The sequence below is a fragment of the Dipteris shenzhenensis genome, chromosome 26 (genome assembly GCF_047967505.1).
Source record: "Dipteris shenzhenensis isolate YYH24624 ecotype China chromosome 26, Dip_SZ_1.0, whole genome shotgun sequence".
NCBI lineage: Eukaryota > Viridiplantae > Streptophyta > Polypodiopsida > Gleicheniales > Dipteridaceae > Dipteris > Dipteris shenzhenensis.
In genome coordinates, this window is record NC_141621.1 from 37,067,669 (window position 1) to 37,326,529 (window position 258,861).

Sequence of the window (258,861 nt, forward strand, 5' to 3'; positions counted from 1 at the left end):
TAAGCTTTAACCGCCAAGAAAATCTAGAATTGGTGGTGTATGCATCGATTTTGTGTTTGATTGCATCGACAAATGGAGCTCGATGCAAAATTCCTATCCTCTATGTAAGCAGACCTTCCATGGATGGTACTATAATATTTGAAGCCCCTTTATATTTGAAAGGCAGGCTTTTACCAGGGATCCTATGAATCGATCAACTTGCCTACAAACCGAGCCAACTGTAGGAAGAAGAGGATATACGCTCATTGCTTAGCAAAGCGAGAAGATAGACAACAAGAAAGGGTAGTTTCGCAAGTTTTTCAATGAAGTTTTCTTAGTAATACCTGCAGAATCATTACAGTAGGCAGCCTAGGGGGAAGTTTAGGTTTCTTGAGCTCTCCTTGAGCCACTTGTTGAGCTCTCCTTGAGCCACTTGTTCTAATTACAAGCCCTTGATTTAATTTTGATCTAAAGGCTACAACACTCCTTATAAATTGACAGAAAATGAAAAGATTTTAAGATAAATTAATCGGAGTAATCAAGAGTCTTCATTGCTTAAGGTGTTTTATCTCCAAGGGTGGAGGAAGCGTTGGGATCTTTTCGCTAAGGTTAAATAGTAGGTGGCAGAGGAGCTTTGTGTTCTTGACTTGGGAGAGGTAGGTAAGGGGCCTTCAACTCTGTATGCACGAAAAGGCCTGACCGATTGCATATTCTGTCCACTCTCCTTTTACCTATCTATCGTTTCAAACCTCGTGCAACCTCTTGTAGATGACACCGAGAGAGAAACGGAGAGAGAGAGACGTTGGAACGAGTCCACTCCTCGCACAACTGATCCTAAGCCTTTTTTTTTTCGTGACAGAGTGCCCGTCAAGATTAAAAAGTTTCTACACCTAGGATGGACTGTTCGATTTCATGCGAGCGTGTTAATTGTATGGATCGAGACATTCACCACCCTATGCGTTTCCAGACTCCATCGCCCCTGTTCGCAAAACAGTTGGCAATGCTATGAGCTTCTGGAGCTGCTGTCCTAAAATTTAGAACTTTCTTTTTCTGAAAATCCTAAATTTTATGATTGGTCCAACTCCCTTTCTTTCCCTTGAAATCCTCCACCTTTTTCTCTACCCTCCCCTTGCGCATCTCTCTCTCTCTCTCTCTCTCTCTCCTTTCCTTTATCTGCCCTAGTTTTCCTACAAATCATCTCCAGTGTATTCTTTTCCGCTTTTTGGCCTGCCACTTTTAAAGTGGAAGCCTAAGAAACGGTGGTTGAGCTTGGTAAAGCAAAATTGGAAGCTCTTTATTTTTAATTTTGAATTTCGACGTGTCCTTTGTTCTCTCTCTCTCAACTTGAAGCTAAATTTCTATTTATGCCCCATCATTTTCTCCCCTTTCTCTCTCTCTCTCTCTCTCTCTTTCTGCTTCTTCTTCTCACCTTTCAATTTGCCTGGGCAGGCCTCTTGAATGTATTCAACTTGTTTGATCTTGGGCAGGCCTAATGAATGATTAAATATCATTCACCTTTTTTTGAATACTGACATTTTGCTCTTTTTTTTAAAATCGGTGTAGTGTTACTGCTCTTAACCCTGATTCGTTTTTTGCAAAGTACTGCAAAGCAGTAATTTCCCAATTTTTTAAATATAAAATTTTGCTTTTTTTTTTTCCGGTGACGTGCTACTACTATCAACCCTTTTGGCAGCTCTGACTACCTCCAACAGGCCACCGCCGTCACAACTCCACCTACCACCATCACTTCATCACCTTCCTTCAATCTCCTGCTCTACATCCCATCACCCCCCCTCTGCGTTTCTCAAATTTTCTCTACGTCCCCTCTTCATGCCTTTCTTTGCCCATCGCCTTCTTAGCTCTACACCCATTTCTTTGGGCAGGCCCTTTGAATATCATTCACCTTGTTTATGAGGTTATTGTGCTTGGTGAATCAACCAACATTCACTAGGTCAACTAACATCCCTCTCATCCTCCCATCCTTCCTTTGATCATCCTTCCATACTTCCTCTCACTCGGACTACCTCCCATTCCTTATCGCACTCATACTTCCTATACTTGGACTACCTCCCATTACTTATCTCACACGCATGCACTCTCCCCCCTTTCACCCTCTCTCACTCTCTCTTACTCTCCTCATGTTATTATCCTCCCCTTCTTCTTCTCACTCACACTGTCTCTCCCATCTTCATCTCACTTGTCCTACCTCCCCTCCCTCTGACCCTATTATCCTTTCTCTCATCCTCCCTCTCATCCTACCTTGTATCCTTCCATCCCCCCTCAAAAGATGCCTTATAATCTAAGGTTTGGGCTAATTACATCACAAGTATTGAGTGCGAGGTACATTCGGAGGTTACCTCTAGCCTAATAGAGCAATAAGGAGAAGGCAATGATGCAAGTGCGATGATAAAAAAACAACCCTTGGCTCCACTTTCATGCTGCATGAGCTAGATTCAAGAGTCCTAGTCCTTTAAGTTGTGATTGGGGCAACAGGTGAACTGGAGGCAGTGGAGACAATTCTTTATCAAGAGAATATTGTCATGGGCACCCAAGAAGAATCTACTATAGATGTGACACCTATATAGATAGGAGGAGAAATCCACTCCTCAGCACCACCCAAAGATGTGGTTATTACAAGTTTTTAGATTGAATAGGAGCCCATAAGAGTGGATGCCAATTCCTTGCCCATAGGTGACACGAAGGCTATTGAAAAATCATCCATCTTCAAGTGTAATTGTGCCTCTTATGAGAAAGAAATTGAGCTTAGCCTCCTCTTAGAGAGCCTCATAGAATGGAGCATCAAATCAACCCGACTACCCCTTTTGCCATTCTGTAGCCTCATGGTTAGTGAGAGAGTATGTAATATGGAGGATGTGGCATATGTATCTGATCTCACAGACAAGTTTCTACAGACAAGATACATTCCTACTATGGGAATGTTCATAGTTTGTGATCATCTTCCCGACCAGGAGCTTGTTTTAGTTTTAGAGGAGGAGGAGCAACTATGACATAGGATGACATGGGGTCAGGTAATGTAGAGTTTGATATTGAGTTGGGAAACTTAGAGAAGTGGTCATACCGACAAGGTAGAAAGCTCCATGTACTTGATGGAAACCATTGCTTGCATGCATGGATGGGAGTTTTGCAACAGTGTAAGTGTAGAATTCTTTGATTTGATTTAAACCATTTCATATTTCATAGAGTCCTTACATAGCATAGATTGCTACATAGATCCTCACATTGACTTGTCATTCTATACACCAGTAAAGTGTTAAATGTTGAAGTTTGAAGCATAAGAGGAGGTAGAGGTGTTGATGGTACTTAGTGGAATCAGTGTGTGAGTGTCTCCCAACATTTTAAAAGTTAGTTTGTGATCATCTTCCCGACCAGGAGCCTGTTTTAGTTTTAGAGGAGGAGGAGCAACTATGACATAGGATGACATGGGGTTAGGTAATGTAGAGTTTGATATTGAGTTGGGAAACTTAGAGAAGTGGTCATATTGGCAAGGTAGAAAGCTCCATGTACTTGATGGAAACCATTGCTTGCATGCATGGATGGGAGATTTGCAACAGTGTAAGTGTAGAATTCTTTGATTTGATTTAAACCATTTCATTTTTCATAGAGTCCTTACATAGCATAGATTGCTACATAGATCCTCACGTTGACTTGTCATTCTATGCACCAGCATTTGAAGCATGAGAGGAGGTAGAGGTGTTGATGGTACTCAATGGAATTAGTGTGAATGCCTCTCAACATTTTAAAAGTTAGATAAAGCTTGAATTTTTCATGTGCTCTAATCTTGTGTTGGTCTATCTAAGTTGACAAAAGTGACAGTGTCTCACACTCTCGGTGCGAAAGTGGTTTAAACCCAAAAGTTGGGCCAGGCTTTGTTTGAGTCTCTAGTGCAATACCTTCTAGACGAGGATAGAGAATTTTGGGAGCACGAGAAGAAGAGGGAGAGTAGAGCCCCTAACACATGGTATAATGCGCCCATGAGACATCAGCCATAGTAGGGGCACATGTAGTATAAGAATGCATAATGATTCAGAGAATATGCACCCATCTCATCTAGAAGAATGAGCTTCAGACCTCCCACAACATGGACACTCAACAAGCAATGACCATTCACACCATTGATGCCTATAGGTACAATGCTTGTCGCACGCTACCCTTGCCCTAAGAGATTCCTGTCTAGACCATGGCCGTTCACAAGTAGCAGCACCGTTCATCGATGTCGCCATTGATGGGAAAACCCTATTGCCCTCACCAATGGCCTCCTCATGGTCCTCTGAGCTAGATTATTTGTTATTATTGTGATGTGCTTGGCAGCCAAAAGAGCGAGTACAAGGTGCTCAAGAAACACCAGGCAGAAAGAGCTACATTGCATGCCCACATTCTCGTGGTTATGCCTGTGACACCCTAGATTCACAATGTATAGACCGTTGAGCTCAATGAGTTGAAAGCGACAACTATTCACACTAGTGCCATCACTGATGTGGTGACAAGGGCCATGAAGATTCTACTAGGTCTCACGTTGTTATTTGGCCGACTAGACAAGAAGATCAAGGAGCCAATGAATTGTCAAGAACAAGCAGATGTTCGTGACAAAGTGATGGAGTAGGTGCAGGACTTGCAACCTCCAATTCGTCCAATGCCTAGTGTGAAGGTTCTGATGGAAACGATCGAAAGTAAAGGATGAAATCTCCTAGATCGGGTTGAGTGTGCACCATAAAGTGCCAAAAATACCTAGTAAGTGTGAGTAGGCATCGTCTGAGGTTGAATTCGACATATGGAGTGCGTTGAAGGACTGTCTGTAAAGCAACTATTGGATCTGGTGCCAACCTACCGCTCTACCACCAGCTCGGTGTTTTGGCCGATCCGACCGTACCAGTTTAGCCAGTGTGTGTTGTAGGATCATCCGAAACTAGTATGATGGTGTGTGCTACCTAGCTAGAACTACCAAGGGTGCAATTGAAACCACCTATTTATGATGAGAATGTGACAGAGATCACATTGACACTGAAGGGCCAAGCGATTCTGGGTGCATTACTCGATGGTAGTTCATGGGTCAATATAATATCCGATGATATGTGTCAACAATTGGGACTCTTTGGATTGGAGCCAATGCCATTTGCGGTAAGGATGGTATATCAATAGTGTGTACAACTAATAGGCCTCCTTTGCAGTGTTTTGATCATAGTGGTGAACCTAACATTTGTGGTTGCCATAGTCATCCTTCGTATGCAAGACATCAGCAGTGCCTTCCTAATATTGTGTTAGTAGGCCATGGCTGCAGCAAAGCAGGTGCAAAACAAGATTGTCATTACACAATCTGATAGAGCAAGAAGAAGGTAAAGTTATCCATAAAAGCCCAAAGGCCGATTCACATAATGCATTCACCCATTGGTGGCTGTAGCAGTCAACATGATGAAAGGACTTGATGATGATGAAGAGGTGGAATTCCTTCGGAACAACCTTGATATCGTGACTCTTTTCGAGGTGGACTTAGTCTCCATCCTCAACAAGTAGCATTTTGCTTAGTAAGGACCACCACTAGATAATGATCTATTGGTCGAATATGATCTGAACTCTTTTCGAGGTGGACTTAGTCTCCATCCTCGATAAGTATCACTTTGCTCAGTAAGGACCGCTGCCACTAGAGGATGATCTACTAGTCAAGGATGATCCGAACCCTTTAGCGGAAGTAGTTGATGATACCCTAGCCAATATCCTAGAGCTCATTCAGGCCAAATAGGATTTTGAAAGGGAGTTGCAGCACTTGAAATGAGTGACAAAAGATGCCTTGATGGACTTGAACCTCGGCATGGAGAAGGACCCACAAATGGTCTAGGTTAGTACCAAACTATTCAAAGTTTTGAATAAAACTAAAAGATCTCCTTGAAACATTTATCGATGTCTTCGATGGAGTTGCACAGATGTGAGGGGGATATACCCTCAATTTTCCCAGCATAGAATTGTCCCGAAGGCCAAGGTAAAACTAATCTGACAACAGTGTTAACAGATGAACCCAAATTATGCAAAACGGTTTAAAGAAGAGATCGATAAACTCTTGCAAGTGGGATTCATTTACGCAATTGATCATGCAATCTGGATCTCCCCAATCATAATATAAAAAGTTGCGATTGTGTGTACATTACCGCAAGCTCAACATCGATCCTTTCCCTTTTCCTTTTATGGATTCCATGTTGGACGCTGTTGCTAGCCACAAGATGTATTCATTCCTCCTTGATGGGTTCAATGGATACAATCATGTCTAGATGGTAGATGAAGACTAGAAAAAGATGACATTTATCACTGAGGGGAGTCTTTGCTTCCAACCTCATGACATTCGGCCTCAAGAACGCACCATCGACATTCCAAATCTTGGTCCAAGAAGTATTTGATGAATATCTCAATTCCTTCATGAGGATATTCTTATATGACTTAAGTATCTTCGGGAAGCAGAGCCTGCATATCGGCCACCTTCGAATGTGCCTTGCCAAATGCCGTGTTGTGCAACTATTCCTTAACTTAGCAAAGTGTGCGTAGTCAAGATCAGACATTTGCTTGGCCACATCATCTCGAAGGACGGCATTGCCTTGTATCCAGATAAGATTGAGTGCATCTACAAGGCAAAATGACCCGCCGACGAGCAAGTAGTTAGCCAGTTTCCTTGGCCAAGTGCGACGGCATAGCTGTCGATACCTTGCTGATGTGGCTACCCCTCTCAATGTGCTCCTCAACACCAAACTGCTCATATGGACATAGGATTGCGATCGAGATTTTTCATTCCTCAAGCTCTTGCTAGCCAAAGCCGCAATCATTCAACCACTTGATTGGAAGCTTCCATTCCATGGCTTTGTCGATGCCTCCGACACAACTATTGGTGTAGCCTTAATGCAAGGAATGACAAAGAATCGGTACCGTCCAATGTACTACACAAGCTGTCAATTGTTGAAGCCCGAGAAGAACTATTCGATGACGATGGAGAAGGAATCTCTCAGAATGAATTACTCTATTAAGAACTTCCGGTATTACTTGCTTAAAAACCCTTCCTCTTCCACGTGGATCATTTGGCACTATTATTTCTCATTAGCAAGCCTAAGTTGGCAGGTAAACTTTCCTTGTGGTCAAATCTCCTTGGAAATGTTCACCTGATGGACTCGAGTGAGCATCTTGTAGAAGTATTGCTTGCTCGTGTGGCAAAACCCATCGAGAAAGAACACCATCTCTACATTGGAGATAAAGGTACCCAACAATTAAAGCCTTCAAGGCTAATTTCTTATGCTTATCATGAGGCATATTGTCAACAAATATGCCTTTACAGATAAATAATCCATCAACTCAGCATATATAAGGTCATAGTAATAAATTATAAATATCCAATTAACTTCCCTTTTAAAATCTTAGTCCTATTCTCTTTGAAATTCTTTCAATCTGCAATATACTTTAAATTTCTTAATTTTATTTTATGGTTTTTCTTGTTATATCTTGTTATATTAAATATGCTTTTCTTGTTATATCTTAATTGTATTTTATGGTTTTTTGAACCTCACGACTAATTGACTCTACTAAATCACCTTAATAATATAGGTATTGTGTTTTCCACTAGTTTTGTTGAAAAAATATAAACACAAATAAAGTTTAGTTTCCTCTTTCTCACTGTATCTAAGGCCACCTATCTTGTATGCTTGGTTGTGATTGCTTGTTATTAGTCATTGCTTAGTAACAACTTCTCAAGTATGTTTGTGGGTTTGTGTATTGTGGTTTGTGCATTGGGTGTGGTGTGGGTGTGCTAGTGGTGCTATATGCTTGGTTGTGCCTGTTTGCTTTCGATTGCTTTCGATTGGTGCCTGGTTGCTTGTTCTAACTATAGTTTTGTGTATGTGCATATATGTGTAGTGTGTGCACGTGTTTGCTTATGTTGGGGCATGTAATTCTTTCATTTTGTGCATTGCATAAGTGCATAGGTTATGTAGGAATTATGGTTTTTGTTTAGCTACATGGCTTTGCATGGGTGTGTGTATAACATTATGTGTGTGTATGTGTGTGTGTGTGTGTTTGTTAGCAATGCCTCCATGGAGGGAGCGTTGTAGTGCAGGATTGAAACTCCTTTTGTGAATTTCGAGGTGTAAATTTTAAAAAATTAAGTTGTGTTTTTCAAATAGATCTTCCTACAAGAATTGCATTTTAATAGCCCAACACCCTTTCAAAAAATGTTTGCTTTCTCTTTTACATCCAAAGGTGCTTGCTTTACCCTATAGTAGGAGGCAATGCCCATGCGCACTTGTGTACTCTTGTTTCTATTGCTAGTTGTGTGCATTTGCTACTTGGTTGCATGTTGTGTGTGTTAAAGATAGTGTAAATTGCACTATCCACATAGGGCATAAGGGCAAACCCTAAATCTAACCCTAAGGGGTTCACATGTATATCTTCATGTTCATTGTCAATACACTTAGTGCACAGGTAGCTATATCATGTGCACTCCTCTCTCTCTCTCCCTCTCTCTCATTTCCGTCATCATGGTATCAAAGCCAATGGTGTTCCACTCCCTTCATGAGTGTCAAGCCCTCCTTGCGTGAGGCATCTTCCATTGAGAGAGATTTCTGTCGAGAGAGAGTCAAGCCCTTGCTCTGTCAAGGCACAAGCTCTTGTTCCGTCAAGGCAACAAGCCCTCTTTCATGAGGCATCTTCATCTCTCAGCTAGCTCTCATCGTAGAGCCCCTTCTCCTCTCCATTTTGGATCTAAAATCTCTCCATTCCGCTTTATGGAGGTCAAGTTATGGTGTTCTGAAACTTCATAGATTTCTTTGAGAGATTTGTAAGGTTTTGTGAGAGAGAAAGGTTCTGGTTCAAGGTTCTCTGGTCCTGTGTTTTAGCTACAACCAGTAGAGGGCAGCGAAGATCTCTCACAACCAGTGAGCTTCAAAGCCTTCCAAAGGCGACCGAGTAGCGCAACTATTTCCATGCTCAACTGCTCAAGCGCCTCTGCCCATTCAAGCTTCAACAACTCAGCTCCAACCCCAACGACTCTCCATCCTCCTGGTCACGGGCTACTCCAAGGGCCACTATGGCCTCCAAGCTCTAGCGAGCCTGGTCTACTCCAAAGGCTAGTCTCCATGGTCAACTCGGTCAACTAAGCCTCACAGGCGACAAGAAACAGCCAAGCACAGCTCCTATGGCCCAACCGAGCTTCTATAGCCGCATCACTGCCAAGCTTCTCCAATAAACGGACTGAGCACCCATGCAAAGCAGCCCACCAGTCGACTCTCTGGCAAATTCTAAGAGCCGCTTCCAACAACAAGAGCGCAGCGAGCTCCCCTGGCCAAAAGGTTGCCTCAGTAGAAACGTCCTCCTCTAACTCGAAAGCCCGCAAGCTTCTGCACCCAACGCCACACTCAACTCGACTCCTCACAGCTACAACTAGGCGACTACAGCAGCGCTCAATAGACCCAAATGACACGGCGCCCATGCTTCAGTAACTTCTCATATGGCTCTACAACCCAGCTTCCTCGACTCCCTACCTCATTTAATTGACACAGCTTGTAGCTTGGTGCTCCAATGACTTCAACGAGACCCGCCTACACACCATGCTTTGCAACAAAAACGACCTATGCTCGGTGGCTCCTCAAAATCTTCTCAACGGAGAAGACGACGGACATTGGTCCATTGACAGAATCTTACAAAGCTTCTGTTGGCATCTTCATGATTTCGGCCCACCTTATCCTGACCCACGGCTAGGGTTGGCTTAGAATCTGCCATGTGGCAGATTACGTAAGATTGCCATGTGGCATGTAAGGTTCAACCTGTGTTAGGTCCTTGTGACCCTGGGTTTGAACAGTGGTCAGAGTTTGGTTTGGTTCAATTAACCATGAGTGAGGAGGGGTAGTTACTTTTATGCCACATGGCAGTCTGGAGCATACAGGTTTGACAGGTTACCATACCTTGTCAGTTTTACAGGCCTCTTCTTCAACAGAGCAATGTATCACACCTGCACCTTCGGCCCTAGATTTTCAGCCCTTGGATCACTCTGTCCACATCGACTATGCGGTCTTCTTCGACACCGCATCATTTGGCAGAGATTATACGTCTACTGCAGCATACCTTGCACATTGCTGTCAGTTCTTTTGGGTTGGTGACACTCTCATATGTCACAACCTACTAGATTGTTTCTCCATAGCTACATCGACTAGCCTCACATCCGGATGCCTCTTCTTCAGAGCAGCTGACAGTCCACGATGACTCATGACATGTTCAGCTTTGACATGTTTAGTACGCAGCCATACATGCAGACATTCACGCAGTCATCTTTTGATCGACTAGTCTTTGATCCAGGTGGACTTGACTTTCTCCATATTTCCTTCCTCTTCCTTTTGGCCTATCTTCTGGGTTTTATTCCCAAAGGCGAAGGACGACCCACAACTTAAGAGGAGGAAATCCACGATATGTACAGGATCGTAAGTTGTACTCATTGTACATGCTTCCGCTTCGTAGTCACTGTGCTCACATACGCACATACTACTCTGATTTCTTTTCAGTTTTGGATGCTAGCATACGCACCAAACAAAATCCACAAAAAGGTCTTGTGCATGCACCCTCTACTTACCCAGTGCAATTTAAGAGGGGGTGTTAAAGATAGTGTAAATTGCACTATCCACATAGGGCATAGGGGCAAACCCTACCCTAACTCTAAGGGGTTCACATGTATATCTTCATGTTCATTGTCAATACACTTAGTGTACAGGTAGCTATATCGTGTGCACTCCTCTCTCTCTCTCTGCCTCTCTCTCATTTCCGTCATCAGTGTGTGCTATTCTTTTTGTGTGTGTGAACAAATCCATCCATTATTCAAAGTGCTAGTGCAATTCTTGAGAGAAACATTCCAAAATCGATTATCCTATCTATTCATGTGATGATATCTTAAACTTGTTATACATTATAAAATTATAATGTGATAGTGAATAGAACTCGTTATTATAGGTTTGGCCTTGTAGTAAAGCCTTGGAGATATTATGGTATCTTATGTGTTTAATAGATTTTCATACTTTAAAGTTTCACTTATGTGGAAAGTTTATGTGTTTATCTAAAACTTATTTCCGTCTCTATAGATAAAATTAAATACTATATATGACCAAATGCTTATGTGAAATACTTATGCTTGTGAAGATTCTACACTTTTGACATATACATTTTATGACAACATACTATCTCTCGGAACCCTTTCATAATTTCCTCATACTTTAAAATAGTGTTTCTCCTTCACTCATTGTCTACTCTGGACATCAAGAAGAAATAGCTAAGATCTATCTTCTAATCATAACCTAACTTATTATTGTTTGTGTTAGATGGTACATGTATCAATCACCTCCTTGATTTCATCAATCATAGAGTATTTCTTTAGAAATTTAAATTTGATGTCCATTCATTTATTCTAAAAAGCCTCTTTGCCACACCTATGATTTGGAGATTCACTTTTTGAACATCTATGTGACAATGCCTTTTCTCAATAAATACCAAAATTTTGTTGGGCATTTCTGAATTGCTTGCATTTGGATACTTTTCATTGCTTTTCTAAACCACTAAAAAACTCTTTGCCACACCTATGATTTGGAAATTCACTTTTACATCATTTATGTGACAATGCCTTTTCTCAATAAACAACAAAATTTTGTTGAGCATTTCTTATATGCTTGCATTTGGATACTTCTCATTGCTTTTCTAAACCACTTGTCTCTCTCTGTCTCTGTCTCTCTCTCTCAAAACACTAAAATCTTGTTGGGCATTTCTTAATTGCTTGTATTTGGATACTTCGCATTGCTTTTCTAAACCGCTAGCATCTACTTTCAAGGATCTCTCTCTCTCTCTCTCTCTCTCTCTAAAAACACCAAAATCTTGTTGGGCATTTCTTAATTGCTTGTGTTTGGATACTTCTCATTGCTTTCCTAAACCACTAGCAGCTAGTTTCAAGGATCTCTCTCTCTCTCTCTCTCTCTCTCTCTTTCAGATGGATACACACTTGAGATATGCAAGAGATTAAGAAAAGGACCATTTTGCATTAGAAATCCCTATGTATTGTGAGATCCGTGGATTGCATCACTATCCTTTTTATAACAGTTTCAGCCCACTTAGAGAGTTTTTTGGCAAACTTGATTAATGACGCGTGTTTTTCTTCCTTCTCGAGGCCTAGAGAGACACAGAGCACAATAGGTTCCTCAAAGCATAATAAAGGACGATCATGGAATTTAGCTTTGGCGATCCAAGCCTAGTCAAAGGATGATCATGGAATTTTTTTTTGGTGATCCGGGTGGCATCAGGGGGCTAGACACAGCAAAGAGCCGACGTGCACAACTCAACAAACTTGACCTTAGGAAGACACATATTAGGACTACATATGTCTCTTCTCTTCTATTTGACAGGATGAGACAAACCACAGGAGTGACGGTGCCACTTGTTAGACGATGAGCTTCCTTTGGGATGCTACAAAGGAGGAGGGAGGGACTCGGCCAGCCTCGACATGTTGATCCCTTTAGTGTTTTGTAGACAATAATAAACTCTCTCTCTCTCTCTCTCTCTCTCTCTCTCTCTCTCTCATACACACACACACACATGCGTATAGATATGTAAAAACATATAAACATAAATAAATAAATATGAAACAACTTGCATTTTCTATGTATAAAATAAAATATATAATATAAGATTGGAATAAATTGTAGGTATTAGGGTGATGGTCAAATCCTTTGATATCATTTGTCCCATTTCAAATCCTTTGATAATATTTGTCACGTTTGGTATAAATGAGGGATGAAACTACTTATCCATGTCAACTTTTCTTGCATAAATTTGAAAGTTTCTAGCTTGTTGGTATGTGTTCCCTCACTTTAGAGTCTCTTTTTTGAGAGGCCTACAATCCACCTTAGTTTCACATTCCCTCCACGTGGACCTTTAGTTTTGAATGGAGCAAGCTAATGTCTTAACTTCAAGAAAAAAAGCACATGAGACAAAGTTGGATGTCATTGTACATAAAGATTTTGAACCACCTCATGATGTGGAGAGAAGGTTCCCTGGTGCTACTGCATTAGTCATTTAGGCCTCCAAGTCTAAATGGAGCTAGCCAATATTTCAACTTCAAGAACAAGGCACATGAGACAAAGTTGCATATAATTGTACATAAAGATATCATGCCATAATAGGGAAAAATCCCCCTAGTGCTACTACAATAATCATTTGTTATTATTACTTGACTTTGAGCTAAAGCTTAATCTCTTATCAATAAACTTGCCATGGGATGGTTTAGGTCATTTTTGTGCAAACCATTTATTTTTGCAAGGGTTTTCAAGAGCCATAATTGTAGGCTATTGCTCCTTATAAGGGTGCATGCCTTGTGAATTTTCGTAGCCATGCCTACTATTGAGGGAGCAAAATCTAAGGGAACTCTAACACTTGAGCCATGCCTACTATTGAGTGCATTGTGGACTTTGATAAGGACTTAGAAACTTTGTGATGTCTTTACGTCAGCCACTTACATTGTCTATTCCTTTACTACTAGAACTTGAGATTGTGGCTCCTTGGTTAAACAAGGGAAACTTTATTTCTCAAGGCACTATGGCATTATTCAGATACAATGCACCATCCCTACTGCATGACAATTGACTTGCATTCCTTGACTTCAAAATCAAGGGATCCCAATAAATCTGGTTTTGTGATTGGTATATTACACCAGATAATTGTTGTGTAGCAACAACCATTCAATCATGGATAGATAATTCTTTAAACTACAAAATACAAAACATACATTTGCAGGCAACCTTCGAGTTGATTATCTTCCCTAATAAGGAAGGGGCAACACATAATTCTTTATACTACAAAATATAAAACTTACATTTGTGGGCAAGCTTCGAGTTTATTATCTTCCCCAGTAAGGAAGGGGCAACACCTTAATGTAGCCTTGTATTAATATGGACTGTTTTGTCTCCATAAACCCTATCAGAGTCTAGCAAATCAATGCATTCTCGTAGGCTTTAATGGAATTGTTTGTACCCCCCAAACCTTGCCTCATTAGGACCACCATTGGTTCAAACATGCATGGCTTCTCAATTCCAATCCATTAGCATCCATAAAATCCTCACACGTAATTACCTAAAAGCTGTGTGGAACTTAGATGCACCCTACTACAAGGAGGAGATGTGGGACACAATCCATCAAATTTAGAGCTTCCAAAGATTATCTTTGGAGGGATGAGCCTCCTGGACCACAAAGCCTATTCGAAGGAACATTCGTGGTTGCAAGGACCAAATGCTTAGACACTATAAAGATCTCTAAGCGCAAGTATCAACACTTAGTTGGGACTCAATCGTAGCATGATCGATGGTCCATCATAAAGGAGATGCAAGCACACCCTCATTATCTATATGCATGATTCATATGCATAATTAAATTGAAACCCCAAAAACAACATGGATAGAATAAAAGACTAATTTATTCAATTGAACACATCACAATACATATAACGAACATTACTAAGTGTAGCCATCATATATAACAATAATGACCCTCAATCTTCTATGTGATTAGCTTTGACAAACCCTCATAATCTCATATACTCACCTTCTATTAAAAGGCCATCTACTATTGCCATCAAGGTCTCAAATATACTATTTTGCTACATTAAACACCCCTTGTTAAACTGAGTAGGGAGAGGACAAACAAACAAATTAGGAGCATTTGTGATCTTGTATGTCATAATATTACCCTCCATGTATCCAAACCAAAATCAGTCATCGACCATATGAGAATTCACAGTACAAGAAGTCACAAAATACACTCTCAAAGTCAAAAGTGTAACCCACAAACATCTAACAAGCAAACAATGATTAACTTCTAAGTAATAAACTTATGCAACTACACCTTACGCACTCTAGAAGTTCTTAATACAAAGCATTAGAACTTAGTTTAACCCTTTCACATTCCCCTTCTACCACTAAACTTGAAATTTATGTACCTTTTTATAGAACATAGCACAATAAGATTCACCAACTACACCATTCTTTTTGTACCAAACCTTTTCAATAGGGCATTCATGCCATACTATGGTCTTCTTGGTCTTCAACCTATTCAATGATTGATCTTCAAATTCACTAGTTTCTTCACTAAGTGTGCTTGTTAGAGAGCTTCTTTGTACCATCATTCTTGATCTAGCAAGATGCCAATAACTTCATCCAAACCCTTAGATAGAAAAAACCAAAGTGTAGATGCAATTGGTAAGGTATGATGAACACTAGCCAATAAGGCACACATAGCATCCTCATCTTTAATAGTTGCATTCAAGTTTGATAATGGGCACATTATACATTTAAGCTTTACCACATGCTCTAATAGGTTGATTCCTTGGTTGAACCTTAGTGCATAAAGTTATTACTTCAATTTTATGCTTCCAAATATCTTCTCAAGGTCATCCCACATGTCATGACCCTCCTTACCCAATTCCAGATGAATAATTAAGGATGTAGCTTGCCCCATGATTCCATCTGCATGTTTCTTGTATGCATTCCACCTTGCTCGTTTCTCCATATGAGACCAAAGACTTATATCTGTTCCAACTTAGTTAAAGCACACTCAATGTTCAATCAAACAAGAGCACATCTCTAGTTGCAATTTGTGCTAGGCTCTACATCCAACCGATTGAGAACTTTGCACCATTCATCCTTCCAAACCGTATGCTCTAATACCAATGATAAGTAATGAGCAGTCACACAACACTCTATATGTGTAGATGCATGATGGGATTGAATAGAAAAAATGCACTCACAAATGGGAATCTACACCTTGAACAACGTAAAAGAGAGAACTATTAGGGATTCTCTCTTTTACTTCCAATCGATAAGACAATACATATATTGCGCACTGTTGAGTGTAGCATATAATGCAAGACAATCAACTACTCTACATGAGCTCCAAGTTGCCTCCAACCTGGAGCTACAAACTCATCAAAAGGCTCCACGCACTATCAAGAAGGTGGTTTATTATTGTATTGTGAAGTCTAAAAACACATGTGGTGATTCCTATTTATGCATGGCCGATAAGGCCTCCACCATATTGGTTTGCCTTCTTCAAGGAGAAACAACTAGCATTATCCTTGTTCAATTAGAAAGCCTACATGGCTAGAGAGCTGTGTGATGCACACTAGGCCTTTCTCTCTTCTCAAGCTTTATTCGACACAATATGAAGACTAGATTAATGGGCAACTTTCCCACATTATACAGTAGGTCAACAGACTCAATTACAAAAGCTAAGAGATGAGGGTCAAATGCACATTAGAGGTCACCACAACTGTAAATAGTCACCTCATTCACACAAAGACCTCCACATCCTAGCTTGAAATTAGAGCCCTAGTCCCCATGCGATCATATTCAAATGTTCTCTTGTAACATTAAAACCCCTAAAGCGATAAGACTAAGCAATCCTCCCTCTCATGAGTCTTTTATGTTCCCATCATGAAAAAAGGTTTTGCCTATGATCCAAAGTCTAATAAAGACTCCAAGGTACTTACAACATGACAAGGACTGGTTTGCCTATGGTTTGATGCCTAGTAAGGATTTGGAGATATATACAACATGGTTTGACTATGATCTAAAGCCTAACAAGGATTTAGTCATATTTACAAAACTACACTTGTCCAAGGCCACCTCATATATTAGGGAGCACCTAGGGCAATAACCATTGGTGTGGCATGCAACACTCAAAGTTGCAAAGGGAGAGATACTCCGGATCAATAAGCACATTTGATGGGTGAAATGGGACAATGACTTTGAGACTTTCGAGCCTCTCCCAACTATGTGAAGCTATTGTTTGGATTCTTTAATTGATGATCCTAGTGGGAGGGGATTGGATCATCAAAGAACACCCCTTGCAAATTGACATAGACAGTTCTCAGAAAGGAGTTTCTTGAGTGATAGCCACAACAAGCACTTGATGTTTTCATGATCCAAAATGTCAACGTCTACTAATAGAGTTTGAGCCACAACATTTCCACAGAGCTGACATCTCCCTAGAGGAGATACCCTAATAGAGGGTGGCGGGAATTGATAGACATGGAAAGTACTACCACCATGATAATCTGCAGAAATTTTGGAGCATTTTGGTGAAAAAATGACTTGGACATTAACGAAAATGTAATTTAAGACTGCCACACGTGGAGAAGTATGTAAAGACAAAAATAAAAGGCTGAAATCAAATATTCACTGAAGTTTATAAAAGGTAAGAATGCAGACTTAATTCTTTTAGATGAAGTGAATTTGATTACAAGCCTTCATATATTGAATTCGTTCTTTGCAGATTACTTTGCTGCAACTTGAAAGCCAAAAAGGGCAGCATCAGCGTTTGACAGTTGTTCCGTAAGGAATGGATTTTGACACTTCATATAGAAGAGGTGTTTGTCCTTGATGAATAAAAGCCATCACCTGCAGATTCAGTACTAACTTCGCATAAAGAGTGTAAAGTACAATTTGGCATTAGGGCAATCTCTTGCATTGGCAAATTGTTACGTGTTGATGTCTTTGTTGCTCAAATTACGTTCACACGAGCAGCCTCGCTATAGGACAAAACACCATAACCTTGTATAAGGCTGTACAAGTTGCTTCATTGAATTCAATTTTGAAAGAAATGGCTTGACACTATTTACATACATCGGATCCTCACCACTTTAATATCTACAATTCTTATATTGGCCAGACAGACTGTCGTTGGAGCAGAGGGTTTAATTTCACCTTTGTGATCCTTCAACCCTGGCATAAGCATGCCGTCCCAGCAGGACAATGCAGTACATGCATTGTGTCCTTCATATTTACTTTGTGATACTGTGAAAGGTATTTTTATTCTTTGCTGGGTCTCTTGTAGTAGTAGCTGCAACAATCGACAAGACATTAGAATTCAAATTTCCTACAAAATAAGCAATTCATTGATTTTGTTCAGCTTCTAGATTCACTGCAAAACAAGAAAATAACTCATTGCTAGAGACTTTTCTTTTCCAAATAGGAAAGCTCACTCAACTGGGTAAAAACTTACACAAAAATCTGTACAGCATAAGAGCTGGCAGTTTTATGCAGAAGCCGTTCTATTGCATACCACTCTTTTCGATCTTGTCCAGGTTGGGTACCAATTCGGGGCATGTGTACGGACGCTGCAACCACATCCAAGATGCAATTCAAAAGCTGTGTGAAAAAGGTCAAACACTGCAGAGAGTACAGCATACAAACATCCAAGAACTTATTGAGATGTCAGCATTCAGTTATGCAGAGTGCTCTTGCGCGCGCGCGCACACACAGCTACATACATGTATCTACACATCCCCGTGCACTCTTTTTTTGTTGTTGGTGAAATCCATTTGTATTATATTACAAGATACCATGAAACTATCCCCCCAAAGAAGAGGGGACTAGGAGTTACAAGCTCGAAAGATCTCATTATGGAAAAAAAAAGCAGGATAATCTAGATCCCGTGCATGTAGGCAGTCAAAGAATGAAAGAAGTCACTAAACCCCCGCGCGCACACAGCTACATACATATATGAACGCACCCTGACCCATGCACACAAATGCGTGCGTGCGTGTGTGTGTGTGTGTGTGATGGGGTGATCTCAAGAACACTCTTCTTCTAATGATCAATCATGCTTGGGCAGAACAATCTCTTCCCCCATCCTGGAAACATGGCCTAGTCAAATTGATTCCCAAGAAAAGGTTGTGTGAGACGATGGCTGATTGGCGGCCTATATCTTTCATGCCTGTTATTTACAAACTCATTGCTAAAATGATTGTCTTCAGGGTTCGCTTCTTTCTGCAAGCACGACTTCATCCTAGGCAGTATGGGTTTGTCCCCAGAAGGCAGATTACTGACAATATCTCCAATGCTTTGCTTGAGATTGAGTATGCCAAATATTCTAAACAAGATGTTCTCATTCTGCAAGTAGACATTGCGAAAGCATTTGATACTGTCCATTGGGATTTTCTCTCTCAGACTATGCATAAATTGGGATTTGGCCTCGGCTTGTCCATATCATCTACTGGCTCTATTCTCAGGCCACGGCGCAGTGCTTGCTTGGTGGTGGGTTGTCAAGAACCTGGACTATGACCCGCTCAGTGAGACAGGGTTGCCCTCTTAGTTCTTTACTATATGCCATTGCTAACCATCCGTTACTGTTGCATATGGACTATCTTGCAGATACAGGACAGCTTCATGGCTTGCAAATTCCAGGGGCACAGTCTTTTCTTGCATAGGCATATGCTGATGATTCATACTTTATGCCCAGGAATTCTCAAAGTGACCTTTCTCACTTGATGCATACACTGAATGACTTTGGCATAGCTGCTGGACTGCAAATCAATTTTCAGAAATCAAAACTTCTAGCTTTGAAAGAAGCTGATTGGCATGCACTTCTCTGGCCAGGCCACATTATCTCTTCCCACACTATTGTGAGGCATCTAGGCTACCCCATTGGCTGGAATATTACCCCGCAACAACAGCTCAAATGGGTGCTTCAAAAGATCAACAAGAAGCTGGAATACTGGCATTTGTCCACTTGGCCTCTACATGTTCGACTTCGGATAGTACAGTCCATCATTATGGCATATGTGCAATTTTATTTGCCTCTTCTTCCCTGGTCTTTCAAGCAAATCTCATAAAAAGGCTTTGCGACTACTACCTATGCAGTCTATTTGTTCACCCAAGACTCATGGGGGGCTGAATATTCTCAATCTCCAGGTTCATATGTTGGCAAGAAAGAGCACTATGATTGCTGATTTTTTTCAGCAAAAACAGCCATGGGCTATTATGTTAGCAGCTATGTGTGGAAACATGGCGTCCCATGCATATGGGCATTGGATTACAGATCACTGGGAAGTAGTCATGACCACATTTCAGGGGAAAATTCCTGGTTGCCCTGTTTCTACTGCTTTTATTCATGATTGGAAGAGAATTCTCTCATATGCAAAATGGACAGGTGCTTCTTCTCATCATGGTAATTATTTTCGCTTGGAAAGCATCCATTGGAGCAAGGTGTTTGAATTGCCTCTTGCTTTACAGGCACCTATTAAAGCATACTTGTATGCTTTCATTTCCACAAGCTTGCAGGACATTCTCCTTGGGTCTGCATCATAGGTCCATTTGGAGAATACTTTCAACTATGTTGCAGCCATTTGTTCCGGTTCCTCCACTGTTTGTACAGGACAGATTACTGGACTGGAATTTGACTTCCTTACCTCCTGCTACCCATACGCTCTCAATGCACAATCTGACCTCCTCGAAGGTCTACAGATTTCTTCTTCCACCGCCATGGATTGACAAGCATGCCAACACTCTTTGGAATTTGGATAGGCCTCTATCTTGGTGGCAATCACGACTCATGAAAATCTGGAAAGCCAAATTGCCATTGAAACAGAGGCTTTTCTTTTGGAGATGTATAGTGGGAGCTTTTTCCATTAGGGTGAAATTGGCAGCACACCGCATTGCTTCCCCTTCTTGCCCCCGTTGCTCTCATCACTGTGAGACAGTTCCTCACCTGTTATGGTCTTGCCCACACTCTCGCATATTGATCACTCATATTTCTCATTTGCTGCGGCTTCGGTTTCCCTCTATCAGATTTGGGAAACTCTTCTGGATGTTTGGATGCCTCTCATCTCTCCATTCCTCCTCTTCTTTCACTGGACTCGCTTTTGGGTACTATGGACCATTTGGACACAGAGACTACATTCTAGGATGGGTCAACAGTTTCCTCAGGCATATGTTTTCTTCAGGATGTCCCTCAAGCAATCCTTATATGACAGTTTTGCTGCAAGGGACTTGGATGCTACTAGCCTTGAAGTGTTCTCTACCTGTTTTTGAGTTTTTCCATTGGGCTCTCTTTTGGAGTCTAATGTCAGTGTGTGGGAGACTTCCCATCTTGTAAATTTATGAGAATATAAATACACTGGATTTTACCAAAAAAAAAAGTGTGTGTGTGTGTGTGTGATCTCTGTCTAGACGGCCACCTTTTGAGTTGTTCTTTACCTAGGTTCGCTATTGGGCACTCCAAACTCTCTAGAAAGCTAGAAACCATACAGTCTTTGGCGATCTAGTTTTCTCCTTTTGTTTTCTTCCGTCATTCCTTGCAGCAACAATCGCTTTTCGATTGTCTGCAAACTCACTGCATAGATCAGGATGTATATTTGAATTTTGTCTTACATGGACATTTTCGCTTGATGTACTATTTCAGCTTACCAGTTTTTTTCTGGATAACTCTCTTGTAATATAAAACACTCAAAGTTTTCACTAATTAAAAACAAAAGTGTGTGTGATCTCCACTTTGGAGACCGCCTCTTGTAACCTAAAAATACATGGATTTCACCAACAAAAAAAGATGGGAATTGCTTGTGTACTAAGAGTCTGCACTGGTCAAAGGTGTTTGATCGTCCCCTTGCTCCTTGTAGGAACCTAGACAATCTTATTTTATTTCATCCAAAGGGATTAGGTTGGTCGGTGATGTGCTTCATGCTGATGGTACTTTAATATCCTTTCCTTCCGCAGCTAGACAGCATGGACTAGGCATGCATTACCGACCCCTTTGGCACTATCTTTCTTTAATGCTTTATTACCAATACTCAAGTTGGAGCTTACTTATTGACTTACTGATTGGACTTTACATCGCCAAGTTTCTGCCACTCAACCCTTACGCCTCGCTGATATCTCCGAGGCCAGTTTATACAAGGTTTTGGTGCCTCCTCCTTGGATTTCACAGCGGGGAAAATAGCTTTGGTCTATGAATCGTAATGCCATATGTAAACGATTGCAGCAGCTTTGGTCCTGCAAACTCCCTCTTCACCAACAAGTTTTACTATGCGATTGATGCTTGGCGTTATTCCCTTTGGCCAGCTCTTGGCACGCAGACATATTGCTCTTGTTGTCTGCCATAGATGTCTCGCTCCAAGGGAATCTTTGCTCCATCTTTTCTGGTATTGTCTTGTGAATTTCTGTTTTCTCTCCAGTAGCGTCTCTGAGCCCGATTTCCTACTGCTTGCTTTGGCAATATTTTTTGGCTCTTCGGCATTCATCCTCAGAGGCCTGAGTTTGACCTTTTTTTCACATGGGTGCGATATAGGGGACTCTGGACTCTGTGGAAAGTCAGAAACCATAGTCTTTGGAGAGTCTTCTTGTCACCATTTGGTACTTCTCTCAAGAAATAAAGTATAATCTTTATTAGAGCTGACTTCGGTCAAAGAATGTTGGCTTTGGTTAACTAAGAAGAAGTTTTATTGTTTTACTTCTGCTTTGCATTGGCAAAAAAGAATTGTGGGAATTCCCACAAGGGACTAGTATTAGTCCAAGAACTAGGAATGCATGCATTTCGCCAACCTTTAATGGGTTGGAAGAGTGCTAAAAGGCTCAAAATGATGGAGCAATTGGCCACAAAGTAGGTCCCCCAAGGCATCAGAGGGATGACAAGCTGCTGCAATTAGGGTTTCCAGTATCCCCCAGTGCTCCAAAACTTGCTGCTAATTGTTTCAGGAGGCTAGGACCCTGCTGTGAATTTATCAAGAGGCCCAAAATCTGCGGCAATTTGACCCAAGGGTTCCAGATTTGACTGCAATCTGCTTATCAATCCTTTTAGTACCTGCGAAATTGTACCTGGAATGGTCTTTAAGTGCCTGGAGTTGATTTCAATTCTTCTTCCATGTTTCACTATTTCCGGATGTCGCTCAAGCAATCCCTTTATGATTGCCTCTTTGTTCGTCAGATAGATTACTTTGTATATTGTCTTACAAATCTTTTGATATTGTAATACAGGTCCTCTCTTTGGGGATTGCTTGACGGCGCGGTTAAAGGCTGTCCTTTTGTTTCCAAAACGTTCTTGGCTTGGAAGGATATTCTTTCTCATCTCAGCTGAGAAAGGCATCGTACATCAGTGCATGGTTCTACATACTCCTCAGCATAAGAAGAATAGGTGTCACTCATGGAGATGGTGAGATGCATGCTCAATGCCAAAGGAGGACTGCCACATAAGTTTCGGATGGAAGCGCTTATGTGCCCAGGTGATGACACCATATCAAGCATGGTCTGATAGAAAACCCGATGTGGGATATTTCCATACATGTGGATGTGTAGCTTATGCACATGTGCCCAAGGAATTAAGGGGGAAGCTTGATGATAAGGTAGAGACGTGCATATTTATCATACATCAGTGCATGGTTTGATATATCCTCAGCATAATGGAGTGGCTGAGCAGAAGAATAGGTCACTCATGGAGAGATGCATGTTTAAGGCCAAAGGACTGTCGCATAAGTTCTGGATGGAAGCGGTTATTTGCTCCAATCACATTTTGAATAGGTGTCCCACCAAAACACTTAAGGTGATGACATCATATCAAGCATGGTGTGACTGAAAACCCATGTGTATTGCCGCACATGTTAGTGACACTAGAGATGCTGAGGATGCTCACTGTTCTGAATCAGATTTGATCACTAAGCTACTTAAGATGGATGAACCTATTTGCTCTGATAATGCACGTGACAATTGCATTAGATGCAAGCTATGCAAGGAGAGAGAGACTCCATACCGAAAAACCACACTTCGGAGTTGGTGGACTAGCCTATGGGAAGAAAGGAATTGGTACTAAGAGGGTATCCAAGCTGAAATGCAAATCAGATAATTTTCTAGACAAGTATAAAGCCTGTCTTGTTGCAAAGGGCTATGCACAGAGGAAAGGCATAGATTATGATGAGACCTTTGCCCATTCTTGTATGACTACCATCAAGCATGTGGTTGCTATAGCTGCGATGGAATATCCATCAACTGCATTCTTGAAATAGCTCCCTTTAGTGTCACTTTGCTCCTACATACCTGCTTTTGGAGTATGACTACGATCAAGTGAGTGGTTGCTATAGCTGCAATTTATTGATGGAATATCCATCAACTGCATTCTTGAAACAGCACATTTGGAGTCCTTTAGTCACTTTGCTCCTATAGACCTGCTTTTGGAGTTCTATTTTCCATGTTCTTCTAGCCCTTCTAGCACGGACTCCCAATCAACATGTGGACACAGACTTTTGGAGCAAATCCCAGATGCCTAAGATGCCATTCAGCCTTGCAGTCAGTTCAGCACTATATTGGGGATGCAGAGAGCCCCAAAGGGTCTTACAAGGCATTGCACACTTGCTTGAAAAAATGATGGGAGGCACCTTTATTACAAACCTTCTATGAGTGAGCAAATTCACACAAGGCTTTCCTCCTAGCCAAGGGGACCCCCAGCTTATTAGTCTAGATGCAGTGCCACCCTCCTTGCAAAGACATCATGTTGGGAATTGTGTGATCAAGGGCTTGCTCTAGTAACAGTCATATGATCATGTGTGTGTGTGTGTGTGTGTGTGAAGCACACTTAGCGCTATTAGGTGCCTGGACCATGACACAGGTGATGATTAGTACAAGGTTCCCTCTTAAGGAGGTGCCATTGATTTAGGAGTTATCTCCTTTGATGTGGGAGAGGTGCCTATGATTTAGGCCACCCCCTCTCTTTTTCTATAAAATGAGAGGCTTCCTTCTCAAATCAATGGAATGCACTCTTTCATTCCCACTCCCTCTTCCCATGATGCACATCTACTCTCCCACTCCCCAACATGTGGTATCAGAGCCACCTTGAGTCTCTAAGCCCATTCTAGCTCCAAAATGCCACTTCATCATCTTCTTCTCCACCCTCCGCCTTCTTTCTCATTTTGCATCCTCTCTCCCCAAAATTTGTAGAGCTTAGTTCTCCTCATCTGTTGCCCCATTTGCCAAGCCCTCTGAGCTGAAGCATCCTTATCTTGGAGCGAATCTCTCACCTGGTGGAATTAACGAATGCTTGCCTCTGCCATGCGTGCCGACAAGATAACCGCCCGGTGACTTTAACTAAACTGTGCCTCCACAAAAAGAATTTGGACCTGCCCTTCAAGCACAAGTTAGGTAATGCTGCGAGCTTGCTTCTGATGAAATCTGAGCTCAAATGCTTGCTTGAGTGAGCAGAAATCACAGAAAGACCAGTCGAAAATGACGCACTTCTCCCAGACGAAATAGGGCACAATTTTGTCAATGCTTTCTGCTGGATTTCCTCTGGTATACAAGCTTTAATTTTGCACAGAAAGCCCCTTCAATCTTTTTTCCAATTGTGTGAATTCTGCCCTCCAAGTTGATCTAGTACCCTAGTACCCTACAAGTCATTTTGGCAATTCTTTCACATTTGATGATAGAATTCAGTTCATGTGAGTGTTGAGGATGATCTTCTATCAGTAACACTTTCAGTTAGAAATGCTTTATTAGAATGCCTAGCTCTTATTCCTCTTCCAATGCTTCATATGTGAAAGCAAAGAAGAAGAAACAAGCACCTAGATATGTCAATAGGAAGGTGACAAAACTTGTGAAGGAAAAATCACATAAAACATACTATTATTTTGATGCAAAATGATTAGGATTTTCTGATTTTATGGCTTGCAATATGCACTTGTACGGTTGAGACTCGTAGCCATTTGTAAGGGAGCAGACACTGCCTAAACATATGGGTAAGACCCTCTCATGGCCACCTTTAAGATAGACAAATTCAATGGCCAAGGCTTCCATACGTGGCAAATGAAAATCAAATTTGTGCTTATGAAAGAGAATTTGTGGGATTTGGTCAAGCCAGGGAATCAATCATCACAAGAAGGTGAATCCACCACAACCAAAGGTAAAGGGAAGGCCAGTGACCCTACTTCAACTACTCCAGTAGATGCTAAAAGGCTAGAGAAAGCTTATGCAATTATTGCATTAGGTTTGGGAGATAATTATTTCCATTATATTTCAGATTTTTTAGGCTTGGCTAAGTTAGATGTGTTATTTAGTGCTAACTCCCATACTTCTAAGTTGAATTTGAAAATTGAGTTCTTTAAACTTAAGATGGATGGGGACACAGTTGCAGCTCATGTTAACACTATGAGGAGTCTTATGACACAATTCGTTTCAATCAACTATTTCGCACTATAGAGGTCATGCAATCCTTACACTAAAGTCAAAAGATATGCAGATCAAGCTTCTTCGACAATCTTACAAGCTGAAGGGCACGAAAGTATGGATAGCAAAGGAGCTTACACAAACTCAACTTAAGATTAAGACAACTGAATTAGCTAAAGCCAGGGCTGCCAGAAAGGATGGAAAATTGGCAGTTTACCGTGAAGGGATAGCACCTAATCAAAGAGTTTAAATCAAAACCAAAAGACTCTCAGTCTTAAACTGATGTATGGCTATTTACTCTTCCAGAATATCATGTAGGTACTCTAAATAATTGGGGTTGCTTTTTGCACTCCTTGGGAGCTGCCATTTGCCCTCCCTAAAGCAAATATACTAGAGGGTTTCTTGCTGTCCCATAGACCTTTTGATCTCTAGTGGACGTTAATAGACTTTCTTTCTTTCTTTCTTTCTCCAGTCACTGAAGATGATGCAATGGATGTGCTCTTGAAGAGTATGCCTCATGATTTTGACTATGTTGTGCTACTTTGAAGAATCTTCCCCCAACCAACACTAGAGGACATCATCAATGCTCTACAAGAAGAAGAGAGAAAGAAGACTTCAAGGAAGGTTGAAGACCAAACTCAAGCACTTACAGTAAAGTTTTCAAAAAGCAAGTACAAAGCATGCAAGCATTGTGGGAAGACCAATCATCTAGAAAAAGATTGCTATAAGACCAATCCTTGCACTTATTGTGGCAAAAACAATCACTTTAAAAAGTTTCGCGATGAAAAGAAGAAAGGCATGGCGAATCTGGTTGAAGAAAGAACTCCATCGTGAAAATGAAGCAACAAACTTTGTGGTAGAAGAAAATAAAGATTTCAACTTTAAAGGTTCAATATCTTTGAACTTTTATCATCACTTGATTAGTAAATTTTGAGGTTCTCTGCCTGGAATAGTACTCCAAAAAGAATGTTATGTGTTTTTGTCCTTAGTCTTTGTAAATCACCTTTGGTCACCATATGATGGAGGCCATGTGATATGTGTTTGTCTTTGGCTCCATGGTACTTCTTGCAGATGTGAGAAACTAGGTCCACACAAAGGCCTAAGATTAATCCTTGTACATGCAAGAGAGAGAACCATTTGGGGGGGGGGTCTATCCCATTTTGTAAACCTTGACCCTTGGGCACCTTTGCTAGCAGGAGATCCTAGCGATAGATTTAACCTTGACCACCATGAGATGGCCTATGAAACTATATGACTAGATGTATCCTTGACATAGCATGAGACAAACCCTTGAGGGGGGGTATTACATGATACGCACGACCAAATTCTACATCTAAATTCAAAATGGTTCATCTCACCACACAATGAAAATTTACTGATACAGTATGCACAGTTTTGAATCTTAGTTTTCTTTTGTCGTACTCTAACAAACACACTCCAACTCATCTCCCAAGCTTTCAATAAGCAGCCGGCTTCTTCTAGTTGACCAGCTAGGTACCAAAGAGAGACTTAAACTCGATAATTTTTTATGGCAATGCATTGGTGAGAATTGAAGGGAACCAAATTTCATTTTGTGACAATCAAATGATGCATGATAACATTTTGAAACACAAAAAAGAGTAAAACAACACAAAATCTTTAAGAGAGAGATGCATGATAACATTTCAAAACACAAAATCGTTAAGAGAGACATGTGATTACTTTGTTTTTGTTTCCATAACTCTTTTTCTCATGGCAAGGCACTTCAACTACAACAACTCCTCCCAAAAGGAGTAATAAATGTAGGAGATGGAGTAATAAATGTAAATAGTAGAGGGAATAAACATCCATCAAAGATTTAAATGTGTCCTCCAAATAGTTCTACCAAACATCATCTCCGTATAAGGTCTAATCTGTGAAAGCTCCGCATTGTCCCACAGGTCTTCCTTTCTTCAAAAGATGCAATATATGAGCAATTACATGGGCTCAACTATGAAACCAAGTCCATCTGACAGGATGGCTAGTCTGCATGTCAGGGTTAGGCTGAGCGTAATCCTGAAGGGTGAGGTGAGAAAGGGGGAGAGACAGGGCTGCTAGGCAACAAAGGGAAGGCCTTGAGGCTCAAAGGGATGTTGGGTTGGTCACCCTCTATTCGCCTTTGTATTGGCTTCTGACCTCACCTCTCAACCTCACAAGTGCTGGCTAAAGGTGGCAAGAGGGGGCTGGTTGTTTGGGGGAGTGGGCTTGAGGAAAGGCAGAGAGCTCATAAGAGTCTCCCCATCTTGCCACTACGAGTCTCCTACTTGTGCCCCAGCTTGCTGCTCTTGCTTGCTCAATTTTTTGTCTCCTCTTTTAGGTGTGACTTAACCAATCTTCTACATATCCTTCAGTGTGGTTTTTTTCACTGTTCTACTCTTTTTATGTTGCACACTCTCATACAGTCCCTCACCCACCTCTCAAAAATTAAGGCCGGCAAAGGTGAAGAAAGAAGAGACAAATGCAATTCTTCCTTCCTAACCTTGGGTATTATAGGGAAGAAAGGGAAAATGGTGGAAAGAAGCAGAAGAGATGGCAGGGGCAGGCGATCTACTAATAGACTCAATAGGGACCCCACAATAATTTATTTTTTGTCAGCTAAAAATTGCAAATCAGACTTCACTAACTCAAGAGGAAAATAAATACAACGAAGGTTATGATTACTGTACAAAATACATACCCGACTCAGAAGCTGCACATGCAGCAACTTTCCTGAGGCAAATCTCAAGAGCAGATAGAGAAATATCACTACGAGGGATTTTTCGTCGACGGTCGTAACTTTGAACAACAGCCAATCCGACACACAATTTAACTTGGCCTTGTAATGCTGTTGGGCAATTTTGCTTGGCATCAGTTGCTGTTTCCACATCAGCACATACAAAAGGTGTGTCAGAAATATACATCACCCTAGCTTTGAGTCACTACAGCATATAATTCAACATTTTGGCAGACATCCAACTTCCTGTCAGTCAACAATCCAATATTAAATATTCAAGAGAACCATCCTACATCCACTTACTTATTCGCTAGCACAGCCTTATTTGTATTTGAAAAGTGAAAAACATATCCTCCAGAGGATTTCATGCCTTAACCTTTTCTTAGCTCAAGACAAAAATGCTTGATTTATGTAATTTTATTGCTTCGGAATTGGAGAGCTTCTTACTTTCCGATGTCTGAGATGCTTTGCTGGCAATGATAAACAAAAAAAAGGCCTGTACAAGTAAAGACAAGCCCCCCTATGTTGGAAAGTATTACGCAAACAAAGGCAACAATCATCGATATCAAGTGCTTCATTGCAAAACAGGTGCCACATCAGTTCAGATAGACCGTTAGTTCATAATGACAAACTAAAGAATTACATAAGACAAATACATACAGAACCCATTTGACATACGACAAATTTTTTTCATTGGACATTTCCACCATGGGAAAGGGAGAGGTTGTCCATGTAAAAAAAGACTAGTAAATTGGAAGGCTATTATTTATGGAGGCTCATGACAAACTCTTTGGCACCTACGACATTGTTCAAAAAGAACTACAAGCCAAGGGACCTTTAGAATTGTTTCCACTAAAAGAGGGGGGACGCGGGGGCGGGCACTAATTTTGTCCCTAAGCAAAGAAGAGAAAAGAAAATAAAAAACGTTTGTAAAATATCTCTTTGCACAAGAAGGCCACTTCTTGAGTATGTTTGAACACTTGTATGGTTGAGGATGTCCATGCAGCATAGGGATGTGGACACATCCGTATACAGATGTCACTTTTACACTACATGAAAAATGCACGCGTAAATTTACCACTAGCCAATGACATGACAGCTGATGATAACCTTTTGAAAGTCAATTGCATTACAGATTCCCAAACATAACCTTAAACAATTGCCAGCGCAGAACTAATCAGCATGGAAGAATTCAAGAAAAAAAGAAAAACATGTCGAAAGCAAAACATGGTAATTACCACTACCTGGGATAAGGTGGAGGTCCCCGACATGTAAATCCCCTGCTTCATGGGCTGCTGTATATGCTTCTTGAATATTTGTGGAGACTTGGTCCAGTGCACGGAACATTCCTCCACTTCCCCACATTCCTGAATCATCAACAGTGCTGCATGTAGAAAGCACAAACTCAGAATATTTGCAACGAGGAGCATCCTGATATAATATTCCACAAACAGAATTTCAAAATCATTTCTTTAGGTACCCAACTGTGGCAGTTGGCCAAGTGAAAGTCTGGGAGCCAAAGCAAGGATATAGGTGTGATCACAAAAAAGAAGATATTGGGCTAAGGTGGTGGCCTATATATGTAAAAGGATTTGCAGAAATTCAGTTTTGATTCTCTGGAACACAGTCTTTAATTGTGCAATTCTCTCAGACAAATGTCTTACATGCAGTCTCTATGACCTTCTGCCCTCCCTTTCTTATAACAACTTGTGTGTTGGAGAAATCATAGTCAAAGAGTGTGTTCTAGTGTGTACTAGAAACTAGTTTTATGAGTCTTTGTGTGAGAGTGTGCCATGTGGCATCTTGAGAGTTATCCCATATGCATATGGTACTTGAGTGTGTGTGTCCACTCTATATGAGTGTTTTACTTTCACTTGTAACATCAATCAACTCAGTGGAGCTTTTGGTCATGTAAGTGATTTCATTTTGGTTCTTGCCTTTCCTTTCCTTTCATTTCATTTCCAGTTCAAGTTATGCTTCCTGCCTTCTAGCTCCATTGTCTCCTTTCCTCCTCCTTCCAGTTCCTTCATGTGGTATCAGAGCCATGTCCCCTTTCTAGCTTGCCCTTCCTTGGGCACACCTTAGGAGTGAGGTAGCCCGGAAATGGAAGCTACCTTCTCCCAAAGGGCAGCCCTTCCCTCTAGCTCTAGCCTCATCATGGAGATTGAGATGCTGACTTGGAGGAGCTGCCCATCATGGACTTGCTGCTAGCTGAATTGGAGGAGCTGCTCATCGTCAACTTTCTACTACCTCCTGCCCGCTGTCTTCCTGCGCTGCCTCCAGCTGCCCGTGCTGCCTCTTGCTCCCAGATGCCTGTGCTGCCCCCGCGCCCCTCTTTTCCTGCTCACTACCTCCTGCCCGCTGCCTTCCTGCGCTGCCTCCAGCTGCCCACGCTGCCTCTCTTCCTGCCCACTATCTCCTACTCGCTGCCTTCCCACCCACTGCCTTTCTGTTCGCACCTACCCGTTGCTGCTGCTGCTGCAAATTCGTCATCTTGCAGCCTCCTGTCCACGACCTGGGCTCCAATGTTCCAGCCATCTGTGAAGCTGTCCTGCACCTCATGATCTGCTACAGCATTCGGAGCTATCCTGTTGCAGTTCGAGGCATATGATTGCTGGTGATTCATTTCAGTTTGCTGCCCATCTTCACAAAGTCATTTTCCATTATGACTTCCTTATCTTCCAATTCGGTGCTCATGGAGAAGTTCAAAGGGGAAGGATTCCCAAAGCAACTGTTGCTTATGCGAGAAGGAGTTTGGGACGTGATTGAAGATGATGAACTCAATGCGTCATCCTCCGATCTCGAGGTATGGAAGCAGCATAATGCTAAAGCCATTGCTCTTATTGGTCTTTGCCTAGCAGAAACATTGATCCACCACGTTGACTTCAAGACAACCACCAAGAAAATTTCCAATTCAAGTTATGCTTCCTTCCTTCTAGCTCCGTTGTCTCCTTTCCTCCTCCTCCTAGTTCCTTCACTGTGGGCAGCCCATTGGCTGCCTCCTCCGTTAGGCCCTATTTTTGATGCAGGGGTTCAACACATTGCACCTTTGCCTGGCCCTATTCCGCGCAAGCCAAGGGGCATCCAAGCTACCTCGGGGTAGTGTGTGGATGCCAGGGGGTTTCTTGTTGACGCCCCAACTCCCTTGGCTTCTTTCCCCTCTTTCTTTCCTTGTCTTCTCCTCTTTCTAGACACCTCCCTAGTATTTGTAAGTTTAATTTGAATGTTTAGTATGATCAAAGGACTCTAATGGCAACATCTTTGTCATGACAAGAGAAATCACTATTTTGTGATTAGTAGACAAAAGCAACATTTTTACATTAATTTAATGGTGCCACATGTATTTGTATTTATGATGGACACCGACTGCATTGTCATGGTGGTGGATCATCTGAGTGGATAGGGCCCATTGGCTAAAGCCACTGCTTCAGACGGCACCATTTTTAGATATGTAGTACTCATTTTATTGATGTGCACCCACCTGTCCAGGTCCTAGGGACAATAGGAAAGGGAAGGGTGCATTAGATTCATTGTTTTGACATCGACAAGACTTCCTATGTGTAATTTGGCCCTCACATTTTTATAGTGACATTTTGTACATTAATTTGTATGTTAACCTCACTATCAATATATGAGTGTTTAGATCTCAATTTTAGTGTAAATACTCTTATATTTTTTATCTTTCAAATGACCAAACTTGTGGTCAAAAATTATTTTGGGACCCTTGGAAATGACGTTCTGTAAAAATGTCGGTATGGAAAATTGTACCCAGAAGTCGGTGCAAGCATCGGTAAAAGCGTCAATGAAAAGGTTGGTAGTAGTCAATATGTATGTCGGTATATGGGTTGGTATATACCAACCTCTATACCTACATACATACCGACTAGAGTGCATTGAATGGTAGATGCATGGGTCATAGTCTAAGGGTAGGTGGGAAGATGGCACTTGACTGATCTCAAGGGACATTGATGAAGGGGTATCACCCTTCATTGAATCTCACATAGCATTCTCTACCACTTTGCATTCATCTGCCATCCCTCTCCCACCTTGTATATAGGTCGAAAACAAGAGACGTGGGATTTTGTGTGAAATGAGGGAGGGGGCTGGCTTCTTTTATAGGTCCAGCCCACCATCTACCCAAGATGGCACACTATTATGCAAAATCCAGCAAAATACTTGGGGCACATTGTGAGCAAACATGGGATTGGAGTAGACCCCACCAAGGTGAAATACGTGAGGGAATGACCACGGCCACTAAATCCCACCTGATTGAGAGGTTTTTTGGGTCTTGCTTCCTTCCACAAGCAATTCATTTGAAAATTTGCCAAGAAGGCAACTCCTCTTACGGACCTCTTGAAGAAGGATGCCTTTTTGTGGTCAAAAGAGGCGCAGCTCAGTTTTGAAGACCTGAAATTTGCCTTGACTCATGCACCTGTGTTGGTATGCCACGACTTCTCATGGCCATTCATTGTGGAGGTAGATGCTAGTGGCAAAGGCTTAGGGGCTGTTTAACGAGACAAGAGCATGGCGTAATAGCTTCGAAAGCAAAAAAATTGAGGCCAAAGGGCTCAACTACCATGTCTATGATCAGGAAATGTTGGCCATTTTACATGCCTTTAAAAAGTGGCACGAGCAAAATCAAAGTCAAAATTGACCATAGGACACTCAGATTTTTCCTCATGCAACCTCACTTGTTTGCCAAACAAAAGAGACGGTTGGCTATAGTGCCATCCTATGATTTTGAAAGTACAAGAGGGGAAAGAAAATGTGGTTGCAGATGCTTGCATGTTGTCTACAGTCTCTACCATTTACCATGATTTTTTACATGAAGAGTACATGCAGAATTCAAAGTCAGCAGCCGTATTTTCAAAATTGCAAGAGCCCTCATGCCAGGATTATCCTGACTCAAAGTTGTATAACAGGCTGTTGTTGTGATTCCAAAACAAAATGTACTTGGTTCCAAACTCACAATATAGACAACTAGTGTTGAGGGAAATGCATTCTCCTATGGCAGCACATGAAGGTGTCACAAAAACCTAGGCGTAAGGAAAAGTTTATTCTAGGAACGTCTATGGAGAGATGCAGTCAAACATGTTGTTGAACGTTTGTCAGTGGACAGCAAATTGCCAGCTGGTTTGTTGCAGCCATTACCCATTCCATAGGGCAAACGGACACACATAGTGATGGATTTCATCATCAGGTTGCCTTGTGCAGACCGGGGATGGGACAGCATCTATGTTATGCTGGATATGCTGACAAAACAAGCCTATTTCATACCCAGTAGCTGTGAGAGAATGGAGAGTGAGAGAGAGCAAGAGAGAGTGAGAGCTAGAAGCTTGGAAGCTGAAAGCTGAGTTGCAATAGCAGAGTGTGAAGAGTACTACACAATGAATGAGAGATAAGGTTTTGTCCTAGTGACAAAACCTTAGTAGTCACTAACCATAGTTAGTAAACTAACTGCGGTTAGGGGGAAAAACCTCTTAAAGAGGGAAAAGTGCCCCTAACTAGCTTATTATATTACATTGGTCACTGCTGAATTATATCTATAATTCTAACACCCCTGCAGTGCCAATGTCATGTACAAGGCTGATTAATCACCAAATGGACATAAGTTCAGGGCACTGCGAAATGCCTCAAACTTTTCACGTGGTAGTGCTTTGGTAAAAATATCTGCAACGTTGTCATGTGTGGACACAAAGATCATACTGATCTCTCCTGCATGCAACTTCTCTCTGACGTAGTGATAGTGAACCTCAATGTGTTTCGTGCGAGCATGAAACACTGGATTCTTTGCCACTGCAATGGCACTCTGACTATCAGTGAGAATTGGAGAAGGACCCTCCAAAGACAGATGAAGATCAACAAATAGACGTCGCAGCCAGACACATTCAACTGTTGCCGTGAAAGCTGCCCTGTACTCAGCTTCACATGATGAGGTAGCCACTGTGATTGTTTCTTGCTCAGCCTGGAAATGCAAGATTTACCCAAAAAGAAACAATTGCCACTAGTGGACTGCCTAGTGTCATAATCACCAGCCCAATCTGAATCACTGTAGGCATGCATCTGCAAGTCACCCCCCCTGGGAAATAGTAAGCCAAAAGACTTGATGCCCTGCCAATAACAGAAGATGCGCTTAACTGCCTGCCAATGCATAGTTTTTGGGTTGTGCATGTACCTGCTCACCTGAGATACTGCAAATTGAATATCAGGTCTAGTGTTGCAGAGATATATGAGGCATCCAACAGCCAGACTGTAAAGTGTGGCATCAACTAATTCTCCTGCATCATGCATTGTGAGTTTCAGCCCCGGCTCCATGGGAGTGGCTATGGGCTTACACTCATGCATGTTAAATCTGTCCAAGAGTTTCTGAACATACTTGGACTGAGACATAACCGTGCCACGTCTCTCATGAGAGAACTAGATCCCCAAATAAAAGTGAAGCAGTCCCAAATCTGACATGTCAAAGTTGGTCTGCAAATCAGCTTTGAAATCTGCAATTTTGTTTTCATTGGACCCTGTGAGCAGTAAGTCATCGACATAAAGAAGGATGACTAAAATTTCCCCCCCATCCATCTTGATATAGAGGGTGCTCTCAGTAGGACTATTGTGCAGCCCCTTGCTGATCAAAAAGGCATGGATCTTGGCATACCATGCACGAGGGGCCTGTTTCAGCCCATATAAAGCTTTGTTGAGCTTGCATACTTGAAGTGCCAATGGCATGTTTACAACATCTGTCAATGAAGCCATCTGGCTTCTATTTGACTTTGAAAACCCATCGTGTGCCAATGGCATGTTTAACCGGTGGCAAGTCTACGACATCCCAAGTCTGATTTTTTGCAATGGACTGCAACTCATCGTGCATGGCATTCATCCAATGCACATTATCCTTTGCCTCTTCGAATGTGGCAGGTTCCTCCTCATCAAGAAGAGTTGCTGATTCCACTGAATGAGCACCTTCCATGTGCCTTGCTGCACTGCGAGTCCTGCCAGATAACAGAGCATCAATTTTACTCTCCCTGAGAGTCTGTAACAGCCAGTTTGGGACTGTTTTTGCTGCATGAATGTCTGCAATTTCTTGCTGCACCACCTGTTCCACTGCCTATGGAGGAGGCAAGACATCCTGTGGCGGAACTGAAGCATCTAGAGGTTGCTGTAAATTCTGATTTGCATCAGAAAAATCAGCAGGGGAACCCAAGGCAATGGGTGGCAACCCCTCAAAGACATCCTTTGAAGACAAAGGCATTTGAAATTCAGCCTGAGTGTGAGCTGAATTTTCAGAAAATATCACATCTCTACTTACGATGATCTTGCGTGTAGCAGGATTGTAGAGACTGTACCCCTTGCTTTCTGCACTGTATCCAACAAATATGCATTTGATGGCTTTATCAGACAATTTGTGCCTAAATTCAACTGGCACATGAGCATAAGCAAGGCATCCAAAGACTCGGAAGTGATCCACTGAAGGCTTCCTCTCATTCCAGACCTCATAAGGAGTTTTTGTTTTTAAAGCCTTAGTGGGAGCCCGATTCAAAATGTAATTGGCACACATCAAACCCTCTAGCCAGAATTTGTGAGGCATGTGTTTGCTTTTCAGCATACATCTGTCCATCTCCATGAGAGTTCTATTTTTCCTCTCAGCTTTGCCATTTTGCTGAGGGGTCAGCCTGACTGTGAGCTGATGCACAATACCCTTGCCTTTTAAAAAAGCATCAAATTCTGCAGACAAGTATTCCCCACCTCTATCTGTGCGCAATGTCTGTATCTTGAGGCCGGTTTCAACCATGGCTGAAAAGTTTTTAAACACCGTGAACACTTCAGATTTCTGTTTCAGCCCATAAACCCAAGTAAAATTGGAGTAATCATCAATAAATGTAACGAAGTAGAGATGACCACCCAACGATGGAGTCCTCATGGGACCACAGACATCACTGTGTATAAGCTGTAATTTGCGGACAGCTTTAACTGAACCATCCTTTTTGAAGGGGAATCTATGCATTTTGCCTAAAATGCACCCTTCACAGGCATGTGGAGGAGGTATCTCAAGAGGTGGCAATGCATCAACCATGGAATACTTCTGAAGTATCATCAAGCTGTTGTAATGCATGTGGCCATATCGGGCATGCCATAATTCTGCATTCTGCATGGCAGCTGTAGGGGTAGAAGCTGCAAGAGCATGGGCTGCTCTTTTCTCAAAAATCTGAAAAAGCCCACGCAACAGAGTACCAGATAACCTTAAGGCATAGTCATCTTCCCTGTCTCGGACAGCACATTTGTCATCCTCAAAGATGACCTGAAATCCACCTCTGTTAAGAGTGGACACTGAAAGAAGATTTTTGGTTATGCCAGGCACATAGAAGACATCTGAAAGTCTGAAAATTGAGCCATCAATGGCAGTGAGCTCAATATCTCCTGTGCCACGTACTGAATATGATGAGTTGTTGGCACAAGTAACTTTCTTACCAACGGGAGGTGGATGCAAGGAAGTAAAAAGACACTTCCTAGAAGTGATGTGCTTGGATGCACCGCTGTCAAAATACCAAGTGTTCAATGTTTCATTGACACTGAAAGCAGATGCATCCGTAGAAGAGTCATAACTGCAAGTCAAAAATGCATATGTATCATCACTGCAAGTGGCTGTACTATCCCGAGCATCTGAAACAGCCAACCTAGAATCTGAAATGCAAGATAAAAAGGCATAATCCTGTCCAACAAAGTTGGCTGCAGCATCCCCACTGTTAGATGCATGAGGAGCTGAATCTGAAACAGCCATACCTGAGCTGTTTTTCTTTTCTTTTTCAAGCCTTTTCCTGCATTCTGCTATGTGATGACCTGGCTTTTTGCAGTAGTGACAAAAACCCTTCTTCTTGGGCTTACTTGCATCATTTTTAGCCTTTTGTGAAGGCTGTCCTGACCCACTGGAAGACTGATTTACTGATGTCTTTGCCTGTCCCTTTGTTTTTTATTTAAACTTTGAGAGCATGGCTTGTTCACCTGCACGTGAAGCCAAATTTTTCCTAGTCTACTCTTCCTAAAGCAGAAGTCCTATCAACTCATGAAAAGTGAGAGGATTTGCACCCCCCCTCAATGATAAGTTCAGCGAGGTATGAAAGCTGAGATAAGACTCAGGAAGAGAATTCAGAGTGGTTGTAATCATCTCTGAATCAGGAATAATTTCATCTATATTTAACAATTGCTCTCTGAGATCCTGTAGCTTTGTGAGGTGGACTGACATGGAGTCACCCTCTTCCATATGTGTATTACTCAACTCTCTTTTCAAGAAAGATACCCTTGCATCATTCCGAGCTGCATACATGCTTTCCAAAATATCCCACGCTGCCCTGGAGGTCTTACACGACCGGATATGCGGAATGATAAATCTTTTCACTGAAAGAGAGATGCATGACAAAGCTAAGGCATCCCGTGAATCCCATCTCTTCTGCTCTGGAGTAGTGACTGTAGCTGCACCAACAACTTGTCCTGTAGCTGCACCCTGTGCACGACCTCTTCCACCTCCTTGCTGGGGAGGGGTAGCAGGTGCAATATCTGCTGGTCGGATCTCATCCCCATTGACATAATCCCATAAATTGGAAGAAATCAGAATATTGCGTACCATGAAACTCCAGAGGGTGGTACCATCCAACTTGTCTTCCTGTGAAAGACCACCGAACTCGAAGTCATTCTGATTTTGATGGGCCATATTTGAGAAAGAGATTGAAGTAGATACAAAACTGAATTCCCTTACTGGGAATGAAATGCACAACTCCCAAAAAACACAGCCAAGCACGGGCTGTAAATGCAACTTAGAATTCTGTACTTGCACTGTCAGAAATCTGTCCAAGCATCAAAAAAACTCTCCAGAATCTGCCAAAAGTGCTGCAAAACACTCTAAGAAAGGCAGTATGAACTCAAAACTCCGGAAATTGCTCTTCCAACACAAAAGCCCCAAAATAGGCTTGAAATTGCAACCGGAAAGGGGCAAATTGATCAAAAGCCCCAAATGTTGCAAGAATTGCGCTCTTTCTGCAAAAGCCCCAAATTTTACTGCAAAATTGCAGTGTAATCACAAAATCCCCAAATTTCTTCAAGAAATTGTACTGCAGAACTAAAAGCCCCAAATTTCGAGCTTGAAATTGCAACCTGAAAGGGGCACAAGTACTGAAAGCCCCAAATTTTGCAACTTCAGCAGAAAGCCCCAAATTTCAGACCAAATCTATAATTTTTGCTCCAAGTGTAGCTCTGAAACTACACAATGATTGCAATGTCTGCAACAAATAAAATGCCCCAAATTCTTCCAGAAAACTGAGCCAAACAATGGCTATCTGCAAACAAAGCCTGCCCAAAAAACTAACTGCTCGAGTACCTGCCGAAGTAAAACTCTGCATAGAAGGCCTGCAACAGAAGTGTACGGACAGTGAGCTGACAGTACGGAACTGTCAATGTACGGAACTCGTACGTTGTACGAATGACCGTACGAATGTATGGAATATGGACGATTGGAGCTGTACAGAGTACGAACAGCGAGCACATCTGTACGACGCTGTACGGAGTACTGATGGCGATGTACGGCGAGCATATCTGTACGGCGCAGATCTGTATGGCACTGTACGGCACGCACGTACAGTACGGTGCTGATTTCGACTTTGCAGGTACGGAACGTACGGATGGAGTTGGAGCAATACGGCGGAACAGTACGGCAGGTACAGATGTGCAGAAACCACGTGCTGGTTCCGTACAGTCATACACACTGTACAGACGATATGTGTTGCAGCGAAGCTAAGTTGCAGCTGGAGCTCAACGGAGAATGCGTAGGGAGCTGGATCTAATGCTCTGATACCAAATGTGAGAGAATGGAGAGTGAGAGAGAGCAAGAGAGAGTGAGAGCTGGAAGCTTGGAAGCTGAAAGCTGAGTTGCAATAGGAGAGTGTGAAGAGTACTACACAACGAATGAGAGATAAGGTTTTGTCCTAGTGACAAAACCTTAGTAGTCACTAACCATAGTTAGTGAACTAACTGCGGTTAGGGGGAAAAACCTCTTAAAGAGGGAAAAGTGCCCCTAACTAGCTTATTATATTACATTGGTCACTGCTGAATTATATCTATAATTCTAATAGTAGCACCTGATATTCAGCTTCACAGGTGCTTGGCAGTTCATTGATCAGGCGTTTAAGCATCATGGATTCCCACAAGAAATTGTCAGTGATAGAGATGCGAAATTTATGGGTCACTTCTGGCAGGAATTATTTACAACAGTGGATACTTTACTCACTCTTAGCACTGCATAGCATCTTGAGACCGATGGTCAGTCCAAAAGGGTAAGTAGAGGAATACCTGAGGCATTTTTGTCATGATACCAAGAGGTCGTGGCCATCCAAGTCTCAACGAGAAAGAAGAAGGGTAAGTGGCTTGCACTTGCTGAATTTTGCTACAACAGCACTAAGCATCTCTCTATTGGCAAGAGCCCACTTGAGGCAATGTATGGGTGCAAAGTGGGAATGCCTTCCTCAATTGCAGACATGGATGTGAAAAATCAGCAAGCACGAAAGGATGGAAGCTCTTCTACAATTGGCTAAAAAGAATATGCAAGACGCCCAGACCTAGCAAAACAAACATGAGGATGCATGTAGGAGATACCTGGTTTTCAAGGAAAGGGGACTATGTGCATTTATGTCTCCACAAAAATCATTATACGTCATTGAGGGGTAATACCAGCACAAAGCTTGCTCATTGGTATTACGGCCCTTACAAGACTTTGGAGGTAGCATATCAATTGAAGCTACCGAGCACCTCCAAGATCAACAATGTATTTCATGTGACTTTGCTGAAACCACATGTAGGCCAGCATGTGCACATACTTCCAAGATCATAAGGTATTATGGCCCTTACAAAATCATCCGCAAGGTTGGGGAGGTAGCATATCAATTGGAGCTACCGAGCACCTCCAAGATCCACAATGTATTTCTCGTGTCTTAGCTGAAACCACATGTAGGCCAGCATGCACACATACTTACAGAGCTGCCACCAATGGATGAGAAGGGTTATATCCTTTATGCCCCGAGCACATTGTGGGTTTCAAAGATAGAGTACTCTGCAACAAGGTATGCATTGAGTACCTCACCAGATGGAAAGGACTTCCAGTGGATGAACAATCATGACAGCCAGAGAGCATTGTCCAAGAGTTCCCCTATCTTTTATCAGGCTGGCAGCATCACTTTCCTGTCTCAACACGTTTGTGTTACAGCAAGAACATGTAAAATTGAGGGTAAAATTCTATGGGAAGGGATGGCTATGATGAAGGGGGAAAAGGGGCTACTTTGTAGTAGAGTTGGCGAAAAATATAAGTCCCCATCCACCACTCATTGTACTACTTATTTATGTGACATATAATCCTATCTATTCTCCCTCCTCCTTCCTCCTACTTGCTTACTCTCTTTCTCTCTCTCTCTCTCTCTCTCTCTATATATATATATATATATATATATATCACTCTACCCAAAAGATTGTAGGATGGAGAGAAGTCCGTGTGGTTTTATGCATTTCAACCCCAACATTCATGCCTCAAGTCACTAAACCACTCCATTATGTATGCCTCAAATCACTCCAACAACTCACATCTACACGTGGGTTGAGATGGTAAAAAGACCAATGTTATTTGCAATGTGTGTGAGATGAAGTGGCATGAATAATATAGGATAGGATGGATATGGATCCATGTTTGAGGTGGCAAGTTATCTTTTGTGTCAGCCCTTCCATGTGGATGGTCCTATGTGTGCATTGAATGGATTGGTTGTGCATGCCTATCGATTGTTTCTTCGAAAGAACCTATATCACCTTGAAATGAATCAAGGATTGAAAGTGGGCGAACATATTGGTAAACTGTAGGCCATCTTCTGGTGATTCTAGTGATGCCCTATAGGCCATGGTATGTGCCTTGTAGGCATACGTGTAGGCACTTGAAGTGTTAGTGCCTTTTAGGCCACATAGGACACTTAGTCCTATGTGACACCTAGGACACTTAGTCCTAGGTCTAGGTACAAGTACTTTGTACTTGTATGTTTTTGATTATCTAAAATTTGACGTGACGGCTTTTCTACTACAACTTTTTGCTACCTGCACTCTCTCTTTTTTCTATCCGATCCTACAGTGGTATAAGAGCAGGTATTGCTCTTGTCTTCCAGCTCTCCTCAGCCCCCCGAGTCCTCTATTGCTCATTGGGAGTCTGTTGCTCTGCTGGTCGACACATCTCCAGCCTGTTCGAGGATCTTCAACTACTATCTAAGGCTTCCAAAGCCATTTTTGTCGCCATAATCTACCTTATTGCTGCTTTCCAGCAGAGGCGACTACTTCTAGGCCCTGCTGCAATTTTTTCGAGGTCTCCTTCAGCACACGTGGCCATCAGTCGCCATTTTATTGTGCTGCAGATCCAGGCGTCCAGCTTCCGCAACCTCTTACAAATCTCAGATCTAACTGCATTCCCTTCCGTACAGTCGTACAGGCGTACGGAAGGTCTCGTACCTATTCCGTACTGCATACAGTACCTGCGCCGTACTATATGTTCGCCACTTGGACAAGGTAGATGGGCCAATGTTAGCTCACCTAACAAAATTTTTTTAAAAAATAAAAGAGTGATATATTCCATTCAAAACAAATCATACAACAGGTGGGAGAGAAAGTACTCTATCCCTAGCCTCAACAATGTGGCAAAAAAGCCATGGTGGTGGTCTAAAATGCCAAGACATCCCAAAAGGGGTCAAATGAAAAAATAATGAGCAGTCCCATGTCCTCATGAAGGATATAAGTCTCCCACGAGCTGCCAAAGAGGTGCCTGTACACCGCTCCCACAGACTCCTAATCTCCGCCCAAATGGAAGCGAGAGTGTCAGCCTCCGTGCATAAATGGCCCCCAAGGACAAAAGAACATCGCGAACACCATATCCGCCATAGGGTAATGCTGGAAATCACCTCCCAGGATGACCCTGCAGCTGAAGTAGGCATGGAATCCTGAGCTGGTACAGGTACCAAAAGTAAATCCTGCGGCTCCATGATGCTGGCCTCTGTGGGACCCAGTCTCTGGCGACGCTGCATGAAGAAACTGTGGTCTCCTGGCTCTGACTCAAAGAGAGTAAAGGCTCCAGATCCTCTCCCCCAAAGGCCAGCGCCCCATGTCATCAGAAAGGACTCGGATGTAACATGTGAGAACAACCTGAAGATACCTGTCCATACCACTCTAGAGCTGGGGCAGCTCCATAAACAATGCTTGCTAGATTCCTCTACAAGCTGGCAACGCATACACAAGGAGGGTCTACCCATCTGCTGAAGCCAAGTACCCACAAATATGCCCCTATGTATAGTGAGCCAAAGAAAGTAGGAGACTTTCCTGGCTCTACTGATGCCCCAAAAGTGAGTCCAGTAGCTCAGCAAGAGCTCTACAGTAAGTCCCTGTGCGTGCCAATGCTGGGAGGCAAATGGTAGGTGATGAGAGTCTCTCTACTGAAGCCTCTAACCTGCCCTCGTCGAGTACTGGAAAAAGGAAAGAGGATGATCGCCTGCCACCGGAGCACGCCATGCCCACTCACTTGGGTCCCAGTCAAGCTCTACAAGAGGTCGACCCTGAAAAATCCAAAGTCTCCATCTAGTATCCTTTGCAATGGTCAACCTGGAAGGATCTGTGGCCCATTCCTTACCCAGGCAACCAATGACCCTGACTCTCTGCCAAAGGAGCTCCTGTCGATCCAGGGGCTGAGTGGGATACAATCTGTGAGAGGAGTTTGTCTCAAAATAAATAAACGGTGCCGGTCCTAAACGAACTCCAATGCATAGCCCAGCCTCACTAAAACAACCTGACCAAGTAGAGATGGGATGAACATAGGCTGGATCTGTAAGTATATCCCTCCACTCCTGAGGAATAGCTCTCATGATCAGTAATCTGGTGGCAGCAATCTGTCCAAGTGGCCCGTGTCTATCTCTGATCACCTCCTCTGACATCTCCACACCTCCCCTGAACCAATCTCCAACTGTCACAACCCCCTGAGCATGCCATCTGGCCAAGGGAGTCCTAAGTTATGTACCAAGGGAAGATCCCTGATACTGAACCAGGGGGTTATGGTAAAGTAGCTGTCGGGCAATTTCCTCTCTAGAGGATGGAACTGCTCTAATGAGGTGTTGTCGAAAATGATCCCATATCTGAATAAGCCTTTTCACAAGTGGTGAGGAAGGCTGAGAATGCTGGTCCGTCAGGAAGGCTCAACTGACTCTACCTGCCCACTGGCCTGCTGCTCTGGGGGTACACTGATGAATCCCATGCAGTAGGAACTGCTTCCACGGCTGATCTCCTGGAGTCAAACCTCTAACAAGAAGTTTGACTAAAAGGGCTCTGCTCTGCATCTCCGGATCAAGAACCCCAAGTCCTCCCTGCGAGGAGGGTGAAGTGATAGTATCCCATACTCTGGCCCTAGTGTCCTCAGAACCATCACCACCACTCCATAGAAAGTTCCAAAGCAATCTCCTCACCTGACGGATCGAGTCAGCATGAAAGCACCAACATGACGCAATGTACCACATAGTCGCTAGTAGAACCTGGTTGAGTACCAGCGCTCTTCCGGCCAAAGAAAGTCTAGCCGTACTCTAGTAGGCTAGCTTTCTCCGAATACTCTCAAGAACTGGGGCAAACTGTTGCATCGAGGACACCTCAATGCCAACCTGAAAGCCTAGATATCTCGTGGAGGTGCCTCTGGGTATCCATACAAAGCCTCTGTCTCCTCCCCATGCTGGGGTATCTTGCTGAGCTCCAATCCATATGCCTTTTGATTTGTTCCAATTGACAAGCCCCCCTAAGGCTAGGCAGAACTTGTCAATTGAATCCGCAGCAGCAGCAAGACTATATGCATCTCCTCTCACTGTCAGTGCCGTGTCATCAGCAAACTCACTGTCCAGAAGCTCCTGCTCCTGCCGGATAGGCAGATGAAGGCCCAAAGTGCCATGACTGGTAGCCTGCATAAAGTATCCCATAGCCTCCGCTACGAAAAAGGAAAAGGTAAGGTGCAAGCGGGCATCCCTGTCGTACCAATCTGGATAGCTGAAAAGCCGGTCCTCTGCCTCCACAGACCACCATCCTGCTAGAAGAGTGAGAGTAAAGTGAGGAGACCCATGAAATCCATCTATCACTAAAGCCTAGCCTCCTCATAGTGCCCTCCAAGAAACCCTAGTCCACCCTGTCATAAGCCTTCTCAAAATCAAGAAGAAGAGAAGAACTGCAATCTCCTGCTGACTCTCCTTCGCCCAGTGAGTGGCCTCCCAAAAAGTGAAGATGTTATCCAAGATACTCCGATCTTGGACAAATCCTGTCTGAGTAGCTCTAATGATATCTCGCAGCATAGGCTTTAAGCGAAAAGCCAAGGTCTTTGCTAGGATCTTGTAGGCTGTCCCTAGAAGTGTAATGGGTCCAATTACATAGCACTGTCTTGTCTCCCCCTTTCGGGATGCGACAAATCAAACCTGTGCATTATGTCTCGCCCAAAGATCCTGTATCGAGAGCCTCTGAAAAGGCAGAGAGTAGATGCAGCCCAATCGTATCCCAAAGAGCTCTAAAAAGAAGTGGCGACAAACCGTCCTCCCCCGGGCATCTGTCTCTGGGCAGCTCATGTAACGCGTCCGTGATCTCCAGGAGTGATAGTGGGCTATCCAAAACATGACTTATCCTGTCTGAGACCATCTGGGGGACATGACTCCAAATCTCCTCTCTGGCTCTGATCATCTCCTCAGGGACTGGATCGGCAGTGTAAAGAGTGGAATAGAAATCACAAGTGATCTCAATAAGACGGTGAGGGTCCGTCTGAAGAGACCCGGCCTCATCCAAAGTCTACGAAGACTGTCCGAAGAGTATCTCTGACCCACTGCCCTGAAGAACTCTCTAGAGTATCTATCCCCCTTCTGGATCCAGAAAGTCTGTTGGGAGTAAAACCTAAACTGGGCCCTCCTGCCCTGAATCTCCTCTAGTCTCTCCTGAGCCTCTGAAAGCTACCCTCTGATGAAAAGAGAATTAGGAAAACTCTGAATCAATCTCTGAAATCTGGATACCTCCGCTCTTGCGTTTCGATCTCTAATTCTGAGCTTTTCCTTCTCCTCTTTTGCCCTCAACTGGCAGGCCATGCTGACTCTAGCCAAAGCCCCCTCTACCCACATCAACCAGCCCTGATCCACAGGAGTGTCCTCTGACAACCAAGCCTCTCTCAACTGTTCCACGAACTCTTTGTCCTGAAAAACAAAGTCCGAAACTCTCACAGAGCCTGTGCTCTCCAATCGAGAGGTAGGAAGAATCTGTAATAGGACTGGAGCATGGTCAGATAAAACATAACCCGGGCGGATCCCAATCTGTCCTCCTCTGGCCTAGCCCCATTGGCCAATATAAAACCTGTCAAGTCTGACCAAAGAAAGAGAGCCATGGAAAACCCCGGACCAAGAGAACTGAAGACTGTCAGCCAAGTGACGAAAGTCGTCCAATCGAGCTGCATCGTGAAGTCCAGCATGCAAAACAAAACTATCCCACTCCACTCTCTCCCTATCCGAAAGGCCACCCTCTGTCTAGCCCGACTTGTCTTCAGAGAATTCAACCATGTTGAAATCTCCTCCAACAATCCAGGTGTTTACCTGAGGAAGGGACTCTCTGAGCTGTCTCCAAAAAGCACGTCTGTGGGCTGGATCCGTGGGAACATACACATTGAGAACACCAACTGCTGTGCTCTCAATCTGAAGAATAACATAGCATGTCCTGCTCTCCACTAGTGTACCCTCTTTGGTGAGCTCTGAGGCCCACCTGGCTGAAACTGAAATGCAAACTCCTCCCCTCGTGCCATCCGCTGGGCTCCAATATGTCCGACTCTGTCCTCTGAGTAAGGATCTGCATCTGTCAATCCTGTCCTGGGAGAGCTTATGCTCCTGGATAAGCACAATGTCTGGAGGGGACCCTGAGGAAATAAACCGAAGGGAGTCCCTAAGCAACTGCAATCTAGGAACTCCCGATCTACGACCATTTGCATCTGAGGTAAATCTACGGCCGTTCAGTCCTCTCACATTCCAAGAAATGATGGACAACCTAGACATCCGATGGAAGTGAGGGGGTGCCAGTGGCAGCGGCACAAAACTCTCTCTCTGACGGCGCAATCCAAAGTTGGTCTCTAATCAAACTCCAAATCTGCCCCAACTCATGTAAAATGACAAAAAGAGACCTGTCGCGGTCTCGAGGAAGTAGTACTGAAGTGCTTCCGCCAAGGCCACAAATGGATGACTCTGCTCTGAAACTGAATCGGTGAGCTCATAAGTACTCTTTGAGCCTGCTCTGCAGACTGAAGGCCAAAAGAAAAGTACCCTCTGCCAAGCAATCGGAAAACCGTAACTGAGACACCCAATGAGGCCATGCTGGTGTACACCCAATCACGTAACTGTTGGCCTCTACCGGGTAGAAAGCCAATGATGTGCGTCAAACGAAAACCCTCCTCTACTAAAAGAAACTGTGACTTCAATCTCCTCAGGTTCGGCGACGGGAGTGGCATTAGTGTCCTCCATTGTCTCAGCTTGCGCTGTCCTGAGGGAAGGAGCTACCTCTGCTGAAAATACCCACCAAGAACTCGCAACCAACCACTAGTCAATCCCAAAAACCTGGTTAACGAATGCCCCAAACTTCAGCCTGCGTGGGATGAAAACAGGCCGCTCAATGCTAAAGCAAAAAGCTCCGCCAATGCCTGGAAACAGCCCAGGAACTCAGCTCCCCGGAACACGAGCAGAACAGCCCCGGAGAGGGCCCTGAAGCAGCCCAGCCTGAAGCGCAAGGGAAGGGCGGACAACAGCGACTGGCGGCCTAGATGGCGGCCTGAAGGGGCGACCTGAAGGGCAAGGGGGGCGCGACCAGCAGGGCGCGGCCAGACGGCGGGCTGAAGGGGGGCGACCTGAGCAGGGCGCTGCCAAGGAAGCCTGCGCGGCCAAGGGAGCAGGGCGCTGCCAAGGGAGCAGGGCGCGGCCAAGGCATGGTCATGCAAATCTTCCCGATTTGGCTTTGTCTTCTTCAAGGGGATCAAATCCTCATTTTCAGCAAGAGTTTTGGCAACTAAGACCCTGGGATTACACTGAAGTTCATCAGGAGCACCCTATTGCCCTCGAGGTCTCTGTGATGATTCTACAGCCCATTAAAGGGGGCACTATCGGAGCAGTAAGGAGCCCTACATGCCTATTTGAAACTGTAGGATTTTGATAGAGGAGGAGATAATGCAAATACTTGATGATTGTTGGGGCAGCATAGATGTGAGCTGTGGATAGCACATGACTAGAAGGCTACCTTTCTAGCAGCTTTTCCCAATGACAGACCCAAATTCAAGTGTTTAAAAGCGATGATCTGGCTGGATGAGAACAAAAAGCTGCACAATATTGCTCCCAATGTGTCCACACCAAGGGTGATATTGCATGCATGTTATTACAACTTTGGAGTATCACCCTCAATGTTGATGCATTTGGCCCTTAACATGGATTTGAAACCATTGGCGCCTCTAGCGCATCACCACACACATTTGGACTACTCTCCCTCAAAACACCCCTCAAAATCCAGCTATCACGCGGGCTTCGAGGCATCAAAAGGCCCTCTTTAGTGCCCCCCCACCCCCCTCCCCCCCCTCCTCCCCATGAGTTGGACCATTGTAAGCTGGAATTGCACGGATTGAGAGACAACAGCCACAACACATGATCCTTTGCAAACAATTACAAAGGGCTTTGATAGGAGGGTGTACATATATCCTCATGCTAAAGGAACCTATGTTTTCCTTGTCAAATGTTCATAAATGTGGGCCTCTTTTTCCACGAAGAGGACCTGAGTATTCACTTTTCCTTTTTCTTGAATCTTTTTGCATTTTCTTTTTTTTTCCCTTACGTTTTTTTAATCTTTTTTTTTTGGGAAGAGGAAAGGGGGGGGGGGGGGCGGGTGGGCATGTGTAGTAAGCCCTAATAAGCTATCCTCCAAGGCATTTGCAAAAGGAAAGGCCAGTTGTTTGCACTACATTTTACTCTCCAGCTCATTGCCTGAGGCAACTGCTAACGAACAATGTGCTCGAATTATACAACTAACCGATTCCTTGATCCATAAAGCTGTAAAGGAGCAAAAGCATATGCGAAGCTCTAAGGTTCCCTTACAACCTTTGTGGTCCTGCTCTCAAATCGTACCAAGGGTCAAAAGGGAGAGCAGGCAAGATCAAGACATCCAACCAACATGGGTAGTTTTGGAGAAAAGAGCACCTGCTTTGCCCCACGGGGCCTACTCTAACCAAAATCACTATCCAGCATACCAATGCACCTCCAAGATTGGGCGCCCCTCTCATAACCAAAGTCTCCATTCTGACTGGTCTTTCTGACTGGTCTCGGACTAGTTGGATTCAAGTCAATAACCCTATGCTTCTTCTATTGACTGATACACTGACCCTTTGTGAAGGTAGCTCCTCCAAATAAGAGTCGGCTGCAAGGAACTGTCAATGAAGGGGAATGTCACCAAGTCGTAAATACTCCAAAGTCAAAGTTCTAGTTGACCATTTATTTGACCATAATTAATAAGTCTTTCATTTATTTAGTTATGTTCAGAAGTTATCTCAAAGTATTGACTTCGGTCAAAGATACCTAACCCCGATTAGGTAAGCCTAACTCCAATTAGGAAGACTTGGCTTAGGCCAAGATGGTTAACCACGGTTAACCAAAGAATAAAGCATTGACTTCGGTCAGAGAGTGTTGACTTCGGCCAACGAGACTTGGCTTACTCCAAGAGGGTTAACTTCGGTTAGCCAAGATGGGGAGAGACTTAGCCATAATTAAGGGCTTCGACTATCGGTCAAGCCCCTTAATTACGATCAAGAGAATTGACCTTGGTCGACTAAAGAAATTGTTTTATGTTATGTGCACATGTTGGCTTGGTGGGGACGCCCACAGAGACTAGGAATAGTCTACAATTTATTTGCATGCAAGAGCGCTAACAATTAATGGGTGCCATGGCTATGAACACTTTAATTAATGGTTGCAGGTTCTAAGAGAGGTTGATTACCCAAGCGCTATGGAACCCAGAGGACAACCAGGAGGTGTCCATGTGACCGAGGGCTACGAAGACCCTAGAGTTTAGCCCTTTGAGGCATGTAGCTAGAGATAGTTTAGATTTTTGACACTTGACATGTTACCAAAAGAAATGAGCTGAGAGCTCTTTTGTAAAGAAGATTTCACGTATGTTTTTAAACTAGCAGCCTATGAGCTGCATTTCTAATGTATACTCAATAAAGACCTTCGGGGGGGGTCCAGTTGTCCTGGGCCCTAGTGCTGTGTGTTGTCCTTTGCATATTCCGAGACAGGAGTTCCTACAGGCTACTCGAGATGTTCGACTTTGTGTTCTGTGGGATATGATGCAACCCGTGCCTTCTACTCTGGATCTTTGATTTGGGATTTGCTCATTCGATGAGAATCAGGCTGCATTTTTCCTACAGCATGTTATCGGTGCCGCCAGGTTGGTCACTTTGCACATGATTGCTCTTCTGCTTCCAGGATCACTCCTCCTGCTCCTTCCTCAGCTGTCAAAATTACTCTCCTCCTCTGGTTTCTGCTATGGCTTCACTGAAGAAGCCTTCTCTTATTGTTCCAAAGCACTACTCGAGAAAGGTAGGTAAGTCACAGGTCAATCTTTCTGCTACTAAGGAAGGATTGGACTCCTATTGAACATCACCAGCCTCCTCCTCAGGATATGGATGTGCCCCTTGATGAGGGCATTATACAGAATGATGTGCATGCTATTTCTCCAGTTGATAGTCGAAGTGAAGCTAACATGATCAGCCCTAATTTATCCGATGCAGCTCCTTCATCAAAGAGTGCAAACATTGCTCCAATTCCTTTGCCTGTGATGACTATGCCAGAGTCTCTTTCTCAGGATGCAGATGTCCCTTTTTCTCTGGAGTCTTTTCATCCTATGTTGCAACAGGTTTTTGACCCTGTGATTCAAAAATTTACGCTCCCAGCTTATATTAAGAAGAATCACAAGGGCAAAAAGCAGGTGGTTTTTTTTTATGGTGCAGTTTCTTCACTGCATCAATTTTTACAAAGCAACATTTGAAACTCGAGGATGTTGTCTCCTCCTCTAGTTTGAATCTTGTGACTTTTTACTTGGTTGCCTCATGACTTTTGCTCTGAGGCTTTACTTTGTATTTATCACGTGACGGCCGACGATGAAAGACAGAGAGCGAGAGAATGGGAGGAAGGTGTAAATTCATAGCCAGATTGCAATTCGACGCCATAGGGAAAAGGGGACAAATTGTGCGTGACACCATTTAGATACGATCCAGTCTGGTGTACTGGGTAGATGCATCTGTGAAGATGTTCCCCTCAGAGCACACACGTGTTTTATCTTGTTCGGATTGGGCTGGAGTTCGTGATGCACACACGTCAAATTCCCTGTAAGAATCCTCCCATCTGCACAAGGAGTTGGGGAATTGCGTCGAAGTTTGCTGGCCCTTTATCAGGAGTGAGGAAAATCTACTTGCACTGGTGCACCGAACACTGCATAGGCTTCGCCAGGGGGGAAAAAAGACACCCTTGCTTACGGACGACTAGTACATCCACAATAACAAGGCCTGCAAAGAACTCGTATAGATATCACTCTCACTGCAATTGAAAAGCAGACCTCGGAGGCGCACAACAGGAATGGGCGATAACTAAGACAAGTTTGAAGGGAAATCATCCGAGGGTTTAGATCATGTTGAAACGAAACTTGTCGAAACGTCAAAATAATGAAACAGACGAAACGTTTCTTGTGACTATGGCTTCACAGCAGGAAGCCATACCCTCCCATAAGGAGAGTGCTAGGAATGACTAGGTCATGCAAAAGCAGAGTGTGCAGTCAAAGACTAAGGCAACTTACAAAAATTTACTGGCACCACTCATGGAAGACAGAAGGGATCCATTGTTTCGCATGCACGTAAATCCTCATGCAAAGATTCCTGGACACAGACCCTGGTCTTCCTGTGGATGATGTTTCCAGGAAGAGCAAGAAACCTCAAAAAGAGGACAGCAAAAAGAGCAAAAAGAGGAAAGCAGGTAGCCAGGAAGGGAGTACGCCTTCCAAGAAGAGAGAGGCTAAGCATCATCATAGCTCTTCAAGTCCTCCTTTCAGTTCTACCTCTTCATCCTCATCATCGTCGTCTTCTTTTGAATCATCGAAGTCAAAGCATAAGAAGAAGAACAAGTCAAGCAAGAGAGCAAAGAACAAGGAATTCAAAGAAGGTGGGAAGTCTGCCAGGTTTGCAACTTTTAATGGCCAGTATGGCCAAACAGAAAAAGCTACGCAGTTTATTAGACAGTTTGATGCAGCTTTTGGCACGGAGAAATTTTGAGTCTTCGAAGCTGCGCATGATTTGTTTACACCTGAAAGCAACGGCTTGTGCATGGTGGAGTGCTCAGACTACTACAAATAGTTTATGCCCAAGCAATTCAGTGACCATGTCCTTGTTGCCTGGGACAGCTTGCATATGGATGCAAGAGATACAGTAGAGGCCTACAACCAGAAATTTTGGGATGCATTTTTACAAATCAATTCCTTCAAGAAGGTCTCAAAGAAGACCCACGTAAGAAAGTACATGTCTGGTCTCACTCCAAAGATAGAGGCTATTGGTTAATACCCAGCAACATAAGGGCATACAAGATATCATGCACGCAGCCACTTTGGCGAGCTTAACATATATGTAGGATCCCACCACAGTGCCTTCTCTTTTCACATATGTTTTTAAACTAGCAGCCTGTGAGCTGAATTTTTAAACTGTACTCAGAATTTTCTGAATGAAGAAAGAACTTCGGGGAGGTCCAGCCCGACTGTTGTCTTGGACCCTAGTACTGTGTGTGTGTGTGAGAGAGAGAGAGAGAGGGTGTGATTTCCTAGCAAAGAATTTCTGCACAGCCAGCTAAAAAGAAGGAAATCGACGCTGTTTTTGTAGAGTGGAATAACAGTGGAGCTTCGCTTGAATCGTTCCACCATTCACCAACCTAAAGAATAGGCCAGAAGTACAATAGGTTTTCGTCTCTCAAAGAAACAAGCACGTGGCTCATCACTACTAAGTCTCGCCATCCAAGCCTCTAGAATGGCAGCATCAGTCTCTACTATTATTCGAATAGCTCTTCTCAAGTGTCAAAGGCTAAGGAGTTTCTCATCCGTGGCTAGCTGTGCAATGCTACTCCACGATCCTAAGGATCTAGTTGGGTCCGTGTCCCAAACATATCCTTACAGCCTGCTAACATCTATGCCTCCGAGTCATGGATCTCCGCATGCCAAATCAATCACTGCCTGTTGAGCTCTTCTCTACAACACTGTGGACTGGTCTAGGATTTCTGACCACCATGGTTAACATCTGTGCAACCATTGATTGGATTTTCTTCCATTTGACCTTACAACAAAGGTCGATTTTTGCTTCGTAGAAGAATTTTCCCAAGAAAAAAAAAAGGAGATAAACATCAACACTGCATAGACTCACAGTTCCCAATATTCCAACACGCTGTAGGTATCCAGTTATTCCCTATCTCAGCTTAAAATTTATTACTGGATGACCTCAAAATGTATGCAATTCATAAGAAGGTAATAAAGCTCTTGTATATATTTCAATTCAAGTTACTAACCTTAGAATGATTATGGACTCATTCCCAGAATTGACTAATGGTTTTGTGCAGTCCCCAAACACAAAATGCACATTTGTCCCATTGCTATCTGACAGTAAATTTCCAGCAATATCGCCTGGATCAGGCAATGCCAGCGAAATATAACCCAAACTTTCCCATTTTGCACGCTTTCTTAGCTCCACTTTTTCCTTCTTTGCAGACTGATCGTCCTCTAATTTTCTTTCATCTTCATTATTCAAATGCCGTTTCCTTCCTTGTCTGCCATCTAGAATTTCATCAGAAACTTCCGCCGATCTTTTGATCCATGAATCTATGACAGCTTGGTCACATGACTGAGGCAAGTTGTTCCCAACATCATCTTTCCTCTTTTTAGCAGAAAAGTCGTGTCCTTCAAAAGCATAGATGTTCTCTTCCAGCTCTTCTTTGAAGATAGAGTTCCTGTTTTCCAGTGTAGTGATGTCTCGTGTGCTACGCTGTCGTAGTGCTTCTTGAACCAATCGTGCAATCTGAGGCTTCACTTCCTCCTCTTCCTGTGCTTGATGAATAGAGGCCGGATCGAGTTTGTGCAGACCAAAAGTTATCATTGAGTGCAAATCAGAAGGTTTAGCATTGTCGAGGCCATCTGCTTCAAGGCCTGAATCAGGGTGTCCAATGATCTCATAAGTAAGCTTCAACTTCTTCTTAGCCCGGCTTAAAATAACCTGTAAAGTACCCCATTAGTGAGTATGCATACCTGTAATTCAAAAAACAGAAACAGTGCCATTAAGGCCCATGTTTCGTTACCTCCTCAACTGTATTCTCAACAACTATATTGATTGCTAGTACTGGACAACTTTGACCAATACGATGTGCACGTTGTAATGCCTGTTTGTCAGCTTGAGGATTCCAATCTTGCTCATAGAATATAACCTGCAAAACACAAATACATGTATTAAATCCCCAATCTAATTTGATGACAAGCAAGTTACATCACTCTTTACTGGTGCTTTTATGGTGGAAACTGGTCCTCCCCTATTCCATGAGCATTCATTGTGGATACAATATTGCTGATTGACAAGTAAAACATGCTGTTAAAAATTTACAGTATCAGCATTTCAATTCGATTCGTTTATCTCCTTCAAGTGCCTTGTACGTGAATGGTGATGAGAAGCTCGATGCTTTGTTGTATTTCCCTGTGTGTGTGCTTATATTGGGATTGAATATGCCAAATACACACAGAAGGATGTTCTACTCTTGCAGGTAGATATTGCAAAAGCCTTTGACATAGTTCAATGGGATTTCATCTCGCAAACTATGCGAGCTTTGGGGTTTGGACAAAGAATGCAGCATGTTATTCACTGGCTTTACAAAGATAGCAATGCGGCTTGCATTCTTTCTAGGGATATCTCTAATGAGTGGACTCTTCGTTGTTCGGTCCGCCAAGGATGCCCTCTCAGTGCTTTACTATATGCCATTGCTTCTCATCCTATGTTGCAATATATTGATCATCTTGTGGCTACAGGATCACTTCATGGCTTGGAATTGGATGCTAATCGTAGCATGGTTGCTCAAGCTTATGCTGATGATTCTTTCTTTACCCCGAAGAATACGCCCCATGATCTTAGTGCCTTGATGCAGGCCCTCTCTGTTTATGGTTTGGCAGCTGGTCTTCATGTTAATTTTCAGAAGTCTAAGCTGCTCCCTTTGCATTCCAAAGACTGGCATAGTCTATTATGGCCCGGGGATATCATTCCATCCACTCAGTTTGCTCGTCATCTTGGTTACCCTTTGGGGTGGGAACTCACTCGCCGACAACAAACTGATTGGGTTTTAGCTAAGCTTCGGAACAAACTTGAGTATTGGAAACTGGCAACCTGGCCTTTGCACGTTCGTCTTCGAATAGTGCAGTCCATCCTTGTGGCATATATTCAATTTTACTTGCCATTGATCATGTTGTTAAAATTATTATTATATTCTAGCAGTGACCAATGTAATGTAATAAGTAGGTTAGGGGCACTTTTCCCTCATTAGAGGTTTTTTTCCCTAACCACAGTTAGTTCACTAACTATGGTTAGTGAAGGATTAGGTTTTGTCACTTAGACAAAACCTTTCCCTCTTGTTGTATTCAATCACTTCATCTATTGCAATCTGACGTTCAGCTCTCTTGCTCTCTCTCTCTCACCCGCTCAGCCCCTCCCCCTCCGCCTCAGCCTCTCTCCCGCTCAGCCCCTCCCCCTCCGCCTCAGCCTCTCTCCCCCTCCCTCCCTCACCCGCTCAGCCTCAGCCCGCCCTCACCCGCTCAGCCCCTCCCCCTCCGCCTCAGCCTCTCTCCCCCTCCCTCCCTCACCCGCTCAGCCTCAGCCCGCCCTCACCCGCTCAGCCCCTCCCCCTCCGCCTCAGCCTCTCCCCCCCTCCCTCCCTCACCCGCTCAGCCTCAGCCCGCCCCCTCACCCCCTGCCAGCCCGCCCCTCACCCCCTCCCTCGCTGACCCGCTCAGCCTGAGTCACCCGCTCAGTCCCTTCCCCTCCGCCTCAGCCTCTCTCGCCTCCTGCCTCACACACCAAACTATCAATAAACTTGCAAAAGCTCCCCCGCTTCTGCTCTCCTGCGCAACAGCTCCCTCGCAATACCCGCTTCTGCAAGCCAACAGCTCCCTGCGCAAACCTCTGTCGGAAGGGAAGGGGGTTCTCTGTTGGAAGGGAAGGGGGTTCTCTGTTGGAAGGGAAGGGGGTTTAAGGAAAGTCTTAAACTTCTCTCCCCCCCCCCCCCCCCCCCCCGTGTGAATAGACTTACAACAAGTGTCCTTAAAGTGCAGGAAAAACAGAAACAGAGCTAAAAAGGGGCAGTTTTGACAGCAGAGAATTCAGCAGCTCCACCATGGCCCTTAGAGGCAGTTTTGAGCAGAGAATTCAGCACTTCCAGGAGTAAGGAGATGCCACAAACAAGGAGCTCCACCATGGCCCTCCAAGGAGCAAAAGTAGAGAAAGATAAAAGCATAGGCAGCAGTACAAGAGCCGAAGAGGCAAGTTCTTCTTTACCCTTAACATCTCCTTCCCCACCACCTCCAACGACCTCCCTTGCCTCCACCCCAACCCTTTCCTACCCATCTACTTTACTCAATCCTCTTGTGGCTCCGACCCCATCTCCTTTACTTCCATCTCCCCCATCACTTCCGGTTACCTCCCTTGCCTCAATCCCAACCCTTTCCTACCCACCTCCTCTACTCAATCCTCCTCCTCTCCCTCCTTCAGTCTCACCTCCTCCTCTTGCTCCCGTTCATTCCTCCCTAGCCCTTTCCCTTGCTTATTCCTCCCCTCTCCTAGTCCCTACCCATCCTCTTCCTTCCTCTTCCTCCCCTCCCCTAGTCCCTACCCATCCTCTTCCTTCCTCTTCCCCCCCTTCCCTATTCCCTACCCAGCCTCCTCCCTCCTCTTCTTCCCCTCCCCTAGTCCCTACCCAGCTTCTTCCCACCTCTCCCCACCGACCCTCCCTTTCAGCCCCTTCCTCCCCTAGTGTAGGCTCTTCTTCGGTCCCTGACTCCCTACTTCCTTCTACGGGATCTCTCTCTTCAGGACCTCCATTTTCTGCACCCCTCCTTTACTCACCTTCTTACCCTCTTACCCCCTCATCCTTGTACCCCCTCTCCCCTTCACCCTCCACAGCGGAAGCAGTCCTGGCAGATAATCTGCGATTGAGAGATTTAGTTATGCAGTGCATGGAGACTTGCAGACTTCAGGGCGCTGCGATTCAGTCTCTCACAGCACAGATACACACACTGACTGATCAGCTATCGACAGTTGAGAGTCATAGATCTGATCAGGACTCCCATATTCGCCAGCTTCATACCAGAGATATTGATCGGGATATCCAGTTACGGACACATGCTGAGCGCATAGTGCAGCTGGAGATACGCATTCAGGAGCATGTTGTGGCATGCGATGATCGCCTCCAGCAGCTGCATGTAGCTCCCCCAGCTAGTGCAGCAGTTGAGGAGAGGTTGGCCACACTGCAGACAGAGGTACAGAAGACCTCAGAGTGGGTGGACGTTGTGCGTAGAGCCCCATAGGCCCAGCAGACCACAGTCTCTGAGACTATTGCCGAGAGTCAGCGGCGAGCTCAGAAGGCCCTCAACATCCGCATCCGCGGAGTTGAGCGATCAGATACGAGATCAGCCATGGATCAGGCGACAGATTTCATATCTGGGACACTCGGAGTTCAGGATCATGGCATAGTAGCTGCATATCGAGTGGGCCGGGATCCAGCACGGCACCAGCCACTTATCATCAGATTCAGAGATGCTGAGGCCCGTCTCGCAGTATTACGAAGGAGATCCAAATTGAGGGACCATCCACAGATTCACATGGATGAGGACCTTACAGCTCTTCAGTGGGAGGAGCATAGACGTCTCATTGCACAGAGGGATGTTGCCCGTCGTGAGGGCAAGTGGGCCGTGATCAGAGAGGGCAGACTTTTGATAGGAGCTATGCGATCTAGACCGGCTGGAGCCCACAGTTGACGACACGAGGCCTATGGGACACGTAGTCTGCCAGATAGCTTGAGTTTCGCAGTTTGGAACTGTAATGGTTCCCTCACAGCTCAGCCTGGCAACTTACGAGAGGCCTTTTTTGATCAGGACATCGTCTTCTTTACAGAGACCCATGAGAGCCCAGAGAGAGGCTTGCCGCAGGTGACAGGGTATGCCTGGGAGTCTGTCTTTCGACAGCAGACTAGACGATCAGGAGGAGTCAGAGGATCTGGCGGTGTGGCAGTTCTTTATAGAGAGCATCTCAGATCGATACTCACAGTCATGAGCAGAGACCATCGGGCCAGATATCTTTGGGTACGGATCAGGAGACCCCCCCTGAGAGACTTGTTTATTGCAGTATGCTACTTTCCCCCGAGACAGTCTCGTTATGCCTCAGATGGACCAGGACAGTCACCTTTTGAGGATTTGTCAGCCGATGTATTGGAGTACTCACGCCGCGGAGAGGTCATCCTTTTAGGAGACTTCAACGCGAGGACATCAGACAGACAGGCAGAGATTTTGGACTTTGCTGAGGATCCAGTCTTAGTTCCAGCTGCCCCAGATGAGAGTTTTCCACGCTTATCTTCAGATAGAGGGGTAGAGGTGACAGATCAGGGACATCGCCTATTGGAGCTTCTCTCATCGCACGGCATGGTCATTTATAATGGACTTCGACAGTGGCCGCATTCATCCACAGCCACATGTTTTCCCTTCGCGGGTGGTGGTACGAGCGTCATTGATTACGTCTTGGGTCCCCCGACTTTAATCCCTTTTGTACATAACCTCACAGTCGACCCTTTTATGCCTTCAGCCGATCATGCACGCTTGCACTTTATTCTTACCCAGATTCCTCATGCCCCCCCTTCTAAACATCATGAGCGTCAGCCATACTATGAGGTTCATTTTGACCACCAGTTTGATGATATTTATAGCCAGCACCTGAGTGGTCTTCTCCGTCAGCACCTTCTCGATGCCCTACCCTCCACACAGGATCGGTGGGACCTTGTACATACCTCCATCATCTCAGCAGCCCACAAGTCCTTCCCCGTCACTTGCCACACATCCAGTCCTCCACCAGTCGGTCTTGTGCCTTGTAATGGATGGTATGATGAGGAGTGTAAAGAACTCCGCAGGAAGCTTCGCCTTGAGACACAGGAGAAGTCTCCCCTCCTCATTGAGACCAAGAAGAGTTACAAGCGTTTGGTGCGACGCAAAAAGTGCCAATTTCTAGCCCGGAATGAGGAGGAGCTGAGAAGTTTACTTTTCAGCTGTGATTCCAAGGAATTCTGGAAGAAATTCCTTCGCTTGAAATCTCAAACTCCTCTTACAGACCCGCAGGTTTGGCTTGCCTATACTTCCACTTTATATGATATTCCAGACCAGCCACAGATCGACTTATCCCATGTGCCTAGACCCACCTCCTCTGCCTTATTCTCATCCAATAGTGTCCGAGCAGCAGCTCATCGTTTGAAGACTGGGAGAGCTAAGGACCATGATGGATTGCAAGCGGAGTATGTAATCCATGGGATTGATGCCTTAGCTACAGTCCTCTCCCGTCTTTTTAACGAGTCCATTTGTACAGGTCTTCCACCTAGTTGGCTAGAAAATACCATAGTACCCATACACAAGTCGGGGGATCCTTTAGAGGCGTCGAACTACAGGACCATTATGATTGGCCATGTCATGGCCAAGATTTATGCGACCATTCTAGAAGGACATATAAATGACCATGCCGAGGCGACAGGCATGAGAGCTAGAGGGCAGGCAGGATTTCGTGCAGAGCACTCGACTCTAGATCATATCTTCACACTCAGGGCTTTGATTGAGGAGGCGAAGTCACGTAAGCAACGGCTCTATTGTTGCTTCGTGGACTTCAGAAAGGCATTTGACACTGTGCCGCGTTTCAGACTCTTCCAGCGACTTCGTGACTTGGGATTCAATGGGGAGATTCAATGGGCGATCATGGCCTTGTATGAGAGAGTCACAGGTAGAGTCAGGACACGGGCGGGGCTGTCGGCGAAAGTACGCAGTACGATAGGGGTGAAGCAGGGGTGTCCTTTGTCTCCGACACTCTTTGGTCTCTATATCGATGAGTTAGAGATGTACATACAGACGATGGGTGGTACAGGTTCTTTACTGGCAGGATCCACGATACCGATTCTTCTCTATGCAGATGACGTGGTTCTTATTTCTTCCTCCCAGCAGGGTTTACAGGCACATCTCCATGCACTCCACAGCTTTTGTCAGGACAGAGGGTTGTCTGTAAACCTTGGGAAGACCAAAGTCATGGTCTTCAACACGTCATACCAGGTTTATAGGAGAGGCGAGTTCTCTTTCACATTTGATGGGCAGGAGGTGGAGCTAGTTAGGGAGTATACATATTTGGGTGCCACATTTAGAGGTCCAGTCTTCACCATGACGCATGCAGCACGAGATAGGATCAGTAGAGGGTATGCCGCCTTGGCTCTTCTCGAGAGGCAGTGTGCACAGTCACATTTTCAGCATCTCGACACGAAGTCCTTACTTTTCGATACGCTGGTGAGACCTGCAGTCATGTATGCTAGCCCCTTTTGGGCAGGAGATCTCAGGGTTGCAAATTGGAGACGAGTAGAGAGGTTACAGATCATCATGTTCTCCAGATTGATCAGAGCGAAGCCCACGGTACCGCATCAGATTACGTTCGCAGAGTTCGGAGCTACACCCCTAGCGCTAGATGCAGCATTTCAGTCAGTTACGTACTTGCATAGGATCAGGGCGCTCGGAGACTCAGCAGCAGGCAAAGCACGATTACCGTGGCTAGCACTGACATCCTCGCAGATGTTAGCGGAGAGAGGTCATACTTTTTGTTGGTACCACACACTCTCCACATGGCTCACCTCGCTGGGCTTGGATATGGATAGGCTGCCACCATTTCGATACAGCATAGATGCCCCTCGCCTCCCTCTCACTCGACATGAGCTCAGCCAGGTTATCAGGGCAGATTTGTTGCAGCTACACACGTTTCGCACTTGGGTTCATCCCACGGAGCTTCCTACGAAGATGGCCACATATCGTGACCATTTTCTCAGGATTTCAGAGGATGGCTTCATCATATCCCCAGGATATATCGGCGTTCATATGTCGCACTCACTCAGGATTGCCTTGGGCCAGCTCAGGGTATCTTCCCACAGATTAGACGTTGAGGCCGGCAGGATGCGTCGTACAGCTACCGGACATAGACCCAGGCGAGAGACTAGGATATGCCCTTGTTGCACTATGGGGGAGGTGGAGACTGAGGAGCACTTTGTTTGCAGATGCCCTTTATATTATGAGATCCGTGGCAGATTTCACTGTTTATTTGGGCACGGATTTGGACCTCTCTCTCGGATTATGGAGTATGAGGATCAGTATTGCTTAGCGTTGTTCATCAGGGAGATCACCAGATACAGAGAGAGATTCCTCAGAGAGCACCGTCGCATCCCTGCCAGAGACCTGGTTATTCATGAGGAGCAGGACGAGGCGCAGGATCATGAGCACAGAGATAGCCCATCTTGCCAGAGAGCACCGATGGTTCCACCCCGAGGATGTACATATGACATGATCCGGCAGCACCGCAGGATGATCTTACACAGAGGCCGTACCCGTCGCTTTATTTCTAGACGACGGAGGATGATGGCAGATTTTCGGAGGAGATTGCTCCATGGAGACTTGGCACCGCCAGCAGCCCATTTGACACTTGCCCAGATCTTCACACTCATAGCAGGAGGCATGGTCGATGGCCATGACTTCCATCATTTCTTTGGATCACAGACCCCTTAGGGAAGACGATGTTCCTCATATTTCATATTTTACATTTTGTATCTAGGCAATTTTGGTACTCTATTTCATTTCATTTTGTATCTAGGATTTTTGTAGCCATTTTTGGCATCTTAGCGGTATTACGATGAGGCCACCTAGTTGGCGCATCGTTGATGATGTATTTTCCTTTCGGATGATTTTGTGTCCCATAGGCCATGTATGGCCTTCCGTGGACCTTTAATAAAATTTCTTTCTTTCTTTCTTTCTCACTCTCTCTTTGTCTAACATTTGGTATCAGAGCAGCAAGACCCTGCTCCTAGCTTCCGGCCTAGCTCCTAGCCCGTTACACCCAACTCGAGCTGCACTTCGCTCACCTTGCTCACCTTGATTATCTCCATACAATCTATACGGACGATTCCATACAGCCATAGTTGATTGTTCCGTACAGTGGAATCCATCGTACGTCCAGCGCCAATCTGCTCGTCCGTACATTCTGCGTGTAGCCCGTCCGTACAAGTGATGTCGCCCGTACACTGCAGTCTCCATCCGTACGTGTGTTGTCTTTTGAACAGTGCTGCTAGGTACAGATACCTGCGTCGTACCTTTGTCGTACAATAGCCGTACCGTACCAATAGTACCAGCTCAACGCCGTACGTATCTACATTAGCTTCAGTACCGTACAAATCTACAATCCGTACAACTATTCACTGTGCGTACCTGTTTCATACATGCACGTGCCCATACAGCTATACCAGATCGTACAAATGTACATTGCGTCAGCAACCGTACAACTGTACGTTGTTGTCCGTACAATCCCAACTCATTTGGTGGATTCTATTGGTAGCACGAACTCCTCTGACGTACAGGTGCAGGTTCAGTTAGCAGGTGTTTTTCTTTGCATTGAGCCATTGTTTGGCTGTGTATTCAAGGAGTTCTGTGGGCAATTGTAACCACATTTGGAGAAATTTGGGCCTTTTTGGTAAAGTTTGGGGCTTCTTGTGAATTTGCCCCAATTTCAGCTCAATTTCTCCCCAAAATTTGGGCCTTTTGGTTTTGCACTACAATTTCTTGCATAATCGGGGCTTTCAGTCAATTTGCCATCTTTTGGATGCAATTTCCCTGAAAATTTTGGGGCTTTTGGCATTCTGATGCAATTTGGCAGTGTACAAGCATTTTGGGACTGTTGCAGGCAATTTTGGACTCATTTTGAGTGACATTGCAGACATTGGCAAGTTTTGCAGGTATTTTTGAGTGACATTGGAGAGCATTTGCAGAATAATTGAAGTGCATTCTGAGCCTTTGACAGTATTTGTCACTGTGGGCAGATTTTTCTTTGCAGATTTTACTTGTGCATTTTATATCCCAGGAAGGGATTTCACTTGGTCAGTCTGCTGTATTTTTTTTAATATTATCTGGTATAAATGGCTCAGAACAACTCCAATGAGGTGTTCGGGGTTCTCACACAGGAGGATAAGTTGGATGGCACCAACTACTCCTTGTGGAGTTTCATGGTTCGCAACATCTTGGTTGGCAGACATCTTTGGGATTATGTCAATGGAGATGAAGCAAGACCAAATACAGCGACACCTGTCACTCCTACAACTGGAGGCAGGGGTAGAGATACAAATGCAGCACAGGTGGTTGGAGCAGCCGCTCCAGGAGCTTCCACAGCAGAGCAGAAAAGATGGGACTCTAGAGATGCACAAGCTCTTTCAGTAATTTCTCTTTCTGTCAAGAGGTTCATTATACCTCATATTCAATCATGCGAGACATCTATGGCAGCTTGGGAGATACTAGAGAGTATGTTTGCAGCATGAAATGATGCCAGGGTTTCCTTTTTGAAGCGAGAACTTTCCCATACACATATGGAGGAGGGAGATTCCATGAATTCTCACCTCAGAAAGCTTCAGGACCTCAGGGAACAATTGCTGAATATTGATGAAGTCATTGAGTTGGTAGGACTTTTGTTGCAGGAGGAACAAACTCGCAGAAATATGGCAACCTGGGCTGGCGAGCATGCTATGCTCTCCAAGTTCAAGCCCAAGGGTAAAGGGCAGCAAAAGCCACATGCCAATCAGCCCACACATCAGCATAAAGCTGATTCTAGACAGCCTTCTTATAAGGCAAAGGGTGATACAAATAAGCAGAAAAAGAAGGGCATCGGTCATTATTGCAAAAAGCCAGGTCATTATATTGGAGAGTGCAAGAAGTGCATAGCCAAAGAGAAGAAAAGGGATTCAGGTATGGCTGTGTCAGATGCATCAGTTCCACATTCTCATGATGGAGGAGATGTTGCAGCCAACTTGGTTGAAGAGCACTATGCCTTTCTATCTTGCACTTCAGATTTTTCAATGGGTACTTCTGATATTACAGCAACTAAAGATGATGACCGATATGCTTTTTTGACTTGCAGTTATGATCCTTCAAAGGATGAATGCTCCTTTAGTGTTGATGAGACACTTCATACTTGGTATTTTGACAGTGGTGCTTCAAAGCAAATCACTTCCAAGACGAGTCTGTTTGTAACTCTGCATTCTTCACCCACCAAGAAGAAGGTAACTTGTGCGAATAATTCTTCTTATTCAATGTGTGAAGTGGGAGACATTATTCTCACATCCACTGATGGCACAAATTTTAGAATTTCAGATGTACTCTATGTGCCAGGGATAAAGAAGAATTTGCTTTCAGTGTCCTCACTCAATAGAGGAGGATTTCAAGTTGTTTTTTATGATGACAAGTGTGCAGTCTAAGACAAAGAAAATGACTATGCTTTGATGTTGTCTGGCACTTTGTATCGGGGTCTTTTTCAACTTGATCTATATGAAAAAAGATTCAATCTTGCATTATCAATTAGCACTCCCACTGCTGTGATGCAGAGTGCGGAGTTATGGCATGCCAGGTATGGGCACATGAACTATGGCAGGTTAATGACACTTCAGAGGCATGATATGGTTGATGCATTGCCTCCCTTGGAGTTGCCTCCTCCTCATGCATGTGACAGCTGCATTCTTGGCAAAATGCATAGACTTCCATTCAAAAAGGATGGTGCAGTGAAAGCTATACGAAAATTACAGCTTATTCACAGTGATGTCTGCGGTCCCATGAGGACACCTGCATTCTTGGCAAAATGCATAGACTTCCATTCAAAAAGGATGGTGCAGTGAAAGCTACACGAAAATTATAGCTTATTCACAGTGATGTCTGCGGTCCCATGAGGACGCCTACTTTTGGGGGTTATCTCTAATTTGTTACATTCATAGATGACTTTACCAACTACACTTGGATCTATGGTCTCAAGGCAAAATCAGAAGTGTTTGCATTTCAAACACTTTGTGGCTATGGTTGAGAATGAGACACGACTCAAGGTGCAGACACTTCGGACAGATCGAGGGGGGGAGTATATGTCTCATGAATTTGAGACATTGTTGAAAGAAAAAGGCATCATGCATCAGCTTACAGTGAGGCTTACACCTCAACAGAATGGCAAAGCTGAGCGGAAGAATCGCACCACCATGGAAATGGATAGATGCATGCTCACAAGTAAGAAGTTGCCTCACAGGTTTTGGCTGGAAGACCTCATGTGTGCCAACTATATTTTAAATCAGGCTCCTACAAAGGCTTTGAAGACAATCACTCCCTATGAAGCATGGCATGGGAGAAAGCCTTCCGTGGACCATTTCAGAGTTTTTGGTTGTGTTGCATATGCCCATGTGCCTGTGGAGTTCAGACACAAGTTGTCAGATAAGGCACTCAAATGCATTTTTGTGGGATATAGTTCACAAAGCAAAGGCTATCGTCTCTACAATCCTCCTACACACAAGATTTTTGTTAGTAGAGATGTTATATTCTCTGAAAATTCTGCACATACACATGCTGAATTTCAAATTCCAGCCTCTTCAGATGATGTGTTTGAGGGGATGCTTCCTATAGCCTTTGGTTCCCCCGCTGAAACTCAGAATTTACAGCAACCTCCGCCAGATCCACATGTACAGATTCAGCCCCTAGCTGAATTAGTACAACCCACAGTGTGGATGAAGTTGTCAGGCAAGAAATTCAAGAGATACACGCAGCCAAAACAGTCCCGCATTGGTTGCTTCAGACCAAACTCTCAGGGAGAGTAAGCTTGAGGCTCCATTGCCTGGCAGAACTCGTACTGCAATAAGGCACATGGGGGGGGCTCTTTCAGTTGAATCAGCTTATGCAGGTACTCTTCATGATGAGGAGCCTGAGACATTTGAAGAAGCAAAGGATAATGTGCATTGGATGAATGCCATGCACGATGAATTGCAGTCCATTCATAAAAATCAGACTTGGAATGTCGTGGATTTGCCACCAGGTAAGAATGCCATAGGTACACGCGATACAAAGCAAGGCTGGTTGCAAAAGGATATGCTCAGAAAAAGGGCATAGATTATGAGGAAACCTTTGCTCCTACATCCAGAATGACCACCGTCAGGTCAATTATAGCAATCGCTGCAAATTTTGAATGGAATGTTTATCAGTTGGACATTGAAACGCCTTTCCTTAATGGAGACTTGTTGGAAGAGGTTTATGTCAAACAACCTTCGGGCTTTGAAATTTCAGGAAATGCACATCAAGTATGCAAGCTGAATAAAGCCTTGTATGGGCTGAAACAAAGCCCCACGTGCATGGTATGCCAAAATTGATGCCTTTCTAACTAGCAACGGACTGCACAACAGTCCAACTGAGAGCACCCTCTACATCAAGAAGGATGGGGGGGATATTTTGGTCATCATTTTTTATGTAGATGGCATGCTGCTCACCGGATCAAATGAGGAAGTAATTGCAGATTTCGAAGTCCAATTAAAAGCTACATTTGATATGTCAGACTTGGGCTTGTTACATTTCTTTTTCGGGATCTAGTTTATTCAAGAGAAACGTGGTATTGTTATGTCTCAATCCAAGTATGTTCAAAAGCTCTTGGACAGATTCAACGTGCATAATTGCAAGCCTATGTCCACTCCCATGAAGCCGGGGCTGAAGCTTACAATGCATGATGCGGGTGAATCAATTGATGTCACACTCTATAGCCAGGCTATTGGATGCCTCATTTATCTATGCAATACACAACCTGATATTCAATTTTCAGTTTCTCAGGTGAGCAGGTATATGCACAACCCAAAGATTATGCATTGGCAGGCTGTAAAACGCATCTTCCGTTACTTGCAAGGTACAAAGTCTTTTGGCTTGATGTTTCCCAAGGGGGGGTGACTTGCAGATGCATGCTTACAGTGACTCAGATTGGGCTGAAGACTATGATACTAGGCAGTCCACAAGTGGGAATTGTTTCTTTCTAGGACATGCTTGCATTTCTTGGTTGAGCAAGAAACAATCTACATTGGCTACCTCCTCATGTGAAGCTGAGTATAGGGCAGCTTTCACAACGACAGTTGAATGTGTTTGGCTGCGTCGTTTGTTTGCTGATCTTCATCTTTCATTGGAGGGTCCTCCGATTCTCACTGATAGTCAGAGTGCTATAGCAGTGGCAAAGAATCCTATGTTTCATGCTCGCACGAAGCACATTGAGGTTCACTATCACTATGTCAGAGAGAAGTTGCATGCACGAGAGATCAGTATGATCTATGTGTCAACACATGACAATGTTGCAGACATCTTCACCAAAGCACTTCCACATGAAAAGTTTGAAGCATTTCGCAGTGCCCTGAACTTATCTCCTTTTGGTGATTGATCATTTCCTTGTACATGACATTGGCACTGCAGGGGGGTGTTAGAATTATTATTATATTCTAGCAGTGACCAATGTAATGTGATAAGTAGGTTAGGGGCACTTTTCCCTCATTAGAGGTTTTTTCCCCTAACCATAGTTAGCACTAACTATGGTTAGTGAAGAATAAGGTTTTGTCACTTAGACAAAACCTTTCCCTCTTGTTGTATTCAGTCACTTCATCTATTGCAATCTGACGTTCAGCTCTCTTGCTCTCTCACTCTCTCTTTGTCCAACACATGTTCACTAAGGTAGATCTTACATCTTTCATGTCTGTCTTTATGGAAATCTTCTGGCAATCTAAACATGGCAGCAAAAGTCTCAGGCTACTTTCGAAGCATCACATTTGTTCTCCCAAGATGCATGGTGGATTGAACATCACGGATATTCATGTGCATATTCTTGCCCACAGGGGAAAAATGTTGCTGCAATTTCTGCAAGGTGATCAGCCTTAGGCTCTTATGATTACGACTCTGGTCACTCATATCAGTATTTCTGTGTTTGGTCATTGGCAACTCGATCAATGGGATTTCTTTTTTGCTGCATTGATGGCACTTTGCCTAACTGCCCTTTTGTTTCCCGCTTGCTTCTTGACTGGAAGCATGTTCTTTCTCATCTAGAATGGAATGGACCGCAATCTTTGCTTGGGAATTCTTTGAGAGCTGAAAGCATTCACTGATCAAAAGTCTTTCAGCCTCCCTTGGCTTTACAGGAACCTCGACGTTCCTACTTTGTCTCGTTTAAAGGCATCACCTCGGTTGCTGATGTTATAGATGATGCTGGAATTGTGCTCCCCTTTTCTCTAGCAACCACTACATATGGATTGGGCTCTCATTATCGTTCTTTGTGGCGACAAATTACTTCTATGCTTTCGCCTTTTGTTCTGATTCCTCCTTTGGAACTCCAGGACCCTGGCTAGAAGATTGGACTTTGACTTCTCTAGGATCCTCTTCTCGTTCTTTGAGGCCATCTCAGATTACTGTACCTGCATTGTATAAAATCCTTTTGCCTCAACCTTGGGTTTCAGAGAGAGGTGATTCTGTTTGGCAAATGCATCGCCCAGCCAAGTGGTGGACCAAAGATTACAGCAACTTTGGGCCTATAAAGTACCGCTTCGGCAACACGTTTTCTTTTGGTGAGTTCTTTTGAGAGTGTTTCCATCAGGACAGCTATTAGCTCATCGACACATTGCTCCTGCACTTTGCCACAGATGTTCTACTTCTTTGGAGACTGTGCCTCACTTGTTTTGGCATTGTCCGTGCTCTCGTGAGTTTTTTTACCTACTTCGACAGCACCAAAGAGCGAGATTCCCATCTGTTCCGTTTGGGAAGTTCTTCTGGCTATTTGGCTTTCATCCATCCAGACCGGAGTTTCATCTTTTCTTTGTTTGGGTTCGCTACTGGGCACTATGGACTTTATGGACATATAGGAATTGTAAAGTCTTTGGTGATCCTACTTTCTCTCTATTTGGCTTTTTTAGGCGTTCTCTGCAGCAATCTTTCTTTGATTGCTTGCAGACCCGTTGCATAGATCATGAGGTCTTTTTGGCATATACTGAAAATTTCAGTTGATGTAACTGTAGCACCTTGTTTTGAGATTGCTACTCATATAATATAATCAATCAAAGACTTCACCCCAAAAAAAAAGTGTGTGTGCGCGCGCGCACGCGCCACTGCATAGATCATGAGGTCTTCTTGGCAGATACTGAAATTTTCAGTTGATGTAATTGTAGCACCTTATTTTGAGGTTGCTACTCATATAATATAATCAATCAAAGATTTCACCCAAAAAACGTGTGTGTGCGCGTGCGTGCGTGCGCGCGCGTGTGTGTGTGTAACAGAGTCTGGAAAAAAAAAAGAACTTTAGTCCTCACCGTATCTGCAGAAGTCAGATTCAATCCAACACCGCCCGCTCTAGTGGTTAGCAAAAACACAAAAGAACTTGTGGACTCTCCGAGACATCTCCCTATACTATTACTTTGTGCAGTTCCTGTATTGAAGTTGCGAACAGCAGCAAAACGCTCTTCAGCTCGAACAGATCCATCAAGACGCTCATACAAATATCCACGGAACTCGAGATAATCCTGACAAGAAATGTTTCACGTTTCAGCCCTGGCAATATTACTGCCAAAAAGCAGCTAGATTGTCTATTGGCTAAAACCTTGATTCACAATCTTACTGGGAGACACAGGCCAGAAACACCAGAAGGTTACAAAGGCACAGAAGGAACCGGTCAAAAACCTGAAGAATATCTAATGTGCGAGCCATCTGAGCAAAGATCAGAACTCTGTGATTTTGAATATATAAGTTCTCAAGCAACGCGTCCAACACCATGAGCTTTCCACTTGCCTGCCATACACACACCATAAATTGATATTATAAGATGTGAATTCTGGAGATGTTTGAAAAGTTACTCACAGTGCTGACCTAACTTCATACATTCTTTGAAAATCACCTCAATCAGATGTTCTCCTTCTTCAAACGGTTCAGGCTCAACACCATCAAACAGGTAAGGGTGAGTGCAAGCTTTCCTTAATTGCACAACCTGCAGGCAAAGCCCCACCAGCTGCTGAAATCTCAAGTAACAGGAAACATAAAGAAACTATCAAGTAAGACTCCAATCGTGATATGACTAATTGAACTATATTTCATGCCTGCACTTCCAAAAACTTTACCAGCTTGCCCTGCAAGCACTGAAATCCGAGTTATAAGCGTACCTGACTCCAAGATGCACTAAATGATTCTGTTGAATTCCAACATTTCATTTACTAATATGAAGGATGCATTCGCATTGATGAAAACACCATACAACATGGATTTCAGAAAGGCACTGGAGCATCATCCATTTCAGGTCATATGCATTAGGTTACAGAAGATTGTTATCGTTCACAAAACATAACTCCATAACAAAAGATATGTGATTGTCAAACAGAAGCTAGAGTTGATAGCTTCAAAGCACCAAGAAGCCCATCCCCTGCATTGGCCTCCCCATCCATGTCAGCTGTGTCAAGCCAGATGATGAAATGTGTACTCTCTCCTCTCCTTTGGAGGATGAGGAAGATCCAGCCACAAACAAAAAAGCTCCTGCTGTCAAATATCCCCAGGGAGGCAAGCCAAAGGGGGTGTTGAGATATATTCTAGAAGTGGTAGAAGAAGTATGGAGTGAACCCATCTTCACTAGCCAGTTTTGGGTCAGAAGAGCCCGCAGGGCCTTAAGCAAGGGGACTAAAACTCAAGAGCAGCTCCCTTACGCAAGGATCTTCATATCAAAAAGCCGCATTCCTTAAAATATATTCAGTGGGAAGAAGCCTTAACATACTCATCAAAAGAGAGAGTGTAGGGACAAAATCCTTTCTTCAATGATACCTTGGCATCCATTTGAAGGGCATCATGTGTACCCAAAAATATGTAACCCTAGAATGCAGGTTCAAAAGAAGGGTTTTTTAAAATAAAAAAATCCTAATACATACAGAATTTTAATTCAAAAAAAGTTCCAAAAAATCCTAAAACATACAAAATTCTAATTCAAAATAAAAGGTTAACATTTGATAAGGAGAAAGGAGTCCTATCACTTCTCTTCACAAAATACATATCCACTTGCTTGTTAATTCATTTATTGCATATCTTTTATAAAAGATTTCTCATAGAAGAATTGAAGTTTAAGGCTCAAACTCCCTACCCCATCCTACTTACTGAGATGGGTATGATACCTCTGTAAGCGAGGCTTTATGCCAATTCATGGCTTACCCCAAAAAAGTTGAGAAGATAGATGCCAACGGGATACCTCACAAAGCGTTGGAAGCTATACAAAACACTGGATGGCACCGTCATGGGATGAAATAGATGGAATTACGGGGTATAATAGCTGTTGATGTACCAGAGGATGCATGAGATATCAGGAAGTTAGTGACACAAAAGATGCTACAAAAATGGACATCAATGACTGACATCAGCAGCCAGCAATGAGACAGACATTGTCAGTGCTTTTTGGCAACAGCAGCATGTACCTGAATAAGAGGATTGTTTAGGATCCTTTGGCAGCAGCCTATAGTACATCCGAATAAAAGGATTGCCTTGGAGCAACCGGAGGATTAGTAATACTCGTAGCATCTTGGAGCCAAGAGCACAGAACATTGGTTGGAAAGCCAAAGGAGTAGAGGGCTAATCCCCATGTGCAAGGAAAAAACAGAGGGAGGCTAAAAGAAGGAAAGAGCATTGAGGATGGAGGCGGCTCTGCAGGATGCTCTCTCTCTCTCTCTCTCTCTCTCTCTCTCTCTCTCTCTCTCTCTCAGAGCAAGGAAAAAACAGAGGGAGGCTAAAAGAAGGAAAGAGCATTGAGGATGGAGGCGGCTCTGCAGGATGCTCTCTCTCTCTCTCTCTCTCTCTCTCTCTCTCAGAGCAAGAGGAGCTGCTGCACATCTTGTACAGCAGCAACTTTAAGGATTTTTGGCGGAAATTCCTTGAGCGTAGGTCCCCATCACCCCTCACCGACACGAGAGTCTGGCACATGTATGCACACCATCTTTATGATGTCCCACACCAGCCCACTCCAGATCTCATACACACACCTCGCCCCACCACTTGCACATTGTTCACCAGAGGGGGAGTCAAGGACGCGACATTGAAACTGCACAATGGCCGAGCGAAGGATCACGAGGGGCTATGCACTGAGTTTATCGCATATGGGATCGACACGTTAGCCCCGATCCTAGCAAAGCTATTCAATGACGCTGTTTGCCTTGGCTTCCCCCGCACTTGGACACTCAACACCATCACAAGGCAGGGGATCCCATGGACCCGAGTAACTACAAGACTATCATGATTGGACATGTGATGTCCAAGATCTATGCAGCTATATTGGATGCATCGGTCAGCCTGTTCGCAGAGATGAGAGGGCTTAGAGCAGAGGGTCACGCCGGTTTCAGGCGAGACCATGGGACTATGGATCACATACTCACACTCAGGAGTGTCATTGAGGAGGCCAGATCACGGAAGGAGAGGGTATATTGTTGCTTTGTGGATTTCCGCAAAGCCTTTGACACAGTACCTCGAGCTTGTCTCATCACACACCTACAGACACTGGGATTTGATCAGGAGATCATCTGGGCAGTCATGGCACTTTATGAGAGTGTCTCAGGCCGAGTTCAGACAGGCACAGGTTGGACAAATGAGATCCTGAATACCATAGGGGTCAAACAGGGTTGTCCCTTATCACCGACCCTGTTTGGCCTCTACATCGATGAGCTTGAGACATTCATGGGTGCGTTCGGAGGGACCGGTTGCTCACTTGCCGGGATCATCATCAGGATTCTTCTTTATGCAGATGACGTGGCACTCTTGTCATCCATACCCGAGGGACTCCAACAACACCTGGATGCACTGCAGGCTTTTTGTTTATCCCATGATTTGGAGGTCAACCTTGGCAAGACCAAGGTCATGATCTTTAACACCTCTCGAGCAAACATGCAATGGAAGCAGGTTACTTTTACTTTGGGTGGGTCACCAGTTGAGATCGTATCCTCATACACTTACTTAGGGGTCATCTTCTCCGGCCCGATCTTCACGATGAGACCAACGATGCAAGCCAGACTGAGCAGGGGATACGCCTCAATGGCTCGGCTAGAGAGACAATGCTTTCACTCCCACTTCCAGGACCCTTGGACCAAGGCTCTTCTCTTTAACTCCTTGGTCCGACCAGCCGGTATGTATGGCAGCCCTTGTTGGGGGCCTGACATGTCCGAGATAGAGTGGACACGAGTGGAGCGCCTACAGATCCTCATGCTCTCACGGAGGATCCGAGGGAAACTGTCTGTACCACATCACATCATTCAGGCCGAGTTTGGTGCTTCTCCACTCCAGCTAGATGCAGCCTTTCAGACCATCACATATCTACACCGGGTTAGATCATATGGGGACTGCATATCATGGTTGGCTCTCGATTCCTCCATGAGGCTAGTAGCAGAGGGAGACGAGTGATGCTGGTATGCACGAACTCACAGATGGTTTGTGAGACTAGGGTTCCACATCGATAGGATACCTCCTTTTCAGTACAGTTTAGATGCCCCTACTCCCACCCACCATCCCGATTGGGCCACACACCAACCAGGTCATTTGAGAGGATCTCTTGCAGCTACACACCTTTAGGACCTGGCTGGAGCCGAGGGAGCTCCCAGTGAAGCTGAGTTTCTACATAGATTACTGTCTTCGTATTTTGGAGGAGGGATTCATCACACCACCGGGGTACACTAAGCTTCATATACCTCACTCACTGCAGATCTCCATCGCACAGTTACGGGTATCATCACACCGCCTCCGCATAGAGAGCAACAGAGCAGAGGGGATTCCTAGGGAGCATCGCTTATGCATATTGTGCGACTGTCAGGAGGTTGAGTCGAAGGAGCATTTTATTTTCAGGTGCCCAGTGTACTAAGAGATCTGAGGTCGCTACCACTGCCTCTTGAGAGACGGCTCCGGGCTCCTTTCCAGATTCCTCGCCTACCCAGATCAGAGATGTCTCGTGGCCTTCATTCACGAGGGGGTCCGACACAGAGAGTACTTACTCAGGCAACGGGCTTGGCCACATCATCACACACCTCTCAGAGCAGGATCACAAAGTTCTTCCCATCGAGTGACATTGATCGTCTAGTCTCTAGCCGCAGACGTGACATGGACCCCAACCCAACGACCGCAACACGACACACGAGACATCGAGGGGGGACATAGATCACTCTAGGGGACCTCTCGTCATTGTTTAGACCCAAGATACGTCCCACGGGAGTCACGGTGGCTCTGGTCTTGTGTCGAGCCTCGTCCAGGAGACCGAGACGCACGGCACCCCTTAACGAGCGCCAGCATCCCATCACCGGCTATGCACCAGCCAGGGCGACATGACATACGGAGGATTTCGCTCCGCTCCAGTCCTTTTCTTTTCTTTTCATTGTTACATCCAGATGTATTTGATTATGTAGGGTTCAGCATGGGTGCTGATGCTCGTTTCAGTAGCTCCACCCTTACTGTGATTTGTGTCAGGTTTTCTTTATCATCATTCTTTTTCATGAAAGCAGACAATCATCATTCATTTTACACATCTTGTCAAGTGTGGGCGTGCTACCTATCTGCTTGTATAGTCTGCATCTTAAGAATAAACCCTTCCAAACTGCCCTACCTGTCATCCACGAGCTTAAAATTTTAAGAAAATGAAAGTTAAAATCTAAATAGCAATACCATGTGTTGTTCTACTGCTCTTATGGGTTGATCCTTTAAAAGCACCCGTTACTACTTTAAAAACCCTTCACTCCCTTTAATATAAAAAGCATGGAAATTAAAGCAGGGACATGAAGAATAGATGTTCCTATTTAAACAGACACCAGTGAATGGTAATGACACGTGCCAAAAAAGTTATGTTCTCTCCGATGGTGACTTCTGTTCAATTGTTTATGGCATTACCAATTGTATCGGTTTATAAAGAGTAGATGTGTCCTTCATGATTGGATATAACTGTCTGCGGGAGTGAACTCTTTTCACACACCCCTTTACACATGTACTTCAACTGTGGCTCCTCGCTGTGAGTTTAAAAGACGGCATTATCATTCTACCAACTTACACGGTCAGTAATGCCAGGAAATTCCAGCTCAGCTATAGGGGTTGGAGGCCTACCAGAGCTCCTCATTGGGAGAACTTTCAGATTTCTGTTGACTTGCAGAAATTTTTTTGGCAGAAGCTCTGGAAATCCCACCAGAATAGAAAAATCACTCTTCTTTTGGCTTTCTATTCATGGTGGGATAGCAGTGAACCAATGGAGATCCAGATTCGGAGCCGACCCTTCTTGCCCTCGTTGCCTTTTTGCTTTGGAGACAATACACCACTGCCTTTGGGATTGCAGACAGGCAAGAATCATATGGAAGGGGATGGCAAGACTTCTCAGCACTTTTGTTCGCCTACCTTTCTACATGACCTGGGGATCAGTGGCTTGGCTCACTCTTTCAGGGCCCCAGGTCTTCTTTGAGAGACTTGACTCCTCTTAGGCTCTTCACATCCGACGACACCTTGTGGAGTCGTGCTCTCTAGAGGATGTTCCCGCCACTCTTTTCAGGGCTGCTCATTCCTCGGTTGACTCTCCATGGGAGGTCTTAGCTAGCATTGCAGCATGGCACATTTGGAGAGCCACATGCACTGAGGCTTTGAAGGGTTCTCAGGTTCACCCTTCTCAGATCTTGGCCAGTACTTGGACAGACAACTTGGACAGATACGGTACACACTCTGATGGCCATTTGGGCAACCATGCAGGGATCATCTTGAGCAGCCTCCTGTGACCGTAAGGTTGGTATCTTAAACCTTTATGCCTCCAATTCAAGAGGGGACCGTGTCGTTCTATGGAAGATGCTGCTTTCTTGGTCATGCATTGCAGATTCTTGGATCATTAGGGGTGATTCAAACATGGTTGAAATCCCCATGGACAAAAGAGGAGGTAGAGAAGGTGGTATCCATTCCCTAGAGAGAGCAGCCTGGGATGCCTTCCTTTTTTGCTACAGTGGTAGAGATGCGTGACATGATGATGCTTTTCACACTTAGCTACAGTCACTCCTGTTTTCTTGGTCGAACAGAAGGTTGCAAATGCCTATCCACGCACAGATTGACATATTTTATGTGCATGATTGGGCTCTGGACAGAGGTGGGACAGTATGCATTACACTTGGGGAGTCCACTTCAGATCACTTTCCAATTGTTTTGTTGGTTTGAGATCCTCAGGGGAGGAGCCGCTCTGCCAGTATCAGGATTCCATATGCCTTCTATGCAGAGGAGGGCCTCACAGAGGCAGTGTTGCGGACTTGGGTATCTCACATGCACGATGGGCAGCTTTCCCCGTCAGATGTAGCTGCAGTCCTCTCAAATATTAGCAACTTTTAGCATTCAATTGCTCGTATCAAGAGATGACTTCTGCAAAAGTTCATAAATGCTGAAAACATGTATTCACCTCCTCTATCTGATCTCATGACCTTGATCTTTCTGCCTGTCTGGTTTTCTACCATGGCTTTGAATTCTTGAAATCTGAAAAACACACAGGGGTGTTTCCATCAGGTACCTAGGATGCCAGGTTGGGGTGGGCATCTCTCCAGCACAATAGTTTGCTTCCGTGTTATGCCCCTATCCACGTGGAGCAAGTAATAGGCATATCATCTGTGTCCACCCAATCCAAGGGCAAGGCTCCATCAATCTGTTGGACTCTCCCTGCACTTCCTCTGAGATTAAGAACCATCTCGACCTGTCGGTCTGCACGAAGCTTCCTGAATGCTTTCCATGCTCCCACAGTAGATGCAGGGCCCCTCTCCCATCTTGGCCACTGCATGTAAGGAGAAGCTCCAAGTGGTCTGCCATGCTCATCCGAAATACTGTCATTCCACATGATAGGCTGCCTTTCAATCTCTTCACGGGTGGAAGGGGGAATCCTGCGAAGTGTACTCCTGAAGCTGGCCCATGCTTTCAGGATAGCAACCATAAGAGGGGAAGAGAGAGATCTGAGGTGGGTTGTGGTGAAAACCCATCTGGTACTGTGTGTCCAATCCTCTCCTAAAGAGGGCGTGCGAGACTATATGCATTTGATAAAGAAATCCTTCCAAGGCTCTTGCCCTGGCATAAGTCCTCTCACAATGACCTTGCAGAGTAAGGCTCTGCACTGTAGATGTGGTCGATGATATTCAAACCCCCTTCTCTTGTAGGAAGAATCAAGGTCTCCCAAGCCACCCTGGCTGTAACATCAGTTGTGCCATCTAGACCACTCCATAAAAAGTTTCGTACGGGCCTCTTAAGCTGAGTGATACAATCCCTAGAGTGGCACCAACAAGAGCATACAAACCATGCTATGGCTAGAAGAACCTCGTTAACCAACACCACCCTCGAAGTCAAGTCAAGTTTGGCTGAGCTCCAGAAAAGGAGCTTTCTTCTGATGCTCTCCAACACCGGAGCAAACTGTTGAGAGGGAGAGATGCCCACCCCCACCTGGCAGCCCAAATATCTAACAGAGACGCCCCTCTGTACCCAAGTGAAGGCAATATCATTACCCCAATCCGGGGTGTCATCATCACAAAACCAAAAACCATTAGATTTATGCCAATTAATGTGTGCACCTGCAGCCACGCAAAATAAATCCAAGGCTGTCCGAAAGAAGTGAGTGTCCTAGGAGTGGCATCCAAAAAAACAGCCGTGTCATCTGACAGCTCACTATCCAGGAGCTCTTCTTCCCGGCGGATAGGAAGCCTCAGCCCATAAATATCAGGTAGATACTCATAGTTTCTGCAAAAGGGGCAAGAGGACATCCCTGGCGGACTGATCTGGAAATCTGAAATATGTCCCCTCTTACCCCCCTAATGAGCACCTGGCTATGGGCTGATCTATAGAGAGATGATACTCCTCTAATCCATGCATCTGAAAAACCAAAGCGAGATAGAGTACCCTCAAAAAAATCCCAGTCCACTCTGTCATAAGCTTTCTCAAAAGTCCAAGAGTAGAATGGCCAATCTTTGGCGGCTCCGCATGGCCCATTCTGAGGCCTCCCAAAATGAGAAAATATTATCAAATATACTTCTACCATGCACAAACCCTATCTGCATGTCATGAATCAAATCTGGAAGAAAAACATGTAGCCGCAGACTGATGGCTTTCGCCAGAAACTTGTAAAAAGTACCCAATAGAGTGATGGGTCTCCATTGAGACACTAGATTCCTATTACCCCCCTTTGGGATGAGATGAATGAGACCATCTATAAGTGAGTCCGGCATCTCACCAGAGTCCCACACACCCTGCAAGGCTGATGTAATGTGATCACCAATCTGCTCCCAAAAAGTAATAAAAAATGAAGGGGTAAGTCCATCCGAACCTGGGCACTTGCCCTTGTAAAGGGCAAGTAATGCAGTCTTGAATTTTGCATTGGTGAAAGGTGCATCCAGAGAAACATACATCTCATCCTTCACCAGTACAGGGATACATTGCCAAATAACCTCTCTAGCATCATCTATAGCCTGTGTGCCCGGATCTGCAATAAGAAGGGATGCAAAATAATCTGAAGCTACACGCATGACAGCATCAGGATCTGACTGTAACACCCCGTCTGAGTCAACAAGCTGCAAGACACACTCTCTACTATGTCTGGGCCCATGAGTAGAGAAAAAGTGTTTGTTGACATTGCCACCCATCTGAATCCAAAAGGATTCCCAAGCATGAAAGGCATATTCTACTCTCTGATCCAACAATGTTTGCAAATGAGCCCTTGTTGCAGCAAGGTGCTCCTGAATCCAAGCATCTGTGGGCCTCTTCTGCTCTTCCCTCTGAAGGGACGCTAATTGCTGCCGTATACCAATCTCACGTCTGAGAATCTCACGTCTCTTGGAATCAGTGACTATATGATAATAGTCACTAATTCCAGATAAGGCTGCAGCTACCTGAGATGGGCGGACAACTCCACCCTGTATGTGAGAAACCCAAATCTTTAAAATATCCTCCATGAAGCGCTGCTCTGCATAAAAAGCATCCGAAATCCTGACACTGCCAAACGTCCTCTCCGATGAGGCTCAAGGACCTGCAATACCACTAGAAAATGATCTGAGGTGGAAACCCCAGTAGAAATGCATACAGATCCTCCTCTGTCAAGTGCCCAATCATCTACATAAAATCTATCAATACGTGCATGGATGGGCATGTGTATTCTCCTGTTCGACCAAGAATACAAGAGTGATTGTGGCATAATATGAAAGGCATCATCCAACCAAGTGTCCCTGCCACTAACCTGAAAAAGAAAGGCATCCCAGGCTGCCCTCTCCAAAGAATGAATTCCACCCTGTCTGCCTCTCTTTTTGATTGATGGCAACTCAACCATGTTGAAATCGCCACCAATTATCCAAGAATCTGTAATGGGGACCCAAGAGAGTAACTCCTTCCAAAAGGAGATCCGCTCACCTCTGTTGTTGGGAGCATAAAGATTGAGAAGACCAATCTTACGCCCTCCAATCAAAATAATGATCCATTGAGCTCTAGAGGGGGAAATAATACCATGACCAGCAACCAAGGGAAGAATAGAGGGAGAGACCGAAATGCAAGTACCTCCCCTTGTGCCCATAAAAGGCGACCAGAAGGTATGTCTTGAAAGCAGTTTGCCCGATTTAGAGCAATCACTGGCATCCAACTTGTATTCCTAGATAAAAAAAATATCAATAGCACCTCCAATGACACCTGGATGAAGCTGATTTCGGATCAGCTGCCTACGTCGACGGTGTGGAACTCCGCCTAGGCCCTGTATGTTCCAGCTGACTATCCTCATCGACGGGAGGATGCTGGATGGAAAGGCTTACCCGACCTAGTAGAGGAGACCATCTTCCCCTGGGCCGAAACACTCCTACTGAGGGCAAGAAACTCAACAAGTGAGAGGATCCCCACACCTGTTGAAGGGGAGGCCCTATCAAAAGGAATCCCCATCACCGGGACCCCTAAGGTGGAGGGCACAAACTCCTCATCATCCATGAAAGTCGTTGAATCTGCCAGTGCCAAAAAAGAGTTCCTGATAAGAAAGTCTGGCCGAGGAGTGCGAAGAAGACCTGCACTCGTGGAAGATGGAGGAGAAGGACCTGCCAGGCCTCTATCAGCAGAACTGAAGCTCGGTGCTGAGAAGGCCTGTGGTTGGGCTGAAGAGGAATCTGGAGTCTTCATCTGTGCCTGCACTTTCTCGGTCGTCCTGACTATGGCAAGAACAGTCTGCGGAAAAGAAGTGCATGTAGCCCTCTCGTGGTCAACAACCAAGGTGACTGGGGCTGGTGGAACTAAAGGCCCCTCCTGATGTGGAATTGTAGTGTCTGGGGCTGTAGCAACATCCACCTCTGGAGTCTAGAAGGCGTCTGTCTGAATAGGATCAGAGGTCTCCTCCTGAGGTAAGGGAGTGGCTCTGATAGCTCTCCACCGTGGTACTGGGTGTGCTGCGAGCATTGGGCAATCTGCTGCTCCTAGCGGTCCTGAGGTGCGCGAAGCAGGGCGCCCTGCTGCTCCCGGTGATCCTCGAGTGCGTGGTACAGGGTGCTGGGGAGGTGCAGTCGGGGTAGTACGTGAAGGAGCCACACCAAAAGACCTCTTGGGTCTTTTTCTCTTCCTTGGGCAGTCTCTAGCAAAGTGCCCAAGGATCCTGCAAATCTTGCACTGGTCCTGTCTACTTGAAATCTCGACTCTTTGTCGAAAGAGAGAGCTGTCTGGACGCTGAAGCATGATGTGGTCATCTAAGATGTTAGGGTCAGAGACAATAACCCTAACACGAGGCACCCCGTCTACACTGATTGCCTCTGCCGAGGAAGAAGACATGCCAGGAAGATGGTGGCAACCATTCGATAGTAGACCTGAGGAAGACCGGAAAACCTAATAAACAGTGATGTGACCTGCTTGTCCTCCTCAACCAGATCGAAGCCCAAGGTGTAAGGTAAAAGAAATATCCTCCTCGAACCCAAAGCCAGGGGATTAGCTTTGAGAACAAGGGCTGTGGACTCGCGAGAGTCGAAAATCACTTGGAAGAATCCACGTCCCAAAAAACGAATATCCCTGAGCTGTGGGGCGAGATCTCCTGGTAATGCCGCTAGCATCCAGTCTCTGGCCTGTGATCTGGAAGGGTGTGACCCAAAGATGCCGGCAAAAAGTGATGTGGAGCCTTCTAGTTCCACATCTTTCTTGAGCTGCTACAACTCGTCTTAAAAATGACAGCTCTCGCATCCGGTGGAGGTGGACGAAGATTGGCTGAGTGGGGATCCATTCGCCAATCGAAAGGGGGAGGAAGGGAGGGGGCGGGAAGGGAGAAGGAAGGCGGGGGAGAAGAAGGGAAAGGAGGGGGCGGGATAGGAAGGGAGGGAGGGGGCTGGCGGGGAAGGGGAATGAGGGCAGGGTAGAGGAAGGGAGAGGGCTGGTTAGGAAGGGTGGGGTGAAGGAGGCGGCGAGGGGGGTGTGGAGAGTAGGGGCAACAGGGAGAGAGGAGCAGGTGAGGGGAAAGGAGGGGGCGGGGGAGGGGGAGGGGGAGGGGGAGGGAGGGGGCGGGGGGGTGGGGAGGGGTGGGGAGGGCAGGGGCAGCAGGCGGGGGGGGGGAGAGGGGAGCGGGTGAGGTGAAAGGAGGGGGCGGGGGAGGAGGAGGGAGGGGGCGGGGGGGGGAGGAGAGGGGCGGGGGTAAAGAAGGGGGCGGGGCAGAGGGAGGGAGGGGGGTGGGGGAGAAGGAGGGGGCGGGGAAGGCAGGGGCAGCACATGGGGGAGGGAGAGGGCAGCGAGGGGGGGGAGGGAGAGGGCAGCGAGGGGAGGGGGCAGGGAGGGCAGCGAGGGGAGAGGGCAGCGAGGGGAGGGAGGGGAGAGGGCAGCGAGGGAGAGGAGGAGGGTGAGGGAGGGGCTGACAGAGGGGGCAGGAGGCTTCACGGGGAGGAGGGAGAGGGCAGCGAGGGGGGGGGGAGGGAGAGGGCAGCGAGGGGAGGGAGGGGAGAGGGCAGCGAGGGAGAGGAGGAGGGTGAGGGAGGGGCTGACGGAGGGGGCAGGAGGCTTCACGGGGAGGAGCAGCAGCTCTCTTTGAGCTAGTCCTTTTGATCTCGCGTGCATCCAGTTTATGTTTCTGAATCATGAGAATATCAAAGGGACCCCCAGTAACACCTGGATGAAGTTGGTTAGGAATTAGCTACCTAGAGCGATGGTGAGGTACACCTCTAAGGCCCTGAACGTTCCAACTAACAATCCTCATCGGTGAGAGGAAGCGGCCAGATGAGAAAACCTACCCAACTTGGTAGCGGAGATATCCCTCTCCTGGGAAAAATTCCTCCTGTCAAGAGGAGGGAAGTCAACTAGGGAAAACACTCCCACACCTACACAAGGGGAAGCTTTGTCCACGGTGATCTGAATAACCTGCTCCCCAAAGATAGAGGGTACAAACTCCTATAGCTCAAACTATGCCATGTTTGCACTGCGAGGTCTCCAGATAAAGCGGCGAGCATCCAGCAGTTCCTGGCCTGTAACCTGAAAGGGTGGGACCCATGGATGCGAGCAAAGAGTGATGTTGAACTCTCTTGCTCCGTATCTTTTCTGAGCTGCTGCAACTCATCTTTTGAGAACGTAACGGTTTTCGCGGCCGGTGGAAGCGGACGTCGATTGGCTAAAGGCTGAACCATCGTCAATCGAGGTGGGAAGGCCAACTCAAACAAAATGATGCTCCACCCGCTCTAAACGCTGCCTGAGCGAGTAAAAGAAAGCAAGGGGGAGGCTGAAGGGAGCAAGGGAAGGACGAAGAGGAAGGAGGGGGCTGAAAGGAAAGGAGGAGAAAGGAGAAGGCAGCCGGGGGGGGGGGAGTGGTGAAAGGAGGACGAGGAGAAGAGACCAGAGGGGTGGAGGCGGAACGACCAGCCGATTGGGGGGGGGGGGGAGCGGAGGTGGCTGCCGGGAGGGGGAGGCGGCGGAACAGGCTGGCGGGGGGGCGGAATAGCCGCCAAGAGGGGGCGGAGCAGGTGAGGGGGTAGACGGGGGATAGAAGAGGGGGGGTGAGAGCAGTTGGGGCAGGGAGGGAGAGGGGGAGACAGCCAGGGGGAAGGGGAGGGGCTAGGGGTGGGGGAGGAGAGGCAAAAGGGGTAGGGAAGAGGCCGAAAGGGAGGGGCTGAGAGAGGGGAGAGGCTGGCTGAGAGGGAAGGGGAGAGGGCAGCTAGAGCGGGGAGGAGCAGCAGCTGACAAGCTTTGTCTTTGCAAGGGGCTGTTTTGAAATCATAATGGTCTTTTTTACTTTTTTGAGCAAAGATCTAGGGGAAATACATCATGAACATGAAAAACAAAACCCAAAACTGTAAGATCAAACTCCCACAAGACGGGTAGAGAAAATCGAGGGTTGAGGCTGAAAATGCCACCTCAACCCTGTGGGAGACTCTGATCATCTATTCTTCTTCATCCCAACACCAGGCTGTAAAACCAGAAACTTATCCTTAACTGACCTGTAATAGCAGCACAAACATACGACGACACAAACAAATTGCCTTTCAACCACTTACAGTATTTTGCAAAGACTGTTGAGATATTGCTCCAGACTTTGCCATAAGTTTGGGCAACTCCTTCTTTAACACAGAAATGTAAATTCTTTTTTGCAATGGAACCAGCCCTGCCATTCTTCACATATCAAGGAGTTCATTATCAAAATTTTACCACTCACAACTGTACCAAATTTCCCACAAAAGATCAAGTACTTATTCATATTCCTGTAGACCACAGATGGCTCACATTGTAACTTCAGAAAGTGATGGCAAGACCAGAGTCTTGTTCTGAACCAATGCAGCCTTAGTTCGGCGGAGCATGAAAACATTCAAAACGCTTTTCAGAAATTTCAGCTGTCCGCTTGCTGCTGCATCCAGTCCTGCATCCAGAGCATACCCATTTCTTATTTTGTTATGTTCAAAGAGTATAACCTTTCAAAATAAAGAGCGTATATAAACTTTTTAGGGCTCTATATACAAAGAGAGCTAAAAAGAACATCCACATCTCTTTACTGCAGTATAAACCACCCTGGCCACATTCTCTCATTTTTCCTCCGAAAAGTTGGATATCATGTTTATTCTTCAAAAGGCAAAAGTATTTAAATTCAACAAAATGTACTGCCCAACATAAAAGGTAATGGGATCTATGCTCATTATTTATTTCACCAAAAATTTCATATAGTGCGCGTTTCTGTCTGAATACCCAGATTGGCCACAATCTAACAATTTTCCTCTTGAAAGTCTCATATCGAGGATTGTTCTCAACTTACCAACTGAGTTGCACAACTACAAAGCCAAACAAACTAGATAGACTTGTGGGAAATCCTTGCAAACATTTTTTTTGCCTAGCTTAAAAAGAAAGCTCATAAACCATACAGAATAAAGCACTTTATTCTTTAAAAGGCAGCTGTAGATTCAAGTTCCAAATGCACTGCCAAACATACAAGGTACATACTCACTCAACTTTATCCCTCCTATTTGTTTTGGCCCATAAAGGCTAATTAACCTATGTTTGTCCATGGGTTAATGTATTTTATGCATAGGTTAATCTTTTAAGCCTATGTCAAAGAGGGGTGCACATTATGTTTGAAATTCAAGAGAGGATAGAAAAGATTCGAACCCATAATCTTGTATTTCCCACACGTGAGCTCTACCACTAAGCTATAGAGTAGTATAACATTTCTAATGATAACCATACTATTATAAATGGTCCTTCCTCCCCCTCCCCCTTTCGCACTCCCCTTCCTCTTTAATGCCCCGTTTATCCTTTAGTTTAATCATGGCCTTGCCCTCTTCGCTTTCTTTACAAATTACTCCACAACTAACTAATAGGAATTTCCCACTTTTCAATGTCAGGGGGTACATACTCAAGTTCCAAATACACTGCCGAAAATACAAGGTAATAGGATCTATGCTCATTATTATATCAAAAGAATATGTCGAACGTATGTGTAATTTAATTCATATTTTCTGTCTGGGTCACGATCCAACATTTTTCCTCCTAAGAGTCTCTCAGATTACTAGGACCCAACCGAGTCCAACTACAAATGCTGAAAAAGTTTAAACAAGCGTGTGTAAAATTCTTGCAAGCCTTGCATTTTGCATAGCTTAAAAAGGAAACTTTTAAAACCATATAATTTTCCTACGCCATTGCAAAATCAAAACCTTTTTATAAGAACTAGGCATTCCCAAGACTTCTTCATACCAGTCATAAGCCCAATCAGTGACACGATTTCATATCCTGTACAGTTTGGATGGTTTTGGATTTACTAAAGATGGGCTGGTCATAAGGATGTTGACCATTGGATGACACCATTTGTACATATTAAGGAAACAGTCCAAAATACATGCACCTGTCTATGCATGCACACAAACATACAATTTCACAAGATTATAATATATTTGCAATCTTGAATTATAATTATTGAAGATGGATGACTTGTTCTCTTGTCCGACTATGCACATTCATGTGATCCAATGAACCAAAATTAGACATTCATATGCCTCATCTTTATAATCCTCATCTAAGACGCTCCTAAAAAGTAAGCAGTCCAGATACAAAATACAAAAAACTCAGGAAAAAATCAGTTAAACACAAAAGTTCTCTTTTACTTCAATGTTTTAACTCCTGAGGGTCTCCTTCAAATTTTCAGCCAGTCACAAAATCCCTCTCTTGTTCCAGTCCACACCTCTACAGCCCTGTGGTCTTCCACCAAACAACCTCCTTGGAACCGTGTGGAATCCCCACTTGAATGCCAAGCTATAGTTGTTGGCTGTCAAGAAAACCAGCCTATTTCCAGAGAACCTAGCTCACTGCCGAGGGAATCTCTGGAACAGGGCCTAACAACCAAGGCGGAGGTCTATACATCCAGCAAATACCTCTCGCAGTAATTGCATAAAAGTTACCTGCAGGCCAAGCCTTGCAGAAATGCTCCCGCCTTTTGGTGGTCACTCAGAATCTGAAATCTTGCACTCCTAGATGGCACCTGGGGTGCAGACGATATCCTAACAGATGGCAATGAGGGTGGCTGCCGGGAACCTCATGGCCTCCCATCACCAAACTTCAGTGGGCAACCCAAATGTTCCGGGCAATGATGCTGGACACTGTCACCATACACTATCTTCTAGCGAAGGCGAAGGGTGCACACAGGAAGGAGACGTATCCTGAAACCCTTCTAGCCCTAGATCTTGTAGGCCTGGGTCGATGGAGAAGGCATAACCTTCCTCCTTCACCCACGCAACCATCCCCTAAGTGAAGTCTCACTGCATCCTCTGCGTGCTGCCTACAATCTGGAGGGCTCCCATACGGATCCTCTGCGTTGCTGGGCAGCCCCAGAGATAATGCATGATCGTCTCCAAAACTCTACCTGCGTCTCCCATCTACCCACATCTACTCCAACCAAGGGCCAAGGGCAAGCTTCCATGCGCCACCAACCAAAAGAAATATGACATCTTCTGAGGCCTACAGCTTGTCCATAGACGTGACCAAAAACAGGAGATAACCTCAAAGGAAACTTGCTTCTCCAACCAATGACACTCTCTCGAGGACCAGGCTGCCGCCTCCAAGTCAAGACGTCATTCTATACGAGTCTATATGCGAAGAAGGGAACCTCCTCCACTCTGAACGAGCACCCTACACGAATAGACCAAAACCACTCACCCAATCCCATTGAATCTCCCGGAGAGGCCAGCCCTCTCATAACCAAAGGTGCCACCTCGCACCCTCTTGTCCTGTCGAGACTAGAACTGGGCCTTTTTATCCTATCTTTAGCTCTCCGAGAAGATCTTGAGATGCTTGCACTCTTTCTTCAAGCTACCATCTAGGTGGTAATGCCATGATGGATTAAAACCCATTGTAGAATGTTTGGCAGCAAACTCTAGTATGAATAGATACTCTTCACATAGTTTGTTGTTGCTTACTATGCTTGCAGCATATCATATCTGATCTAATTGACCCATTCAATTTGATCATCAACCTATGGATGATCTACACTACTAATATTTAGAGTGATATCTAACCTCTGAAAAACAGCCCTAATGATAGTTAAATGTATGATCCTAGTCACTTAGCATTATCAGTTGGTGTCATAACCCACCTGGTTTTAGGCATTTAGCTTTATTGACCTAGCATTTTGACACTCTAATACATAGTCTTGGACATCTCTATTCATTCTAGGCCACAAAAGTTGCCATCTGAAAGTAAATATTTTAAATTCTTGGGTGCCCAACAACACGTAGACTATCATCCCATTCATAAAGAATTCTCTGGTGCCCAACACTTGGACTATCATCGCATTCAGAAAGAATTCGATGCCTACTGTCATTTATATCCGTGATATATACTCTATCCTTATAAGCAAATAATCAGCTATTGTACTCTGTTCCATCTAAACCCTTCCTCACCAATTGTGGTATGTCACCATTTTCATGTAGCTCCTCAACGAAAGCCTCGTATTTAATTGGATTTTGCTCCTTGTAAATGGTCAAAGAGCCCCTCAATGTGAGGCATTATTTATTTATTCTTTATTATGATTTAAATTGATACCCGATAATTTATGCACAAGTACATAATATCCTCCTTTTTTTGCACCAACACAATAATCTATGCATAGGTATATAGTATGCCCCTTTTTTTGCACCAATAGGACTAGTGAAGCCCATCGAGAATTAGTTAGTTGGATTTGCCCTTTTCTAAGATATTCAATTATTTGTTTCACTCTTGCCTTCTTCAATTACACTAAGCCTATAAGTAGCGTTATAAACAAAGATCGATCCAACTATGATCTACATCTCATTTAGGAGGTAAACCATTAAGGAGATCGCTACTACAAGAAACATCTTTAAATTCAACCAACTAGGAAAACTTTACGCATTTTTTAAACTTGAAAAAGGTCTATCTTTTTAAAAAAGCATGATACACAAAAGTATCATAAGAAATCAAATTACAAAGAAATACCTCACACCAATCTCGTTGAAAGGTGTCATAGTTTTACCAAACAAATAAATAACGAGTGTGGTATATTATGTTTCCCCTAAATATAAAAGACCCTTCTTCCTTTTTCAAACTTGATGGAATTATAAAGATGACTTGTTTCTTGCAAGCACACCATTTGTCCTATGAAGATGCATAATTGGGAAATTTAGGACATATACCTTTGATTTCCACATCTACACCATGCCTTTGCATGGGAGACAGCATACTTCGTGCACTTCGAATATTTGGCAACTCTTTTCTTAAATTAATGATGAGCAGTTTCATGAAGGAGACTTCCACCCTGAACAACTCCGCACACTTCTGGAGGGGCCAGTAGTATGCCTGATCAACCTTTGCCTCAAGAGGCAATCTGATAACTCCTACCACCAAACCACACATTGGCTCCTCTCGTGTGAAGCTCAGCTGGAAATTCACCTCTTTGGCCCCATCCACTCGTCCATCATGCGTGAAATCTGATCTCCCATGATAGCATCAAACACCTCTGGGGACCACTTCTCCAACCTTGTGGAGGCAAATTGGAATCTCCAAATGGGGTGTGTCTGAGAGCCCACTACGCTGATCGAACCCCCTTTCCAGGGCTGCAAGGCGATAAGCGTTGCCTCCAACAATAAAGGATAAGAGTCTGGAATCTCCAGATAATTCCAGGGTGCCAACCTCCAGAAGTCCCGCAGTAAGGGAGGCCAAGGCTGGAGGTTGGGAGCTGCTGACAAGGAGGACGAGCCCCGTCCCTCTGGCTCTCTCCCCAAATGGACATGATGCTGCGATGAGGAAGCAGATGGGGACGTCGCCTTACCCTTGCTTGTTGGCAAGGGTGTCGAGGCAGGGGAGGGGTGGGAGGCTAAAGAATCTACTGGGGAGGGGGAGGGGGGGGGGGGGGGGGAGGGAGGAGGGCGGGTGGTGAGGGTGATCATAGTAGGAAAGGGGGGGGGGGGGGGGGGGAACTAGGAGGGAGGGGGGGTAGTGGAGAGGGAGCAGGATCTAGAGAGGGGGGGCGGGGGAGAGTAGGGGCAGCCACAAGACCCCCTTGCTGATCAGGCTCTCCACGGGCTCCTCCTTAGCCGCTGACGGGCTAACGTCCGCAGCTTCCGCCATTGCAACATCAAGAGCTCCTGGGGCTCGCTGCTGATGCAGGGGTGGGTGTGGGCGCTAAATCTCCATAACGAGAGTATCCTTTGGCTGGGCAGTGGCCCCTTCCGCTGAGGGAGGTGGATCTCCACGTAAGGACTCCTGCCGCTCGTGCCCCTCAGGTGTCTCTCGAAAAGCCCTGTCTCTCTCTCTACGTCTAGCTCTCAACATGCAACGCTTGCGGGCCTGTTTGCTTGGTTTCTTTTTCTTTTTAACCTGGGTCCAGTCCCCTTCTGAGGGGGTCACCCAGGGGTGTTGCTCCTATTGGGGGGGTGCTGGGCTCTAGCCTGTTGACTCTGTCTGCTCTGTAGGGTGGGGGAGGAGAGGCTCGACCTTGGCCGCGGGGGAAATCTCTGGCTAGGTGACCCATTTGTCTGCAACGAAGACATTGGCCTGGTAACCCAGAAATCTCCACTCGCTGGCGAAGTGTGCACCCTTTGAGGGTCTTTAGGAGGATCAACTCTGGGAAAAACTTTGGGCTCTCAACCACCAATCTGATCCTGGGGATGCTGTCATCTGCTACCACTGAAGCGGCCGACTCTGGCGGAGACTCGAGCACGGTGCCAAATGCTTGACCAATGGAGGGAAGGATGGCTCGATACTCCTTTGGGAGCCCTGGGAAGCGGAGCGTAACCGAAAAACGAGAAACATGGTGTGCCTTGTCCATGTCCTCCACTGTAAAGCCATGGTACCAAGGAAAGAGGTACACTAGATGCGGGCCAAGGAGGATAGGGCTCTGCTCCACGAGTGTCGAGGCAATGTCGAGGGAGCTCAGCTGGATGAGGAATATGCCTCTCACCATAGATGGTGACCTCCTGGATGTGGTCACCCTCTAATACCAAGCTCGCCTAGATCCACTCTCGCACATGTCTCCTTGTAGGAGTGAGGCCCACAATTCTGCCCACAATCGCCTTGTCCTGGAGGGATTGAACTGCGTACTGTACCTATTGCTTGTCAGCTGGGGAAAGAAGAACCTTAACAGCTGTGGGATCCCCTCTGGCCAGACCAAGGATCACCACCAAGATTTTCTTTTGCCTTAACAAGCACAAATGCTCCCGTTGCACGGAGGAGGAAGATAAAAAAGGGCGGCGAGGGGGAGGAGGAAAGATGTCAGAGGGGGAGGTGGAGACGAGGCAAGGCGAGGAGCGGACGAGGACGGGCTGGGTGAAGGAGGAAGAAGGCAGGGAAGGAGGTGGAAGAAGGAAGAGAGGCGGCTGGGGGGCGGGGAAGAGGAGGCGAAGAGACGAGGGGAGAGAGGTGGAGAGGGGGGGCGAGGGGGGAGGCCGAGGGGGGACGACGGAAGACGGAAGATGGGATGGAGACGAGAAGGCGAGGAGGTGGAAGAAGTGGCAGGGGGTGGAAGAGCAAGCAGGGGAGAGTAGGTGGGGGAGGAGAGCCGGTGGAGGAGAGGAGGGAGGCGGAGGAGAGGAGGAGAGAGGCGGAGGAGATGGCAGAAGGGAGGCAAAGGAGATGGCGGGCAGCAAAGAAGACGGAGGGGCGGAGATGACGGGGGGGAGGCGAGATGGCAAAGGGCGGAGCTGACGGGGGGGAGGCAAATGAGGAGGAGTGCGGAGGAGAGGCGATGGGGGCTGCGGAAGGGACGGGGCAACCAGGGGGCAGCGGCAGCAGCTCCTAGAGCTCAGCGCTCGGCTGGTAGGGTGTAAACCTCTATATAAGATCCGTGAGATACATAATACCAACATTTTACAAATGATCTTGGATATCACAGGCATCAAGATGATTGGCCTCCAATCCCAAAGATGCTGACATAGGGGCTTCTTGGGAACCAGACACAGTAGACCTTTCTTCCAAGAAGAGGGCAAAGAACTAGAAAGCCAAGCATCAGCATTATCAATACAACAGCTCGTTTTTCACTTTCTCCCACTCATTTCTAAGCTTCCATTGATTGCCATAGCCAACAGAGATTCAATTGAGGCATTCCGGGTTATTCTACTTTCTCCTTTGCGGATCTCATTGCCAAGAAAGCTTATCATCTTCTTCTACCGCAGCCATGGATTCAAGAACGTGATCTCTCTATCTGGCATCTAGACAAACCACTTGCTTGGTGGAAAGCTTGGCTTGGCCATATTTGGAATAGTGATCTCCCGCTCAGACAGAGGCTTTTCTTATGGAGATGCTTGGTTAGTGCTTTGCCAGTCGGTTCTCTCTTGGCTGCCAGGCGCATTACTTTCTATCTTGTTTGCATGCGTGTGTGGACTCTCTCAAAATTTGAGGTTTTTGAGGATCTTTTTGTCCTTAACTTGCTTTTACTATTTGAAGGTTTATCAAACTTTTCAACACTTTGGAAAGCCTATATTTTGAGGTCTATACTTTGGGACAGGTGCACTTTTGCAGTCAATTTGTGGACAGCAGTCCTAATTTTGCAGTTGCAAGCCTTGAGGCTATTTCTCTTGGGATTTGATCTGCAATTTCTCGTTTGATTGCAATTCATTGGGTCAGATTGGAGAACATTGAGTCACATTTGCAGGATATTGAGTCAGATTTTCAAACATTGAGTCTTTTTTGCAGGACATTCAGTCAGATTCGCATACATTGGGTCACATTTGCAAAATTCCAGCAAAATTTGGGGCTTTTCTGCATTTGCCCTCTTTTTGGCCTATTTGCCCTCATGAAATTTGGGGCTTTTGCCAGATTTGCTGTTTTTGCAATGAACATTGCCTGCCACAGTCACATTTGGGTCAGATCTGCATTTGCCCTTTGTTTTGGGTTGGAAATTTGCAGATATTTGCTGTCATTTTTGGACAGCCAGCTTTTGAGGCTTTTGGTTTTTCACGTCTTTTTCAGGGTATCACATTTGCTATGGCTGGGAACACTCAAGATCTATTTGGCATTCTTCGTGAAGATGATAAGTTGGATGGCACCAACTATCCGATGTGGTCTTATCTCATGAAACATATTCTTGTTGCAAAGCATTTGTGGAATATTGTTTCTGGGGTTGATCTGAGGCAAGCCAATGCTACAGTGGTTGCCTCTATTACTGGTCCCTCTGCAGGGGGTACTCCTCCTGATGCCTCTTCCTCTAGCATTCCTGTTCCTGCTCTTCCAACTCAGGAACAATCAAGATGGGATGCAAGAGATGCAAATGCACATTCATGTATTGCTTTATCATGCAAGAGAATCATTCTCTCTCTCTCTCTCTCTCTCTCTCTCTCTCTCTCACACACACACACATTCTGTCATCAAACATACATTGGCTCTTGCTTAAGGAGGTTTCATTTCTTGGGTGATGTGCATAGAGGAATTTCAAAATGCAAGGGACTAAGAGATTAGAGCCCTGCAACCTCTCGTTGCTACCATTAAGGGACCTGTTGTCCAACATTACTGTTTTAAGGCAATGCAAATCACCTTTTTAATTTTGAATTAATGTATGGTGAAACTGATTTTGCAAAGGGTGCGTATGGTGAAACTAACATTGAATTTTTATTTCACTTCATTATGACAATAATAATTACTTCAACAATTGTGCTTATCCCTAGTTATGCAAGTTAACTAAAGGATGTTACAAAATTGTAAACAAATTCCTCCAACACATCCGGTCCTGTAGATAGCAAAGGATGCTTGGGATAAATTGGCTTCTCTCTATCAGATTCGCAATGAAGCACGTGTGGCATATTTGAGAAGGCAATTACAGGAAGTCAGTATGAATGAAGGTGACTCTATGGATGCATACCTGACCAAGGTCAAGGACCTCATGGAACAACTTGCCAACATTGATGAGGTGGTGCCAAATTCACAGCTTGTCAGTACCACACTGAATGGACTGCCAGATACATATCAATGGTTTGCTACAACCCTTCGATTAGTGGCCATGGGTAATCCAAACCACCATTCTTTTGATCAACTAGTTACTTTGCTTTTGCAAGAAGAGAAAAGTCGAGCTAATAGACAAGCCATTATTCTTGATCATGCATTTGCTTCACAACAGACAGGAAGAGGCAAGGATTCCAAGCCTATGGGCAAGCCAAAATCTGCGCATAGCAGCTCCAATTCCTCCCATGCATATAAAAATACAGTAGATAAGTCAAAGAAGAAAAGATGCAACTATTGTTGCAAGCTTGGACATGACATTTCAGAATGCAGGAAGCCCATTGCTTCGGAGAAAAAGAAAGGAGGATTGACAGTTAATGCCTCACATGCTATTGAATCCCATGAGCCAACAGATGCTTCACATGCACATGCTCTTCAGGATGATTGGGCATGGGCTGTCCATTGCTCATTTGATCCCTCCAAAGCTGATGCATTCTTTACTGCTAATGATGCTCAGTCCTAGTACTTTGATAGTGGTGCTTCCAAGCATGTCACATCTTGCAGACAGTTGTTTCACTCTTTAGCTGCTGCACCTCCAGGGAGGACTGTCACATGTGCTAATAATGCTTCATATGCTGTAAAAGGAATTGGATATGTGCAGCTCACATCTATTTCAAGTCATCCTGTCACTTTGACAAATGTTCTCTTTGTGCCTGGAATTGAAGTCAACCTGATCTCAATTTCAGCAATTACTACTTCAGGTTTCAGAGTGATTTTTGATGGCTACAAATGCCTAGTTTATGATCTTCGTGATGACAATGCCATAGTTCTCACTGGCACTTTGCAATTGAAGCAGGCACCCAGGGCATGGTATGCCAAAATTCATGCACACTTACTATCCCTTGGTTTTCAGAATAGTCCCACAGAACCGACTCTTTATGTCCGTGGGAGTGGATCTGATTTTTTAGTGTTGATTTTACATGTGGATGATATGCTCATCACGGGCCCAGATACTCAGCAAATTGCAGCTTTCAAGGCTGATTTGCAGCAGATTTTTGACATGTCAAACATAGGACAGCTCCATTATTATTTGGGCATTCAGTTTGCTCATGTTGAGGGGGGTATCATGATGTCTCAGTCCAAGTATATTGGACAGCTCCTTGATCGTTTTCAGTTTGAGGATTGCAAGCCAATCTCTACTCCAGTGGACCCTGGCTTCAAATTCTCAGCTCATGATGGGAGCCCACCATGTGATATCACTCTTTATCAGTAGGCTGTTGGATGCCTTATTTATTTATGTCACACCAGACCTGACTTACAGTATAAAGTATCTCAGCTCAACAGATTCATGCACATGCCCAGTTCACAGCATTGGCACCCATCTCCTGGTGGTTCTAGTGATGCCCTATAGGCCATGGTATGTGCCTTGTAGGCATAAATATAGGCACTTGTAGTGTTAGTGCCTTTTAGGCCACACAGGACACTTAGTCCTATGTGACACCTAGGACACTTAGTCCTAGGTCTAGGTACAAGTACCTTGTACTCCTTTTTTCATCTATCCTAGTTGACATGACGGCTAAGACTCATGCGACTCTTTGTACCTTGCTCTCTATTTCAGCATATCTATTCTTAGCAAGTAGGTCTTAATTTAGCAAGTATGCTAAAAATCAATAAGCTTTTCTTATCTCTCTCTACACCTAAATTTAGCACACAATTTTTTTCTTTCAATGAAAACACTTCTATTGGTATGAAAAAGCGCCAAGAGCAATGTTCAATGCAAAAGTACATTAGGCATAGCATTGAAAACAAAATACCATGCATGGGAAAATAACCCACTCATGAAGAAGAGCTAGTAAAGCACCAAGGTTGAAGCTGAAAAAGTCACCTCAACCTTGTGGTGGACCCCAAGAAAGAAGGGGAGGCACGCCACTCCCTAAGGAAGATAGTCATCTTGGCAATATGCCTAGGAAGGCCCCTGCATGCTCAACCAAATTGCCATCAAAGTGTGTACAATGTCTGTTCAAAAACTAACCAAGGTATGAGAAGGGTGGACCTGGGAGCCATCAATCGCCTTTACGCATCCGGATCTCCATATATGATATGTTGAAATGCTCGCTAAGATCTCCCAAAACGTATCCACCGAGACTTGTGCAGGTCTATAAGGAGAATGGGGGACATCATCCAGAGAGCATGACCCAACTAAGTGTCATCGAGCCAAAAGAACCCAAGAGGAGTCATGCCTCTCATAAAAGATCCGAGGTCTCGAAAGAGAGAGCGAGCCCAAGGTCATGAAGAAGGGAGAGGGGAACAAAAGAACTCAAAAGTCTAGCAATCCCCTTCTAGATTATCTTCGCATGTCTGCAATCCCATAAACAATGTTGAATGGAGAGAGGAACAAGGGCATGTAGGGGCTGATCCAAACTTGGACCTCCACAAGTTCACAGCAATCCCTCCATCAATAGAAACCCAAAAGAAAATAGTGATTTTCTATTCTTGAGGGACTTCCAAAGTCTGCTCGAAAAAAGATTCTGCAAATCTATAGAAATCTGAAAATTCTACCAATGAGGAGCTCGGCTGGGCTTCCAGCACCTATGGCTGAGCTAAAACATCTTGACATTGTTAACAGTGTAGCAAAAGAAAGGGAGGCTCGTCGTACGATTCCATACATCAACCCACTCCAATCCCCAGGGTCCCACTACAAACACTTATGGGGGACCTCCATAAAGCCAAATTCTTCTATGAACCTAGGCTAAATAATCTACTCATGAAGAATGTGATCCGGGCTTGGATGTACGTACCAACCTGAAATTAAGAAATACTGCTCCACATGACCCAAAACTGTAACAGGCTCAAAAACAACAAAGTGAACATCAATCTAAACGTCATCAAAGCACTAGGACCAAGAGAGGCATACTTGACCTCGTAAAAGCCCCAAGCCAAACAGATCGACAATAGGGCCTTCCATCTGTGAGAACCCAATCCAAGGGTGAAGCTGCATCAATCTGTTAAATTCTTCTTTCAATTCGTCTGAGGTGACTTACCAAACAACTGAAACTTACAATCATCCGGAAGGTTTTTGAAGCGAATATATGGCTCCAAGATTTAAAAAGGAGTCACCAAAGATCTATGACTTGGCAGCACAAGTATTTCTAAGAGATCTTGGACTGATACTTTATCAGCACGTACAGCAGGAGCGACCTAGCCTGCCATCTAGGTGTGCTACCCATGTAAGGATAGAAGCAACCTATCTTTGCAATTTCAATGTCTGCCATGAGAAGGTCGTCCCCAAGGAAAATGAGGGCAATGCACATGCACAGCTTCACACGTGTATCCTAAGTACATGCATAAGCAATGGCTTCCTCTCTTGAAAAGCTGACCAATAAAATTCATTGGTTTTCAATATCTAGTCTGTCAATGCCATGTGTATTCATGCTTTCACGAAATGTATATTTAGGTAGAGAAGAATTATTGTTTTTTCAAATTTAACACATTGACATCACAGACCTGAATTTTCTACCCAATGTGAGGATTTCAAGGGGACCTTATATCAAAAGACGCACCATGAGATGCTGTAGCTGAGAAAGTCAACAGAAATTTGTCCAAATCATTGAACACCAATGGCATGCAGAAATGTAGCAGTGCCCACAACTCAGACAAATTGTTCTGTACTGGGGTCCCTGTGAGTAACAATCGCCTAGGGATCATAAAGCTCTCCTCCAAGGTTTTGTAAAGTACCTGTATTTAGATGGAAATTTTATTCTTCGAGGGCTACTTCACTTGTTCAAAAATAGTAAGGCAAAATTAACACACTTCAAACTTACCCCTCTTAATCATTTCAAAAGAAACATGATCTAAAACACAAAGTTGAAACAAGGCTAAGAACTTAAACCAAACTAAAACTAAACCTGTTTTCCAGATTTGTTCTTACAAACCCATTGCTGAGACTTACCTTCCTTATATAATTTCCTTATTTCTAAAGATAAGATGTTCCCCTTATTAGTGCTTTGAACCTTCTTATTCGTTCTTGAAAGTCTCTTGAAAGTTGTTGACAATTCTCCCATCCAAGTCCATGTTAGCAATCCATCCGAAACTTCTATGACAGTTTAACCAGAAATAAATCCTCCTCATGAAGTCAATAAAATTACAAGGGCAAGACCCCTTTGCAGGACAGCAAAGAAAATATGGAGAAAAAGGAAATCCACATGCTCTTGACCTTTGATGTTAACAACCTTACACAGTACAAGACCAAAAGGATAAAAAATAAAGCCATAGGTGCTCTTGACCTTACATGTCAACATATATCTAGAGGAATTTAGAATGCCCTAATGCATGACAGCAATGACATTGACACAAAGACCTTGACATGTTCATAGATACATCTCTCTCTCTCTCTCTCTCTCTCTCTCTCTCGACACAAAGACCTTGACATGTTCATAGATGCATCTCTCTCTCTCTCTCTCTCTCTCTCTCTCTCTCTCCAAACACTTCAGGTCTTTTGCATCAACTACTACAGACACTTCAAGTCTTTTGCAATGAAAGTGGGCTGTAAGTTAATGTCACCAAAACCAAAATGATGGCAGTATGCACCACCCAACCTGAACATCCTCCTGTTATCAGCTTTGAGGGGCAGCCCATTGAATATGTCAATATCATCTGCTTGAAGGGCCCAGTCTTTGAGGAGGTCTATAATGTCAAGACAAGGTACTTGCTCACTTAGTAGCTCCAAATGTCACTCAAGCAATCTTTCTATGATTGATTATGTGTTTGTCAGATAGATTACTTTGTTTACTTGTCTTACTCCAATATTGTAATCGCATGTTCCCCTTTGGGGACTGCTTCTTCTAATATAAACATATATGGATTAATCCCCAAAAAAAAGTATGCGCATGTGTGCAAATATTATAAAATTTTTTTTTCCCCAAAAATCTTGATTTAAAAGCCACTATCTATTTAATAGTATTTAAAATTAGGGACTTCTTTGTGAACAAAAGGGTGTGAGCAAGAAGGAGAGCAACGTCAGTTGTATTGCAAAAGAGAGATTCACAACATACAAAACTAGGGGTTTTGTCAAAGTGACAAAACCCTAACTAACCCAACCACTAACTACTAACTGTAGTTGGGTGTCCTAACTGTGGTTAGGAGAGGAAACCTATAATGAGGAAAAAGCGCCCCTAACCCACTTATTAGTCATACACTGGTCACTGCCATGAATTATGGCGATAATTCCAGCACCCCCCCCCCCCCAGCAGTGCCAATGTGATGATGTACAAGGAAAAGATCAATCACCAAAAGCAGATAAGTTCAAGGCATTGTGGAATGCCTCAAACTTCTCACGTGGAAGTGCTTTGGTGAAGATGTCTGCAACATTGTCATGTGTGGAGACATAGATCATACTGATCTCCCCTGCATGCAACTTCTCTCTAACATAATGATAATGAACCTCAATGTGCTTCGTGCGAGCATGAAACACAAGATTCTTTGCAACTGCTATAGCACTCTGCCTATCAATGAGAATTGGAGAAGGACCCTCCAATGATAGGTGAAGATCAGCAAATAAGCGGCATAGCCACACGCACTCAACTGTTGCTGTGAAAGCTGCTGCCCTGTACTCGGCTTCACATGAGGAAGTAGCCACAGTAGATTGTTTCTTACTTAGCCAAGAAATGCAAGCATGTCCCAAAAAGAACAATTACCACTTGTGGACTGCCTTGTGTCATAATCTCCAGCCCAATCTGAGTCACTGTAAGCATGCATCTGCAAGTCACCAAGATGCGTTTTACAGCTGCCAATGTGCTGTCTTTGGGCTGTGCATATACCTGCTCACTTGAGATACTGCAAATTGAATATCGGGCCGTGTATTGCACAAGGAAATGAGGCATCCAACATCCTGGATGTAGAGTGTGACATCTACTCATTCACCTGCATCATACATAGTAAGCTTCAGCCTTGCTCCATGGGAGTGGCTGTAGGCTTGCAATCTTGCATGTTGAACAGATCCAAGAGCTTTTGCACATACTTGGATTGACCCAACCACTAACTACTAACTGTAGTTGGGTATACTAACTGTGGTTAGGGGGAAAAACCTCTAACGAGTTTAAAGTGCCCTTAACCCACTTATTAGTCAATACATTGGTCATTGCCATGAATTATGGCAATAATTCCAACACCCCCCTGCAGTGCCAATGTGATGATGTACAAGGAAAAGATCAATCACCAAAAGGAGAGAAGTTGCGAGCATTGCGGAATGTCTCAAACTTCTCACATGGAAGGGCTTTGGTGAAGATGTCTGCAAAATTGCCATGTGTGTAGACATAGATCATACTGATCTCCCCTGCATGCAGCTTCTCTCTGACATAATGAACCTCAATGTGCTTCATGCAAGCATGAAACACAGGATTCTTGGCAACTGCAATAGCAATCTAACTATCAGTGAGAATAGAAGGACCCTCCAATGCTAGATGAAGATCAGCCACTAAACGACGCAGCCAAACACACTCAATTGTGGCTGTGAAAGATGCCTTATACTCAGCATCACATGAGGAGGTAGCCACTGCAGATTGTTTCTTGCTCAACCAAGAAATGCAAGCATCACCCAAAAAGAAACAATTACCACTAGTGGACTACCTTGTGTCATAATCTCCAACCCAATCTGAGTCACTGTAAGAACGCATCTGCAAGTCACCCCCCCTGGGAAACATCAAGCCATAAGACTTAGAGCCTTGCAAGTAACGAAAGATGCATTTTACAGCCTACCAATGCACAGTCTTTGGGCTCTGCATATATCTGCTCACTTGTGAAACTGCAAACTAAATATCAAGCCGAGTATTGCACAAATAAATGAGGCATCCAACAGCCTGGCTGTAAAGTGTGGCATCAACCAGTTCACCTCCATCATACATAGTAAGTTTCAACCCTGGCTCCATGGGAGTGGCTATGGGCTTGAAATCATGCATCCTGAACCGATCCAAGAGCTTCTGCACATACTTGAATTGAGACATAATGATGTCGCGTCTCTCTTGTATGAACTCGATCCCCAAATAAAAATGAAGCAAGCCCAAATCTGACATATCAAATGTGGCTCTCAACTCAGCCTTGAAATCTCCAATAATTCTTTCATTTGAACCTATGAGCAGCATGTCATCTACAGAAATAACGATGACCAAAATATCCTCCCCATCCTTCTGAATGTAGAGGGTACTTTCAGTTGGACTATTAGTGAGACCCTTGTTGGTCAGAAAGGCATCAATCTTCGAATACCAAGCTCGATCGGGGAGCTTGTTTCAGCCCATACAAAGCCTTATTCAACTTGCAAACTTGATGGGCTCCACCTGACACCTCAAAACCGTGTGGTTGCTTCACATAAACCTCTTCCATCAAGTCTCAAAGCAAGATCACAGAGTTCTTTCCATCGAGTGACATTGATCGTCCAGTCTCTAGCCGCCGACGTGACAGAGACCCCGACCCGACGATCGCAGCACGACACCCGAGACATCGAGGGGACACACAGATCACTCTGGGAGACCTCCCGTCATTGTTTAGACCCGGGATACGTCCCACGGGAGTCGCGGTGGCTCTAGTCTTGCGTCGAGCCTCGTCCAGGAGACCGAGACGCACGGCACCCCTTAACAGGCGCAAGCGTCCCATCACCGGCTATGCACCAGCCAGGGCGACATGACATACGGAGGATTCCGCTCTGCTCCAGTCCTTTTCTTTTCATTGTTACATCCAGATGTATTTGATTATGTATGATCAGACTTAGGATTCAGCATGGGTGATGATGCTCGTTTCAGTAGCTCCACCCTTACTGTGATTTATATCAGGTTTTCTTTCAGGTGCATAGACCCATCGGTCTTCCGAAGACTCTAATAAAATTTCTTTCTTTCTTTCTTTCTTTCTCCATTAAGGAAAGTTGTTTTTATATACAACTGATGCACACACCAATCAAACTGTGCAGCCATGGCAATCACGGACCCGATAGTAGTCATCCTAGAAGTAGGAGCAAAAATCTCCTCATAATCAATGCCCTTTTTCTCAGCATAACCTTTTGCAACCATCCTTGCCTTGTACCTATCAATAGACCCATTTGGCTTTCGCTTGACCTTGAAAACCCATTTGGTACTTACGGCATGCTTCCTTGGTGGCAAATCCACACGATTCCAAGTCTGATTCTTATCAATGGACTGCAACTCATTCTTCATGGCATTCATCCAATTCACATTATCCTGAGCCTCCTCAAATGAGTCAGGCTCTTCTTTATCCAAAAGTGAACCAATAAAAACTAAATCCACAAAATGCGACCCCTCTTGTCTTTATGCACTATGAGTTATGCCACTCTCCTTGAGAGTTTGGAGCAGCCCATGAGGAACTGATTTCGATGCGTGTATTTCTGTCCTTGGTTGGCAGCATCTTCCACTGCCTATAGTGGAACTAAATCAGGTTAAGGCTGAATCGGGACATGTGGAACAAGAGGAGCTTGCTGTAAATTCTGATTTTCAGTAGGGATATCAACTCCAGAACCCAATGCAATGGGTAGCAATCCCTCAAAAACATCATCCGAGATGGAAGAAGCTGGAACATAAAATTCAGCATGTGTATGCGTGGAATTTTCAGAAAAGATTACATCTCTCCTAACAAAAATCTTGCGAGAAGCAGGATTGTAGGGACGGTAACCTTTGCTCTTTGCACTATACCCAACAAATATGCACTTAATTGCCCTGTTGGGCAGCTTATGTCGGAACTCAGCAGGCACATGGGCATATGCAACACATCCAAAGACACGAAAATAATCCTTTGAAGGCTTTCTACCATGCCAAACTTCCTAAGGAGATTTTGTTCTTAAAGCCTTAGTGAAAGCACGATTCAAAACATAGTTGGCACACATGAGACCATCAAGCCAAAACCGGTGAGGCAACTTTTTGCTTGTAAGCATGCATCTATCCATCTCCATAAGAGTTCGATTTTTCCCCTTAGCTTTACCATTTTGCTTAGGGGTAAACCTCACTGTAAGCTGATGTGTGATGCCCTTCTCTTTCAAATAAGCGTCAAATTCATGAGACATATACTCCCCCCCTCTATCTATGCGTAGAATCTCAACCGTGATGCCTATTTCATTCTCAACCTTGGCAACAAAGTGTCGAAAATGCTTAAACATATCTAATTTTTTCTTCAAACCTTAAATCCAAGTGTAGTTTGAGTAGCCATCAATAAATGTGACATAATAGAGATAACCACCCAATGCAAGAGTCCCCATGGGACCACAGACATCACTATGAATGAGCTGTAATTTTCGAAGAGCTCATACTGCACCATCCTTCTTCAAGGGAAACCTATGCATCTTCCCAAGTATGCACTCTTCCCAAGCATGAGGGGGAGGTGACTCCAAAGGAGGCGAATCATCAACCATAGATTGTTTTTGAAGTGTCATCAAGCTGCCATAACTCATATGCCCATATCTAGCATGCCATAACTCCGCATTCTAAATAGCAACTGTGAAACTGCAAAGACCACGAAACAGTGGCCAGATAGTCTCAAGGCATAGTCATCTTCCCTATCTCAAACTACACACTTGTCATCTTCCAAGACAACTTGAAATCCTCTTTTATTGAGAGAGGATGCTGAAAGTAAATTCTTCTTGATTCCAAGTACTAAAACACATCATGAATTCTGAAATTTGTGCCATCTATGGCTATAAGTACAATCTCACCGATGCCCCAAACAGAATAAGAAGAATTATTGGCACAAGACACCCTTTTTCCAGAAGTGATGAATGTAGATAATCAAACTAACACTTCCTCGAACTGATATGTTCGGTGGCAGCACTATCAAAGTATCAATTATTCAATGTCTCATTGACATTGAAAGCACACAAATCCTTAGAAGAATCATAACTACAAGTAAGAAAAGCATTGCATGTTCACCAGCTCGTGAAGCCGTGTTCTTTCTGGTTTGTTCTTCCTGCAGCAAAAGTCCTATCAACTCATGAAAAGTGAGAGGGTTGCCACCCCTCTCAATGACAAATTCAATGAGGTGTGAAAGCCAAGATAAGACTCAGGAAGAGAATTCCGAGTGGTAATGACCATCTCTGAATCTGGAATGGATCTCATCAATATTCAACAATTACTCTCTCAAATCATGAAGTTTAGTGAGGTGCTCAGACATAGAGTCACCCTCATCCATATGAGTATCAGTCAACTTTCTCTTCAGGAATGAGACCCTAGCATCATTGCAGGCTGAAAACATTCTATCCAAGATATCCCAAGCTGCCTTCGAGGTCTTGCAAGATGGAATGTATGGAATGATAAACCTTTTGGCAAAAAGGGAGATAGCTGAAAGTGCTAGTGCATCACGTGAATCCCACCTTTTCTGATCCTGTGTAGGAACAGCCGCTGCAGCAGCTGCTGCACCTAGCATTTGTCTTGCATCTTGAGCTTGTCCTCTACCCTTTCCTCCACCTTGTCAAGGAGGAGTGGCAGGCACAACCACATTCTCTGGGTGTGGCTCATCCCCATTGACATGGTCCCATAAGTGTTTGCCAACTAGGATATTGTGAACCATGGGAGTAGTTGGTACCATCCAACTTATCCTCCTATGTGAGGACTCCAAACACTTCATTGGAATGGGCCATAACTGCCAAAGAAATTGAAATTGCAGCCAATACCGACCTAGATCTCTCTGCAAAACACCTGCAAAAATCCAAAAGCCCCAAATATAGGAAAATGGGTGTCCAAAACCAAAGGACAGCTTGCTGTCTCAGGCTATCAAAGGCTCAAAATGCACCTAAATGTCCTGCAAATGCCCAAAAACATTGTAATGTCTGCAATGTGACTCAATCTGAGTCCAAAATTGCCTGCAAAGTGTCCAAACACTTCGTACACTGAGAAATTGCAACCCAATCACAAGAGCCCCAATTTGTACAAGGAAATTGCAATCAAAAGAGGGCAACTTTCCCAAAAGCCCCAAATTTTGACCAAAATTGCATTCCTCCTACAAAAGCCCCAAATTTCTATGCAAAAATTGCAAGCAAAACCAAAAGCTCCAAATTTTGGAGCAAATTCTGCAAACTGATTGCAATGTTTGTCACGTACACAAAATGCCCCAAATTTTTGCTCCAACAAATCTGCCAAACAATGGCTCACACTGCCAAATGCACCTACGAAAGGATCTTGGAAGAAAGTCCTGCAAAAACATTCTAGCAAGAAAAACCTGTACTGAATGTCTGCTCCCAAGAGCTGCTGGGATAGCGATAGCTTGCACGATCTAAATGTCTGCTTCCACTGAAGCTGTTTGAAGAGGTAGTATGGCAGTACTCTTGTACGGAATGCAGAGTAAAGGTCTGTACGGAGCAGACCGGTACAGTCGCAATTGTGAGCTATAATTGTGTACGGAGCAGTTGAACGACGTCTGTACTGCATGCAGGTACGTATAGCATACTGTAGGAGATGCAGGTAGGTACAGACAGCGTACGAAATGCAGGCAACAGGCTGTACAACTGTATGGACAGTGTACAAATTGGAACATGTAGGTACGGACGTACGGCGATCAGCAGGTAGGTACGAACATACGGCGAGCAACAAGTAGATAAAATACTGATATAAGGCGAGCAACAAGCCAAGCACTAAATTCCGTACAGTCATACAGACTGTATGGACAATGGAGAAGCTGAGGCAAACTTGACAATGGGCGTCAGATCCGGGAGCAGAGGCAGGTGAGGGAGCAATGGGCTGGAGCTAGCTGGCTCTGATACCAAATGTGAACAAAAGGGTGTCAGCAGGAAGGAGAGCAACATCAGTTGTATTGCAAAAGAGAGATTCACAACATACAAAACTAGGGGTTTTGTCAAAGTGACAAAACCCTAACTAACCCAACCACTAACTATTAACTGTAGTTGGGTATACTAACTACGGTTAGGGGGGAAAACCTCTAATGAGGGAAAGGTGTCCCTTGCCATGAATTCTAGCGATAATTCAAATATTTTTATGCCAATAACACTCCCATAGATCCTAAAGGGTCTCAAGTGGACTTCAATACAATCATATCATGTCATCTCTCTCTCTCTCTCTCTCTCTCTCTCTCTCTCTCTCTCTCTCTCTCTCAGGGCACTAGTAGAGGAGGCGAAGTCACGAAGGCAACGGCTTTATTGTTGCTTCGTGGACTTCAGGAAGGCATTTGATACAGTTCCGCGATTCAAATTGTTTCAGAGGATTCGCGAGATGGGCTTCAGTGGAGAAACACAGTGGGCTATCATGGCTTTGTATGAGAGGGTCGCTGGTCGGGTTCGGACACGTGAGGGGCTCTCAGAGGAGGTATGCAGCACGATTGGGGTAAAGCAGGGTTGCCCGCTCTCTCCTACTCTCTTTGGACTATATATTGATGAGCTAGAGATGTTCGTACAGATGACAGGCGGTGTGGGCTCTACTCTCTCAGGATCCTCCATTCCTATCCTCCTGTATGCGGACGATGTGGTTCTCATTTCCTCTACTGCTCAGGGCCTCCAAGCACATATTGAGGCACTCCACAGGTTTTGCCAGGACAGGGGATTGACCGTAAACCTTGGCAAGACCAAGGTTATGGTTTTCAACACCTCTGATCGTATCTACAGCACGGATGAGTTTTGCTTCACTTATGACGGACAGCCCATTGAGCTTGTTAGAGAGTACACTTATTTGGGGGCAGTTTTCAGGGGACCGATCTTTACCATGACATATGCAGCACGAGATAGGATTAGTAAAGGGTATGCTTCGTTGGCTCATCTTGAGCGTCAGTGTTTTCAGTCCCACTTTCAGCATCCCGATACGAAATCCCTGCTATTTGACACATTGGTGAGACCAGCTGCGATGTATGCAGCTCCTTTCTGGGCAAGAGACCTTGGCGCTGCAGATTGGAGACGAGTAGAGAGGTTACAGATCATCATGTTCTCTCGGCTCATTAGGGCCAAGGCTACAGTTCCGCACGAGATCATGCTAGCAGAGTTTGGAGCTACTCCCCTTGCATTGGATGCAGCGTTTCAGTCGGTCATGTATTTGCACAGGGTTAGGGAGTTTGGAGACTCAGCAGCAGGCAGAGCTCGGTTGCCATGGTTAGCACTTGCATCTTCTATGGAGTTGGCACAATCTGGGCCCGATACTGCTGGTACTTCAGACTCACTAGGTGGCTCACATCTCTTGGACTAGACATGGATAGACTGCCTCCCTTTCGATACAGCATAGATGCCCCTCATCTCGAGTTGACTCGCCACGAGCTTAGTCAGGTCACGAGAGCAGACTTGCTGCAGCTTCATACGTACCGCACTTGGATTTATCCCACGCAGCTTCCGACGAAGATGGCCACATATCGTGACCACTTCCTTCGGATCTCAGAGGATGGATTTGTCATTCCACCAGGCTACACAGGTATCCACATGTCCCACTCACTGAGGATTGCCCTTGGCCAGCTTAGAGTCTCTTCGCATCAGCTCGAGATAGAGGCTGGTAGGATGCGACGCATGGAGGATGGACGGCGTCCAGGCCGAGAGACCAGGATCTGCCCTTGTTGCACCATGGGAGAGGTGGAGTCAAAGGAGCACTTCATTTGCAGATGCCCGCTATATTATGAGATCAGAGGGAGATTCCACTGTCTCTTCACGGATGGCTTTGGACCTCTCTCACGAGTGATGGATTATGAGGATCAGCATTGCCTAGCTCTTTATGTCAGGGAGGCCACTATGCTTCGACGACACTACCTCAGAGACCATCAGCACAGACCGGAGCGTGATAGAGCCCAGCCCGATAGAGCTCAGACACACGCTATACCAGATGACAGGTATCAGGAGGAGCACGAGGAGGTCAGAGCTCACACAGGACACATGCCTCCACCCTGTGGATGTACATATGAGATGGTTTGTAGACGCCGCAGGATCTTGTTACATAGGGGACGTACTCGCCGCTTCATCTCCAGACGATCCAGGATGATGGCAGCTTTTCGGAGGAGACTTACTCATGGAGATCTCGCCCTACCAGCCGCTCACCTCACTTTTGCTCAGATTTGTACTCTCATAGCAGGAGGCAGAGTCGATGGACAGGATTTCCAGTATTATTTTGGTTCTCAGACTCCGTGATACATGGACTTGTATCTTTGCATTGACATATTGTACTCATCCCCCCATTTTGCACCCAGGGGCGGTTTCCTTGCATCTAGCTTACTTTGTATTTAGGCTCGGATTTGACATTATGTACTTTCACTTGCATTGTATTGCGTAGCACTTAGATGATATTCGACAATGCCTCTTCTTTGTGGCACGTTGATTTTGTGCTATCTTGTACGCAGAGTTCTTGATGTCCCATGGGCCCATTTTGGCCTTTAGTGGACAATAATACACTTTCTTTCTTTCTTTCTCTCTCTCTCTCTCTCTCTCTCTCTCTCTCTCTCGGGCATGACATATTCTAGTATGGTAACTACTAACCATATGTACTCAATGCCAAACCTTACCACAATTTAATGGTCTCAACATAGCCGAGCACAAAGGTTGCAACTTTGCTCTTACAATCATGTTTTTTGGGGTAATGTTGATGCTGTCATTCTCTCAACCTATTAGGGAGTTGGGGCCATTGACCCTATCACCTTTACATGGTTGAATATAGAGTAAGGTCGTGACTGTTTAAAACTCCAATTTGATTGGGGGGGGATAAGATATCAGTTAAAGCAAAGACTTATAGTTAGCATGTTGGTCCTTAAAGTTAGCATGTTCATCACTTTTACCCACCAAAATCATCTTTTGAAGGTGATTACTGTCAATCCTCTTATTGAAGACAAAGCACCTACAGAGGCGCACACAGACGCGTTTCCATAACTTTAAAAAAAACTAACGGGTGCGTCTATTGATAAGTTCTTCAATCATTTATCGCATGAACAATGAAAAGATGAACTCCATACTTTTTAAATGTAGGGGCTCTAAATGTGAAACAGGTAATTTGAAATATCAAGAAAACCAAAGGAAGAAGTGAAGAGCAAGAAGAAATGAAAGCAACCAAGGAGAGAAAACTCAAAGCAACAAGAGTAGGGAGTGGAAAAAGACATAAAAGCCAGGTAGGTGATGCTAGGATAAAGCGAGGCTTAACAAAAAGTATGGATTGGGGGATTGGAAAGGAGAAATCCATAACACATTGAGCATGTGCTTGGTGGGAAAAAGGAAGAACATAAGGAGACCTATCTGGAAAAGCATCAAGGCAGGGGGGGGGAAAAGGGTACAGATAAAATGCAAAGAAAGATTTTACCCTCTTGAAAATGCAGCTAAACAGACCCTCACTGTGCTTGAAGCAGTAATGCAAGAAGGCCTATGTGGAGGGGAAGGAGGGGAGAAGTCCTTTCAAATAAAGCAATATATGAAATGGAGGCTGCCCTTAGACTAAGAATGCAAAAAACGGGGAAGGGGGGCAAAGCTCTAAAAGCAGCAGGCTGGGGACTAGTGGCAAAGCCTATGACCCTCCGCCTTCTATGCTGCTCCAACAAGAGAAGGAAAACAAAGGAACGAAGGTGCCAAAGATGATCCCTGCAACAAAGAACACACAAAAGGAAAAGGCCAACACGGAAAGAGTGTACAGGAGAGCAGTAGAAAGGGGAAGTGCAAGAGTGACCAGGACCAAATTGAATTCTTGTGTCTATATTCCTTCCTTTGCTTGGCTTTCACATTTTCCAAATCACTAAAATGTGTTCCTATACTGTCCTCGACTATTGGGAAAAGCCAGTTCATTTGCGGACGGCAGGGGGAAGAAGCAAACAGAGGAGCTCCTTGTACTAGAGTCATATGATAAGCAATACGTACACTTGAGCAGTTTTTTAGCCTTTGGGCCTCGTCAATGACTGTGTATCGCCAACGAAATCGTGAAAGAAAAGCCATGTCAATCATTGCTAGCTCATATGTTGTCAATAGAACATCAAATGGCAATGACGGATCAACCTGTTAAAACCAGAGTCAATCAATTTCATCAATGACTCGATCAGTAATATGCCAGACAGACTCTGCATTTTGACAACCACCTGCCCCAAAAAAAAAGATGGAAAACCATTTCTTGGACAAGAAAACATCCAAACATTTTTTTGTTCCTATAAATTGTTCATTGGGGAAGGGAAGCACTGCTACTGCACCTAAATCACCCTGACTCTTCAATAAACTCGTAAAGCACTCCTCACTATGCTTCATAATTGTTACGCAGCTTAATACAAGTCCATGTTTCTGTAAGCCACCCAAAAAAACATTGCAGCACAGCAGTGCTTGTCCAAGACATTCCCCGACTAAAGGAAAACTCAACATAGGTGCCTTCAGTTTTTCTTTTTGGGAGGGGGCAAGAAATGAGCTATTAAGTAGGACCAAAATACATGAAATTAGGATAAAATCCTGTGAAAACCCTCAAATTCGTCATGTAGTCATTAACTGAGGCCCACGTAAACAATCCAGAAAGAAATTTTATTGACGTCTACAAAATACTGAAGGGCCTATGAGACTGAAAAGAACCAGATACAATGAAAGCTAAGGGGTTGGATGGGTGCAGCCACTAGAGGGCAGCCACACCCAAGGCTTGTGTCTCTGACAAGAAATAAATAAATACATCACACTGTTGCCTGCGAGTGAGAGAACCAAAATGTAAAGAACAACGAGGGGAAGTCCTTGCCATCGGCCTACCGGTCAGCTATCCATCCGAGTGACTGACCTATGTATGCTGACTATGGGACCAACTCCACTAGTCAGCTGAGGATAGTCAAGATGAAATTGTTTGACAAAGGCGTAGATCTGGTTCTGTTGTTGAGGAAGAAAAGCAATGATGGATCGTTGCTGATGCTCAGCAAGATCAGTTATCCAAGTCCCTCCCTCCTCCTCTATAGTCTTTGAGAGGTAGCTCGTCCTCTGACAAGTGCTACCGTCACTCCAGTGGTCTGTCCCCCAATGTCAAATAGGGAGGACATGTCTATACTCCTCATGTGAGTGTCCACCCGGGTTGAGTCTATTAAGTCATGCACTCCGGATCTCTACTACGTCTAATCCCCTGCTGCCCTTGGCTCAGGTCACTAGAGAAACAGCCAATGATGTAACATGCAACGGTAATCTGATCGTGTAATTCACAGCAAGACCTTCTTTAAACCTTTAGCAAGGAATGAGCGTTGTTAACCATAGAGAGAGAAAGGAGATGAGGGTAGAGAGAGAGTAGAGTCGACAACCGATTGGGTCCCTATACCCACTGAGGACCCCCTCCCCCAATCAGGGGAGAATTTGCTTTATACTGAGAGAACTGAGAAAGAAAAAGAACACTCTTCGAGAGAGCACGGAACGCACTTCTAAAGAGCTCACTGTGCACACGTATAGCAAACCCAAAGACCTGAGAGGCAAAGCCGACCAGTACCGAGACCTTGATGCTGTCCACACTGACGATGTAGGACGCTTCTACAAGGCAAGGGAGAGGCTTGTGCTGTCTATCGGAAATGCAGGGTTACTGCGTGAGTGAGAGAGTGATAGCTGAGAGTAATAAATGCTGAGAGAGAGCTGAGATATGACTGAGAAACTAGAGCTAAGAAGTAGGCTGTGTAGCCTGTAAAGAAAACTGAGAAAAGCTGAGGAGACAGGTCCAAACCTCTCTCTATTTGCTGGTCCAAACCTCTGATTGTTGTGCTGCGTGGACACCTTCAGATCAGGCTGAACTGATGGCCAGAAGACTGAGGCTAGAGCAGGGCCAGAACTGAGGATCTCAGGGGCTGCACAAGGAGGCTGGAGTGGAGCTTGTAGGAGAGCTGAAGGCAGAAGCACTGAATGAGGAAAGAGGGCAGCCAAGGGGCCCTTTTATAGGGCTGGACTGAGGAGGAGGAACATCTTGGTGGTGACCTTTGGTCTGGCCAGAGGGACTCTATGGCAGCACCCTCGAATCCCACGGCCCCTAAGGTCCTTCTTTCTCCATCCGACAAACAACAAGTACAACAAGCAATTCAGTCCCTCCAGGACAAGGCGATTGTGGGCACAATTGTAGGCCTCACACCCACAAGGTGATAGGTGCGAGAGTGGATCCAGGCGAGCTTGGCACTAGAGGGTGACCACATTTAGGAGGTCACCATCTATGGAAGAGGCGTTTTCCTCATCTAGCTGAGCTCCTCCGATACTACCTTGACACTTGTGGAGCAGAGCCCCATCCTCCTTGGCCTGCATTTGGTGTACCTCTTTCCTTGGTATGATGGCTTTACAGTGGCTTTACAGTGGAGGACATGGAGACAACACACCATGTTCCACGCTTCCCGGTTACGCTCCGCTTCCCAGGGCTCCCAAAGGAGTATAGAGCCATCCTCCCCTCCATTCGTTGAGCATTTGGCACCGTGCTTGAGTCCCCTCCAGATTCGGCTCAAGCAGTGGTAGCAGATGACGAGGTCCCAAGGATCAGACTAGTGGTTAAGAGCCTAGAGTTGATTCTCCTAGAGACCCTTGAAGGGGGTACACTTCACCCGCGAGTAGAGATTTCTGGGTTACCAGGCCAATGTCTTCGGTGCAGACAGATGGGTCACCTACCTAGCGATTGCCCCGTGGCCATGGCCGGCCGCCTCCCCCCCCCAACCCCGCAGAGCACACCAGAGTCCAGCACCCCCCCCCCCTCAAACAAGAGCAGCAGAAGTCTCAGACCCCCTCGATGACCCCCTCAAAAGGGAACTGGACCCTAGTTAAAAAGAAAAAGAAACCAAACAAACAGGCCCGCAAGCGCCGCAGGTAAAGGGCCAGATGCACAGAGAGAGAGAGAGAGAGAGAGAGAGAGAGAGAGAGAGAGGGTTGTCCGAGAGGCACCTAAGGAGGAGCAATAGCAGGAGCCCTTATGTGGAGACCCACCTCCCTCAGCGGAAGGGGCCACCGCCCAGCCAGATGATCCTCCCATGCTGAAGATTCAGCGTCCGCATTCACCCTTGCATCAGCAGCAAGCCCCAAGAGCTCCTGATGAGGCGATGGTGGACGTTAGCCGGGCAACGACTGAGAAGGAGCGGATCCAAAGCCCCAGCGAGCCTGATTAGCAGGGGGGCCTATGGTCGCCCCTATTCCCCCCCCTCCCCCTCCACCTCCAGATCCCTCCCCCTCTTCCTCTCCACTCCCCCCCTCCCTAACCTAGGTTCCATCCGCTCCCTCCCACCCCCTCACCCCTCCTACTATGATCACTCTCACCACCCGCCCCCTTCCCTCCGCCTCCCTCCCTCCCCCGCCACCCCCCTCTCCCTCCCTCCCTCCTCCCTCCCTCCCGCCTCCCTCCCCCGCCGCCCCCCTCTCCACCTCCATAGCAGGTTCTTCAATCTCCCTCTGCTCCCCTGCTTCAACACCCCTCCTAGTAGGCAAGGGTAAGACGATGCCCCCTTCTCCTTCCTCATCGCAACATCAAGTCCATTCAGGGAGGGAGCCAGAGGGACGGGGCTCGTCCTCCCTGTCAGTAGATGTCACCACAATGTAAATATCCTAAGTCAAAGTACAGTTGACCATTTATTTGATCATAATTAAAGAATTTTCCATCTAGGTTAATTATGGTCAAAAGAGTTCTTCTATGTCGAAGAATTGACTACGGTCAAAGATACTTTACTTTAGTCAAGTAAGCCTGACTTCGACCAGGAAGACTTGGTTTATACCAAGGTTAACTGCGGTTAACCAAGTTGTGCCAACTTCGGTTGGAGAGTTGTGCTAACATCGGTTGGAGAGACTTGACTATAATTAAGGCACCTCGACCCTTGGTCAAAGCCCCTTAATCATGATCAAAAGCGTCGACTCCGGTCAACCAGAGAATATATATATTTATATATTTGTTATGTGTGCACATGTGTTCACTAAGGACACCCACCGTGACTAGGATTAGTCCACTGTTTATTATTTTTGCATGCAAAGCGCTAACAATTAATGGGTGCCATGGTGGTGCGCTTTAATTAATTGTTACAAGTACTATGAGGGGCTAAAGACCCAAGCAATTTGGAGCATAGCAAGCATTTCGGAGGCCACCCGCGTGACCAAGTGCTACGAAGATACAGTGGATTGAGTTCAGTTGGGAGCCAACCAAACCAGACCAGAACTAGTCTAGTTAGTGTAACCAGCCGGTTACCCATCCAATTACTGTCAAAAAAAAAACCCAAAACAAAGGACAGTTGCAGAGATAGTTTTGGCCATCAATTTTCACCTATCTGTCCCTGCCAGAAAAACAAAAGAAAAAGCAGAGAAATCAAAGATTTGCACGAGTAAAGAAATGCATGCCTTTGTGCTCGAATCAGATGCATTCTCAGTGTCATTTGCAGTAGCCAGAAAAGGGGCACACAGTTTTGAGTTCATGCCTGGCACTGGCACTGGCACAAATTACCTCTTGTTGGGGTAATTTTCTCTTTGAAAAGCAAAGGCTGTGTGCATCAGTTGCATACACAGTGTGTGTGAGAGCTTGCACATCTTAGAGAAGTTGTAGGAAAATGGCTCAGTCACCTATCCAGTGGGATTCACAAGATAGGGATGCACATCCAAGACAAAGAAATGTGCAGCAAACTCAGCAAGAATTTGAGCAGATGGTACGCATTCGTATGCAGATGGAAAAACTCAAAAGGGAGCCAAGAGCTCAGCATCTGTTTCAAGCAGAAACTATGCCTCATGCAGCTTATGATGTGCCAATGCCAGAGGCACACTCCCGTGTACAGCCCGAGAGAAAGGGATCTCATAGGGGACGGTCTCATAGCAGGAAGAGATCGAGGCATCATCACCGATCTCCAAGCCCTTCACCGTCTACTTCAAGCTCAACTTCTGTATCCTCTTCTTCTTCTTCATCAGATAAACCATCCAAGAAAAGAAGGAAACACAATAAGTCTAAGAAGAGCGAGTCTTCCAGGACCAAGTAATTCAAAGATGGAGGTAAATCTGTCAGGTTTATTACCTATAATGGACAATATGGTCATACAGAGAAGGCACTGCAGTTCATTAGGCAGTTTGATGTTGCATTTGGTACTGAAAACTTTTCAGAATCCTCCAAGTTGAGAATGGTCAGCTTGCACTTGACAGGGACAGCTAGTGCATGGTGGAGTGCACAGACCACAGATGGGTCAGCCCCAAAGAGGTGGAAGAGCTTCAAGAAAGCCTTCTACCAGCAATTCATGCCTAAACAATTCAGAGATCATGTCCTTCAAGGTTGGGACAGTTTACATATAGATGCAGGGGATACAGTGGAGGTGTACAATCAAAAGTTTTGGCATGCTTATTTGCAGGTTGAACCTTTCAAAAAGATCTCCAAAAGAACCCAAATAAGAAAGTACAGAGCAGGTCTCAGTTCAAAAATTCAGACAGTGGTGAATGCTCTGAGGGCGAAGAGCATTCAAGACATTATGCATTCAGCTTCCGTAACCAGTCTCGTGCAAATGCAAGATCCAACCACAATGCCATCCTTACAAGTAGGAGGTACTGAAAGGAAGAAACCTGATTTTTCAAAATCAAAAAAGAAATAGTATCCCAAGGTTGAGAAGAAAGGGTTTCAGCCACAGAAGCCGAGGGGTACTCAGCTTTCAAAGACATATAAAGGCAAATCCTCATTCACTCCTGAACAGATAGCTGAATTCTGCAGAGATGGGAAATGCTTTAGATGTGGGAAAGAGGGGCATATGGCTGCCCAGTGCCCTGAGAAGCCTTCGGGTTCTAAGGAACAGAAAAAGCCACAAGTGCCACCGAGACCAATGGTGGGAGCAGTCCCAGATGTTTTGGGTAGTACCTCAAACCCGAAGAAAAAAGAGCTTTTGCTATCATGGGGAAAGGTAAGAGATCAGGAAGCATTAATCATATTTGATCCAGGGTCTACAGACAATTTCATATCCGAAGACTTAGCCCTAAGATTAGGGATTAAAACTGAAGAGCTAGGCAGAGCTCTGGATGCCGATCAAATGTTCCATGGGAATCCAGTGCAAGTTACTCCTTTGATTGGAAAGCTTCGTGTCCATGTACAGAGATATTTAGATCAGGAGGACTTCTTTATTTCTCCTCTCAAGCAGCATGATGTTGTACTTGGTACACCGTGGTTCCATCAAAAGGAAGTAAAGATAGAATACCCTGAGAGGGTGCTGAGTTTTATCCATAGAGGGAAAAACCAGCGTTTAGTTGCCAAGAATAAAGGGGAAACTATCCCCATTGTATCTAATGTTACATGTGGTAAAGCAATAAAGTCTGCAACTTCCGCGTACATGGTTTTTGTAAAAGAATAAGAAAATGATATGCATGCTGAAATGAATGATGCAGACAAAGATAAATTTCAGTTTCTTGTGAACTATAAAGATTGTTTTTCATATGCTTTGCCAGGGGAGTTACCCCCAAAGAGACCAAAAGATCATCAGATAGAGTTAATGCCTAGTAGTGAGCCACCAAATAGACCACCTTATAAAGTCAATGCGACTCAGAGAGAGGAGATTATGGCTCAAGTGTAGGACTTGCTGTCCAAAGGGTTGATTCAACCCAGCTCATCTCCTTTTTGCTCACCGGTACTTTTAGTACAGATGAAAGATGGTTCTTTTCGAATGTGTATTGATTACCGTGCATTAAATAAGATGACCATCAAAAATAGATTTTCGATACCACGCATAGATGATGTGCTTGACCAGCTCAGAGGGGCAACAGTTTTCAGCAAGATAGACTTGAAGAGAGGTTATCATTAAGTCAGAATACAACCACAAGATGTGCATAAGATAGCTTTTCATACTACATTTGGGTTGCATGAATACTTAGCGATGCCTTTTGGATTAACAAATGCTCCAGCCACATTCAATAGAATGATGGATCGCATCTTCCGAAAGTACAGGCACTTCACGGGTACTTTCTTTGATGATATCCTAGTCTTCTCAAAGACAGAAGAAGGGCACAGAGAACATCTTGCTTTGGTGTTTCAAAAACTTCGAAGTCGTCAGCTTTTTTCCAATAGCAAGAAAAGTGAATTCTTTTTCGAAGAGATCCATTATCTGGTGCACATAATATCCAAGAATGGGATACATATGGATCCTGCAAAGATCCGAGCCATCCAAGAATGGCCAGACCTGAAAACTGTGCATGAAGTCCGTAGTTTTTTATAACTCTACTCTTATTACAAGAGATTCATCGGGCATTTTGCTGATATTGCAGCTCCACTACATGATCTTACCAAGAAAAATGCATCCTTCACATGGGGAATGTCACAGAAGAAATTACTCAATACACTCAAGGAGAAGTTGACTACAGAGCCTATCCTTATAGTCCCAGATCTTTATCAACCTTTTGATGTTGATTGCAATGCGCCTGTGGAGAGTGTGTTGGGGCTGCATTGCATCAGAATGGACATGTAGTAGCATACGAAAGCCGAAGATTGCGTGATGCTAAGAGATATTTGGGAATCTATGAAAAAGAATTGTTGGCTATAGTTCATGCTATGAATACATGGAAGCATTCCAAGGTGATTCTGCCACCTATCCTAAGGACCAAAGATTAAATATTTGCAGCTGATCAGTTTGTGAGAGACCTCCAAACAGCTTTCAGCCAAGTCCGGACAGCAATCGAAAGCTCTCAAGAAAAGCATAAAAGAGCTGCAGATAAACATAGGAGACAGTTAGATCTCAAAGAAGGGGATTGGGTACTTTTAAAGTTCGAGAAAGCTAGGGTCCGCAAGTTTAAAGGCAAACAAAAAGTGCATGCAAAGTTATCTCCCACGTACTATGGCCCTTTCAGGTTACAGAAAGAATAAATGAGGTTGCATACAAGTTAGCATTGCCAAAGCATTGGACAATTCACAATGCATTTCACGTGAGTCTTCTAAAGAAATTCTAGGGGCCAGAGCCTACAGAGCCAATAGCAGAGGATCCACCAGAAGTGGATGAGCTGGAGGAGGTCCTTCAGCCAAAACAGATTGTGTACCATACTGTACGCAAAGGCCTTTAGGGCAAGGAATTTTACAGGTACCTTGTAAAATTCAAGAATTATACGGCATTGGATGCCAAATGGATGGATGAAGACATGTTGTCCGATCATCCACAGCTTTTGGATGTTTACAAGGAATCTTTTCAGTTGAGGTCAACTGAATAGAAGCCGAGGGGATGTCACCACAATGTAAATATCCTAAGTCAAAGTACAATTGACCATTTATTTGATCATAATAAGAGAATTTTACATCTAGGTTAATGCCCACTCACTCCCTTCCTCTTCTTGTTCGTGGCGGAGGCTTTGGGCTATTAATTGAGATCACAGGTGGCGGGCCTCATAGGGTTGAGGCCAATCAGACAGGAGGAGGAGCTGCTTGACTCTGAGTTTGCAAATGACACGGCCTTGTATGTTGAGGGCAACACAGCGAGTTTGGAGAGAGTCAAGGGAGCCCTGGCTATTTACTACGAGGCCTCGAGTGCATGGATCAACTAAATAAAATCCATAGGTTTCTTCACAGGCTATGAGGAGACACAAGACATTCATGAGTGGGCGAGTGACTTTGGCTTTAGATGGATACTGCGAGGCCAGACAATGAGATACCTCAGATGCCAGGTTGGTATTAACATTACGGCAGAGCAGCAGATCGCCCCGATCCTTGAGAGTGTTCGGCGCAAGCTTCTCTACTAGAGCTCGGCCAAACTCTCCCTAGCAGGTCGTGCCTTAGTGGCAAACCAGGTCCTTCTTGCCACAGCTTGGTATATCGCCTCATGCTCGTGTTTTCACAGAGGATGCATTGGGCAGCTCCGACGGTTGGTTCACAACTTCCTTTGGGCAGGTTCGGATGGCACAAGAAATACTAGATCCCGGGTCGCTTGGCAGACGATGATCATGCCAAAGGCACTGGGAGGCTTGGGTATCGTTGATCCGGAGATGCAGAGTAGAGCCGTCCTGGGCAAGTTGGTTGTTCGCGGCCTCACCCCAGGTGCAGAGCCTTGGAAGCTCCTCTTACAACGAGGGCTTCTTAGGAACACCCCACGCACTAGGGGCAGTGGCAGCTCACACAAATGGATCTTCTCAGAGGCACCCCTCACGGGAAAGGGTTCCCCCTTGATGAGGAGTCTTCACAGGGTCTGACAGAGACTAGCAGGGGGTCTCATTCGTGCTCCGCCCAGATGCAGAGAGGAGTTTGAGCGTCAGCCCCTTATGTGGCACCCAGAGATCCGAGATCAAGAGGGGAGTATGCTCAGACAGCGGACTCACATTGGTTGGGCACAGTGGGACAGTGGTCCGAGCGGGTCCTTTGGCAGATGGAGTAGATTACCCATGGAGGCAGAGGCGAGGCTTGGTGCCGTAGCGCATCTGCAAGGGACAAGGCAACGGATGAGAGAGATTGACCTAGCCATCCCTCAGTCTTCGTGGGAGGGACTTCGCATATGGAGAGACAGCAAATGGTTGGGGCAATTTTCTCAGACTGGTGTCCCCTTGAGAATGATGATGCAACGAGGCAGCACACACCCTAGTTTCTTCCGTGTAGGACCTGGAGGCCTACTTCAGCTACTCATTGAGAGAGGCTCTGAGATGGATGGGAGTCTTGATGGGATTCATTGGCAAATGATCAGAGTGGTGGACGTTTGGGGAAGGAGTGGCACATTGACCCTCCCAGTATCTCAGAGCAAGATGCCCCCAGATGGCGCCTCTGGTTGTGGGAGAGTAGACCCTTGAGGGAGGTCTAGTGGGATCCAAGAGAGTGGTTTTGTCCCTCCAGGGGCGGCCTTGCCGAGCAGGTGGACAAGGTGCCCTTCTTTTCCTACACCACATAGATTGGCAAGAGGCTTTAGATGTGGACCCCCTCGAGGGAGAGACATTGGGTGGCCCAGAGAGTGCCCCGGGATGTCCGTTCCAAGTTTTGGACACGGTTACGGTTCAACTTGCAGCCGAGGAAGATATCCTACTTCTTCTGGCTGGCCACCCACGGAGGCTTGCCCATCGAACCGTGGTTGGAGTAGATGCGAGTGGAGGGGCACTGCCATTGTTGCTCTATTGGTTTCTTGGAGACGATCCCGCACTACCTTTGGAGATGTCGTAGCGCAGCGAGGATCTAGATGGGAGCCCTCAGGATCATGACCCATATGCAGAGTCTTCGGAGGGACTACACCTCGGGATGGTGGCTTGGTTGACTGAGGGAGGACACGCGTTCCAGATTGATGAGATCTCCCCAACTTACCAGATACAAGGTCAGAGCATTCAGAGGATAGCGCTCCATGAGGCAGTCCCTCCTGATAGCCTACCTCCTCCTCTGGAGGACAGCGTTTGGGAGGTGGTAGCCAGTATCGCTGCGTGGAACATTTGGGTGGCTCACTGCAGTCTCGTGATGGGTGAGCATCCGGTTCCACCTTGGGCTACCTTGGTCGCCATCTGGCAAGATGTCATCTACACCCTACGCTCCACCTAGGAGCATGGGACCCTAGGCTCTAGGGCGACTGTCGAGAGGCATGCTCGATTCTGCAAGGCTCAGCCTGCATGAGTTTTCTACATCTTCACTCCGTGAGGGATCTGCTGGTTGTATAGTCCCCCCACCTGGCTGTTAGCCCCAATACCAAAGATCCCCTAGGCAGTGAGCTGGGTTTCTCTGGAACAGGCCGGTCTTTTCTTTCAGCCTTTTTCGGTTTTTTCCATACTCAGCACCTTCAGGGCTGCTGTTTTGTATAAAGTCTTTCAAGCATTAATAGAAGGTTCCTTTCTTTGAAAAAAAAAAAAGGAATTAGGATCATGGAATCACCCGAGGGGGAATCTACACCTTCCAAATTCATGAATTCATGATGAAGGACTCAAGTTCGCTTGACATATAGGCCAAACAAGGTCGGTGAAACATACGACCTTGTTTGACCCCAATGGTGCTCATGATCTCCTTTGTCCATCCAACTGATGTTCTGACTCTGCCTGATTCCCGCTCATATAAACTGCCCAGATGATGTCCTAATTGTACCCATGATCAAGTAGTTTTCTAAATAGTTGGGCTCGTGATACTGTGTCAAAGGCTTTGTGGACATCAACAAAGCAACAATAACCCCGTTGCTACCATGCTCGCCCCTGATGTGGTCCAGTGTAGCATGAAGGCCCTGTGGCTATAAGTGTGAAGAATAAACCCACTCTCATGAAGGCCGCTCCTGGCCACTAGTGCACGTGAGGAACCTTGGACTCTACTCCAAAGGCCATGAGGGTATGTATGATATCCTACCAGATCATTACGAACGACTGAACTATGCATCTCAATCTCCAAATCTGCCATGCAATGAGACTAGCAATGACCTCGCAACACGAATCGGGGGAAGGTGCCGCGGGGGGGGGGGGAGGAGGGGGAGGGGGGCAATGATATCTATGCAAGGAGATTGGCACTGCATCTAGACTGATAAGCTGCAGACTCCAAGGCCAAATGGTATCTCAGACAGAGGTAAGGCACCAAAACCCGCCCCGTATGTTGTCCTATTGAGGTAGACTACTCATCTCTGCCAAGCACCTTTCTGTAGGCTTCAGTAGCTACAAGGATAACAGTACACCTCCTATGGCTCTTCTACTTTGCTGTAGATCTAGCCCTTTGGTATGTGCACCTGAAAGAACTTATCTGATCACTGGAACTGCCTCTGCTGTTCACCCAAGAAGCCGAGCTGCAGGCTCAAATCCTGGATGGGTGGAACCCCCAAGTGGGGCTCCTTAAAGAGGGGATGGTCGCCCTTGATCCTGCCCGACCAGATCCAGACAACCTGGTCCCAGATACTGCCAACCTGGCAGTCTGTTCTACTGCCGACTTGCAACTATATCCAACAGCAGACTGCAATCTGCTGGTCCTCCCTCCCCCGCCTCCTCATTGATAAACTTCATGGCCTACATATTTTCAGCTTCTATGCTATGGCTATGGATCCTTAAGGGCCTATAAATGGCCCCAGCCCTCTAGTTCTTGCGCCGAACTTTTCTAGCCTATCGGCCCTGCATATGGGCTCAAGGCTGGTTTGTTTCCGACCCTCGTGTCAGCCATAAACCAGGGCCGACTGTCAGCCAAAGATGCTGACCAGGGTGACCCATGTGGTTTCCCTGACATGAATTGCAAGACAGATGCATACTTGCTGTCCATGTGGAAGCCAATCTATATGGTATCCTAATTCTGCCCTCTTTCTCCCGTCCCTTGCTAAATGTCAATCTCCCCCATGTCCTCCCCATATGGGCTCACAAGTGGGGAGATGACCCGATTATCCCAACAAAGACGACATGGATGACTCATGATAAGGGGCAAGGGTCTATTTACCATCTGCCATCACTAAATCCAACTACTATAATAGTGTGAAGTGCAGCATTCTCGATCGGCAAGTGCTCTGATACTCTGACTAGTCTCCAACACTCTGCACCCTCGTACAGTCTCTTCTCCCTAGCCCCAAAGAATGCCAATAACCTGTAAATAAATACCTATTGTGAAAAATGCCGAGCCAATCAACTTCATGTCCTCTCGAACATCTGCTCCCTAAAACCAGTCCAAGGATATGGCTATGTCAATCTCTAGGGTCTGTCTGCAAGTGCCTTGCATCCTGGGAGATAGTGTGACACTCCAATGAGGACAGCTGCCTAACGACTCTCCATGCTCCCATAATGAGGGCCCGCCATGTAGCACATGCATCTGAAATAACCCAGAGGCATCCCAAGTCATCAACAAAAAGCTCATTCCACATGATGGAGTGGCCATCTTTCTCACCTTAAATCCCAAGGGGAATACGAGTGAAGCCTACTCTGATTTGATGCCGGGCTTTGATAACCACGGCCAAGGAGAATGATGGAAGTTTAATGTGTGCATCTCTGAAGATCTATCTAGTGCTCGGCCTCCAATCACCACCTCTATAGGAAGAACACCTCTGATTTGCTGCATAAAGAAATCTTTCTAGGGCATTGCTGCGAAGAAGTCCTCTAACAACCAGTTTGCCTAACAAGGCTCTGCACTAGATGTCAGGATCAATGATATCAAGGCCACCCTCATGCAAGAGCAAGATAAGAATGCTCCAGGCTAAGACTCCAGGCTAATTCTAGTGCTCGTGTACTATGTGCCATCAAATCCAGACCACGAATTTCCGTACCAGTTTCCTAAGTTGGTCAATGTAAGAACTTGAGAAGCACCAGTGTAAAAGCGATGTACCATACAAAGGCTTAAAGTACCTGACTTCCCACAAGAGCTCTAGAGGCTAAATCCAAGGTGGTGGAGCTCCAATAAAGTAGCTTCCCTCCTCATGTTCTCTGAGATTGGAGCAAACTACTAAGTGGGGATAATGTCCATGCCTACCTGACAACGCAGGTTTCTCTCTATCATCTGAAACTCCCCATCTGGGTGTGTTTGCATCACTAACCCAAAATCCAACAGATTTGTGTCACTTGATAAGTGCCCCTACTACAAGAGAGAAATCATCCACGGTAGTTCTAAGAGAATGGAGGTTCTTAAGAAAGGCTTCTAGGAATACAGTTGTGTTATCCATATTATGTACCTAGAATGCTAATCTCTGGATTAGTGGACTTACTACAGCAGGATATGGGGCCTTGGAATTAAGATTGGCAAGCTTACATGGGGTTAGGGTAGTTGGGCATGCTCTTTATGGCGGGATACTCTTCTATGTAAGAATGAATAAGACTATTGTGTAGTAGTTCAGTTGAGCGCTCCACAACTAGATGGTCAAGCTTGGATCATGAGCCAAGAAAGAAATAGCAAAGAGATTTAATTTGACTGAAGTCAAAGTTAGTACCATCTCTTATGTTCATACATTTGTCCTAAATCAGATTAATGCAAGGAAAATTGTACCTTTAGGAGGAGGCACGCTAGGAGCCCTGGAAAAGCTATAGGTCTAAAATCTATCTCCTTCACTCTAAGTAGAACCTGACTCTGAGATGAATAACACAGCGAGGAAACTCTTGGGATCCTCCTCAAAGAAACACATGGGGCATTTCCACAACCAAAAGTACATTTATTTTTTAAAATTTTTGGTTATGTTTGAAAATTGCTGGTTAAGAGTCTCCTATACTTTATAAATTATCTTAAATAGCTTGACATTGATAACTATGAAGCTAAGAAGGCCCAAACCAAACCAAGCATTTTTCCTACTAAAAGAGCATAGCAAGGATTCCTCTTATTGGTCCCTTTCAAGTGGCATGCAAGAATACAAATCGTAGTAAGGGAAAAAAAAATCTTAATGTCCCTTTTCATCAGCAACATTAGAGCATATGCGTATGTGTGTGTGCAAGCATGTGCAATGCAGGGTCTTTGTGTAACATGTGCTTACTTGTCGCACGCAACTGTGCAAGCACATACAGCACCCATAAAGAGAAAAGCTGAGACTATCATGTAAAATATGAACATCATTGTGCATGTTAATCCACTCTTCAAGCAAAGACGTACCCAAGTTCTGGCTGGCTGATGATTGATATATTCACAAATTTCTCTACAGATCACAGCTCGCTCATCTTTACCACCAACATATCTCAGAACTTTCAGCTTGGGAGCAAATTGCAAGAACTCGGATAACCACCCATCAATCACGCTCAATGGGCAGAGAATCACTGAGCAGTACAAACAAATCACCAAATATAGTAAAGACATTTGATTCACTCAATGTGCAGGTAGGGTGGGTCCTGTCTCCTTGTGAAAACCCCATATACCACGACTACAAACAAGGTCATGCCTCGAGATTCCTCTCCAAACATTCAATAATAGCCATCAATATACGAACCACTTACCTCTTCATACAACCACTAATCTCTCCATACAAGCAATTTGATGCAATAGCACAAAAATCGTTATATCCTATAGATTCTAAGTAAAGGTTCAACTTACAAAAGGGACCAGAAACACCTCGCTGAGACTCTATGTAGGAGATCAATGTAATTGCTTGAAGGGTCTTTCCAAGGCCCATCTGTAAAGAATAGGCAAATATAAGCTAAAGCCCTGGAGGGTGTTATGAGCACATATAAAAGCAACCATAGTTTCTTCCATCTTCTTGATCAAATGAATGACAAGCATGAAGTCAGGACATTTATAATTTCAAGAGCACCTTATCAGATTGAACTAAATGTACCTTCCACGAGCCACCCAGAATTATAAACAATGGAGCATACTCACCCCCCCCCCCCAAAAAAAAAAAAACAATGGAGCATTTTTCCAGAAGTCTCGTACTACTCAAAACCCCCCCCCCCAACAAAAAAAAAAAGAATCTTGTATTTATGCCTTGAAAACGATAGAAAATCAGCAATTCCCAAGGGCACTGATGTGAAGCAGAGAGACTGTCATTTTTGCAGTCCACTTCTCAGGGTTTGAGCTCATTGCTTGAATTAACCCCACAGCACATGCCAACAACTAGTGTGGTGGCCTATACAACCAACAGCCTTGTCCATGTGAATATAGAACATACTGCAACCCAATCCTTGCAGCATCATGTTGGGTTTATCTGGGTCACCATGGGGAGGTGTACCAGCAGTGTTTGGGAGATGCAACTGCGGGCAGAGGAATGGGATGCCACGGAGGCAGATCTGAGGGAATGTGCAGGTCTGCCACATGAGCAGCATGCAGGTTGCCATGTGGACAGCAATACCAGGCTGCTGTTGGAGGGCAGCACAAGCCTTGAATGGTGAGCAGAAGGGCCCACACATAAGGCGAGCACTATGACCAGGGCCAGCAGAAAAGGCCGCTCAAAGGAAATGCAGGATTGGACCTGCAAACCAGACTACGACCAGCAGCAATTGTCTGCACTGAGGACACAGGCTGGTCGGGGCAGAAGAACAGGTCAAAGAAGATCAGCAGACAGGTGCAGGGTGCAGAGCTGCACAGCAGGGCGCAATGTTTGAGCAGAGTAATGTCTGCAGCACGTTGGGAATTCCAGCAAACCTTTCATATGTTTATTTGGGTGCATACATGCATTTGACAGGTAAACAGGTTATTGGCCTTGTGAGGTGGTCAAATCACCTTTTGCCGTTTCACATGTCCAGGCAAGATCCCAAGAGTCATCCAGGGCTGATTTGGCGGGTGGTTTGGAAGGAGGCAGCCTCCTCTACATGGGGGACAATTCTCGTCTATAGAGCTAGTATATTTTGTTTGCACAGTTGTTCTGTAGGTTCTTAACTTGGACAGAGTGTTGATTCTGTGCTTGAGTAGCTTTTGGTAGTTTTCCCCCTTCACATACGGAATGGTTTCCTTCTGTGAGCTCCAACAAGGTCTGTAGACCTGAGAAGAAAATTATGGAACTAATTCGATTCATGCTACTGTAGTTCGATTTTGGAATTGCATAGAGTCTTATATTTGACTCGATTCTCTTGCCACTATTCACTTGTTTATTCTGAATCATCGATTTTCCACTGTGGTGTCTGAATCTTGCACAGTTTGTGAATTCCTACTCTTTCCTTTCTTGCAACTCGATTCTAGTTTCTTCATTTTGGTATTAGAGCCAGATGGATTCACTGAAGGAGGACTCCACGAAGCTTGAGAGATTCACCGGTTGAATTTTCCTGCTTAGTGTTCAACTCTACTTGATGGAGAAGGGCCTCTGATCTGTGGTTGCTAGTAATGAGAAGAGGAAAGAACCAAGAAGATCAAGCATGGGAAGACAAGGAACAAGAAAGCCCTTGGTATTCCCGCAGGAGCTTTGGACAGCAAGTACAATTACCATCTTGACTTGACCAAACTTGCTTCGAGAACTGGGTGACTATCGAAACACTCTGACTAAAGAACTCCAAGGTAATACTCAAGCAAGAGTTTTTTGGTTTGAAGATGACAAGGAAATCAAGCTTGGGTAGCACCTTAGCACACTTTGATGTAGCTGTAGTGGATCCTCACGGATAACCTGGTTGACATCGTGTAATAAGAGGGGAGAAAACGGAGCATCCATGCTGTACTGGAAGAGAGGTAGTCTATCCATGTGGAGCCCCAATCGCTCAAACCATCTCTCTGTACGTGCATACCAGCACCTCTGGTCTCCTCCTGCTACAAGTGCCATAGAAGAGGATAGAGCTATCCATGGTAGCCTGCTACGCCTCGAGGTATAATCCCCATTTTCCCTAACTCGGTACAGATACGTGATGATCTGAAATACAGCATCTAGCTCTAAAGGGGGTGACCCAAACTCAGCCTGAATGATTTGGTGAGGAATGGATGACTTACCACGAATCATCCGTGATAACATGAGAACCTGTAGCCGCTCCACACGGGACCACTCTATATCCGACAAGTCTGGCCCCCAACAAGGACTGCCGTACATCCCCGCTGGTCGAACCGAGGATGTAGTCGTAGAGGATGAGTGGGCTTTCTAAGTCGCATCTAGAGTTTTAGTTGATGTTGAAGTGGTTTCTATCCCTTTTTTTTGTCCACAATCATTCCATTTTGAATCTCTTTGTATTAGTCTACTCTCCTTTTGTTTGTGAGAGAGATATCGACAGTATCTTCACTCTTTGAAGGCTATTATTCCAACTATTGGGAGTGAGACCTTTGTGCTTGTACTCCCTACTTTTTGCCTGGAGTGTGTCATTTAATTGAAGCGACCCCTATCTCGGTTTGGGGGGTGGCTCTTGGTATTGCCACGATGCAACAAGTTATTGGCCTTGTGAGGTGGTCGAATCAATGCATGGCACTTTCTACAAAGGCATAATTCGACGTGGAGGCTCTCTCTAAGGCAGTTTCGTAGATTTATTTACCTACATCCTCTGCACAAATGTTTTCCTATCTTTGTCCAAAAACACATGATGCCAGGCCTTCTTGGCTGGCTGTTAGCATGTAGCTAAGCTCTAGTCCTGAGCCAATTGTCCTCGGCTGAGTCGAAGAGCTCTGAGTGTCGGGTGATCTTCTTTCAAGTACTTTCTTTTCTTTTCTTTCTTTTTCCTAAAAAAGACTTCTATTAAGTATGAAAGAAACTCCAAGAGCAAGCTCAAGGAGAAATACATCATGCAAGCATGAAAAATAACACACCCTAAGAGGGCAGAACCAAGCTCCTCTAAGAAAGCTAGAAAAAATCCAAGGTTAACGCTGAAAGTGGCACCTCACAAGGAGCCTCTCCAATACCTGAGGAAGACAGTTCTCCTGGTAGATGCTACCCTAGAAAGTACTTTCATTTCGAATTATGAAAAAGTGAGAAACATTATTGCATGCGTAAATCTCTAACACAGCACTGGGTCAGGCCAGTCTGCAGACTGGTTGGTTAGTTTTCAAGGGCCTCTAGCCCTATATAAAGGGCCCAAGCCCTACACATTAGTATCCATCATCTATGCCTCACAATAGGCTGCCTTGTTTTTGTGTAATTTTTATCATTTCATTGATAACTATCTGATTGGTGTCATAGACTTTCCATTCAAGAACATTTGATGCAAAGTGTTAAGAGAAAAAATATTCCTTGCATGTGAATAAAAATGTGTTGCTTCTCAACACTTTATCTATTTAAGTCGACCAATTTACTTTAGTTACTAAACTATGTTACATAAGACATGGTAGATTCACCATTAACAGATTGATTCGAATGTGTGGGTGAATTTTTCTTGAATGCTTGCAAGGTTTTGCTTGCTAAGGGGTCATCCTTATCAGTACCCAAGAATAAGCTGCCACCTGGGTTTCGAAAGCTTCATGACGCTTTTACTCTATATGGGCTCTAGAAAATATAAAGAGCTGAAGGTTTATTATGAGGACAATACCCACAAGTGTTGCTTGTTATTGGCAATGTGAAGGCTCATCTTTGGACCTCATGACTTACTAAGAGTGCATGAAACATAAGAAGGTATAAAGTATGTGTGATGGCTGATGATAGAGCAATCCATAATTCCTTGAACTATTCATTAATTAAAGAAATGAAAGCTGCTAGAATGCCCAACGGCACACAAGTATGTAGTGTCCTAGGCTACCAGCAAGGACAAAAAAAATTTGGGACACCACGATATATTGTGTCAAGGTGGGGATCCAATGGTATCCTAGATTTCCAATCTATGCATCTAGATAGGACAAATGCCCTTGGAAGGGAATAGCTTAACATACTTTATAGAGGAGTAATATCATGGCTTTAAGTCTATGATAACATTGGAGGTTTCCCTCGAATAAGAGGTACTCTCCGCATGTGGTAGAGGGGGTGTCATAACAATATTTGGAGTGGTTAACCGAGGATCACTCAGTATTTGTATGCTGAACTTACAATAACATTTGAAGATAAAATTGTATGTGAGGAGTTGGCATCACAAATGAAGGGTGTCTTGCTTCACTATGACTTAAATTCCAAAAAATAATTGGTACTCCCCATACAGATGTGATTGCATGCATGAGAACATGCATCAGAAGCACTGCCAAGAAGAGTAAATTAGATAGCGTCAATAAGTCCCTCGTTTGTAGCAAAACCAGGCATATATTCAAAGGTTGTCATGAACAATTACACAGTTTAGTTGTGACTGCCTTGGCAATAAAGTTGCCTTCAGTATAAGGAGTAAACTGTGTCAATCAGCAAGTGTATTTGTTCCTCACTGACGACTGGAACTTCAAAAAAGAAAAAATGTCCACTTGACCAGATGTATTTTGATGGTAGATGTGCAAAGGTAAGCATTTTTATGGGATATACCTTCATGAGACTAGAATATATCCAATCTTACAAATAAAAGATTTTTATGATACAACCGAAAGAACAAGTACGAGACTTTAGACAAATTTATAAGTAAATGAGACAAACAAAAAATAGCAACTTAGTAATGCTTATGTTCTCCTCAGTACCCAAGCATAAGCTATCATCTGGGTTTAGAGGGAAATCAGCCCCCTTCGTGGCTCCCAACCTCTGGAGCTTCTTCCACGATTTGTGCTACCCTTTGAATCATCATGAGTGGCATCCAAAGTCTCAGAAGCTTCCATCAAATCCTCATCATCCGATTTCTCAATAATCAAGCAAACTTCCCGATGCTCAGGAGTTCACTTCTCATCACACTTAAAGCATAAGTTTGCCCTCTTTCTGCTGTCCATAATAGCCCTGGTGTGTTGTTTTAAATTCTGATTTTTCAATCCCAACACTTGGCTTAGCTTTTGGCTTAGCATATGGCATCTTGCTGCGTGTAAGTGTGGGAAACCTCGGAAATGGTGCTGCTGCTGATTTTCTTTCATTCCAATCAGTCACTTTAGGCTTCTTCTCAGCCTCATTTGCATTCCCATATGTGCTGCCCGCTGTCATCTTATATTTGCTGGCATATTTGGGCTCAAATACCTCTGCCAATTGGGTTGCACGCTCAATTGTTTGAGGGTTATGTGCCTTCACATCTGCAGCAAGAGAAGGACTTAACCCATGGATGAAACGCAGCAGCTTTCCCTTTTCAGATACGTCCTGCACAAAGAGGGAAAGCCTCCAAAAGCGTTGTAAGTACTCTTGGATCATACCAGTCTGCGACAAGGCATAAAATTCAGCCAAGTATTGATCCAAGACAAGTGGGGATACAAATGTAGTGACCATCAATTCTTTGAAACCCCTCCAAGTGGTTGGTCTTTGAGGCGAATCCCTCATGTATCGCCACCATGTGTGGGCATAGTCCTACATATGCATACCTGCAAAAATGATGCGCTCCTCAAATATGCTAAAATCTCATAGCACATGTACACGTAAACATAAAAGCAAGATACTTGGACCGTCAAGCCATGCCACCTGAATGTAGAGCTTCACAAAGCATCATGTGTCTTACCTTGTCTGCAATTTAGATTCAAAATCTGAATTACAAAAAAAGTAATAGGAAAAGGGCCTGACCTCATCACCTGCAAATAAGCATAATTGTTCCAGTCAAATTACATTGAAGAAAATAAGAGGCACCAAAAATCATAAGATGCACACATGATACATTGTGAACCTAACCTCTTCGACCAACCTACCAATGTAAAACATTGTGGAAAGGGCAAACTTAGACGGAGAAAACAGCACCTCGTGAAACTGGTACACATATTTTCAGAAGAGAATGTTGAGCATAGAGGGATCAGCTTGTAGACAGCAAGCAGCATTCATGGTCGACAAACTTATTTTATATGAATATAAAATAGAAAAAATTCTACAATTGTGTTCGTCTTTCATTTACTCACTCAATACATCATGACATGAGTTCAACTTACCACCCAAAAACAGTTTCAGAAAATATTTTCATAGATGATGTATTATGTCACAAAAGTCTTTAGAAAGAATATGGAATGGTTTATTGTACCCCAAAAGCCTACAGAAAGAAAGAACATGGAATGGGTTATTGTACCCCAAACATCTACAAAAACATCAGTAGAGTGTAGACCTATGTTGTTTTATGGCTCAACAATGTTTGCCAGCCTTCTTGATGCAAGAAGCAAGAGGATTCATGTTGTCACTTCTCTTCACAAAACACTACTCCATTTGCTTGATAACTCATTTATTGCATATCTTTATTTCTGAAATTTCAATCTCTTTAAATTAGGATGTTTTCCAAAAGAATGCATATGTTTCTCTATTGTTCAGTGAGATACTAGTTGGCTTGGGTCTACCATTTCAAGGTGGACCCCATTGAAGGGGTAACAGGCATATCCCACAAGTTGAGATTATCTCTCTGTATGAGAAACGTAAAGACCACACCCCTCTCAAGTACCCAAACATGGTACCAATCAAATGCATTGCTTACCAACCCAGCCACTATTAAAGAGAATGTTGCAGTAGCCTTAAGTGTGGGCCTGTGAACATAAAGAATAAAGATACGATACAAGATGACAAACAGAATAGGCCTAATAGGTTATGTGAGAAGGCCAAACTAGCTCTATCAATAGAGCTAACAAGAAACCTAAGGATTAAAACATAAGTAAAATCGGGTTAGTATTGATAACCCAAACTGAATTTATTAGTCATGGTTGAAATAACCTTAGTTCACAATTATGACATGTGACACATGGCATGCTGATGCTGACGTGGCATGCTGATGTGACAATCATGACATGTGGCATTGGACACGCGGCAGCCCATGAGGTGGCACAAGACACATGCAAACCTATGAGATGGCATAGAACATGTAGAGGGCCATGCATAAACCATGGCACCACTTGTCACTATAGGAACTCAAGTTTACCATGCAAACCCACTATTTCCAAGGGAGACACCTTCTCCATGCCATTTTTGGCACGACTCCCACCCCTAAAGCAGCCCCTTCTCTACATCTATAAAAGGACACCGTCCATGGACTCATCAAAACCTGATGCAGACTTGAACAAGGGCAGCAATGTATCAAAAAGGTACCGATGGCATTCTTGCCTAGTGGCAAATCCACAATGGACTGCAACTCATCTTGCATGGCCTTCATCCAATGCACATTGTCCTTAGCTTCTTCAAAAGTATCAGGCTCTTCCTCATCAAGAAGAGTACCTGCATAAGCTCATTCAACAGAAAGAGCCCCCCCTTCGTGCCTTGCTGCACTTCGAGTTCTGCCATGCAAAGGAGCATCAAGCTTACTCTCCCTGAGAGTTCGAGCAGCCAATTAAGAACCAATTTGGCTGCGTGTATTTCTATAACCTCTTGCCTGACAACATCTTCCCCTGTCTATGGAGGAACTAAATCAGCCGGTGGCTGAATCGGGGCATGTGGAACATGAGGAGCTTGCTGCAAATTCTGATTTTCAGCAAGGATGTCAAAAGCGGAACCCAAGGCAATGGGTATTAACCCCTTAAAAACATCATCTGATGTAGAAGAAGCGGGCACATTAAATTCAACTTGTGTATGTGCTGAATTTTCTGAAAAGATTACATCTTTGCTAATAAAAATCCTACGTGAAGTAGGATTGTAGAGACAGTAACCTTTGCTGTCTACACTATACCCAACAAATATGCACTTAATTGCCTTGTGAGACAGCTTATGTCGAAACTAAACATGCACATGGGCATATGCAACACATCCAAAGACACAAAAATGATCCACTGAAGGCTTTCTCCCAGGCCAAACTTCATAAGGAGTCTTTGTTCTCAAAGCCTTAGTGGGAGCCCAATTCAAAACATAGTTGGCACACATGAGGCCTTCAAGCCAAAACCAATGAGGCAACTTTTTGATTGTAAGCCTGCATCTATCCATCTCCATAAGAGTTCGATTTTTCCACTCAGCTTTGCCATTTTGCTGAGGGGTTAGCCTCACCATAAGCTGATGTGTGATGCCCTTCTCTTTCAAAATAAGCCTCAAATTCATGAGACATATACTTCCCCCCTCTATCTGTGCGTAAAATCTAAACCGTGAGGCCTGCTTCATTCTCAATCTTGGCAACAAAGTGTCGAAATGCTTAAACACATCTGATTTTTTCTTTAAACCAGAGACCCGAGTGTAATTTATGTAGTCATCAATAAATGTGACATAATAGAGATAACCACCCAATGCAGTCCTTGTTGGACCACAGACATCACTATGAATGAGCTGTAATTTTCGAACAACTCGTACTGCACCATCCTTCTTGAAGGGAAACCTGTGCATCTTCCTAAGTATGCACCCTTCACAAGCATGAGGGGGAGGTAACTCCAAAGGAGGCAAAGCATCAACCATAGAGTGTTTTTCAACTGTCATCAAACTGCCATAACTCATATGCCCATATCTAGCATGCCATAACTCCGCATTTTGCATAGCAGCTATGGGAGAAGAAACTGCAAGTGCATCATCTGGTCTTTTTTCAAAAACATCAAGCTGAAAAAGACCACGAAACAGCATACCTGATAGTCTCAAGGCATAATCATCTTCCCTATCTTAGACTGCGCACTTGTCATCTTCAAAGACAACCTGAAATCCTCTTTTATTGAGAGAGGACACTGAAAGCAAATTCTTCTTAATTCCAGGTACATAAAGCACATCATGAATTCTGAAATTTGTGCCATCTGTGGCTGTAAGTGCAATCTCACCAATGCCACAAACGGAATAAGAAGAATCATTGGCACAACACACGCTTTTTCCAACGGGTAATGGATGCAGAGAATCAAACAAACACTTCCTGGAAGTGATATGTTTGGTGGCACCACTATCAAAGTACTAATTATTCAATGTCTCATTGACATTGAAAGCACACGAATCCTTAGAAGGATCATAACTGCAAGTCAGAAAAGCATAAGAGTCATCCTCAGAGGTGGCTGTAATATCTGGAGCAACCACCTGAAAATCAAGACTGCAAGTCAGAAAGGCATCTTTTTCTTTTCCTTGGCGATTCTTTTCTCGCATTTCCTATGTAGTGACCCGGCTTCTTGCAATAATGACGAACACCCTTTCTCTTGGGCTTCTCTGCATCATTTTTGGCCTTGAGAGAAGGCTGTTAGAATCAGCTTTATGCTGATGTGAAGGCTGATTTACATGCTGCTTATGCTACCCCTTCCCTTTGGGCTTGAATTTCGAAAGCTTCACATGTTCACCAGCTCGTAAAGCCATGTTCTTCCTGGTTTGTTCTTCCAGCAACAAAAGTCCTATCAACTCCTGAAAAGTGAGAGGGTTGCCACCCCCCCTCAATGACAAATTCAATGAGATGTGAAAACCAAGATAATACTCAGGAAGAAATTGTGACTATCTCTGAATCTGGAATGATCATCAATATTCAACAATTGCTCTCTCAAATCCTGAAGTTTAGTGAGGTGCTCAAACATAGAGTCACCCTCATCTATATGAGTATGAGTCAACTCTCTCTTTAGGAAAGAGACCCTAGCATCATTGCAGGCTGAAAACATACTCTCCAAAATATTCCAAGCTGCCTTCGAGGTCTTGCAAGACCGAATGTGCGGAATAATAAACCTTTTGACAAAAAGGGAGATAGTTGAAAGTGCTAGTACATCACGTGAATCCCACCCTTTCTGATCCTGTGTAGGAGCCACCACTACAGCAGCTACTGCACCTAACACTTTTCCTGCACCATGAACTTGTCCTCTATCCCTTCCTCCACCTTGTTGAGTAGGAGTGGCAAGTGCAACCACATTCTCTGGCCGTGGCTCATCCCCATTGACATGGTCCCATAAGTGTTTGCCAACTAGGATATTGCGAACCATAAAACTCCATAGGGAGTAGTTGGTACCATCCAACTTATCCTCTTGTGTGAGGACTCCAAACATGTTATTGGGATTGTTCTGGGCCATAACTGCCAAAGAAATTGCAACGAATACCAGCCAAAAATTCCCTTCTTGGGAATTAAGGTGCACAACACAAATTCCTTCCGGGATATTGATGCAAACTGGCCACTTTTGGAAAAAACAGCCAATCAATGGCTCAAAATGCAACAGCCCACAAGCATAGATTCACTTGAATCTCTGCCAGATCTCTCTACAAAACACCTACAAAAAATCCAAAAGCCCCAAATATAGGAAAATGGGTGTCCCAAAATCAAAGAACAGCTTGCTGTCTTAGCCTATCAAAGGCTCAAAATGCACCCAAATGTCCTGCAAATGCCCAAAAACTGCAAAAATTGGCAATGTGACTCAATCTCAGTCCAAAAATGCCTACAAAATGTCCAAACACCTCATACAGTCCAAATGCAAAAGCCCGAATTTCTACAAAAAATTGCAATTGAAAGGGGGCAAATTAACTGAAAGCCCCAAGTTTTGCAATTGTCTACCTGCACCGTACAGCATCCGTACACTGTACGGATTTCGTCTTTACAGCTCGTACATTGAGCTAGCTTAAGTTTGTGCACTTCTTTGACACACTATTTTTTTCTTGTAGGCACATTTGGGAGATTTGCACAAAAATTTGGGGCTTTATCCTGCGTGCCCAAAGCGTTGACCTGCTACTGGGGAGAGGTTGGCGGGGGCCCTTTGCCTTGCCGTTGTTAGCGAAAGAGGGATCAGCTACTGAACCTGGCAAGGTGCACGAGGAAGAGGCCCCATGCAAGAATGCGGCTATCTGAGAAAGAAAGAAAGAAAATTTATTAGAGTCTTCGGAAGACCGATGGGTCTATGAGACTGAAAGAAAACCTTATACAAATCACAGTAAGGGTGGAGCTACTAAACGAGCATCATCACCCATGCTGAGAGGAAGGAGAGGGGGTTGGAGGGAGCGGGCGGATGGTGAGGGTAATCACCGAGTGAGGAGCGGGCGGCGGCAGCAACGACGAGGGTGGGGGAGGCGCGGACGGGGGCTGCAGAGAGGAGGTTGGCGGGTCCAAGGCGGACGGGAAAGATGGATGTGCGGGGTCTACTGCTGTCCCAGTGGAAGGGTGCAGCAGTGATGGGCACATTCGTCCTCTGAAGCTCCTCCTTCGAACTCTGAGGGGGGTGAGCCAGTGAAGCTGTCGCTACCAAGGTCCCAGTCACTAGCAATAAGCAATAAACTGCATCACTCGCAAAAGGCGGGAAAAGAAGGAGAAGAAGAAAGAAACAAAAGGCGCCCGTGAGAGGAAGGCCACCTAGAAACCAGCCCAGCCACGAATTAAACAACCCCGAAGCTCTTCCACATGCAAGCTCTCAAACTTAAAGAGAAAAGTAAACTGCACAAGGGAGCTGCCACGAGGAAGAGCTAGCCACAAAGAAACTTTGAAGCTTTCCACGAGCTCGGGAATAGCTTCAATTCGTCTTCTTCTTGAGGGGGCTCGTCAAGCTATTGGAGAAAGGCAAGAAAATGGACGTACAATGCCAGCCCCTAGACCAAGAGCTGTCTACACAAGCAGGAAGGTGCCTCCTTTGGTTAATGAAGATGCAGCTTGAAGTCGAAATGTGCCAAAGGGGGGACCGGATGACCCACAACGGGCTGTGGGTGTGTTGCCTGCTCGAGATCTGCTTCACGCTGAGCTAAGTGGCAAGGGCGATGCGTGCTGAACACAAGGGGGCCAGGCTGGAGAAGAATCGTAGTGCAGCAGCCGAGCTGCTTGTGGCAATGGCGGGTGCCCTTAAGGTGGCCCTCCTGCGCGAGAGCAACGCCTAGCTACTAGAGGAGGTTGCAGGCTGGGAGGCACCCCAAATGGCGGACTGTATGGCACCACAGCCTGTACAATGGGCTGTGGCAACTAGAAGCGAAGGGCGGGGGGGATCAGTGCGCCGCCACCCTGATGTCCTTGACGACAACGCGGCCGAGCAGCAAGCTAGAGAGGCATAGGAGAAGAGGCCGCCGGGGGGGGAGGACTCGAGGCGCAACTCGCAGTTAGAGCCAAGATGATTCTCAGTGTGCAGCAATACAAGCAGCATATTAGACTGAAATAAAAAACCATCCGTCAGCTTATGAAGCCGAATAGAGCATCAATGCAGCGATCATGCTGATAATGGCATAACAACAGCATATAACTAGGCAGGTCATTGTTAGCAACTAGTAGCTGAAAAAGAATTCTTCCACAGCAATAACTAGGTTCTTGACAAAAGCTAAAACGGCGGTGTTGCAACTGTCATTCACATTCTTCGTTTTGAAGAAAAGAATGACGTGACTGGAAGCAATAATGCATAAAACCTCATGTGAATGGTGCACCAAGCCAAGGCCCAAACCTCTGCATCAAAGTGATTATTTAGAGCTGCAACGTAAAGAAAGTACCTGTGAAGTGCCTGTAAGGACTGAAAATCCAATCCATCATGCAGTTGAAAGTGACTTGCGCATTGGTTAGCCCGAAAGGCATTACCAAAAACTCAAACAATCCGAAAGTGGTCCAAAAAGCTGTCCTATGAATATCCTGAGGATGGATCCTTATTTGATGGACCCGCTTTTCAAATCAATCACATTGAAGATAGTGGCCCCTTTTAATATGTCCAAGATGTCGTCTGTACGAGGAATCGAAAACCTAGTCTTGACCATCATTTTGTTGAGGGCTCTATAATCCACACACATGCAGTAGGAGCCATCCTTCTTTTGAACTAGAAGACAGGCGAACAAAAGGGTGAAGAACTAGGTCACATGAGTCCTTTAGAGAGTAGATCATGTACCTAGCCATAATTTCTTTGGTCTGGGCTGCACTCACATGGTCTTCCAGCTGCTCAGAGAAAGCTCTCTTGGTAGAGAATCTAGAATCTAGGAACTGAAATTTTTCTTTTTCTAGAGGACTCGCTTTCACTTGAGATTCACCCTCTCTCTCTCTCCAAGCACAGCGACACGAGCAGCACACACAGCGTGAGGACACCCAGCGGCCTATCACTGACTTCTTTCAGTCACACGATACCTCTTCTCAGTCTAGCCGACGACGCGGACGTGAGCGAGAGCCAGAGCCACGACAACTGCGTCAGCGGACAGACTCACACATCCAGGTCCATGACATCTCGTCTCTGCTCTCTGCCCGCCCCACTGGGGTTACCGTTGCCCTCATCCACAGAGCCACCTGCCGCCCCCGACGACCGAGCTCGACTAGGCCGCGTGACGTCAGAGGCCAATCATCTATTGCAGGGTTTTTCCCGACCTCCCATTTGACGGCCCCTCTATGATTGGTCTCTGACGGTCACCACCTGCACATGTATACTGTATCTCCCCCCTCTGCCCCATTTTTGGTGCCCCCCCCTTCTTCTTTGTATCATCTGGAGGTAGACACATATTTTTTGTATCAGGACTAGACACACAGTCCTTCATAACCTCTTTTTTGTAGATACGGTTGGTTGGCCCGTTTTGAGACCACCACCGTTATGCTCATTGTATCAGTTATCTTTAGTCTCATAGACCTTCACGGTCTCCCGAAGACTTTAATAAACTTTCTTTCTTTCTTTCTTTCTCTCTCTCTCTCTCTAATGAAAACCAAATATGCAAAAATAGTTAATTCTATTGATTTAGCAATAGAAATATTAAATACCACTGGAACTATCTCACCTCTTCCTTTAATGCTTAAGGAGTGAAACATAAAACTCCTCGTGGTCCACATAATCTTGGATATGAATTCTAAGCTTTGCAATCAAAGGAGTGATTTTACCTGGATCCCCTTCAAAAACATGCTCTGCATATAGGGGGTGATCCCCATTCTTCAGTCTTAATTCCTAGCCTCAAAGCTAGGTCTATTAGAAATCAACCAACAGAGGGTACGCATAGCGGAAGACTGCTAGAATAGAACATGAGCTCACACTGTGTGTGTGGGAGTGGAATCACAAACTTCTTTACTTAATGTGCATCACATAGATGTGCAGACCAGTAAATAGACAATGATCCAGCCAGATATAGAAACCACCAAAAGAATATATTTCCGTCCAAGGCTATGGACACAATACAAAAGAGAGAAATCCAAAGTCCCACTAGAGCATGGTCCTTTGATCTTACCACAAGGCACTTCTACTATCTGCCGGATATCTCTAGAACACTGAGCCCGCATGCTCCACCTCGAGCGTATGTAGACTCTTCGTTCCGATCCCTCCTTGCTGTCCAGAAGCCAGCCTAGGTGGGCAGCACCTAAGCTAGGTCTGCAGCTCTACAGCCCACCTGTCATCTCCTGTATAGAGGCCCACGGGTGGCTGGTCTGCTGCTGCCTGAAATGCTGCTCCAAGTGATGATAAATGAGGGCCTGGAGGCCCTCCTTTTATAGGCCTCCAAGGGCTGCTGCAAAAACCCGACCAGCCAGCCTAATGGCCGACTGGCATGCTGGCCGACCTGGTTGGCTTGCTGGCTGACTTGGTTGGCTGGTCCAACCAGCCCTATTTAAGGGCCTTTGCCAGGCCCTTTTGGGCTGCTGGCTTTGTCCCTGTCTGCACCTTCTGTCAGGCCTGATGCAGGCCCCGAGCCTGCCCATATACTCTGCCAGACAGCCCGCCACGCAGGTGCTTCCAGCCTGCTCATCTGCTGCCTGCAGTTCCGCCCTTGTTCCAGCCCTTTGATCCCACGCCACTGCTCTGTATACACAGCTCCAAAGCTCTGTACTACTACAGGTCCCTTTGTAGCAGATCCATGTAGATCCAGGCTTCCAAAAGCCCCTCCAACCTTCCAGGTATCTTCTGAGGTGTGCTACCCACATGGCAGCCCATGTGCTGCCCATGTGGCAGCCCCTCCTCTCCATGTTGCTTTCTTGTGAGGTGCTGCCCAAGTGGCAGCCCCCTCTCCATGACTTCTTCTCTGGAGATGCTGCCCACATGGCATCCAATCAGATGCCCATGTGGCAGCCCTAGCCCTAGGTCCACCTCCCCCAAGCTCTCCTCATTTGGGGGCTTACAAATGGAGAGGTGACCATTCCAACAGGGTCTTCTAAGATAAAATTGTCTGTAGCTCCTGGATCGAATAGAATCAAACTATTCTAGGCTCTCACTTTACCCCACGAGGCAAAGTTCTCGATCTTCTGGATTCGTTTGTTCTCTGCAATATCATGAACTCCTCTTGCCAAAGTGCTTTGGCAATTCTTTTGGCGTTTTTTGCTCCCTCTAACCCAAAGCCTTTTCAGGACACTAGGCAGCCATATGCCCTTATTTTCTGTTGGAATAGGATTGGTCACCTCCCCACCTGTGATCCCCAAAATGAGGAGTGAAACGGGGGGTGAACCATAGAACACAGGAAAAGAGAGGGGGTTGCCACATGGGCAGCACCTCACAACAAAGGGAAAGAGGGTGACATCAGCAATGCTATGGAGAGGCCATGCAGGCTGTACGGATGCTGCAGGGCAGATTAGACTCCTACAGATCAGGGCTGAGGTGGCACAACTGTACAGATCCCTACTGCAGGTTCTGAGGCAGTTCATGGGCTGGACAGGGCCAGCAGACAAGCAGCACAGGGCAGCAAGGCATGGACCTTGTTTAGGGCTGGAAATGACCTTGCACAAAGGCGCAATAAAGGCTGCACAAAGGCAGCTGAAAGGAGCAGGCATAGGGCCTGCAAACAGGCCTGAAAAGGAGGCGAATCAGTGGCACAATGCCACATGTCAAGTCAGGGGTGGAGGGGCCGGCCAGCAAATCGGCTGGTAAAGCCCCCCCAATCAGGTCGGCCAGTAGGCTGCCTGGATCGGTTGAAGGCAGACCCTTGGGTCAGCCAAAATGACCTGGGGGTTTGGCCATTTTGGGTAAGGGATTTAGCCGCCTCCATATGCATCACTTGGAGCAGCCAATCCAAGAGCAGGAAGGAGCAGCAGGAGGGCTTCCTTGGACCTACATCCAAGAGGTGAAGCAAACCTATAAGTGCTGCAGACTTAGCTCAAGAGTGGCAGCCAACCTAGGCCGGTATCCAGACAGCAAGGTGAAAGGGATCTTTGGACAGAGAGACTACATCAGCTCAGTGGAGCACACAGACTCAGAGATCTAGAGGTGCCTAGCATATACTAGGAGAACATTTTGGTATTGTATTGTGTCCTATTTGTAGATGGACAGAAATATATAAGTGTTGCTTCTATATTTGTGTTGATGCACAGTCTATTTGCTGGCTTGCACACATGCATGGTTGTGGAGTACACATATTATGAAGTTTGATTCCAAAGTGAAACAATTCTGCGTGTAATTCCGGGGCTCATCTATCAGTCTTCCGCTGCTGCATACTCTTTGGTCAGATCTCATTTTCTAACATTTTCACAATGGAAACGCTTACCCTCCTTTCAGAAGGCCTCTAGCTATTTAGGGATAAACTTTGACTTTCCTTTGTAGGGTTTTGATGGACCCCTCAGCTTTTGAAACTGGAGCTGGTTTTGCCCTTGAGTTGTTGGGGCCATATTTCTTTTGATGTAGTCCCCATCCTTGCCTTTTGAGGCGGCTACTGGCCGTAGCCGATCTTCCTTCATCAATTCGACCACTGAGGCTGAATGCATCGAATCTCGGACCTGTCTTGTGTTCAATGCTTACTTGGGTACGAATACTTGGATGCAGACCAGCCCTATACTTGGACTTTTCTGAAATTTCCTTGAAGGGAGTGAAAGAACTTCTAATTATAAGTCTCGACCGTATCTGTGGCTATCATGGACACGCTTTCCCAAGCTATATGGACATCATCATAAAAGAAGATAGGCTGGAGCTGGGAGATCTGCGGTCTGTGCTTTCTACTCTGTCTTCTATCGGGCTTTGGACTTCTTCCTCTATAGGCGCCCATCTTCCTAGTGCTTTTTGCCTTGTGGCACCTGCTTTTGGGCACTTGCTCCATCATTTATGAGCCTTTTAGCCCTCTTCCAAGTCCTAGACATTAATTAAACAAACACCAGAACTTTAACCCATTAAATGTTAGCCAAATGCATGCATTCGTAGTTCTTGGACTAATCCTAGTCCCTTGTGGGCGTCCCACAATTCTCTTTTACCAATGCAAAGCAAAAGTTCGAAAAACAAAACTTATTCTAGTTTTTTATATTGCAGTGCCACCAGGCCCTAGCCAAGGGTTGAACTCACGCACACTCGCACGCACCCACCACCGTAACCACTAGGCTAGGACCCCATAGGTAGCTTAGTCTAGTTAACCAAGGTCAACATTCTTTGGCCAGAGTCAATCTAGTAAAGATTCTTTTTTATTTCTTGGGAGGTGTACCAAACGGTGACACATAGCTCCTACTACTAGTTGCTAGTAGTAACTAATCCGAGAAACCAAATAGCAGACATAAAAGAAATAGGAAAGAAAGATAAGAAAAGTTTCTCTCTTTCTAGGAAGAGGGCATGGGATCCATGATGCTGGCTAGCCAAAGCTAGATTCAGTCCTCCTTGCACTTGTAGCAGTAAATGCTAATTCTTGAAAGTACCAAACAGTTATGGGTTCAAAATTATACTAAACGTGAATGATTTGCAAGAACACTTGAAGCCCCTTTCACACGCCTATGGAGCCAACACCTAATTGTATGTGGGATTATTGGAGGGGGTGCCATGTGGCGTGCCCTCATAAAAACCCACTAAAACTACTGTATGTACAAAAGTATTGACAAGACTACAACTATTGTGACCCTTTTATAAACTAATACAACCCATTATTAACTGCTAATAAATTAAAAATTACTATTGTTACTATGCTAGAATTCACATTCGGAAGCAAGACTTTGAAATCCGAGAGTCTAGATCTGAGATCTAGGTCTAGAATAAAGAAGCCAAAAGTACAGACGCAAAAGCTAGGAGTCAAAAATCTGAAAGTACTGACGTGGAAGTCGGAAGTGCTGATGTGGAAGCCAGAAGTCGAGAATCTAGAGTGCTAACAAAGAATCTAGGAAGTGCTGACGTGGAATCCAAGATCTAAAATTCAAAATCTAGAATCCAAATGTGCTGGCGTGGAGTCTAAGATTTGCAATCCGAGAACCGGGTTGCTAACACATGCCAGGGCCAGTCTTGGTGATGCATACCTATGCCAATGAAATGTTGCATTAGATAGTTTGTATGCCAAATCAGACGTCAAACATGATGTGCGATCGTCACATTGTCCAACACAAGAAGACATGGGTGACATGGTTGACGGCAAGGGTGTCAAATGGTCAAGGGATCTAAAGGAGCACGTACCATGTAAAGAGCCCTCATTGAGGGTTTGTCTCAAGCTAATACAATCCTCAAATTGGTTGGGTGGTGATCGGTCTTGCACACCCGTGCCTATTATTGTGATCAATGCAACTGATTGAAGTTTATTTTTGTAGCTTTAATGTCACATTACACCATACAAACTATGATGAAACTTGCATGCAAATCAAAAAACATATGTGCTCCACAAGCATCAAATTGCCGAGCACAAGATTGCACTAGAAGCACATTCTATGATCAAAGCCATAAGATGACTTGATGACATGATTGAGGGCAAGGATCCCAAATGGTCTAGGTACATAGAAGGGATAAAACGTGCATGAGCTGTGGGACGCAGGGTCGAGCGGGTGACTGAGGGTTGTCTCAAGCTAAGAGAATCATCACATTTGGCTCAGGTGGTAAGCCGTCTTGCAACCCTGTCACTATTATTGTGATCATCGCAACTAATTTACGTGATGTTTCAGAGAAGAGCCCTATTCTCAGTTTGCACATACAACTGTAGTGTCATCGTTTTCAAAAACCACTTTGACCCATATATACATTATCTGGAAATGAAACCTCTGCAAGAAGGCAGCCCACTTACTGTGCTTCTCCTGCAGTAAGAAGTAAAAAGACTCTACAGCAGACAACAAATTCAGCTCCCAAGAGATGAGGTGCTATAAGTGTGGATGACAGCCTAGAGCCTTCTCATACATGATGTAATTCGGTTTTGAAGTCTATGACTTTCATAAACCACGCGAGAGTTGTCTTGCCACAGAATCCAACACACATTCACCTGCCTTGACAAAGAAGGGGTTGGACACACCTGTATAAACTAAGAGCTTCCTTAGACCATGGGTCACCTTAAAGCGTTAGAGAGGGACTCGTGTATTGACAAGAAGCTCATCTTCCCATGTACATGCAGGAGCAGGGATCCATAATCAAAAGAAGCACTAGGATAGTCAAGGTCGATCCCACATAACACATCAGGATCGAGACAGACTGATTGCACTTCTAAGCAATCCACTTTTGTAATCCACCCAAAGAGTGTCATACAATTGAGCCGATTTAACAAATGCGAGTTATCGACAATTTTGTTTCTCTATAGATGCAGGTGCGCCGCTGTTTTTCGTCTGGCGATCTGAGAATTCCTTCATTCCTAAGGATCCAATGTTTGTTTTTTGTTGATACAAGACTCCCTTCCGAACAACGTATGAAGGATAGTGAGGCTTTTGAGAAGGAAAGGTTGAACAAAAAAAACCTAGAATAACATTGACGCCTCGGATGTAGCGCCTAATCAGCCAGGCAACGCCTTCTGCCTGGTGAGGCTTGAGCTGTGCAGAGATCCCCCAACTGCTGCATTGAGCTGCCACCGTCTCCGCATCAGGTGAAGCCTGAGCAGATTGAGCTAAATAGGCTGCTGCTGTCAATCTCTCTTCAATATCCATGTCTGGGGAACGTAGGATTTCACGTTCTGGGTGTAACCATTCAAACAAGGTGGCAAGACCATGCCCATTAACAACTAAACACAATATAACACTCTAACGTACTTTCTAATATAGGTTTTCTGAAAGGTAGCCTTAGGGCCTTTTCCCACTAGCGGTTGGACATGCTCAAAAATCGAAAAGGAAGAGCGTTATCCGACTTGGCCCAATGTGGTTGTTGGCCTTGGACGTTCACCCAAAAAAAAGGCGTCCAGCATGCGAAGGCCGCCCAACTATGTGGGCGCCCGAAAAAAATCGCGCAAATTGTGCTCATTGGTGATCGCACCTGTGTAGTCTGGTCCACATCTTCTTTGTTCTTCCTACAATGGATTCTTCTTTTCAAGAACTTTCAAACAAGTACCCATGTTGTATAGTTCCTAGTTGTTCTTGATTGTTAAATTTTCTTAACAAGAATCTTGCTTTAAGAATCATTCCCACTACTCACCTTAAGTGAACCATTAAATTTTCACATTCCAACTTTTTTCTCTTCTTAAAAGTCCTTAAAGTACCTAGTTTGAAGGGGTTAAATTTACAAACATTTTTTACAGGTAGCTAGGAGATTTAACTTAACTACATTCTAAAAATGCCAATGGGAATGCACACTAATGTGGACACTTTGTTAAGAGCCTTAACTAGTGCTCCCTATCTCATAATGGGAATAGGCCCTTATGATTTTTTATTTCCAAAAATTATCTCATAATCCTCTCTTTCTCTTTTCCCTATAAATCCCTCCTTTTCTCTCTCTCTCTCTCTCTCTCTCTCTCTCTCTCTCTCTCTCTCTCCCCCCCCCTCCCTCCCTCTCTCTCTCCCTCTCTCTCTCTCTCTCTCTCTCTCTCTCTCTCTCTCTCTCCCTCTCAACTTTTTGCCCTTTTTTCCACGCTCCAAATTTCAAGCAGGCCTTGTGAATGATTTATGAGCATTCATCTTGTTTTTTTTGGGGGGGGGGGGGGGCAGAGAAAAAGGATTGATAATATTAAAAAGTAAGAGATAAATACAACCAAGGCTCAAGTAGCATCTTTCAACACTATATAAGCAACCTTCAACTCAACATTCTTACATGACAAATATCTAAAGACCTCTAAAAACTGCTCCTGCAACTTTGGATACAAGTCCAAAGGTAGTCGTTGCTGTCGAAAAATTAAGTCATTACAAGTTTGCCAAATATATTGAAGCAACATTGCTAAAGAAGATTCCCACACCTACGCTTGATAATTCATCATGCTGCTTTTGTCACCAGGCAGAGCAACTTTCCATTGAAATGGAACGTATATTTGCACAGTGTGGCAAACCATCTATGTATAGGTCTCCATATAGCCTTAATGATGAGACAACTCCAGAATAGATGCAAGTGAGCTTCCATAAAAACATGGCAAAGAGGACAAACTGGAGTTATATCTTTCCATTTGCGTAGCCTATCTTTAGCCGGCAATTTGCAAATGAAGACTCGCCATAGCATAAAATTGTATTTGTGAGAGGGAGTAGCCGACCATACTCTACACAACCTCATTCCTCAAACATGGATTGAATCCATAGGTGCATATTTTTGCCATGCATTGCGAAGGCCTAAAGGCAAATCAGAGGGCATATTCTCTCGAAAGTCCTAAAGGCAAAGTCATGAAATTTGTTTACTTTAAGAAGTGACCCGCTCATTAAGATCCTTGGCTTGCCTATAGACCACACTTGTTGGCCATGCAGGAGTAAGCCTCGCCAAAGTAGATTGAACAAAGTTACACTCCTACACTATCAAGCGAAACTGAGCAGCAATGAGATTGCAATCCATCCATTTGCATCTCTGGCAATCCCACATATCATTCCATCTTGCCAAGCTACAAGCATTGAGGCAAGCAGCCATCCTTGGATGAAGTTGAATGGGTGCTACGTGGTTGATATAAGGCCAATGACTCACCCATACATCAAGCCCAAGTGATCTATTTGTAGCCGCAAATCTATGCACATCTTCCAATAGCAATCCTACAATCCAACGTGCCAAAGTCTCTGAAATATAGGTTAGTTGTTAGTGTGTTAAATGCTAACCTACTTTCTATAATCCAGAGCAACTGCAGCTCAAGCGATAGAGTGTTTGTGTGTCTACCGGAGCTAGCTGCCAGCTTTCAAGTCGTGTAGAGTTGGTACGGGGCTATCGAGGTGCGTGCTATGCCTAGTTTTGTAAGCAAATATTTATGAGTGGTGGTAAGCTTTAATGAAAGCCAACTTGATCAAATTTTGACCCATGCACATGCAAGGTCTATTGCATGTGTATGAAATATAACAAGAGGGCTCCATCAACACTTCACGACTAAGCCTTTGATCCTTTTGGGTCAACTTCCACACCTTTCATCATTTCTTATTATAATTTATCTACTCAAGGCTTACATAATAAGAGGCCTCCATCAACACTTCATGATTAAGCCTTTGACCCTATTGGATGTACTACCACCTTTTCATCATTTCTTATTATAATTTCACAACTTGTATAGAGGAAATTAGTCATATCTCATTATGTGTGTGATATCCCTTATCACTGTAGTTAACTTGGGAGGACCATTTTACATACTGAGAAACTTATAATTTTTAAAGCATAAAATTGTCCCACATATATCAAGTCATCTTTTTTTGCAAATACATAAAATAATTGCTTTTAAACACCAAGAAGCCAAGACCCCACAAGGTAACTTATTAGTGTATAGATATACAAGGATATCGAGTCCCATTTTGTGAAAATACATATTTCTCTATAACATGTTTTGCGATTGTTGTTAACCAGTTAACCCTGGCATTTTTTTGCTACCCACAATGCCAAATTAAGCTAGATTTCCTCCATAAGGGCTTTTGTGGTGGAGAGATTAGTAGATCTTGAAGAACTCAATGTGAAATAAGTATGGTGTCACATGTAGCCATCTAGATACATACAAGTGTACTTGATAGCACTTGAAGGTGGGCGAATATATAATTCTATGATGGTTGGGTAGTATGTTCATAGTGGGGTAACTTTCCCTTTACAAAATACATAGCTAGTTGAATAAAGACACACGCTACCAACTATGCAAAAAAGTGAGTCAACCTTATAGAAATGCTACCACCAGGGGCCACAAGCATCACACCCTTTAGCTCCATCCAAGAAAGGTTGAGGATACCTCTGCAAGCCCTAATTCTAGGGAATTTTCATCTTTCACATGTTTCACTAATTTCATAGTCCCACAAGGTAATTAAATACATTCCTCTTTGGTCCTCCTTCATTTAGCTCAATCATAAAACTAATTATTTTGTTAGGAATATTGGAATTGTGCTGGTTTTTGGTCAAAGTATGGAAATTTAGTCCTAACACAAGCTATTTAAATGTATGATGGATTTGGGCTTGTGGCTTCTAGCTTAAGCATCCATCAAGGCTCAAAAACTTTCTAGGCTACTTTTGAACTTGGCAAGGGTCAAGTGTGGGTTCTTTTTTGCCAATCAGTTTTCCTTTGTTTTTGGTCAAGCTGACCTTTTTTTTTTGGGGACTCACTAGCAAGTGACTCTTCGTGGAATGTGTGTGCTCTTTCAAAAAATTGTGATCCAATGTTGCCCTCTATACAGACATTTGCAAGGACTAGATTGCATTGCTAAACAATGTAAATCGAGTTTAATGGTTTTTTTTTTTTTGGGCAAAAAGAGACTTCTATTAAAGTATTAAAGAAAACCGTTAGAGCAAGCTCCATACGGGATACACCATGCAATGCATGAAAAGCTCAAGAGCCAAAAAGAAAGGATTGGGGCTGATAGTGCCATCTCAATCTGATAGAAACATTCGAGAAAAAGGGAGAACCCCTCCAAACTCAAAGAAATACAGTCCTCCTAGAAGAGGCTCCCCGTGAAGGGCCCTGCATGCTAGCCCATATGGCTATCAAAGTGTGAACCGTGTCACTCCAAATACCCATGAACACTTGTGATGGGTGTATCTAGGTGCCATCCAAGGCCTCTGTGCATCTGGCTCTCCAAATGTGCCAAGAGGAAATGCTAGCCAAAATCTCCCAAGAGGTGTCCACTGAAGCATGTGAAGCTCTAAAGGGAGTAAGTGGTACATCCTAAAGAGAGCAGGGCTCTATCACCTACCAGCGGATCGAGAGTACTGGTAGCAGTAGGGTCCATCATCATCAAAGCTCCATCCTCATCATTATTCTCATTGTTGTTATTATCAATGTTGTTGTTGTTGTCACCGATATGGGTTTGAGAATTCTTAGAATTTTGTTTCTCAATATCAATATCAATTAATTGCATCGCACTCTTGACCAAAGTATAAGAGAATCAAAGTGGATCATCCTCTTCATTATACTCGGATAAGAGTTCTTTGCCACTAAAATGGGCTTACTGGCTTAGAGAGGGAACTTGTGTGATTTCAAGGAAGCAAGTGAGAAAACTCGAAGGAGTTATCTTGGTTGAGCGTGGATTGAACACCCTTGACTATGGCATCCCCAATCTCTTGAAATCATGTAGCATAAAAATCTTTAGGATCACTCATATTCCCCTCTCTTCTTAAGCTCTTTTTATTTCTAATGCAAAAAGATGCAGGACCAAAGGAATAAAGTTATGCAAGAAGGTATAGGAAACAAGGAGCAAGGTAGTGCTTGGGTCAGTGTAGCTACTATTACTTATAATCAATTAGGCATAGAAGTTAGGGATCCCTTAAATTAAGAAATGCTTTTTAAATTAAGAAATGCTTTCTATAGCATGAATTCACTCATTGGTAGGCAAACTTATAACAATGGTTAACTTGAAGATAAACAGTTAGGAACAGGTATTCTAGGGTGATATAAATATGGGAGATGGCTAATGTTAGATGGGCTCCACTTAGTCAAAATCAAAATTCTAATTGAGATATCTTGTATTTCTCATGTAAGACTCATGAGACTCTTGGATATCTCAAATAAAGCTTGTGAGTATCTCAGATGATCTTGTGTAAGTCTTAGAGAGCTTCATAATTCTTAGATTTCAAACACATAGGTATTAGATAAGTTTTGGGTGTTTTTGCACATATGATTTCCTTCAATAGATGAGCTTATTTTAGTTAGCTCAATATTTTCAAGAATGAAATGGTGTACCATTATCCCTTTCCCCAAGTAGCATATCATTGTCCAAGATCTCAATGAAGATCGAGCTCTCCTTTGAATTCATACTAAAGGAGTCTCTCAAGTGGCGGTGTGGCTACAAAGGGCAACCACTAATCTCCACAAGAATTGAAATGAAAATAGCATGGTGAGGGAGGGTCAAAATCATGGTTATTACACTTGCAAGATCTATTTATGTTCATAAGTTTAAACTCACCACCATGAAATTTACAAGTTATGAAATTAGACCAATTCTAGAGTTTGCAATCTCCTAGGAGTCCTTTTGAGGTTAGGGGTGTGTATGAGAAGGAGAAATAGAGGCAAAGTCATATTAGAAACCCAACGATATGCTTTGGGATAGAGGAAGAAAGAATTATATAGAAAGATAGAGAGAGAAAATGCAATTAATTACGAGATCAAAGTGATGTTGAACGGCAGGACCACCGCAGTGATAATATTCCTTCCTTAGTGTACACAGCTTTCCACTTCTTGATAGAGAATGACCGTTACTGCAGGGCCAAAGCATTAAAAACATAGCAATGACCACCTACCAAAGACAATGCATGGAATCACCGACTTCTCTTGCTATCATATGCTTATTAACTAGGCAATTTGTTCGATCCACCCCATATTGCAGCCATTGCACTCCTTGGCTCCTCCTTGGCTGAGTTGCCCTCTTGCTGCACATCTCTTTTAAAACAATCAGCAATTTGGAGCATGTTGTGCCAATCATGAGATTTCAAGCCGTATAATTGCTCTACACCTCTTTTCTTGCTCTTTGTGAAGGCTTGGGAGAATTCATGATTGACAATAGGATGATAAAGTGAGGATGTGGTGATCGAAAGAAGAAATGAGAGGAAAACAAATTGAAGAGCAGCAAATGAAGTGTTGGCCACAAATGCAATGCTCGCGTCCAATGAGCAACACCATCACCATGAGCAATGACAGCATTTACAATGGCAAGAAAAGCAACTCTATTCACAACAAAATCGGCACTTTAAAATATGTGAGCAAATATGTGGGCCATCGGTCCACAATTCGTATTATGATGGATAATATAAGAGATTTTTTAGTCATTAGACCATCTTGGTTCAAGAGCCAACATACTTCTATGGAGTCTGCAACTCAAATTTAGAAGTTTCATGCAATTCACATCTTTTTTCTAGTAGTAGTGAGACACACAACAATTGATGCTGATGTTGGAGTCTTTCAATGTGGCTTCAATAGTAATGAGAGCTTCTTTCCTATAAATCTCTTGAGTAGTTTTGCTATTTCTTAACTTAGTCTCAAATGAAAGCACAAAGCTAGATTAGGGTCATTTCAAGTTGAGTTACTTGGATTAACACTCTCATTATCATTAGTTGGGATTGAGATGCAAGAAAGCGTCTTTAAATGACAACAAAGTTCGTCTGAGTAAGTTATCCATAGCCTTGTTAATCTCCACTAATGGTAGGGTGTGTAGAGTTATGCATACTCTCAATCAATATCCTATGATTTCCTCTTTGAATTTTGTGGTCATTGTGAGTGGATTTGGCTTATGTTGAGTGTGGTCATGGAACTTGCCTTCACACAATCCTAACACTTGTCACAACCAACATCACGAGTTTGGGATCCTAACATGAGACTCTTGGATTTGATGGATGGAGTGTCTTGAGCAACATGGAGTCGGTGGCTATCAAGCTGATAACATGATTGAGAGGGTCCAATTGGCAATAAGAGGCATGAATATCCTCTCCAACCTATACCCAAGCTATCGTGTATCTTAATCCATCTATATCATCTTAATATCAATCAAATGAAAATTCATGAAGGACTATGCATTGGGCTATTCCAAAACGTGTCTAGTCATTGAGAGATTGCACAATGGAGCTTGATTGTAAAGAATGCAAAATTTGCAATTTGAAAATGTATTCCCATTAATTATGCAACCAAATAAAATTTAAAACCCTAGTTATAACATATGCAAGAATAAAGCATTCCCTGACAACAACAAAAATCATGAGATTTTTACCTTTTCATCAAACTATTGCCTTATGAATAGGAAAAAATAATAGTTTTCTTAGAGATCCCTATGTAAATATGGTGAAATTCCATAATGGTATAAGTACACCACCCAAAATTATATATAGCTTGATAAGGTTCTACAACATATGTCTTGTTGAAGACGAGCACATAGGGGTCATGAGATAGGAGAGCAAAATAAAATAGGTTGGTGCTATAGCTCATGGAAGTGAATATATAAATGGAGGGTGGCACTCAAAAGGCATTCATTCCAAAGATCCATGTACAAAGATTAAAAAAACTATATATAAAACACAAAATGGAAGGAGGCTCTTTGAATTCTGTTTGATATTTGACTAGATGAGAACTAGAGGTCATATGACATGATATTTGAGAAGTAGATGAGAACTATAGGTCATGACATAGAGAGTCTTCAATGCACTTGCCCAAGGTGACCCTCATGAATTATTGTATTCAAAGAGAAACAATGAACATTTGCGCAAGGATATGGTAACACAACTAAGAAAAGGCCAGCAGCAACAAGGCAAACGTTTCTATTATGAGAGGCCTACTTTTTACATAAGCCAATGCAAGAAGGTGCATAGGCAAGACCTTTGGATTTCAACTCAATACCACGCTTTTATTCATTGCAATAATGACCTCAGCACTCCAAAGGATAAATGCATAAATGAAAATCATATGTGCTCACGGCTCATGTATAATGGCAATTATCTCTTGTGAATTAAAATACAAATGCCCATGATAACAAAGCTTCGAAAATTGTGCCTTCTTTAGAACTTGAAAAAGAACTCACAAACGAAGAGGACACAAATGTAAGTTCTACCTAATATGACAAAAAGATGAAGCATGTCTTCAATATATGTGTAGGGTATGATCAACTAATGCCCATGATAACAAAGCTTCCAAATTTGTGGCTTCTTTAGAACTTGAAGAACTTGAAAATGAACTCTCACCGATCGAGAGGACACGTGTAAGTTCTACAAAAGATAACAAAGAGATGAAGCTTGTCTTCGATATAAGCGAAAAAACTCTCCACATGGAATTCATTGAACAAACGGGAATGCCTACATAAGCACAATACCTATGGTAGAAGAGAGACAAAATCGTGCACATGTCTTAATACAAATCCAATTAAACGAAATTAGTATGATGACCCTTGGAATAATAGCAAGAGACATGCCAAACAAAGATGTTTACTTTAGAGACTACTTTCAAACTAACAATTAAAAAATAAAGGGGGCCGGTTTTGGAATTAGCTTAGAATGGGTTATATGAGCAAACCAAAGCCATTTAGGATGCCAAGTCTGCAGTTTCTTTAGCGACGGTTGACATTGTATGACCATTTCCAATTGCATGATGAGGTCCAATCACTAGGATGAAGTTATGGAAACATATGGGGGAGGCGCATCAATCCATATTTTAGTAAGTCTGTCTATTTGGTGAGGCACAAGAGACTTCACAAGCTAACACTGAGTGCCCTATGATATATTTTCAAGGAATTATTTTGAGATGCCATCCAATTGCTAGCTAGCCCAATTTCATGTGTGTATTATGACCTCTACACTCTTTCCATGATACAAAGAAAGCTCACAAGACAACGATTGGAACGACCCAACGTAAATTGATTCTTCTTTGTATCTTTGAGCAAAGACTAGCCTATCTACTTTCTATTTTTCATAATAAATATGAGGCTTCACGTCAATCTCTATACTTGGCTTTAAGATTTCTTGGGTTCTAAAAAAGCTGTCTAAGCATTGAAACTTCAAGTTGTACTATCGACAGGACATCCTTATTGCGCATTTTGGCAAACAGCCATGATACACTAGAAATACATACAACCCCCCATCCACATCCTTGGATGGGATCTCCCCGAGGTTACAAATCATCATACATGCATTTAATATTACAACTTGCAGACTGCAAGATCCTGTCATTAAATTGCTGCATCATCCCCCCCTTCCTCTCTGCAGTTGATGCCATGCCATCACACTTTCAAGCAAACCACACAAAAATAGACACAGGTTATAGGAAAGTCCAATTTCATTAAAGAATAAATTGTAGCAAAGTTACAAATAAATAGTGTTCAATGTGCTGCCTATTCTCATTGCAGATTGAAACCTCCTAATGTCTGAATTTTCATAGCTCCCACGAATGCAAACACAGCAAAAGCATTTCAACTTATATAGCATTTGCAATTTAATCCCGATCATCCGTCATTCGAAAAGAGATTCTGCATAATTGCAGTGTAGAGTGCCCATTGCAGTTGGAAGATCTACAAATAAACCTCTTGGGGCAAGAAGAAAAAAATTCAACAAGAACTAATATAATTAGGTCAAGAGAACAATTGCATTATAGACAGCATGAATCAAAAAACTAGCCACAAGATTACCACTCCAAGTGTAAGCACCTCCTAGAATACAGCCAACAAACACTACTGCTGGTGCACCTAGCACATCAAAATGTGCCATGGCAAATACTATAGCACTCATGACAACTGCTGACTGCCATCCAAAACGTGTTGCCAATGATGGCAGTAAATATCCTCTGTATACAACTTCTTCCAGGCAAGGGGTCAATATACAAGACACCAACAACGTGCTGAATTGGGTAATTGTGTTGCCAGAAAGCATTTCCTTGAGAGCCTCCACTTTGCCATCACCCTACAACAACAAAGATTGCAAAAGACGTTCAAGTAAGTCCCATGGAATCGACACTTGCAAGAATTCACAGCCATGCTTTTTTGGACATATTGTTGAAGGTTTACCTCTGAATAAGAATCTATGCCAGTAATATCTGATGTAGCTTCCATCACCAGAAGTATAATAGCAATCCCTACTACTGAGGTTGCCAACCACCCTCTGCTTCCACTAATATCTGTAAATTTGAAATTGAACTGGAAAGAATTCTTTGCTTGCTCTGAAGATGATTTTAAAAGCCAGGTGGCTCCACCAAGCTCCAAAAGTTGGGATAAGACAAGGGAGACTGCCTGGCTATGTACATAGACAGGGCGTTAAATATGTCTCCCTGCAAACTCTTGAAGGACAAATTTAAAAACTTCATCTGTGAGACAAGGGGTACGCACGTGTAAACATGGTTATTATATAGTTCCATAGAGTGAACCACATGACTCGAGAATTAGTCTGTGATAAAGGCTTGTGATGTGATGGTGCTTATATTAACACAGTTCAGCAGATTAGCCAAGTCCAAGCTAATTCTGGCACTTTCAATCAAGATGCAGTTATGGCAAGGCATTGGACAATGATGCCAACCAAACAATTTAAATTCACGTCCCATAAAACGATTTCCTTTGACAAGATGTGTGGATGAATTTCAAAGTCGGGTCTGGTAGGAAGGGTTTCTGGTCCAGTTTCAGTGGTATCAGAGCAAAGGTTCACCACTTCTCTTGGTGGTGATGATCCAAGAACAGGAGAAATTTGTGGAAGAGCGACTAATTTGCACGGATAGATTAAGTTGTTGATTCTGTAGTCTTATTGGAGGAGAGAGAGGCCCGTCAAGGTTCAAAACAAGTCCAGCCTTGATCTATTTCAACTCTTGAGTCCATCATGGCCGACCCCAGAAAGCACGAGAGTTGCGACTCTAAATTCTTTCCAATCACAAGGTAGCTGAGTAATGGAAACAAAGAAACATATATTCGGAGCATATTATGCAGAATGTTTGTGATAGATGTATATACAGGGCAATCATCAGCCAAGGATGTACTTTTTCTTCATGCTATGGGATACAGATCCGAAGTTTTCTATGGTCCCTCATGCAAGATCTTACGTTTTCCTTCAAAGATCCTGGGCGGAAGTGCTAAGAAACCAAAGTATGCCAGCTTGTCGTTGGACGAGTGGTTTCAGGTTTGTTGCTGAACATCTAAAGCTAAGTATTTTCTCTGATGTTTATTAAGATTGAGATCTAATCCTCGTACTACGATACAAGGAAAAGAAGTGTGTTGTTTCTCTTTGTCTATTTCAAGAAAACAAACGCAGTACACACACTTGGTTTGATTAGATATGACGGATATACTCCCATGGATCTTGAAGCACTCTTCATCCAAGTACTGGACATAGCAAGAACACATGGCGAAGAAATATAGAGCTGTGGAATTGATTTCCGTGACTGGTAAAGTCGCATGTCCGTTATGAATATAGGAGAATATTAACAGTTCAAGTATACTTTGGAAAGCTTTATGGCGAGGCCAAGACTTCAGTTAAGGTTTGAAATCAGTTTTCACACACGTATTTATTCTAAGTTATATTATCTCAAGCCCTGGAAGATCTAAGTTATGATGTCTCCATTATGGAACTAGTTTCTCCTATCAATCAAGATTATAGACTTGCAGTCTTCTCAGTGCAAAGGAATATGGATATGTTTCATGGATATTGAGAAATACGCAGTTGGCCTTTATATGATTTGTGGTCCTCTCAAGTGCCCCCCCCCCCAAAAAAAGGTCTCTCAGTCCACCCCAAAGCCCCTAATTTATATGATTCAAGCATAGATCGAAGAGTTCTCATACAAGAGAGAACAAGTGACTTGGAGATTTCGGGACAAACCCACTTGAGGGTAGCACGTTCTAAGTTGAAGTTATGAATCTGGTTTTATTCCATTAATGACACAGTTATATGTTTCCAGCTATCTCATTCCAGAGGATTTCAGTTATGAATCATGATATTCAGTTTTGTTGTTTTCTTGTTATCACGCATGACGTGCTCAAGTACCAGCCCTCAATACGGCAGCGTTTTATGGCCATTATTGACCCAATATTTTCTTCAGGATTCTATTATTCAATAGTTTCCATTGGGATTTGTTTTATACAAGAACTCTTATGGTTTCTCATGGATTATTATGGCCAAAATGACACAGTTTTACAGTTTATTTGTCAAATATATGTCCTTTTGGAAAGTTTGAGAACCCTACACGTTTATATTTGACCAGCAGGGTAAGTGCTTGGTAGGAAGAAGACCTTGAGAATTGGGAGCACTTGCGCAGTGAATGGAATCTATCTCAGAATAGTTCTTTCCAAAGCAATCCCAAGAAGAGGTTCACACTTCTTGGAAACAGGAATATACTATCTGCAGATCACTCCATGAGAGAAGACTCGAGGGGTCTCTCAAGAAAAGAAAATAAAGAAAGGCTCCGAGAAATATATAAGGCTAAGTATCTCTTTTATGTTGATAAAGTTTGCCTTGTGAAGATCTAACCCTTGTATAGCAATGCAAGGAGAATAGTCGATTGTTTTCTTGAATTTGTTTCCAGGAAACACTATTCATACATGAGAAGTCTTTAGAGCCTGGTGTGCTCAAGTATTGGTACAAGTGATCATTGGCCAAGTGTTTCTTTCTCTTATTTGGGAATTAAAGGTGGAGTTGCAGCCAAAGAAGTCGAGGGAATATAGAGCCCTTGGAAGAAGCAGCACATCTTATTACGGAACTGTTGAGGTTATCTACAGGAAGATGATGAGCAAAGTATGGAAAAAAATGATGGATTTCTATTATTAGAGTCTTATGACTGTTTTGGAACACTTTCCTTCCACCACTAGCATAAAGGGCAAGAGTGTCTTGTGAAAGGCAAAGCCGTCAACTCCACATGAAACAAGGGCATGGATAAGAGTTTGAATTTGCCAAAAAAAGAAGGGCGTATGGCTTTCCCAATGCTCTTTAAGAGCAGGATATGCCAAAGAAAAACAAGAATCTCCGTACGAAAAGCAAGTGTTTTAGATACAGAAAGAGGGGCGTGTGGTTGCCTGGTGCCCTGGAAGGTGAGTTGGCCAAAAGGAACAGAGAATGCCACAAGACCGATCTAGGTGAACGATCGAATGTTACCAGATTCCAAGATCCACTTTAGATGGAGGAGATGAAGGAGATCCTCCAGCAAACAGACTGTGTACCACACAAAGAAGAAAAGGGACCCGAGACAAGCTTACACGCGGGTACCTTGCCAAGTACAAAAAGAGAGGAGCACTTCTCGAAGTATCCTCAAGTTTTGCAACTGTATCAAGAAGCTTATCAGTCGACGACAACTTATTAGAAACCGAGGGGATGTCACCAATTGGTATTTCTCCCAAGAAATAAAGAGGAGTCTTTATCAGATTGACTAAGGGCAAAGAAAGTTTGCTTTGCATTGTTTCATTGTTTTGACTTTTGCTTTGCATTGATAAAAGAGAACTATGGGGTTGCCCACAAGGGACTAGCATTAGTCCAAGAACTAGGAATGCATGCATTTCGCTAACCTTTATTGGGTTAAAGTGTTGGTGTTTTGTAGGACTTGAAAAAGTGCAAAAGAGCTCGCAAATGATGGAGCAAGTGCCAAAAATCAGGTCCCACGAGGCCAAAAAGCACTAGGGAGATGGCGCCATTAAAGAAGACCTCACCAGGTTCTAGAAAAGGCTTAAAATGTAGCCCCACGGTGGGCCAAAGCAAGAAAGTCTTTTTTTAAAAGTAGCTATTAAAAGCGGGTCTAGCTTTTTGCTAGCTCAAGTTTTTGCTAGCCCAAGCCTATAAAAGAAGGTTAAAAGGGATGCAGATGAAATGTATGAAGATATGAAAACTGAAACTGTGCTGCAATCAGATATTGGACTTGTGAGATAATAAATCATGTGCTTCTAGAATATTGATGCACTAAACCTCAAGCAGCACTAACCTTGGTTTGGGAATCTAGCTCTTTTGCATGAAGAATTTCTGCCAAAACCGAAAGCCCCCCTAATCCTACTGGGATGTGCAAGATGCTCAAGTAAGACACCATTGTAGTTGTCACGGAGCCAAAATCCCAAGGGACATAGGGCAGTCTTGAAAATGCCTACACAACAATTTACAAGAGAATGAAACTTAATCAGCATTAAGTGTATTGGAACAAATAAAGAGGGAATGAAGCTCGATCAGCATTAAGTGTGTTGGATCAAAAAAAGAGGATGCAATACTTTAAGATGCCTTCGAGTCTTGACTTAGCTAGATAGTGATCCTTTCATTTAAAATAACAGAGCCAACAGATAAGGTAATTATTTAAAATTTGCATCAATGACACGGGATATTCAAAGATAACTGCACCACAAACTCCACTCTTTGCTCTAAACACTCTACCATTGTAGTAATCTAGTTACCAAAAAATGATTATTGAACAATCAAACTCAAAAAAAGAAGGCACTCAATACACATAGGGACTCCTATTAGTCTATGCTCATTACTATAATAAAAGGTTTTTAGAAGCAAAAGTAATGAACAATAAAATTGTTGGAACTTTAGGGGTCACCTCCCCCAATTGAGGAGGAACTACGAGAGGTAGACCAGCAGCACATGAGATATGCCACGTGGGCAGAGAAGGGGGCAGATCTGGGATGGAAGGCAGGGCTTCCATGGGGGCAGCATGACAACAAAGGCTGCCGTCAGAAACTGTATGGAAGACTGTGACAGATGCAGCAGCAGCCTGGAGCAGAGAAGGTCCTGCAAAGGCAACGAAAATCAGTTGTCAAGGCCACGTTCTAGCCCTACAGATCTGCGCAAAGAACAGGGGCACACTTTGGAGCAGAAGAGCAGGTCAGGGTGAGTGGAATGCACCAAGAACAGGTCGCAGACTGTACAGCTGCCATGTTGCAGTCAGGTCCAGGTCATTGGGCAGACTTATGCCTGCAGTCTGGGTCGGGCCAGTCGGCAGTCTACAGACTGGGTTGGCTGAGTTGGCAAGGCATCCAGCCTTATATAAAGAGCCCCAGGGGGGAGGTTCATTCATTCAGTGTTGCGAGCTTCTGGGCTGCACACAAGGACACTCATGCCTCAGAACATGCTGTCTATCAGGACCGCAAGGAGGACAGGAATAGTGGAGACTTGTCCCTCACCATTGGCTGCAGACAGAAGCAGCAAGGAGGTCAAGGAGCAAGGAGCAAACAGTGCCTCACCATTGGCTGTTCACCAGAGCAGCAAAGAGATCTGTTTGCAGGGCATCACTACGCAGCTCACTGAAGCTGTAGGAGAGCACACAGGCTGACAGTGTCTTGAAATCGCCACAAGGAGGGGGGAGAACACTTTTGTAGTGGGTAGGGGTCAGCACCTTGCTGCTAGATGGTGGTACACTGTGCACAGCGTGTCTTGTGCCTCTGTATCTCCATGTGCATACTCTCTCTCTCATCTTCTCCCCCACCGTGATCTCCATCAAATGGTATCAGAGCAGGAAGATCCTCTATGATCTTTATCTTCTTTCTCCTCTCACACTGAGCTTCAGCCTGACAATTCCTGAGCACATTCTCTTTCAGCCCATGCAAGCAACAGCCCAACCAGCTCTTGATGCTGCTCTACTCTGATCTTCCATCATGTTCCTATCTGCAGACCATTGTCATCACTTTCTCTACTGTTCATCCGGTCATGTCATCTGCAGAAGGATGTCGAGCTGCTTCTAAGAAATTGCTAATAACCAGACAAGAAGATGCATTCTCTCTCGTATCACTGCTTTTTTGGCCTCTACACCTTCATTGCTCGTGCCAAAGCCACGTCTGCCAAATCTCAAACTCTCACATTTTTTTGACATTGACGATATGCACGTCGTTGTCTTGAACCTTCACCACATCGTGTTCTGCCTGGCTTGAAGGATATCTCCTCGCCATCAAGAGACTGTCATGTTGGGACGCTTGCTACCTGAGAGTTCTCTTGAAGTTTGGAAGGGATGGGCTGCTCAAATCTGTCCCATATCATGGCTTTCTGAAGATGTCACGTCATCTTAGAAAGGAGCTGTGGTTGAGAGTTCATCGCCATAGCTGATGCCCTGAACTCCTGCTGCCACTATCTGGCTTACTGGGAGCTTGATTCTTCTGCAACGTTTCTTCTACTGAGTCTTCCACAATGTCGACAGATTTCATTTCTCAAAAAATTATGCAAATGGTCTCTTCTCAAAAAGTTTTTTCTTGGAAAACTGTGGGCTGCGAGAAGGAGACTTCTAGCTATTCTTGGTTCGTGACTCTTCTCAGCAAAGGCAATGCAGCGTCATTCCTCAAAGGCTTCGGATTAAAGCCCCAGCTGTTCATCAGTAGCTTTATGAGACTTATATTAAGGTTGTGAGGGAAAGGGTGAGGGAGTGGAACGAAGGAGACAGAGAGAGAGAGAGAGACACACACACAAAAGTGTGGGTGTGAAGTGTCGAGCCACACCACAAACTCAATAGGTTTTATTAGGATTAGGCTTTCACCCTATGACTGTCTTAAGACAGTCATAGGTGTCATATCTATAACAAAAGGATGGCAATGTGCCTTTACCCCAACAACCTCCCACCTAAAGGCCAATGTGCCTAAAGGGGAGAAAAGAATAAAAATTACAGCAATATACAGTTACTGTATACAAGACCATAAAATAAGAATGGTCTCATCCTAATCCCATGATGTGGAGGCAATGTGCAAACCGCTCTGTAGGCAAGCTCTTAGTGAGCAAATCTGCAGGATTATCATCAGTATGCACCTTCACAAGCTCAAGCCGCTTGTCTTCCAGTACCTCCCTGATGAAATGGTATTTCACATCTATGTGCTTGGTCTTCTGATGAAAGACCGGATTCTTTGCCAACATGATAGCACTCTGACTATCACAATGCAAAACTGGCATATCTCTTGTAATGCCCAAATCTCCCACCAGCCGAGTAAGCCATATTGCTTCCTTGCAAGCCTTAGTAGCTGCAACATATTCAGCTTCAGTGGTTGACAGTGCAACGCATTTCTGCAACCGAGACACCCATGAGATAGCACCTCCTCCAAATGTGAAAATATAACCGGTAGTAGACTTCCGGTTATCTGCATTCCCTGCATAGTCTGAATCTGTAAAACCATGCACCAATGCATCCTGCCTACCATCGCATATGCACAAGTCTTTGGTACCCTTGAGATACCTCAAGACACCTTTCACTGCTTCCCAGTGCCGCTTGCCTGGATTTGCCATATACCTGCTGATGACTCCCACCGCAAAAGCAATATCTGGACGAGTGGCAACCATGGCATACATCAAAGAACCAACTGCAGATGCATACGGAACCTTGGCCATTTCAGCCTTATCATCATCTGATCTGGGGCTGTCCTTACTGCTGAGTTTTAAATGTGGAGGCAACGGGGTACTAATAGACTTCCCCCCCTCCATTTTAAACCTCTGCAGTACTTTGTCAACGTACTCCTTCTGTGACAGAAACAAAAGTCCCTTGGACTTGTCACGAATAATCCGCATGCCAAGAATATGGTTTGCATCACCCAAGTCTTTCATGTCAAAAGACTTATGCAGTTGTTACTTCAAAGCACTAATCTCCTGCTGAGATTTGCTGGCAATCAGCATGTCATCCACATATAGAATGAGTAGCATCAAACTGCCATCCTTTGCCCGTTTGGTGTACAAGCAGTGATCGGTCTCACACCTATGATACCCTTGGGACTGCATGAAGGCATCAAACTTCTTGTACCATTCTCTTGGTGCCTGCTTAAGTCCATACAAGCTCCTCTTGAGCTTACACACAAGCTGCTCTTTCCCTTTGACAGCATATCCCTCTGGCTGACTCATATAGATCTCATCATGGAGATCTCCGTGAAGAAAAGCAGTCTTCACATCCATCTGACATAAATCCATGTCCTCATGAGCAACAAGAGCTAACACTGCTCTCAAAGTAGTCATCTTGACTACAGGGGAAAAGATCTCATCAAAGTCAATGCCCTTCTCCTGCTTAAATCCCTTGGCAACCAATCTGGCCTTATACCTCGGTAAAGCATTTGAATCCACTTTGACTTTGTAAACCCATTTGCATGGCAAAACCTTTCTGCCTGCAGGTAGCTGCACCAAGTCCCATGTATCATTTTGAAGTAGGGAGTCCATTTCTGACTGCATGGCTTTCTCCCACTTCCTTTTCTCTGTTCTTCTCGTAGCTTCCTTGAAGCTGGAAGGCTCACCACAATCTGTCAGCATGATAAAATCAGCCACATTATTGGCTCCTGGAACAAACCTGTCAGGAGGCCGTTGTACACGGGTGCTCCTCCTAACAAAATGTTCCGGATTAGGCTGCTGTCTAGCCTGTTCGTCATGCATGACGGGTGGCTGTACCACCATATTTGGCTGTTCTACAGCCCCATTTGCTGGCATATCCAGTGGTGTGGCAAAATTGTCTGGCTGATTTTCAGCCTGTATACCCTCTTGAACAGGGTTATCTACAGCAGCCTGCTGCTGCATATTAATGGGCATTCTTTGCTGTCCGACATCATCATAAACAACTCTCCTGTATTGCACAGGTTGCACGGGTTCTTTGTGTACACTATCCTCTTTAAAGATGACATCATTGCTGCGTATAATCTTCCGTTTGACGGGATCCCATAACCTGTACCCCATTTCACCTTCGTCACCATAACCCATAAAGATGCATCTAAAAGACTTTGGCTCCAGTTTGGTGCGCAGTTCTTTGCGTACATGAGCAAAGCACTCGCAGCCAAACACACGTAAGTGCTTATATGAAGGTGGCTTGCCAGAACACACCTCTTCTGGCACTTTCAACTCCAAAGCCTTGTTCGGCGACCTGTTAATTAGGTGAACTGCTGTTTGCACGGCTTCTGCCCAAAAGCCATGGGGCAATGCAGCATAAGACAACATACATCGAACCTTCTCCTGAACAGTTCGATTCATCCGCTCACTCGCACCATTTTGAGATGCATTATGAGGGGCTGTGAGTTCCTGTTTAATGCCCTTAGCTTCGCAAAACTGTACAAAAGCATGTGACACATACTAACCCCCATTATCGGATCTAAGGCATTTCAGCCTGCGACCTGTCCGATTCTCAACCTGAGCGACAAACTTCTTGAAAGCATCTAAGGCATCGCTTTTATGCTTCAAGAAATAGACCCACACTTTGCGTGTGGCATCATCAATAAAAGTAATGAAATACTTTGCACCCCCTAGTGATAGCTGTGGCATCTCACACAAATCAGTGTGCACTAGATCAAGCGGTGCTCTATTTTGGGGAGTTCTCCTCTTATGAGGAGTCATAGAATGCTTGCCAAATATGCAATGATCACAAGTAGGCAAATCTGAAAATGAAAGAGACGGCAGATAACCCAAACGTGACAGTTCTTGCATTCCTTTAACGGACATGTGTCCCAACCGGCTATGCCACAATGAAACCTTTGGCAGCTCGGTTATGGCAACAACATGATTACCTACACTAGAAACATAAAGAGGGTACAAGGTATCACTCTTATAACCCTCAGACACTACAACCTCGCCGTCAGTAATCACCCATTTGGAATCCCCAAATGTGGTGTGGTAACCACTGTCATCCAACAAGCCAGTGCTAATCAGATTTTTCTTGATTTGCGGCACATGGCGAACACCATCAAGCATAAATGTGCGTCCATCAGGGAATACTATCTGTATACTGCCAATCCCTGCAATCTGACATGCATAGTTGTTCCCAAGATGAACAACTCCATGAGTACCTGTGTAGGAAGTAAACCACTCCCTATGAGGAGTAACATGAAAAGAAGCACCTGAATCCAAGAGCCAGGTGTGCATGTCATGGCCATCAATAACCAATGTATGTGCAATTACAGCAGAAGAGCATAAAACATCATGTCTGTCACTTTCACTGTCCTCTGCTACAACATTCACTGCATCCAAGTCATCTGCCTTGGCCTTGCCTTTGCCTTTGCTTCCACTGCCTGCATCCTTTGTCTCAGCCTTCTTGGCTTTCTGATCCCGTATAAACTTGAAGCACTTAGACTTCACATGTCTCTTCTTGCCACAGTAAAAGCATTCAATATCCTTTTTACCGCGGGACTGACTGCGGGATTTGGACTTTCCAACAGATCTCCCCTTCTGCTGAGTCCTGCCTCTTTCCTGTACCTGCAAAGCATTTGAAGACTTGCTGCCCGCATTATTCTTCCTGCTCATCTCCTCCATAAGGAGAGAGCTCTCCACATCAGCATACATAAGAGTGACATTTGAATTAGACAGGGTGGTCTTGAAAGTGTCCCAACTCTCAGGGAGGGTACACAACAAGAAAGTAGCCTTGAACTCCTCATCAAGGTGCAATAAGCTGTGTAAAGATGGCATTGAACTCACTCAAGTGTGAGGTCATAGCTGTACCTTCCTTCATGCGAAGGTCGACAAGCTTCTTCAACCAATAAACCTTACTGGCTGAGCTCTTTTGGACATACAACTCTTCTAGCCTCTGCCATAGGCCATAAGAAGTCTTTTCAGCCTGAACATTGAACACAAGAGAATCACTGAGAGTGAGCATGATAGCAGCCCTAGCAGACAAATCAAGCTCCTCCCACTCATCATCTGACATCCCAGATGGCTTGACACCCTTCACCCTTATGGGCTTAGAAATCTTCTTTAGCAGAAGTACATTCAAACACTGTTCTGCCCATAATGCATAATTGTGTGCCCCTTCCAATTTCTTTATGTTCAGAATTGAAGATTCACTTCCCCCTGATGCCATATCAGATAAGGAAAGTATCTGACTCCTTGTAAGTCAAAAAATGACACAATAAAATTCTGATTTCTCAGAAAAACTGCTCTATCAAGAGCCAGGAGCACTCACAATAGTGCTGTTTTTACTGTCAAAAAAAAATCTGCAGCAAAACAGAAAATTTTCCCTCCAGTCACTGTACCTTCTGAAACACTGTACCGTGCTCAAATAGGCATAAAACAGTAACTTCAGAATGCTGCAGCTGTTCCACAAGTGCTTTATTAGTGCATCATCAGCTGACGAAGCACAAAACACTGCTGTCCTGGACACTTCTCCCACCTCAGATGAGGTATAGCACTGATTTGATATGCATAAACCACTTGTCATACACTGTTTTGTTCACTGAAAAGAGGCTCCAAACACTTCAGCCTGTCACAAACCTGCAACAAAGAATGGGACAAATCCCAAGCAATCACCCTTCTGCCAAGGGGATAAAAGGCATCTGAAGGTCTCAAACAGTAACTCAAGTGCTCACAAGCAAAATCTGGGCAAAAGCCCCTTGATTTGACACCTGTACCAAGTGAAAAACACCTCAACACTGAGTTAGCATACAAAATACAGCGCTCTCCTGGCACTTTCACCTGACAATGTAATGCATAAACGGCCTGTGTACACAGTAACAACACAGATCCCAACGTACAAACACTGAAGAGAAAATCTTTTGAGCACTGTCAACGATGGACAGTTAGGGACCGAGTAAACTCGATGCGCCCTGGCCAAGCGTGGCTCAACTGAAAATTTTCAAGGTGTCGTACACAGAATGTGACCTGCAGAAATGTCACTGAATACACTGCGGAAACAAGACCAATGTGGGCACCCTGGCTCCACACTGCCTCAAGGCATACACTGCATAAACTTCCAAGCAAAAGCCCTTTGAAATTGTCACCCAAAAGCTGAGATTTGCACTCAGCAAAAGCATAAAAGCCCTCTGCAAAATCAAGGCATTTGACCTTCCCGAAGCAAAATAACTGTGCAACCACCACACTGTGGCACTAGTCACCTCAAGCACGAGGACCTCAGCCACACAGTTTTGAGAACTGAACAACCGGGAATGAAGAGCAGAGTGCTCTCTTTGTTTCCTTCTGCCCCAAAAAAAAATGTGCCTCCTGTACCTACTGTACCTGTGCAGGGTACCTGCTGTACCTGTGCACCTGCGAGAGCACAAATCCCAAAGCAAAAAATCCGACCTGTACCTCCCTGACACAACGACCGTACGGCGGCGTCCGTACAGTCGGTACGGACGACCATACCTGACCGTACGAAAGGCTGTAGCAGCCTGTGTTGCGTGCTGCGCGCGCCTGGTAGGCTGCGGCCGCCGGTGCTGTGCGGTGCGCAGCTAGCAGCAGCTAGCTGCTGCTGCGTGTGCGAGCTGCCCCGCGCTGCCCCGCTCTGCCTGCGCGCGCTGCCCTGCTCTGCCCGCGCACGCTGCCTGCGCGCTGCCCGCTGCTGTAGGGTGCGATGCCCGAGGGGAGAGGAAGGGGTAGAGGGAGGGGTAGAGCGGAGTGGAGAGGGAGAGGTAGAGGCTCTGATACCAGTTGTGAGGGAAAGGGTGAGGGAGTGGAACGAAGGAGACAGAGAGAGAAGAAGAAGAAGAAGAAGAATATATTATCGTCCTCTGAAGACCAAAACCGGCCTATGGGACCTGAGCAATACAATATCACAAGTACATGAAAGCTCCTCCCGAAGATGGGAGGGTGGAAAGAGAAACCACCTTCTAGGATTCAGGTGGATTCCTATGCTTGAAGAGCTTATACACAAATGTTCCTAAAGCTGAAGGTGACCCTTTATGCAGCAAATCAGCCAGTTTGTTATGTCCCTCAAGGAGGTGATTGAACTCTTCCCTAATGTGTGCATAGTGAGGGCATATCATTACCATGTGTTCTTCTGTTTCAACCATACCTTGATCACATAGTTGGCATATTCTACTCTCCCTTGGCATCTTTTTCCATCCCCCTGTTTCTATTTGCAGCTGGTGTGATCGGGTGCGAAGTAAGGCTAAAGCCCTCCGTTTATGCACTGCTATAGGTGTACATATGTACTTCTGCGTTGTTGTCTCCCTTCCTGTATAAATTGACCAATATTCGGGGTTGATATATGTGCGATAGTACTCAAATTTATCTTTGTTTTCTGCTGTTTGCCATTTCCTGTGTAGTGCATTCAGCAGGTCATAATGAAAAGCCTCTTCATCAATCTCCTCTGAAGAGTAGTTTAAATACTCTTCTACTTCCCACTTCTTGAACCATTTTTTTAGGTCCTGTGCCCATCCGGATGTCAAAATCTTGCCCTTGTTTGTCTTTTGAAGCTTCTGACTTTCATTCCATGCTCTCTTTGGTAGCCTTTCATTATCCATGCACTTGACCTTTGTGATGTATCTGAGTACTCTCTTCAGAGCATGTAGCTCTATGGGTATACATCCTATCTCTAGGAGTAACAAAGAGTATGGTGTAGTAGCCTTGATGCCCAGGTGCCTCCTAATGAAAGACTTTTGCATTTTCTCTATCTCATTCCACGTTGATGGAGATATACTCCCACCCCATACCTCTACTCCGTAGAGTACTGTCTGTATCACATATGCCCCAAAGATCATATTTCGTACTTGCCACCTTCTCGTATTGCTATTGTTGCACTCATTTTCAAATTGGAAGTATTTTGCCCATCCTGCATCAAGTCTCCGTTGCACACAGCTGTTCCATCTATTATTGGCGGGGATTTCAATACCCAAGTATTTGAATGAGTGCACTGTCTCAATGGGTTGTCCTTTATATAAGATTTGGAGGGGGCTGCTTGGCTGTATAGTCTTGACTATCATGAGTTTAGTTTTGTTGCCATCCCACTCTCTGCACAAAATATGCTGAAGATATCCATAATTTTTTGCATCTTACTTTCACTATCAGTGAAAACAACCACATCATCTGCGTAAAGAAGCAACCAAATCACGAGACCTGCTAGATGAGGGCTGTATAACTCATCTTTACATGCTTCTTCATTCACCAACTCCTCAAGTCTATCAATGCATAGGCCGAACAAAGTGGGTGAGAGCGGACATCCTTGTTTTACCCCCATATTACTATAGAACTCTTGTGACATCCCATCCTTACATTTTAGTTGACATTTTACTTTCTCATAAAGTCTAAAGACAGCAAACCTTATTTCCTCGGGCACCCCTATGCATTCCATTCTCTCCCATAGCACATCCCTAGGCACTGTATCAAATGCCTTCTTAAAGTCAATGAAACAACAGAAGAGTGGCTTCCCCTTGAGACGGCTTTCCTCCATCAAAACTCGAAGAGTGACTAGGTGATCCACTGTACAGTGTTTTGGTCTGAAACCAGCTTGTCCCATTGCTCTTTTATTTTCTTTCTCTGCCCAAGCACTCAATTTTGCCTCTACTATTGTGCTATATAGTTTGGCTAGAGTGGAACATACCATAATTGTTCTGTAATTTGTTAATTGATTGCGGTCACCCCCTTTGTAGATTGGTTTGATCCAATTCTCTTGCCATTCTGTTGGGAAACCATGCATCAAAGCCTGATTTAGTGCCATTGCTATGTGCCTTTGCGTGTGCTCATTGGTCCACTTAATGAGTTCAGCCACTAGGTGTAGAGTGTCTGCTGCCTTTCCATTTACCATTTTCTTGAGGCCATCTTGTACATCTTTCAATGAGAAAAGACCCTGAGTATTACTGCTGAGAGGTATGCTCACCATGGGCCGAGCCTTGGGATGTGTGTAGAGCTGTTGAGCATATTCCAGCATCTGTGTTTCTGTAAAATCTCCCATAATGTCATTTGACCTTTGTTTAATTCCTTTCCATGCTCTTCTAGGATGCTTGATAAAATCAATTGCATCAGTCCATTCCTTGTTCACAATATGTGCACGTCTTTTTTTACGTGTAAGTGCATGGAGCTGTTTCTCAGCTGCTCTTTTCTCATCCCCCATTGGGATCCCCTTTAGTGCATTCCTAGCTGCCTTGCACTCAGCATCAAACCAAACATTGTATGGTAGCCCTTTCTTGCATTCTTTATTGCTCTTTTTGTACCCCAAAACTGACTTGGCTGTAGTGAGAATAGCATTTTTCAATTCTGTCCACCCAATTTTCTGTTTTCCCAGCAGACACGTCTCTAGAGTTTCAGAGAGAGAGAGAGAGAGAGAGAGACACACAAAAGTGTGGGTGTGAAGTGTTGAGCCACACCACAAACTCATAGGTTTTATTAGGTTTAGGCTTTCACCCTATGACTGTCTTAAGACAGTCATAGGTGTCATATCTATAACAAAAGGGTGGCAATGTGCCTTTACCCCAACAAAGGTTTGTTGAAGACGTGGCTTTAGGCTGCTATTTTCAGGAGGCTAGATTCCTGTCACCATTTCCTTTGGTTGCCACATGGTTTCTTTGCTTGTAGCTCCTTTGGAGCTTCTCTGGTGCAAGGAATAGTAGGAGACTACACAATACTCTACGTGCGACATAATCCGTGATGAGGTATCTTTTCTGCAACGACGACAGATCTCTATGAGGATATTTCTCTTCCTGAATCGTTTTTCCTAAGGTTCACTAACTTTGCGAAGCTTCTATCCTTAGTTCATGTGGCAACTTAATACATACTCCCTCTTAAGCACTTCAAAAGCTTTCTTTAAATCAGACAAACATCAATTGACTGTGTTATTGCAGCCAACATCTTCATTTCTTGCAACACAACTTATTACTGCAGCTTACACAGCCGCTCTTCTCTGAGATTCCTATCTTCAATATTACATTGCGCTCATCAACAACTTGGTACAGATCAGTTTCCTGATTCTTCACCTGACTCTCATGGCACTATCTTCTCATCAACTAGCATTATGTTTGGTAGAAAAATTCTCGGAAACTGGATTCCCTTGGGAGGTTGTATCTGGAGAAGACGATGAAGCTTCCAGCTCAGATGGGACAAAATGCAATCAGAAGGCCATACCCATTGTTAGGCTCAGACTTGTTGATTCCTTGGTGCACCGCATCAACTTCAAGACCACACCAAGCAGATTTGGGAAAAACTTGAAGGCATTTTTGGCAATAAGATCACAAATTTGAAAGTGAGTCAAGTTTACGATCTCAAGGGTCAAGAACTGAGTGACCATTTGCTCAGTTTGGATCACTAGTTCAACAACTAGCTAGTCTCAAATGTGAGCCCGCTCACAAATTAAAAGTATGCGTGGTATTTCTCATTTTGACCATACCTTAGAATACTACGTGTGGCAGTCACCACTTATGAAGATCTGGTTGCATTGCTCCTTGATAAGGATAGAAGAAACGCGGAAGATCTAAGTGCCAACAGCTTAGCCTCTAGTTCAGCTTTTGAGCCAAACTAAAAGGAAGAGGGACAAAAGAATCCAGTGTAAATACTGTAAAAAATTGGGACACATTGAGTCCAACTATTTCAAGAAGAAAGAAAAAGAGCAAGAGAAGCATCATGCTAACCGTGCAGCTGAAGACGAAGCAGAGGAGATCCCCGAGCTATTCACGTTGCTACCGCCCATGTCAAACTTAATGGATGGTGGTTCTTATGATGAATCTTGGGCTTTCTTAGATGTCACTTGTGTACTTGAGTCAATAAGGATACTTTGCCCTTGGTAGTCCCCCACCAATGATTGTATTCGTTATTGTGTGAGAGCCTTAGTTCTAGGCTTTGGATTTATACCTTCTACCCAGTTTAGAGAAAGGGGTGACTAAGAGATGTTCCCCACGGCTGTTGCAAGTTGACTAAGAGGTTTGTTGTCACACGGGAGGTGTTGGACGGTAGGGCCTCCTCTTTGCAGATTGCGGTGGGATGTGAGTTCGGTCTTCTCTTTTCTTATTGGGTCTTACCACCTTTGCTCCGAAGGGGGGTTTGTTGGGTTACTTTCGTAGCCAAGGTGTGTAGGAACTAGGCCTAGAGTCCTAGTCAGTGTGTCCCTCACTATGTGGGTGTGAATGTGTACATGCTGGATTAGGTTGAGTTGATTCCTGTGTGACCTCATGTGTGAGGTAGATGTGTGGTTGAAGATAAGGCTTGTCCAACCTATAAATGAGGCATCCACTGTACTTGCAATACATCAATCAACATCAGTGTTCCGTGTCTTGTGTCTCTACATCTCCATGTGCATGCTTTCTCATCTTCTCCCCCACCATGATCTCCATCAGCAAGGACACTAAATATGGCACTACAAGGTTTTTATACTTGGATATTGTGCGTGCCTCCAAATGGTACTTGGCTTGTTTTCAAAGCAAGCATGCAAATGGGTGGATTCATCGGTATGTATATTCTTTGTACATACATTTAGACTTCGTAGTATTGTAGAAAAGGGGGTAGGGGCAAATTAGAGAAAGGGATATAGAAGAGTGGAGGGGAAGGGGGAGAAGGAGCGAGATGGAGTAGGAGAAGAGAGGAAGAGATGGGAAAGAGAGAGAAAGAAAGAAAGACGTATTAACATCTACAGGAGGCCTCGCGGGCCTATGAGACAAAGTACAAAACCATAAAGTACCTCATACAAGCCGCTATGGGCTGAAGCAAAGGGCTCACTAAGGCCCTTGCTGAAATCTAAAGTGCTAAACTAGTGAGCAAAATAGCTGAGTAGCAAAATAGCAAAAGAGTATCAGGTGCTCACAGCTGACGCTCCTAGTACACACCCAAGTTCCACATATCCAAGTACCCTAGTGACTATCTGATGGGATGTGAGGAGCTCTCGTATCTGTATACGTCGAGCTATCTATGAATGCAACTGAGGGCGTGGTCTCCTCGATCTCTATATCCGATGGGCTAAGTCAAGGATGATGCTGAAATGGATCGGACCTCAATCGTGCGTGCTCTGGTCACTCTCCGTGTAGCATGTGGAGTGTGTGCCTCTCGTTTGGTAGCATCGTGGCGGGTCTCACTACTAATCCATGATGCTCTCATCTCATCAAGCTCCTCTCCCTTAACCTCCCCGATAGCTGACTCAAATGCATAGAAATATATAACATATGTCTGTGCTCTGTCAATCTCAGGGACCTGCGGCATCACCCCCTGCCACTCTCTGCTCTGTCGTATCAGTATATCTCTCTGTCATCGCATCTCAATCAGATAGAGCCCAACACAAACTTGGTGGGAAAATGGACCAGCCGTGTAAGCAGACCAAAGCCATGTCCCTCTTGAAAGAGGCAGTGATGTCACCCTTAGATCTCATAGTAAACTGGGCAGACACATAGAAAGTGCTCCTCTGTCTTGACCTCCCCCATCCAGCGGTCTACAAATCCTCTGCTCTCCAGGTATGCATGCAACTCTCCTTGCCTCAATCCTTAGCTAATGTGATGAGACTCGCAACTACCCGATGGCGATCCTCAGTGCATGTGAGACTCTCCTATCCTCGAGGTACTGAGGTTTGATGACGAGACCATGCTCCGAGACCCTCATGAAGTGGTCATGGTAGAACTGGATCTTGGTGGGGAACTCCTCTCCCCCCCAAGCCCTAGACGTATGGAGCTGAAGGAGGCCCAATCGTATGATACGGTTGATCTCATCTCGTGGGATCATCTCGGGTGGTGCATCCATGCTGCACTGAAAGAGGGGAAGTCTATCCATATGAATGCCGTGACTACCAAACCATGTGGATACCCGTGCGTACCATGCTGTATCAACACCGCTCTCTGCCACTCACCTAGAAGACTCCAATGCTAGCCTCCGTAATCTCCACTAGGGTAAGGCCCAAATGAATGTCATTGTCTGAAAGATGGCATCAACCTGGAGAGGGGTCATGGCGAACTCTTCCTATATAATCTAATGGGGGACCGAGGGCTTACTTTGAATCATCCTAGATCCCATAGTCACTTGTAGTCTCCATCCACTCCCTACTATGTACTTTTTGATGTGACATCTAATCCTATCTACTCTCCCTTCCTCCTTCCTGCCTACGCTCACTCACTCTCTCTCTCTCTCTTCCCTACTCCCCCTCATTCTCTCCCTCTCTTTCCTACCTCGTTCTCTCTCTTCGACCCCTTCTCCTCCCTTCTTCCCCTATCTCTCTTCCCTTTTGTTAGTCTATCCCCCCCTTTCTCCAAATCTGTCCCTATCCCCTTTTCTACATTGGTATTAGAGCTCTGACCATGGCACCTTCGTGCTCCGCTTAGTCACAATGCAAGGAATCCCGTATTGAAGAATTTCAGCCATCATCAGTCCTTCATCCGATTGTTGAAGCTGCGGGCGTACAACATGGCACCCTAACGACTAGCAAGCTAATCTCCTTCGTTGTAACAGTCGCTCAATAGTGTCATCCATCTCAGCTTACTGGGCATCCAATGTTTCTACTGCTTTGAAACAGTCGACTACCCCCGTGTCCTAATGTCCGACAACTAGTAGGAGACAAGAGTAAGATAATCAATTGCCTGTTCATTTTGTGGCACCCGAGCACAACCGCGTGTTCCTCGTGGCCGATTCAACGACTAGCTATCAATTGCGTGGACACTACTAGCGACCAAAAATCCTCCATGCCCATAGCTATCCATCCATCGACGGACCAACAGCCTTGGTGACGAATTAGCTGCGCATCCCAATCGTAGCCAAGCCCTCGCAATCCCAACACGCCCATGCGCCGCCGCCGTGACGCTACTTTCGACTCCAACCTTAGATTAAGGTTCCTAACTAGGGTTACTAACTAGAGCTAGTCAATAGGTCGAGTTAGGCTGGCTAGGTTTAGTTAGTAGGGTGGGACAAGTTAGTAGTTAGGTAGGTTGGGTCTAGTTAGCTAGGTTAGTTTAGTTAGTCAATTAGGTTAACCTAACTAGGTTCAATTAGTAGATTAGGTTGGGCTACGCTAAGTCAACACCCTAACTATCTTACCAGTCTCTAGGTTAGGAGTCCTAAGTGTCCCAGGTGACTTAGGGAAACCCCCCCCCAAAAAAAACAAAAAAAGGAGAGGCAAAAACTCAAAATTTTCCAGCCTCTTTAGGGGCTCTCCATAGCCCTATTTTGGCTCATTTTTTGAAGCTTCTTCGACAACCTTTCTTCCGAGCCTCTCCATCAACATTTTCGTGTTTCCACACACTATCTCATGTGCTCATTACACAAGGTTTTGCTCCTTGCCTACATTCGAGCTCCTCTCTCCAGGGCCACTCACCATGCCACCAAAACGTGCCCCTCGTGATATATTGCATGACAATGCTAAGGCTGCTCAGTATGAGCAAGTGCCTACCACAATGGCTACATCCACTAGTGGTACAGAGGTTCCTTCCACTCAGCCTCTCTCTTCTGCATCCCGAGAAGCGCAAGTAGTGCAGACAGTTACTGGATGCCCTTTCCTCTATGCTCCAGGGTGCTTTCCACCAGATAGGACAGGAGTTCAGCCAACAGCTTACCACAGCCATGGCTATGCAGGATACCGCTCTTGCCCAGATGGGACAGCACATTGGTCAACACATCACAACTGCCATTGCTATGTAGGATAAGGGTAAGCAGCCCGCATCCCAGCAAGGGGACCACTAAGACAATTAGGATGTGTTGTCTGCTCCACCCAAAGGTTTGATGGCAACTGCCTGCCGTGCCTATGAGCATCAACCTTCTGGACCATTGCATGTACCCCAGCATGGGGATTATCTAGACTTAGATGATGCATTTTTTGTACCACAGAGCACCTTCATGCAGGATGTCAAGCCATCTTTTGGCTCACAGCCTTCTGCATCTATGCAGGCTGATCCGTCTCTTTTGAGCCAACCCTTTGGTGTGCGTCTGATTAGTGCTGCTTTCACCGCACCAACGAGTATGGCCGGAGCTGGCTTTGGATTATATGGCAACCCACTCCCCTGGGAGAGAGGTCAGTCCTCTTCTCAGCCCTTTGGTATGCCATCATTTCGAAGAGATGCATTTGGCAGAGAGACCCAACCCGAGGTTCATGCACCTATCGCTCCACCAGCGAGCACATATAGCCAGACGCAACCAATGCATCAAATGGCAGCAGCTACTACGCAGCACGGAGTTAGTGGTGGGCAGCAAGCCACTTTTGATGACAAGTTGGCGGATTCTTTGCGTGCATACAAGGCCCTACCTGAGGCCATCAAACTTGAGATGTCCTTCTCTGATTATGTGAACCTCAAGCATGATGATGCCCGCACTTCTGGAGGTTACACACACAAGAATTATGCAGCCAAGGATATGAAAGACAAACTCACAGTGCATAATTTTAAAGGGGACACTCGCACTCCCAATGAGTTGGAGGAGTGGCTCACGAAGCTGGAAGAGTATTTACACTTCTACCCCAAGTATGAGAAGGAGCGCATCATTTTTGCAGGTATGCATATGTAGGACTATGCCCACACATGGTGGCGATACATGAGGGATTCGCCCCAGAGACCAACCACTTGGAGGGGTTTCAAAGAATTGATGGTCACTACATTTGTATCCCCACTTGTCTTGGATCAATACTTGGCTGAATTTTATACCTTGTCGCAGACCGGTACGATCCAAGAGTACTTACAACGCTTTTGGAGGCTTTCCCTGTTTGTGCAGGACGTATCTGAAAAGGGAAAGCTGCTGCGTTTCATCCATGGGTTAAGTCCTTCTCTTGCTGCAGATGTGAAGGCACATAACCCTCAAATAATTGAGCGTGCAACCCAATTGGCAAAGGTATTTGAGCCCAAATATGCCAGCAAATATAAGATGACAGTGGGCAGCACATATGGGAATGCAAATGAGGCTGAGAAGAAGCCTAAAGTGACTGATTGGAATGAAAGAAAATCAGCAGCAGCACCATTTCCGAGGTTTCCCACACTTACACGCAGCAAGATGCCATATGTGGGATAAATGGTTGTCACTTGCTGAATTTCGCTGCAACAATACCATGCATCTCTCCATTGGCATGAGCCCGTTTGAGGCAATGTACAGATGCAAGGTCGGGATGCCTTCTTCAATTGGTGACATGGCTGTGAAAAATCAGCAAGCACAGAATGACTTGGAGAGGATGGATGCCCTTCTGCAGTTGGCAAAAAGGAATATACAGGATGCCCAAGCCAAGGAGAAGAAATATGCGGCTGAACGTAGGAGATATTGAGGATGATATGAGGACTGTCATCTGCGTACAGCAGTATCTACACCATCAAGTCAGCCAGAAGTGAACCCTCTCAACCTAGGCGATCTACAAAGGATGTAATCTCATCGATATAAAGCCCGAAGAGAGTCGGTGAGAGAGGGCAGCCTTGCTTCACTCCAATCACTCCGATAGTGCTCTCAACCCAATCTGATAGACTTCCTGGGGCAAGCACCCTCCCTCCGACAAACTCATATAGCTATACTCATGACCCCCCAGATCATGATCTCTGGGAGCTACCACTCCTCTAACCTCCTGATCAGGCGGGAACGTGGGATAGTATCAAATGCCTTATGAAAGTCTACAAAGCAAGTATAGACTTTATGGTGCCTCGACTTCGCCTCCTCAATGATAGCCCTCGAGGTGAAAGTCTCTCCAAAGTATAGTGGAGAGCCTATTTCTCTTCCTTGTATGAAAGAGAGCCCAAGCTCCAATTTCTCTCACATGGGTCGAAACTACAATCCAGCAACAAAACTCTAACGGCAATGTGTCTCTGCAAAGAAGCAAATATTCAATGAAAGAGACATGGAAAGAACACAATAGAAACAACGAAACATTTACCAAAAAAAAGATATCAACCCTATCGATTCTGGGGTAGAAATGCCATACTTCTCCCACTGGGAGACTCATTGCAACTGTGTGTCATGAAGCTTCACAGTTGGTTTTCCAAACACCAAAGTCCATTGTTATAGTGACCTACCTCTTGTCGAATAGCTTTCCAATTTGGGAGGTCCTTGATAAGGATTCATGTTACCTTGCACTTCCACCTTTTTAGTTTGTTGAAAATCCCTTGAGGACCTGCTTACACACCAACACCAAAATCTAACGTTTGAGAGAAATGTGCTTTCAGCTTGGTCCCACTACCAGTATGCTTCTCATCGCATAACTCCATTTTTGAGCATCTGAGATGCCATATTTAGCCTCAAAAGTAACGTTTTCTCATAGCGAATCACGAGCATCCTACTGCAAGAAAAAAAGCCTCATTCTTAGCTTGCATTGCTATAGTCTGCACTATGCAAGTATTGCGTCAAGATCCTGCGTGTACAAACTTAGTTTGCATGGCAATCAGCACTTTTTACGGGATAGAAACGTGAAAATTGGAAGACACATCTTTCGCGAAGACCATGTCACCATATACAAGTTACCTTGGCTATTGGTATTCGTGGAGCTCGGGTGAAAATTGGAGATGCGAGGACCAACTCTAGCAGACTGCTACAGCAAGACATACTGCGGCTTAGAAGAAGCTTGATGTGACTCGTGGTGACGCGCACGGTCAGAGAAAATAATACGTGATCGTGCGATCATGCGTTTCAGCTCTCAAACGCTTCGCGGCCAACTAGTGCGACTAACATATCCGTTGAGCAACATGTGGCTTCAATCCTTAAGAGCACTTCCCGGAAGCTGTTAAATTGGAGCTCCACCAAGCTGGTGGTTAACCAACCAAGTATTAGTCATTCCTAGTACATTTGCATGTGCTGGTGTTTTCACAAAGGGTGAATGGATCAGCTCAATATTCGTGCATAACTTCTTTTGGCGGGATCAAGATGTGGTTTGGGAGACGATTATCCTAAACTGAGCCCGTTTGCGCAAGCTTATTGTCACACCACTCTAGAACACGGAGAATTGTAGCATCCTCACAACTGGATCTTCACGATATGCAAGGGGCGGAAGTTCGACTACAAGGATGACTTGATCAAGCAGTCCATATCCCTTTTGTAATCGAAGCATGAGAACACGGCCACTCAATATGCGCGAAGCACTGTACCTGGGAGAGACGAGCGATTTCAGTCGACGAGGAGGTGCCAGGAAGGTCGGGGTCGATGTCCGAGTCGGGGACATTGCGGTGGTGGCTACAATGAAGTAGGGGAGATCTGGGAAAGTGAAAGAGAAGATGGGATTTGCTGTGGTGGATCGTAGAGGTGTGAAGAAGAGTAGGAGAAGAAGGAAAGCTCGAAGAAGGCAATAACGTTACCATTATGCATCACCTTCTTAGGGTTTCATTCATTTTACTGCCTCCCTGTTTCATTTCGCAATCGCCTTTTTTAATCTCCCTCGCGTCGATCTTTATCTCTCGTCCCCATTCAGTACCTACCACATACTCCTCGCAATGCCTCCTTTCTTGCGTTGCGCCTTGCACCTTGCGTACTTCCCCTCCCTCAATCTCTCTCGTTGCTTCGTCCTTCAGAAATTTACTCATCATGATCTTACATATCATGCTTACAACGTTAGGGGGCTCCTTTGCTAAAGCTTCCATCTTAACTAACTCTCTCTTCGAGACTTTAGTAAAAAAACAAGATTGAACGTTTTTCTCTCACGACACGGTGTTCTCTCAGGTACGGAGCGCTAGTGGGGGTTTTGTTGCCGAAAATGTCTCACATGCATGCACAAGCGAGAGGCGGATCGCAAAAGGGAACTCAAAAAATAAAGCCCCCAAAAATAATTTTCTCTTTGGTTGGAGTGGTTGGAGTCCTTCACTAAGACCTGCAGGCCAATAAATACCAATGTTTATATAACAATCATTTTTTACATGCATTAAATTTAGCATTCATAAAATATACAAGATAAAAAAAGAGATACAATGCTTTGACAATCATTTTTGACATGCATTAAATTTAGCATTGAAATAAGATTCAATAAAAGCAAGAATACGTATATTTTTTAGAAAAAACAAAAAGTGCAAAATTGATTACAAGGGAGGTAAACCCCTGAAAAGGGACTCACTAGGGCTAGACCACTTGGCCTATGCTGCGAGAACGGCACATAAGACACCTACCCTACTAGGAGGTTGGCCTCAACCATAAAGATCATGTGAATGATCACCAATCATCTCTCTCACGAACCCCACTAAAGTTTCAAAGAAAGACCTTAACCACAACTCAGCTCACCGGAGCATTGAATCCAATTGGACTCTATGGTGAAGCATGTTCATGTTCTCAAGTTCCCATACTCCCAAGATCGCAGAAACCCTAAGATATGGCCAATTAGCCGCCAATGTTAAGGAGAACTTAAAGGTATCCCCTAGTAAGGGGATTCTCCACTGCAAGCCTATTGCAAACTGAGCCATCAACCCCAAGAATGTAACTACGGATTCCAACTTTTGCCATACCTCCTGAAACATCAGGCATTTTCGTAGCAAATGTCTAAAGTCCTCGAGGGCATTGCCACACAATGTGCAACCTGGATTCATATGAATTCTCTTAGCCAGTTTGGTTTTCACCATCAACCAATGATTAATAATTTTCCAAATTCCATTGAGCCTCATGTTCCACCATGCAATGTTGTGCCTCAGACCCCATTTTTTGTCAAACTTGTGGATGTATCCATCAATTCATTTAGCCGTCTATAGATCACCTTGGCCGAGAGCTCTCACATGGGCATTCTCCCTAAACACCACTGGTTTACCTTCCCATCATTTGCATGGACACGATTGGAAGGCCATCCTTCAAGCACTCGCTCTAGCACTGCCCTGAGAAGATCCGTCTCTCCATCCATAAGAGCATATCCCTTCTACAACTCTTCTAAAGACCTCCAATCTCCCTTTTTGCGGGTTCCATAAGTCGAGCCAAATTCAAATCCCCTTCCTAAACATATTTATTGCTCTGACTATGTCATGGCGAGCAAACATGTCACCCCTCGAGCCAGTGTCTTACTCCACCATACAGTCTCAAAAAGACTTTTGTCACCCCTCAAGCCTTTCTTGGATTTCCAAGTCAACCTTTCTACACAATACTTCCAACAAACCCACAGCTAAATCCAAACCCAATGTTGAGGGGAAAAAGAGACACCAACTTGTCATAATAGCTTAACCCGCTCCACCACTATTTTACTCCTTTGCTCTTAGCATTCACTATATAAACTCCTTCGCTATCTCCACTCAAAGGGATTGATGACAAAAAAGATGCCCAGCTAGACTGCAATGTTTAGGAGCCTAATATTAGGAATCCCCACCCCACCTTGCATTTTTTATGCTTTCAACGGCTCCCACTGAATATAATGCATTTCCTTTTTACTAGTCTCCTTCACCCAAAGAAATCCTCAAAAAAGGGCTTCAATCTATTTCCAATACGTTTCCTTGAAATGCCAAAGTGAAGCAACATATGCCGAGAGGATGTGCTGAACCACTAAGCAGCAAGCATTCCAACCAAGAAATACCCCATTCCAAGGTCTCAATTTAGCCTTGAACCATTCAAAGTGCTGACAAGGGGTAACTCCCAACCCAAGGGGTGTACCTAAATATCTTATGCTTTCTCCCTATGGGACAATCATCGACCCACTCAAGAGGAGGCTCTGCACTAGTCCTTATCAGGAAGGCTTTAGACCCCATCTACACTTGAGCTGAACACTTTACTTCCAAGAGGTGATCTACGCTCCCCGATACTCTTGCAAAAAGGAAATGGTATCATGTGCTAACAATTGACTACTAAAATGTTTACCAAATAGGGGGAATACCCCTTTGATTTCCTCAACTTTCGCCTTCTTTAGCGAGTGCATAAGTGAAAACGTACTTATTGTGACAAATAATAGAGGGGCCAGTGGCAAAGTGAAATACAACTCCACCATTAATACACAAAACTACCGTTGTGTTTAAAGAGACACTTCATCTTCTTTATAAATTATGAGTCAAACTCAAGCAATCCAATACTGCCAAAATGAAGTCCTAGCAAACTCTATCGTAAATATGATAAAAGTATGATCCAAATCCATTGCCACATTGAGGATGTTTTCAAATGTGTCCTTGCCCTTCATGAACCCATTCTACTCCAAGCCAACCACCGAGCAGTAGAGCTTTCTAATCCCAAGTGCAAGTTATTTTACTATTACCTTATATGATGTGTTCAACATCGTGATTAGTCTCCAGTCTCCCAAATTCATCCTCCTCTACTTTTTAGGGAACAATTTCATCAACCTTGAGTTCACATATTTAGATAGCATTAACCATATCGTCCTAGCCCATCATATCCCAAAAAGCTCTAGAAATTTATACATTTATACCATCGAGACCTGCAACAGGTAAGAAATCTGATGTATCATTGGCACTGCTGTGGCGGAGGCAGAGTAGAAACTATAGTTGGACTATCAAAGTATGATGAATACTCATTCAATGATAACAACCCTAGATATAATCAACTCCTACTTGACTAGATCATAGAGTTGGTATGCCTTCGACTCTGCAAAATATCTAAGAAAAACACACTTGATTGACTTAATATCAAGTTTAGTCCTAAATGCATCAAGAGCATGAGCCTAATAAAGAGAGTTAAATACTCCCAAGTGACCAATAGAGGGCTTAGTTCCTATGAAACTATCTCAGAACATTCTTCTCATTAAGCATGCATTTAGATGACTCTATAATCACCGTGTTATTTTGTTCACCAACCCCATTTTGCTTAGGGGTATACTTGCAGGACCTTTAGGTACTTGCCAGTCTGCTTTTCTACTAAGGCTTTGAAGTCTTTAAAAGTGTTAAATGCATCAAAATTCAGTTTCACGAAGTAGATCAAAGTCTTCCATGAGAAATCATCAATGAAGGTCATGAAGTACAAAGCCTTGCCAAGAGATGGTATAGGGATTGGACCGCATAGATTTGAATGCACAATCTGAACAATGCTGGTAGTTCGAGTTGAAGATGTTAGAAAGGGTTGTCTATGTTGCTTACCCGTGCAACAAGCATCACATACATCTTTTTGAAAGTACATGGAAGCCCTTGTACCATGTTTGTCTTTTTGAGGGATACAAGGCTTCTGAAGTTGAGGTGACTATACCTCTTGTGCCACAATGCACTCAAATAGGCATCTTGATTCATATGATGAGCTACTTGGATTGGAATGGCAGAAGAAAGCTTGAACATTCTTCCAATCTTGACACGCTGAGCACTGATGGATCTGAGACTCTTGAGCTCTCTCGTAGTGCATCCATACTTGTTGAAGACGACTTCCATATTGCTCTCAATCATCTAGCCAATAGAGAGAAGGTTTTGTGCCATTGTGTGGACATAGAATGCATCTCCAATACTCCCTGCAATGCTTGCATTATTGTGCAAGGGTATGATGCTGATCCATTTGATTTTTTTGGGTGTGTCATCCCCCACCATGGCGTTCTCTCTTGGGTTCCTATTGGGATGGAGATCAGAGAACCGTTCTTTCTCAAGTGTCATTTGGTTGCTTGCACCATGCATTGGCTAAATCCCTCTGTTTCTTTATGCATTCTGGTTCCCAATGGCTTAGGAGGCCACAATAGTTGCAATTTCCCTCGCATCTAGTAGTACTTCCGTGATTTCCTCCTCTTTGAGAGTTACCTCTAGCTCTAGGATTCCATGTCCCCCTCTGTGCCAGAGGAACATGACTCTAAGTTAATGAAGATAGAGACTCTGTCTACTTTGGTACTGACCTCTACCTTGGTTGCTAGGGCATTCAAAATTATTGCCTTTTCCTTTGAATGACCCTCTTGCACCTCCTCTTGTTGTGAAGGCAGTGTCATGATTCTTCAAATCTGTTTCGAGACTGCATCTCAATTGCTCCTGCATGAGCATGTTTGACATGAGTTGAAATGTTGGTGGTGCATCTTGACAGACTCATGCAGTCATCAACTACCCATAGTTTGGTGCAAGCTCATTTATGGCAAATTGGAGTAGAACCTCTTCCTTGACCTCTTGCCCAAGTGATGTGAGATGATCACCAAGATCCTTTGTTGAGATATGGTGCCATGAGCACATAGATTAAAGGCTAAGGTATGGTGTCCTCAATGGATTCTAAAAGCCTATCAAAAGCCCGAATCAGTGTGGGCTACTCTTATTTTTAAAAACCTTGGGAAAGTCAAAGTGGACCGATGCTGACACTGGAAAGATATACCCATAGGCTCTCTTCTTTTTTGTCAAAAAACTTGTGTTGCAAAAAGGATCAGAACTGTAGAAGAGCATGTGGAGAGCTTGGGAAATTATGCGACCATATATTAAGTGGAAGGGATTCTCTAGAAAACAGGTACTTTCAGCAGGTCAGGACTCAATCTGGTTCTCGATTCTCTTTAGCACTAACCCGCTAAGAGAAGATCAACTTAAACAAGCCATCAGACTTAGTAAGAGAGGGATCAAGGTTTGGGGAGACTTATGGGACCGTGGTCAAGGTAAGTGGTACGATGACAACTCTCTCTTTAAAATGTACAGATTAACCAGATTTGACCTGCGTTTAGTCAAGGAACACTAGAGTCTGTAGACTAGAGAAAACCTCCCATGGCTAGGTGGGTGGCTTCTTCCTGCTAGGGAATTCAGGCGGGTGGGTCAACTGAATCTAACATCCGTCCCCCTCATTCACGAGGGATAGAAGGAAACGATCGCTTGACTCAACAAAATGTGGTTCGGGAGAGATGATGAGAGAACTTGGTCTCTAAGATTTGCCAAGGTCTGGCAGAAATACTCGTGTCTTCTTTGGCTTATCCTCCACCGGGGTATTTGGATGGCCGTTTGAGCCCAAAATGGGAATGGATGGTGTAAACAGTGTAAGAGAGTGCGGGAGGACATTCCACATCTTTTCCTCAATTGTGTCTTCTCTAGAGAACTCTGGGACATAATTCATAGACGTCTTGCTCCCTTCCCCCTTAGTTATTCGGTTATCCTGCTCGGGGACTCTCCTAACAAGGCCCCTCTTAGAACTAGGACGCCATCAAATATGCAACTCTCTTGCCAATCTGGATTCAAAGATGTAATAAGGTGTTTAATAATGTTTTAATGGATACTAAAAGTGCATTTGAATCCTTATGCGTGACTACAGGACCAAAGAGCTAATGTCAAAAAGCTTAGTCGGCTTCACAACGAAGTCTAGGATTGCTTGTATGTTAAGGATAGATATGCAAATGAAGAAACCACCCTGCTGGATCAAGCTATGGCATTGGCATAACTTAAAGAACTTTTTCGAAGCAGCTGTGCCCCAAGCCCCTCTGTCACTCTGAATCGATGGCCCCCCCCCTCGTCAGGTGTTGTTTCTTATATGGGCCCAGCCATCTTCCACCCCTCCTCGGCACCTGTGGTTACCCAATTTGTCACCCCCCTATCACCCATCCCTTCAAGAGGCCTATTTCACAAGCAGACTCTTCTAGTGTTTCTTATAAAGTCCGTCGAGAATCACTATTTGCAGAAGAATTCAAGGAGCATCTGCGCAATCCTTCTGCCTCTCCTTCAACCCTTCCTGTTGCCCCTTCTACAGTTAAAGATGAACTGCTCCAAAGAAAATACCTTGTTCCTACTTATCATGTTACCGTTCCTACTGAAACCGCTTCTATTGATAAAATTTGGGGTGATCCGGACTATCTTAATCATTATGGTGTTGCTCCCTCTTTGCTTGATCTTGACGCTGTTGCTAAACCTTTGTATGGTTTGGCTCCTATTTGTTATGCTCTTTTTCCATCTTCACCCGTTTTCCTACTGTTCTCCGTCAAGTATTTCTATTTTTTAATGATGATCAGAGGATTTTTGTATGGCAGTAAAACTTCCCTCTCTGAGAAAGTTATCCTGTTAATAACAATTGTATATGATCATTTGATACATTAATACAAACCTTCATTTTTTTGGGGGGGGGGGAAATGGTAGAGGGGAGGCCTACCAAAGGCAACAGGTGACGATCACTCTTGTTGCCACCATTCCCATCACCTTCTCCATTTCCATGGCCACACACCATGAGAATGACCATGATCATGACGATGATAAAAATGATGACCATGAGAATGACAATGAAAATGATGATGAAAAACAAAAATGATGATGAAAATGACCATGACCAAGACCATCACTATGATGACTATGACAATAACAAAAACAACAACAACAACAAAAACATGCAACATTTGTGGTTCCTATCAGTTTTTCTTCACTAGCTATGAGAAAACCTTGCAAGTTTATGGAGCTTGAGGTAGAGGTGTAAAGAACTATTGGCTCTTTCCCATGGCTTCCGTAGGAAGAGTAGGGTTTTCTTAGTATGTAGGGTTCTAAGGATTTTTGTCACCTACAGATGTTTTGGTGTTGTCATTTGTAGTGTAAGTGTAGCTTAGGACCTCGGGTCATATTCCGATGAGAGACGTAGGCTTAAGTGTGGTAAGCAAACATAGTGCATGCATGTGTGAAAGGAATGTGCATTATCATGATTGGGGTAATGAAGGCTTTCGCCTTCATTGGGGCTTAAAGGGTTTAGGAGGAGTTTTAGGGTTAGAGGGAGGTTTAGGGTTTAGAAGGAGGTTCCAAGGTTCAAGGAGAGGTTCCAGAGTTTAGAAGAGATTTAAGGGTTCAGAAGGGGTTTAAGGGTTAGAAGGAGGATCCAAGGTTCAAGGTAGAGTACATGGTGGAGAACTCATCTCCCTCGTAAATCATGGAGGTCAAGGGTTGAGGGTCTAAGGGTTTAGGGGGAGCATTGGAGTGGGAGACGAAAAAGGTGTAAGAGCATGGGGGGGAAGGAGAGAGAGGAGAAGGAAGGAGCAGGGAGGAAGAGGAGGAGGAAGAGGGAGGAGGAGGAGGAGGAGGAGGAGGAGGGGGAGGAGGAGGAGGAGGAGGAGAGAAGGAGAGGGAGAGGATGGGTTGCAAGGTTGGAGGAGAGGGGAGGAGGAGTTGCAAGGTTAGGACATGCTTTTGGACGTGGAGTGCAAGGAAGCATGGACACTTAGAGACAATTGCTTGGTAAACCAAAGTAGAACTCAACACAATGCCCCAAAGAGTGTGGGCTTATTCCATTATGGGGTATTTATACAAGTTGGAGAGCTTCTCACTCTGCATGTAGGAATTGTAAGACATTTTCTCTACTCGCATGTAGAACATGCATGTAGGAATCGCATGTAGGACTTGCATGCAGAACATGCATGTAGGAGTTGCAAGTAGAACTTGCATGTTGAGGATTCCTAAGAGAGATTATTCCCAGTATTATGTAAGTACAAGCGGAGCTTTGCCGCTACTCTACGCACACATTCTGTGCTACCTACATCCATGTTGGCACTAAGACAAAATCAAATATTGGATCATTTTCTACTGATGGTAGCACAAGTAGTGTCAAAGGTGATGACGGGGTAGGGAGAGAATCTGGGGACATGGGGGAGAAATATGGAAGAGTGTTAGTTGTGGAAGGGCATCCATCCCGAGTGCTATAAACCTAGCATGTGTAGACAGGCATAAGATATTTTTCTCATCTTCGGACAACTCTTGGCAAATTATGTGCAGAGTTTTGGTCCCTATGGAACGTTCCCATTTGATTATTGAATGAATGGATATGATCCTGATTTGGAGTTGCTTCCATTTTATAAGCACTCGTGCTTTGAGGTGATCTTCCTCTTGTAGAGCTGCCACAAGCTCTTGGTACATCACCGTTATGCATTTTAGTGGGACTTCATTGGTGTTGTCTTCCATTGTCTCATTGTTGTGCATTAGCAACAATTGGAGTTCAAGCTTGGAGATGACTATCTTTTGGGATTGCATCTCATCCATTTTTTCTTTATATTTATGGTAAATGGATGTATATGCCTCCTTAAGCTTTTTCATTTGCAAGGTGACCTGCGCTTGTTGAGGAATGACTTCAGTGGTATTGGACCATTGGTCCAAGACTTGTGCTTGAGAATTGCTGGCCTCTTTAGCGGTAGCAAGTTGGTCCTTTAAGATTCGGCAATCCCTTGTAAGCTTTGCAATGCTGAATGTGCGTATTGCCAAAGACTATTGCATGTCTTCAAGCTTTTCTTGGCAATCCTGGAGCTCTTCTTCTTTGTGTATTAGAGTGAGTTGAATAGTTCCTTCATCTGTTGAGCATGTGCGAAGATCAAGTAGTCATAGGAGGTCTGTGATTGCCGTAGCTTGTATTGCTATTGTCAGCTGTATTTGGCTTTGGTGGAGGTTGGATGTCACATCCCTCACTGCCTTCTCTTGAGCTTTGAGAGCTTGGTTCATGCACGATTCTTTAACCTCTTTCTCATCTATTTGCACCCGAAGTGCCTTGACCTCTATGGTGATTTCATGGAATTGGTCTTTGATTGTGCTACTACAATCTATCTTTCCAATTCTTGTGCATTTTCCTCCTTGGCCAAGCTAGTGAATAGTTCTGACATTTGGAGCATTTGGCTAGCTTGATGATGGCGAATGACAGATGATACTGCTAATAAAATTGGTGCCCAGGTAGCCATCCTGATGATTCTGTAGTACTTGTTGGGGGTTGTTTCAATGGTAAGTTAGTCACTTGGGTATAGTAGTCATACTGTTGATCTAGCACTAGCTTCCCTTGTGGCTCATGGACTGGCATGGCGTTGTTGGTGTAGGTGATGATGTAGCCTCAGGCTGGCTACTACTGTTGTTGGAGATATATTGGTTGCAGTTATGCACCGAGTTGCAGTGTCTCGTGGGGCAATTCCTCGATTATGACCTCCAGAATAGGCATTTCTTCTGAGGTATCTAGATTTGCCATTGCGATAGTAGGAGAAGTTGGTGATGGCTCCCATGTTGGTGAGAAGAGAATGTTCAACTCCTCAATAGGTTTTGGTGACTGGGGCAGAGTCATTTCTTGTTCCTGTAGCTCTTTATTGATGATTACAGCCAATACATTGGCCTGATGAACCATCAAGTTTTTTTGTGAAGAAGATGAAGTGCTGGATCTAGTCTTGCTTTAGCTTCCTACTTAGTAAAACAAATGTGCGGAGTGGAAGGGAACAATTCTTGCCACATTTAGCCCCTAGGATTGTGGATAGGAATTCTAATACTTCCTTGAGGTGAGGGTTAATGATGGTTCGAAGGAATATTCCGTTTCGATGGAACTTTGTGGCCTTGGCGTGACGAAAGTTTGTATTTCAAGAAATTTAGCATCGAAAAGCCTTGTAGGGTATTTTGCACCTTGTGTTGGGAGTGAGAAGGCCCTTTGAATTACTATACTATTGAGGATAATGTTGAGTGGGTTCTGATGTATAATGATGGTGTCGTACTTGCCAACTTGTGCATCGCTAGAGTGGTAAGAATGAAGAAAGTCCCTGATGTACGTGGTCATTGTAGGACTGCCCTCCAAGGATTTTAGGCTCTCATACAAACTGTCCAGAACCCTTTGCTCTAAGAAAGATGTTGTTGCATTGGAAAGAGCATAAGTCGATGTAGGTGGCCATACAAGTTCCAAGGACTAGGCCTTGTCAATGGTTGTGTAGGCCGGTGGTGACTAGGGTGGCGTTTGTTCTTCTTGGGTTTCCATGTCATGCACAGAATCCTCCTCAAAGCTATCGCTCTAAACCACAAATGCCTGTGGTCACCATGGTTGAGAGGAGGTAGATGGCTCTACAAACTCTAGTGGGGGCCTCATGGCTGAGGTGGTGGGCTCTTTCTTGGCATCCTCTTTACTGGTGGCATTGTTTCTAAACCTGCATCCATGTTCATATGGTGTACCATTGATCATTAGATTAGTTGGTATGCAGGTATGACATTTGTGTGTGTATTGTGAGAGATCTTTTGTTTACACATGCTTTGAGAGTGTGAAATGAAAGTGTGTGGCACAATTATTCATGCAATCGACAATGTGCATTGCTGGGATTTCATAGGGTAGCTAGGACTGAAGCATCACTTCTGAGCCCTAGGTTGAAATCGGTTGATGCTACCTATATGTGCAAAGATGTACATATGCAAGTGAGTGCTCATGATACAATCTAACACTAACTAAGGAAGACTTGGGTTTTCCAAATCTTCATTTTTGTTGGGGATGGCTTGCGTGTTGAAGTAGTAGCGCTTTAGTTCGCTCCCATTTATGGTTGTGTTGAATTGGACTCCATCCAATGTTTCTAGTAGTACAGCTCCGATGGGATTCATTTTTCTTACTCGATAGGGTCCTTGACCTAGATACTTGAGTTTTTCCTTGTGTACTTTGGCATTGTATAACAAGACTAGGTCACCTTCCTTAATGTCTTTGGCTTTAAGATTCTTGTTAAACCATGCCTTTCTTCTGCGTTTTTCTATTGTCATGGCATGGTAGGCGACTAATCTGGTCTTTGTATACTTCTCCAATTGATAGAGTCTTTCTGTCAAGGTTGCATGATCTCCCATGCGTTCCTATATTGCTATTCATAGGCTTGGTATTACAAATTCTAGTGGGACCACAACTTCAAGGCCGTACACCAATTGAAAAGGTGTATTCCCTATATTGACCTTGAGTGTGGTTCGTTATGCCCATAAGGCTGCATTTAGTTTCTCTTCCCAATCAAAACGCTGTGGTTCTACTACCTTGGTGAGGATAATGCATAATATTTTGTTGGTGGATTCGGCTTGTCCATTCCCTTGGGGGTAGTAGGGTGTGCTTTTTCTATGGATTACCATAAAGCTAGACAAGAGTTCTTGGATTACCTCATTAACAAAATGCATGCCTCTATTCAACACAATTTCAATGGGGCATCCAAATTGGATGATCACATTCTCGTATAAGAATATTGTTGTGCTTCTAGCATCTGTCTTTCTGACTGCTTTAGCTTCAGCCCATTTGGTAAAGTAATCAGTGGCCATAATGATAAAGCGTGCCTATGTCCCCTTTGCTACTGGATGGATGGGACCTACATAATCAATCCCCCATTTTTTAAATGGTTTTTGTGCAACAACTATTATTAGGGGATCAAAGTCTTTATGTTGGGGTTTAGTAGTCCGTTGGCATACATCACAACCTTTGACATATTCATAGGCATCTGCCTAAAGTGTTGGCTACCAGTAGCTTACGAGGAGGACTTTTCTTGCTGTGGCTTGCCCTTGGAAGTGTCCTCCTGCAATCCCTTCATGGAATTCACTCAGGATTGGCATGATCTCATGAGGTATTACACATCTTCTTAAAACGTGGTCCTTGCCCATCTTGTACAGTTGTCCTGCAATGAGTTGATAGCATGCAACCTTTAAAATTATTTTCTGGCATCCATTGCTTTCAGTTCAAGGGGTGGTCTTCCTACCATTAAGAACCCAATGATATCTGCACACCAATCTAAAACAACATCTATTTGAAATAGTGTGGCATTTGGTAAGTCATCTTCTACACCAATGGCTTCTTCTCCCGACTTGACACGAGACATGTGATTGGCAATGTAGTGTTGGGCACCTTAAAGCAAGAGGAGCCATCTGGTTATTTTGCATGTTGTACATGGATGGTTCACAAGATAAAGCAATGCTTAATGGTGGGTGTAGAAGACAAAATCATTTGCCAATAGATAGTGCAAAAATTCCTTAACATTATACACCATTGCTGGGGCTTCTCTTTCTGTGGTGGTATAGTTGATCTCCACATCATTGAGTTATCGACTGGCAAAGTAGAATGGGTAGTATTTCTTATGTTCACCAGGTTGACAAAGCACACTGCATACTTGGATCCATTAGTATGAACATGAAAATCAATATCCCAATTGGGCGATATAAGGATGGGTGCTGTGATTAGGTTTGTGAGGAGATTTGTGATGCTAGCCCTGGTTACGCAAGAGAAGATTCGGATTTCTCGACTGGATCAAAGAAAGATAAGGGTAAGGACTCTGGTAACCCATCTTCTTCTGATGATAAAAAGAGAAAGAAGAAGATCAAGTGCTTCTATTGCAACAAGGCACAGCACAAGCAGAATGAGTGCCGAAAGAAGATTGCAGATGAGAAGAACAGAGTAAAAAAAGAGTCCAGTAATAGCGCGTAGGTAGTAAAAGCTCAAAGGCTTGGTTGCGCTCTTTTGTCCATAAGAATTCCACTAATAATTTGTAAAGTGGTCTGGCTATCATGGCATACCGCAAGATAAATCTTCTATAATAGCTGGCATATCCCATAAAGACCTGTACACTTTTGGAATTTGTAGGAGGAGGCAATTCCATGATGATTTTGATTTTGTCCATGTCAGTTGTAATCCCATGTTGAGAAACGATGTCCCAAAACAACTTCGTGGGTGACCATGAGCTGGCATTTTGTTAGATTTAGGTAGATGCCTGCTCCCTGCATTTTGATTAGAATTGCTTCAAGACATTTGGAGTGGTATTTTTTGTTCGAGTGGATGCACAAATCATCCAAGAACACCTGTGGAAACTTATTCAGAAAGGACTTGAAAGCTGTGAACATGACTCAATGGAATGTGGTCGAGGCATTACAAAGGCGAATGGCATGACTCTATAGGCAAATATACCCCATTCTATAGCAAATGCTATTTTTGATTGGTCTATAGGAGAAATTTGCACTCGGTTATAGCCATTGAAGCCATCCAAGAAGCTATATATCTCAAAACATGCCACCTTTTCCAACACTATTTCTGTTAAGCGTAGGGGATAGTGATCCTTGATTATGGCAGCATTCACATTCTTTAAGTTAATGCATATTCTTAGATTCTTATTGCATTTAGGCACAATGATGATGGGTGAAACCCAATTAGTGTGCTCGATCTCATAGATGAATCTGGCATCTAAGAGTTTTTCCAGTTCGTCATAAACCATGGTGCCATATTTGTTCGATAAGGTCCACATACCTTAGGGTGGGCACCTTCCCTTATAGGTATCGTGTGTACTATCACTTCTAGTGAAATTCCTTTCATTTCCTTGTATGACCATGCTAGGCAGTCTCGGTATTCCATTAGGAGTGCTTTGAGGTTGGTTTCATCATCCTGTGTAAGCTGTTTTCAAATGAAAACCAATTTTTCTTCCTCCCCTTCAAGGGCAAGGTTTATTGGGTGAGTTTTTGCCGGTCCTTCATAGATTTAAGTCTCTCCAATGCTATCGATTTCTTGAACTTTAGATTCTCTTAGTGGTCTTGGCATTGCTATGGGGACAAAGCCACTTGTGTAGTTCTTGAAGTACTCTGGCACTTCTCGAAGATCGGCCTCTGATGGTGTTGAACTAGCCTGACATGTGCTATGGGTACTGGGTGGCATAGTATCATTAACCAATTTTTAAGGCTCTTAGGGACTTTCTTTTTTTGAAGTCTCTTGATCGAGCTTCATCCGCACATGTGGCTTATACTTTCAAAACTTCTTACGTTGGGAACTGCGGGGTAACTTTTCCACTTGCAAAGTATTCCCAAGTAAGGGTTCATTTGTTGTGCATACTCCTTCAAGTTCATCAGGGGACCATTCAAGAGGAGGTGGCTCAGATTTTGAGGGAGCTATCTTGGCAAGATACAGTTCGATGACCCTAGTTTGGACTCATTCAAATTCATTGAAGTGTTCGGTCTTGGCTTTGCGGTAATTTCCTCCTCCAACTTTCTTGCAGGAACTTCTGCTACTGTTAGTCAACTTTAGAGTTTCAACTTTGGGAAGCTCGACCACCATTAGGGCATACAAAATGGCTAAGTCATTGTTAAAGACTTGATCTTCAAATTGACCATTCTCGGCCTCAATTTCAAGGTCCCAAGGAAAATTTGAGTCCTTATTAGGATGGGTACCTTCTTCAGGTTCATTATTCCACTCGAGGTCAACCATAAAGAATGGCACCTCTAGATCAATTGGTTTTTCATGTGTGAGTGGAGGATCTACCTGCATGACCTGGATCTCCTAAGAAATCCTATCAAATGTTATTGGGGCGTCCTTGGTTGCGTGAAGCATCAGTCCTCCATGATTGGGGAATTGATGGACTAACAATCCAAAATCGTGACACCACAGTCAATGTCAATGTGGGGACAAGAGCAATAAAACCAATTGTGCCTAGAGCATTGGATGAAACCTCTTCAATGACAATCTCAAGCAAATCAGCTCCCCTGCAACAGCATGCCATAGCAGGCGATACACAAAGCAATGTCAATAATTGGATACAAGCATTGGCAACCATTGACAACTGCCATTCACTAGACCCCATCTTCTCACAGATTGATGCTAATGTTGAAATTAGCCTTTTACATTGGTGGGAGATCCCATTCATCGTAGAGCTCCTTGGATAGGACATTTACACCTACTCCACCATCCACTATGGCTTGGACTTCATCATATGCCTTGTGGATCAAAGGAACAATGATGTTACATATGTCATCTCTCTCACCCATCCACAGAGGGATATCTTCTATGTCTTCGATAGGTGGAGGGGAATTTGCGAGTTCAATACAGCCTTTGAAACTCTCCCAGAGATAAGGACAATTCCATAATAGGATTCCAATGGGAATTGACATAGGGTAACTTAGAATGCTAGTGAGTGCGGCTCCTTTAAGTTGGCATGGCGGTACATTATGTTGCGGGTTCTATTGTTGGAAGAGAGGCTTGAGTAGAGTATCAAGACTTAGTGGGGCCAAGTCAGGGATTGGATCATGTGCTTGCTTCTCAGCCTCAAATTCATCTTGTTCCTTTTGTATCCATTGTTGAAAGGCCTGAAATCGAGCCTTCGCCACTTTTGCATTCGGATATGGAGCTTCTTTTATTTGGGGCTCAGGAGCTGATGTGGATGAGCTTGGCTGCTCTTTGCTTGGTGGAGGTAGAGGTACTTGTGCTTCTTTTCAAAGAAGTCATCTTGATTGAATTGGAATATTAGGGTCCTTGGTGGCCTCTTTTTGCTGGCATGTAATTACATTCACAGGTTGTGATATTGCACTTGTCGGCCCTAGACTTTGATGGTCCACCCCAATAATGCTGATTGGGATGTTAGGCTTAGCCTCAATTTGTTGTGGGACTGTATTTTTCATGGGACAATCCATATAGGCATGGCCTATGCCACAATCTCTGCCATCCTCGATGTCAATGGCTACCGCATGAGCAGCATTGAATGTTTTGTAACTCCTAATATTTTTCATGTCTTTGCAGATTTTCTTCCTTAGGCCTGCAACAATGAACTAGGCCGTGAGGTACTTAGCATCAGGGCATGGGTCACATTTGGCAATTAATCATTTCATCTTACCCAGGTACGTGCGTACATCCTCTTGGTGACCTTGTTTGAGCTTGCTTAGTTGGAGAGCAGGATCATCTTGTAGTCTCTCCGTTTGAAAGTGCCTCCTGAATTCTGTTTGCATTAGGTTCCATGTGGCTCTTTCTTCCACTAGGAGTACTAGGTACCATTCTGAGGCTTTATCAGTTAAGGCCATGGGGAACCAGGCGACCTTGGTTTCATTGGATTGATCTCTACTGCTCGTCATGCGGCATCAAAATGCTGGAGGAATCGGGTTGGATCACCCCTACCATTGTATTGGGAAGTTCGAGTTTGCCCCGGAGGCACCTGCCTTGATTGTTATTATTGTTGCTGAAATTGTTGCGATTATTAAACAAATTATTCTCCTCTGCTTCGAGTTCAAGATTCCCATCATCGCGGACGGCACTTGGCCATGTCGTGTTGTGGAGGAGTCAAAGGGATTTCCCAAATTTTTGGGCGAAAATTGGGACAGAGGGTTGTCAGAGGCATTGGCAGGAGTGTAGTTGCATGCAGATTTGGTGAGCATAGTTATTGGAGGCATTGGTCAGAGCGTAGTTGCATGCAAATTTGGCGAGAGGTGGAACGGGTGTCTTTGTCGCAAGTGCAAGTCTTGATGTAGTTGTGTTAGGGGGCTTAGAGATGCGTTAGTATTGTAGGGACTGTCGTGTTAATAATGTGCCTAGGATTGTCCCACATGAGTCTGGCAGATGGATCGTCAATCAGAGGTCACAATGAAATTTATGAGCAAATTAGGGCAAAAGAAGCCCACACAAGGGTGTGACTCAACAAGTGCTAGGGATGCCGAAATGGTGTGAAATAAATTGGAAAAATGCCCTATATTGTGTTGTTTCTATGTGTGAAACCATGGTTCAAATGGGGTTCAATTTGGCCACCAAACGGGCGAGATACGAAGGGTTGAAGTGCAGATAAAATGTGGCCTTTTTGTGTGTTGGGGGGGGTCTCTTGGTCAAAGGTTTGGTGTGAATGGGCTCTAAGTCTAACTGAGGGGATTGGACTAAAGTGATTCTAGTTAGTCTAACTAGCTTATTATCCTAACTATCTAGTTAGTATAACTATTTAGTTACTGTGACTAACTAACTAGTTATAGTTAGGTAAAGTAACTAGAGTTACTCTACTAACTGAAGGACATTTCGTATAACCTAACCAGAATGTAACTAATCCACCCTAGGTTATCCTAACCTAATTGTAAGCTTAACTAATTACAGTTAGTTAAACTAACTAAGGAAGAGTTAAATCTAACTGAATCTGATTCACTAACCTAACCTAACTTACTAACCTAACCTACATACCTAACTTAACCTAAGTTACTGTTAGGGTTAGGTTGGTATTAGGGTTAAGTTTTTTTTTGGGAAAACATATGCCATGTACTTATCCCTGTAGTATCACAAACTCCATGTGCACTAGCTGCATTGAAATGCTCTAAGATTACATATTCATGTAATCACGTGAATTTTCTTGTGATTACATGTTGTGACGATGTATTTAATGCAATCACGGGTATAATCTTGCCTTTACGCTATCAGATGGCCCTGACTTAGAAACCGAATACATACTAACGATAGTATTAATACTACTAGTGTATCCTACTACTGGTGGTAGTGCTAATACTAACGTTGGTAGTTTAACACAATACTACATGCAATAGTATGAACAATACTATTGGTAATATTATTACCACTAGTAGTAGAAGTATTCCCACTAGGAATTGTATTAGTATCAGTGGTAATTAACATACTACCATTGGTAGTAGTACTCCAACTAGTTGTAATATAATAATTACTGCCGGTAGTACTATCGGCCCAAGATATATGCCAACTGCTGGTTTCGTGGATTGAGAAGAGGTAAAAATACTCCTCTCCAAGTCTTGGCCGAGGGGCCTGCTGGTCCAGGAAGTGGCTCCTAATGGTCCTGCATCCTGAACAGGACGGGGGGGCTAGTTGGAACCATGACATGGATCCAAGTTTCCTTGGCCCTCCACATAAAGGGGGGGATTTTTTGTCAAAAATTTTAAGAATTTACTATGCATTTATTGCATGCATGCATTGAAAGAATGCATTGAAAGTTATTAATCTTCAAAATTTTACATTAATGCATGATAACTCATTTCCATTCATGTAATTAAAAAAACTAAGAATGCATAGGGTGGTGTGGGGATTAAAGGTCACTGTACCTTAACCCCAGTTATGTACAATACTCAAACACATATATATATGGATGACATAGAAGATTAGGGTGTTCTGCATCCACCAAAACTTGTGTGGCTCTCTCTTCTAGCTCTCCCTCTCTCTCACCTTCTTCCATTCCTCTTCTCTTGTTGAGATCTCTCAACTGGTATCAAAGCGCGGGTGTTCTAGCTGAGCTCGAGTGTGAGCCTGGAGCCCAAGGTCTGTTGCGACAGCTTTGTGGGAGGAAGGAGAAGCTCCGTTGGGTGACTTTACCTGCATCCTAGTGTGCAAAGACCTTACAAAAGCCTTTGGAAAGTTCTCTGAGTGGTTTTTTACAAGTTAGCATGTGGTTTTGGAGGAAAATATGTTTTTTGATGATTCCCAAATTCCTCTCAACAACGATGACTAAGAGTCCAGAATGACTTGCAAAGGCAACCATTGCCTCCTTTTGGTGTCCATTGCACTTTGGGAGTTTGAAAACATCTTCATTCTTGAATTTGGCATCACTTTGTTGGATTTTTGGCTCACTGTCTCTGCTTCAACGTTTTTCTGTCAGTGTGTTGGAACTCGAGTTTGAAGTAACCATTCGCAAATCTATCAGTTCTGATGGACTCAAGAGGTCTTAAAACTTCTGTTTGCTCATCATTCACACTCCGGTGGTATTTACAAATAGGTCTATTTGCAAAAACGTTTTTTGGTTCGTGTGTTACACCTAGTGATGATTGGGAGCACGGTTTCTAAAACCGTATGTTCCATTGCCTTCTAGAGGCCTAAAAACCCCTACTTGTCAGCTCTTACGTGATTCCATAGAGATTTGGAGAAGTTACGTCTCTTTGAGGCATCGCATCATCTGTTTCATCCTTTTTGGATGCATTAATAGGCCCAGATTGCCTTGTGGAATGCATTAAGGGACGTTTAGCACACAGATGCTATTTTATGTCGAGGGACAACTTTGACATATTGCACTAGATGCACATGTTGTGCTATGATCTCTTGGATGAGATTTTGTTCATGCATATGCTCATGGATAACATTTATGCTTGGGGAATTTTGGCACTTATTGGCATTGGGATTGCCATTGTTTTGCCATTGCAGTTGGCATTTTCTTTTGGGCCAGATTTGCTCATATGGATGCATAGTATATGGACATGAGTCAGATGCATTTTGATGCTTTGAGACTTTGAGGTTTGGTGATATTACCTTCCATTTTGGCATAAACATTTGGGTGCACATAGTATTTGGTGTAATTTCTCTCTTGTAGGTACAAGCATTTGGGATTTTGTTTCATTTGCATAATGGCAACCCTTGGTTAGGGATTGGAGCTAAGCCTACAGCTATGTTTAAGGATGATTGGAATGAGTTGGATGCATTAGCAAAGTCTATTGTTAGACTTCATTTTGCAGAGTCAGTTTACTTCATAGTAGTAAATGAGTAGACTACGGAAGATTTGTGGAAGAAATTATGTGCATTTATGAGAAGGAAACTACCTCTAATAAAGTTTACCTCATGAAGAGGTTGTTTGAGCTACAGATGAAGGAAGGGGTCTCCATTGCTTCTCACTTGAATGAATTCAAATATTATTTTCAGCCAGCTTCAAGCTTAGAAGATAAATTTTGATGTGGAGACTAAGGAAATATTCCTCCTATGTTCATTGCCATCCTCATGGGATACCTTCCGTATAGCTATCAATAACTTTGCATCACCAGAGGTATTTCAAAAATGCTTGGCTTTGACTGAAAATCAGTCAGGTAGAACACTTAAATGCCTATGGACTGATAATGGTGGAGTGTATATCTCTCATGACTTTCATCATTTCTGTGATACATGTGGGATCAAGAGGGAGCTCACATCTCCTCATACACCAGAGCAAAATCTAGTTGCAGAACAAATGAACCGTACCATTCAAGAAAGGTTGCAATGTATGCATTCCAATGCAAGTCTTTTTGGTGGTTTTTCGGCAAAGGCAATGAAGACTACAATCATGTGATCAATAGATCACCTAGTAAGAGTTTGGATGGTGGTATTCTTGAAGAGGCATGGAGTGGAAAGAATTGCTCTTACTCTCATTTGCATATATTTGGGTGTGAGGCATATGCAAATGTGCTAAAAGAGCTTCGAAAGAAGCTAGATCCTAAGTCTAGGAAATGCATCTTTCTAGGTTATGGTGAAAGTGGAGAGATGGGCTATTATCTCTGGGATTTAGAAGCAAATAAGATCATATGAAGCCATGATGTGGTCTTCAATGAGAAGAAGATGAATAAGGCACCCATGAGGGATGTGGAAATGAGGAGAATCACTTGACAAGATGTGAATCCACCTGCATATGTTGATAGACAACAGGTTGTCCATGCACCGAATGTGTAGGATATGATGCCACCAGGTACTCCCACAGGTACACAATCAAGGGCAGATGATGGATCATCTATTGGTGGAAATGATGAGCCAAATGTGGTTGATATGCAGGCGGGACAACAAGCTGAAATGCCCTTTAGAAGAACATCTAGAGTGTCTAGACCGTTGCATGAGAGATTTGTTCCAGGGTCAGACTATGTGATTTTTACTGATTGTGGGGAGCCTTCTTGCTACAAAGAGGCTATGATGCATGAGGATCAATGCAAGTAGGGGTGTGCTATGCAATCAAAGATGAATTCACTCATGAAAAATAAGACCTAGGACTTAGTTTCTTTACCACATGGAAAGAAAGCATTGCCATGTAAATGGGTCTACAAGATGAACATAACATGTGATATGTCTAAGTACAAGGTCCATTTGGTTGCTAAAGGGTTCAAGCAAGAGAAGGGTGTGGACTATGATGAGATATTCTCTCCGGTTGCAAAGATGACCACACTTAGATGTACTTGTGGTAGCAGAGGATATGGAGCTTATGCAGATGGATGTCAAGACAACTTTCTTACATGGGGATTCGCATGAGGAAATTTACATGGTACAAGCGAAAGGATTCGAAGAAAAGGGCAAAGAGAATTTGGTTTGCAAGCTGAAAAAGAGTCTCTATGGCCTTAAGCAAGTGCTTAGAGAATGGTATCAGAAGTTTGATTCTTTCATTCGTTCCTAGGGTTTTAGAAGAAGTGAGATTGATCACTGCCTCTACACTAAAAGGGCTAAGGATAATAGCTTGATACTCCTGGCACTTTATGTGGATGATAGCCCATTGGCTACCAAGAACACTTATGAGCTCGATGCATTGAAGGCCAAGTTGCATGAGGCCTTTGACATGAAGAATTTGGGACCTGCAGGTCATATTGTTGGTATGCACATCATGCATGATCGGAGTAGAAAACTCCTTTGGCTTTCATAGAAGGAGTATGTTATACAAGTGTTGCAACGTTTCAATGTGGAGGGGGGGAAGGCAGTAAGTACTCAATTTCCTCCATATGTGAAATTGAGTCAGGAAGATAGTCCCAAATTAGAGGAGGAGAGGGCCATGATGGCCAAGGTTCCTTATGCATCAGCAGTTGGGAGTTGCTATGATAGCTACTAGACTGGACATTGCATTTGCAGTGAGAGTTGTTAGCTGGTATATGGTTAACCCAGGAAAGAGGCATTGGGAGGTAGTTAAGTGCATCATGAGGTACATGAAGGGTACTAAGGAAATGTGTATCTACTTTGGCAGAGGAGAGATGCGTGTACTTGGGTACACAGATTCAGAATATGCAAGGCAGGAGCTCCACTTTTGGTTATGTGTTCACCTTTGTAGGTGGTGTAGTGTCGTGGATGTCTTGTGCAGAGAAGTGGGTTGCTTTTTCTACCACAGAGGCTGAGTATGTCACAGCCATAGAGGGTTGTAAGGAGGCTATATGGCTTGATCGGCTAGTAGGAGATTTGGGGATTCATACAGGTGTACCAACATTGCATAGTGATTCCATGAGTGCTACTTAGCTAGCACAGAATCTAGACTTTCATGCAAAGACCAAACACATTGAGGTCAGGTACCATTTCATCAGGGAGGTACTTGAGGAGAAGCACATAGACCTAGTCAAGGTCCATAGATATGATAACCCTATAGATATGCTGACGAAGAGTCTACCTTGTAAGTGATTTGAGTATTGTCATGTATTGATGGGCATTGGATAGTATGTCCACTGGTTGTTCTCCCTTAAAGGCACATGGGCCACTATACCTTAACCCCAGTTATGTACAATACTTAAACATAACTGGGGTTGTGGGGATTAAAGTCCACTATACCTTAACCCCAGTTATGTACAATACTTAAACAAAAATATAAATATGGGATAGTTTCTTAATTTAACTATTTTTGATAAGTGAGGAAAAAGTCTTCATTTCACCCAAATGAAAAATAAAATTAATTGTACGTATGTTCCATTCTAAAATATAAAAGAAAAGAGAAAACTAGTATGTTGTTAATTCTTATGAGTTTAGGATTTAGCTAAAGGTGTCTGGACAAATAGTTGAGAATTCTCAGTGTTGATGGAACATGGTGCGTGTGTGGGGGGGGGGGGGATGCTATATATGTGTGACATAGCATGTGAGAATATAAATCTTTGTGCTACTTTAAAATCCCCTTTTGTGTTTCTAAACTCCCTCATGTACATACACATGCATTAATTTATACTTTTTCATACCCTTCCTTAAATTCATTAAGTACTTACATCTTTTGCAGCATGCATATCATCTAAGAAAAATACTATTGATTCAATCATAAAGTAAACTTTAAAAGCACAACCCTTTATTAATTCCCCTATATACATGCTAGCTTTATTTTAAAAATCTACTAGAGCCTATAACTTTTAGCCAGATTTTGAGACCCCCTCATATATTGTACACAATCTATGAATTTATACTTTCTATCTCGCATTAAAATGCTAAAACCTAAATGAAAAACAATTTTCTATTTGCAATTCAAATATAATTATATGCACTTTTATCACAAGCTCTCTCTCTCTCTCTCTCTCTCTCTCTCTCTCAATTAAAACTTATCCCGAAAGTCATTAAAAAGAATGCTATCAAAGATAAGAAATATCACTTTGCATATGCTTCTTTTGCATGTCATTGCATAGGCTTCTATTGCATATGATGGTGAGTGGTATGTCAGTTGCCATGCTCTTGAGCAAATTAACCTGGTCAAGAGCACTACAATTGGCATGACACCCAGAGACCTATGCGATGGCAACACCAAAGAATCAAATCTTCAAAGTCCAAACCCTAAGCATAAGACATTTACAATGCACAACGAGACAATACCATACTGCCACCCATCGACAGCATCCACGACGTGTCAGAATAAAACTTCTCTCTCTCTCTCTCTCTCAATTAAAACTTATCTCGAAAGTCATCCAAAAATAACATTACCAAAGACAAGAGATATCACTTGCATATGCTTCTTCCTCAAGTCATTGCATAGGCTTCTATTGCATACGATGGTGAGTGGTAAACCCATTGGTGTGCTCTTGAGCAAATGAGCATGGTCAAGAGCACCATAATTGGCATTACCACCCAAAGGCCTATGTGATGGTAACAAGGATGAAAACTCTTCAAAGACCAATTCCTAAACACAAGATATTTACAATGCATGACGAGACAATATCAGATTGCCACCCATCGATAGCATGCGACGAGACAATACCATATAGTGCAAATTCTTATCCCACTCTAAATTGCAACCTGTAATTTAAAAAAATGAATACAATGAGACATTCAAAACCCACTATTAGCATCATTGGCATCATTGCCACAATTCACGAGTCACTATCCTCATCATGTTCATCATCAATGTCCTCATCTTCAAACCCATGTGGAAGGCGGATATTATTTCCTTCATCTTCATCCGATTCATCCTCCTGATCGCTATCCTCCTCAGATGTGTTGCACCATTAGTCCCCCTCATCCTCTTCTTACTGGGGTTCTGAGATCTGCAATGATGGGACTGCTTCACGTTGGATAGCAGCAGGTGGGATATCGTAGGTCCATTTTGGAACTTTCTCCTCACATCCCCATCTCCTAATGTTTCCAGCATTTAATGATTGGCATAGATATACACTAACTTCTCAGCCCGATCCTCTAGAAGTCTATTTCGAAAAGTACTAAAAATGTACTTGTAATGACTCTAGTATCTTTTTGAGCCCAAGTTTGAGCATGTCTAAGAAAGAACCCTCATTGCAATCGGGTGTAGAAGCTCACATGTGCCACCATTCATCATCCACCATTTCCAAGCAGATGTAGTTTTTGCCAATGCTTGAATGTCGCTCGATGCAAATAACCCCTCCTTGCATCGATACTTGGATTACTTGTTACAACACTTTGCGAGCACATGGTTTTGGGGATAATATTGTCGCATGACCTTATGAAAGTCATGCATAACAATTGAGATCTCTTTGGGCTTCATATTCCACCACTCATGGTCTAAAAGGTACCCAACAGTATGTAAGGGATTGTGAGCTTGCTCCCATCGAGGCTTAAACAATTGCCACAACTCCTTGTATTTTGTAGCATTAAATGGTCTTCTCTCATTCTCTTGTGCTAGGCAAGTAGGGGGATTTCTTGCAATAAGAGCTTGCTCAATACTTCAAAAGTGCATCCATGCTTTTTCGATTGTTGGAGCTTTGAGTCCAAGCGCATATAATATAGGTTTCATAACATTAGCAGCATTCTCAAACCATTTCCAGAATGTAGGGGATTCCAATGTTTCTTTCAAGTTATGCATTTTCTCCTTTATTGCCCTATCGGTCAACTCTAACAACCATTGTTCAAATGGATCACAATGAAATGTCTCTATAAGAAAACTCCTATTTTTCACCAGGGATTGCAAAGTGTAGAACTACATAGCGAATCTTGTGGTTGCTGGCAATTGTAGCATGGTAGAACCATCACGAGACATAAAGATTGCTTTGAGACGTTGCTTGGGTCGTATTAACTTCATGACATCTCGAGCCTCACAAATAATCTCCTTGAACCATGGCACTTATAGCATGTATACAACACACAGATGCATATAGATTGGTATACTCCCTTTGCAATATTTTACTTGCCTTTTTACAACTCTTGGCATTATCCATGACAACCTGCACAACTTTTTTAGGGCCTAACTCTCTTATAAGCTTTGATAGTACACCAACTATATATGTCCCTGACTTGTTTACATGTGAGGCATCAATTGATGTGTGGAAGGCCTCCCCACGCGGTGATATAACCATCACATTCAATAAAGCTTGGCGTTTTATGCTTGTCCACCCGTCTGAGACAATTATGCATCCAATGTTATGCAGTTGCTCGAAGATGCTACGAGGTATGTGCTCTTTCTCTTCTGTATATATGCCTTGTCTAACAATGTCGTATGCAATGAGATTGATCTACCAAGTACATACTGTGTATTCTCCAAATCTTGAATCCGGATGCTCTCAACTATTGTGGGTTGCTTGAAGTTAGGAGTCATAGTTGCCAATCTAGGTTCACAAGCCATAGGTGGAGATCTATCTTGCATGCTAGTGTCCACACAAGGAGTTCTGGCATGGGAGCCTGCAACGCTTGTACTTTCATCATTGTGTATGTGTATATACTCTACTCCACTTACACGTTGACTTTCCAAAATTGGTCTTCTTTGGATTTTTCTAGAAGATTGCAACTTCTCTGTCAAGGTACGAGCTGCTGTAGTAGCTCCTGTGGCCACACAATGCGGAATGCTCTTTCTTGAGTCACCAAGCAAGTAACCCCTTATGTGAACATTTTCACTCAACGTAGTCATGATAACATTAATGACAAAGTCCCATTCTGGACCATGTGACTTATGTTTCCCCCCTTGTGCATGTGGAATACCTCTTCGAGAGGATTGTGACACCCACATAAATCCTCTCCCCGTATCTTGGTTAACAACCTCACAGGGTGGATCAAGCGTTGGGGTAGTGCCTATTTCGACAATGAGATCCTTTTTTGCAACTCGTTGTTCAACCTCGGGAACATTATCAGGCACATGAATACTGGCATGGACATGACTCGATCCATCACAATTTGCCTAGTCACAACTCATCTTGAAGATTGTGGATGAGCAGTTCTAGTTTCAAGCATTTTTGATTGTGCATTCATAGTCACAACACGTGCCCTACTTCTCCTCAAATCATTGCCATCTCGTCTCGCCCTTCTCTCCATGCCTTAGCTTAAGACTCCTCACTAACAATTGGATTCATTTGCACTCATGATCGTGGTGTACAAGTTTCCCAAAATGCAATGAGTAGGAGTATAGACCACCCTCAAGAACACACAACAAATACTCACATCCATTAGCCCTTATGTTCGTGGTCTACAATTTCCCTAAGATGCAAGGAACCGGAGGAGCAAACCACACCCACAAGTATAATGAATGTTGACTCACCCTCCCCCACTTAGCCTTACCACTATTTGGAGCCAAATCGTGGCTCTCTTTCTTTCCCAACTTACGAAAGGGTTTATCAGGATATGAACCACAATTAGATCGAATGATGGTTCTCCATTGCCATTTCCACCAATATATAGCACAAGGCTACACAGGAAACTGTGAATCTGCAACCCACAATAGAACTGATACTTAAGATACTACTAGTGGTAATATAGCTAACATCGCCTATTACCACCGATTTAAATACCGATGTTAATATAAACCGTTGGTAGAATTAATATTACCACCGATAATGTGCTTATTATCGCCAGTTATATGAGTACCACCTGCGGTAGTTTTATATGGTTTCCTAGTGAATTTTTTCGATAAATAACGTGATCACGTTGTTTTCATGCTAATTTTACAAACGTGAAAATGTGAACATAATCCCAAGAAATGCTCCACAACTTTGTTCATTGACTTAGATGCTCTCTGATTTTAGACTTTTGAATTTTGGATGTTGTATAACAGACTCCAACATTTTTTTCATAAACACTTCACCCATAGCACCAAAATGCTCATCATGGATAGACATGAGTTCTGAAACACTCCTACAAGCTCTCACTTGATGATTCTAGTGACCACTGTTCTTGGATATTTCATCCATTGGACGCAATTTCCTCTTATGTAGTCTTGGACTCATTGGAGTATCTAATATGAATGATAATGTTTTTTCTAACTTGTTGATCTCATCCTTCAGAGCTGTGTTTTGGATTTGTAAGTGAATTGCATTTATAGTGTCCTCTCCCAATTGAGCATCTAATGTTTGAACCTTTACTTGTAATTCCTATCTATGTCATCATATGCAGACATTTGAACACTTGTAGCTTGCAAAGATGATACCAAATGTTGATTCCAAGCCCCCAGCATTGCAATCCTTTTGTCTCTTTCATGAAGCAAAGATTGATATTGACTATGAAGGCTACTTGCTCCATGAGCAATCAACCTTCAACAATATCCTAACAAACCATTCTCACCCTTACACATAAACTTTATTAAGCTAGTCAATCCATGGAATTGAGGAGTCTGACAAGTTTGTGGATCTACTTGATATATTTTCCCTTCTAACCACAAATCTATATGTGTTTTTCCTTGATTTTGAAGAGCTACTAAATCAATTTCACCTGCTAAGGAGGATTCATTCCTCTTTAAAAATGATGCATTCTTTGCATCAATTTGAAAATGGATATCCACCTTTTTTATATTCCTAGGGGCTTGCATGATTTCATACACATTCCACCTAATATAATATAACATTGACATCAACAAATAATATACAAACATGGCATGTTTTACAAAAGTATCAAACCAAGAAAAAATGAAAACCACAATTGCATGCAAAATCTCACGATTCAAATGTACAAATTCAAAAAAACATTTACTTATCATCAAACACTGTTAAACTATGTGAATGAACAATACCTCATAGGGATCTTTGAAGGAAAACATGATCAAACTTGTTGTCCTCAATGGTCCCTCTTATAATCTAGGATGCTGAAGTTGATGGCTTTTTTCTCCAAAACTAATTATATGCTTCCAAAAAACTCCAGATCTATTTCAAACCAACTTTTATGAAAAACCTTAATAGTAAGAGTGTATTATTTTAAACAAATAAATATTTCTTCCTCTTCAAATCATGTATTAAAAGAAAACAACACAATTACCAAAACAAACTACAAGTTAATTGTTTCTTCAAAGTTGCATCATCAAATCTTGTTATTCTCATTGTCTTGCATTGTTCTAAAGGTTTTTTCACTTGAATCTCCATGCAAGTTGCTCTGATAGAGCATGATTTGAGTTGAAAACTAAAAACATTTTAGAACTACATGAATGAACAGTACTTGATTCTTGGAGCAAGGTTCTTTGAAAGAAAAATGTGATCCTCCTAGTGGTTCCTTTTGTGTTTCAAGAATTCTGAAATTGATGGTTCATGCTTCGAAACAAATTATATGCTCCCAAACATCTTAAAATATATTTCAAGCAATATTTTATAGTTAACTATTGATAGTAAGAGTGGAAAAGACTCATTTCTCATGAAATTTCTTATAAAACAAATAAATCTTTCAATGGTTTCAAACCATGTAATAAAACAAAACAACACAACTACACAAAATGAGCTATGAACTAATTGTTTCTTTAAAGTTGCATCATTAACAAATAGATCTCATTATAATTGTTGTGTTACATTGTTCCAAAGATTATCTCACCTAAATCTCCATACAGGCTATTTGGATAGACCCCAAACCTTCACAAGTGGTTTGAAATCATGCACCCTTAGAGATTGCAGCAGGGAAAGTGACTAGTATTGACAGATGGGCAAAAGAAAGATTGCTTTTCATGCATCAACAATTGCAGTGCTTGAAATTCAATATTCTTTGATCCTTTCTCAAAGAGTCTCATCCAGTAGCTCCTTCTGAGCTCCAAACACCTTGCATCATTCATGGTTCACTCATAACATTGATTGCCTTGACTTCCTAAATGAAATGATTTCAAATCATGAGAGAATGAGAGGAAGTGGTGAGATTTGAAAGAGAAGTGCCCAAAATAGAGAAAGAAGAAGGTAGATTGAATCTCATTCAAAAATCTTGAAAGTTTTAAAAGAATGAGAGTGAAATGGGAGTGAAATGCTGGTAAAGAAGAGAAGTGACAAGGTTTTGGCGTGAGAGTCCATCCCATGAGGGAGAATAGAGAAAGAAGCTTCCCACTCTGAAGCAAGCAAGAAATTTGAAAAGAGGACTGGAGCAAAGAAAAATTCAAAATGGTGCTAAAAAATGAGGGGGAAGGAAGAGGAAAGAGAGAGAATGAAAGAAGTGTGATAGTTGGATGGGAGGATTTGGTTTCAGGTCAAATGGTACAAGTTTGGTTGCGAAACTAAGTTTCTCAGTTTGGTTACGATTAAAAATGTGTGGGAGAGTTGAGGCAGCAAATGGGTGCTTCACATCATTATTTGGGCGAGTGAATAAAGAAATAGAGAAGTCAGGCCAATTTCAATATTCTATTACCCTCCACCAGCCAATATTATATTGGGTTTTATTTACCTTATTCTTCCATGTCACTAGCCCAAGGCTCCCTTACAGGGCCCTTTTTGAGTCCAATTTTTTTGTAATGTTAGATCATTTCTATAATCTATCTCAGTATTGTCATTGGTCGGATCAGCAAAAAGGGGAGGAGATCAAGCCCTTGGTTTGGCGGTTGCATAGTACCATCAATTAGAAGAAGGCATGAAGAAATCATGGCCTCATTTGCAATGACTAAATCAAGTGCAAAATTTTGACCTTACCACCTCTTTTACCTATACCAACTTATAGTAATTTTCCTACATCGATGGAAATCGATCATACACAGAATGCATAGACATGCAATAGAGGCACATATCATCCTAGGTCATTTGGTCAGCCAGATAGATCTAATCTTCTAGATAGGGATGCACAAGGACGTCCTAGGTGTTTTAAATGCAATCGCTATGGCCATGTACATAATGATGACCCGATACCAAATGTCCAAACCCAAAACATTGATAATTATCTTGTCAGTAAAAGACAATTTGGAGACATAAAGGAGGTGCCATCCCCAATAATTGACGTTCCTCCTTGACCCATTGCCTTTGTTTTCGAAGCTCAAGTCCATCAGAATCCTACATTAGTGTTAGTTGATTTGAGTAGTTCAATAACGTTGTCTTTTAAATTCCCTTTTATTATCTACTGTATAGTAGGATCACGTTTGGAGACAACCAGTTGTCCGTCGAGTCAAACTTGTGTTAATGCAAATAAGTGAATCTCACTACACTGCTCCTACACTGTACCCACAAATGTTCTTCCTTAGCAAATTTTACCTATAACTATAGGCTGCGATTGGTTGCTAAATCAAGGAGCTCTTATTTATTTCAAAAAGAAGTGTTTGCATTTGCCTTGGCTTTATTCACATAATTCTCATTGTAGCAGTTTTTCTTCGACCACTATCTACTCTCTCGTGTCTAGCAAGGAGATATACAACAAATTCTTGTCGCTTTTTGTAAGGCCTTTGCTGCTGACCATTTGATGAGAGTTTGATGACAACAACTGCAGGGGTGTTTCATGAAAGCAATTACGTCCGCTCTAAGGAGGCATTCTAGCAAGGAAATCAAGCTCTTAAGACAGCATGTCAATGCCATGCTTCAAGATAAGATAATTGAGAATTCAAAAAGTTCATGGGTTTTTGAACCACATTTGGTCAAAAAGTCAGATGATACATCGATTTTGTGTGGATTTTCAGCCTCTCAACAAAGTAACTGTGCATGATGAGTACCCCCTTCCTTGACTAGACAACATCCTTGATTCTTTGGCTCACTCAAATTTCTTTACGACTCTGGATCTCAAATTTGGGTATTGGCAGATACCAATTTTGCCTAGAAATAGGCACAAGATGACTTTCAGGACCCCGTCAAGATCCTGAAATCATCAAGATTAAGGAACATCTGCAATCAAATGGACTACTACAATACCATAAACCATCGTTCCAATTGTGAATTTATGTGCTTGCTCAATTCCAAGATCTTTACTTGACTGCATTTCACGACTGAATGTTTGGAGGACATTTGCACCAGGGGGGCCACTATGTTAAAACCCTATATAGCACGCGCAATCAGGGAGTATTAAAAGAACCCCCTACCTATGAATTTTCATAATCTATATACACCCTTTCTGTGAATTTTGAGATGATTAAAGTTTCCCTTATGTATGTAATTTTTTTTCTTTTTGAATTAAAAAACCCCTTGCGTATGTATATTTTCTATAACTCCATAAAAATATAAAACCCCTTCCGTTGATCATACGTGCTATCTTACATAGTTCTTGGTTACCCCCTTAGGACATTTGGGCTTCCTTAAAGTGCTCACTAAGGTTCATTCTAAGTTCTTTTGGCCAAAGATGTGGCACTCTTTGCATTAATATCTGTTGTGTTTCTTGATTGGCACTAGCTATTGTAATCAGACGATGATTTAAGAAATGAATGCTTGGCTTGAGGCTTGCCTATGTCTTTCTATGTATGCATAGTTCTCTCTGTTGAGTCTCTGTTTGGTTCTTTCTTTTTTTTGGTTAGTCGTTATGGTATATTTCAACAAAAATAGGGTTTGGCATCGGTCCACACCGACGGAGAGGGGGTTTGCAACCTATCAACAAAAATAGGGTTTGAAGTTGATATATATCAATGGAACATGACACTAAATTCCTAAAATTCATGGATGCTTGGGCATGATTTCTGAAATTTTTGAGGCTTGAATTGGTCTTGAGTTGTGGTTTTGGAGGTGTGCCATGTATGAGCCGTGATGAAAAATAAGAAAATATGCATGCCCATTGATGCAAAAGGTGTGGAAAACAAGAAAATATGCATGTTCAACCATGCATAATTTATCAGATGAGCATGATACTTTGCATGGGACTTAAAGTAAATAATATTAAGGCATGTGCAAAGTATCATACCCATCTGACAAAGGCATGTGCAATAGGACTACACCGATGCATTTTTTTAAATGCTCATGTATAAGAAGTGATGGAGAACAAGAAAATATGCATTTCTAATTATGTGAATGATATTGTATGGGCATGATAATTTGTACAAGACTTAAAGTAATAATATTAAGGCATTTGCAAAGTATCGCACACATCAAACAAAGGCACATGTGATGGGAGCAAGCAAATGCGGATTTTGTGATACTTAGATATGAAACGCGGTGGAAAACAAGAAAATAAGCATGTCCAACCATGAAAATGGTGTTTGATGGGTTTGAAAATTTGCACAAGTCTTAAAGTAAGTAAGATTAAGGTATTTCCAAAGTATCGTATCCATCGGACAAAGGCACATGCGATGGGAGCAAACATATACACATTTTTTGATACTTAGATATGAGATTTGGTGGAAAACAAGAAAATAAGCATGCAAACGGTGTCCGATGGGTATGAAACTTTTCACATAAACTAAATTATATAATATTAAGTTGAATGTGCAAAGTATTGTACCCATCGGACAAAGGCACATATGATGGGAGAAAGTAGGTGCATATTTTTTTATACCCAAGTATGAGACATGGTGGAAAACAAGAAAATAAGGATGCCCAATCATGGAAACAGTGTCTGATGGGTGAATAATATTAATGCATGTGCAAAGTATCGTATCCATCGGACAAAGGCACATACAATGGAGCAAGAAAATGCATATTTTTTGATACTCAGGTATGAGACGCAATGGAAAACAAGAAAATAAGCATGCCCACCCATGCAAACAGTGTCCGATGCGTATGATACTTTGCACAAAACTTAAATTAAATAATGTTAAGGCATGTGCAAAGTATCATACCCATCTTACAAAGGCATGTATGATGGGAGCTAGCAGATGCATAATTTTTTATACTCATATATGAGGTGCATTGGAAAGTAAGAAAATATGCATGTCCAACCATGTGAATGATATCAGATGGTCATGCAACTTTTCACGGGCCTTAAAGTGAATAAGATTAAGGCATGTGCAAAGTTACATACCCATCGGATAAAGGAACATACAATGGGAGCAAGCAGATGCGTATTTTTTGATACTATGGTATGAGATGCGTAAGTGTGGGAAATAAGAAAATAAGCATGCCCACCCATGCAACCGGTGACAAATACTTTGCATGGGCCTTTGAGTGAATAAGATTAAACCCATTTGAAAATGGCATGTACAATGGGAGCAAGCAAATGCATATTTTTTAATACAAAAATATACATGTCTAACCATGCGAATGATATCAGATGGGCACGAAACTTTGCATGGGCCTTAACGTGAATAAGTTTAAGGCGTGTGAAAAGTATAGTACCCATCAAACAAAGGCACATACAATGGGAGCAAGCAAATGCATATTTTTTGATACTCAGATATGAGACGCGGTGGAAAACAAGAAAATAAACATGCCCATCCATGCAAACGGTGTTCAATTTTGCATGGGCCTTTAGTGAATAAGACTAAAGCTTTTGCAAAGTATTGCAACCATCTAAAAAAGGCGATGCTATTTCCCCTACTTGAGAACCATTGACAGTGACATTTCTCTATTATTGATGTGACATTTCCTTATAGCCCTCTACCATTTTCTCATGCATCATGGGAAAACTTCAAAATTAGGCTCTTCCAAGAGAGAAACATCCAAAATAGCCATCATTAAAACCTGTCCGTGGGTTGTACTGATGATTTTCACACCCACGTGTACTAAACATCGATAAGAAAACATTGGAAAAGGACAAAGGTGTAGTAGTGTTACCTATAGATGTACAATGTGATGTCCACTCCTAGGTTGTTGGTTTAGTACATGAGCTATTTGGGGTTGATGTTAGTTTTGTTTCCAAACATAGGTTACATTCTTGAGATTCATTAAGACATGCTACATCTATTGATAGGTTCCACAATTAGCCAAGTTGTTTATCAATTGTGTATGTAATTTACCATGTAGTGTGACCCTAAATTACAATATACATTGTTGCTATTTTTTCATGTTCTCTAATCTATCATGGGTGTACATGATATTTGACCAATGTAGCATACAATCTTAGAAGGCATGATTCTATTTATCGATTGCATTTTATTTTAAATGGAAAAGGAGTAATTCTTCTCTAGGAGTCATTTAGGGATTCTTACAAATTGAGTGCTTGTATTCAAAATTTAGTGTCTCAACCTTATATGGTGTTGTCATACCCTCATTGTTGTGCTGTACAAATTCATATGTTTCAATAGTGCTAGCCCATTAATTTGTATTCCCATCTTCTTTTTGTGCTTTTCTTGTCACTTTTAATTGTAATAGCTAATACGTAATTTGTTAATGTAAATATCATGCACTATATTGAGTCTATCTTAATCTAGCTATTTCATTGCCTTTTCAATAGTTTTCTTAAGCATCTAAACAAAATAAGGACGTAATACATTTTTTAATATGAAGGAAGCGATCAACACAAGTAAGGGAAATTTAATCCAAAGCAATGTTGAAGGGGTCCATGAATCACTATTTTATAATTCCTATGAATAGCGTGTGTTCATGGGTGTTCATTAAAACATCTTATTTTGTAAATTGTGATCCCACCTTTCTTATTCAGCTTACATATTTCTTTGAATTTAATTAAAATTTCCCTCTTGTACATAAGCAAACATCTTTTCTTCAAATTGTCAATTTAAATGTCCCTTATGCAGAACCCAAGTGGTTTGCTAACATACTTGTGAGCTGAGACTCAAACCACATGAGAAATTATGAGGTAAGAACATGCAACTGTGTGTGAATGCGCGTGCGCACGGCACATAGATGCATGTGTGTGTACATGCATTGACATACCTAAATAGCATTGAAGTGTTATTGCATAAGGAGGGGGTGGAGTAGCAATGGTGACAGAGGAGAAGGTGGAGAAGACTGGAGGAGGACATGGAAGAGAAGGTGATCATGGTGGTGGTACTAGTGGTGGGATAATAGTGGGATAAGGGCAAAGAAGTTGGCGACGGTAGTGATGGCATAAAAGTTGGAGGGGGGGGAGGAGGAGATAACGGCGAACAATTAGGGCCGCTAAAATCCTAATCTATACGATGAATGTAGGCTAACATGATTGACACAATTTTTGAATTTTCAAAAAACAATTAAATTTTCGCTTTTGTCATTAGCTCATTTATATCTTTTCTATAGAATGTCACTTATGATGAGCCTAAGTGTTATATTTGCATATATGTGAGTTAAACCTCGTGAGAAATGATGAGTTGAGAGGATGCAGCTTTCCCAATTAGACCAAACCTACATTTTGAAATTAACGATGAGATATGTGGATGCATGTTCTTTTTGTGTAGTTTGGGTGATCAAGACTACCATACATATGTAAGTACATGCTCTTTTGTAAGAAAACTATATCCTTTACCAATTGTAAGTGGAACTTTAGAAGATCTCCCTCTTGGTGGTCGGCTTGGTACAAGGAACAATGGGTTAGCTAGACATCTTCGAATCTCCCCAGTTTGTCCCTTGTGTGAGCAAGCCCTCGAAAGTCTGAGGCATTTGTCTTGGTCATGCAGAGCTGTCGGGCCCCTATGGTCCAAAATAGAAAAAATGGTTCGGAGTTTCGGGCCATTTTTTCGTTTTTGTATCAATGCAAATTGGAAGTTAGTCATGTTAGGGAATACCTCCAACCTACCATCCACGGTTGCTACGTGTTGGCTGTCGATTCATGTGACATGTTTCCTAGGCATTTGGGAAACCTGTAATCTTATTGCCTTCCAAAGAGGGGTTGCTTTTGGCTTCAGGGAGGAGAAAGTCACACTGGCAGTGAAAGGTCTTTTTAGAGATCTAGGGTCTCTTGTAGGCACAAAGGACCCCCCTAGTTAGCCAAAGTATATGGGAAGTTAGCTTATATCTCTAGATTCTGGGCTTTCCTTGATCTCTTCAGTGTAGGCCGAGGGGGCTATCCTCTTTGTTGCAGCCCATTTTTGTACGGTTACCTCTTAGGGCCTGACCAGCCCTTTCTATCAATACATTCTCATCTTATTTTAAAAAAAAAATTAAAAAAATTGCATTTTTTTGCATAATTGTCTACCCCTCTTTTGTACATATACATGCTATAATTTTGACTGTACATGGACATACCATAATTGTATTTGAAAGACCCTCTTGCGAAAAATGGCTTGTAAGCCCCCCAAATTAAAAGATCCCCTTCCACTAACGAACCAACTACTTGTAGAGAAGAGCCTGGAGCTGTTGGAACACATCTGGGAGAGGCTGGAGCTAAAAAGAGATCAAATCTATGTTACATGTTGTATAGGGTAAGCATCAAGGGATAAATAGTCCCAAGGATGTATGACAACTCTCATAATCCATACTTTGGCATGTGCGTGTGAATGCTTTAGCTCCTGCCACTAATGCACACTCTAGGGGTATAAATAAGACGTTTGTTGAATTTAAATAAGGTGGATTTGAATGTCATATAGATAGTCACTCTTGAAAGATCATTGCAATTGACTATCCTCAAGGGTGCATAATAGACACAATTGAGGTAAGTTTATAAACCACTTCACGTGTTGAAGCTACTCCTCTTTAAAGCTTCTATTGTATATTTATATTTAGTGTAGTCCTATATACAAAAAAGCCCATGCATACAGAATTTCGTAACTCATACAAAATGGCTTCCCTTGCATTTTTTTGTCTCCACCCTAGCATTGTGGGGATCAGGTCCCTCCATACCCGTTGTATCCAGTTTGTTATTTGTGCACACACCTGCTAAGGTAATTTGTTGTGACTGCAGCAAAAAATAAAAGCTATGGGCCATCGCTTGCTTGACATTGCCCCGGTAGGTTATACGGATGGATGTTAGCACAAGCATATGCTTTTGGCATAGCTTGGGGTGTGGGGATGAATGCTTGGCCAGGTTGCTCACCGCTCAAAGTATTGGAAAAATTCCCTCCCAACATACCATGAAAGGCCTCTTGTTTTCTAAAAGCTTTTTTGGAAAATATTATTACATGCTAGAAACATTCTTAGAAAGGGGGCACTCTTCTTTGCACAGTTATGAGGCATTCAATGAGGTAGGTATAAGTTCCTTGTACACAGAAAAGGGGATAGGTTTGAATTATGACACTCATTAATTGCAGCATTCCTATTATCTTGAGATGTACTATGATTCAATAATATTTTATTGGATAGTATATCCATGTGAAGGAGAATAATGACAACACTTTGTTCTTTGTACAAGAGCTAAGGTTCCTTACATGAATATTTTGAGAAATGGATGCATACTTTAAAGGTAGCTTTGATGTGAGTTGAAGGGTCACATAATTTAGGGGCCAAGAGAACCATACAACTAGGTAGCGATCCAATAACATCCATGTTAAGCTATTAAATAACATCCCACATTGAGACACCTTGTCCTATAGTGGATGAGAGGGAAGGCATTGAAGAGAGCAACAACCATGGAGTGTTTAATTATGTTGTGTTTGAAAGGACTATAATAGTAATGAATGCAAACTAATAACTACCAGCGTATCTCTATCTCTAGTACCTAAGTGTTAGCTAGAGTTCCATCAATATAGGTCTTGAATGTATGATCAAGTTAGGAGTAGTTGTGTCAAATTTTGTTTTAACAAAAATGCATGGGCTTGAATGTGCAAATTAAGAGCTCTTAGCATTGTTAAAAACGGATATATTTCATAATAAAAAAAGGCAAGAGCCATACAAGTTAAGTGGTCTTAGCATTGTTTATCATTATCTAAAGTGTTATTGCACATTTGAACTACTAAGAAAGGGATGGGTTTGAGGAAGAATTCCATACGTTTACACAGAATACACATTTACATTATTTACATTTACGTGGCAAACGGTAGGGGAGAAGATAAAGGAAAGAGCGTGGTTCTTGTGAACTATGAAAGGACAAAGGCAACGACAAAAAACCTTATAAGTGTAGGAAGATAAAGGGGGGATGGGTTTTTGAGGAAGAAAAGGGTATAGAAAATTAGTGTTTTTTAATTTGCGTGCAAGTGACGGGCAGGTACCCGAAAATGGGGATCTCGTTGGGGCGGGGTCCACAAAAAGGAGAGGTCAATCTTCAACAACGTGAGCTTCTCATAAACACGAGGAGACAACACGAGGAGTGTGCATGGGGGTGGGCCCCGGGGGGCATGGATGGGGGATGCATGTATGGGCTACATGCGCTTTGTGCATGGGGACGGGTTACGTCGTAGGCTGCGAGCATGCTCATGGCCCATGCATGATGGCATCATCACCCATGATCACATCATACATGGGCCTACATCATTCCATGCGTAAATCAGGTCGCCCCGGAAGCGGCTGGTCCCCCCCGGCGCGCCCGCGCCGTCTTTGGGATGGCACCGCGCACGGCTTTCCGGTCCGCATTTAAGGCAGGTGACTGACGTGGAGGACCCCGTGGAGGTTGGATGAGCCTTTGTTGAGGGGTGTTAATGGCCACGAAGGGCGCATTCAATGCTGAATGCGACGGATCAATGGCCTCGAGAGGCTGCCACGTAGGATTCCCGGCGTGAGAAAGAGCGACGGCCGGCGCTTTGTATAAAAGTCAACAGCAGAGAAGTTAGAACTTTGGCGACTGTCTCATGCAGATTTCGCTGTCTCTTTCACGCAAAGGTTCGAACCTCTCGTGGTGGTTAAAGTAACCCGAGTTCCAAAAAGCTTTTTGACTCTTTACAATACTAGGTTCGATTATCAACAACATTAATACTTTAATAACGGCATTACGACTAATCGTCATCGTCTCACGCTCTCTATCCATGTGTCTCTCTGTCTTTCTCTTTCACGTTTTTGTCTGAGTGCTTCTTCTCTGTGTGGTTCCTATCTGTCCACTCTGAAATCTTGCTCACCTCCATCCTCTCCTACCTCCTTTCTCCTTGGCCTTCCTGTTTGCTCTGCTTCTTCTGCTTCCTCTCACTCCAATCCTCCCGCTTCCTCAATAGTCTTTGCAGAAGAGAGATCAGCAAACCAGAAAAGAGATCAAGCGAGCAGACTTTGAAGCGGTTGCTTACACTCCATAGGTACATACCCAGATCCCAGAGTAGAGAACAGACTTTGAACCGCCCACACTCCATAGGTACATACCGATCAGATCCCAGAGTAGAGGCTGGCATGCTGCCCTTCATGATTTCCTCTCCCCTTTCCTCTCATGCTGTTGGCGCTCTCCTTTCCTCACTGGATCCGCGGAACCCCAATTCTATCACCCGGATCTTGCTCCGCTGCTAGAGCTCCAAAGCCTCCCGGCACCTGGCGACCCGACTTTCAGCCCGTGAACGACTGTCGTGCTGCCTTGCTTCCGACGTGAACTTATCGGTTGCTCTTCGACATGCGTCACCGGCTTATCTCAAACCGACCGGTCCGAAATGTGGTTATGCTCCTCAAAATTGACAAATTAATCCGGTCGAAATCAAGCTAAGATGAGCGGGAAGCAGGTTTGTCGGTAAGAGGCACGAAGATATAGTCACCGACGGAGCAGGAGCAAATATGCCGGCTGGGGCTATGATCACTCCCAGATTGCTGCACCCCCAGCCAATGCCACTGCAATCGAAGAACGTCTTTGCATCCGCAGGACTATCTCTTGCACCGGTGAGTCACCTCCCGCAATTGCTTTGCCCTGATTCGTATCCTGGACTGAGCTCACTCTTACCCTAGGGTGGGGGTGTAGGATTTGCATCTCACGAGAACGTGTGCTCCTCGCAGCCTATGAGCCTGGAGGCAGTACATCTTGACGCTGCTACTCATAGTACTGACAGCGGGAGGATGAAGAACAAGGAGGATGAGCTAGAAAGCAAGTCTAGCAGCGACAATCAAGATGGGGGTTCTGGGGAGGAACAGGATCCTGGACAAAGGCGCAACAAGAAGCGCTATCACAGGCATACTCAGCATCAAATTCAGGAGATGGAAAGGTAAATGGATGAAAGTCTTTAGAGCAAAGGCGGCGCAGAGCTTCTGTGTGGTGTCAGTCTTGGGAAGGAAAGCCTAGCTTATTTGCTGACAGGAAGAGCTTTCGGCTATGGCGTGGCTGCAGGTTGTTCAAGGAATGCCCGCATCCAGATGAGAAGGCACGGCTCGAGCTTAGCAGGGAGCTGAACCTCGACCCTCGCCAGGTCAAATTCTGGTTCCAGAACAAGCGAACGCAGATGAAGGTTTCTTCCCTAGCTTGGCATCACCGCTGCATCCATCTCTCTTGTCTTGCGGAGCCGTTGCCAACGTTTCCTGCTCAAGATCGCTGATTTTTTCAGCTGCATCTTGGTTTGTATGTTGATAATATCAGGCTCAGCAGGAACGGAACGACAATTCATATCTCAGGAACGAAAATGAGAAGCTTAAGGCGGAGAACATGGCATTGCGAGACGCTATCAGGAACGTGGTGTGCTCCAACTGCGGCGGACCTGCAAATCTCGCGGAGATGTCGTTCGAGGAACAGCAATTACGAGTGGAGAACGCGAAGCTCAGAGAAGAGGTATGGCTCCTGTAGCTCATGCATGATCTGTGTCGACTCTGTCGAGTTGCTTTCGCTGTGATGTGTGGTGCGCACTCTCACAGTCGGGGAGTTGATTCAGGTCAATCGGATCTCATCTCTCGCAGCCAAACACCTTGGCCGTCCTCTCTCATCCTTTGCTGCACCCTCCACTCCCACCTCATCTGCTGAGCTCGGGCTCGCTCCCCCCGCCAGCGACCTCGCCTCTGGGCCTTCTGTCGCCGATATAGCCTCACGGCCTCTCGGCCTCACAGATACTGAGAAGCACATGGTTGTGGAGCTTGCGGTCTCGGCTATGGAGGAGCTAGCTCAGGTTGCTCAAGCCGGGGAGCCTCTGTGGTTGCCCGATCCGCATTTTGGCACAGAGTCGCTTGATAATGACGAGTATGTGCAGAGGTTCCCAAGAGTGATTGGTCCTACGCCTTTCGGGCTGAAAGTCGAAGCGTCCAGAGAGACGGAGCTGGTGATCATGAACGCTCCTTCGCTGGTCGAGACTCTGATGGATGTGGTAGGCTATGCGGCCTCGCCCTCAGCTTCATATTCAAACAATCCATGGCGTGTAATTCTGGGTTCGCAAGCTCGACGATTAGGGTTCAGCTTACCCTGTCCCTGACGAGGACTTCTCTGTTTTCGCGATCGCAGGATCGATGGACAGAGATGTTTCCCTCGATCATATCGAGAGCACTGACAGTGGAAGTGTTGTCGAGTGGAGGTGCAAGCTCCTTCGATGGCGCTATGCAACTGGTAAGGCATGACGGTGAATTGTGCATGAGGACAGTATTTTTCGAGTTCATCAATCCCACGTTGACGACGTGAGGCTGTGGTCAGATGTATGCAGAGCTGCAGCTACCGACGCCTCTTGTGCCGACTCGGGAGATTTACTTTCTGCGGTACTCCAAGCGGGTGGATCATCTATGGGTAGTGGTGGATGTCTCGGTGGATAGCTTGAGAGGGAATCCACCTCCATCGCTGCTGCGGTGCAGGAAGCGACCCTCTGGTTGCGTGATAGAGGAGACGGCCAACGGCTACTCGAAGGTACATGGTTGACATGCAGATGAAATTGTGGAGATTGCAGCAGGGCAGGAGAAGATTGAAGCAGCGATTTCTGGATTGTTGATTTCGATGCAGGTTACGTGGGTGGAGCACGTAGAGGTTGACGACAAAGGAGTACATCCATCTTACCAGGCGCTGGTGAACACTGGCATGGGTTTCGGAGCCCAGCGATGGCTGGCCACGCTGCAGAGACAGTGCGAACGTATTGCTAGCCTCCTGACCAGCACCACTCCCAGCCGGGAAGCAGGTACGCAGAGCGTTGTTCTCCGGTGTAGCGGGGTTTTGTTGCAACGACCTTTATTTGCGGTTATCCCGTGATGTCTCACGACGATCAGTGCTCTACGAAGTTTTGCGACGAGGGGTTACGATGTCCTGCTACGCTCTTGCAACGAATCTGTAAGCTTTAGTCGCGATTATCCTCGCGAGATCGAAGGAATACGATGTCCTGCGACGATCTTGCAACGAGTCTATAAGCTTTAATGGCGATAATGAACGCCGATCCGTGCTTTTCCGTGGAGCATGGAGAGTTGAGCTACCGTGAGCATTATTTTATGGAATTTGTCCATCATGCAGTGCTTCCCAATGCTGAGGGACGACGCAGCATGCTCAAGCTTGCCGAGCGCATGACTAACAATTTCTGCGCGGGTGTGAGCGCATCTGCATCACATACTTGGATTACCCTCTCCGGAGCAGGTGCTGATGACTGCCGGGTCGTGATCCGGAAGAGCGTGGATGATCCAGGCCGACCTCCAGGCATCGTACTGAGTGCGGCAACTTCTTTATGGCTGCCTGTGCCTCCCGCGCGAGTGTTTCAGTTCCTACGGGACGAAAGATACAGAACAGAGGTGAGCTGCTGGAAGAATGTCAATGATGAATTTTTTTTTGAGGGGGTTGCCTGTTGATGCTAGTGCTTGTGTTATTGATGATTTCCGATCGAAGTGGGATATCCTGTCGAACATGGGCGTGGTGGAGGAAATGGTGCGAGTTCCGAAAGGTCCAGATCCGGGCAACAGCGTCTCGCTACTAAGGGTAAATGTGAGTTTTCAGAAGAGCGATTCGTTGACATGATTTGTGGAAGATGAAGGGGGAGAAAATGCAAGAATGGTAATGGAAGGTTTGTCTGATCGTCTTCATACTTTGATTTCTGGTGAGATTTATATTGATGACGAGCAGTTCAGAATTGGTTTGATCGTCTTCAATCGTTGATTCTAGCATGATTAAGGATGCGATTCACCGTAGACAGTCGTGGTAAATTTGATCGTCTTCCGTCGTAGATGTCCAGCTGGTGTGCCAGCGATTCATCGTAGAAATTTATGGTGAATATGATGCTGCGGTCTTGAGATGAAGGCAAGGTTTGGTTGAGAAGGCGTGATTAAGGATACGATTCATGGAGATCTCAGATGACGAGCTATGCGAGAATGGTCTCATCGTCGTCAATCGTTGCTTTCTGGTGTGATAATGGGTGATTAAGGATCCGAAGCACGCGATGTATCGTAGAAATTTGTGGTGATTCCATTCCATTCTTGATTTCTAGCGTCGACAATGTGTAATGAATGATGGATTGATTGAAGATATTTCTGGCGTTGACAACGTATGATTGAGGATGGATTGATCGTAGATATTTGTGGTATTTCATTTTCCGTCGTAGATTTCTGGTGTGGACAATGCGTGATAACTGATGAGGGATAGATTGATCATACAAATTCGTGGTGATTCTGTCTTTGCCTTGTGGAGTTGAGTAGGATAGATTGATGATTGATCATAGAAATTTCTCGCGCTTCTGTCCTTGATTTCCGGTGTTAACTGTTGACAATGCTGATTAAGGATGGATTCACCGTACAAATTTGTCGTAGATTTCTGGTGTGACAATTCGTGATTACGGATACGGTTGATCGTAGAAATCTGTTGTGAATCTGGTTCTTGATACCACCGTCAATTTCTGGTGTGGACAATGGGTCATGGGTAATGAAGGATCATGGATCATGGATGGATTGTGGCGATTCCATCGTAGAAATTGTGTCAATAGAAGGTGAATTGTGATTGTTGTAATTTGTTGTGGTTGGATGGTGCAGGCAGTGAGCTCCAATCAGAGCAACATGCTGATATTGCAAGATTGCTGCACAGACAAATCGTGTTCGTTGGTGATATATGCTCCGGTGGACGTAACAGCGATGGGAGCTGTTCTCAACGGAGGAGATCCCGACTCCGTCTTGTTACTTCCGTCAGGCTTCGCCATCCTCCCCGACGGCCCTCCATCTCCTCCTCCTCCTCCTCCCCATCTCCATCGCCGTTCCATCCATCTCGAATCCAGCTCCACCTCCAGTACCTCCCCTGCTCCTCCTCCTCCTGCTCCTCCTTCTGCTTCTGCTTCTTCTCCTTCTTCCAGTTCCGGGTCATTGCTCACTGTTGCCTTCCAGATCTTGGTCGACCACGTCCCCACCGCCAAACTCTCCCTCGAATCCGTTGCCACCGTTAATAACCTCATCTCCTCCACCGTCGTCCGTATCAAGGGCGTCCTCTCCTGCGACAATACCTGATCTTCCTTCTCCCCGCCTGCAACAAATTTTGTTATCCTGGCCCATTCATCGATCACCTTGGTTCCGCTTAAACCTAAAGTACACCAATATTTTGTCGATGAAGAAGCTGCATACGTCCCATGGAACTTTAATTGATCATACTAACCGCGTCTTTGCTGCCCACCTGCTGCAAGCCCTACCAGCCGTTTCCCAATCCAATACTCAGCTCAGCGCAGCCTGTACGCAGGAACCTGTATATTGTGTAGAGCACTTGCAGATTTGTCATCCTATTAATTCTTGTGGATATTTTGACAAGCAAGCAGGTGTAATTGGCTTATTCAACCTCATCTCCAGCAGATCGCGCACCCCTGCTGCAGCACGCTGCTTTCTGCTGCTAATTATTTTCTGACGCAGGGGCCTCGGGTTTCTAACTTGAGTCGTATTTTGCTTTGACTCAGACTGAAATTCGTGGAAAGATTCAAGAGCGAACCATTTACGATGGACTTTGTGCCCTGATATAGCTTTACGACTCATATTTCTATTCCTCGGAAACGTTTTCGTTCTGTAACTTTCATTTGTAACTGCTGAAGTGGTTCGGGTATTGACTTTGTTCCACCTGCAACTGTTGAGGCAAGTGGCTACCGTCAATGTGAGTGTAGGACCTTCTGTAAATTCTCTCTCGTGGGAGGAGTCTACTACTTCCCCTTCATTCACAGGGGTAAACTTATGGATCGAACGTACGATCGTCCTATCACTTTCTTTAAAGCTCCTAACCATTGATTAACGTCTCTCTTCAATATTTCATTGACTGCGTGCCTGAGGCGTGTTTGTCAATGACTCTTCATCGTGTGAAGCGACTGTGAATTTTAAAGGGCCCCCAGGTGCCTTCCCTTTCCTGTCACGCGTCACCTGTGACATGTGTGACATTGTGTGTTATTTGACACCGTTGTTCGTAGTTACTACAGTAGTAGATATGTTGGAAGCATCGTCTCGTCTTTCGGTGGAGAAGTATCTACGCTTGGAAGCTAGGGGCTTAACAATGGACAATGATCCGCAGATCGTTTGAAGCAGTCAGATCTAGGACGGGCGGTATCAATCCATGAAGTATATTTGAAGAGGACAGACAGTCGAAGCGTATGCATGGAATGAAAAGGAACATTATGCTAGAATGCAACGTGAAGACGTAGCTTGTACGTAAATATCCATTGCTCATGAGCGTGATGGATCCTTATAATAAGTTGTAGGATAAACAAGCAGCTAAATTGTCGGCGTATGGTTGGTTTTAATTAGAGTAAAGAGCTCCGTAAATCCAGAGGCAGCAAAGCTTTGAATCAAATCATTAAGGAGCTGTTAGAAATAAGTCAAGGATATTAGATATGTAAACTCGTACAATGGGTGTACCCTTCCCTCAGCCAAAGAGAAGCTTGTACAGCTGGGCTTGCCAGGGCCGAGTGGCATGAAGAGCTTTTTCCTTCACACACAATTAATCTATGTGACTCGTCATCTACAACCACTCTAGCAGGATTGAAAAGTTTCAAATGAAACTTCAAAGTGTATTTAATATGGAAAAGTACCATGAAGACTTTTCCTACTATGCAATATCTTAAATTGAAATAATAGTACATGGTGAGTACCACGAAGAAGTGCAGAAGAAGTGCACTAGAAAAGGCTTTGCCCTAATCCTCCATAAACTTGAAATCTCTCTTTTAGATGTGTTGATGTATTGCCCTTCTACTAATTAAGAAATATATTGAATTTCTCAAATTAAAAATAAATACTTATCTTGTAATGGTAAGTAAAGAAATGAATAATTTCCTTAAATTAAGGGTCTTTGGAATAGGTTAACGAGGAGTGCGCGAGAAAACAAATGAGTGAATTAGGTGAGGCCATTAAGGACCATTAGTTACTTGAATCAATCAATTCTTTCACTTACTAACCCTTTATATTGAAGCTTTGTCAAACAATCTACCTACCATGCAACATATTAGCCACAAGGTACATCTAGATGCATGAGATTGTCATGACTCAAGATCTATAGTCCCAAAACTATTGTTTACTTGGAAGCATGAGAGTAAAATCATTTACAACAAGTGAAGGTCTCATCATCTTCATAACTAGCAAACCAAATGGAAAGTTGTTTGTAAAGAGTGGCCAAAGTCCAATGTGGAAGTCACTCTTGAGGACAAATTTTCCCAAATTGATGGGTTATCCCAATAAACCTTAAGCAGTTCTACCATTATTTAGCATTCTCCCTTTTTTTACCCTCCTTTTTAAGTACACACACACACACTCACACACACACACACACACACACACACACACACACATATGTATGTAAGAAAGAGAGAGAGAGAGAGAGAACTGCAGTCAAAGAATAAAGTATCTATAATGTGAATGATTCAAGAAGAAACCAATATACCCATGGTCCTGTACTCGCAGGAAGGATGCTTAATTAGAAAAGAAAAGCAAGGATGTTCATGAGGTTATCATATGAACCTGGTCAATTGCGACAACAATGGAGAACAAGTTGAGGGTTCTCTTCTTCTTTTCTATTGTTGAAGAAAATGCTCAAATTATTTACACATGGTGGGTACCACGTTTTCATTGAGACTTGACATGAAATGGTGTAGGCAGGGGACAACATCTATGACCTTGAAACAAAACATAGCATAGAAATACAAAGTAAGGAATTGCGCTTGCATGCACACAAACTTGTACTTAATTGTCACCAGGGGTGGAAAGGATGAGGATGGAAGGCTTGAGGAAGTCATGAGGTGGAAGATAAGCTTGAGGGTAAGGACAAGGGTGGAAGATGAAGACGAGGATGGGAAAGGATTTTGTCAAATGAATTTTCGAATCGCATGCATACTTTAGTAGGCATTCTCCTTGTTCAAGATACAAATTGTGTCATTTGAATTGATTAAATTTTGTCTACATGGTTATAGAAATCATCACACTTGTGGTTGTAGTTTCGAGGCAACAACATCAGGTCATTTGGATGACTAACAGGATTGTGTCCTCTGAAGCTTTACCTTGTACCTGAGAATTCATCAAGTGTCCACCCTCCCAATGACCCACATACTCTCTAACTTGAGGGATGGTCTCCATAATGTGAAAGGGGAGCATAGCTTACACTACTACACCTTCTTCCTTTTTCAACGCTTGCCTTTCGATGTTTAGCACGAGTAGGCAAAAAACTACCAGTATAGCCTGCAGGTGGGTTTTATGTCGGTAAAAGTGTTAGTATATTCCGACACTCTTTAGTGTCGGTATATATTGACACTAACACAATGTTGGGTATATAGTGACACTATGGGACTTACAATGATGGCTATTTTGGATGCTTTTCCCTTGGAAGTTTTTGCCATGATCCATGGCATAATGATCCAAGGGTTTTTGAGAGAGGGATATAAGGAAATGTCACATAAATAGTAGAGAAATGTCACCATTGATGGTTCTCAAGGTTAGGGAAATAGCACTGCCTTTGTCAGATGGGTGCCATACTTTGCACACGCTTTAATCTTATTCACTTAAAGTCCCATGGAAAGTATCATGCCCATCAGACACCGTTTGCATCATATACCCGAGTATCAAGAAATATGCATTTGCTTGCTCCCATCGGACATGCCTTCATTCGATGGATACTATACTTTGTGCACTCCTTAATCAGATTCACATTAAGGCCCATGCAAATTTTCATATCCATCAGATACCGTTACCATGGGTGGACATGCTTATTTTCTTGTTTTCACCGAGTGTCAAAAAATATGCATCTACTTTCTCCCACCATACGTGCCTTAACCTTATTCACTTTAAGGCCCATGCAAAGCTTCATACCCATCGGACATGTTTGCATGGGTGGGCATGCTTTTTTTTTTTCCAATCGCGTCTCATATACCTGAGTATAAAAAATATGCATCTGCTTGCTCCCATCATACATGCCTTTGTACAATGGGTATTATACTTTGCACATACCTTAATCTTATTTACTCTAAGGCCCGTTCAAAGTTTCATACCCTTCGAACACCGTTTGCATGGATAGGCATGCCTATTTTCTTGTTTTCCATCGAGTCTCATACCCGAGTATAAAAAAATATGCATCTACTTGCTCCCACCGTATGTGCCTTTGTATGATGGGTACGATACTTTGCACAGACCTTGATATTATTCACATTAACGCACCTGCAAAGTTTCATGCCCATCGAACACTGTTTGCATGGGTGGGCATGCTTATTTTCTATTTTTCCACTGCGTCTCATATATCTGAGTATAAAAAAATATGCATTTGCTTGCTCCCATTGTACGTGCATTTGTACAATGGATCCTATACTTTAGACATGCCTTAATATTATGCCTGTGAAAAGTTTTATACCCATCGGATACCATTTGGATGCTTATTTTTTCATTTTCCACCACTGAGACTCATATCCGAGTATCAAAAAATATGCATCTAATTCTTCCCATCGTATGTGCCTTCGTAGGATGCGTACAATACTTTGCATACGCCTTAATCTTATTCACATTAAGTCTCATGAAAAGTTTCATATCCATTAGACACTGTTTGCATGAGATAGATTAAATAAAGGCATCGGATAGGGATGTTCTAGGGAAAGATTCATCATGGAGCCCAATTCTTGAAATTCTTCTTGCATTTGTGTGCTTCATGCTATTGTGAGAATAATTGAAAAGTTGGTGCATCTATACATCATTGATGCATATAACTTGAAGCCCAACAAGAGAGTGAGAGGAAAAGGTTCTTTTAGATATGGGACTACAGTTTGGGCAAGTAAAGAATACAAAAGCTGAGAAAAGATCTGGAAAAACAGGCAATGTTCCTTGTAAGCCAATCTTTGGTGGTGTCAAGGCTTTAAAATTCCTTTCTGCAAAGAAGAAGAATGACAAGTTCAAATGTCCTAATGAGTTTTGATGTATGGATAAAGTTACACACTGCCTATTGTGAATGAGGGGGGAAGGGACAAAAAAGATTGGAAAAGATACGAGTGTGGTTAGCTCTTGATAGTTTGGTACGTTTACTCTATAAAATAAAAGATTCAAAGATGATGATGCACAGTGTTTCATCAATGTTATGAATGACTTTAGCCGGAATATGGAGATAGCTTGGGGAAAAAATCATTTCACACAGTACATGGTAATCTTTAACTTAGACATTGAGATGTGCATATTGAATGGCCCTATATTTATTAATTTGTTTCTCTATTTGGTAGCACATTTTATATGCTCATGCACCATACATGGCATGGAATTATGGAAGCAGCGGAGTATGGTCCACTTTGGGCATGGAAAGATCGCATTAGCAAGCACGCTGTGCATATAATAGAGCGACCCAACATAGAAGTGGTAGAACTAAGTCAAGCCCAATGGTTCAATTGGTTCAATGGTAGTACAGGCATATCAAAATAATAGCAGGTGCAACACTAGCATTCAAAGAGTCCTTAGTGTCCCATGTAGTGTGAGCTGTTAACATAGAACGTCGAAGAAGAATATACAACTCATCACATGCAAGACAGAATCATGCAAGGTGGCATGCAACCCATCATAGACAAGGGTGCATATGGGTGGAGACGAATGAAAATGATGGTATAGACTCTTCCAAGTCCACCCATGCATAAGTTTTAGAATTTCTTTGTAATTTTAGTTATGTGATTTGCAGTAAAGCCAATGGATAATGGCCATGAGTTGCAATACAAATGAGAAAATTACGGTTATTGGATGTTAATTGTAAGTATTTAGCTCAAGGTTGCACCAATTTTACTTTTTTGAGAGTTTTTATTAAAACAAGTATTTTTAAAAATTAGGGTTTGGGCCCTATATAAAAGAATGGGCCCTCATTTTCATTTCATTGTTTAAAGAGCTCTCCATTCCCACACCACCTCCCACTTGCCCCTGACATTTCCACCCTATCTCTCGCACCCTCACCCTTTCTCTCATACACTCTCTCCATCCCCCATGGTCAAGCCCAAGATCAAGGCACCACGGAGACTAGCATAATAAGACCCATCCTCAAACTCAGAGACAGAGAGTGATAGCCCTCCCCCCTCTCCCCTTGATGATCCCTATCGAAGGGAGAAACTACCATTCCGGAGGCCAGATAGGGAGCAAGGTGTAGGACGGAAAACAGAGGGACAGAGGAAGACATAAGAGGATCAACATGCAAAGACCGATGACTCAGAGAGCACAGAGGAGGAGCACGAGGAAGAGGAACAACGAAGGACAAAGTAGAGGACTAAGCCAAGAGCAGAGAATCAGGGTCCATGGCAATAGGGGAGAGGAGAGGACACCGAGCTCTAGGTCCAGGGCAAAGAGGCCATCAACATCTAAGAAGAGGCCCTCCTCCAGTGAGGCGATACAGATTCAAGCCGAGCACGGTGGCTCTTTGAGAGACTAGAAAGTTTCAAAAGTCCATCAATCTGCTCATCCCGATGGTGAGCTTTGCAAGGGTGGTACGTGAGGTCATGTAGGACCTCAACAATAGCCCAATGTCTCACTATTACAGGCACGGAGCTGTGGAGGCTCCCTGGCATATTTTTAGAGATGCCTTACTTGCCATGCAGCATGCAGATGAGGCCTACCTAGTAGACCTCATGGATGACACCCAACTGGCTGCCATCCATAGGAAAAGGGTCACGAGGACCACCAAAGACATGCAGTTTATTGTTCGTCTTAGGAAGTCCAAGGACACTTAGGGATTTTGTATGCTTTGCCTCAGGCAATAGTTAGAGTTCATGTACCCGTACCCTGCCTACGGGCATTAGTCTTATATCAGTGTCTTTTTTTGAATTGTCTTTGTATATGCAATCTCAAATATATTTTCATTGTATTTGCAATCTATTAATTTACTTACATGCAATCTCAATTTACTTATGAAAGACTTTCCAATGATGTATACAATAGCAAAATGAAATAATAAACATCAAATCTCAATGGAACATGTAAAAAGAAATAATACTTAATTTTACTTAACATGGAAAAGGAAACAATGTTCCCTAGCAAGAAGAGGAAATAATTTGAAAATGGTATTCTTTATTGACATAGAGTAGTATTACAAAGAGCACCCACTTGAACGCGTAAGCTACTCTAGTCTATGCTTCTTCCTGCTTGGCTCAGATCCCTTTTTTGCTTGTTGAAGTAGAGAGGGTTGGACAATTTAATTCTCTATAGCTTGGGGATCTGTAACACCATCTAGCCTTGCAATAGCTATGATATTATGGAGAGAACGGGATCGTATTTTCGAGAACAAAAATAAAGCTACACTACGCCTAACTAAAACAACACGATCTGTAGTAGGATGGATGGGCCTCATCTTCCCCATCTGACTAAGGACTCTGAACTTCATGATATTCAGCTTTCCATCCGACGATAATTGTCGATGGAAGACCAAAATGTGTTGACCCACTCTGTTGATGTAGTGGCCGCGATCGGAGCCATTCCCCCAGTAGAAGACCCTCTGGTTCCACCCTTGCATCTGGTATATTCATCAACCCATAAGACATCCTGCAACCAACATATCACATCAAAACCCAAAGATTATATAAATAAAGAAAACATCAATTTTTAGGAATTAATAGTAATTAGGGTTTTCTCACAAATGAAAAATAATATGTTAAAAAAATCATATTTGCGAGGCCACTGAGACATCAAGAACCATGTGCATGAGTTGTATGCAAAAAAACCCCTGCAAACCCTAAATCCAACATCGTGTGACAAGAGCCCAGTTTCTGCGTAGAAATCATGCACATGGTTACTGATGTCTCAGTGGCCTCCCAAATATGATGCTTTAAATATACTATTTTTCATTTTACCGGGGTAAAGGCATAGTGACCTTTAACCCCATATAAATAATGCACTCGACCATGAGACAGAGTTAGATGTATGAATAGAGAGAGAGAGATGGAGAGAGAGAGAGAGAGAGAGAGAGAGAGAGCAGTCAGGGACACAAAGGGAGGGGGAGGGAAAAATAGAGATGGAGATGGGGATAGAAAGAGGGGGATGGAGAGTGGGATAGAGAGAGAGAGAGGGGTAGAGATTGCATTTTTTCATTTGCACCTCTAAGTTGAGAAAGAGAAAAATAAGAAAGTTAATTAAGGTCTTCGATATGAGATTGAAAAAGAACCCAGATACAATTGATCCAAAAGGTGGAGCCGCTAACAAAATACAAAAAGTGTACATGTAAAATCAATGTCCATGACAAAGATAGCTAAGGGCAACAAGGAAACTAGATGATCATCGGGTGTCAAAGAGAGAGAGAGAGAGAGAGAGAGAGAGAGAGAGAGAGAAAATAGGGACACAAAGGGAGGGAAAGGGATACACGGAGAGAGAGAGAGAGAGAGAGAGAGAGAGAGAGAGAGAGAGAGAGAGCAAGGGAGAGAGGGGGAGAGAGAGAGAGAGAGAGAGAGAGAGAGAGAGAGGGTCAACAAGAGAGAGACAAAGAGAGAGACAGAGACAGAGAGAGACACAGAGAGAGAGAGAGAGAGAGAGAGAGAGAGAGAGAAACACTTTCCAATGTAAAAATAGTAAATATAAAAATATTGTAATTAAAAGCATTTTTAAGGGCAATGCCCATCTTATAAAGTATACTTCTAAGGTCATTTTCACATTTTCAGTTTCCCACTCCTGAGTAACCTTACATTCCACAACCTCCTCTTTCATCTTCCCAAGCATCCTCCTGCACTCATGGCTTCCCTAGAGAGGCTTTTGACCAGTGGATTTCATCAACTAATTCTGTGGTGGAGCAGGTCCATCAACAAGTGGTGGAGGAGATGACATAAACCTAGACCTGGAGCCTGAGGAGCATACTATTAACCTAGCTGAGGATCAAGTTGAAAGCGAGGTCGTCTTATCATCATATCCAACTCGTGCATATCCATCCTCCACTTATAATCCAAATGAGGTAGCAACCAAGCCACACCTCGGTTTGGTTGATCCAACTAGGATTGAGGATGAGGAATACCTTACCCTATTGTAAGTGATGGAAGAAACCGGTCTCGAGGAGAATGAGGTGCTATGTCGGCTCTCAAATGACACCTTTGATGATGTCATTGATTTTGATGCTCCAGTTAATCCAGCAATTGATGAGATTGCACGCTTTGATGACTCAAGCCTCACCGATATGGAGGCAATCTAGCGAACACAAAAGGCAATCAAGGATGCCACATTAGAGTATGACATGTCCAATGAGGAGTTCATGAATTTTGTAGAGGGAATTGTTTGAGGAGAGAGATGAAGAAGTTGGCACCTCAAGCCAGCATGAAGTTCAAGAGCAACCACAAAAAGGAGTCCAGTTGGGCACTATATAGCTGACACAGTCCATGATGAGGCAGAAAAGGTATGTAGCTTTGCTAGCTTCATCATGTGATTCAAAATCATCAGTATAATTCTAAGTTCCATTTTAGCAACAAAAATCATTGCTGTCTTCAACTAGTATGGAATTAAAAATAGGGTTTAGGGTTTAGGATACAAAACCCAACCAAATTTTATGATTTTAAACCCAAGACATCTTGCATGCATACCAAGTCGCACGATGTCGAATATCATGCTTCCAGGGCATATTTGGGGCTAAAAATTAATATACATGCCTAGTATGCATGCAGGATGTCCCGGGTTTAAAATCAAAAAATTTGCTTGGGTTTTGTACCGTACATTATATTTTTTATTCCTTCACTTGAAATTGAATAAATTTGCTTCTCCATTCCCACAACCCCCTCCAATTTGCCCCTCCAACTCCATTTGTGGAAAAAATTAGGGGTATGGTTTTCTAACATAGGGAAAATAACAGGTTTATGGTTTTCTAACATAGGGAAAATAATAGGTTTTTTAACATAGGGAAAATAACAGCTTTATGGTTTTTATTTAGCCCATAGGTAATACAATTAGTTTAAGGGTTTTCTCACATATGAAAATCAATGTACATGCCTAGTATGCATGCAAGATATCCTGGGTTTAAAATCATAAAATTTGGTTGGGTTTTATACCCTACATCATATTTTTTATTCCCACTTGAAATTGAATAAATTTGAGTCTCCATTCCCACAAACCCCTTCAACTTGCCCCTGCCACTCTATTTGTGGAAAACATTAGGGTTATGGTTTTGTAACATAGGGAAAATAATAGGTTTATGGTTTTTATTCATCCCATAGGGAATACAATCAGTTTTAGGGTCATATATAAATGAATGAAAAAGAAGATTAGGGTGGTTTTGCACCCACTAAAACTTGTGTGGCTCTCTGTTTCTCTCTCTCCCTCTTCCGTTCTTGCTTCTATTGAGAGCACTCTCAACTGGTATCAGAGCTCGGGTGATCTAGCTGAGCATGTGTGAATGCTTGAAGCTTAGTAGCTTTGTGAGAGGAAGGAGAAGCTCTGTGGGAAGCTTTGTGGGTGACTTTACTTGCATCCGAGTGTGTAGAGACATTGGAGGAACCTTTGGAAAAGTCACTTTGGTTTTGCGAAGTGGTTTTGAGAGCCTGTTAAGTGTTTTCAAAGTTTTGACCTTTTCCCTGTTCCGTTCGATGACAGAGACTCCATATTGACTTGTAGAGGCAACTATTACTTGCTTTTGGTGTCCACTTCACTTCAGGACCTTGGAAACACCTTTATTCTTGAATCTGGGATCATTTCATTGGATTTCTGACTCAGTGTGTCAGTTTCTGCGTTTTTCTGCTCGGGTGTTGGAACTCAAGTTTGGGGTAACCATTTGCAGATCTGTCAGTTCTGGTGGACTTAGGAGGTCCTAAAACTTCTATGTTGCTCATCATTTGCACTCCAATGGAATTTACAAATAGCTCTGTTTCCAAAAACGTTTTTCAGTCCGTCTGTTGGACCCAGTGATTGAGACCACGGTTTCCAAAACCGTTTGTCCCATTGCATTTCGGACGCCCAAAAACCCCTACTTGTCACTTCTTACGTGATTCGGTGGAGGATTTTTAGAGTTATAGATCTCTGTGTATTCGATTTCGTCTCTCTGTTATGCATTTTTCATTTTGAGGTTCTGAAACCTTAGATTTATGCCACATGGCAGTGGATAAGTGTTGACTCCCATTTCTCACTCATCAGTTGGGATTTTAGAGTTCCGATAGAAGAGAGATATTTGCAATTTTTCTTGTTGAGTCCGATTATGCAATGGTGTCCATGTTTTGAGGCATCTTAGGTTCTATTTTCAGTAGCGGTCGTTACCATGGGACTATGATTTCTTGAGCATACCTTATGCAGATCACTCTGGTTGCAGTTTGAGCCATGTACGCTTATTCATGGTGTGCATTGGGTTGCAGTGGATGATTTATAGGCCATTTGGATGCATTGCGATCCTTATTGGATGTGCTGATAGGCCTAGATTGCCTTGTGGGATGCTATTTCTATGGACGCTTTGCACATGGATGCTATTTTATGCTAAGGGACAGCTTCGACACATTGCAGGTGATGCACTGATAGTGCTATGCTCTCTTGGATGAGATATTATTGATGCATATGCCAGTGGACAGTGTTTATGCTTGAGTCATTTGGCACTTATTGGCATTTTGGATTGCCATTGCAGTTGGCATTTTCTTTTGGGCCAGATTTGGTCATATGGATGCATAGTATATGCACATGAGTTAGATGCATCTTTTGATGCTTTGACCTTTGAGTTTTGGTGATATTTCAGTCTATTGTGGCATACACATTTGGGTGCACCTAGTATTTGGTGTGATTCTCTCTTACAGGCATTAACATTTGGGATTTTGCTTTATTTGCATTATGGCATCCTCTTCCATGTCTGAAAAGGAGTTTTTCAACATTAAAAAGTTTGATGAGACAAACTTTTCTTTGTGAAAAGAATAGATAAGGGATGTGCTTATTCCAAAGAAGCAGATTAAACCCTTGGTAGGGATTGAAGCTAAGCCTGCAAATATGTCCGAGGATGATTGGAATGAGTTGGATGCATTAGCAAAGTCTACTATTAGACTTCATCTTGCAGAGTTAGTTTATTTCACAGTAGTAAATGAGCAGACTACAGAAGATTTATGGAAGAAACTATGTGCCACTTATGAAAAGGAAACTGCCTCTAATAAAGTTTACCTCATGAAGAGGTTGTTTGAGCTGCAGATGAAGGAAGGGGTCTCCATTACTTCTCATATGAATGAGTTCAATATTATTTTCAGCCAGCTTCAGGCTCAGAAGATGAATTTTGATGTAGAGACTAAGGCAATATTTCTCTTATGTTCATTGCCATCCTCATGGGATACCTTCCGTATAGCTATCAGTAACTCTTCACCTAGTGGAGTACTGAAATTTGATGATGTTGTGGTTAGCTTGTTGGCTGAGGAAATTAGACGGAAGTCTATGGATGGCAACAAGCAGGATCCAGCCTTAAATGTGCAAAGGGGCAGATCACAGTTCAAGGGGAAGTCCTAAGAAAGAGGGAAGCCTTGTAGCAAATCCAGGGCACAGAACATTGAGTGTTACCACTGGCAAGAAGGGCCATATGAAAAAGGATTGCTACAAGCTGAAAAGAGAGCAAAAGGATAAGAAAAAGAATGCAAATTGGGGTGCAAATCAGAAGGAAGAGAGTCCAAGGGAGGACAAAGGAAAAGTGAAGATCGAGGAGATCAATGCAGTCACACATGATCATGACAATGACGTTCTCTTCATGTCTAGTTTATCTGCAGAGTTGCTTACCGCTTCAGATGATGCATATTCCAAGGATTGGATTTTGGATTTTGGTGCTTCATTCCATGTTACTCCCCATAGGGAATGGTTCTCCACTTATGACAGTCGAAAGACAGGTTGTGTGCATCTTGGAAATGACTATGCATGTGACATAGTGGGAGCAGGTGACATAAAGTTTTCTTTTGCAAATAAGGTCTGCATTTGTTCTGAAACATGTGAGACATGTGCCTAAGTTGACCAAGAGTCTTATTTCAGTGGGTCAGCTAGATGATGCTGGTTTTCACACCACTTTTGGCTTTTAGACTTGGAAAATTCAGAAGGGCTCTATGCTTTTGGCCAGGGGTGCCAAGTGTGGGACTTTGTATCCCTTACATGTATTAGGGGTGTTTGATCATGTTGTTGCAATAACCGAGCAGCTAAGCACTTCTTTATGGCATTGCCGGTCGGGCCATATGAGCCAAAATGGGATGAAACTCTTATGCCATTTGGGTTATGTACCGCATTTGAGTTTCTCTGATTTTGAATTTTGTGAGCACTGTCTCTATGGGAAGCAGACTAAATCAGCCCATAAAAGAAGGGGAAAGAAAGAGTTTGAAAAGCTTGATTTGGTGCATTCAGACATATGTGGTCACATGCCTACATGGTCATTAGGCGGGGCTAAATACTATGTGACATTCATTGATGATGCAACTAGGAAAGTGTGGGCTTATGCTATAGCTCGGAAGAGTGATGTGTTCCAGGTATTTCAGAAATGGCTGGCCTTGGTTGAGAATCAGCCAGGTAGAACGCTTAAATGCCTACGGACTGACGATGGTGGAGAGTATCTCTCTCATGACTTTCAGCATTTCTGTGATACACATGGGATTAAGAGGGAGCTCACATCCCCTCGTATTCCAGAGTAAAATCCAGTTGCAGAAAAGATGAACCATACCATTCAAGAAAGGTTGCAATGCATGCTTTCCAATGCAAGTCTTTTTGGTGGTTTTTGGGCTAAGGCAATGAAGACTTCAGTGCATGTGATCAATAGATCACCTAGTAAGAGTTTAGATGGTGGTATTCTTGAAGAGGCATGGAGTGGCAAGAAGCCCTCTTACTCTCATTTGCTTACATTTGGGTGTGAGGCATATGCACATGTGCCAAAAGAGCTTCGAAAGAAGCTAGATCCTAAGTCTAGAAAATGCATCATTTCCTAGACTTAGGAAAGAAGCTAGATCCTAAGTCTAGGAAATGCATCTTTCTGGGTTATGGTGAAAGTGGAGAGATGGGCTATTGTCTCTGGGATCCAAAAGCAAAGAAGATCATACGCAGCCATGATACAGTCTTCAATGAAAAGAAGATGCATAAGACACCCATGAGGGATGGGGAAATGAGGAGAATCACTTTGTAGTATGTGAATCCACCTGCATATGTTGATAGACAACAAGCTGTTCATGCACCAAATGTGTAAGAAATGGTACCACCAAGTACTCCCACAGGTATACAATCAAGGGTAGATGATGGATCATCTATTGGTGGAAATGATGAGCCAAATGTGGCTGATATGCAGGTCGAAAAACAAGCTGAAATGCTCTTGAGAAAATCATCTAGAGTGTCTAGACCGCTTGATAGGTTTGTTCTAGGAGTAGACTATGCGATGCTTATTGGTTGCAGGGAGCCTTCTTGCTACAGAGAGGCTATGATGCGTGAGGATCAACGCAAGTGGGAGTATGCTATGTAATCAGAGATGAGTTCACTTATGAAGAATAAGACTTGGGACTTGGTTTCTTTGCCACATGGAAAGAAAGCATTGCCATGTAAATGGGTCTACAAGATGAAGGTCACAATTGATGATGTGCCTAGGTACAAGGCCCGTTTGGTTGCTAAAGGGTTCAAGCAAGAGAAGGGTGTGGACTTTGATGAGATATTCTCTTTGGTTGTGAAGATGACCACACTTAGATGCATGGTTGGACTAGTGGCATCAGAGGATATGGAGCTTATGCAGATAAATGTCAAGATAGCTTTCTTGCATGGGGATTTGCATGAGGAAATTTACATGGTGCAATCGGAAGGCTTTGAAGAAAAGGGCATAGAGCATTTAGTTTCCAAGCTAAAGAAGAGTCTCTATGGTCTTAAGCAAGTGCCTAGAGAATGGTATCAAAAGTTTGATGCTTTCATTCAGTCCCAGGGTTTTAGAAGGAGTGAAAGTGATCACTGCCTCTACACTAAAAGGGCTAAGGATAATAGCCTGATAATCTTGGCACTATATGTGGATGATATGCTAGTGGCTAGCAAGAATACTTATGAGCTACATGCCTTAAAGGCCAAGTTGCATGAGGCCTTTGATATGAAGGATTTGGGACTTGCAGGTCATATTATTGGTATGCGCATCACGCGTGATTGGAGTAGGAAACTCCTTTGGCTTTCACAAAAGAAGTATGTTACAAAAGTATTGTAGCATTTCAATATGGAGGGGGGGAAGGCAGTGAGTACTCCATTGCCTCCATATGTGAAACTGAGTCATACAGATAGTCCCAAATCAGATGAGGAAAGGGCCATGATGGCCAAGGTTCCTCATGCATCAGCAGTTGGGAGTCTTACGTATGCTATGATAGCTACTAGACTAGACATTGCATTTGCAATGGGAGGGCTAATCCAGGAAAGAGGCATTGGGAGGCAGTTAAGTGCATCATGAGGTACATGAAGGGTACCAAGGAGATGTGCATTTGCTTTGGTAAAGGAGACATGCATGTACTTGGGTACATAGATTCAGACTATGCAGGGCATGTAGGTAGTAGTAGATCCACTTTTGGTTATGTGTTCACCTTTGCAGGTGGTGCAATGTCGTGGATGTCTCATGCATAGAAGTGCGTTGCTTTGTCTACCACAGAGGCTGAGTATGTTGCAGCCACAGAGGGTTGCAAGGAGGCTATATGGCTTGATTGGCTAGTGGGAGATTTGGGGATTCATACAGGTGTACCGACTTTGCATAGTGTTTCCGTGAGTGCTATTCAGCTAGCACGGAATCTGGTCTTTCATGCAAAGACCAAACACATTGAGGTTAGGTACCATTTCATCAGGGAGGTACTTGAGGACAAGCGCATAGAGTTTATCAAGGTTCATATAGATGATAACCCTGTAGATATGCTGACGAAGAGTCTACCTAGTCAACGGTTCGAGTATTGTCATGTATTGATGGGCATTGGATAGTATGCTCACTGGTTGTTCTCCCTTAAAGGCACATTGTCCTTTAAGTGGGAGGTTGTGGGGGTTAAAGGTCACTGTGCCTTTACCCAGGTTATGTACAATACTCAAACACATATATAAATGAATGAAAAAGAAGATTAGGGTGGTTCTGCACCCACCAAAACTTATGTGGCTCTCTGTTTCTCTCTCTCCTTCTTCCATTCTTGCTTCCGTTGAGAGCACTCTCAATTTGTGTCCCTTATTGCACTCTCAACTTCTCTCTCTCTCTCTCTCTCTTAGTCTCAGTCTCTCTTGCACACTCTAATTGCTATATCTCTCTCTCTCTAACACTCTCTCTCTTACATAATACAGATATACAAATATCCACACAGATTTAAAATTACAAATATTTATCGCTTTATCATTCATAGACCATAGAGAGCCATCAATCTAGAGGTGCAAACTTGATAAATAATTTTTTAAACAATAACTGAAGTAACACTTTGTATTATTTATGATTTCTATTCATACATGTAACAATGTCTCTCTCTCTCTCTCTCTCTCTCTCTCTCTCTCATAGATTCGCAAGGTCTTTCAAGGAAAGTGAATATATCTTTCTTTTTTTCCCTCCCTTTTTGCCCCTCATTGCTCTCTCTCTCTCTCTCTGGAAGCGGCCATTCTGGACTATTAAAAGAAGGTAAGTGAAGAGATTCTAATCTACCATATTGTCCTTCTTCACTAGCACAATGAACATTGAGTCATAGTAGAAGATCCTGTCCTTCTTTAATTCTGATGGTGCATGACCTTCATAGTGAAGACTCTTGATCTCAACATGGAGAACATGCAACACCCCAATTATGCATCCTATAGATCCCACTCTTTGTAAGTAGATGGATGTAAATTTATAAAATAAATACAAGGCATAAGACAATTGTATCAAAGTCCCCAATTAAATGTAAATACTCTAAAATGCAAATGAAGTACTAGTACACTTTAAAAAACTTACAATTGGGCCTACGATATGGAAGTCCTGCATTCAGTTGCACGTATATATTTGCATGGGTAAAGACATGCTGAATATATACTTGTATCATTGTGTTATTGCTAGGAGAAATTTCAAAATCTAAGATCCTTCCGTTCCAATGTTTGGAGATGTCCATTGCATCCTTCCGACCCACTTTACAGTACCCACTATTAGTAGGTTGCATTGCGATCCAAGAATATTTCTTGCAGAGCTGAGGAATCCATTCCCCATGCTCATCCTTAACATTCTTCAATATAACAGACTGTAAACTACTTCTATATCTATCATTTTCTACTTCCATAGTTTCTACCTATACCATATGATTAAAATTAGCTGTTTCTACCTCTTTCTACTTCCATAGACCCTTAAAATTTATGTCTTCTCTTCTCTCTTTCTCTATCCCTGTCTTTCTCTTTCTTTGCAAGTCTCCCTCTCTCTCTCTCTCTCTCTCTCTCTCTCTCTCTCTCTCTCTCTCTCTCTCTCCTTTAACTAAACCTCTCACAAAAACAAACAAAAAATTATTTCAAAAAACATAGAATACTTCTCTCTCTCTCTCTCTCTCTCTCTCTCAGTTTGTCTTCCAAGGTACCCCTCACACAAACAAACATCAAATTATTTTGAAATACTTAGTTTAAGATATGCTCTCTTCTTGCTCCATTTCTCCACAAACAAAGAAAACATTATCAATATCATATCACTCTCTCTTCCCCTCCCAAAACTCTTTGATTAGGATCTCTTTTTCTTCCTCCTTTCTCAAACACTTCTAAAACCTAGCAATTTGAAATGCAATCTCTGTCTCTCTCCCTCAATCATCCCCTCAATGGAAGTGCAGTTCAAAATATAATCTCTCTCTCTCTCTCTCTCTCTCTCTCTCTCTCTCTCTTTCTTCCTGTATCTACCCCTCCTATACTAGCAAGGAAACAAACGACTATCTTTTGTCTCTCTCACTCACTCATCCCCTCAAACATATTAAAAAAACATAATAGTTTTAGATATAATCTCTCTCTCTCTCTCTCTCTCTCTCTCTCTCTCTCTCTCTCTCTCTCTCTTCCCTTCCTCTATTTATCCCTCCTATACTAATGAAGAAACAAACAACTATTTTCTCTCTCTCTCTCCCTCACTCATCCCCTCAAATAGAAAAAAACATAGTAGTTCGAAATAATCTCTCTCTCTCTCTCTCTCTCTCTCTCTCTCTCTCTCTCTCCCCTTTCCTCTATCTACCCCTCCTATACCAGTGAAGAAAAAAAAAAGTCAAAAATAGTCTTGTAGTTTTAAATATCATCTACCTCAATCTCTCCCTCCTCCCTATCTTTTGTAACAAACATATAGACAAAGTGTGATACAAAAACATATCTACTTAATACAGATAAAACTTTCAAGGCAAAATCACTTTAGTACCTAGAAAGGATGTGTCCCTTCTTCTGGAGTTGATTCTCTATACTCCAAAAAGGTAGAGAAAGAGCAAAAAATGATAGAACACCCATTTTTCTCACTCCTTCCAAGAAGATTTAGGTCGCAACTTTAGGAGTTGACTCTCTATACTCCAAAAAGGTAGGGAAAGAACCAAAAATGAGAGAACACCCGTTTTTCTCACTCCTTCCAAGCAAATTTAGGTTGCAACTTTGGTTTCTAAGAGAGAGTGAAATAAGTAGAGAATCAATGGAAGAGAAAAGGGATGAATAGAGCTTGGGCAGAACTTTCACTAAGAGATTTTTGAATGTGGAAGAAAAACGTGAGCAAAGAGGAAAGAGAATGACTAATCAAGAGTGGAATGAAGATATTTTGAAACCAATTGCTAGAAAGTGGCGGGAATGAATGTTTGAAATGTTTTGGAAGAGAAAGCATAGGGAGAAAGTTGGTTAGCAAGTCAAAGTTTGGGCCAAATGGTTGAACCAAATGGAAAATCTGAGCATAGTTCTAGCTAGGGGATAGTTTTCCATGGGAGGAAAACAAGGAGACCTGACATGGTCAGGGCAGGCCTACTAAAGATAATTTTTTATTGTGAAACACCAATGACATTTTTTGAAATTTCCCCTAGATTTGGGGAGCCTCTGCTATAGAGAAGTCCACATGGCATAATCCCCTTCATGATACCATATTCCCTTATCCAATCCTCTAATATTTTAGTAATTCTCCAAAGGGCCCCTTTTTTATGCCAAATTTTTTCTAATGTTAAGGGCCTTTTTATTGGTCATGTGAAGCCCAAGTTGGACCCTGGCAAAGCCCACCTTTCACACATTATAAGAGCATTTTGTAAGAATTTTTTCTAATACATTTACCCTAGTTTTGGACATCACTTCCAAGGCCACTCTTTGCTCCCAATTTAGGCTCATTTTCAAGGCAAAATCACCACAACTTCAACAAAATGCATTAGAACTATTTGCAGCCTTCACCCACTAGTTTATCCATTCAAAGACCACATTTCTATAACAATTTTGAAGATTATTGGACAATTTTGTCAATGTATTACTCAAAGGGAAAAACTTCATCAACAAATTGGCATTGTTTAACGACATCATCAATTGAAGAATTTCAACACAAACAATGTATGCAATCATGACATCTTCAAGTCCAATCACCTTGTGTAAATCAATTGACAATTCAATTGATACTTCAAGCACTTTCACAATCCACTCTACATAAAGCAACAAGCCATTACCTTAGTTGTCCTATTTAGGTCAAGGAAACAAAGATCAAATCAGTAGTGCATTCCAGTACTTGGACCTCATTACTCTCCAATAGTACATAGACTCAACAAGTGTAAAAGTTTGCAATGGAGCTCATATGGGATGATATTCCAAAAGGCTACCCCAAATATATAGACATGTGTAACAACAATACAATGGACCAATTCCACAAGAACTTGACACACAATAAGATCCACTTGTACACCTACCTATAATCTTGGGCAAAGGTAATCCCAAAGAATTCATTACTTTGTTTTAGTGTAGATGGTTAGGAGATATCCCAAGGTAGTAGGAAGATTATTTGAACATCTTCCCACAAGCTCTCATAGGAGAACCATTTGATTGGTACTGCAAAATGGATGTGGACATACAAAGATCGCATGCTATGACAAACTTTTATACAACAATTTGCAGTCACTCATGGAGCAATGATGGATCAGAGTGTGTTATCTGCAAATTTTGGCAATCATGAAAGATTAGACAAAGGGATTCAAAAATTGACATTGCCAAGTGTAGTTCAAAAGAATCGGGATACTGTGTGACATTATTTCTACAAGCCAAAAAACAGTATGATAGAAAGAAATATGTCTCTAATAGAGCACAAATTATTCAAATGTTTTGTCAAGGGCTTGCATGAAGAAATTAAAGAGCAATTGGATCACTATAACTACAAAACTATAATAGAGGTATATGATTCCACAATGATGATTGAAGAATCAACTGAGAAGGATCAATAAAGGATTGAAGTAATATTAGAAAAGATAGGTTTCCAAATTGAATAATGACACAAGTGAAGTTGCCTCTAACTTTGTTGATGCACATAGGTCAAAGCCTATAAAATCGTCAAACACACGAGACAATAATGAGGGTAATTTGGCAATGGGGCTTCAAGAGAAACCCCTATCAATAACATGTGCACAAAAAGTCTACCAACAAGCAAAAAGAAGAAAAATAAGAAAGGAGCTAAGAAAGGTAATGTGAATGTGCAATCAAATGATGGCTTAGAGCCAACCCTCATAAAAGTAAATTGCCCAAAGGGGGAAGAAATCCAAATCATTGCACTAGAAGGTAGTAACACACGTCTCTCGAGTGATGCAAACCCAAAAAGCGGCATTTAATAACATCTCGATCACTAGGGCTCTTCAAGTACAACACTTTTGCATGTAAAGGATTTACAAAGCATCCTATGTGATAAATCTCCAATATGGATACCAACCAGGGAAGAAGAACTACATGTTGGCCATGCACCAGGGGATTCCCTAAAGACAACTACAAAGGTACAACAATTGGACCCACTTTCTTATCAAAACCATGGAAGACCTATTTTTGATACATTCAAGAAGGAGAACAAGTGGGAATATGTGCACAACAAGATCTACAACAACTCAAGACTATTGTCTAAGATCATGTTCAACTAATGCATGAATTTCAAAACACTTAGCAACAACAATTGACACTACGTAGGCAACAACTGCAAGAGGAACAAGATCAAAAGAACAACTTGCTTCATGTTGTGCAAAGAAAAACAATGAGATCCAAGACTTGGAAGAGGAGCTCACTCAACTCAAACAAATAAGAATAGGATCAAAAGAACAAACTTGCTTCATGTCGTGCAAAGAAATGCAATGAGATCCAAGACTTGAAAGAGGAGCTCACTCAACTCAAACAAATGCTGGCAATTGACATTCGCCCCTCTAGAATATGCACACCAACTATCAAAATTCAAAAGGAGGAGTCAACAATATTAATATGACACAAAGACTCTCTATACATGATTTGTTCAACAATAAAGATAAAAGAGGACTCCTAAGAAAGTCACTGAATCAAATGGCTACCCAACAAAATGTCATCATGGAACCATCAACAAAAAAGGAATTGGTCCTTTAGCAACAATGAATATTCCTATAATCATATGCAATCCAAACAACCAAGGAAAAAATCCATTTGGATTCAAAAGAAAGATGTGCACCACTTTGTACCTAATAGACATCAACACTTGGATAAAAGATTACGGTGGGCATGGATTCCCAAAATATGTATCAAGAAATTGGAGAATTCCCCTATCCAACAACAATTACAAATATTGATAACAAGGATTTTTTTATCGAAGCTATACTTATATATTAATATAAAATCTTGGCAAAAGTTTATCGAGCTAGTTCTTTTAGTTTCATAGTATTTGTAGAGCATATTACAAATTTATATATTTTCTTTTGAATTTTAAAGAAAAAGTTGCAAATCTCGACGAAACTTGAAATTTTTTCTCATAAAATTTCAAATCTTGGCAAAATTTTCAAACCTTTATTTTTATCAAGGCATACAAACTTTCAACATCAATATAAAAGTTTTGCTTCTTAACAAAACTAATAGGAAAAAATCATCCATGATTGATAAACCATGCAATGTGCGAAAAGAAGTATGGGTAACCTTGACGATAGTATGCAGAGCCTACAAGGAGTGAGTCTATATCCACAAAAAGGGGACACATGCCAAGCATGAAGTCACCATTTACAAATGTTCCTCAACATGAAGATCTCTAGCCCATCCCAGCCACACAAACGAAATGCTTTCAACACATGAAAAGAATCAAACCCAAGAGATTGAAAGTAGGGCAGATACATATCTACATGCACCATCAAAGATAGACACATCAGTAGAGGCATGCATCATTGAAGGATGGAACAAAATCCAACCATCCACCTTACAAAATGAAGAGGTTGCACTTTTTCCCAAATCCAAATATGAACTCAAGTGTCAACTCTCTATACTCTTCAAGCTTGCCAACATGCCTATCGACTCAAGTCCAAGAATAAAAAAGCTTCAACAAAATTCAAAGGCCAACATGATAGAAATTTCTCCAAGAAACATGTTCCCAATGATGATTTTGGTCTTTGAAAGAAATAATAATAAAAACAAATAAAGAAGTGGCATTCGGTAAAACTCCATTTGGGGACCGAACCATAAATAATAACATGGTTTCTCAACCATGGTGTCAATGAATAAAATTTGCAGATGTGATTCTCTTCAATCCTCCAACTTTGTAAGTCTCCACCAGTTAGATCCACAAATACATGTATGAGTTTTTACTTTAGACACAATAGATGCACAAATAAAATCTCATTGAAAAGGAAAGACACCAACATGTCAAGTACTCAATCTCAAAATCAAGGCATAGTCCGTAAGAGTCCTTAGGTGAATAGGTGTTCATATTGAATATCTACTTTAGGTAGAACAATCACCAAACAAGCTCCAAGAATGCACTTTCACAATCTTTAGATGACAATAGGAAGTTGATATAAGTACCACACCACAAATTCACCGATGGTCATACATGCAAGTGTGTTCCAACCACTAGATTGTTAAACAACATGAAAATTTTAAAGATGCTTGATGGCATGCTAAGAACATATATAAACTATTAAACAATGCAATTGTTTCAAATACCAGATCTAGGAAGGCAACAAAGAATGCCAATTAGACTGTAACAAAGCACAATATATGCAAAATAGATGGTTGTGTATTTTTGGCAGACCATGAATGATTCAACTGAAACAAAAAGGTGTTCTATTGATATAGGAATGCTCAACTGAGCAAGTGCTTAAGTTGCTCAACTTCACAAAAATGCTTTGCTCAACTAGTGAGCTACTCAACTTCGAGGGCCACCACTTAATAATTGTCTACAAGCTTGGTGGCTAAAAATTAACAAAATTAGGTCATCCCACTTAATCCTAATATGACTCCAAGGGCTACTAATCAACCTTCACTACACCATCATTTCACCTAGATGGTGTTTTCCTCTCCATCATTTTTCCAACTACCGTTATGTTATGCTGCATAACTAAATTTGTGAAGTTGACATAAGCTACAAAGTTACAAGAGTCTCGACTAGAACTAGTTCTGGTAATGGAAATATTTAGAAGTCACCCATGTAATCACTAGCTAATAATAACTTGTAGTGCCAGGACAGTGGCCGATTTCCATCACATTATTATAAGTGTCCATGTCCCAATTAAGACTATTGTATGCCATGGCACAAGGTAACGGAGTGAAAACCAATAAAACAACCAGCTAATCACAAAATCTCAATAATTATATAAAATTTAGGGATTTTTATAGTTTAGTCTTTGCATTAGACCACATAGTAGTTGTGATCTTGCACCGCAACTAGAATTCATGCATGTGCTTACTAACTAGTAGTCCCAACACGATGGTCTATTTCCACCATCATTATTATAATTGTCCACATATTCTACTTAAAAGATGATTTTCTCTCACAATGCTTCACATCGCGGCTGCAACCAACACGATGGTTGAATATGAGTCACCCCCCCACCCCCCAAGATTCATAAAATGAAAATGATGATTAACTAATGTAATAGTAGTAGACAACCAACATAGTGGCTAGGTATGTTTTTATCGAAGCTATACTTATGTATTAATATTAAATCCTAGCGAGATTTTATCAAGCTAGTTTTTTTAGTTTCATAATATCAATAGAACATATTACAATTTAATATATTTTCTTTTGAAATTTGAAGAAAAAGTTATATATCCTGGTGAAACTTTATATTTTTTCCCAAGAAATTTTCAAATCTTGGCAAATGTTTCAATCCTTTATTTCTATTAGGGCATACAAACTTTCGACTCCAATATAAAAGTTTCACTTCTTAATGAAACTAAGAGGAAAAAATCATTCGTGATAGTGGCTGAACCATTGGCCCCTTTTGCTTCTATAGCTATGTCTCCCCTCGCCCGATAGGTAGCTCCCTCTCTCTCACTTGGAAGCTGCCCAAACAAACTATAGCCTCATGGATTCAGTAAATAATCTTCCTCCACAAATCAACACACCCAGCATGGTGGCTCTCCATCATCACCCTGAACTTCACAAAAAATGGCTACACCTGATTATGCATTGTCCTCTAGCTATGGAAGCATAGAATCCCAAATTATAGACAATCTTATGCACAATCAGCATTCCTAACTAGCAACACACACTTACATAGATCCCCAACTAGGACCAGCATGATGGTTGTTATTTCAACCACCAGGCTTGGAAAATAATATCGTCTCTCTCTCTCTCCCCCCCCCCTCTCTCTCTCTCTCTCTCTCTCTCTCTCTCTCTCTCTCTCTCTCTCTCTCGCAACTCATGTGCCTCAAGGACATCTTGTATTTGCTTGTAGGACATTTTACTACTAGGTCTAGTATGAGCGTATGATAGATGCTACCCAATGTTTAGCCATACAACATTCTAGTTTAATAGGCTTCGATGCCTTGTTAGTTTTTGGGGCCTCATAAATAGTTGTCAATTGTACTCGTTGCACAAGATTCTTCTGTGTAGTCACTATGGTCATGTATGCACATACTACTCTGATCCTTTTCTATTTTCTATTTTAGCTTTGGTCATTACAATATGCACCAAATGAGATCCAAAAGAAGACCTTGTACATGAAATTTTATGAGGGATGTTAAGGATGGTGTAAATTGCACCATAACATAAGTGCATTAGGGTCAATTCATGTTTATTATCAATACAATGTAATATATATAATTGTATTCATGTTTACTATCAATACATTGTAGTATACATCGTTGTATTATATAGTGCATAGTGTATAATTATTTATCTTGTGCACTCCACTCTCCCCTTAACCTTCCAACACTAGAGTTAATCCCACAAGAACTTGGCATGGACATGATCCACTTGCATACATGCCCATGTTCACGTGCAAGTCTTAAGCCTCCTCATCGATAGTCTCATCCTTGTCTCTCTTACATGCCAAATAGAAAATCAAACACAAGGCCTATCAACATGAGAATCTACATGCCAAGTAGAAGATAAAGAAGAGAACATGCCAATCATTATCAACATGCAAAATTTGGTACAGACAATATTCAATATTCTTAACATCATGTATCTAGCATGGTGCCCGATTGCTAACCTAAAACTCATTTTTGTGCAATATACAAGAAAGGAGGAATTTGGAAGCACTCAACAATAAGGAAATGACTACTTTGGTGATAATAATCACATAAAAAAGAGGTGGACCAATCCAACCTTTGCAATCACAAAAATTTGTGGAAAAAATATATTTTTAAAAACTCGATGCTCAAAGCATTAGATACCCAAGAGTGGGTAATCACATCAATCTAGGGGACTTGTTAACCTTTTTGCAACATGGATCAAAAGCATAGTCAAGAGTAGCCAATATGAGATCATTGTATGTTGGAGTGCAAGCACAGCTCTAATTGTATCAACTTCAGCTTAAAAGAAGATTTAAAGCCAAAATATTATCTAAAAAAAATCTAGCCATACTTGGAAAACATGATCTAGAGAGAGAAAGACTCAAATACTTGATCCACACTTTCGACTAGAGAAAGAAAGAAAAATCCTTGACATACGCTATTTACAGATAGAAAATTGTTGACCTATACTTTGTGCTAGAGAGATAAAGTATAAACTTAACAAATCTAAACTCCTTTACCTACACCTTGTATTAGAGAGAGAAACTCTAAATTCCTATACCTACACTTTGTGTAGGGACGAAAACTCATGAACATGTATAAATATCTCTTAATGGAAGAAGCTCCACTCTTTTTGGTTCGATGTTTAGTTCACTTTTGTGTCCATGTGTTTGATCTCTTTGTGGCCATGCTCCTTCAACATGATCGATGCGTGATAGCATGCTCTAACCTTACAATCTCCTACCCTCCTCCTCCTCTTCCTCCTCCTCCTCCTCCTTGTTAAGGGGTAAAATAAGTAACCCGACTTTAGTATCGGAATGGTCAAGAGTCTTAACGGTTAGAAGTTGTAACTGAAATACCAACCGTGTAAAGTCATATATAGCAAGAGTGTAAGAGACAGACAGAGAGAGTGAAATACTCAATGCAATGTTCTTGTAGTAGCTTTTTTGATGAATACGATTCTGACTGTTATCTATCTTGTGCATTATGTTTCAATTTCTACTTTTCTAAGTGCAATATAAAATAATAACGAAAGTCCAATATATTTTTATTTAAAAAAGTTCAACATATTAAAAATTAATTTGTGAATAAAATAATATTCTTTAAATTGAAACGTTTTAAATGTTTTACCGTGTGGTAAAACCACTTACTGTGCAATACAAAGGTATATATACCACCTGGTATTTATCTATATTATGCAGTGATACATATACCGCACGGTCTATTATAACTACTGTGCAGGTTTTTTGTACATACCTAGCATACCATTTCTTATATATATTGTGCCCCCACCTCATACTATTTGCATTCCCGAGAATATAGCTCTGCTTAGAGTCTCAAAAAAAACAAAGGAGGACAAGAAAAAGGGATAAAGAAAGCTTCCAAACTAATTTGTGAGTTTTATATCCTTTTAAAAGTGTCTAGTGTTGGTGGTGGGCTCGTTGAGGGCAGCTAATATCTAGCCACACTAGGATGCAAAATGGATATGCAAAACTCTTAGTTTATGGTTTATCATTTGTGCTTTGAAAGGATAATTTTCATAACGAATGTTTTTTTATAAATATATTTGAAGTTATTTTCATGAAAAAATAAGAAATAAAATTGTTTTCCTAGACATTAGCTTTTAAAATTTAGTGAAATCTTACAATTTTTGGTATTTACAAACCTATAAAGAAAGTACTTGTTTAGTAGTTATAAGCTATATAAGTTACCAAAAATAGTAAAAAATATATATGGTCTTGAATGTAAGTATCTACATGCCAATGGAGAGTCTACATATATCGACTCGTAACTACTCGTATATGGATACATAATATCTTTGAACCAGTGCCAGTGGTGGGTGGTCTGCATATGGCAACCGGTAACTACTCGCACATGGATGTGAAATTGTAAATGATATATTATAGTTTATATGTACTTATTAGGAAGTTAAAATTCATCGGTTTTGGCTCGTATTTGCTAGCTGATAATAACCCATTGAAATTATAGCCGGTTGTGTAGCTCACAATTTCTAGCTTGTATCAACCCGCAAATTACATGCTAGAGAACATCACAGACTATACTAGTTTACTTGTAAGATGAAATTTGTGGCATTCTATACCATGCATTTATGTATAGATAGTAATACTATCTTATTAGAACAATTAGTTGATCTCATATAGGTATGATATGTATGTCTAAACTCACGTTAGTACTGCACTAGTGTGTGTGAATTACTGACATTTGCATACGGAGCATGATGCTGCAAATTATCATAGTGCAGATAGATGCTTACTTGAGAAAGAGAGGGACATGGGAAAAGGCAAATTGCCATTCCATGCCTATTTCTAGAGGCAGATTACCACGTCTATAACCATCCAATTATGTCAGGAGGGGGCAAGACGATTGCATGGTTGCTCTCTCTTGAGGTCTAGCAAACTTATATTGTTTTTTGATGACATGTTAGTGACATTGTCTTGATTTGATGAAAACATATTAATGAATTCAGATGGTTTTCGTCTTTTACATCATGTATAACAATCATGGTGGATATAAAAGATAGGGTAGGCCAACATCAACCACAAAATGAGACAAGATAGGGCAAAGTGTTGCAAAATCGTATGATTTTGTTACAATGTTAGGTCATCAAAATTGGATATGCAGCTTTTGCAACCAAGTCTTCATAGAATTGGCCTTGAGAATAAGAAAACATTTGATGGCAATGAAGAAAAACTAATAAAGAGATGTGAGGGACCAAGTGTCAAATTTGTTGCTAACATCTTACAAGTCATTAACCATGCAGAGAGTAGAGTTACCCATGTACAAGCTGAAGATGTAAATGAGTGAACATTTGCTATCACAACAACACAATGCATTCATAGATGCATTTTTAGACGCATTTATCGAATTTAAAAAAAAGGTGGGGTGTGTCTATTAGCATGTCTACAGACCCGCATCTAAAGGCGCATCTATATAACAGAGAGACATGGCTATAGACACGCTATTAGATGCTCTAATAGACACTCTACAGAAATAAACAAAAAATAAAAAGATGCGCTTATAGATGCTTTTGAGAATTAAAAAAAAAAGACAGAATGTTGTGTGGTTGTAGGAATCCCATTTCTACTATGTGCAATGCAATTCTTATAGCCAACAACATTTTAATTTGCATGATTCCATGCATGTCTATAGCTATTGGCAATTTGTTATATATTATTGAATGAGTTAAGGGACGAAGTATTGGAAGAAGTGCATATATTATTAAATGATCAAATAAAAGCTGACGGTTACAATTCTGAATAAAACATTACAACTCCAAAACATTTACATCACAAAGCATTCATTGATAAAATATTGCATAAGGAAATTGAATGCCAAAAAAAAAGGATTGTATATTAATTTATAGCCCAAAAAGTGCTTGTATATACATATAGCACGAAGCCAAGCCACCTGTGGCTTCAAGTACAAAAAATAAGAGGAGTGTATATTAATTCATAGCCCAAAAACTTCTTGTGTATACATATAGCATGAATCCAAGCCACCTGCGGCTTCAAGTACCAAAAAGAATAGCTAGCAGTACTTCTATGACTAATCAAAGGCATCCTCGTCCTCACTCCCATCATTAGAGCCTTCTTCATCGCCTTCTTTCTCCTTAGTATCCTCGCCTTCTTCCTCCTTAATATCCTGAGGAGCCTGTAAACAAGGGACAACATGTATCAATGTATGAAAAATCAGATCTTTATTTACAATATTGACATTTTCTAAGTACTTTTAAATACCTGCAAGGGTGCTCTAGTAGCCCAGATATATTACTCCTCAGTACTCAACCCCTCCTCATAGAAGTGCCTCCAAGTATGTCACCTGCAATGTCCACGATGGTAAGCTATATTGGTAGGAGTAGGGTATTGGCCTTGGGGGGTTCACCTAAAAAATTTTTAGTGTACCACGTGCATTCAAAAGGAGGGGTATTTTAATCCAACATTTCAAAAGAAATGCCATAAAATATGGATACTTACTGCAAAAATGTCAGTCTAGTACTTCGGCTTCACATTAAATGCATATATATAAGACCCTTGATTTTATGTGCAGAATTTGATGATTTTGACATCGCCAGCATGTTCGGAGTGGGCCAAAACCACAAAATAGACCCTGGAGTAGTGCCAACTAGCCAAATCGCAAATCCCCCATTTCAGGCATTTGTCCTTTTTTGGGCCTCTACGCGTCAGTTTTTGATGTCTCCAGGGTTTATTTGGGGGCTGTAGACACACTAGCGATGTCAGAACCATCAAATTCTACACAAAAAAATATCTTTTGAAGATCATGTATGTTAGAAAAACATTTTGAATATGACTTATTTTATATTTTTACATGGTTTTTGGTATTTTTCCAACATTACATTATCCCTCTTATGATTGGTCAAGAGCTTATTTTTCTAAACCCTAAAAGGCCCCAAAATGAGCTCGCTTTTTTCCTAATGGGAGAAGGGACTCCTTACCATTGCAGGGGGGAAGGCTGGCGATTCTGCTGCCTCCTGGGCTATCTTAACTCCACATAAGTTATCTCAGGTGGTGTGGGTGTGGGGTGATTTGGAGTCTATATTCTCGACTCATGAGGGGTGTTTTGAGTGCTCTTCATGTATGTATATAACTCTTATGGAGTGAGAGGGTGCCCTAAAATGTTATATATTTGTTGTAAGAAGGAATCTTGAGGGTCAAGCGAGCCTCCTAAAGAGCTCCCTGGACACATTATGAACTACAGAGAAGAAGAGAAGAAGATTAGAAGAGAAGAGACGGAGGCTTGAAGATAAGAAGAGTAGAGAAGAGAAGAGAAGAAAGAAAGAAGATAAGAACATAAGAAGAGCAGAGAAGAAAACAGAAAAGATAAAAGTTGAAAGAGAATAGAATAAGAGTAATAAGAGAAAGAAGAGCAGAGAAGAAAAGAGAAGAAAGAAAGAAGATAAGAACATAAGAAGAGGAGAATAAAAGAGAAAAGAGAAATCCCTCATGCAATCCTTTATTTCCCTCTTTCCCTATCATGCCCTCATGCTTTATCCCAATTTCCCTCATGCAATCCCTTATTTCTATCATGCATGCACTCTTTCCATATGCATATTGTTGAGAGGAAGAGAAAGAAGAGAGAGACGGACACGAGAGTTTTGTTGAGAGGAAGAGAAAGAGGAGAGAGATAGACACACATGTTGCTCCCAAGGAAGTGATTCTATTCATAGATCATAGGCATATATATAGTTGAGGACTACTAGGCTAAGTTAGAGCGAGCCATATATAGCTCTAACACCCCTACTCAAACTAGGCCCTCTAGCTATGGTTGAAAAAACCCTTGGGGAGTACAAGGGAAAAACCAAAGCCACTATATATATATTTTTGTGAAAATATATATACAAAGGATGGCATAAGACAGTTGGATGATACAGTGCAAATTGCATGTGGATAGTACAAAGGCATAAGACAAGCACTTGTCCATAGTAGAGTGCAAAGTATAGGTGCTATGTTTTGTGCATGATACAATGAAATGTATGTGTGGAAAATGGAAAACTCTCCCTAGAAATGTCAACTTGATTGACATAGTAATGATGCATAATCAGGCCTTGAGATCTTCAAGTTTGATGTTTGAGTTCTTCATCTAAATAGGAGAGCTTGTTGTCTCCAAGTTCAATCTGGTGAAATCTCCTCAAACCTTTATAATCATGCCTTCATGTTTTGTAGAATTCATCCATCTAAAATGATCGGTTTCATGTAGTGTATATGAACACAACAAATATTCAAGTGTCCTTTTCTGTTGTACCAAGGATGAATGTATGAGAAACTTGCTTTGAACAATCCAAAGATGAGAATACAGGGGCGATTTGATATGTCCACAAAGCCAGGGTGAACACTTGGGCATTCAAAAGTACCAAACAACTGGGCAACTGGAAGTACCAAACAACCAAAAATACAACGAGCATATGCCACACAAGTATGACAAGTGGCAAGCTGGTGTGGATTAGACATAGCTTACATAATCATAGCGGGAATGAGATAACAACCTCTTCGCATCTGGAAGTACCAAACAACCAGAAATACAATGAGCATAAGCCACAGGCGTATGACGAGGCAATGCTGGTGTGGATTAGACACAACTTACATAATCATAGCGGGAATGAAATAACAACCTCTTCACATGTGGAAGTACCAAATAATCAGGAAGATGAGCATCAGAGATTACAAAGAACATCAAAAAATCGCCCGAGAAAATGGGCATCCGGGAACGGTGATCACGTCTAAACGAGTACTCAATAGTAATCCATATGTGCCACATATTTATGAACACATATGGATTACTTCTTGAGTACTCGTTTGGACATGGCACATATGGATTATTTATTAAGTTGCCATTTCTCTATGTGGGTTTGGGGAGAATGGCACTGGTGCCATTCTCCATAAACCCACATGGAGATCGGCACTAGTGCCATTGTCCATAGGAAAGCCAGACTCATATGGACAATGGCACCGGTGCCATTGTCCCCCAACTACAAGGACATCTTTGTTGGTCTTATGAAACTCTTCACAATACTAGATGGAGAATGGCAGTAGTGCCATTCTCCCTAGGAAAGCCGGACTCACATGGAGAATGGCAACAGTGCCATTCTTCACAATCCCACATGGAGAATGGCACTCCCCCGCTACAAGGACATCTTTGTTGGTCTTATGGAATTCTTTGGTTGTAGTTTGTTCATAATTAATTTCCTGTAATTGTAATGAGAGGGGATGTCTATCATATGCAGGGACAAGGTCATGATGATGGCGGAAAAAAATCATGCTTTAGAATAAGTTTTATCAAATTACCAAAATGTTTAGGGAAATAATTCATGCTTTCACGAAAATTTTGTATAGACTCATTCATGGATTCTAGAGATTGGCACCAGTGCCATTCTTCCCCACTACAAGGACATCTTTGTTGGTATTATGAAATTCTTTGGTTTTAGTTTGTTCATAATTAATTCTCCATAATCGTAATGACAGGGGATGGCTATTAGAAGTAGGGACAAGGTCATGATGATGGTGGGGAGTGAAGTGGTTGGAATTGGTGAAGTGTAATAGATACAGAGGCCTACTATAGTGGTGTGAAGATTGGGGCAGAAAATGTATTGGTGATATGGGAGAAATCTATCAATAGTGACATGCTCTTGCCATTTCCCACTATGGATGCTATGCTTATTGGTGAGGCACGTTAGAGTGTTGTCAAGTGGCCTAAGGTCTCTCTAAAACATGTTGGTGATTCTATGGATGATCCGACAACTCAAGAAGCCACACCAAGTGAGCTTGAGAAACCTTATGTTGAGGTAATGCCATTGGAAACTAACAACTTCATTCGTGAATCTTGGAAAGAGAAAAAGGTTGTCTTGTGGGATGAGAGCAAAACAAAGGCCATGGGGGAAGGTGTGATCTTGTATGTTTTCCTTGGTGACTCTATAAACTTTGATCTATTAGGTAACGATTGCATTGGTGTGGGTATTGAAAATAAAGAATAAATAACAGGTTGTGACTTAGGGTCTCCTATGCAAGATGTCGGCTCTCTCAGCCTAGTTAAGTGGCCCATCAAGCAGATTACCTTACTTGAAGGAAGCTCATTGCAACAATACGTGCCCATGGATCACATTGCTGTCATAGCTGAGGTGGTCAGCAATCAAATGTTGAAAAGGGATGATCTAACTTCAAAGAAAAGAAGGTATACTTTCATTAATAGGGTGCCTAAACAAAGAGAGTCTCCAACACCAATGTACAAAATGTCACTAGATTCAATGCAGCAGGTTTCTTCCATCGATTGTTCTAGGAGTAGGTGTTGCCAACATGCTGGGCGAGACCTCTTAATGACTATAAGGAAGAACTTTTGGGGCAGCTCCTTGGAGTCTTGTAAAAACTTTATATACGATGTGTTGTTAACAGCTTGGCATCATGACTACATTGGTAGGACACGCTACAACTTTAGGGTATATGGTCGGGATCTGTGTTGTAAAGCATGGTACGAGATGCATGGAATCCAAAGGAAATCATTTCACCAATACAGGGAGCAATTTGAGAGTGGTGTGCAACGATATGTGCATGGGAATTCGGGGATTGTGAGGAGGAGTAGGGAGCACACAGGTATGGGAAGGGCTCTCATTTTGCACTTTGTGGATAATAGCATAGAGCATATGCCTCACAAGTGTAAAACCATGCATGATGGTTCTAGAGAGACGCAGCAAGTGATACCTGAAGTGTATAAGAAGATAGATGTCCTACATGAGGTCAACAGTTTGCTCAATCAACATGGTTATCAGAGTCTATCCACATCCACATTTGGTAGGATTTGGAAATCAGACTTAAAAAATGTAGCCCTTCCTAAGACAAGTGAATTCTTTAAATGTACTTTGTGCAATCAGATTAATTGGCAGCCACAAAAAGTCAAGATGAGTGCAATTTGTTGATGGAGGAGAGAAAGATGCATATGATACAGCAATAAAGTTGTAGGAAATTATACTATGCATGGCATAGGTAGTCCGAGATGGATCCAAAAAAGTATATATGCATAATTCATGATAAGATGGACCAAAGAAAGACGGCAATTCCGAGACTTTGGTGAGGTCCAAGGACACCAATTCTGCATGGCAATTACAGGTTTCACTCATTGGAATGATTACCCATGGGCATGGACACAGTCATTATGGACACTTCACCCTCAATGGTTTGTGGCCATCTGATCCCAACCTGACAATTGGATTGCTCTCAATTTGTTTGCGCAACCTTGAGAGGATGGATATGCATGACCTTGGAGACGTTGCTACTAATGGGATTACAAGAAGCAGTGCTCCCCTTCTGAATGCTCTATGCTCAAGAAATGCTTTGGACTCCCTATATGTTTCTAAAGGTGCACATCTTTCCACAAGTGGAGCTGGCTTGTCTGAAAATGTAGATCTCAAGATCACAAATGAAAATCTAGAAACTGTATTGGAGAGTGGCTGTCACGAATGCCATGACAACTTCCATTGCAAGGGCTGCAGATACATGTACAAATTTGTTGCCGTCAAATACAAGAGAAAACCCACCCTCTTCAGAGGGCAGTGCTACTGTTGAGCCACCATACCAAAAGTTGCCAGAGAACTTGCTACTCCAACTAGATAATTGTGGGTCTAAAAACAAAAATGGATACTTGTTTGCATACCTTTCTCTTCTTGTAGCAAGGGGAATTTTCAAGACAGTTCAATTGGGCTTCTTGATGGTAAGGCACGCACATGAGGACATTGATGCAATATTCAGTAGGTTCTCTGAGAGCTTGCGAGTGGGACAAACATTCACTTTCCCTCATCTAATGGATACATTCAAAAAATGTACATCAGGCTTCACTAGCGCCATTTCTTCTTACACGAGTTCCTAACTTCAAGAATTATGTGGATGGCTACCTATGTGATGGGCAAGAAATGCTAGTTGGTCATGCAAAGCCATTACAATTTTGATTTTACATGTAAGGTGATAGACCTATGATGCAGTACAAGGTGCATCCAAAATCACCGAATTGGATGCCTTTTGAAGGCGCAATTGAGCTATGGAAGAAAGATAGTGAGGGTCGACCATTGTTGCTAACAAGTTGTTCGGATATACTGCCAATGGCTGCATTTGTGAGAGATCACTTGCACGTAATATTAGGGATAAAAGATTACATTAAGTTTTGGGAGAGATGTACAAGTGGAAAGACTGCATCATATGAGTCCTACATTAGGCCAGTGAGATAGACTATTGGAAAACCATGATCGGTGAGCTCGAACAGGAAAACATCTCAGAGATATGAGTGTACTGAGAGTTTTGGCCAAGAACACAATCGCCTGATGAGGAGGATGATATAGATGCTTGCATTAATGAGTTCCAAGGCTATGAGTAATGAAATGATCACTATTGTGGGCCTCTAAAAGGTAAGCCAAGGGAAGAGTTTAGACCAATGGTGGATGTTAAGCAAGGTGACTTTGTCTCGGTGAGGCCATTAGACCCTATATACCCCATATGGCTTGGGGTTGCTGTATCAAGTGCCAAGATGAATGTTGCATCTCCTAACTTCAAGAAATTATTAATTCAATATTGGGCACCATCAGTTAAGAGAAAGGGGCTCAGTGATGCAGATGCCTATCTTGACTGCTGGAACAAGTATTAGGTAGAGAATAGGTTGGATCCACAGGAATAGGAGTGTATTGATGCAGTCATTTGGTGATGGACATCAAAAGCCATAAATAGACCCAAGAAGATTAAGATTCCATGGAGTGTATGTATCAAAGCATAGGAGAGCTTGCTTGGTATCAGAGCATAGAAAATGGTGTCGATTTTCTCCCTCTTGATCTCCCAAACTTCAATTGTAATGTGTGTTCTCATGTGATGCTTCTTAATTGTTATTATCTTGTCAATGGATATTTGCAAATTATTAATATGACAATTTTTAGAAGCTGTCTTTTACCACCAACGACTTTGTTTCTAGTGGTTCACTATGTACAGTGTTTGTTAACACCACCAACTGTTGTCCCCAAACGGTGTTTGTTAACACCACCAAATACATGATTTTCAAACTATGTACAGTGTTTGTTAACACCACCAAATACATGATTTTCAAACTCTGGCACAAATGCTTTGTTCCAGTTGTTATACCCAATGATATGTTTCACAACCAATGAAGTTTTTCATGATCATTCAAATTTTCGAATATTAACATATTCAATATTGGCAAAATTACCACAATCAATGAAAATTTTCCCAAATTTAATGAAACCTTTCCCAATTTTAACGAAATCCACCCAATTTCAAAATTCCCAAAATGCAACTTTTGTCCCACTTTATCTAATATGGTGTTAAAACATCTACTGTTTCTATAACCTCATGCTTTTGTGTTGTTGCATGGACCTTTACCCTATTTAATGAATAAGATTGCATTTTACATGCGGATAGGGTTGTCATGTGGTTTACATATAAAATAGATGAGAACACTTTTCACTTCCAAGATCTGTAATAATATCCATGGAAGAATATCTAGATCTCTAAGCTCTCTAAAACTTTGAAAGAAATCCTCCAAATTCATTAAGAATGAAGTTCTCCTTGTCTCTTGTTTAACCATAATTTTTCATCATACCTATATGTGTCAATATATGAGTAAGCACTGAATTGTGTTTGAAAGTGGATACAATATAAGTTCACATGGATGGTAACAATATTGTCCAGCAAAATCTAAGGTGGATGAAGTATTTAACAATCCTAAATTGTAACATTTTTACTCAGGGGGTTCACCTCCCAAAATTTTGGTGTATCATGTGCATTCAAAATGAGGGGTATTTTAATTCCACTTTTGGAAAAAAATTAACAAGTTTACAATAAATGGAGGGAGTTTTTAATTCAACTTTAGAAAAAAATATGCTAGTTCATAAGTAAAGAGGGGTTGTTTTATTGGAAAAACAATTTAAGTTGAGGGCTTTTTTTAATACCCTTTGAATGCACGTGATACCTAGGATTTCTTAGTGGTGCACCCCCCGAGCATTTTTATACTTCAATATAAGGATTTCTCCCATTAAGAAGAGTACATTGTTGCACAATTGAAAAGGGGTTATTCCAGACGTAGCTTTTTGTCAAGCTTATAAGGTAAGATAGGATCATTGACATGATAATCAATGCTATGTTGTTGTACAAGAGAAATAGTGATATTCAATAGGTAACATATAAAATCCACCTAAGATCATTGATATGCTAGTCAATACAACCTTGTTGTTTGTTGCAAATTATTGTAAGCTATTTCTCTTTTTGAAGTAATCATGCCATGTTTTCCTTTTGAAAAACAAAGTCGCCAAGCTAAAGAAATTGTGAATATTGAAGTTGGAGAGTTAGAAGTAATAGAGATTATAGATAGCTCATTTATAGGGATGTTCTCCTTTGGATTGTTAATTGAGATTCTAGCTTTTGGGGTAGGATCACTAATGAATTACAACAAGAGGAGAAAGTACATGATATAGGAACCTGATCGATGACAATGTGACCTAATTGATTATTAGAGGTAGTTGAGATTTGATACCACATTTAAAGTTTTATACTGAGATGGATGTGGGACAATACCATTGAGGTATAACGTGGGAAAGATGAACATAGGGGGGTGGGTGAGATTTGATATCTTGATCAAGGTCTTATGACATTATGTCAGGTCTACCATCATCGTACTTGTTGCAAGGGAGCTCCATTGAACCAAGGCATTCTTATTGAAATGTATTCATTGATCAAGTCTCCATCCCTCATTCAAGGCACGTCAACTCATTAAGGTTTTTTTCAAGGAACACTCTATTCTCCACTCAAGGTATGCAACTTATTGAGTGTTAGGTGTCGTCCTTGGCTTGCTTTTTGTGCTACAATGCATGCCTTAGATTTTTTTAGTGCTTTCCCACCTTCCAA

At 43.2% G+C, this 258,861-nt stretch overlaps 3 protein-coding genes and 1 pseudogene across 7 annotated transcripts; 2 read left to right on the plus strand and 2 right to left on the minus strand.

The window, feature by feature from the left end:
* Positions 1–18,038: 18,038 nt before the first annotated feature.
* ASG3 (SNF2 domain-containing protein / helicase domain-containing protein) lies at positions 18,039–143,291 on the minus strand. The gene is made up of 15 exons (XM_087397638.1): positions 143,179–143,291; positions 123,504–123,582; positions 123,069–123,229; positions 108,569–108,703; positions 96,333–96,507; positions 83,632–83,764; positions 83,406–83,520; positions 69,836–69,925; positions 69,622–69,729; positions 69,255–69,464; positions 54,138–54,263; positions 53,355–54,055; positions 29,935–30,076; positions 28,657–28,849; positions 18,039–18,157 (listed from the first exon to the last, which is right to left on the minus strand). The coding sequence occupies exons 2-15, from the start codon at positions 123,580–123,582 to the stop codon at positions 18,039–18,041; spliced, it is 2,487 nt and encodes an 828-aa protein (XP_087253764.1). The 5' UTR covers positions 143,179–143,291.
* On the plus strand, positions 113,623–114,966 carry LOC147885023 (uncharacterized; annotated as a pseudogene).
* A 9,303-nt stretch (positions 143,292–152,594) lies between the features above and the next one.
* LOC147885024 (CAAX amino terminal protease family protein) lies at positions 152,595–177,222 on the minus strand. 4 transcript variants are annotated; one of them, XM_087397814.1, is made up of 7 exons: positions 177,015–177,222; positions 176,795–176,900; positions 176,175–176,238; positions 175,784–175,827; positions 157,147–157,302; positions 153,269–153,490; positions 152,595–153,164 (listed from the first exon to the last, which is right to left on the minus strand). In XM_087397814.1, the coding sequence occupies exons 1-7, from the start codon at positions 177,053–177,055 to the stop codon at positions 152,832–152,834; spliced, it is 966 nt and encodes a 321-aa protein (XP_087253940.1). In that variant the 5' UTR covers positions 177,056–177,222; the 3' UTR covers positions 152,595–152,831. The 4 variants fall into 4 exon arrangements, with proteins under 4 accessions (XP_087253940.1, XP_087253939.1, XP_087253942.1 ...); XM_087397813.1 differs by having other exon boundaries at positions 176,795–177,222; XM_087397816.1 differs by lacking the exons at positions 175,784–175,827; positions 176,175–176,238.
* A 38,481-nt stretch (positions 177,223–215,703) lies between these two features.
* On the plus strand, positions 215,704–221,824 carry LOC147885025 (homeobox-leucine zipper protein HDG2-like). 2 transcript variants are annotated; one of them, XM_087397343.1, is made up of 11 exons: positions 215,704–216,484; positions 216,599–216,804; positions 216,927–217,044; positions 217,173–217,361; positions 217,462–217,887; positions 218,022–218,123; positions 218,208–218,414; positions 218,508–218,679; positions 219,006–219,277; positions 219,372–219,461; positions 220,505–221,824. In XM_087397343.1, exons 1-11 carry the CDS (start codon positions 216,383–216,385, stop codon positions 220,967–220,969), a joined length of 2,349 nt encoding a protein of 782 aa, XP_087253469.1. In that variant the 5' UTR covers positions 215,704–216,382; the 3' UTR covers positions 220,970–221,824. The 2 variants fall into 2 exon arrangements, with proteins under 2 accessions (XP_087253469.1, XP_087253468.1); XM_087397342.1 differs by having other exon boundaries at positions 219,372–219,467; positions 220,505–221,822.
* The last annotated feature ends 37,037 nt before the right edge of the window (positions 221,825–258,861 follow it).

Bases quoted from the DNA above. Each gene is read 5' to 3' on its own strand.
- ASG3 (XM_087397638.1), bottom strand. From the start codon at position 123,582: ATGGGCCTTGGAAAGACCCTTCAAGCAATTACATTGATCTCCTACATA. The intron at 69,926-83,405 runs GTAAGTGGTTGA...CTTTGCCTGCAG, and splicing joins AACAGTCTTTGCAAAATACT to GTTGTGCAATTAAGGAAAGC. The intron at 54,264-69,254 runs GTGAGGACTAAA...TGTGTTTTGCAG, and splicing joins ATCTGACTTCTGCAGATACG to GTTATATTCTATGAGCAAGA.
- LOC147885024 (XM_087397813.1), bottom strand. From the start codon at position 177,004: ATGGTAACGTTATTGCCTTCTTCGAGCTTTCCTTCTTCTCCTACTCTT. The intron at 176,239-176,794 runs GTACAGTGCTTC...TTGCTGTAGCAG, and splicing joins AAATCGCTCGTCTCTCCCAG to TCTGCTAGAGTTGGTCCTCG. The intron at 157,303-175,783 runs GTAACATGAATC...ATTGTTGTGTAG, and splicing joins TAAAAAGGTGGAAGTGCAAG to GCATTTTCAAGACTGCCCTA.
- LOC147885025 (XM_087397342.1), top strand. From the start codon at position 216,383: ATGCCGGCTGGGGCTATGATCACTCCCAGATTGCTGCACCCCCAGCCA. The intron at 216,805-216,926 runs GTAAATGGATGA...GCGTGGCTGCAG, and splicing joins CAAATTCAGGAGATGGAAAG to GTTGTTCAAGGAATGCCCGC. The intron at 218,680-219,005 runs GTACGCAGAGCG...TCCATCATGCAG, and splicing joins CACTCCCAGCCGGGAAGCAG to TGCTTCCCAATGCTGAGGGA.